This window comes from Misgurnus anguillicaudatus, chromosome 1 (genome assembly GCF_027580225.2).
Source record: "Misgurnus anguillicaudatus chromosome 1, ASM2758022v2, whole genome shotgun sequence".
NCBI classification, from domain to species: domain Eukaryota; kingdom Metazoa; phylum Chordata; class Actinopteri; order Cypriniformes; family Cobitidae; genus Misgurnus; species Misgurnus anguillicaudatus.
This window is the reverse complement of record NC_073337.2, coordinates 28432563-28720920: the sequence shown is the minus strand read 5'-3', so window position 1 is coordinate 28720920 and position 288358 is coordinate 28432563. Positions and strand designations below refer to the sequence as shown.

The 288358-nt window shown below is 37.4% G+C and overlaps 6 protein-coding genes and 1 non-coding gene across 24 annotated transcripts in view; all 7 read right to left on the bottom strand.

Annotated features, from left to right (window-relative positions):
• Window positions 1–6101: 6101 nt before the first annotated feature.
• Window positions 6102–14144, bottom strand: LOC129432545 (ankyrin repeat and SOCS box protein 13). The gene is made up of 9 exons (XM_073870074.1): window positions 13979–14144; window positions 13646–13833; window positions 12286–12577; window positions 11993–12184; window positions 11755–11883; window positions 9098–9285; window positions 8872–9028; window positions 8374–8700; window positions 6102–7617 (listed from the first exon to the last, which is right to left on the bottom strand). Exons 1-9 carry the CDS (start codon window positions 14019–14021, stop codon window positions 7490–7492), a joined length of 1644 nt encoding a protein of 547 aa, XP_073726175.1. The 5' UTR covers window positions 14022–14144; the 3' UTR covers window positions 6102–7489.
• Window positions 14145–15532: 1388 nt separating this feature from the next.
• Window positions 15533–31807, bottom strand: gdi2 (GDP dissociation inhibitor 2). Its single transcript, XM_055190933.2, has 11 exons — window positions 31650–31807; window positions 23437–23544; window positions 21609–21708; window positions 21221–21355; window positions 18831–19029; window positions 18589–18720; window positions 18405–18504; window positions 18154–18325; window positions 17805–17949; window positions 17644–17698; window positions 15533–16747 (listed from the first exon to the last, which is right to left on the bottom strand). Exons 1-11 carry the CDS (start codon window positions 31692–31694, stop codon window positions 16592–16594), a joined length of 1347 nt encoding a protein of 448 aa, XP_055046908.1. The 5' UTR covers window positions 31695–31807; the 3' UTR covers window positions 15533–16591.
• A 711-nt stretch (window positions 31808–32518) lies between these two features.
• ankrd16 (ankyrin repeat domain 16) lies at window positions 32519–36350 on the bottom strand. The gene is made up of 7 exons (XM_055190934.2): window positions 35817–36350; window positions 34401–34621; window positions 34281–34323; window positions 34087–34195; window positions 33675–33836; window positions 32974–33052; window positions 32519–32854 (listed from the first exon to the last, which is right to left on the bottom strand). Exons 1-7 carry the CDS (start codon window positions 36149–36151, stop codon window positions 32700–32702), a joined length of 1104 nt encoding a protein of 367 aa, XP_055046909.2. The 5' UTR covers window positions 36152–36350; the 3' UTR covers window positions 32519–32699.
• On the bottom strand, window positions 35612–35699 carry trnay-gua (transfer RNA tyrosine (anticodon GUA)). Its single transcript is given in 2 exon segments — window positions 35612–35647; window positions 35663–35699. It is a non-coding gene; the product is annotated as a tRNA-Tyr (tRNA).
• Window positions 36351–39058: 2708 nt separating the features above from the next.
• Window positions 39059–116909, bottom strand: pcloa (piccolo presynaptic cytomatrix protein a). Of its 12 annotated transcripts, none has more exons than XM_055190929.2 (27): window positions 116764–116909; window positions 105291–106257; window positions 103365–104423; window positions 88756–89076; window positions 82461–86631; window positions 80648–82200; window positions 77983–80038; window positions 76208–76276; window positions 72929–73017; window positions 70877–70952; window positions 64956–65081; window positions 61235–61343; window positions 61090–61151; window positions 60807–61000; window positions 60666–60716; window positions 59033–59163; window positions 57449–57475; window positions 57052–57145; window positions 50819–50890; window positions 50281–50524; window positions 49324–49512; window positions 46904–47053; window positions 46111–46252; window positions 45889–45947; window positions 43514–43648; window positions 42114–42259; window positions 39059–42001 (listed from the first exon to the last, which is right to left on the bottom strand). In XM_055190929.2, the coding sequence occupies exons 2-27, from the start codon at window positions 106071–106073 to the stop codon at window positions 41858–41860; spliced, it is 12252 nt and encodes a 4083-aa protein (XP_055046904.2). In that variant the 5' UTR covers window positions 106074–106257; window positions 116764–116909; the 3' UTR covers window positions 39059–41857. The 12 variants fall into 12 exon arrangements, with proteins under 12 accessions (XP_055046904.2, XP_055046897.2, XP_055046900.2 ...); XM_055190922.2 differs by lacking the exon at window positions 116764–116909 and adding an exon at window positions 108058–108448; XM_055190925.2 differs by lacking the exon at window positions 116764–116909 and adding an exon at window positions 108058–108448 and having other exon boundaries at window positions 46111–46210.
• Window positions 116910–124232: 7323 nt separating this feature from the next.
• sema3aa (sema domain, immunoglobulin domain (Ig), short basic domain, secreted, (semaphorin) 3Aa) lies at window positions 124233–256550 on the bottom strand. Of its 5 annotated transcripts, XM_073869139.1 has the most exons (22): window positions 256427–256550; window positions 196716–196931; window positions 189726–189837; window positions 189396–189548; window positions 181926–182026; window positions 181611–181670; window positions 158483–158643; window positions 154130–154192; window positions 145840–145959; window positions 142825–142915; window positions 142592–142711; window positions 140350–140492; window positions 140123–140237; window positions 138062–138131; window positions 134254–134398; window positions 133728–133947; window positions 133483–133574; window positions 133331–133367; window positions 133070–133232; window positions 129797–129864; window positions 129560–129705; window positions 124233–126433 (listed from the first exon to the last, which is right to left on the bottom strand). In XM_073869139.1, the coding sequence occupies exons 7-22, from the start codon at window positions 158639–158641 to the stop codon at window positions 125729–125731; spliced, it is 2457 nt and encodes an 818-aa protein (XP_073725240.1). In that variant the 5' UTR covers window positions 158642–158643; window positions 181611–181670; window positions 181926–182026; window positions 189396–189548; window positions 189726–189837; window positions 196716–196931; window positions 256427–256550; the 3' UTR covers window positions 124233–125728. The 5 variants fall into 5 exon arrangements, with proteins under 5 accessions (XP_073725240.1, XP_073725241.1, XP_073725243.1 ...); XM_073869140.1 differs by lacking the exon at window positions 196716–196931; XM_073869142.1 differs by lacking the exons at window positions 181611–181670; window positions 181926–182026.
• Window positions 256551–281503: 24953 nt separating this feature from the next.
• The window catches only part of tspan11 (tetraspanin 11), a 20698-nt gene continuing 13843 nt past the window's right edge, over window positions 281504–288358 (bottom strand). Inside the window, exons 7-9 of one of the 3 annotated variants that reach the window (XM_073869135.1) lie at window positions 287886–287972; window positions 285910–285928; window positions 281504–282721 (exon numbers count right to left, since the gene is read on the bottom strand). In XM_073869135.1, the coding sequence (XP_073725236.1) occupies window positions 282678–282721; window positions 285910–285928; window positions 287886–287972 (150 nt within the window). In that variant the 3' untranslated portion in view covers window positions 281504–282677. Of the gene's footprint in view, window positions 282722–285729; window positions 285855–285909; window positions 285929–287885; window positions 287973–288358 lie in introns of all 3 variants that reach the window. The other 2 variants (XM_073869134.1, XM_073869136.1) reach the window with 2 other exon arrangements.

Genomic DNA, 288358 nt, shown 5'->3' with positions numbered 1-288358 from the left:
AAGAGAACAGTTTAGCACGTGTGGTTAAAAAGTCAAGAAATTTTATGATATTATCCTACACTACACAGTGAATAATATGGATTTTTTTCCAGAAAACTTCTTGCATAAAATAGATTCAAGCACTTTCAATCTTATAACTAACTAAAATTTATCTTATTAGAAAAACAAACACTTAAAAGTCCTGTTTGTTTACCTGCAAAGGGCGAGATTTATGACCTATACTGTAGCCGGCCACCAGGGGGCGATTGAAATGTTTTCACTTTTTAGGACACATGTAGCAAGCTGAAAGTGACAATACGTACTTTATTGTTAAAGCAGTAACCTCTATATAGGATGTGTGGATGCGGTATAAATACATTTCTGACATACCGCATCCGTCACGTTTTCATAGTCATGTGTCCTTTAACCTGACGTAATCAGAACATAGGCGACCATAATTTACGTATGCACTGTTTAAGAAGTACAATTAAATCACGGAGGAAACATTTCTTGGTACCTAAATCACTTAGAGGTGTGCGCTTCATAGATTTACAGTATTTTGTAAAAAAATAGCTGTAATTATGCAGCTGGTTTCCAGTAACTTACTGTAGAAGATAAAGACTGAAATGTTTCATGTTCATTTAACTTTGAACAAACGGTTGCCTGTAAATAACAACCAGCTCCCAGTAATACTGTCAGTTCTACAGACATTTTTACAGTGTATTCATCACTATTTTGAATTCACATGTCCTCACGGGATAATAAAATGTCCATGCACAAAATCTAGTCTCTCATAGCCATACTGGGAACGTCTGGGAACCAAAGATCGCCCAAGAGACCATATGATTTAAAAACATTTCGCTTTATGTTAAGGTGCATGAAAATGTCTCTATAGACCACTGTGCAACCAAGTAATCTTTCAAAAGTGCCTCTTAAGTTTATAACAACAATGGCAAACTCTGTAAAAGATCTCTTTTAAACCTCATTCACGCAGAACTTTGGTCCCAGAACATTTCTGTAAAATTACGTAAACAATTCCGTAAAATTGTAAAGACAAACACACTCCCGTAAAGAGGACAGTGCCGTAACATTCCCAGAAAGCTTTATGTGTGAACAAGATGCAGAAACAATGCCGTGAATGAACCAAAAATCAAACGATCCTAAAAAGAAATCACGGATGCATTTTCCGTGTATTTTCCGTAATCTCTGTGTGAAAATGGCTTTGGATTCCACTAATTGTTTGAAGCAAAACTCTTGGACGTCTTTTAAAGACTTGTTGCCGTCAATTTTGCATACTTTAAAAAATGCTGCATTTATTTGATCTTAGTGAAGCATTGTCACCGACAATGTTGGGGAAAGTTACTTTTAAAAGTAATGCATTACAATATTAAGTTACTCCCCAAAAAAGTTACTAATTGCGTTACTTAGCTACTTTTTATGGAAAGTAATACTTACGTTTTACTTACTTTTACGTTATTTTGCATTATTTTTTCTTACTTTGCTGAGACTTGATCTATTTCAGGCCTTGCAGGTGTTTTTTATGATCGCAAAATGTCTCCGTTTTTGATTCAAACGGTTTCCGCTAAGGCGCGCACGCATAAGAGTGCGTAATTCTACGTGACTACGTTCAATTTAATTCAGTATTAAGTAGATTTTTTAATCAAATTAAACTGAAAAGTAACTTGCATTACATTTACAAATAAGTAACTCGAATCTTAATGTGTACATTTATAAAGTAATGCGTTACTTTACTCGTTACTTCAGAAAAGTAATAATATTACGTAACGCACGTTACTTGTAATGCGTTACCCCAACAATGGTCACCAATGTAAACATTACAGCTTTTTCTACGATCAGCCATGTCTCCTGGACATCCTGTAAAATTCAACCAATCAGAGGACGACTTCCTATCTGCGGAAATGTTTCCAGTTATGTATGCCGTATGCATCAGACGTTCAGCCAATGGCCAGCCAATATCTGGAAGTGGTAGGTCATCCAGGTACTTTTCGCCTGTTTTTCGAATTTTTATGAATTCGGGCCTACTACTCGTCACGCATACTTGTTCTTCTATGACATCGTTCAGCACCTTTACTTTTAAGAGTGCATGTGAAATATTACTCGAACAAAACACTTCAATGCTTACATATACTTTTGTTCTCAAAGCCATTCACATCTGTAAACATACACCATCACCCAAACATTGCGCATATGCGACATTCCTTCATGGAAACAGGCTTTTGTCAATATTATCGGAAAGTCTGGAGTGCGGGTCAATGATCAGAATCATGTAGCAACACAGACGGCTGAAATGGAAAGTTGCTGAGGTCACAATGTGGCGTGTTGCTCGAATACCCAATGGAGGGACTCCCTTTAGGAAAAAACTCACACAGATGGTATGATCATTCAGTGAGAGCGCGAAGCAGAGACCGATGACTGTGTACGTAGTTTAGTCTACGCTACCGAACTGTTTTTTTTTCAACCAGACATCTGTGATTAGATTTTGAGTCTCTTCTATTGTCTCATCTCAATTGTTCACAGACAGTGGGGATTGTTGTCCAGCATGTTGTTAAGCTTTGATCCCTTAGTAGTGGTAAACCGTGGCTTATTTTGCCCTTGCATGCACAACAAATAGTTAAGTAATAGTTAGGTATACAAATTCAAAGTTGCACATGCAAAACTTTGGTTAAAGCGAGTTTGTTGCAGTACTGAGCTTGGCTTTGGTGGCTCGCTCACATCTGTTTCTCATCGAGGCAGAATTCCTGAATGGATTTAAGCTTTGGATCTTATGAAGACGAGCAGCGGACCAGAATCTGCTTCATCTGTCTCCCGCAACTCGGGGTCACGATCTGAAATTACAACCTGCAGATGTCGTATAATCACGATTAAAATCAATGAATTGATAAACACGCGGCGTCGTGGTACTGTATGTGCAGACAGAAATAATAACTACAAGACGGATTGTGAGTTGCACACCCTGGTTGGTAAAAGGCCTTGCCTTTTTTTTTAAATAGGAGCATCTTACTTGAAATGCATTTAGAGGTCAAAGGTCAGGCAGAATGAAAGATTAATGCATTCACAAAACCAGGGATTATTTTCTGAAGAATACTGTTGTTTCTTTGATCAGTGCTTTCATGAAAACAAACGACCTATTTTGTTTCACATGACTGCCGCATACCAACATACCAATGAGCAGATTTTATTACAAAACATGCAAAGCAAATTCAACACGCATTATATTTATTATAAGTCCATGCTCGGTTTGACTTCTGAGAAACTTGAGAAATCTTTCAAATTTACAACCTGCAGAGCCCCCTAGTGGTGAATGTAAAGAATTACAAGCAAACTTGAAGGGATAGTTTATTTTTTCAGATGAAAACAAAAGAAAATATTTTGATAAATGATGGTAAGCACACATCTGTAACCATTTACTTCCATAGTAGGAAAAATAAATATTACGGAAGTAATAAATGATGAAGTAGATATTTTGATAAATAATGGTAAGAACACAGTTGATGATACCCATTAAAATCCATCGTATTTATTTTTCCTACTATGGAAGTCAATGGTTACAATCAGCTGTGTGTTAACCATCATTTATCAAAATATCTTCTTTTGTGTTCATCAGAAAAAATGAAATTCATACACTGCAAAAAATTATTTTCAGGAAATATTTTACTTAGCACTTTTGTCCTTTTTCAGCAAAAATATCAAAAAATTCCCAAATTAAGACGATTTGTATTGATGAGCAAAACGGCAAAAAAAAAAACAAGTCTAGTTTTTAGACCAAAAATATCATATGTTAGTGATTTTGTGCATAAAACAAGCAAAAAAAAATCTGCCAATGTGGTAAGCAAATTTTTCTTAAATTTAGAAAAATTTAAAAAAAGATTTTTTGCTTACCCCATTGGCAGATTTTTTAGCTTGTTTTTGTTTGATATTTTTGGTTTAAAACCTTGACTTATTTTCTTGGGTCGCTTCCCTCATCAAGAAATAGCATCTCAATTTAAGAATTTTTAGATATTCTACTGAAAACAAGACAAAATTAGAATTAAGAATTATAAAAATAAGAATTATTTTTCTTGAAAATCATTTTTTGCAGTGCAGGTTTACAACATGAGGATGAGAAAATTAATTTTAATTTTTGGTTGAACTACCCCTTTAACACATCAGCCTGCACCCCAATTTGCTTACTTATACTATGCCCTAAAACTATGTCAGGTTTTGGTACAGGGAAGTATACATCTGAGTGCATTGAAAGGGTACGTGCTAAATCGACTACTATTTAGTACGGAGAGTATGCGAATTAGGATGCAGAGACAGTTTTCATCTAATGCTTTTATATACTTTAAAGGAAAACACCACAGTCCTTCAACATCCACTATGTTCTTACCTCAACCCAGACTAATTAATACATCCCTATCTTTTTTCAATGCGTGCACTTCATCTTTGTACAGCGCGTCGTAAATGTGTTAGCATTTAGCCTAGCCCCATTCATTCCTTAGGATCCAAACAGGGATGAATTTAGAAGCCACCAACCACTTCCATGTTTCCCTATTTAAAGATGAGTAGTTACACGAGTAAGTATGGTGGCACAAAATAAAACTTTTGTTTGGAGCCATAGGAATGAATGGGGCTAGGCTAAATGCTAACACATTCAAGAAACGCTGTACAAGATTAAAAGTGCATATATTGAAAAAATTAGGTATGTATTAATTCATCTAAGTTGAGGTAAGAACATAGTAAAATATTGTTTACCTTTAAGGATTTTTTGCTTCAAACCAATAAAACGGATGAACGTCACAAAAGCCTCAAGACTTCAATTTATTAAAGGTGCAGTGTGTAAATTTTTCCGACATCTAGTGGTGAGGTTGTGAATTGCAACCAACAGCTCAGTCTACTGCTCACCCCTTGCTTTTGAAACGCATAGAGAAGCTACTGTAGCCGCCACCGGGAAACCTAAAGGCAAAAGTTTGTCTGTTAAGGGCTTCTGTAGAAACATGGCGGCACAAAATGGCAACTTCCACGTAATGGGACCCTCAGTGTATGTAGATAAAAACATCTCATTCTAAGGTAATAAACACGTAACGGTTCATTATAAAAAGGTCTTTATACACCCCTGACCATATAGTTTTGTATATTATTTTGCATTTCTGTCAAGAGATCCTTTTAAAAATTACACACTGCACCTTTAATTTAACGTAATAGCAACATCAAGAATTCATAGCACCCTAATAATCCCTGACTAAACTAGTGTGAAACGTATAAAAACCAGCAACAATCTGGGCAACTTTCGGCACAAAACATCTTGGCATTCCAGAAGTAGGTTTGAAGAATATTAAGACCGGGAAAAGATTGAAAACAATCCAATCCTTTAAAGGCTATCTTTAAGACGAGGGTTGGATAAAAAGGATATGCATTCTTTTAATAGCAGCTGTCCCGTCTCACTATGCTTCATTTTAAAACAGTGTTAGGGCTTTAATAACAACATTCCTGCCCTCTCTCTCTCTCTCTCTAATGCACTCCCGATAAGTGTACAGGAAAAGGAACTCATTTCTCCAGATCAGTGAAAACAAAAGCCTGCATACTATTTCTAAGTGGCCTTGCTATATATAGTGCATCTTGTACTTTATAAAATGCTGATGGAGGTAAAATGGCATGCGGAGGGATTGGGTGCGTTGGGGTCAAACTCTTAAATAAGTTTGACAGAACGGCTTGTGGAAAAATTATATTTGGAAAGCATATTTTGGCATGAGGAAAGCATAACTCCTCATTTCAATTGAGATAACAGCAAAGCATATTTAAATCAAATTATTTCATTTCTTAACATATGAGGAGCTCAGATACTAAAGGCTTAAAACGCAACCTGTCAAAAATTAGGTCATGCTATGAACCGAATGCTCTCGGCACCTATTATACGTTCATCAAATGTTTTCACTTTAAATCCACTTAATCCCCGCCTCAGGACAGTCAGAAATCCGGTTTGAGTCTCATTTACAAAAAAAAACATGTTAGAAACAAAGAAGTGGGTTTTGCATCTGAGTCTGGTCTTATTGTGTACAATTCATTCGGTGAAGTCTCATGAATCGATCAAATATGACTGCTTAGTTTAGCCGCCGGTGTAATAAATTTGCATTTAAGATTTATTATAACAGATCAGTTGAGTGCCTTTTCATCATCTTAAGTGCTTTTTTATATTCATCTTAGTTACGATGCATTAAGATAACATATTTCACAGCTCTGTCCAGAAGTGCTATAAAAGACATCAGTCAAATGCATGACATGTAATGCTTACTATTTAGTCTACTGTGCTTGGACAGTATGCGGGTGATTCTCACGAAACCATTGAAACACCACGGCACTAATGATTTTAGCTTTAAAATGTGTAATATAGTAACATTAAAAAGTATCAGAATTAACACAATACTGTGTTCTACCTTGCACAATGTGTGATTTCAACATAAGAATTTATAATTGTAAATTTTATCTCATTTTCTGCTGAAATTCTCTTTACCGCAATGTGTCCGGCTGTGTTTGAACATGCGTTATGTTGTAATTTAATCAAATGAACACAAAAATATTAAGAAAAAAAATAAATGGATGTTTTGCTAGACTACTTTAGATGACAGAAAAAATATTTACTGAATATTCATGTATAATAATAATAATGAAGAAAATTTAGGAAAATGATGTGTCCATGCCTGATGTTCTCATCCTCCGCAACACTTTTTGAGAACAGTTTCAGCACACATACAGAATTTTAATAAAGTTTGATTTTGAGTGACCAAGCACATGGACCAGTTACTTCAAGATGGCTACCAGGTAAGATCATTTTTTTACAGTTAATTTGAAATATTTTCTTGTCAGAATGCTTACACGACATTTTGATTATCATTACCGCAACAGATGCTTATTAAATGTTAATTTAATTAATAGAAGCATAATACTTTGATTTTAAATGCATGTGCAGAATCTCCAAATTATGTTCTTTCAGGTTTGTCATGTCATTTTGAAAATATGTCAGTGTTGATGTTTTCTGACTGTTGCGGTAATGAGATTTTTTAAATTATGTTACAAAAAGTGTTAAATGATAAGTAAAAGTTTTTAAATTAATGTTCCCATTTACTCCAGACTTTGTTTTTCAATGTCTGGTGGGAAAAAAAGTAAATTTAAGCAATTTTTACATTTTCATGCTTGACATTTTTAAAACCAAGTTTTCGTGAGAATCACCCATGCGTGTAATATTTGAAAATGCTAGCCGGACCACATTGCACATATTTGCCATCTAACAGGTAGATCCATCCGTGCTTAAATCTCAACCTATTGGCTCATGCACAGGTTTGGTAAGTCAACCTATGAATGGCTCGCTTACATTACATTAAGCAACTTTGAAAAAAAATGTCACACTTCAGCTTAAATGCTGATAATAATCTAACTAATACTTGTTATAGGAGAGTTTTTGTGCATTTGAGGTAATGACGTCTTTCAGATGTCCATATCTTAGGGTGGGATTTCAGTGGTATAAGAGATAACTGATAATCCGGTTTGGAATATCCAGTTTGGTGACCACGTCCACAGCTCTCGTACCCAGCACAGTCCTCAATGCGATACGGCTGAGCTGCTGCAGAGACAAAGGGTTGCCTACAGAAAATATAGATGAAAATGAGTCATTCATACAGATTTTAATCACTTTAACAATCTTTTTTATTTTGAAATTAACTTCCAAGGTAACCAAATACTGTCATTCCTGAAGACAAAACGTATTTGTTTGATAAATGTGTGCTGGATTAAATATCCTCTTATAGCATTAACAGATTAATACTGAATGTTTGCATACTAAAAGTCCTTTCATTCTCAAATGATAATATTTATGGGCTCCCAAGTCACCGTATCTTTATTAATGTTGTTTAAATTCTGGAGAGAGGCACTGGCATGTTGTGATGGCACAGGGTCACCAATACGTCTTGCAGATGAGACTTGTAATGGATTCCAGGCATAACTTGACTCGACTAGAATCCAACCTTGGATCTCATCACCATAAATTTCAAATGATGGCTAACAACCCTAAAAACATCCTAAGCAGTACCAGGAAAGCGGAGTGGGCAATGATTCACCACAAAAGTATCTGACATAGAAAACATCAATCCAATGTAAAGGTAATTTATTATATCAGTCATGTGATTGACGAGAACAGATTCCTTTTGCAATAAAATGTATCAAAAGTGCTGCAATGGCTTAAACATGAGCACCATCTAGTGGAGGCTTTGTGTACTACAATCACATACCTGATGATGCTTTACAAAAAATAATAATGAAGTGTGGTACTAAATAAAATTAATGTGACATAAACTAAGAGTACTGGCTTTAAATCTATGCATTGGCTTTGATTTAACTCACATTCACAATACTGAAGACAGCGTCCTGCGGGCGTACCCGGCTTCGTATAGTTGACTGGCTTCTTATCGTGTTTGTCTCGGGCATAAATGTTAGCCCCAAACTCCACAAGCACCTCGATCATCTCCAGGCTATTGGCCTTAGCAGCATGATGCAGGGCCGTCTCGTGCAACCTCGTGGTGTTCACTTGCGCACCTGCATTCAGTAGCACCTTGACGCACTCCAGGTGCTGGTTGGCACATGCCACATGTAGTGGCGTACCGTAGTACAGATCATACGCCTCAAGACTTGCTCCTTTAGAGATCACTAACTTAACACAATCTTCATTACCTGCAAATTCACAGACAATGCATTTTTTATCAATATGCTATAAGATGGCTATATAATGTGCTTGCAACACAGGGCATGGGTTCGATCTCCAGTGAACACACAAATGAACTGGATAAAAGCATCTGTCAAATGCAAAATGCAATTTAAAGGCAATAAAGCATCCATGCTTACCTCCCATACAGGCCTCGTGTAGAGGCGAGGTGGTCCGGGAAGTAAGAGCGGGGTTGACTTTTGCTCCATAATCTAAAAGGAGACTCACACACTCAAAGTTCCCAATAGAGCACGCCTCACACAGCGGGGTGCTGCCGTCCACGTTCCTTGCGTCCACCTGTAACCCCAGGAGATGATTGAGATGAGATCACTTTTACACACTTGTACTTTAATGGATAAAGTGTACCTGTGCCCCCGCGTCCAGCAGCAGTCTCACACACTGCGTCTGTCCCCGTGTGGCAGCCTCGTGGAGGGGTGTGATGGAGTCTACAGCCACAATATTCACTGAAGCTCCATTCTGAATCAAACCTTGCAGCACAGACACCTGACCCTGATACGCAGCTTTATGAACCTCCGTCCTCTCTGCCCAGAAACCTTAAACATGCAGACTTTGAGTTAAGAAATAATTTTGATAATAATCATGTGAAATATTATGCAGTTATTTATATTATTAGGAAAATACCATAAACATAAAAATGTAGGTTCCTTGCAAAAAAAATCACATTTTATATGATAAGGCTATAAGCACTAGGAACAAAATTAAAACAAAAAAGTGCTGAAGAGATACAATATTTTAAAAGCTCTGAAATGTATGTAAATTTGTTTTTTTTATTTTTCTCTCTGTCAGCTAAAGTTATTAATGTAACAGTGATATAACCTACATCTGGGACAGACTGAATTAAAAAAATAGGCCTAATCATTAATAAAAAAAGTGTAATAAATATAGTAATATTTTATATTTACACACTGCAACACTGTTCAACGTTTTGACATTAATATTGTATGTGTGTGACTTATTTTATAGTATAAAAAACAATTAGATAAACCAACCATAGATGCCTCATTAGCAGCTGTTTCTATCGGCCGCTACACGCAAGTCGTCCGCCATATTGGAAAGGTCAAAGGCGGTATTTAAACCACTGTGTTGCCAAGTCTGCGGTGTGATACGGTGGAATCGGATTGTTTTTCTTGCAGGTTAAATGTGGAAGAATTTTGTTCATCGGCTGTCAGTGTTAAGGTAATAATATTGTATTAAAAATATAAACGTTTTGGTATTTGGGAATGTCATTAGTATTTAATTGTTACGCAAATCTGGCAACCCATTCCGGCTTGTGAACTTTCCAAAGCAAGCTGACTGTGCGCCCACAACCGCAGAAATACACATAATTATCCCACTGTTACGTGCCGTTGTGTAGACACAAACATTATTAACACAATACCATAATGCGTTAGCTTATACAAACGTATTTTAAAAACCTGTAATGTTGAGTTAATATACATTCTCACATGTTAAAAGTTTTTTTTTTCGGGAATGTCAGTCTTTGGATTTACAACTAAAGGCTGCGCAAATCCTGAGAAACTGTGAGGTCTGCATCTGGACCGTACCAAAATGGCGGACGCGTCTGCACATATGGAGCCATACGTATCTATGATATGGAGCGATCGAATGAAGCATTTATTAAACGATACATATTTTAACGATTTCTATTACAAGTACCATTATAAACCATTAGCTGCTAACCAGATTAAACCATTACAAAGTGTCTTTATGTAGTGTGTTATAATTTAATGATGTTCTCTTGGTTCCCATCAGCCAGGTGACTTTAAAGCAACAGAACCCAGCACATTGCCAGATACGTTAGAGACCCACACACAGAGACCATTACAGTTTCCATTAAAACCAGTACAATTCTCATTATAATAACTATTAAATCTATTGATTAATACAATATATTTAAAATAGGATTTAGGATAATAGTACAGTCTGATTTTCTGCGGGAAGATAGGCACTGCGGCAAACATACTCTCTTACTCACTTAAACTTACCGATGTCACCGAAAAAATAAGGTCGTGCTGTTTCGACCTGCATTTCTGTTTTCTTTACAATGGGTCGACAGTAGAAAACCTAAAGTAAATATTGATTCTAAAAGCAAGAAAGCTGCCGTGTTTACATGTGCGGTGTGTTGTGTAGGTCACGTGGTTGACTCTATTTCGGAACTGATGACGTTTGTCTTTGAATGCTGGGAGTTGTGGTTCCCAGTGCAACACACACACTTAATAATACACATTTATAGTAACAACAACTAAATTTAAAGCGAAATATTGACAAATAGGCACATATGTAAATTATTAAGATCTCAGAATTTTACTTACATAAACAGAACGGGTTACTTAGAGCTGTATGTCAATACCCATACGGCAGAAAAATTATATAAATTTCTTTGGCCAAAATATATATTTTAAATATATGCTAAATACATTTTGTAAAATGAAATGCTCAATTGAATATATTTTTAATTTGGAAATGTATTTAGTTTTAACCTTAATATATCAACATATATTTCAAAATGTAGGGCAAGCAAATACATTTTTATTTTTACATCCCAAAATTTATTTTTTGCCTAAATATATTTTAAAGTTTATTTTATAAAGTATATTTTTGAAGTTGAAATAAATTTAAATGTAACCTTTTTTGTTCTAGTTTTTCTTCTAATGCAACATTTATATTTATATATTTTTAATGCTTTTAAATGTATTTACTTTTAAAATATATTTTATAACATAGGACAAAAATGGCCAAAAAATATATCTGTGAAAAATATATTTTTGTAAACATATTCCAGCAAATTTATTTTTGCCCATTTTTGTATATTTTAAAATATATATTTTTTGCCGTATAGGTATAAATTACACAAACAGATTAAACAAATAAGAAGGGGGCAATAACTGTACATGTTTCACTTTGTTCACAGACACATTAAGACAAATAATGCAGTTTATAATTTGCTACTAAATGAAATAAAAACTATTATTGTGCTCCATTATCGATTAATTTCGGTTATTATAATTTATAAGTGAGGTAATCAATAAGGCGCTGTGAAATGTCCAGTTTGGGGACCAGCATCAGAGCTCTTGTGCCAAACACAGTCCTCAGGACAATACGGCACAGCTGCTGAAGAGACAAAGGGTTACCTGCAAAAAAGTAAATAAAATACTCAGACAGTTTTTTTCAAAGTCTAAAGCATGCAATTAAATTTTATAAATAACAATGTTCATCTTTATTGCACAGAATATGCCATACTCTCATAGTGCAAAAGACTGCAATTGGCAGGAGAACCAAGTTTTGTGTAGTCTCTAGGCTTGTGACCCATGTTATCAGATATATTGACATCTCCACCGAACTCCACCAGCAGATCCACCAAGTCCACCCTCTCTTCTCTCGCTGCATGATGCATTGCCGTCTCATGAAACTTCGTAGCATTCACGTTTGCACCTTTGAAACAATGTTTTCAATACAATTACACATTTTCAAGAACAAAAACAGTTTGGACATGATTTATTGGTGCTTTAAAACACATAATAAGAACTCCTCACCTGCATTGAGCAGCAGTAGGGCGCAGTCAAAGTGACCTTTGGCACAGGCAGCATGTAATGGGGTCCCAAAATAAATGTCAAAGGCCTCCAGCAATGCTCCTTCAGCTATCATAAGCCTCACACAGTCTGGGTTTCCCCGTATGCAGGCCTCGTGAAGGGGTGAGGCGGTGAGGGCCGTCAGGGACGGGTTGATCGATGCTCCATGATCCACCAGCAGCTTGACACTTTCTAGGCTGCCAGCAGCACAAGCGTGACAGAGAGGAGTACTGCCATGAATGGTGCGTACATCCACCTGTACACCATCAAATAGTACAGCAGCAATCAATTTTTACATTGTATTAATTTCCCTTTGGCTCATTTTTATTATTTCATAGGATACCAAATCAAAATCAAGATGCTTTCAGGAACATTGACTCTTTTAGTTTCTTTTTGATAACAAGCAGCAGTTAACATAGCTTTTGTGTAGTAACAAAAAACAATTACATTTATATACAATGCATAGGCACATTTCATAGTGGGATGGAGAATGAAATTAGGGTTGCAAAATTTCCGGTGAATGTTTTTGGTACATTTTCGAAACTTTCCATGGGAATTTAATTTGGGGAATTTTGGAAATATTTAATACTTAAATATTTATTATAACTGGAAATTTAACAGGGATTATTCAGAACTTTAGAGGAAATTATATAAACTATATCATATAAAGACATAAACATTTTGTTTGGTCATAAGCAGGTAATACCCATTTTTAAAATGAGGACTTATTGATTTGTAAGTAGAACTTTAATTGATTATTTCATTGAGTAACACAAAGGTAAAATAAACATTATTATAGTTATTTAATGAAATTGCATTAAATCTTGTTTGTTTTAAACAAAATTATGCTGCAAGATTTTTTAAACTACATTTAAGTTCCTTGTCAAACCCAACTCTGCAATTTTTTCAAATTCCAAGTTTAATCCCGTTAATTCCCTTGGAAAGTTTTTAACCTTGAAAATGTCAACACTAATTGAAATATACTTATGCAACTGACAGATGCTTTTATCCGAACTCATTTACATTGCATTTGTTAAGTATCTATGTTTATTGGAAATTAAACCCATAATCTACATGACATTTGCCCTGCTTAAAATAAATAATACAAATCATAATAGCTATCATTAAATAATAACCTAATATGAACCATCACAAAATATATTTATGAAGTGATTTAATGGTGTTCAACTAGTTCCCATGATCCCTCAGATAACATCCCACCAATAGGACCCAACACATTACCAATTGAGACCCACATTGCAGTTCCCATTATAACCATTAAATCCATACATTTCTGTGATGATGTTTTTTTTTATTTACCCACCTGAGCTCCAGCCTCCAGCAGTATTTTAACACAGTTAGGGTGTCCCTGGATGCAGGCATCATGTAGAGGTGTAAAGTTGTCGACAGTCACTATATTAACTGATGCACCTGCATCTATCAGCTCTCTTAACTGCAGAGCTCGACCCAAAGACGCAGCTTCATGCACAGGAGTGCGGTCAGCCCAATGACCTACACATTAGCAGCTTATAGTCATTTTGATAAGGTTTGTGTTTATGTTTGTGCAAGCTGTGAAAATATAACCTCAGCCCTCCATTACATGGTGTACAGCAATAATAAGCAAATACGTAGATGTATTAAAAGATATACAACCCACCTATGTCGCCAAAAAACGTCGATCTGGCTGCGGTGACTTCCATAATTGGATAAAACAAACTGACTTTGAACAAATTTTTAATAATAAAGCTACATTCTTAAAATAAACTTGTTGTTCGAGTTGTTTAGGATTTGCGACACCTTGGACGGAATACGGCAGACACGCGCGAACAGGATTGTGTGAAACGTAGTCTTTAAAGCTTGGCGCACACACGCAACATTTCTGCCACTGATTTTTTTTAAAGACTTTATTTTAATAATCACTGTCGCGTTACTGAGACTGAATATATATATATATATATATATATATATATATATATATATATATATATATATATATATAAAAGAGCTGGGCATAGATTAATCTCATACAAAATAAAAGTAATTTTTTGCATAAGTTTGTGTTGTGTGTAATTATGATGTATATATAAATACACACACATTCATGTATTTAGGAAACATTTACATGTATATATATATTTATTTATATTTTCTAAATTATATATAAATAAAAAAACGATATTTAAATAAAACATTTCTTAAATGTGTGCGCGTATATATGAAGAGTTTCGTTGCAAAACGAGATAACCACCATTTTTTTAATTGTTCAGAAATCTCGTTTTTTGGTTGTGCATTAAAAATTAATTTGAATGCAACTGCAGTTGGTTTGTTTTGATTTAAACCTTCATAACTTAAAAAATACAGCTAAGTAGCACCATAAAACAAAATAATAACATGATAACATAATAATAATTCACTTAAAATAGTTCACTTAAAATAGCATTGTAAGGAGAGCTACATGTTATATATATATATAAAACATGTAGCTCTCCTTACAATGCTATTTTAAGTGAACTAACTACTACTATTTAGAAGTAAACTACGAATTTAGCCAACGTTGAACAAGTTGATATAAAAACTATTTATCTAAAATTATTTTACTAGCTACATAAAATCCTGCTTTGAATTGACACATAAAATCAGAAGCGTAAAGTACTCAAGTATTTTTACTTTTAATATCTGTACTTTATCAGTGTTTTTTTGTCAAACAAATTAAGCAATAAAAGATATTTAATGTGAAATATACTGGAATAAAAAGTATGATATTATGCTTCAAAATGTATTGAATTAAAAAAATCCTAATAAAGTATAGATACTTAAAAAACTTTAATAAAAATACGCAAGTACTTACACATCTGCCTGAAATGCAAAACCGTAAAATGATTTTTGCAAGATGCCTTCACTTTAGGGCTGCATAACAATTAATCGCGACTAATCGTTTGTAGAATACAAGTTTTTATTATGTATATATAAATACACATACATGCATGTAAAATTTTAAGAAAAAAAATTAAGATGAAATATTAAATATAGAAATTTATATAAACATTTAAATCTTTCTTAAATATATACATGCGCGTGTATTTATATATACGTAATTATTATACACAGTGTACACACATATATGATGTTAACAAAAACTTTTATTCTGCAAAGATAAGCCACGATTAATCATTTTGGAGCCCTCTTTTACAAAGAAACAACACACACTCAGTTTTCCACAAGTTAACATTTTTACTTTGCAGTACAGAAATCATTTGAGCCCCATTGGTTCAGCGTTTGTTTAAAACATTGGTGACATTTTTGCACAGGGCCCCGGTCATGTCAATACTGCCATAGACATTTTGGTCCTTTCTAACACATCAGAGCCGTCCTCTGTACGCTCCGAGGTGAGGGAGAAGGCGAGCTCCAACACACACGAGACAAGCAGATTCCAGACTTACAGCTAAGCAGCTTTTCCCATTGACGTGTGATAACCTTCCTGTTTAAAGCGGCCTTAAAATCACGCAGAACCCATCAGAAAAGAGATGCAAGACAAAGCTCAAGAAAACGCCATCGAAGCACCCGCCCGTCCAACAAGTAGCACAATTTACAGCTAAGGGGGTCGGTTTTCGAATCACATCAGGATACTGCAAATGAATACTGTAAGGTTGGACACAGATTACATCAAATATTTTCTACACCGTGTGTGTGCTTGATGCTTCTCTTCGAAGTGTAAACGCAGGAATCTGAGATATAGATTGCGAACTAAAGATTCATAACTAGTTTAAGAACAAGTTTAGTAGGAAAATAGAAGAACGTCTTGGTGAAAGTTATCCTTTAAGTAGATTTGAGAGAAAAATGTGCTGTTAACCTGCTTGAACTCAAAAGATTGTATTACAATTTTGCAAACTGATCGCATGGGGCTTAAGGAAGTTACGGATGGGGCTTCAAAAGCAAACACCGATTTTTGAAAATATGGATTTCTTTATAATATCACTTTAATCTGATTATTTGGCATATTCGGATTTAACGTAATAAAAATTACATGATGATATCTGAATAAAGGACGTTTAAACAATCAGTGCAAAATATATCTCGTTTCCTGATTATAAAAAGCAGACTGGCAGACCCCTCTCCCCTTCTCCCCCCGAAAATGCTAAATTTTTGTAACGGTTTACATGAAATTCCTTTATGGGCAAAAACTTGGATAACCAGATTGCCCAATTTGCCTTTTTTACATTAGGATTATGATCGTCTGAATATCTGATATTCGAGACCGGCTGGAGCCGGTTTACTGATCAGCGGCGTCTCCGAAGATGTCGTTCTTCTTGCGCTCCATTTCGGCGAAGTCAAACTCTGTGCCCGTCATTCGCTTGTAGATGTCTTTGATGTCGTCGCAGGTGGTTTCGAAGTGGGTTGTGGCATCATAGGAGCGAGAGATGAAGACCTAAGAACCAATAAAAATTATTTACATTATAGTTCACGACTCTAATATTACAGTGCTTGTTCATCTAAAGCATAGACTATAAAAATGACGAATGACGCGTCACTATTAGGGCTGTCACATTTATGAAATTTGGGTGACTGTTAATTGCCTAATAAATTGTGGCGATTAATTGTCTATTTTATTGCTTTGACATTTAATTCTCATACATTTTTTTTCTTTGTTTATGAAATAATTTTCACTAGCGTTGTGATTATTTAAATTAAATATTTTAACAGTTTACCTGGTTAATATTAATACACATAACACATATTTAAAAGTAATCTGATACTGTCTCGTTTATATAGGCTCTGCAGCTCCCCCTTGTGTTTTTAAAGAGATGTGCAATCATTGCGGTGATCTGAAATCATCACGATGAGGTCAAACAATTGCGATGAGATGATTATTTCACCATTGTGATAGCCCTAGTCGCTATAGACTTCCATTGTAATAATATTAAGCCAAAATATCTAAAAAAATGACAGAGTCTGCGCAGTAGTAATTTGTGAGGTTGAGCCGCTGTATCACGGCCACACCCACTTTCCCATCTTTTTTTAATGTCAACTAATAACAAAAACTTAAAAGTACATGAGTGTGATAAGAAATAACTTAAATAAACCATCATTGGGGACAATTTGTCTCACGTAGAGAGGGCGGGGTTTATTACCTATACTGCCACCACGGGGCAGGACGTGTGCGTCACGCCTGGTCTTAAGATATAAAGATATACATTATCTTTACAAAATGAAACTTCCGCTCTTTGTACAACGAATATGTGGTGGCTCTAAAACACAGAGGAACTACATACTCGATTTGCTTCCTATTGCTTACAATAATGAGGTTGCACTCGGAGCACCTACCTGGCTATCAGATCCCATGTCAGTTGGAGCGTACAGATCACTAATGCTCACAAACCTAAAGGAAGACAACACATGATGAAATGACCCTTCTTATCTGATCACATGCTCATCAAAGTAAGCTTCAGATATCAGCGAGCACACGCAGACAAACACAAACGTACTTCTGCTCAACCGGTTCCAGAAGGTCTAAAGCTGGTTTGATCTCTTTCTCAGGGTCATTGGTTTCCACGGTGGTGCTAATAATGGCCACATATTTACCTTGTCCTGCCACATTATGCGCGTAAGAGATCATGCACACGTAGATGTCTGAAACGAACAAAAAATATTATTGTATTTTCAATATTTACACATTTGGATTTTATTCAAAGTGACATTGCATTAATAGTACATTTTTATCTCATACATTCCCTACGAATGAAACCCACAACCTTTGCTACCAATTGAGTTCAGTTCATGACTATGCAAATGAGAACTAGCAAAAATCGTGCTGTGGTTTCCTGTTAAACGTACCATGCTTCCTGTTGACCTGATTCTGAGGAATGATGATCTGGCAGGAGTTGGCGTCGCTGGTGTTCTTGATGGGGTGGCTCATGATGCAGATGACCCTGATCACCTGTCCCACCTTTTTCACTCGGTCCATGATGTAACTGGGGTCGCAAATCAGCTGCTTACAGCGTGCAATCTGACCATAAACAATAAACAATGAGCAAATTTCTCACTTCGATTTGACGCAAACTGTACTTCTACCAATAGAGACTCACCTCTCCCTCAGATTTGACGCCCACCACTTTGCCGTTCTCTATAACGATCTCCTCGATGGGTTTGTTTAGCATGTAAGTTCCTCCATAAATGGCACTTAATCTACAAATTAAACATGTAAACATGTAACGTATATTGGGCATTGCATGTCAAACACATGAAGGCAAGTGGGTGGGGAAACCTCACCTGGCGAAGCCTTGAGGCAGCTCTCCCAAGCCATAAAGAGGGTACAAATATGGACTCTTGCCATACCTCGCCAAAGACTCGCTGTACAACTTAATCCTGTTTATCGTCTCCATGCATGGCTGATCCAGGTAGCTGTGTGAAAAATATAGCGTTTAGATTTTTTTAATGAGTAAAATGAACTAAAACTTTACAAAAAAACTAAATAAAAAAACATGTTGTATAGACAATAATTTTTGACATACTCATCTGTGCGGTAGAGAGCGAGAGCATGGCCGGTGAAATCCACAACGTCTTGCCCGAGGTCGAACTTTTTGTACACATCCCTCATGGTGGTCTTTTTGGGGTCCACTCCCTCCAGGGTCTTTGGGTCATTCTCATCAAAGTTGGCAACAAACACAAGGAACTTCCTGAATCGTCGTTTCTCAAAAAGTCCCATGAGGCCTGAAAAACAATTAGCATATTAAAATAACGCTTTGGGGTCTTCAACCTTTTTGTAAGCAAGGGCTACCACAACGGACCAAACAATCTGAATGGCTTTTTTTAGTCCATTCAAAACTTTGCTTTACTAGTTGATTTTATTTTATTTTACTTATTAAAAATTTATTTTTTATCATTAGAGGTCGACCGATAGTGGATTTTACCGATACCCAAGTTCGTTCCTACTTGCCGATAGGGCTGTCACGATGATAAAATTTGGCTGACGATTAATTGCTGAATAAATTGCGACGATTAATTGCCTGTTTTAGGGCTTTGACGTTTAATTCTTATACATTTTTTGTTTGTTCATGAAATCATTTTCACACATTATTGTGATTATTTAAATTAAATCTTTTGTAAGGTTTACCTGGCAATAAATATTAATACACATAACACATAGTAAAAGTAATTATTTAATGAATATATCTTTCAAAAACAGAAAATTGTTCATAAAAAATACACAATAAAATGAAAAAAAACTGAAAATAAAAATGAACTCACTATACCAGAACAGGTCATATTATTACTGAACCGCATGTCTGTAGTGACGGCAAAACAAATCAATTCCTTACAGATCCTTAAGAATAGCATCCTTCACTTCCCTAAATTTGGAATTGCTGTTTTGAAAATGTATGTTTTACCTGGAGTTCATACTGCTTATCAAGTTTTGCAGCATTTCTTTTCCACTGAATTGAATGGCTTTATAATGTATTGCGTTACACTGTCAGTTAAGAAGCGCCATCTGATATTGTCTTGTTTATACAGGTGCTGCAGCTCCCCCTTGTGTTTTTTAAAGAGATGTGCAATCATTGCGGTAATCTGAAATCATCGCAATGAGGTCAAACAATCACGATAAGACGATTATTTAATCCTTGTGACAGCCCTACTTGCCGATAACCGATTAATCGTCCGATTACTGGATAAAAAACTAACAATTAAGGTGAAAAAGTGCTAAACTGTATTACAAAAGTAATAAAACTACAGTCCTGAACAATGAAAATGTGCCAAATAAAATAAATGTATAAATAAAAATATATGAATTATATTTATAAATATGTATGTGAAATACTCCCACTAGTAAAATTGAAATTACATAAATGTATATTATATGTGTAGTCTTGTACTTTATTTGCTTCTGTTTAAAGACTTAATCATTATCTAAAACAACAAAATATGTATTAAAGTGATGATAAAAAAAGAAGAACTTAATTCAGATTTTGATTAGTTGAATATGCTAATGTAGCCGACAGCTGCATATAATTCGCTTTCTCTCGTTATTAACTTAAAATATGTATAAAAGTATCCAGCTGGAAACAAACGAATGCAAATCGATTGTAATAATCATGACATTAAACATTTGGGTTGAGTTTATCTGCATGTATTTTTGTCTGTTTGAGGTACTACTAACATTAGCGTCCTCTGATGTCAAACTTAGGTTTCTGCTGTTGTTTTTCTGCTTATGCAGCATCTATTCAGCAAATTAATAGATGAAACTATCAGGATTAATTAATTCGGTCTACCTCGATTTATCATAGTTGTAAAATGTTAACATACATAAAAAAATAACAAATTTATATAAAAATATGTAATAAATAAATATAAAAATTGAGGCGATTAATAGGATGTGCTTTGGCGGGCAACTCACAGACTACGTGCATGTAACCTGTTGGAGGCCAATATGTTCACACCAGCTGCCTATATATTTTAGGAACCTAACATGCAAGCATTTTTAGCTTGAAAACATAAAAGAGGAAGTGCAAAACTGTTTTACATGCCACAATAATTACATTTCAGTATATAATTAATCAAAAAGGAAGCATTGTGGGATGTCTGAAAGCATTCTTCCTCTTACAACCAGACTAAAACATCTTTTCATGTGTTTAGACAATAAAACACAATCCCCAAAGGTGATGAGTGTCCATATCACTCCAGAAATGATTGTACTGCTAAAGTTTCAGATGACTAACCCTCAAACCAAGCACACTGACCAACAAATGGATTTTGCATGCATCCTTCTCCAATTCAAAAGTGTTTGGTACACAATTTACAAATTTAAGTATGATTTTGCAATGGGTATTTAAAGCATTGCAGACAGTTATTTAGACATACACTAGCAGAACCGTGTAATGCCAACAGTTTCAAGAGTTTCACTTACTGGATGCCAGAGCTTCGGTCTCTGTGGAGGGCACTTTGTAGATGCTGCCCTTTTTATAGACAAAGCTGCCCTCGATCACTTTGAAGTCCAGGTAGCGCGTCACCTGTGTGATCAGCAGCATACGGACCAGCTGACCTACGGTGAAAAGATGAAATATGGTTAACTTGAAAAGCTTTTAAGAATTTCCTTTGGCATTAATAAAATACTTTTTTTCCGTCCATGATTTGTATATTCGGAAGTGGATGAGAAAACATAATAAGTGTGACTGAGATATCTGGCAGTGACTGGATGCGTCACTGTGTATTTGGCATTCTCTTTGGCTCAGATTTTAAATTTCAGGACGTTATGGCAGTATAAATGTACCAAGTGGAATGTTGTTGCGTCTGACCATTAGCCATTAGAAATTTGGGAATGAGGTCCACGTTCCAGTCGCGGCCTTTACCCATGGACTCGGGAGGGTTGCCTGGAATGCTGAAGCGCTTGTACAACTGCGAACAGACCGAGAGTAGGTGTTAGCGAGAAGATCACATTCTCGAAAAATTCACTATCGACCCGAGCTCGGTCTAAAAACCTTTTAATCTTCAACTTCATGACCCCACAAATTGGGCTTTGCACAGAAGTATTATTTCGCCGTTTTTGCATATACAACACATGCATTTCTCTTGCTTTATCTGCAATCTTGTATTTAGATTTCACTGAGCTCAGCATTGGTACTGGGATTGCAATCTCTGCAATACAGGCTATCATGGGAGCATAAAGCTGCCTACCTCCTGAAATAACCTTAGTGTCAGGAGCAGACCTACAATCGTTAAAATGCTGCATTCATCGTTTTCCAAATGGAGCTCTGCTCGACACAATGTCCAATTATTTTTCTAAACTTAAACGATTTTTTTTTAAAGATAAACCGTTATATCAGCCAGTAATCGATAACATTTGATAAAAGCAATTTCAAATGACATCAAACAAACCAATTTTGTTTTTTTCACATTTAAGGGGAAATTTTTCATTACCGCAATGTGTCCATGACTGGATTTGGGTTATTTGATATGGAAATATTTATAATTAAGAAATTTAAAAAAATAAAAAGCTTCAGTGCATGTTATACTTTAAACATTTACAGTAAAGAAACATGTGGCATTTGGTGATCACTGGTAAATGTAGAGACAATAATAAGGAATATAAATGTGTCCGAGACCAATTTTCTCATCCTCCACAACAATTTTCAAACATTGTTTAACCTGTTAAGGAACTAACATTTAAAAAAAGAATTGTTGGAAGGGACATAATTGACTGTGACACTCAAGATGGCCACCAGGTAACCACTTCTTATTTTTTCTCTCTAGATAAAATCTCATAGTACCTAGACAACTTTTTAGTTCTCATTACCGAAACATGAGTTTGTAAATGCATATATTTCATGTAAACTCATGTTGCGGTAATGATCATTTTTGATAATGATAATCTTAAAAAAGTAAATAATTCTATAGGAAATATTTTTTAAATCCTCTATAAAATCTCATAGTACCTAGACAACTTTTTAGTTCTCATTACCGAAACATGAGTTTGTAAATGCATATATTTAATGTAGTATCATGTTGCGGTAATTATAATTTTTTATAAAGATAATCTAAAAAAAATTTAATAATTCTATAGGAAATATTTTTAAATCCTCTATAAAATCTCATAGTACATAGACAACTTTTTAGTTCTCATTACCGAAACATGAGTTTGTAAATGCATATATTTAATGTAATATCATGTTGCGGTAATGATAATTTTTGTTAAATGATAATCTAAAAAAAAAGTACATAATTCTATAGGAAATATTTTTAAATCCTCTATGAAATCTCATAGTACCTAGACAACTTTTTAGTTCTCATTACCGAAACATGAGTTTGTAAATGCATATATTTAATGTAATATCATGTTGCGGTAATGATAATTTTTGATAATGATAATCTAAAAAAATGTAAATAATTCTATAGGAAATATTTTTTAAATCCTCTAAAAATAATGGTTATAGTAAGTTCAGACCTTAATCTTATATGTGCAAAAAAATTGGCTTCAAGGGCTTTTTAAAAAATCTGAAGCTGGACACCTGAAGTCTGGATTTCGTGAAAATCACCCAACTGTGATCTGCCATCTACTTCTTGTATATCAAAAGATTAAAGAAGAGCTGTGGGGTCAGAAGTAAAACAGAGTACAGAGACACTTACATCCTCCAGAGGGGTGATGGAGGCGCTCTCTCCTCCATAGTACGAGTTCCTGTCCATGTGCAACACCTTCTTCCCCTTCACGGACATGATCCCGGACAGGATGCATTCCTGAAGAAAACACAGGAAACTATTTTAGATATAAGCAGCAAGACTTCTGGTTCAACTGAGGTTGGCCTTGTGTAAATGGAAAGCTTATTACATTGTAACTACCACAATAGCTTAATTGATAGAGCAATGCGTTAGCAGCACAAAACACATTAGATTCTCAGGGAACACAACACATGCTCACTTAAAAAGATGGATTACTGTAGTAAATATATTAAACTTGTTTTTAAACAAAGCTTGCATTTTTACTCATGTCTTTAAAACAAGCCGTAGCGCACATTTAAAGTGTTTCAATGGTAGTAAAAAAAAGTTAAGGGGAACAGAAACCACCAGTCTGTTTACCATTACAAGAATTCCACAGCTGGAACCGAGAGCTCTCCTTAACAGTCTGTTTATCACTGTAGCAGTAAACTAAAATAATAATATAAACAAACTGAGCAGGTATCTAATTAAAGGTGCCAAAGAATGCATTGAAATAATGCGTCACGTTGATATCTACATAGAAGGTTTGTGGCTTTATTAAGTGCAAATATGACCCAGAGACAGTTTTACATGTTCATTTACAACCCTACGTTTGCCCCCAGAATGAAATGGTTTATTATTACCTTATTTGAAAGGGTCATGAATAATAATGTTGAGTTCTGCTCTGATTGGCTGTTTCTCAGAGCAGCTCCTTCCGTAGCTCTGTGTGTGTGTAAACAGATCTTATGTTTGAGTCTGTATCAGATGAAGATACAGATTTTGAGGAATAATCACTTCCAAATCCATATAGCATTAACTAGCATGTAGGGATGCATAACGATTAATCGCGATTTATCTATAGCAGAATAAAAGTTCTTGTTTACATCATATATGTGTGTGAACTGTGTATAATAACTTTGTATAGATATATATGATGGAAACAAAAACTTTTATTCTGTTATAGATTATTAGCGATTAAACGTTATGCATCCCTAACGCTAACTCACCAGTCACAACTTTGTTTTTAAAGAGTAACTAAACCCTAATCCAACTTTTTTAGTTACTGATCTGTAAGAATAACGGTTTATTAGTGCTGTTCATTGATTTAAGTACGTTTTTTGACATTTGGATATAAAGTGTTTCAATATTACAATATATGGTGTAAAAACGTCTGAGTGCTGCCCTCTTCAGGTTGAACGGTGGCTACTGCAGTTGAATTTTCCTATTGGATGTTTGGTCCAAAAAATTACTCGTGACGTAAGCAGGTTCAAGCTTACCATGCCCTTGTTACGATCTCACCACACACTTAGTTCGTCCCCTCTATCTCTGTTGGGATCTGCCTACTTTTCTTGCATTTTTCAAATATTGCCAGTGGGTGGAGTCAGGCTCTGACCAGGGGTTTAGTTACGCTTTAACATTGTAATTAATTTAATGTGTAATTTAATGTTGGGGTGTACATCTTGACTGTAACATCAATAGCAGAACTTCAGCCTAAAAGTACATTCACATTTTAAGCGACTAGCAGTAGCAAAGCAACGCAATCCCATTGATTTCAATGGAAGCTCGGCGGCATCCGGCGACAGTGACCGTTGACAGCTGGATGGGCGTGTCCAGTCACGCAAAAAGGTTGAGAAATGTTTAACTTTATGCAAATTATGAGCAACATTCAGGAGCAACTACCACTGAGAACGAACGGGGGAGTTCACGTCATCCGTCTCTCATCAGTTACTAGGGTGGACGTTACTCATTTGTTTATGACAACTAGATATAAAAACGCCTCTTTTGAAAGAGACGAGCGACACACAGCGACAAAGTCGCTTTTAATGTGAATGGACCTTAAACCCTAGCATATAGCATTAACTAGCATATAACGCCAACTCAGCAGTCACAACTTTGTTTTTAGTAACAATATTGTAATTAATTTAATGTCGGGGGTGTAAATCTCGACTGTAACGTTACAGTCGGTGTTATGTTGAGACTGGTCTGTTTTTTAGCAGTCTTTTGCATGCACAAGGTTTACATAAGGAGAAGATAATCGTGTTTGAAGATCACGATATGTCATTACCATGTACACAACTATTATTATTCATCTATCCCTACGTAAATACAGTTTTACATTCTACAGCACCTTTAAAACGAAGAGAATTAGGGCCCTTTAACACAATGAGAATCTACTGCAAACAAGATTTTGAATAACACACATATGCACTTTTGGCCTCATGGGTGGAGCCACTGAAGCTACAAATAATCATGGATTTATTTACACGAACGCCAAAGGGCCATTCAGTCAAACTGGGATTAAAGACAGACATGTTGAATGTTTTGAATGCCTCTAAAAATCAACTCCAGGTTTACATTACGCCCCATTTCAAGGTTGGAATTTTGGAAGATTCTGAACCTTTCTTTCTCCTGACTGGCAGTAATAAAAAACTTCACATCATTTGATGGAGTGGACTTTACACGCAATGCACGGCACTAAACAACACAGCACTCAAAGCGATTAACAACATCATCTCTTTAGCCTGCAAGCAGCAATGTTGTTTTTCTCATTATGGGCTCACAAATGACTGTAAACATTCATTTTAAGTTTGCCAGCTTGAGTAACAGCAGGCTGTCTAATACAAGCAAACTGTCTAAAAAAGAAGAATGGCTTCTTTGTATCAGATGGATAAAGAGCTAGTATTGTAATTTATCTAAATAATATCAGCAGGAGCTGAAGCTCTAGTTAACACAAAGCTATTTACCATGATTATATGAGCAAATAAAGATGCAGTTTTAACCATCCCTCTGTCTATGATTGACTTTGTGGACAGAGTCAAAACCACCCTAAACCAAGCCCAAACCCTGACTAGCAACTACAGGAAGCATCTCATCTTTCGATCTGTTACAAGCCAAGACAGTGGTTAAAAAGACATTTGGGCCTCTGAGGATAAAAAAGTGCTGTTTTTCACTTGAGAAGCCAATTTCTCACGCCAATGCTTTAGACAAAATCAATGTCCATAATGATCATGACTCGACTTGAAAACTGGTCTTGGCTCAAATGGAGGGACCACCCCCCAAAAAATGAGGAAAACTGTATAAGGTGTTTTTACAAGCACGCGAACTTCCTCGACTTGCAAAGTCAACTCCTAGTAAGCACCGATACCACTTTTGGAATACGAGTACTTGCTTTTCGGTACTTGCCGATACCGAGTAAAAAAAAAAAACATGATTTAAATTTACAGGTAACAGCTTTAGTCATATAATTTAACAAAAAAACAAGGGATTAGTCCTCCAGTTTGTTGTAAACTCTGCCTCTTTGGACAACACGAGGCATTAACCCCTTACACGCCGCTCAAACATAGACATTTCTCAGACCGTGGTATTGATCCCCGGTATCGGGGGACTTTTAACGAGTACTTGAGAAAAAGTGGTATCGAGGCCGATTCCAGTATCGGTATCGGTGCATCCATATCAACTCCATTAGATTTGTACGCACACGCATAAGTTTTCGATGCATGCTAATTGCGACTAGGGATGGCTAACGATTAATTGCGATTAGTCTATTGCAGAATAACAGTTTTTGTTTACATCATATATGTGTGTGTGAACTGTGTATTATAACTTTGTATAGATAAATGCACATACATGCATGTATATATTTAAGAAATGTTTACATGTGTATATACATTTGTACATTTATGTATACTTATTACTTAATATTATATGTAAATATAAATACTTAATATATAAAAAAAAATTCTTAAAATTATACATGCATGTGTGCATATTTATAAATACATAATTATTATACACAGTTGAGTTCACAAACACACACCTATGTTAACAAACACTTTTAATCTGCTATAGATTAATCGCGATTAATCGTAAGCCATCCCTAAAAATTTGCGACTAATTGCAAAAACTATTTTAGCCTACATAGTGCATACTCCTGTATGCGCGTGCATGAACTGCATGCTATTCTCATGACGAAATCTGCCTTGCACACATTGTACGCTGACCCTCACATACACGTTAAAACTGAAGTAACAGTCCCTCCTGCATGCCTATTTAAGTTATTTTTAATTTATCACCCAAAAAATCTTTATCGCAAAATTTGAATAATCCCTCTGCAAAAATTAAGCTTTTTTGCCGCAGAAATCCTCTAGGGACGAAGTATACCCAAGTCGTCCCTCATATTTGTAAGGCCTCAAGCACCTGCTTTGGCTTCAGACAACTCTGTCGGCCAAACATGAATGGTACTGCGTTATTATTTTGACAGAAACCATTAACCATTCTGTCAAACTGTTTGACACTTCTCCCATTCTGTTTCACATGCCTTCCCTTTGCATTTTGACTCCAGTCCAGCCACAATCTCCACAATCCAGCAGTCTATTTGATCTCCTTTTGTCTTTAATCTTCACTGTAGATGAATACCAATACTGCCAGAATATTAATATTTGTTCATTTTTACTCTTGTGGGCTCCTAACTTGAAGCCAGTAGACTAGGCGGCTCTGCCTTAAGGGATTATGCAATAAGCCATGTAATACCAGAGCTATACTATGTTTATGGGAGTATGGCTTCAGGAATTCCTCATAAAAAGCCGAGATTAGAGCAGTGTTGCTCATTTGTGGTGCTCACACATACCACCCCCTATAACAGGTTTACCATTCCTGTCTGATTTGCAGAACTAAATATAAGATGTTAGTCTCAGTTCCTCAGAGAGAGAGGCGGGCCAACGCCTTTCTGGTTTTTTACTAATAGCACCATGCAGTCTGTCACAAAGAGCACATTTACTCCTGGTATTATGATGTGTTTTGGTAACTCGGATCACAAGTGGACGTGGAGTGTTTCAATCCGTCTCTTTCATCCCCTTTCGACCGTTTCTGTCCTGCTTACTTTTAGAGGATGGTCAATGGGCGTGTCCCTCTACTTTAGATTAAATGCGAAATGATGGATTTAAATCAACGCGCACTAATATTATTTAGAATAATGCTGCTTGTGTCATTATAAAACATGCTGTACAGTGTTTTGTACGTATATATGTAAGAGCTTTCTCTGGTTTTCAGCGCAATCGATGAAATAAGCTCACGCAACTTTTACACGCTCGCAAAAATGAAAGAGGCGGAGAGCAGGCGCTTTAGTTTTATCCACGACAGCCTAAAGATCAAGACGAACACTGGGTTCATGATAAAAGCCAGGACCGATGTAGAAACATTGTGCTCGGTACATTACACTTTAGATCAAATGGCGGTCCTTTGTGGCTGTTCAAGCATATTTAACCATGTGCGCATCTACGTTACCAAAGCAATTCTGCCGAATGTAATTTCGATTACATCTGAATAGAGGTGTGAATCTTTGGCCCGCATGATTCAACAGTGTTGGAGAAAATTACTTTTAAAAGTAATGCATTACAATATTAAGTTACTTTTCATGGAAAGTAATGCTTACGTTACTTTTAGTTACTTTTGCATGACTTTTTCTTTTCTGAGGTTTGATCTCTTTCAGGCCTTGCAGGTGTTTTATGACTAAAAAGTTGCATATTTCTTCACAAAAATGTTGAGCTCTGGCCTGCCATCTCTGACCATTTCTGACTTAAACTGTTCCCACACAGGAATGTACGCATTGAGTGCATAATGTGACTACGTTTAGTTTAATTCAGTACATAGTTTTTTATTAAATTAATTAAACTAAAAATTTTAAAAAGTAACTCAAATATTAATGTGTACATTTAAAAAGTAATGCGTTACTTTACTCGTTACTTAAGAAAAGTAATATTATTACTAGGGATGCACCGAATCCAGGATTTGGATTCGGCCGAATCGTTTTTCCACCGAACCGAACTCTAGGCTTGCACTACGCTGGTCAACGTCACGCGGCCATTGATTACATCAGGTGCTGGCATGGAGATAAGCGGGGGGTTTTTCCGGTGAGCCTTTGGGGCGGTTCACATTTCGTGAACGCACTGGAAAAAGCTAGCGCATCGCACCGCATTGCTTTAATTATGCATAGGCTTATGATAATTGTCAAAATAGTTTCTCCCCACTTGTCATCCTGGCATAATGTTGCCTATCCTTTTTTTTTACAGTTAAAATCAAATAAAATGAAAAATACACTGCTGTGGACGTTGTTTACTTCATTGTTTTACTGTGTTAATGGAATAAGGATGCAAATAGGATTCGGTATACGGCCGAATCTTAAACAGTGGATTCTGTGTTCGTCCAAACCCAAAAAATCTGGATTCGGTGCATCCCTAATTATTACGTAATGCATGTTACTTTGTAATGCGCTACCATCAACACTGATGATTCAATTCAGTATCAATTCTTAGAGTCCCGATTCTATTCAGAATAGATTCAGAATTGTTTCTCGACTTACTAATTAGGATTTTGTAACTTATTTGCGCTTAAAGTGAGCACTTTTGCTTCTAGTCTCTGAACTGTCATGTAAGGTTTTTTTTATTATTTTTAATGCAGTTAAGTGCTCAATAAAGCAATTTTATTTACATATATGTTACGGATGTCAGACATTAAAACAAACCAATACAGTAACTCAATTTTACTCCATCTTTCATCCACTTGCAAGCCGATTGACCAAAACATAATTCTTAACGTCATATCTTAATATCAGGTCTTAACAGGGCAAAAATGTCCTGTTATCTTCCCAGTCTTCCTGTGTTAAATGAATGAAGTTATAAAAGGTGCAATAACATAATTTCATTTCCAAGGCCATAAAAAAGTGCACAATAAATATCTAAAACCAACAGTGACAGAAGTATATTTACCTTTTCACATTTAACAGACGCTTTTACTTACAGTGCATCACAAAGACATAGATTTTATCATTATGTACGTTCCCTGGGATTGAACCCACAACCTTTTGCGCTGCTAAAGCAATGTTCTGCATGTTTGTAATATATAGATTTTTACTTAAAGGGGCTAAAGATGAAAATGTGAACTTCATCCTAACATTTAAAGGAACTCATTCAGGGACAGTCCCATAAAATAAGTCCAATACAAAGTACAGTCACAGCCAGGAATAATTCTCATCACGGGTTTTTCCTGTCATGCTTGATCTATAACCTCTAGGTAAAGATTTACATCCCACAGTCATGCATGCTCTAGACAATGTTATTTTATGTAAAGAGGATAAGTTATATAGGTTACTACGTACAAGCAAGTTGTGTTGCAAACATACATTGTGCTCCTGTATAGGTCAGTGGTAAAGCATTGCAGTAGCAACACTAAAGATCATGGGATCGATCCAAAATGTATACATTGTAATGCAATGTATGTCACTTTGCATAAAAGCGTCTGAAAATGCATAAATATAAAACATACAACTTACTTCCATAACTGTTTGTCAACTTAAACTAGTTTCTTATTAGATCAAAAGGACAAGCTAGCCTTTTACTTGACATGGATTAAAGTAATGAGGATTTTGCTTGTTTTGAGGGTGTGGTTGTTTACTGACCTATATTGGCGAAAAGAGTCAAAGCTGGGCAGGACACTACTCTGGCATTTCATTTTAAAGAAACGAAATAAAATAACCCTCCACCCTTAAAATAACTATGAAGTCAGCCTTATTGACTTAGCAACACCCTAACATTTCATATAGCTCACAGAAATCAAGTTTAAAAGCTAAGTAGTGAAACATCAAGTGGAATTTTAATGTTTAGAAAACATATTTAATGCGCATTTCGTCATAATTTAATAGTCGCAGACTTAAACCAGGCTGCCTGGTTGGCGCTGTCAAATGTGAAAGCTTCACTACAAGCAAGCTATCGGAATATGAATATAACGAAACTAAATTCAGCAATATCTTTACCATACTGACATAAAATGAAATAAATTTGTGCTAGCAAACAAGCCTAAAACACGGTAAAATTCGCACCCGAGGCCTGCAAAAACAGCGTTAACGTTAGCTGCATCACTGGGCGCTAGCGGCTAGCAGCATTTAGCACTGATGCTAAAGTTAGCACAATGGCTAATTAACATCCCATAGAGTTAGAATGGATTAGCGCGATGGTAAAAATTAGCATGCTAAACTGAACACAGCACCGCCTAGCAAAACCGAAACAGGCTGTGGCTGTGCATTTTGTGCTGTCACAAACCATTCAAGCAATGCGTATTCGGGTTACAAAATATCGTATTCACAAATTAGATACCGTTAGCCCAGTTCCCAACACGATAACGTCGTATTCTTCATTCATTGTTCCTCGTCTTTAATCCCCTTTTCCTGTGCGTAGGGCCGAAGAAAATGGAGATCTTGCAAAGCTGGAAATGAAAGAAGTGCGCTGTCACGTCACCCCAGTGGGCGTGGAGGGAGTAAGAAGGTTGAAGACGTTGTTCTCTTTCTGAATCACGATTGGTATAATGTTCTGTCAATCACCCGGCTCATTGAAGGGGGCGGTACTCCGCCTTTCTGCTAGCCAGCGCTCAGCTGTTTTTCTTGACATCGCTTCCCAGTATGGTTAGTATCTACGGTACTTTTTAAGGTCCATATTATTGCATCATGCTGTGGTTTGCTTTTTATAATGTACAATTATAATGTACATCAAACAGATGCATTTATATTTAGACAAATCCTTTGAGTGGAGCACGGGATCTACAGTAGGTACAAAATGTTAATTTGGGTGTTAATGCGTTGCAAAAAAAATGTATTTTTATTATTGGTTCTGTGTACAAAGTAAATGTAAAAATACTGATTTGGGGGTAAATATTAGGGCTGGGAAAAGATCAATCGCGATCCATCGCATACAAAATAAAAGTGATCCTTGGCATAATATATGAGTGTGTGCTGTGTGTAATTATTAATTATTAAAAATCTGATGTGAATATATGTATGTGTGTGTGGTTTAATATACACAACAATTACACACAGCACACACACATATATCATGCAAAAAATAACCCACCTTGCATGCGACTAATCGCGACCAATCCCTTCCCAGCCCTAGTAAATATATATTTGTAACATGCATTTTTTTATTCTGGTGAACTCTTTAATAAAATACAAGCTTACTACTTAATATGTTTATTGACAGAACAAGATTATGTTTAGAGTGTAAAATAAACAAAAATAATGTAAAGATATTCATTTAATTATTCAGAAGGCTATAAAGTTTAGACATAAGTTTGCCACACCAGTTGCATAATTTTTTTTTATTTTGCTCATTATTCAAAGTAATAATTTATTTTTATTTATTTATGGCACTTTACATTTTTAAACTTTCAAAGACTTCTATGATGTTAGTTTTTTTGGCATACTGTCTGGCTGTATTGCCTGTATTGTCTTTGGTGTCTGGCAGTCCCATCTGTAGTAGCGTCCTAACAGTGTCTGCATGCTGGCCGATGCATGCCATGTGTAGCGCTGTAAAACAGACAAAAATGTTTGTACTTTGCTTTCTAAAGTAATATCCAAATTACAGCACAAGAATTTCTCAATAAGGTAACATGAAGTATTGTGAAACAAACCATAAAATGTCTTACCCGATCTTCCTTTTGTATCTCTTGCATGAAGATCTGCACCAAGGCCAAGCAGATGTTTTATAGTGTCTGTGTGACCTTCCTGAAAAGTGTTGAGATTAAATTAGTTTTTTTAACACTTTACATTTCTTTATGTACACTCACCTAAAGGATTATTAGGAACACATATTCAATTTCTCATTAATGCAATGATGTAATGATGTGGGGGATGTTTCCTTGGCCCGCTTTAGGCCCCTTAGTGCCAATTGGCCATCATTTAAATGCCACGGTCTATCTGAGCATTGTTTCTGACCATGTCCATCCCTTTATGACCAGCATGTATCCATCCTCTGATGGCTACTTCCAGCAGGATAATGCCACAAAGTCACAAAGCCCGAATTATTTCAAATTGGTTTCTTGAACATGACAATGAGTTCACTGTACTAAAATGGCCCCCACAGTCACCAGATCTCAACCCAATAGAGCATCTTTGGGATGTGGTGCCCTGGATGTGCATCCCACAAATCTCCATCAACTGCAAGATGCTATCCTATCAATATGGGACAACATTTCTAAAGAATGCCCTTAGCACCTTGTTGAATCAATGCCACGTAGAATTAAGGCAGTTCTGAAGGCGAAATGGGGTCAAACACAGTATTAGTATGGTGTTCCTAATAATCCTTTAGGTGAGTGTATAATGCAATGGGATGTTTATGTGTCATTACCTTAGCAGCATAGTGTAGTGCAGTCAACTCCAATTTTGTAGCTCTTGTGTTTACATCGATTCCTAGATTACGCACAAGAAATGACAGTGCATCATCCTGAGCAGTTACAGAGGCCTGGTGCAAAGGCTGCGTTCCGAGCACATCAACCGCTGAGGCAGATGCCTATGCACATCCATAAACAGACATATTAAACACCTATTTGCCCTCAAAATACTCATATACAGGGTGCAATTTAGATGCAAGAATATAAAGTCCGGGGGGGGGGGATAAACCCCCCATCCCCCCACTGGACATTATCCTGGCATATAACGGACAAAATAAAGATAATTTAATATAAGTCAAAATGTTGTCACGCAATAGTGCAAACAATACCCCCCCCCCCCCATATATTAGTATTGTATCTGTGCCTTACTTTGTGGTTCTCAAGAAGCAATTTAGCAATAGCTATGTGTCCATTCCTAATAGCATCCATAAATGGTGTGACTCCGCAACTATCCTTTTCATCAGGCTCATAGGAACACCTGAAATAATATGAAAACAGCATCAGAAGAAACATAAAAATGGATTCTGGATTACAAGACCCACATGCATATATTCAAATGTTACCTCTCAAGCAGAATCTTAACTGTATCCTCACAGCCGTGCAGAGCTAGAAACAGACATCATAACATTATACATAAACACATGACGCTAACACAAAAGTCTGAACTATCACAGTTCATATACCAGCAGTGTGAAGAGGTGTCCTTCCAGTTTTACTCTTTGTCTTCCAGACCTCAGGTTTGGCCAGTAGGAGGTGCTGTATAATGACTGGATCTCCTTCTCTACATGCAATGTGGAATGAGTTCCACCCGTCCTTATTCTGTACCACTGGGTCGGCACCGTGGTCCAGAAGCTCTGAAATGACGTCAAGGTTCCGTCGGGTGCAGGCCATCATGAGAGGAGTCCTAAAGAGGGTGGCCAGTGTTTAATGTGCACGTGTTACAAGTGTTGCGTATGCAGAGTTGTAGTGCATTGAAAACGATTGAATTGTGTCAAAGATTATAGGGGGTCCCCTAGCTAAGCAGCAAGTCCCCCATTATTAAAGGGTCACCGTGATTTCACAAAGTAAGATGTGATCCCAGATCAACGTTTTAATAAAAAAATTACCCTTAACCATTTTTATCCCATAAATTATTGTGAAATAATAGTTTGAGAAGAATTTTTAAAAGCCCCTTACCCAATTCTAAATCGAACAATCTGTCAATTCCTCCAGAAAACAGCGTGAGGCACACTTGAGAGTTTACATTTATTTCAAATTGAAATCTTTTGGATTAGTTTATTGTGAAATTGGGACAAATAATGGACAGTGCCGCTTTGTGGCAGCACAGCATGAGAAATTAAAAACTATAAATAATAATTTAAATAAAATAATTATTTAATAATTATTAATAATTTAAATTAATGTAGTATTTTAATTGTAATAAAAACCAGGGGACCCCCATAAAGCACAGGCATATAAATTAGGGGGGACCTCTGGTTTTTATTAAAATTAAAATACTACATGAATTTAAAATTCTTGTGCTGCGCTGCGACAAAGCACAACTGTCCATTATCTGTCCCAATGCTTATAGGAGGTCCGGGACCACCCCAGCCCCCCCTCTCAATTCGAACACTGCTAAAAAAACTTTAAATTAAGGGAATATTTATACTTATTATATTGATTACGTTCAAGCTTAACATTTAAGGTATACATTTTAGTATAATGTTTGTCTCTGTGAATCGAACTCACTACATTTATGGTGCTAACGCAATGCTTTACCTTTTCAGGTAACGGCATTAAATGTGCCTAATTGATGAATTATTGAACAAAGGCTTTGAAAATAATAATACATACTGGATTATGCACTCGGTTGCTACATACACGTAAAAAAATTAAATACTGAACAAAAAACTTTTCCTTCGAGCCGGATTCGAACCAGCGACCTAAGGATGACAGTGTTGAACCTCTACAGTCCTCCGCTCTACCAACTGAGCTATCGAAGGCGTTGAGCTTCAACGCAACATCCTGGCCACATATTCCCTCCCATACACGTGCTCTCTATATCCAAAATCTTTCAACATATAACGTTACTTCAACATATCACAATTTTTCCAACGTACCAGTCTGCTTTCTTCAAACTGTCTATTTTTGCACCTCTGGCAATGAGATATCGCACAGATTCATAATGACTCATGGAAGAAGCCTCGTGCAAAGCTCTCTTGTAGTCGTTGTTGTACACTTCAATGTCCATGTTTAACTCCTCTACTAGATAACGCAAAATGTCCAAATGTCCATATCTGGCGGCATAGTGCAAAAAAGTATCTCCCGATTTCCCAAAATGAGTATAGATAATAGATTGCTTGTTAGCATGTTGACTGAATTGCTGTTTAACTGTGCACAGATCTCCGTGTTGAACTGCTTTGATTAAATGCTTTAATGTGCTTTCATCCTCCATTTAGTTTAAAAAGAGAATGCTTAACAAATCGCATTAAATGTTAACAATGTCTAAAAAGTGCAGAAACCTTTAGTATGATTATAATATTTGAAGGAGTACGAGCACTAACGAGAAGCTTCAAAATAAAAGTCCAATTGTTGTCATTTAAAAAAAGTAATTTGAATTGGACGAATGATAGAGATAGAGATATAGATATAGCGATATAGATAAAGTCTTCCCTCCTCTATTTAGAGAGGATGCTAAACAAAGCGCATTAAATGTCTAAAAAGTGCATAAAGTCCTCCAGTATGATTATAATATTTGAATGAGTACGGGCATTAACGAGAAACTTCAAAATAAAAGTCAATTGGTCGTCATTTTAAAAAAGAAATCTGAACTGGATGAATGATAGGGAGATTAGATAATAGATAAAGTTATAGATAAAGTCTTCCGTCCTCCATTCGTTTAAATAAAGAATGCTAAACAAAGCGCATTAAATGTCTAAAAAGAGCTGAAACCTCCGGTATGATTATAATATTTGAAGAAGTAAGAGCATTAACGAGAAGCTTCAAAATAAAAGTCAAATTTTTGTCATTTTAAAATAGAAATTTGTATTTGACGAATGATAAAGAGATAGATATAGTCTTACGTCCTCCATTTAGTTTAAATAAAGAATTATTAACAAGACGCATTAAATGTTAACAATGGCTAAAATGCCCAAGAAATAGCACCCATAACAATGAGGCTTCAAAATAAAAGTCCCATAATTATAATTTTAAAGGGGACATATCTTAAAAATCAGACTTTTTCCATGTTTAAGTGCTATAATTGGGTCCACAGTGCTTCTATTAATCTAGAAAAATGTGTAAAATAACAACCCAGTAACTTAGTTTTGGTAAATCATTCTCTGCAAGCATGTCAAAAATAAGACATTGAAATTTGGCTCCCCTTGTGATGTCAGAAGGGGATAATGCCTCCCCTTAATCTGCACTGCCCAATCACAGCACTGCCATTTATTGCAGAGATCAAATCATTTGCATTTAAAAGGACACACCCCAAAATGGCACATTTTTGCTCATATGTACAAAGTTGCAATTTTAACATCATGTTATAATAAAGTAATAAATAATAAATCTATTATAAATCTATTATGGTATTTTAAGCTAGAACTTAACATACATACTCTGGGGCAGGCCCGGAGTGGGTAATCGGGAGAACCGGGAGGATTCCCGGTGGGCCGCTTCACTTTTGGGCCGGTCGAGTTTTTTTTTTTTTTTTTTTTTACATTTGTCACGTTAGTGAGTCTGTCTTCTCTTAAATGACACTTCACACGTTTCGCATTGACACTGCAGCGCGCAGCCTCTGCATGGGTTGTACCATGTGAAGGAGTTTTCCCCTCCCCTCCCACAGAGTTGGTTCGGTCCATAGCACGTCTTTTCCAAAACTTTTCTCCGGTAGGCTGGGCCCGCGCTACCGTAACAAAACGCGTCTGAGAGGAGGAGGGCGTAAAAAAACAGGTTGAAGAAAAAAGTCATTGTAGGAGGATGCTGCCAAATGTGCCAAACTTACAGATTTATTTTCAAGAGGACAAACAAAAGTGACAACAGGTAACTTAAAGAGAAATAAGCCTAGTAATGGTTAGCATTAGCAACGTAATTATTCGGCTAATAGGCCTACCGTTTTCAAACTATTTACAAGCCAACATTTTTTTTGTTAAAATATTAGCCTTTTGTGTATACATGCGATTCATAGACTTTGCAAATATTATGCAAGCAGTTTCTGAGCAGCAGATAAGCCAGTTCCCCGCTAAAAACGAGGAGGCAATGAGTAAACAATATGAATTAAAGTTATTTAACCCTCAGGTTGTGTTCAGAACCATATAACACCTTTTGTGTTCCCAGTCAAAAATGAGCAGCCTAAAAAAAGCTTATAAATCACTTTTTATGCTATATATTTACCCAATATTGGATTTAATATTTTTTGTCAAATTGTTTTCTTTTTTAATTAGGACTGGGTTTTATATTTCTATTTGCATCTGATTAATCATAGGCCTCATAGCATTAGCAATGCTAATAATTTATCAACCTTTCCTTGTGGAATAGACTCTAAACAGGGCTGGGTTGTTTTTGACCCATGGTGGGTAAATGTTGGACGGAACACACTGCTGGGTTGGAATTGACCCAATGCTGGGTTGTTTTAACCCGATTGTTGGGTTATTATAATCCATGGTTCCATAACAACAGCCCAACATTGGGTTATTTTTGGCCCAGCATTTGTTCTGTCCAATATTTACCCATTATGGGTCAAAAATAACACAGAGTGTAGAGGAATATTTTTGTTAACTTCTCATCTTAAGTGAAATATTATTTAACTTTTACCTTATTTGTTGAACCATGATATTAATAAAAACTATAGTAAGAGCTGAACTGTTGCTTTATTTATCCAATTTGAAAAAAGTGCTAATTTGGAATAACACTATGGAAAAAGTGGGCCGGTCTTGGGCCTGAAACTCCCGGGCTGAAAAGTGGCCCCACTCCGGCCCTGCTCTGGGGACACCAAAGATTTATTTTAAATTTTTAAAAAGTCTTGTGAAAGTCCCCTTTAAAATGGAATTGGATGGATAAAAGACAGACAGATATAGGGATATGAATTGTGTTTACAAAATAAGTGTGATAAATGGATAAATAGATAATGGATAGAAGGATAGATGGATAGATAGAAGTGTTTACAAAATAATTCACCTCCAGGAGAATTTTACATATATTATTTAATATTTAGATTTAGGGCAATAGCCTTTTATTACAGCACAATTTGCATAATTTATCAATACCGTTTGTGTACAACCACAAAAACCATGACAGTTAATTTTTTTTATCAGTTTACATTGAGTGGAAAACCAGACGGATTATACAAGCATATCTTTGTACAGTCAGCATACATATCCGATTGACTTTTCGTCGATTTTTTAATCTGTCTGTAAATAGAATCTGGACACAAAAATAGTATGAACAAACCACCAACAAAACATGCAACATCCAAAGTGAAAACACCACACGTTTCCTGATTCTACTCGAGTCAGCATAAGGTCAGCTTCTGTTCTTTATTATTATACATGGTTAAATTTGTGTCTGTTGTGCAGATCAAGTCCAGTTCATCAGAGGCTTGTATGGGAAAAGCTTTTACTCTAGTGCATGTACAACATGTAACACACAGATCAATTCACAATCGCTCTGTACCTTTCCCCACACACGTGCTCTTTGTTGAACCACAAAACTAATTGAAGATCCTATCTGTACAAAAGAAAACTATTTTATTTACATGGCTTTTTTTATTGAATTACTTTTTTGGGGTGAAAGTGAGATTCGAGCATGCTCTGATTATTCAAAGGAGGCTGCATTGATTAATGTATGAATGATTATTTGTTCAAATGACTGCTTTTTATATATGCATTAATCGCATCTAACTATAAACATAAAAATGAATAACACACATTCTGGCAGGTCAGAATATATAGTGAAAGCTGAGCATTTTTATAGCTAATGCATTGAGTAAACACAGATTGTATTTGTATTTCTAGACACTGTGGTTGGATGGTTGCAGTGGCCTATGACGAACACAACATGACTTGTCTGCTATGGTCACATTTATGTACACTTAAATAACTAGCGTATGTAGGTTAATATCACCTTTTCATTTTTCCTCATTGTTACATAAACTCAAAATAGCAAAAAAAATCAAACAAGCATTAAGCAAAAGATACAACCAAATATATAAAAACAAACAATATTTATCAAGTGAAAAAAGCTTACAAAAATAAAAAAGAGTCCTTATTCATGTTCTCGGACCGCTTAATGATCAGTACACTAGATGCGTTTTAAATTGCATAGAATAACATACACAGAACCTGTGGATTTTGGTAGTTTGGCACAGGTTAAAAGTTTAAGACTATATTTAGGTCTCAAACCCTTAACCTTGGATAATTATGAGAGATTTTGATGTTGCCTGACATGGAAAAGCTATACTGGGTTATGTGTTATTTAAAAGCATAAAAAAATCACAATAATGGCATTGCATGGTGAGGTGGCCACACAGTTCGTAAAGTATGAGATTAAGTGCTCAGCATCTTTCAAATATGTAAACTAAAAAGATCATTGCAGCTATCCACAATAATTGATTAAATTAAATGAATAAATTGTGATGTCATCACCCTGATCCTCATTGTTATCGCCCTTGATCTAAGCATCAAGCCTTTGAGATCAAAGATCAGCCTGCTTAGACCAAAGATCAGCCAATAACATTTACGTATTACAAGGCTATTCACAAATGCCTCATCAAAACCTGAGTGTTTAAGAGTTTGTTTTATAATAAAACATAATAGATATATTGTATCAGATATATGAGATATATTTAAACTCAAATCATTGAGAAACCAAGAGTGTGTTGTGTATTACCAGTATGTTCGACGATAATGCATGGATGCCTATTTTTTAAACAAAGCTCTACCAGCCATTACATTCTTAAGATGCTAAACACGAAGTGCAAATCATGTACTGTAACATTTCAACCGATGCTTCGAATTAGAGATTGATATACATATGCTGTCACATTCATCAAATGAGATAACAAACGAACAGGTCTTTTCAATTTCTTTCAATCGATCCTATTAATTTCCCACAATGCACTGTTTTTAGCTCAGCAGGACAAAAGAGACTTTATTTGAACTTAGTTGTATCACACAGAAAACTACTTCTGTGATCTTAAAGGATGAATTACCATACTAGCACAACGTATCATCACAACACCCAATAAATCATATTTCATTCATTTATATCCATCTATATAATATACCATAAAATACTCTTCTAGACCATTTATAATATGATTTAAATATCTGTTCTGTCAACACATAATAACATCTGGAGAAAAGAAATGATAAATATTACGGATGCACCGATACAAAATGGCAGATATTCGATTACTTACTCTACCGATATCGAAACGTACCGATAATTTTGCTTTTTACTCCTAGCATGAGTTCTGATGTATTTTTCCACCCATTTGTTTGCCAGTATATAATCTGCCCTGATCATTGGTTGTTTTGGAACAATTGTCCGACACCGATTATATCGGTCGATACCGATTATAAACCGATATATCGGTGCATACGTGATAAATATCTTAAACTAAATTAATCTCTATCATATAAAAATAACATATATGATATCTGTCTTTATCCTTCATCTGTAAATAATGACAATTATAATTTTCTTATATAATTTGATGCACAAACAACTGACTTGGCTCCAAATAATAATATAAACAAACTTTTAGAAATAAATAGTTAAACTTTCATTCTAGCATCTAACTCCGTATTGTGGTGCTATTTTACATACGGCGGTAAAGTTTAAATTAAAGTTTAAGTGCGATTGTGAAAAAAGTATGCTTAAAAATGTGGTCTACGCACATATGCGCCTGAATCAGTTCTGCACCTGCAAGAGGGTTTTCTAACTTTCAGATCAGATCACCTTCTGGTAAACACTGTTATACACCTGTTTCTCCATGTCTTGGGTTAACACAATCACACGTGCCTGTGCAACTGAGTAGCCAAGTCCGTCCCTGTGTCGGCCCTCGAAATTCAACCTCAAGTTTAGTCCCGAAGAGTTTAGCGGAGATGTGAGACTCCGCTTCCCGGTCCGGTTCTTCTTACGCCTCATCCACTCGCCGTGTTTAGGAGTGGATCTGAGCTGTGCTGGCCAGCAGCTTGTGCCAGCTCACCACCCGTTTCCGCAGGTCCACCTTATCCAGCCACACGTAGGCCTCGCCGATCAGGGTCTTCTTTACGAACTTGCCACCGTTTGAAACCAGAAACAGCTGGGGGGATAAGAATCACATGTTTGATGTGGGGGTAATTAAAACACCTCTATGTAGTGTGGAGCGCCCTCTGGTGGAGAAGCATTGCTTTGCTTGACTATACAGTACGTACCTGAATAGAATGACCAGTTGGGTTCATGCAGAAGCGAAAGGTTTCGTTGAAAGACGGCTCTCGATCGTGACGACACACCCTGGTCTTCTTTTTGATTATCCTCTTTTGGGTGGCCACATTTACCACATAGAGCTTCACATACAGGTCTGTAAAAACCATTAGCGAGATGTATTTTACTATATGCATACAAACACACATCTGCATATGTTTAAACATCTTTTTGATGTGCTAACGTTACGGTAGTCAACTGTCTGACAACGCTATAGATACAAGTCAGAAAAAAATAGTAAAAAAAATTGTCCCACCCTGTCACTAGGGCTATACCTTTTAAAAATATCCTAGTATGTACCATTTAGCTACAGATATTTATACATTTGGTACCAGTATGTACTGGTGAGGTACTAATATGTGGGTGATTCTCACGAAACCATTGAAACACCACGGCAGTAATGATTTTAGCTTTAAAATGTGTAATATAGTAACATTAAAAAGCATCAGAATTAACACAATACTGTGTTCTACCTTGCACAATGTGTGATTTCAACATAAGAATTTATAATTGTAAATTTTATCTCATTTTCTGCTGAAATTCTCATTACCGCAATGTGTCCGGCTGTGTTTGAACATGCGTTATGTTGTAATCAAATTAACACAAAAATATTAAGAAAAAAAATAAATGGATGTTTTGCTAGACTACTTTAGATGACAGAAAAAGTATTTACTGAATATTCATGTATAATAATAATGAAGAAAAATTAGGAAAATGATGTGTCCATGCCTGATGTTCTCATCCTCCGCAACACTTTTTGAGAACAGTTCAAGCACACATACAGAATTTTAATAAAGTTTGATTTTGAGTGACCAAGCACATGGACCAGATACTTCAAGATGGCTACCAGGTAAGATCATTTTTTTACAGTTAATTTGAAATATTGTCTTGTCAGAATGCTTACACGACATTTTGATTATCATTACCGCAACAGATGCTTATTAAATGTTAATTTAATTAATAGAAGCATAATACTTTGATTTTAAATGCATGTGCAGAATCTCCAAATTATGTTCTTTCAGGTTTGTCATGTCATTTTGAAAATATGTCAGTGTTGATGTTTTCTGACTGTTGCGGTAATGAGATTTTTTAGGACTAATTTTTAAAATTATGTTACAAAAAGTGTTAAATGATAAGTAAAAGTTTTTAAATTAATGTTCCCATTTACTCCAGACTTTGTTTTTCAATGTCTGGTGGGAAAAAAGTTAATTTAAGCAATTTTTACATTTTCATGCTTGACATTTTTAAAACCAAGTTTTCGTGAGAATCACCCATGCACTCTTTAATACCAATAAGTACCTCTGAGATATTAATATCATTTTTTTCCGCATAAGATGAGACAACTTGATACCTGGTAGGTGGTCAGGAGACTTGAATTTGTATGTGATGTTCCTGCACTGTAGAATCTCAAGCACCAGGTGTTCTCCTTCTGTTTTCATCTCCTTTTTTAGGGCGATCTTGATCTCTCCCACCACCTGAGTTTTACCTAAAAAACACACAAAAACTGTTAATCTCAATATTTTAAAGTCTGGGTCAAGTCAACATTTACAGTACTGTAGTTAAAGTAGTACTTTGGAAAACCAGTTGTATCAGTGGGTAAATAAAATGGTACAAGAATGTTGTAACGTAACATTAGTTAAAGGGATAGTTCACTTTAAAATGAAAATTCTGTCATCATTTACTCATCCTCATGTTGTTCTAAACTTTTTAAACTTTTTTCTAAACATCCTTATGTTGTTCTATGAATTTCTTTTTTTCTAATGAACACAAAAGAAGATATTTTGAGAAATGATGGGAAACAAACAGCAGCAAGCGACCATAGACTTCCATAGTAGGAATACAAAAATATGATGGAATGTAATGGGTAACGTCAACTTTGTGCTTACCATCATTTATCAAAATATTCTTTTAGTCATTTATCACAATACTTCCAAAATATTTTTTTCCTACTATGGAAGTCAATGGTCACTTACTGCTGTGTGCTTACCATAATTTGTGTTCATCAGAAAAAAAAATCATTCAGGTTTAGAACAACATGAGGATGTGTAAATTATGACAGAACTCTCATTTTAAAGTGAACTATTCCTTTAATGCACTAACATGAACAATTTTATGGACATTAACCTTTATTAACAAAGATTATTAAATGCTGAGATTATTATATTGTTCGTTGTTTGTTCATGTTAGCATTTACTAATGTTAACAAATAAAACGTTATTGTAAAGTGTTACCAATAAAATAATTAGGGGTGTAAGAAAATACTGATACATATGTGAGTATCATGAAATTTTGTTTGGCAATATTTTACCGATTCCCAAAAATGCAATTTCAATATATATTTTATTCAATTTTTTTACATCCCGCTTACAACATAGCATTTTTTTCTTATCTCTAAATTTATACAGTGACAGGAAGTACTAACATAGGGAATTTTTTTTGGCTAAGATTTGCATATGATGAAGTGTTCTCAATCACAGCTTTCCTAAAATTATATCCTATTATATGCCTAAAAAAAAGAGGAAATCCCCAACTCTATTTTCTTGCTTTACAGTAACGCAATGTATTTCAACACATTGCAGCACAATGTATCGTGATACGTAGCCCTAAAAATATAATACATTCTTATTCAATTTCAGTTAATTTTCCCGATCAACAATCGCAGCTTGTTAACCATTAACCGATAACACAGTAAAAACAATACAAACATTTAATTGATGCGCATGTAACGCGTGATTCACGCGAATCGCGCAAGTTAAAAAAAACGTTAACCAATCAGGAGCTTGCTCTAGTAGTGACGTGATAACGATGTAGCAAGCAGAGGCAGAAATACAAAAGGACAAAATCATTGTTGCTGTATGGGGATACCCAGAGCTGTACGACACACATCTTCATATTTTTATAATAAACAGGAATAAAAAGGATCTTGCTTGGAAGAAAGAGATCTATAAATAAATAAAAAAATAAATAAATAAATAAATAAATAAATAAATATATATATATATATATATATATATATATATATATATATATATATATATATATATATATATATATATATATATATATATATATATATATATATATATATATATACGACACATCTTCATATTTTTATAATAAACAAGAATAAAAAGGATCTTGCTTGGAAGAAAGAGATCTATAAATAATTAAATAAATAAATAAATAAATAAATATATATAAATATATATATATATATATATATATATATATATATATATATATATATATATATATATATATATATATATATATATATATATATGCGTCTGCATTTCACGTGCAAATGACATGAATTTGACGCACAAATTAATCGAGTTAACTCAAAATGTTCAAGCGTCCAACTAGTTGTGAATAGTGCAATTTATCCGCTCCATTGACGTCTGGTGTAAACGCACACGGACCGCACCATCTTGCGCAAACATGCGCGTCTCCATGCAGCTTCCATGCCATACTTTAAGCACGGACACATATCGGTACAAATAATTTCTCATACAAATGATTACTTTACCAGACCGTCAGGGATAATTCGTGTCATTTACAGGCCATTCACAAATAAGTATAAAAAGTGGCGAAATGTCTGAAAGCATGTGTCGAAACGCACCGTGCAGTAACAATTTTTTTTACTGATAATATTAATCGTTCGTGGTTAATATGAACATCCTACAACAGACACAAACATCACACATAAAATCATACAAATATTACCCTCTGGGTCTTCATGAACAGATTTCACCGCGTCTGTGCCGTTTGGAATCTTCCCGCTACTAATAAACAACATCAGGTTACAGTAAGCATGTGGTTAAAACTCACGAGCAATTAAATAAAATAATATTTTGTGACTTACATACCAACACTTTCACCAGCATAAAGAAAATAAAACATTGTTTCATCTACGACTTTACAAATATATTTAAAGAAAGCACTTACAATCTAGGAACCTGGAAAATGGCACTATCCACCGCATTGGTCCCGCCCTCTTCATCCAATAGGCTGAAGGCACTGCCACTCAAACCGCTGTCCAATGAGGCTGCAGTAACAGGAGCATCACCAGATCGGTGGCTGCGGGATGCTGTTTTTAAATAGCGGACTATATGAGTTGCATGAGTAACATTTACTATTGGCCTAACTACTGGTGCCTGGCGACTATTATAGTAAGTGAAGGAGCAGGGGTTGATTTCCACGCATTCACCCCAACAAACACACACACATATATATATATAGATCCACTGGTAACATTTAAAGAAAGCGTGACCACACATCATACATGAAAGGAAATATCACAGCACAGAGATATGCTAAGCACACATCACATGACAGAAGCAAAAGCTTAGACAGACATAACAAATTAAATCATGTTTATTAGTAATCCACGTGTTTATTTTAATTGTTTAACTATTTATATTGGGGATTTTAGTGTGTTGGTACGATGTTGAGTGCTTGAAAGATTGAGTGATGGGTGATGGTTGGATGTGGGTGATTTCGGCACGTAATTCATGCACACAGTCTTTTCCAAACAGACTCGGCAACGGTAACACCAGGGGTAGGGTCTCTTTATATTTAGGCGTCCTGGTTTTAGCACGTTGCGAGACTGCTGAACCAGACTGCGACTCGCTGCATGAATTTCCTGTGATTGGTTCTCGCTATACAGATGTGCGTTAGTAACTCAACATCCTCTCTCTCTCTCTCTCTTGCACATCGGCAATCACACGAGAACTCTCACCTCCGTCCGGCTGCGGCCTCTCTTCCGACAAGGCTTTCCTGAGGGTCAGGTGACGGCCGGCAGGGATCTCATTGGATGGGGCTGCCTGAACGGTGAGCACACCGGCTACGCTGTGCCTGTGTTGCCTCTGGTCGAGGCGGCCATTTTGGGCTGGGGCCATATACCGGCCACGATGAGGGAGAGGGTCAGGAGAGGGGAGAAGGGGGGCGAGATGGAGACTCAGAGTATGAACTCGTCACAACACGGACACCACCAGCTTTTACTGTAGGTCAAAGTCACATGCAGCCCCAGCGCGCACGCACGCCCGGGCTCGGGTTTTGTGCGTCGACTGAGGTGCAGTGTAGGCCAGCGAGAGCTGCGGAGAGAGTGGAGGCAGGGTGGGATGGTGCTTTGAGGAGCGGGCGGTGGCCACATGCACGGCCATGTCGGTGGGCAGAGGGGTAGCTGCTGAAAAGCCGGCCATTTGGGATAAAACACAACTCATAAATAAGGGGACAAATAATAAGGTATTTAAATTAAAAGGGGCTGGACTAAGGCTCCGGTGGGAAAAATGGGATGCTTAATGTCAGGGATGTCTTACTTTGGATCATGTGGTTCTTAACTTTTAATAATGTGGTAAGCTAAGCTGTTTTCATTTAAAATAACTTAAGAGGAGGAAATGCACAGGTAACCGGAGAAGTCCGCATTGGCATCTTTTACTTTGGCATCTTATTGAAGCCTGGGAGAATCAAAATGTTACCAGAATAGGTAAGAAATATTTTTTAACATTTGAGCACTAGTTTAGGTCAAAACAGAAAGTTTTACTTTTAAAGTTTACCATTCATTAACATTTATAAAACCACATTTAAGACACACAGTTATCAGTTTTTGTTTTCCCTGGGAATCGATTCTATGTCCTTGGTGTTACTACTGAGCTAAATTCAGCTCAATTTTGTATTTGTAGTATATATATATATATCAAAAATCAATCGCAATTAATAATTTACAAAATAAAAGCTTATTATGTTTGTGTGCACTGTTATTCATTTATTTATTTATTTAAATTATTTTAAAGTTGTCAAAAGATTAATCGCAATTAATCATATACAAAATAAAAGCTTATGTGTGTGCACTGTTATTCATTTATTTATTTATTTTAAAGTTGTCAAAAGATTAATCGCAATTAATCATATACAAAATAAAAGCTTGTTATGTGTGTGTGTACTGTTATACATTTATTTATTTGTATTATTTTAAAGTTGTCAAAAGATTAATCGCAATTAATCATATACAAAATAAAAGCTTGTTATGTGTGTGTGCACTGTTATTCATTCATTTATTTATTTTAAAGTTGTCAAAAGATTAATCGCAATTAATCATATACAAAATAAAAGCTTGTTATGTGTGTGTGTACTGTTATTCATTTATTCAATTATTTAAAAGTTGTCAAAAGATTAATCGTAATTAATCATATACAAAATAAAAGCTTGTTATCTGTGTGTGCACTGTTATTAATTAATTAATTTATTTTTAAAGTTGTCAAATTATAAATCGCAATTAATCATATACAAAATAAAAGCTTGTTATGTGTGTGTGCACTGTTATACATTTATTTATTTGATTTTAAAGTTGTCAAAAGATTAATCGCAATTAATCATATACAAAATAAAAGCTTGTTATGTGTGTGCACTGTGTGTAATGCTTTTATGTATTTAAGAAACAATTATATATATAATTTATGTATTTATTTATTTATTATTATTTTTTAAATATGCATACATTAGATTTTTTTTAATTAACATTTTTCCATAACATGTTTGTATGTGTGTATTTATATGTATATAATAATAACACACAATACACACAGAAATATATTATGCAAACACAAACTTTTATTTTGTATGCGATTAATCGTCATTAATCTTTTGAAAACCCTAAAATAAATAAATGATATAAATTAGGGATGCCCAGATACAAAATGTCTTTTTTAAAAAAAAAAAGAATTTTATAGTTTGCTCTTTACTTTTTTATTTTTAAATGCTTTTATCTGCCGATACCGATTATTGGCCGATATAGCTGTGCATTCGTAATAAAAACCAATAGGTATTCCATAGATGGTTAATAGTAGTTTAGCTCGGTTAATTATTTATTGGTTTATTATTTATTAGCTTGACTGTAGACAATAAATATTTAATGAGACTTCTTATGAAAATGTGACAATGTATTAATAGGAACAGTATTGTCCCAGTATGTTTGTGTACCGAGGAGGAGGACATAATGTAAGCAGACTGTGACTACACGGGGTATTAGAGGAAGATATAAGGGAGAAAACAGAAAAAAATAGGGAAAATCAAACAATAACAGGGAGGAAAACAAACAGAAGAAGGAACAGATGAGTGCGGAGGCAGCCATGCTGTGGAGGTTTTATTTGCGTCGTTTACTTGGTTGCTGGCGAGGCTGCGGGCCGGCAGCTTCGGACGTCGCAGCGGCATTGTCAAGGTGTGCCCGGGCCGTGCCGTTTTTGCCGTGAGCACGGGGGACTCCGCGGGGACGGGCTTGGCCCTCGGAGAGGGACGGCTTGGATGTGCCGGGGCTACTGTGAGATTTCTCAATAGTGGGGACCTGCGTGTCTAAAACAACCAAAACCGAATTACACAAGCTGCTTTAGCCTTACTGCTGTCTTATTTGATCTATTTATATTCTAGTTAAACTAGTCAGGTTGAGTCTCCATCTGAAACAGCTGATGTAATACTTAAAGTCCAACTACTGTGCCCTAGTTAGCATCTTGACAGGCTGCTTTCTGCCTTTTCGGCCCTGTCACACCCTGCGTGAGGTGGCTGGAGTGAAGCGCTGGTGAGCTCAGCGCTGTCGTGATCTAAACACACATATACAGTATGGAGAGCAGGAAGCCAAAGCTAGGAAGCTTGAGTAATATAGGATGGAGAGATCACGTGAAGACAGAAAGAAAGTAGAGAGAGCGAATAGAAATGACAGCAAGAGGGATGAACAGAGCGCAGAAGACGGAAAGACTGAAACGATGCAAAAAATCTTTTTCTTGATCAGTATTTTGGTCTTGATATCCCTTAAACAAAATTGTCCTTATTGAAAGAAAAATTTCAGAGGTCACATCATTAATACATTTAGTAAATAGCAACTAGGGCTATACATTTCCAAAATGATTAAAAATATAATCCAAAAAGAAAGGGGGGAGCACTGGACTGAGCTGTTGGTTGCAATTCACAAACTCACCACTAGAGGCTGCTAAAATTTACAAAGTGCCCCTTTAGGTCTAAATAAACTTGCTTTGTACTGTACAAAAACTGATTAAGAAAAAGATTTATTTGGTGTGAAAAAGTGAGAGACATCGCAGACTGATGGCATGCGGTGTTCGCTCCTACCCTTGGCAGGGTCGGGGAAGATGCCGTGACTACGACTCTTGATAACAGAGGATTTTGGAGAGTCTTCCTTGCTGTGGCTGGAGGTTTTGGGTGAGCTTCCGTGACCTCCGGGAGGTTTGGGCGAATGCTGGCGGCTCTGTCCCGAGTGAGAGCGACGATGATGTTCACCTTCGCTTTGCTCCTTCAGAGGCAGCCATCGTGGGACGTTGTCCAGTTGAGATGTGTTTGACAGGTCAATCAGCACCTAAACATCCACAAACAAAGATAATGCAGAAGATTTTCAAATAAAACAATGTGACTTCATACACATACCAAGTCAGCAAAATTATACAGTTTTGGGATGGGACTCCAGGTCATTTTTTTTATTTCATGAATACCAAACTGTTAACTTGGGTATCCAAATGATAAAAAAATACATTTTAATTGAATTTTATTTTCCTGGGACAGTTTTTCCAGTGTTAATGTCTGACACTGGATTCAATGGATGTAAACAGAAACAGACCTTTAGTCTTTAAAGTGCTTTAAATGAACCTCTCACCTCTCCCAAAAAGTCATTGGCGGAGCTTTTGTCATAGTCCCAAACACTGACCTCCAATGTCTTCTTTTTCAGCTAAACACACATCACAACACATCATCAATAACAATCACAATCATCATCTCAATTTCTGTTTCATTTTTATTTGTAAATATCCGCAAAGGTATGCTAAATAAAATACATCTGCCAAATAAAAGCATCTGCCAAATCTAAATGTAAAACAAAATAAAATTACTAAAAAGGAAAACTTTTGGATATAGACAGAGAATATATTGAGTTAACAAACTGGTAACTGGTGCGAATATGCGTCAGATTTCAATTGTCAAGCTGCATGTTTTTTACCCGGTTAATGAAGATTTGCTAAATATATATTGACCAAATGTTGTAACCTTTATTCAGAAAGGACAGTGAAGTTACGTGAGAGATGCACTGCAAAAAATGACTTTAAGACCAAAAATATCAAATTTAAGTGATTTTGTGCATAAAACAAGGAAAAATATCTGCCAATGGGGTAAGCTAATTTTTATATTTTTCTTGAATTTAGTGTTTAAGAAAAATGTTCAAGATTTTTTTGCTTACACCATTGGCAGATTGTTTTGCTTGTTTATGCACAAAATTATGGAGCCCCTAAGGGGACATGGAGCAAAAATTAAATAAAGCTTAGTTTCGCATGCGCACGTGAAACTATCGCGTGCTTAGGTGAAACTTTCACGTGCTCACGTAAAAACTATCGCGCGCGCATGTGAAACTTTCGCTTTCATGTGCGCGAGCAATAGTTTCACATGCGTGCGTGATAGTTTTATGTGCAAGCGCGAAACTAAACGTAAAAAAAATTCTGCACATGGTTTCGCGTAAGCACATGAAAGTTTCACGTGAACATGCGATAGTTTCACGCGAGCATGCGAAAGTTACACATGAGCACGCGAAAGTTACACGTGAGCACACGATAGTTTCACATGAGCACGCAAAACTAAACTTTAGATTTTCTTTACTCCAATGTAACCTTAGAGGCTTGGTACAAAATCACTTAAATTTGATATTTTTGGTCTAAAAACTAGACTTATTTTCTTGGGTCGTTTTTGCTCATCAAGAAAAAACATCTTAATTTAAGAATTTTTATATAGTCTCTACTGAAAACAAGATAAAAATACTAAGAATTTTTTTCTTGAAAATCTTTTTTTGCAGTGGTGGATTACATTTAAACTTGGGTCTCTGGTGAGTACTTGGAGTTGAATACAACAAGAATGTTTCTGACTTTTATCACTTGCAGTGTTTCTAGGTGCATCTTTAGTGATTTTGCAACTATTTCCTTTGTCTTGTCCCAAAAAGTGCATGAACTTAAAGGGTTTTGCAGAGAAACATAGTCAAATTTCTTAAAAGGACAATCCCGCAAATAATGAAAACTACCCCATGATTTAAGACTTCACTCTAAAAATGTCTGGGTTATTTTTGACCCATAATGGGTAAATATTGGACAGAACATGTGTTGGGTTAAATATTGACCCAATGCTATTTTACCCCAACTGCTGGGTTATTACACCTCATGGTTGCATAACAACAACCCAACATTAATTTTTAACCCAGCACGTCATTATGGGTCAAAAATAACCCAGACATTTTTAGAGTGTTCTTCGTTAAATGTCAACGTTAAGGTGCATTATCGCCGCATACTGTGTTGAAGTGGCTCCTATACTGTTTGACAAGAGTGGCGTTAGGTGATGATAGAGATTTAGGTAGTTTTCATTTTTTGCAGAGTATCCCTTTAAATACCAATGAAATGCTAAAGTGATTTTTCATTGTCATTAAAGTGAAATTACTGAATTACTAAACATAAAAACCGTATTAAAATGCTAATTTACACGAGAACGTGTCAGACGCACTTAGAGGGTTTTGCATCTTACACAAGTCTTATTTTCTCACCCATTTTACTCTGAAGTAAAATACAAAACTAATGATTAAGAAAATGATTTTCTTTGCATTTACACCAACAAACATGTCAAACAGATCCAAGACCGCCTAATCCAGATGGTTTCATATATAATCCTTCCTACCTTCCTTGTATTCTCTGTCTCAATTAAAACCCATTCGCCTCGCATCAATAGTGCAGTTAAAACGCATCAATCACGTCTGTCAGCAGACGTCTCAGAGAGCTGAAGATACTGAAGGAGATCTTTGGTCTTAATTAGGCTTAAATACGTCTGGGAGACTGAAGGCTTTGCATTGTTTGCACCAAAGCCTGGCAGTCTCTCTGAGGAGCTCTCACATAATTGAAACTTCAAACCGATGTGGAGTGTTGACAGTAAAAAGCATTTTGCATCAAACTGAAATCAGATTTTATTTGGGTTTTTCTGATAACTGATATGATGAAAGCTCTTTTCGGAAACAACGTATAAATGTAATAATAAGACAAAAATAGATTTTTTTCTGAAACATCTACATTTTGAATCAAATATGTGAACCTTTGGATTGTTTGGATATCTGGTCATAAAATAACAATGTGTCACAACCCAGCAAGCAAACTTGCATTTAAAAGACATCTAATAGCGGTCCAAACATAGACATCTAGGCTTAAACAAGGCAAAATTTGGGCTATCATTGAAAATTTACATTGTAAGTAATAAATTACTTACTTAGTATTTTTGTCTTTTTTTCAGAACAAATATCAAACATTTTTTAAATCAAGATGCATTTTTTTTCAAGAAAATAAGTCAAAATTAAAAAAAAAAATTCTGAACTTTGAGAACTTTTTTCTTAAACACTTAATTCAAGAAAAATTCAAGAAAAAAATCTTACCTAATTGGCAGATTTTTTTTTTGTTTTAAGCACAAATTCACTTACATTTTATGTTTTTTTTTTCTCTAAAAACTAGACAAATTTTCTTAGGTCATTTTCCTCGTCAAGAAAATACAAGTAAGAAAGTATTTTTTTTTGCAGTGTAATAAACCCCAAAATAAATAAATTAATAAAGGCAAACCGCTTGTAGTCACTGTTGACTTTGCTTACATAATGCAATATCAGCCATCTCACAAGTTATTTAGGCAAATGGACAAGTAACCAAATTCAAGTTTATTTTTGCTAGAAGTGGGTTACTCATAGATCAGTGCTTCTCAATTATTTTCTGTCACGCCCCCCCTAAGAAGAAGTAAACATTTCGCGCCCCCCCAACTCTCCGCCGCGACTGTAAATAGTATAAATTGTCTATAAAATTACACATCTGCAAAACATTGTATCCTTATTAACATTGAGAAAACACAAAAAGAAAACAAAAAAAAGAAATATCGATCAACTTACAACAAAGAATAACATTGTTTTTTAGTCTGTAACAGAAAAGACTTAAAATGCATCAATTTGCCTGAAATAAAAAAATCAATCCTTATATAAAGTATAATATTTTTTGACCACTTGATACTGAAAAATTAAATTAAATATAATCAATACATAATAATAATAAAAAAATAAAGTGGCTTATCAGCGTGAATGGGGTGTAATGTCTTTAAGTGACGGTGCAAAAAAAATCACTTCCTGAAAAAGTATTTTCCCCAGGGGCTCGTGCGCCCCCCCTGGTGTCGCTCCGAGCCCCCCCTGGGGGTCCCGCCCCACTATTTGAGAAGCACTGCTCATAGATGGACTATATTGTGTCTATCCACTGCAAAAAATGATATTCAAGAAAAAAAATTCTTAGCATTTTTGTCTTGTTTTCAGTAAAAATATCTAAAGATTCTTAAATTAAGATGCTTTTTCTTGATGAGCAAAACGAACCAAGAAAATAAGTCTAGGTTTTAGACCAAAAACACCAAACTTAAGTGACCTTGTGCACAAAACAAGCAAAAAAATCTGCCAACGGGGCAAGCAAAAAATCTTGAACATTTTCCTTAAACACTAAATTCAAGAAAAAAAATCTTAGTATTTTTGTCTTGTTTTCAGAACAAATATCAAACATTTTTTAAATCAAGATGCATTTTTTTTTTCAAGAAAATAAGTCAAAATAAAAAAATTCTGAACTTTGAGAACTTTTTTCTTAAACACTTAATTCAAGAAAAATTCAAGAAAAAATTCTTACCTAATTGGCAGATTTTTTTGATTGTTTTAAGCACAAATTCACTTACATTTTATGTTTTTTTTCTCTAAAAACTAGACAAATTTTCTTAGGTCATTTTCCTCGTCAAGAAAATACAAGTAAGAAAGTATTTTTTTTGCAATAAACCCCAATAATAAACCCCAAAATAAATCAAATAAATTAATTAATAAAGGCAAACCGCTTGTAGTCACTGTTAACTTTGCTTACATAATGCAATATCAGCCATCTCACAAGTTATTTAGGCAAAATACAAGTAACCAAATTCAAGTTTATTTTTGCTAGAAGTGGGTTACTCATAGCCGGACAATATTGGGTCTATCCACTGCAAAAAATGATATTCAAGAAAAAAAATTCTTAGCAGTTTTGTCTTGTTTTCAGTAAAAATATCTAAAGATTCTTAAATTAAGATGCTTTTGCTTGATGAGCAAAACGACCCAAGAAAATAAGTTTAGTTTTTAGACCAAAAATATCACAATTAAGTGATTTTGTGCATAAAACAAGCAAAAAAAATCTGCCAATGGGGTAAGCAAAAAAATCTTGAACATTTTCCTTAAACACTAAATTCAAGAAAAATTGAAGAAAAAAATGTATTAGTATTTTTTTGTCTTGTTTTCAGTAAAAATATCAAAAAATTTGGATGTACTTTCTTGATGAGCAAAATGACCCAAGAAAATAGGTCTAATTTTTAGACCAAAAATATCAAATTTAAGTGATTTTGTAAAGAAAAATTTGTAAAGAAATATTCATGAAAAAATTTGCTTACCCCATTGGCAGATTTTTGTTGCTTGTTTTATGCACAAAATCACTTAAATTTGATATTTTTGGTCTAAAATCTAAACTTATTTTCTTGGGTTGGTTTGCTTGCTTTTTTGCAGTTTGGTTACACTGTAAAAAATGACTTACTTTCTTAGTATTTTTGTCTTGTTTTCAGTAAAAATATCAAAAAATTCTTAAATTAAGATGCTGTTTCTGAATGAGCAAAACGACCCAAAAAAATCAAATTTAAGTGATTTTGTGCATAAAACGAGCACAGAAAATCTGCCAATGGGGTAAGCAAAAAATCTTGAACATTTTCCTTAAACACTAAATTCAAGAAAAATTTAAGAAAAAAAATTCTTAGTATTTTTGTCTTGTTTTCAGTAAAAATATCAAAAAATTCTTAAATTTGGATGTACTTTCTTGATGAGCAAAACGACCCAAGAAAATAGGTCTAATTTTTAGACCAAAAATATCAAATTTAAGTGATTTTGTAAAGAACAATTTGTGAAGAAAAATTCAAGAAAAAATGTGATTACCCCATTGGCAGATTTTTGTTGCTTGTTTTATGCACAAAATCACTTTAATTTGATATTTTTGGTCTAAAATCTAAACTTATTTTCTTGGGTCGTTTGCTTGCTTTTTTTGCAGTTTGGTTACACTGTAAAAAATGACTTTCTTACTTAGTATTTTTGTCTGGTTTTCAATAGAAATATCTAAAAATTCTTAAATTAAGATGCTTTTTCTTGATGAGAAAAATGACCTAAGTAAATAAGTCTAGTTTTAAGACAAATAATATACAATTTAAGTGAAATTGTCCTTAAAACAAGCAAAATTAACTGCCAATGGGGTGAGAAAAAAAACTGTGAAATAAGATTTCTTTTTTCTTAAACACTTAATTCAAGTAAAATTTTCTCTCCCCATTGGCAGATAATTTTGCTTGTTTTAAGCACGAATTCACTTAAATTGTACATTTTTTGTCTAAAAACTAGTATTATTTTCTTAGGTCATTTTGCTCATTAAGAAAATACATCTTGATTTAAGAATTTTTAGATATTTCTACTGAAAACAAGACAAAAATACTAAGTAAGAAAGTCATTTTTTGCAGTGTATTTTTGCTTGTTTTAAGTCTAAAAACTAGACTAAGTTTTTTAAGTAATTTTGCTCATCAAGAAAATACATCTTGATTTAAGAATCTTTTTGATATTTCTACTGAAAACAACACAAAAATACTAAGTAAGAAAGTCATTTTTTGCAGTGTAGATGGTGAAATGATGGCACATTTCAATGCTTATTGTTTTAAAAAGATATGAATACAGATTGCTGTTTGTTATTTTTTAGGCAGATCATAATATAACAGATAAACAGTACGTGCAAATAGATAAGTGTTTGTTTATTTGACCTGTTCCAGATGTATGTTTTTGTAGATGACCGTCTGGTTCCACTCCGGGTTCAGAGTCTTCTGAGCGTGTTTGGATCTTCTTTTATTCTCCGCACTGCAATTTTATAACAAACCACAAGAGGTCAGCCGGAGAAACAGGCCGGAGACGGTACAGAAATGCTTTTCGGTCAACTAAATATGCAGTCACACAGTGGTGGCAAATGGAAAATGATCAGCACAATGTAAATGTCTAGTATAGGCGCACTTGAGCTTATACTATTGAGAAAAGAATGAAATATGTAACAATGATTCAAAAGGAAGATAAAAGAACAAAACACAACGCAATAAATCAATAAAAGCGGGCCGTTCATGTCCGAGCATGGCCAAGTCTGGGGTACTATAGTAAAGAATCACATACCTGGCATTCTGCACAACCATGACCTGACTGTGAAGATCCAGCATGCAGCAAAAACAAACAACAACCGGTTGTGAGTGAAGGCCTGTAAAAGTGTGTACGTGTGCGTGTTTGCTCGCAAAACTGTTTAATGCACTTGCTCATGCATTCATGCCCATATGGAGCAGAGAAATGAAGGGCTCCTGTTGTCCAAGATTCAATCGGGTACAGCATGAACAGATGAGAGCCAATGGTCTGATGCACACACACACACACACACACACACACACACACACACACACACACACACACACACACACACACACACACACACAACTTCAATACAGCAATCAATGCTATTGTTTAACACATAAATATATCTGGAATTGATTTTCTCTCTCACTGCACACACAAACACACACTTACATACAACCACATTAAAACAAGCTAACAATAATTGATTTCTTAGTAGCATCTTATATAAAAAAAATAGCTCAGGGAGGTTTAACGTCCAGTGCCAGGGGTGTGTGAGGTTTATTTAAAGGGGACATTTCACTTTTTTAAGATGTAAAATACGTGCGTAGGGGAAGTTTTAGCTCAAAATACCCCACAGATAATTTATAATAGCATGTTAAAATTGCCACTTTTCTAGGTGTGAGCAAAATTGTGCCGTTTTTGGGTGTGTCCTTTAAAATGCAAATGAGCTGATGAAATGCAAACATTGATCACCATAATGGCGGTTTGTTCAAAATGAAACTCAATTGTGCTGTCAATTTTTTTCTCTCTCTCTTCCCTAAATGTCAGTGCCGTGGTTGAATAGTGCAGATTAAGGGGCGGTATTATTATAATAAGATCCCCTTCTGACATTCACAAGGGGAGACAAATTTCAATGACCTATTTTTGACATGCTTGCAGAGAATGGTTTACCAAAACTAAGTTACTGGGTTGATATTTTTCACATTTTCTAGTTTAATAGAAGCAATGGGGACCCAATTATAGCACTTAAAGGTGCAGTGTGTAATTTTTAGAAGGACCTCTTGACAGAAATGCAAAATAATATACAAAACTATATGATCAGTGGTGTACAAAGACTTTTTTATAAGGAACCGTTATGTTTTTATTTTCTTAGAATGAAATGTTTTTATCTACATACACGAGGGTCCCCTTACGTGAAAGTCACAGTTTTGTGCAGCCATGTTTCTACAGAAGCCCTTAACGGACAAACTTTTTAGTAAGTTGTCTCAGACGATGACATATTTTTCTCGTGGCGGCTACAGTAGCTTCTCTATGCGTTTCAAAAGGGAGGTGTGAGCGGTGGACTGAGCCGTTGGTTGCAATTCGCAACCTCACCACTAGATGTCGCTACAATTTACACACTGCACCTTTAAACATGGACAAAAGTCAGATTTTCATGATATTTCCCATTTAAAGATTAACTAATATGCTATCTTCATACTTGCATAGCGATTTTTTTAACTTTTGGCATAAAGGTGCACTTTCTTTTTATAACATAATATTGAAAGGTGGGGTCTGTCTGTGGTCTCTGAGGCTTAAACCACACACACTTTTTAACTTTGTGGCAAGATTCATACAAGTTTTCCTACTTACCCTCTACCTGGCAGCAGGTAAACTTTAACAAACGGGTCGGAGTAGCCGTTATTGTCCCGCGGTGCCAGATTTCGCGCTTGGAGAACGTGGACGATGAGATTGCCCAGCTGTTTGTCATAATTGATTTGAAGCTGCAAAGTTAAAATGATAACATTCAAGTATGAATAAATAGGTTGGATGATGTCACTAATAAGATAAGGGGAGCACGTGTGACTCAGTCGGTGAAAACCAAGTCATTTATACGTTTTTTTTAATATAAAAATATTATTGATGTGTTTAACATTTGACTTAGTAAGGTCAAAGATTGAAATCTACACAAAATTAAACTTTGATGCTCTTATCATTAGATTACGAGACTGTATTTCATATGGTTCACATATGTTTTAAACCTGACATGACGAAACATGCCAACAACAGGTCACAAGACACACAAAAACCAATGAGATTCAATGTTATCAAAGCACTGCCCTATTTGAACTTGGTGTGCCGTTACGCAACATATCGATCACGAATAAAGCTCAAAATATAAATTTGTGCTCCGTATAACAAAACAAAATGATGCATTTTAATATAAAAACTGTTAGTTATTCATGTCCAACTGAAGAAAGTAAGTCACATACATTATTGCATTAGGTTGAGTAAATAATAAGAGAATTTTCATAGTTTGATGAACCGTTCTTTTCCTACAAGATAATTTTTTGTATATTTTGAAAGCATTTAATATATATATTAGGGCTGTCAAAAAATTAATCACGATTTATCGCATACAAAATAAAAGTTTGTTTTTGCATAATATATGTGTGTGCACTGTGGGTAATTATTTTGTATAAATGCAGATTAGATTTTGTTATATTTTATTTTGTATATTATATAAAAAATATATACATAAATAACATGTTTCTTAAATTTCTTAAATGTATGTGTGTGTTTATATATAAATAGTAATTACACACAATACACACACAAATATATTATGCAAACACAAACTTTTATTTTGTATGCGATAAATCGTGATTTGTATGCGACTTATGTTTTGTCAGCCCATATTTATATAATATATAATATATATATATTTAGTCCTCCATATATTAAAAAACCAAGAAAATATATTCACGTTGCATTGGAAGTAAAACTTTGTTACAAAACTTTTAAAAATATAAGGTTTGAATATTAAAAAATAATATATTTTCAACTTCAAAAACATACATTATAAAATTAGTTTGTATTTACCATATATTTAAAAATATATTTTGGCCAAGAACAAATTTTATGCCATATGGGTTATAAAATTAGAAATGTATTTGCTTGTCCTTAAAATAAATTTTTAAATAGATGTTGATATATGAAGGTTAAAACTACATATATTTTCAAATTTAAAAAGGTTCAATTTTTACAAAATGTATTTATCATATATTTAAAACATATTTTTGGCCAAAATACGTAAAATATAGTAAATAAGTACAATATCTAGGTGGAAATCCTTGAAAAATCTTCCATGAATAATTAACAACATGTATGTTTGGAACAACTTGAGGTTAAATAAATAATAATAAATATTATTTATAAATATAAACAAAAGAATCTTTATATTAAGGTGAACTAACTATATTTAGGTAGCCGAAAATGTGTTTACCTGGATATCTCCCGACACTGGATAGGATTGAGTTTTTGCAGCCTCAGATGTCTAAAAAACAAAATCCCAGCATTACTATTCATTTGAATAAAATTATTATATTTATGCATGTGTACACATAGCATGAGTTCGCTGTGAGACCTTGCTGTGGCGTTTCTTGCTGACCGAAGGAGACCCGGGTTGCCCAGGGCTCGGAACCGCACTGGACCCGGCAGACGCCGAGGTCTTATCCAGCGCTGACGTAGACGTGGATGGCACCTGCTGCTGGGAGACTTTCTGCAACTCTGCAGCCAGCTGCTTGGGGTCCACACCTGGGGAACGTGGGGGTCGGTCACCTGCCCATTTAAAAATGCAAATCAGTGGATGTGCAATTATAGGGTTAATAAGGACATGACATTGATGTGAGATGTGAAACGAGTCTCACCTTTGGTCTGGTCTTGAAAGTCGAGGTGTGAGCTTTCAGATTCAGACAGCATATTTATATCCCTAGAGATTAAAGAGATTTGACAATATAATGTGCACATCAAATCACTTTTATAAAGCTGTATAATGGAAAACTGGACACTTACAGTCTGATACATAACTCCGCCTCTCCGACCTGATGACCAACCAGACCCTGGACTTCCTCGTACGTCTTACCAGTCAAGGAAATGCCGTTCCACTCCAAAACTTGCATTCCTGTGCAAACCCACATGCAGATACAACATTAGCCAATGAAAGCATTTTACACTCCACCAGCTTGAGGACAAACTGTTCTGCGCACTGCAACACCACACTTTCAGTTCTTAAAATAAAGCAGTTATCCACAAAACACGCTGTGAGAAAGAAGAGAAATGCTGCTCGAAGGGGACAGAAAAGTTCACGCAAACACAAACTCAAAGCACTCCGTTGGTACACTTACACAGATGAAAGCGAGTCTTCAGGTAGGCCAGATAAGCCCTCTTAGGACGTTTTAAAGCTCCCACATTACGGCGGATGATTGGGGTCCCTGGAGGTCAATGTGTCATTTACTGGATGTGTACACTCATAGCTTAACGTAAGATCATTTCCGCACACAATACTTTATGATGTAAAATAAATCTTTGGTGTCCTCACAATACATATGTAACGTTTATTAATAACATAATTTATTCTAGCATACTAAAATTGTCATTTTGTAGGTGAAAAATGCAAATGAGCTGAAGAAATGCAAACACTGATCACCATAATGGTGGTATGTTGAAATTCAAACTCAATTGTGCTTTCAATCTCTCTCTCACTTCCTGCATTAAATGGGAGTGCTGTGGTTGTATAGTGCAGATTAAGGGGTGGTATTATTATAATAATAGGATCCCCTTCTGATATCACAAGGGGAGCAAAATTTTCAATGAGCTATTTTTTCACATGCTTGCAAAGAATGGTTTACCAAAACTAAGTTACTAGGTTGATCTTTTTCACATTTTCTAGGTTGATAGAAGCACTGGGGACCCAATTAGTAAGGAATAATTGACGACGGGCCATTGAATTATAAGAAAATAATGCACACCCGCGAAGCGGAGTGTGGTTACACCGCGGGTGTGCGTTATTTTCAAATAATTCAAAGGACCGGAGTCAAATACTCCTTCTATACCAGGGTTAATGCAAAATTGCTCTGGTGCCTCTTTTTAAGACATTTGACAAGTTAGGTGTGCGGTTATCAGAAATTAATGCATACCCACAAACATTTCTCAGCCAATCAGAATACAGCATTCAACAGACCCGTGGTATAATAGCAATTAAACATGGAAAAAGTCAGATTTTCATGATAAGTCCCCTTTAAAAACAACCTGTAATGCATCTTGTAAACATGCAGACTGTATGCATAATCACACTTAAAGCAATTAGAAATGTTTTACACATCCTTAAAGGAACAGTTCATCCAAAAATTAAAATTAGCCCATATTTTACTCATAGGTGTAGATGGCTTGTATATGGATAGTGCCCCATTTTTAAAGATTCACATTGGTTTATGTTGGATTGATGTGCTTTTTGGAGCTTTAAAAATGGGGCACTATCCATTACCATTATGAAGCTGAAGAGCCAACACATTATTTAATATAACTCTGCTGAAAGAAAAAGTCACATACTGCAAAAAATTATTTTCAAGAAAAAAAATTCTTAGTATTTTATCTTGTTTTCAGTAAAAATATCTAAAAATTCTTAAATTAAGATGCTTTTTCTTGTTGAGCAAAATGACCCAAGAAAATAAGTCTAGTTGTTATATCGAAAATATCACATTTAAGTGATTTTGTGCATAAAACAAGCAAAAAAAATCTGCCAATGGGGAACACAAAAAAATCTTGAACATTTTCCTTAAACATTAAATTCAAGAAACATTCAAGAAAAATTAGCTTACCCTATTGGCAGATTTTTTTGCTTGTTTTATGCACAAAATCACTTACATTTGACATTTTTGGTCTGAAAACTAGATTTATTTTCTTGGGTCGTTTTACTCATCAAGAAAAAGCATCTTAATTTAAGAATTTATAGATATTTTTACTGACAACAAGACAAAAATACTAAATACATTTTTTTTAAAATAATTTTTTGCAGTGCATATACTGCAAAAATTACTTTCTTAGTATTTTTGTCTTGTTTTCAGTACAAATATCTATAATTTCTGAAATCAAGATGCTTTTTCTTGATGAGAAAAATGACCCAAGAAAATAAGTCTAGTTTTCAGACCAAAAATGTCAAATTTAAGTGATTTTGTGCATAAATTTGATGTACCCAGAAGTAAATTTGATGTACCCAGAAGTAAAACTAAACGGCATGAACTTTACTTTATTCCTCGTGCTTTAAAATTGCTGAATAGATGACTTATCTGTGTATCTGTGTTATATATATATATACAATTTTAGATATTTTTTTCCTTTTTTTTTCTTGGAGTATGTGTATGTTTGACACATTTCAGAGTTTTGTTCTGCAATGTCCTGTCTTGTCAAATTTTAAATAAAACTAAACTAAACTAAAACAAGCAAAAAAATCTGCCAATGGGGAACGCAAAAAAACCTTGAACATTTTCCTTAAACATTAAATTCAAGAAAAATTTGCTTATCTGCACTGGCAGATTTTTTTGCTTGTTTTATGCACAAAATCACTTAAATTTGATATTTTTGGTCTAAAATCTAGACTTATTTTCTTGGGTCGTTTTGCTCATCAAGACAAAGCATCTTAATTTAAGAATTTAAGAAAACAAGTCAAAAATACTAAGAACATTTTCTTGAAAATAATTTTTTGCCGTGTGTATACACCTAAGATGGCTTGATGGGAAGTATCTCTTTAAAAATCGTCAACTTGAAAAGAGATGAGACAAGAGTAAACATAAGAAGATATACTAATAGAAAGCAGATATGAGAAACATGTAAATATGATATAAAGAAATAAAGATGGAGAAAGCTATAAGGAATCAGATGCAGAATACAAAGCAACATCCGATGGAGGATGGGAGGAAGGATGAGGAAGACAGATGTGAAGTGTCAGTCCCAGTCAAAGCCCACAATGTTCTCCAACAAAGCCCAGCTGATGTTTATGGCCACATAAATAAGCCTTTGCACGGACAGTTCCTCCATTCCCTTCAGCTTCACTTTTCTCATTCGCCACCCATCCCAGTCCCTCGTAAATAACCACACGCAGAAATCAACACAAGAGTCGGAGACAGAGGAGACCTAATTTACAATGCGCAGGGTCCGCACGCGCCCCTCGTCCTCTGGGGAAACGAGTGTTAATGTCTTAGTCACAACTGAGATCAATAGAGATTGTAAAGTTCAGGTCTATTAAAATGGCTGAAACAGTCTTACATAAGTCTTATGATTTGACTTCCAGGTGGATGAGAAAGTTTAGTTGTCAGCCATCTTTGGGTAAAATTTAACTCGGTAAAGTGCTCTTTACATAACTGCGTATACTATTAAACCACAAAATCTGCTTCGGACACTTCACTAAAACTTTCACAGTCAGAGTCTTGATATAAATTCAACATGCACCTGCTTTCTTTCCTACCATTTCACTTCTGTAACATCTTCATTAAAATGCACACCGTGTAGGAAACTCATGAACCCTAAACTTCATCTTTATCTCTCAACATCACGGATGAGTCATTCCTGACGCCTGGAGGTGAGGAATCGTGCATCGTTTGTTTCTTCTGTCTCCTACACAGAAATATCACGTCAAACCGTGACCTGAAATGCTTCTTTCCCTTGGCAAATCTGTGAATTGATACACCTGAAATAAACCAATGAACCCACGCAGTAAAAGCCTCGTGGAGTTGCTTACCTTCCACAATGTTTCCTGTCTGTTCTGCAGCTCCTCCAGGCAGTACCTTGGCTACGTACGCACCGATCTCCCCGTTGCTTCCCGGCACCTCTTTTCCTCCGACCACACGGATACCCAGTCCGTTTCCTGTAAAGATAAAGCATTAAGGGATATGGGAATCTGAAAGCTGCTTGTGTAGACCACAAATGTGCGGACTTTGTTCAGGGTGCGTTTGATCAATCAATTTTCATGACCTTTCCAGTTGTATGAGATTATTGGATGATGCTTTTTAAAAGATTTGTATACATTTGTGTAAATAGTAGTAAATGCCTTGTCTATATTTATAATGTAATCTATTGTGTGTAGCTCAATTGCATAGTGTTAGCAATACAAAGGTCAGGGTTTCGATTTACAGGTAAATGTATATTGGCTTTTAATAAAAACGTCTGCCAAATTATTCAAAGTGAATGTATTGTGTGCAATGTGAGTATATGTGACTATTACGGTGGCCCTGAAGTGCAAACCACAACAGCAAATTACTAAACAACAACAACAAATTAAAAAACAACAACAAATTAAAAAACACTACAACAAATTAAAAACACAACTACAAATTAAAAAACACTACAACAAAATAAAAAAACATAACAAAATAAAAAACAACTACAAAATAAAAAACACTACAACAAAATAAAAAAACATAACAAAATAAAAAACACAACAGCAAGTTAAAAAAATACAACAACAAAATAAAAAACAACTACAAAATAAAAAACACAACAACAAATTAAAAACACAACTACAAATTAAAAAACACAACTACATTAACCTACCGGAAGAGGTAGGTACCAGTGGGCAACATGAGACATCGCTGATTGGACGACACTGCAGTTCGGCTTTTGAACTGGAAGTTATTCTTCCTGTAGCGCATATTTTCAAACATGAATGTTACAGATGACCCAAACTTAGCAGCCGCTTGGGCCGGCTAAGGGTACGGTCTGGAAACCGCTAACGATAGTAGTAAGCTAACGTTACATCCACAAGCAAAGTAAGCATTACACTATACTTATTAACTTACTCGAATGTTGTTGGGTGTCTCCGATGGTAGATATTTCTTTAAGCCTTTTGCCACAGCCGCTGCAAAAGTTCGGGGACGGCTCAACCAGTTCTTTTCTGCAGTTTGGGCAAAACATTTTGCTGTCCCTCCTCCTCTCCAAACCATGCGCTACAGGAAGAATAACTTCCGGTTCAAAAGCCGAACTGCAGTGTCATCCAATCAGCGATGTCTCATGTTGCCCACTGGTACCTACCTCTTCTGGTAGGTTAATGTAGTTGTGTTTTTTATTTGTAGTTGTGTTTTTAATTTGTTGTAGTGCTTTTTATTTTGTAGTTGTGTTTTTTAATTTGTTATGGTTTTTTATTTTGTTGTAGTGTTTTTTAATTTGTTGTAGTGTTTTTTATTTTGTTGTAGTGTTTTTTAATTTGTTGTAGTGTTTTTTTAACTTACTGTTGTGTTTTTTATTTTGTTATGGTTTTTTATTTTGTTGTAGTGTTTTTTAATTTGTAGTTGTGTTTTTAATTTGTCGCAGTGTTTTTTAATTTGTTATAGTGTTTTTTAACTTGCTGTTGTGTTTTTTATTTTGTTATGGTTTTTTATTTTGTTGTAGTGTTTTTTAATTTGTTGTAGTGTTTTTTATTTTGTTGTAGTGTTTTTTAATTTGTTGTAGTGTTTTTTTAACTTACTGTTGTGTTTTTTATTTTGTTATGGTTTTTTATTTTGTTGTAGTGTTTTTTAATTTGTAGTTGTGTTTTTAATTTGTTGTGGTGTTTTTTAATTTGTTGCAGTGTTTTTTAATTTGTTGTGGTGTTTTTTAATTTGTTGTTGTTGTTTAGTAATTTGTTGTTGTGGTTTGCACTTCAGGGCCACCATAGTACTACAATGGACCACAAAACATAAGATCATAAGTCGCAAAGGTATATTTATAGAAATAGCCAACAATTTTGTATAAGTCAAAATTACAGGTTTTTCAGTTATTGTTCCATTAAAATATTTAGTAAATTTTAAATAATAACTTATAAAAAATAAGTAAATAAATAAATAAAAAATATATTGATCATTACTAATATGTGTTGCCACCCATACGGGAAAAATACATTTCTCTGTATAAAAATATTTTTAAATATATGCTAAATACCTTTTGTAAAAAGTAAAGCTTAATTTAATATACTTTCTGAATTTGTAAATACATTTTGTTTCAACCTTCACGTATTAAAATATATTTATGCACAAAATGTTTTTCGCAAATACAACCCACAAGGCAAGAAATGTATTCTTGGCTAAAATATATTTTAAATAGTTAAAGTTAATTTCATAAAGTATATTTTTGAAGTTAAAAACATTTTTATTTACACCTTTTTAAACAATTTTTTTCTACCAGGGCTAAATATATTTTAAATGCTTTAAAAATAAGTTTATTTTTAAACTATATTTAGAAATTAGGGCTATCAAAAGATTAATCGCGATTAATCGCATACAAAATAAAAGTTTGTTTTTGCATAATATATGTGTGCACTGTGTGCAATTATTTTGTATATATAAATACACACACATGCATGTATTTAAGAAGCTTTTACATGTATATATATATATATATATATATATATATATATATATACATATATATACATATATATACATACATATACATTGTTTATATATATATATATATATATATATATTAGGGCTGTCAAAATTAACGCGTTAATAACGCGTTAACGCAAATTCATTTTAACGCCACTAATTTTATTAACGGAGATTAACGCAACGCGCAATTTATGTTTGACCCTTGGTCCAGCCCATAGTTGAATGAACAGAGACGCAGACAAATGTGACTCTCTCTAAATGAGTAAAAGGTTTTCATAGAAATAAGAACATTAAGCAAATCGTCTACCAAATCCAATGCTCTAAATGCTCGTTGGACATCTGATATGATCTTTATTTATACGTCTGAGAGGTGTAACGTTACCGTCCTCCTAATGCTTAATCTAATACAAAAATGCGTCTCAATTCATTTTGGTTTCGCTTTTATGCATGACTTATAAAATAGACTGCAGGACTTGCTTGATGTTAAAAGAGTCATTAAGAGAGATAAAGTTCGGTACCTGATTAATGTTAAAGAGTTATTAAGAGCGACAAGACTCAAAAGCGATCCCTTCACGCTGACTGACTGATATCTGAAGCGCGTGCACACAGACGCGCGAGTGCGCGACCCGGATATATAGACATCTACACAAAATTACAGTTTTACAAATATCTGTTTTGATAAGAATTCACGCAGGTAGGCTCTATAATCTGTTATGTTTTAAGTAAATGTTTGGTTAACTGTTGGGTAAAACTATCTGATGTGTAACATTATATTAGATCACTTAGATTTTAAGCAGCTGTCTCAATGTCAATCAAACAAAAGGAAAAAAAGTTGAACATACATTGATGATGTTTTTGCTTTGTGTGTGCTAAATCTATTAGTTTTACCAGTGATTTTAAGGTATTGATGTGGTAATATAATGTATGGATGTGGAAATGTTTGTGGTAATTTGACTCTTTCAACTTCAAACACGTTTAGTTCTGTCATATTTTGTTATATTTCAACAAATCATGCATTGTTCTATGTTTTAATAGAGAATGTCAAAATATGAACAACTATTTTTTTTTAAATTTGCTAATTCCGACTCAACTTGCCAGCACAGGTCACAAATGATGCAGCAGCAAACAAAAATGGAGAAAGAAAAATCTTCTGAAAGGAAAATTCATATACAAAACAATGGCTGATGATTCTGTTAAAATGTAAACAGGCTGTTGTTAACATTTGCATAAAGCATCTATATATGTATATATGATTAGAATATTAAAAACCTGAAAAGTGTTAAATTAGGGTAAATTTAGAATGGATAAAAATGTGCTATTAATTTGCGATTAATCGCAGTTAACTCATGAAATCATGCGATTAATCTAGATTAATTTTTTTAATCTATTGACAGCCCTAATATATATATATATATATATATATATAATAAATAAAAAAAATATATATTAATATTTTGATTTATTTTATATTATAAATAGATTAAAAATATATACATACAATACATTTAAGAGAAATGTTATGTGTGATATATATACAAAATATATACAAAATAATTACACACAATAAAGAAACAAATATATTATGCAAATACAAACTTTTATTTTGTATGTGATTAATCGCGAATAATCTTTTGACGGCCATTTTAAATATACAAAAATTGGTGAAAAAATATTTTGTAAACGTATTCTAAAATATATTTCAGCAAATGTATTTTTTGGCCATTTTTTGTCTTTTGCCGTATGGGCAGGACTTGGACTTGGGCGATTTTCTCAATATTTAGATTTTTTTGCGACATCAGATCAATGGCGGCTCGTGACTGCCCATCCGAAAATATGTGTTTGGAGTGTCATGTCTGTTGATTGTGTTTGTTGCGTCATGTGAACCATGTGCATCACGTGTTTTGTCAAAATAAGTGCCTGCTGCACACGCGTCAAAACAGTTCACAATACTCACAAGACACTCCCTTAACAGTAAACTCTGATTACACATGAGATTAAGCGAGTATCTGGCAAACGTGAGCGTCTCTTTTATCATAAACCCTTAAGACGCGTCTGCAGCAGGCACTTATGACGCATGATGCACATAGGATCACTCAACGCACAGAACACACATTTTGACATGCTGAAACACACACGATGGGCTACATACATGTTGTGACGAACTTCGCATCGAGCGCCCTCGAAAAAAGAAGTCAACGGCCGCCACTGCATCAGATTCCAGATATTCATATGCTTGTATCTTGGCCAAATATTGTCCTATTTCTAAAAAGGTACCCTTATGACTGGTTTTGTGGTCCAGGGTCACATTTATACCAATGCACTTGAGCATTACTGAGCAAATATCTCAACAAAAAATGCTGTGCGTTTCAAACATGGCTTAATCAAAGTTCTGTCCAAAAATTGCAACATTTCAATTCATTACCGTGCAAACTCGGCTGTGTTGTGTGTGACACATCACAGTACCAGACCCCATCATCAGACTAATTACCAATGTAGACATTACCTTAATTACAGTGCCACAAATCTACACAGCACACCCTTCTGTAGTCATCTTGTTTTTAAAGGCGCTTGTTTGTGCAACGGTTTCTAATTACAAAGATAATCTGATGTGGGCATTACATGCCATTTAAGATTAGATGACTGATGGAGGAATGCCAGTCTGACACATTGCTGCGTAATGTCTGCCCTGTTTCAATGCTTAGAGCAAACCTGGGAGACTCCACTTCATTATATCTCTACTGTACATGACTGGTTAAAATACCAAAGCATAAACACGGCTCATTGCATTTGCTGTGTAATAATGTAGCATTGCACCACGAGAGGACGCTGAAGGCAAATTGTAACAGGGCTAATGTGTCGCTTAGTAGTAGCCATAAAATAATTGTGCCAATACAATCTCAGCATGTTCAATAATGTTTGCATAGACATAGGCCTCGGGCGTCTCTCCATGCGGGCCTGGTAGGCAAACAGATCTTTTTTAACCAGAGACAGCTGCCCTAAACGTTTGTCTACATTGTCAGATGATTGTAAGCCAATACACACAACATATAGCTGCGGATTGCCGGACAGGGTTTAATCCTGGACTAGGTCTTGGTTATATTAGGACATTTAAGTTGCTTTTACAAATGAAAAACAATACTGGTGTGCATCTTGATACAAAACAATGGCACTGATATACCGTATGTTGAGATATATCAGTACAAGGTGTTTTTAAATGAAGGCAGCTTAAACATGCATTTTAGTCAGAAACTAGGATAAGCCCGGGAAACTGTTCCTTAGTACTTGTTGCATGTCTTACCTGATACACTACGATCTTTGGGATCCTTCTGGAGTTTGACTCTAGCATGAGGAAACGGGTAGTGTGACGACTTTCCCTACAGGGACATGACAAGAGCAGTACAATTAACTAAATCGGACACGTTTACTAAAGCTGAAGACATAAAGACACATTTAGCTGATACAAACACAAACTGTTTTTGAATCTTTGAGGGTGTTTTAGCCGGAAATTAAAATCCTGTTATAATTAGATAACTACATTTGGAATAAAATGAGATTCATGATAACAGAATATTTTTTGGGGGAAGTTACACTGCAAAAAATGATTTTCAAGAAAATAAAATCTTAGTATTTTTGTCTTGTTTTCAGTAAAAATAACTAAATATTCTTAAATTAAGATGCTTTTTCTTCATGAGCAAATAAGTCTAGTTTTTAGACCAAAAATATCAAACCAAAACAAGCTACAAAAATCTGCAAATGGGCTAAGCAAAAAAATCTTGAAAATTTTTCTAAAACACTAAATTCAAGAAAAATTTGCTTACCCCATTGGCAGATTTTTTTGCTTGCTTTATGCAAAAAAATAGATTTTTTTAGATATTTTTACTAAAAACAAGACAAAAATACTTAAAAAATTTTTCTTGAAAATACTTTTTTGCAGTGTAAAAACTACACTGCACATGACGTTCTTACTTAATTTTTTTATATTTGTACTGAAAACAAGACAAAAATACTCTTACATCAAGATGCATTTACTTGGTGAGCAAAATGACCTACGAAAATAAGTCTAGTTTTAGACAAAAAATAAACAATTTAAGTGAACTTTTTCTTGAATTAAGTGTTAAAGAAAAAAGTAAAACTTATTTCATGATTTTTTTCATTTGTAGAATTTGTTGTTTGAGCCCTTAAGGGGACATGGAGCAAAATTAAATAAAGTTTAGTTTTGTGTGCGCAGGTGTAACTATAAGCGAAAGTTTTACACTGCAAAAAATGATTTTCAAGAAAAAAATTCTTAGTATTTTTGTCTTGTTTTCAGTAAAAATATAAACAAATTCTTAAATTAAGATGCTTTTGTTGATGTGCAAAACGACCCAAGAAAATAAGTTTAGTTTTTAGACCAAAAATATCAAATTTAAGTGATTTTGTGCATAAAACAAGCAAAAAAATTTAAAATCTGGCAATGGGGTAAGTACATTTTTCTTGAATTTAGTGTTTAACAAAAATGTTCACGATTTTTGCTTACCCCATTGCCAGATTTTTTTTTTTGCTTGTTTTATGCACAAAATCACTTAAATTGGGTATTTTTGGTCTAAAAACTAGACATCTTAATTTAAGAATTTTTAGATATTTTTACTGAAAACCAGACAAAAATACTAAGAATTTTTTTCTTGAAAATAATTTTTTGCAGTGTAGTTTTACGTGTGCATGCGAAACTAAACTTTTTTTTTTAAATGTTTGGGTGCACTGTAAAAATACTTTGCTGCCTTAAAATGTTTTGTTGAATCAACTCGGATTTATTTCAACTTACTATTATTTATCGTGACTAGAGATGAGTTGTTATAACTTATAAAATTAAGTTGACTTTTCTCATATATAAGTTGTGACAACTCATCTCTGTTGACATGACTTGTAAATGTCAGTTGATTTAACAAAAATTTTTAAGGCAGCAAAGTTTTTTTTACAGTTTGAGCACATGAAAGTTTCACATGAGCACATGAAACTAAACTTTATTTTTTTACTCCAATGTCACCTTAGGGGCTCGGTACAAATTCACTTAAATTTGATATTTTTTGTTTACATTTTCTAAGGTTTTTTGTTAAAATTTCTTAGGTCATTTTGCTTGTTAAGAAAATGCATCTTGAAGAATTTCTAGATATTTGTACTAAAAACAAGACATAAATACCAAATAAGAAAGTCTTTTTTTGCAGTGTATTTGGTATTGTACAAATACATCTAAAAGACTCTGATACGGATGCTTAACCTTGCGGGTATCAGGTGTGCATATATATCTTTAGCCTCTGTCTGGTTTGTCATATTAAGTAATAATGTTTGCCTTGCATGTTTACTACTAAATCACCTGTCTTCTCTCCACCCCTTGTCCGTTCTCTGTGCGTCCATCTCGTGGTTTGTCAAACCAGTCCGTCTCCTCTCGACGCAGATGGTATGCTTTAGAAAACAGATGGAAATTAAAACTTGAAAGTCCTGCCTGTCTGTGAAACGCCTAAACAACTTTCAGTTTTGGGATGTACGATAATATCATCTAGTTGAGACAGCTGAGCTACGTATGCCACTTAAATGTGTTGTAGTTTCAAACATGCTAAACCCTCATGGAGACGAACAATGAAATACAAACTAGAGCGGATACTTCTGCATGCAAAACAAAACTTGAATTCAGCCTAAGGATGCAAGATTTAGATTTTTTTACAAACTGTAATTTCTCATATTAAACCGATAAAAAAATTTGGTATACACTGCCTCTAAAATTTACTGTTCTTAACATCTTCTGTTTTTATTTGGGCTCCACTGATATATCGGTATCGGCAGATAAAAAGCAATTTTTCACACTATCTGGCATAGGCTGATTATTTATTTGAATTGAGTAACAATGACAACAGACATAATCATTTGAAACAAGGAGTAAAAAGCAAAACTATCGGTACACTGTAAAAAATTTGCTGTAATTATGCAGCTGGTTGGCAGTAACTTACTGTAGAAGATAAAGACTGAAAATGTTTCATGTTCATTTAACTTTGAAATTGTGGCCAGTAAATAACATAAATGTAAAATCTACAGTAACTTACTGGCAGCCAGATGGCAGTAATACTTTATTTTTTACAGAATTTTTTTACTGTGTTCTGTATACATTTTTCTGGAAAAAATATGTTAAGTACATTTTGTAGAAAGTAAAGTTTAATTGAATATATTTTTTAATTTGAAAATATATTTAGTTTTAACCTTCATATATTAAATATTTTAAAATGTATGTCTGGGGCAACAAATACATTTTTATTTTAACAACCTATATGGCAAAAAATATATTTTCCTGGCCAAAATATAAGTTATATAAAATGTATAAAGTATAAAAAGTATATTTTTTCCAGTTAAATTTGTATCTTTTCAAACTTATGTTTAAAGGTTTGTAACATACAAAGTTTTTCTTCCAATGCGATGTTAATATAAATGCTTTAAAATATATTTACTTTTAAAATAAATATTCAAAAAATGGCCAAAGAATATATTGGAAAAAATACATTTTTGTAAACATTTCTAAATATATTTCAGCACATATATGTTTTGTATGTTTTGAAATATATTTAAAAATATATATATATTGCCATATGGAAAGTAATTGAATATCAATATCAGCACAGACATTTTTTATCTGCTTGCCTAATTTTTTAAAAATACTTTAACCCTTATGGGTTGTTGAGGCCATTTTTGTTTTTTTTTGTCTTAATTTGGTCACAACTTTGTCTGTTTCAGCAAATGAAATGATATTTAGTGACAAATCTTATATTGACACATATTTTTAAAAAATGCTTTTTTACATCGTGTGCAATTTTACTACCCTATCAGGTTGTCCGTGTACAAAAAAGCTATTAAATTAAACAGCTGTAATAAATCTGTTAATCAACAGCTGTGCATAAATCTGTTAATCAACTTCAGTACTGACCAAATTATCAAATGTTAACTGGATTTCAACTCTTTAATTGCCAAGCTCACAAGCGATGTCACTGATTTGAGAAAAAAAACACAAAATAAAAGATTTTCAATATAATAAGTGATTGTGGACTGGTTTTCCCCCCTTTTTTAGTCTTGGGCATGTCAAAGATTAGTAAAAAATGCTTTCATGCATTTTTAGTTTTTGTGCAGCATCAGATTTTTTTCCTCCATAATTAGTTGTTTGCATGCACGCACGCACGCACGCACGCACGCACGCACACACACTTATACTACATATAACTCAATGTACAAGACAGAAATTAAGCTCTGTTTTTTGCACAGGCCCACTAAAGAGTTAATGGTGCTACATGGTGATCAACAGTAAAAATGACAAATTTTACCTCTTAGCAAAAGGAAAAACCACCAACAATCAAAAATGCATGATAATAAGGTGTCATGGCTTTGCAATCAAAAAATGTCAGTAAAATGGAAGTCAATGAGGCAGAAAAAGCCACAAACAACTAATTAGAGAGAAAAGTAATGATGCTGCACAAAAAACTAAAAATGCACACTGAAAAAAAATTATTTATTGAATTTATCAATTTTTTTAAGGTAAGTTGTTGCAATCAATGTATTTAAGCTACATTAAAAAAGTTTTATATTTTATTTTACTTTACTAATCTTTTTTGTTTACATGTAGCTTAAATAAATTGATTGCAACCACTTACCTTAAAAAATTGAGTAAATTCAATGAATAATTTTTTTCAGTGCATCAAAGCCAATGTTTTTACTCATTTTTGACATGCTCAAGACTATGAATATTTTTTTCATTAAATCAGTGTCATCACTTATGAACTTGGCAATTAAAGAGTTAAAATCCTGACATTTTTGTAAATATTTGATATATTTGATCAGTACTGAGGCTGATGAAAAAAAAGATCTTATACATTTTTACAGTCGTTTAATTTAGTGGCTTTTTTGTACACAGAAAGGATAGTGAATTTGAGCAACCCACAGGGGTTAATAAAGGACAGACATGATAACTTGTTATGCCTGACACGGATCATTCAGCTTCAGTGTGAGAGAGGGGAGTTTAATATGGTTAATATGTCACATTATGTAACTAATGATACTAAATTCAAAAGCAACAAGCATTTTCAATAGCACCCTAAAATATTCTTTAAATTGATATCCTGTAAACATTTATTTTGGATATACATATAGTAGTGAAGGACGGGTGAATAGATGACCTTGGGTCATCACAACATAAGACAATTTAAGTTTACAGACCTGAGATGTAGAATGATATGACAGATGATGTTCTTGCATATATTTTGCTTCATCAAAAAGTCGATAAATTCATATAATTCTAGTAATTTTGCATATCAAATCTAATATATGCCGTTTTGTTCATCAAATTGCAACAGCTTTGACTGAGAAGACAAGTTATTTTTAGAAGAAAAGGAGTGTGAAATTGCAATTTAATCACAGATGCGAGGGCTGCATTCACTATCGCAGCACATCAGCGTGCAAATTCATCACACTTCCTGCAACATGTTGTTATGGAGATGAATTTGCGCTCGATTCGGTTGCCGAGCTGCTCGTGGGTGATTGGCGGGTGGGTGAACATGGTAGCGGGGGTTCGGGGGAGACGGGAGGGACGTGCAGGAGGTCTAAGGTGGTTATACTCTACCGTTGGTGACATTCTCATGTGAGTTTCCTGGATCGTCTCTGCTCAAACCCATCAGGGATTCACTTAGTGCTGTAACCAAGGCAAATGCATTTAGATGGCACATATGATGACCGACCGCATCATATGCTGCTAAATGTATGGGGACAATTATTTTATAAATTAAACAAAAATGCATGTTAATAATTACGGGTTTGAGCTACAGGTTGTGTGATTTTGGATTCTTAAACTTTGTAACTACGTTAAAGGGATAATAAAACCCAGAAATGAAAATTCTGTCATCATTTAACCTCCATGCTGTATACACTTCTTTGTTCTGCTGACCACAAATGAAGAATGTCAATAACTAAAGATATCTGGGGCACCATTTACTTCTATAGTATTATTTGTCCATACTATGGAAGTCAATGGTGCCCCAGATCTACACAAATTAGTTTTCCTTTGTGTTCAGCAGATGAAAAATAAACTTGATGATGACAAAGTTTTCATTTTTTGGTAAAATGCCTATTTAAGTATGTGTAACATAAAAATAATGTTTATGTTCGTTGTGCATTTGATGAGGAAAACGTGCACAAGCCATGCATTGACTATCATGTTTTGAGACTTATAAAATGATGACTCATTAAAGAAATATATATTTTTTCTGAGCAAAACATAGCTCTTTCTATCTGAAGGCATTTCTTAGTTCATGAAAGTCTAAAAGCAAGCAGACACACATGCAGAAGATTGAAAGAATTGATTTATACAGACAGGAAGAGACATGCAAGTTACTAAGAGCATTTAATGAACATCAAACATGCAAAAGAAACTGGCAGAGTAACAATTATAGACACAGATAAAGAGACGTATTACTTGCTACATATAGTTTAAGTATATGCTATAATATTGTCCTATGAATGGGAACTAAAGAATCTTTGAATTAATTTATAAACGATTGCATGACCTTACAAAGAACACAACCTAATTTCTCATTAATACAGATTATGTTATATAGTTGTAGTGAATATAATTAAGACTATCAAACTGTTACATAAACTAAGAATAAGAGATCAAATCTGCTAGAAGGCACTTTATGATAACAAAAGATATGCTGCTTTGTTGTTAATAAGCAGCTTAGCAACTTTAGCATTATCGGGCTAATATTAAAGTCGCCATGAAATGGAAATGTATATCCGAGTGAAACCGGCTTCAGAAATTAAACAATGGTAGGGCTGGACTTGAATTCGTCCATCGAGACCTGATTGGATCGTTTGAAGTTGGGTCATGGTGCTAATTGTTAATCCCTGCGATCTTTTCCCAGACCCCGCCCACCTGCCACACCATATGATCATTTTGAGGAGAGGAAGAGATTTGCGTTTTTGATAAAAAATTATGAGAGCACATTCATTTTTTTAAATAATAAAGCTCACAGATAAGTAATTTGAAAAAAAAAACACAATATTCCAAAACAAATTTCATGGCGACTTTAATATTAAGTTACAGAAAATAATTTATAATAGGACAGCCTGCATAAGTTTATTTCATCTATCTCATCCAGAAAGTATATGCTATGGTATATTAACATGCAGAGACTAAAAGCATGCAATAGAACACAAGCAAGAAATCACATGCAAACTGGTAAAAAGAATCAGAAATCATTGTGCAAAACAGACAAGCAGATATATTCAAAAGACTGATGCCTTCACATAGTCATGAGCAACCACTTACAAGTAGAGACATACATGAATATAAAACTGAAGCCGTGTATGAAGTGGACAATCTGAGGACATGCAAATTACCTTCACTATCTGACATGGTGCCCTGCAGATCATCCATTAGCACATAACCACGTCCTCTTGAAGGATCATCTCGGAGATGCTGCTGTTGAGGATCCTGGAGTGAGAGGCATGATCCAAACTGATCACGAGAGTCTGCAGAAATGGGAGGGAGCGGACCTGCGGATGCTCGTGCCATTCCCATTGGCTGGCCCACTGGACTCAGCGGACTCTCTTCCTCAGAGTTTTGTGCCACAATAGGGATACGCCCACGTCCACCCTGTCCAATGGCTAAGCTTGTAGGTTTTGTCCTGCCTGATGGAGTCTGAAAAGCTGAGGTCTCAGAGGAGGGGTCACCTTCTGCTTTGAGTCTCAAAGAAGAGCTTGAAGTGTCCCTTTTAAGAGACAAGTCGAGACCGTACACAGAGGAGGGTCTAGATGAGGGACGTGATCTGCTTCCACTAGGGTAAGAGGGGTCTTCTCCCAAAGAGGACCTCATACCAGGGCTCAGATTCAGGCTTTGGCCCAGATTGAGTGAACCTGCCAAATTGGCTCCAAGTGTGGACCCCAGGTATTTTTGCTGTTCTGCAATATTCTTTCGGAGGCCAAAAGTGATCTCATCCTGTAAAAGTCTGCTTGATCTTGATGAAGCACTACTGGACCCCAAGTAGCTACTATAGTCTGTTTCTAGACTTCTGCTATCTTGGATGGAGGAATATTTGCCAATGTTGCTGGTGGTTTTGTGTTTCTGGTAGAGCACAGATGTTGGGAGTTGCTTGGCAGCCTGCTTTTCTAAGGTCAATCTACTGATGCTGTACTTCTCCGTTTTAGGAAAGCCCCTGTAGGCTCCACTGGACACTCCAGTGCTTGAAGAATAAGAATGGGAGAGTCCAGCAAGCTGCTCTAAGCTTTCAGTACCCCCTGTGCTTCTCCTGAACTCTTGCTTTAGTTGTTGTTTTAAAAGCTTCAGTTCAAAAGGATCTTCCATTGGGTCATCTTCATCCGGTGCTTTACCATAGGAGTGAATTCTGGAGGATGTTCCCAGATAGTCTGTACCAACATCTGCAGCAGTACGTCTCAGAAGTCGCTCTGCTTTGGCCAGCTCCCTCTCAGCAATGCCATAGCTGGTGGATGAAAGGCTACTGGTGCTTTTTGCAAGTTCTGCTGCGTCTTCTAAAAGCATATAGCTCCTTGGTGTTTGATGTTGATCTAAGTCTGCATAGAAGGAGTCAGCAGACACATTGGACATAGGACTGACCGCCATGCTGCCAGTACGGTCCTCTAAGCTATGCAGGTCAAGATGGTTGCTATAGGTTCCTCCCATGTAAGATGTGGTGTCGTATTTTGTGGCAATTTTGGTGGAATCTAGTTCAGAGAGGAGAGCAGCTTGTTGTCTGGCCTTCTGCTGCAACAAGAGCATTTGGTGGTAGCTCTGCTGTTGGGAGGCAGTTAGAGAAGGAACAGAAGAGTAGAGGGACTGAGAGTGGTATGAAGACTGAGGCTGGTACAGGGACTGCTGGTACTGTGGATACTGGTACTGGGAATACTTTCCATATTGGACATCGTGTTTGGTCTGCGGAGGAACAAAGTCATCAAGTTCTGACTGTGGTGCTGTACGTGGTCTCTCTAGTCCATGTCCACTGATTTCTTCTCCACCTCTTGTCTCACGGATGTTGCTCACCTCACTGTCGGACATATAGTCACGATCCTCCGCAACGCTTTGCAAATAGGCTCTTTCTCTCTTCTCCCTTTCTTTTAACAATGCGTCCTTTCGCCGGTTAATTCCCATCTCCAGGTAACGCAGCTTGGCATCAATCTCCTTTTCCTCCTCATCCAGTTCAGCTTGCTTTTTACGTAGTTTTGAGGACTCTCTTTCAACAAGGTCCAGCTCACGGTCAATGTCCTGGAGGATTTTTGCACGTGCCATGTTGGTGCTTCGGCAAAGGCGACGGCGAGCTGAGCCAGAGCTGTAGGCTGTTTGGCTACCATTAGTGGCTTCTTCCTCTGAGGGTGGGTTAGGAAGTGTCCTCTTGACTTTCTTCTGGGTGCCAGATGGAGTTCTGTTAGGAGATCCCTTTTCCTTAGAGAAAATTAAATAAATAAATAATTGAAAACTTGTGATAATGCAAAGTTTCTTATTTTTAGCAAATACAAATTCATTTTAAATAAGAAATAATTTATCATTGTAAATGTGCAAATTATATTAAAGCTGGTTTCATATAAGCAGGTTAAAAAGCAACTTGTAAATATTTGAGATTCGCTTGTTCAGTTAGGAAAAATGAAAATGGTACGTGAGTTTTTGGAATATTCTGCACACACAGGACATAATCTATATACATGCACATACTAAATATCTACTGTGATATCTACTTTATAAAGGAATTTAAAAAACATTGCAAAATTAGACGAGACAGCAAGCATGTCAATAAAACCAGGCCAGAGGCAACATTAGAAACACAACAGAGAAACTGTTTAATCCAAAAAGTGTTAAAGAGTGGTACAATTAAACAAATTTATAAGAGTAGGAAAAATGGCATAAAATTTGCAGATAATTTGAACATCAAACTGCTTTGTTGGCCTCATATGTTGAACTTATAATATAATATTATGCATTATATTTCAATGTTATTGACTAGGCATAGAAATGCCAGCCTGCTTACAAAAAAAATGTCAACACAAAAATACTCACAGAGTAGCCTTCAGAATACTGGAAATTTGTGGCAGCCCTTTCCTCTGCAGTTGGGCTCATGGGTTTGGGGTCCGACATTGACCTCTGTATGACCTTGGGAGCCCTAGGACTTGTTGGTGGGGCTTTGGAAAGATCTGTGGCAGACCGTATTCTTTGTGGGCTTGTCTCTCCAAGGGATTTGTCATAGGACAAATACTCGAGGGATTTGCTAGGAGATACACAAGGGGAAATAGGAGAGTACAACACTTTTGGGGATTTGGGTGGACCTGGGGCAAGCTGAAGAGTAGAAGCATCTGCTTTGAGGTGAGGGGACTGGCCTATATCAAGTGGAATGGGGCGTCTCTTTGGAGAGGAAGTTCTATCAGAGTCAGGATAATCTACTCTAGCGTCTACCTGTACGGAGTGCCCTCTAAGTGTTCCTGATGACTCTGTTTGTACAGAGATTTCAGTTAAAGCCTGAACTGAAACCCCTCCTCGTTCACCCATTCCATTTTTACCACCACGTGGTCTACTACGCCTGCCTCGTGCTGGGGATTCCCATTCTTCCTGGTCCTCATCATCTGTCTGTACACAGCTATCAACACTTTTCTTTGCAGTTTTCTTCTTCCTTCCTACAGTGTAAGCCTTTTCAGTATTATCCTCCTCATCAGTCTGGCAGCCACTGTCCATCTTTCTTTCTCCTACAACAGCGAGAGGTTCTGGCAAAATCTCACCAGGGTACATTTGCCTGAACTTCTGCTCCTCCAGCTGTTGTCTGAGCTGCTCTTGAAGCCTCTGAATCTGCTCCAACTGCTCCTGTTGCTGAGCATAAGTCTCCTTTTGCATTAGGAGGTGTGCCTGTCTCTCCTCTTCCTGCTGACATAAAATGTGTTGTTTCATGGCCTGAAGTTCTTCCAGCTCTTTCTGTACCAGAAGCTGTTCCTGTTCACGGAACCTCTGAATCTCCTGCCTCTCCCACTCAAGTTCTTCAGCCAAACGTTGCTGTTTCATCTTCTCTAGTTCAAGAAGCTCACGCTCCATCTGGTACTGTCCATCTCCTGGAACCATGGGTGAAGACAGAGCCTCTAAGGAGGCTGCGATTGCATCTAATGAAGCATTTGTGTAGGTGTCCAAGGCTGCCACTGTGGTGATTGTAGTAACTTCATCTGAGAAAGATGTGGAAAGGCTAGCTTTTGAAACACCAACCTCAAGATTCAAAGGCAAATGGATTTGTTCATTTGCTGTTGTTACAGCAATGGTTGACAAAAAACTTTGAGACCTAGTGAGAGGCTGATTTTGTAGAGTTGACAATGATGGCATAGTATCACTTGTGTGCATGCCTGACAGAGAATTGTAAGATGTGCTAAAGATAGAACCAGGCTGGGTGGTTATAGCATACGTAGATGGGACTGGTGCTGCAACAGAAGAATAAACTATGCCATTGGAAGATCTTAGGACACTAGAAACCCCATAAAGGGTTCCAGCTGCTGATGTAATCCTGGCTTGTGTGTACTGTGGAATTGTCATTCCAGTGCACACTCCTTTATTTTTGCTTGAGTAGTCCACAGCTTCACCTGTTAAAAATCAATTCTGTGAGATTAAAGTTCAGCACATAAAAATAGTGCAATGGTAACAACACCAAGAGAGCCATGCAACTTCCAAACGATGAAAAATAAAAAAAGACAAAAACATGCACTAACATCAAAATAAAAAATTCCCAAGCATGCAAAATCATTCCCCAAGACAGGAAACACAACGTAAAAAAATCAGCTGTGAATAAGCACAGGTAACTCATAATGATATCGACGAGAAAGATCTTCATGCTTATACTGACCTGACACAGACATTTTTCCAGATGTCAGATCTACAGCACCTTCTGTTGCCTCCTTGTAATCATAACTATGCTTACTTTTATACAGGAAGAGACCAGCCTCAGCCAAGTTTGTGTCAGACATGGACGGTTTAATTCCACCAAGACCTCTCATGCCATAAGGAGTACGGTCATATTGATAGTGGTCATCCCGGTAGCCAAAACGATCCTCTGGTAATGGGGCTGAGGGCTGCTGAGTTGCACAACTCCCTGCAAAGGGAAGCTTATAGACTACATCACAGCATACTGTTCTTTTTCCTGCAGTCAGATCTACTGGTTTACCATCATCCTCCGTAATTACAGCAGTAACCATCTCTGCAGTGGAGCCATTCATTGTAACTATGGTCTGTGCAGGTTTAAAAGTGGTAAGGTCAACTGCACCTGATAAGCCTGTGTCTAGTCCATTGATGCCATTGTTTGCAATTGTAGGAGCTATTGTTACAGGAGTATGATGAGTTTTACCAACTGTTGTGGAGAGATTTATGGGTTTCTCTGGCTGATAATCCACAGGTCTGTAAATAATTTGAGATACAGGCTCAAAGGATTTCCCTGTTGTGAGTTGGAGAGGCGTTGATGTGGACTGAGATGTATCACTGCCATAAGATACAGTGGCTGTGCATGTGAGGATAGTGATGTTGTCAGTAACTACAGACACTGAGGAACTATCAGTGCTTAGGTTTACTACAGATGATTGCACAGCACTTTGTTGACGTCCACCAGCATCAATGGCAAAGGATTGATATCTTGACTCAGAAGAAGACAGATCCACACCCTTCATAAATGTCTCTGGTTCTGTTTTTGGGGTTCGAAGATCCACCACCTCGCTAGGATGGTAGACCTGGCCATTCTGTACTTGAACTAATTCAGGTTTTATGCTTTCGTGAACAACAGGGATGCCAGTGGCTAGTGCGACAGGACATGGGGGAGGACTTATTTCATGCACAACAGACACTGTGGTCCTTTGGACCTCAGTTGTAACTACCTGAACATCAACATGTGGAATAATTGATTGAGGCTGTGTTGTGGCTGAAATAGCTTCATATACATGGCTCATGCTAGAAACTACCTTTTCTGGACTACATATTTCTTGACTTTCAATAGATTCAGTAATTCGTGTAAATGCCAGTGGCACTCTAGTTGTTTGTGGCTGTGGAGGTGGCTGAGTCTGGGGTTGTGAGAGAGGTGAATCTTGCCCAGGACTTGGGGCTTGGGTTGTGATACTGTCTGTAGGTGAACCAGGCTGAGATGGTAATGTAATTACAACATATGTGTCACGTGAAACCTTGCTAAATCTGGGTGATGAAGGGGACTTAAGTGGAGATGTGGTACAAGTCTTATTCTCTGGAGAAGGACTAAGATTAAGGACACTTTCTGCACTGCTTGTACTTAGTATGGTGGGTCTTACTGGAGCATGGGCTGTAAAAGGTGGCTGAGCACCATGTATAGGTTTAGGAGCTATGGGTGGTTTTATAGTTTCCCCTGGTTTGTGACTAAAGGTCAGGCCTGCAGGTATGGAGGATGGCTTTGGTGGTACAGGAGGAGGAACATGTGTCTTGCAGGTTGGAGCAAAAGGCTGTCTTACTGGTACATTGTCTGCTGATGTTGACATGTCAACTGGAGCAGTTCTTGGAGGGACCTGTGGGGGAATCTTTCTAGGATACACAGAGGGTTTGGGTAGTGTTGGAGGGGGTAGGGGAGGAGGAACTGGAATGTCTGCTTTTTCCAGAGATGCAGCTCTACGCAAAACTACTGGCTTGGGAGGGACAGGTGGAGCAGTTGATATAACACTAGGTACAGAAGATACTACATATTGAGGTACAGTGGGCAAAGGTGATACACTTACAACTACGGGGGGTGACGGTCTTGAAATTACACTAGAAACTGGTGTGGGAAAAAAGTCAATTTGACTTGAGGTTGATGACAAGTCAACAACACCTGTTTGGTCAGTATCTTGATTTTTCTCAGTGGCATCCTGCAAGTCAGATAGTCCTGCGAGCAATGTTGTGTCTCTTTTTAATGACAATTCTTCTAGTCCCTGATCTGAAGCTATAACAGAGTGTAATGTTTCTTGAAAACTTTCATCAACAATTGGTTCTGTAGATGAAACTGCAGCTGTCTCAGAGTCCTGTGTCTGGTCAGCAATACTCTCTTCACTAGATTCCTCTTCACCTGATGAACACTGTGTCACTCTCAGATCAGGTATATGCAATATTCTTCGTAAAGGGGTTGTCTCTGTTCTCTCAACTTGGGCTACTGTTGTTCCTTGTGTCATGCCACTTATGTCCGGGCCTGCTTGAGTTGGACTGGTTCCTGGAGTCAGCACTGCTCTTTGTTTCTTCATAAGTTCTTCATAGGCTGCCTCTGCATCTAACAATGGTTTTCTATCCTTACCAGACTGGCTGGTGACATCTGATGAGATGTCTTTATTTGTGTCAGTACAGGAGAATGGAATTTCTGGTTTAGGAACTTCCACTTTTGGCTTATCTTGTGTTAGCTCCTGTTCTTTAAGCAGTATATCTTTCTTTCTTTGCATCATGTCTTCATAAACTTCATCAGGAGATCTCAAGGGTTTTTTGGGTTTGTGAGAGACAAGAAGATTATCTGGTTCCTTCTCACATGATCCATCATCAACAAGAGACTCATATGCATAATCCTCAATTAACATGCCCCCATAAAGAGATTCTTTTCCAGGTGGGGATTTCTTAACATCAGTAGATGGAGATTTGGCCTTAAGCATGATCTCTTCATATGCCTCATCTGCACTTTTTAATAAACGCGTTTCCTTTTCTTGGGAATTAATATCAACATGATGCTCATCTGTTGGAGAGTACAGGGACACTGATGTTGGTAACTGATAGACTTTTTGGACAGCAACAATCTTCTCTGGGAGTATCTCAAAGCTCTCTGGATCCGAGTCGATGCTTGGTGAGAGGTCGGAGCAGGACGACCTGCGGAACTCCTCCATCTCTGCTTCCTGTCTTAGCTCTTCTGTGGGAGATGCATCCTCAATTGGTGAGAGATTGCTTGGTGGAGTTTTGGGCCTTTCTCTTCTTCTATGTGCCCGTATATCCTCTTTGTCCTTCCTTGACTTTTTTCCTGTGCCCTTTTGCTTTTCCTGTTCTCTCAGAAGCTCCTCTTCCTCTCGCAGCTCTTCTTCCTCAGATGAATCTTCAATTGTGGGAAGCATTTGGCCTGTTTGCCGATGCTTTGCTTTTCTGTGCTGCTTGCCCTCACCACTAGACCGAACATTACTTGGGCTGCTGCTGTCACTGTCTTCATCAAGAGAAGACAATGATGTTGGAGATGTCCCTGGCGTAAAACTGGATGCATGTAAGCTAGAAGAGCCTTCACCTCTAGACCTATCATCAGGAGAATCTGTAAGACTCTCTGGTTCACCATCATCAGATGTCTGACGTACTGTTGCTGTACTGTTAAGTTCAATTGTTTTGAAATGACGAATGCCAGATCCACTGTCTACTGAAGGTTGTTCTCCTTTGTCTAGTTCCTCAATTTTAGTCACAGAAATAATGCTCTTCCGCTCATCCGACTCATCTTCTGAACTCTTTTTGAGAAGACGTCTTGACCTGGCTGACTCAAGTTCGTCTTTATCATCCTTCTTCTCTTGATCTTTAGTTTTCAGTCTGACTAGGTTTTGTTCATCAGACGGTGATGCATCCTCGTCTGCACTCATATCAACGATCTGCTTCCGAATAAACTCTTCTTCATTCACAGAGCCTGGACGTCCCATTTCCACTTTAACTCCAACACTCTTTGTACTCTGGAGTTCAGGTGAAGGCTCTCCATCGCTACTGTCCACAAAAGAATCTCCTTGGATATCTATTGGAACAAGAAGTTTTTTCCGCTCTTTTTTTGGAACATCATCATTTTGCTCAAGTTGGTCATCCTCTGAACTGGGTTCTGGAGACATTGGCAACACCTCTAGTCGACGCTTGACCTTCTGAGTTTCAGGCTGTGGTTCCTCTTCAGTTGTTCCCTGACCTTTTAGTATTGGAAGGACAGTGCTTTCCAACTTGGCCAGGGCTGAGAGACTTGAGGGGCTGCTTTCTCTTTCTTTCTCATCCAGTTCCTTCAACAGCTCATTCTCTTTTACTAGGACAGCAGGCTCTTCCTTTCCCTGCAAAACAGACAATTAGGATTAGGTTACGATTTTGTAGGCATTATACAAAACACCAAAACATACAACAAATAGAAAAAACACACAGGTACATAAGGATAAACTCTATGATACTATAGGCGTCTAAAGACTACATATTTAGTAGAATATGTGTACTTCTACATGTACAGTTACCTTTCCAGATTCGTCAGCTTTATTAGACATTATCAGTGGTGGTAGCATATCATCCTTTTTCTCTTGAGGTTTAGAAGTCAGCTTCCACTCATCTGAATTCTTTATTTCCTTTTGGTTTATTTTAGTAGGTGGGGAAGCTAGTTCTACTAAATGTTCTACGCTATCGGGCATACAATTAGCTTCGGGTTCATTTATAACTTTTTTGGTGATTGCCAGGTCAGTTACAACCTTTGTTTTTTCAATTAGTTCCTCATTAGCAAACTTCTCTCTAACACAAGATACGTTGTATGCTACAGCAGAACATTTCATTGTCCTGGCTTCTTGTGTAAGTTGAATCTCTTTAGGCTGAATTTCATCCGCTGTTTTTATGTCCTCATATGTACTTATTACAGGATATGAAGGGATTCCTATTCTCTGATCAGTAAGTAAAGATTTTTTTGTCACAGTTTCAGGTTTTTGCACAATTCCTTTCTTCTCTGGCAACATTTTGTCTATCATCTCTGGAACTTTGTGATTATTAAAAAGAGTAAGTGACTCATGTTGACTGACTAGACATTCATTCTCTGACTCGCTTTTTGTATGTAATGAAAACTCATTTGTTTGTTTTACGGATTTATCTTTTACTGGTATATAAACTTGTGTTTCTCTTACAGGTGTGACTTCATATCCTATATTCAAAGGGTTTGGAGAAATTGCTTCTTTCACATTCTCCTCTTTTTCTGAATTTGTCAATACCATTTCCTGAACAATACTTTCTACAGCTTTCTCTGCTTTCTCAGTGATTTGGTTTCCTGTATTTGAAAATCTATCTTTTGAAAGCTCCCTAACTGCTTCAAAATTTTCTGTCAATGTTTCTTCTGTTTTAGGAGCAGCAGCTAAAATGACTATTTCTGTTGTCTGTTCTGAAGAAGAAATATCAGAAACACATTCAGCATTTTTGTTATCAGATACAGTCTCAAGAGTAGCTTTTTGTTCTGTTCTCTTAAGAATATCAACATCACCACCTGCTTGATCTGGCACACATTTTCCTATGAGTATTTTATCTCTGCTCATGTGTCCCTTTTCCAGTGACGTATCCTTGTTTTTCTCACAGAGCCCTATACTGCACTGTTCATTTATGTTTCCATTTCCAGTCTCCACTGTTTTTTCTGTGGACATGCGCTCAACTGGATTGTGTGGTGATTGTAAGAGTGCATCTAACGGTCTCTGTGATATGACCTCTTGCATTAGATCTGCCATGTGACTAGAGTCTTTGCTAATAACCTCTATCACTTCTGGCTTTGGTACAATAAGCTCCCCTGTCTCACTTACATTCAAATGACTTTTTTGAGTAAACAGCATAGATTCTGTAACCTGGATTTCATCTGAACCATCATCTAAAAAGACCTCCATGATCCCATCTTTCCCACGTTCATGATGTTTTGACTTTACGGACACAACCAGGTCAGTAATATTATGTGTTGCTGACTCAGCAAGGACTTGAGCCTCGATTTGTACAGTGGCCTCAGGTTTCTCCTCTGGCACGTTCCCTATGCAACTCTGATCAGGATCAGTTGAGTTTTCCTTTACAGGCTTGTTATCAACTGCATCTACATTAAAGGTAAGTGTGATCTCTTTTTGTTTTTCAGTGGTGTGACTGTCTGGTTCATTGCTTTTAGGAAAAGAGCCACTGGGATCTGCAGTTTCATTTGTTGTTTCTCTGTGGGCTTCAGTCATTTTTTCACTGCCATTGTCTGATATAGATGCTTTTTGTGTGGCTTCAGGCTCATTTAAAGTGTAAACATATTTTGGGTCTAGTACCTGGCACTGCCCTATCTGTACCTCTACAGGGGCCTCACTTTGTTCTACATCTGCCCCTTTAACGTCTGCCTTAACTGTTTGCTCAGGTGTTTTTGATACGCCCTCTGTTTTTTCAATCAGGGTGCCAGGTGCGCTCCCTTCTGTTAGTACCTTTGTGCTTTCTTGTGCTGTGACCTCTTTAACCGCATCTGTATTTTTGACATCTATAGCGTCAACTTTGGCTGAGACGGGTTCAGCCTTGTCAGCTGAAGCCTGAGTTATGATGGGCGTCTGCGTTAGCCCTTTGGCAGCGGAGGCAGTGGCAGTGGGTGCAGGAGAGGAAGGGGTGGTGGAAGCAGCAAGGGCTGGGGAGGAGGGATGGGTGGTTTCGGGTTTGGCTGGCAGTTTGGATGGAGAAGGTGGAGGTGGCATATCCCCAAGTTGCCCGGAGAGAGCCCTTTGAGTCTGGCAGTTTAGACAGAGCCATTCTTTCTGTAAAACATAAAGGTGAATATTTCAGCATTGAGAAGTTTTGAAGGATGATGGTGCATTATGTAACAGAGCAAAATTTGTTTTAATGTAAAAGCTAACCAAACATCTTATTCCTGGAGTGCTCAATCTTTCTGGTGTCTGGTAGATCTAGTTCCCCAAAGCTGATGCTTCTAACTGATGGGTATTGCAAATTCTCACAGTAGAGTTAGCTAAGGTTGTCTATTAAGAACTAATTAAAACTGCAAACACATCCAAGAGTGCAATAAAGTAACTGCTGTCTATAGTTGTTTGTGCACACTATCATGCTTTCAACATAATTTACTTGGGGAAAAACTCCCACCCATACTGAAGTGGTTACTGTCATTCAAACACAGCTCGAACAACAACATTTGTTTATATCGACATATTTTTGAGCCCACTGGAATGAATCTCTTCAAATTTCAAAGTTATAATTTAATAAAGAGAAACAGCTGAGAGCTATATTTGAAATCCAATAATTCTCCTTGACGCTGTATCTGCCAAAATGGCACCGTCAGTGATGAATATTACATGTTTGTGGGGGGATGTGGACGCCACATGCAGTCGACCCTCTCAAGAGAAATCACGGCCCACTAGCTGACGTAAATCCAGAGCGATCTATGTCAGGCTTCGTTGCTGAGGCTTGCTCGGTTCCCATGTCTAAATAGTCTAAATCTAGAGGCGGCATGGGATCATGGTGCTGTAAGTGGGCATATACACCAAGAAATGGAAATATCCGAGCACACACAGGTTGTATTGTGGAATCTAATATGTAATGTGTAAGGGCAGTTCAAGGACAAAGACATACAATCCTTATGAGATGAAATAGAGCTGTTACTGTAACCTTATGAAAGTTACTTGTGTTTCAGCAGTGTTTATTGAGGTACAGCATATTACCCTTTCTGTGAAATAATATCCTTGCTAGCTTGCTAAGTGTTGTTCGCCATTAAAATGATATGCCATGAGAGCTCGTAATTTTCGTAGTTTGTGGCAAAACTTTTACAGGTGATTTCCCAGACAGGGCTCAAGTCTAGTCCAAGACTAAAGGGGATCGCTGAGCGGCGCAGCCGGTGTGCGATCCCCTTAAGGCTGTGTCTGAAACCGCCTATAGTAGGCAGAAAGCAGGCGAGGCGAGCAGCATGTCCGAATTCATAGTATTCGAAAAACAGTAGGTGAAAAGTATCCGGATGACCTACTACTTCCAGCAAGATCCCGAAGTGTTCCATCGGTGGGCACTTGCTATCCCGTGATCCCCCAGGAGAGGAGTTAATCAACAATTTAAAAAATTGCCATAGCAGCGCGACCGTCAATAATAATGTTGCAGTTTGAGTTTAATCACTCCTCAACTTGGTCCATCTTTGTTCTCACCATCACAAACAGAAATACCTATGACGCAGTTTTTTACCTGGTGGGAGGGGCTCTAGTCGACCAATCACAGAGTTTGGGGTTGGCGTAGAGCTGACACACTGTTAAAAATTTGGTGTGGTGCACGTCAAGCTACGCAGAGGCTACAGATAAGCTATGGCGTAAACCTTACGCACAACTATGAATTGGACTTTAGTTGTTGTTTTGGTGACATATGTCACGTGACGTATCAACAGGGCGGATGTATTACGTCCGAATTCATTCATACTATCCCTTTCCAGGCTATATAGAACCTGCTGTTTGAACGGTCTATGAGTATGTTCTTCATCTAATTCAGTACCTACTCTCAAAGTATGCAATTTGGGACGCAGCCTAATATCCCTTTTGTCTTAACTAAAAACAGCTTGCATGGATATATCTTAAAATATGCCAGTGCCATTGTTTTGTCTTAAGATGCACACCAGTAATGTTTTTTGTAGGGTATGTTTGTAAATACTACATAAATGTCCTAATATAACTAAGCCCAAGCTTAATCTAAACCAATTGCATTATATTGTTTATTGCATGTACTTTTTGTTTGAGTTTTCAATCATTAACGAACATTAACAAAGATTCAGTTCATAATAAATGTCTTTCATTACTTGCATGCTATTTTTATTGTTAAGATGCATTATGTAATTCAACAGCAACAAAGCGATTGGCCCATGTGGTGCATGACATGAATGCACTTGATTTACTAGCCTCACAAACTGAGGTATTAAATCTAATAGACGGCGAGATTGTAACTGATGTGAAATTATGAGAATTCAGTCAGTTGCATGATTTGAGTCTGTGGCTGTAAATGGTGCTCATCTGCTCTCTTTCATATTTGCTGAGTCTGCCGACAGGAAAACAGACACAGGTACACTGAGCTTTTATGAGGACCCATATATAACATATCAGACCATTTTAAAGAGTGGAAACTACTCTAAACTGATGCACAACTATACTGGCAAGATAACCACAATGCATTTAACCAAAAATACAAATTGCAATGAACAGTTTATTTGGGTGTGATTGCATTGTTTTCTGATTTGCATAATGCCTTTAGTGAATCAGGTGCTGAAACGACGCAGAACAAGAATGGAAATAAACAACACTCAGCCGGCACAGTTGAATCTTGAACAGATAATTAGTTATGCATGAGATTCATTAGAGATTATTTAAATAGAAATGTACTATTTACTAACACTTAGTTTAATGTAATGTACAAAATGTACTTTAAAGCAACGTCTCTCCCACACTCTCTGTGTTTGTAAATAGCACCCAAAGCACATTCTGGACACAAGTGAGTCACGGCTGGTGAAAACAAAAATCTTTTCTAAGGAAGATAGAAAAGGAAAAATAGAAACATAAATTAAGTTTACAGTTTCGTGCCACCAAGAGTCAATTTCTGCATATCTGTGGTCCGAGTCGGTTACAAAACTTTGCATTTTTTTATTTAATTGCAAATGTGATCTTTCATGATTTTTGTCTGAAAATGCTTGCACACATATGTTAAGCACAAATGCATGAATATTCAGTGAATGGGCACAACTATCCTTAAAGGGACAGTTCACCCAGAAATAAAGATTCTGTTATCATTTACAAACCTGTATAAATGTATTTGTTCTGCTGAATAAAAAGGGAAATATTTTGAATTTTTTTTGTAATCAAGCAGATCTGGGCCACCATTCACTTCCATAGTACTCCATTTTCTACTATGTAGTGCCGGCCGATTACTTTTTTCGAGGGATACAAAGCTCGTCACAACATGTATGTAGCCCGTCATGTGTGTGGCTCGCCATTCCAAAATATGTGTTCAGTGCGTCAAGTGAAACGTGCATTATGCGTCCTGTCAAAATAAGTGCCGGCACGCGACTAAAGGGTTTATGATAAAAGTGACGCTCACGTTTGCCAGATACTCGCTTAATCTCATGTGTAATCAGAGTTTAGCGTTAAGTGAGCATCTTGCGAGTATTTTGTGAACGTGAGCGTCTCTTTTATCATAAACCGCTTTGATGCATGTGCAGCAGGCACTCATTTTTACAAGACAAATGATGCACATGGTTTACACGATGAAACAAACACATATTTTGGAATGACGAGCAACACATAATTTGAATTTGCGCCTCTCGGAAGATAAGTCACCAGCCGCCACTGCTACTATGGCAGTGGATGGTGCCCCAGATCTATTTGGTTATAAACATTTCTCCAAATATCTTCATTTGTATTCAGCAGAAGAAATACAATTGTGACGATTGACCACAAAACCAGTCGTAAGTCACACCATTATATTCGTAGGAAAAGCTAAAAATACATTTCATGGGTCAAATTCATCGTCAGTCATTATTATTTAAAAGTCACGTTCCAAGAGGATATTTTGTAAATTTCCTAACGTAAATATATCAAAACTTTATTTCTGTTAGTGGATTCAGCAAAATTGCGATCAAAATTGGTCAGAAACTCGCCTACAAACTCTTTGTTACCCCTTCCTTGAATTTCCCATTCAAGTTTGGTTTAGGTAAAAGCTTACAACTTACCCCATTCAGTCAAATGGGTTGTTTTTTTACACGTGAAACATGAACACATACATTATTATATTGCGCACTGTAAACACAATCAGAGCTTCAAAAACACAGAACGAACGGGATCTTTAAATGCGATTTTCTTAATATTTGGATTTTTTGCACACTCAAGTTCCGGATTTTTGTATTGTTGTATCTCAGGCCAAATATTGTCCTATCCTAACAAGCCATACATCAATGGAAAGCTTATCTATTTATGTTTTGTGGTCCAGGGTCACATTTATACAAGTTTGGAACTTGAGGGTGAGTAAAAGATGACTATCCCTTTAAGTGGACATTATTTACAGAAATCAATCATTTGCAACTCTCCATTCAGAAAGATTTTAGCTCCTGGAGGTCAAAGACTTGTTTTGGGTATAGCATGAGTCCTACAAGGATTTATAGCAGCCAGTTAGTAAGGAAAATTCTCAACCTTTGTTGTAAGCGAGCATAGGAGAAGTGGTGGGTGTACTCTTGTCTTAAAGCCAGAATCTATGTGAGAAATCTGTCAGTGAAGGTGTGATACAGAGCTAAATAAAAGCCTACAAAGTTAGTCAATGTTATTTTGCTAATGCAATACACTCCTATACAAAAATTCACTGTTGACCACAGCTCCTGCCAAAATGCTTACTAATGATATTACTTTAAAGTAGTAACAATGTTAATATGCGATAACCTTAAACTAAACACAACTAATATCAATATACATTAATATGAATATAACTAAATATCTAAAAAGCTTTCTTACGCTGAATGATCAAATACTAAAGGCACACTTAAAGAATTAATGTATCTACATTATTAAATCAACAATAAAATAAAATCATTTTGACGAGTTCCCACATCTTAGTTACCTTCAAATTCAAGGACCTTTCAAGGACTTTCCAGGTCCAATTCCCTCAAAATCAAGGACTAAATGTGGGGACACATTTCAAGTGAGAGCAAGGTTACATTGTGTTACCTTTAAAGATACATTGTTACAGTTCCCTTTCGAGGGAACTCGCGCTGCGTCACTGCGGTCACACTTTGGGGACGCCTCCAGGGGTAAGTTTGTCTGAATATGTATATCAAATTTAACCAATGGTGAGGCTTAACGACAAAGACAGGGTGACGCGGGAGACAGGAAGTATATCGTTATCTGAAATATTGCCAAAGACATACACAGGAAGTATGGCAAGAGAGACACAGCGTCTCGTTCCCTTCTCAGGGAACAACAGTAACATACGTAACCCGAGACGTTTTCATGTGTCAAACACAACTATGCAAAAAAGCATTTTGGTATGAATCAACATTCGCATCCAGAAGATATAAGTATTGAACAAACAGTTTAGCACGTGTGTAGATATTTTATGATATTATTCTACACTACACAGGAAATAATATGGATTTTTTTCCCCAGAAAACTAATAGCATAAAATAGATTCAAGCACATTCAATGACCTGTATCTATGTATGTATATTTTCAAAAACTTCCAAGGGCCTTGAATTTCCCCCCCAGATTCACAACCTTTGTAAGATTTCAAGGACCCGTGGGAACCCCACAAACACTTAAAAAAACAATTAAAAATATTTAATATAAATTAAATATAAAAGGTGTTTGTACATAAATGTGTGTTTGCAGTGTGTGAACACAACCACCCAACAATGAAAAAAAAAACACACCCACTGTTTATTTTTAAACCCCATTAACCCAAGCAGTCTCATTAGACATGCCATTTTGATTCTCTTATCAATGTGACATCACAATGATAAAGCCCCGCCCACATTACCATATTTGCCGCCCTCAGCAAGTTGTACGCTGTCCGCTATACCTCAAAAGTTGAATACTATTGTCTCAGACTGTATCCACAGGATCAGCTCTAAAAATACATTGAAAGTTATTTTAACTAAAAGTGCTCAGTGTCTCTTTTGGTAAGGAAGTGAGGGCTGTACCTCATTTGCATTTAAAAGTACAGACACGAAAACCAATTCATCCCAAATAGGAGCATCTTGGTCATGCTATAACAAATGATATGTGGGGTATTTTAAGCTGAAACTTCATATACATCCTGGGCACACCTGAGACTTATATTACATCTTGTAAAAATGGGCATAATGGGTGCCCTTTAAATCAAAACAATTTTCATTGGTTTGACAATGAATCTGACTTTAAATTGGCTTGGTTAAATTGCTAATTAAGTTAGTTAACCAAAAGTTATGGGTAAGTCTGAGAAAAAGTCGGTATTATTTATTATGTTTGTTATCTAATGCAATAACATTCACACAACTCTAAGTGTCCAAATACTATTGAGGAGCACTGTATATGGCTTTTTAGCCTAAACAATGTGTACAGTACATACTCCAGTACATACTTCAATTAATAAAGTTACCGTATATATCAAAGGCTTATACTCTATATTCAAATCTGACCACATTCACTTGCTTAGTATTTCTTTTGTAAACACATAATCAAATCACATCTTCATGACCTTTCCTCAGATTTCCTCTTCACAGATCTAATATCATCTCCTCCTCCTCTCTGAATATTTCTTTCTCTCCTCCTCTCACATCCGCCACCCTCGTCCTCTCTTTATTATCTAGCTGCAGTAGGTCTGTGCGAAGCTGAAACTTCCTGTAAGACTGTGTATTGGCACCATACTGACCCCCTGGTGCGGCCTGCATGCTTAAAATCTACCAAGCACCGGAGACAGAGACCGAGATACACGGCTGAGTAATAAAACAGCTTTGTAGCCCCTATGTTGACTCTTACAAAGTCAAGACTGAATTAACCTTTAGCAGATGTATACAATTCTAAAATTTCGAAGCTCTGGAAATTTATAAAAAAATAAATTTACGTTTTTGACCAATAAAATGTCAATATCTGTGTTTATATACACACACACTGTTTCACAGGTATACATAGACCTGTAATAAAAAGCCAGCATGAAACATTTGACTATAAATGCATCTGATTGTAAAGAGCTTTTGAACACAGAGCTTAATTTAATTGACATCTCTATCAGACACCTTCATCTAAAAATACTGCTCTCAAAACATCATGTAATGGATGTTGCAAGAGTGCGTCTGAAATAAAAGACAAGCCTTTGAGCTCAAAGAAAAAATGCACACACTTACATCCACACCAAAAAAAGCTCACTGCCACAAAAAGGAGCGTCTCCTATAAAGCCGCCTGCAGTCATTTTTATCTCTGCCTCTACCACTTTAACTATTTTTGATTCAATGCATCAGAGAGTACAGAGGATCGGCTTTGTCTGCGATACAGTCCGACCAAAGAAAAAGTCCATAAGCCATCGGTAAGTCAGCATTCCCATTCATCTCAGTGGCGCAGGGACCAAAGTTATACAATCTGCTCATGGAGCCACAAAAGTTTTTCAGCCAATCACTCGAGACTACAAATGTAGTCATGTGACCAATCAATCTGGAAAATAATGCACACTGATTGGCTGATGGCACTTCAGGAAGTCATGAATGAATTTTCCAGCACAACCTAATGGGAATTCATACGTATTTTACGAGTTTGCATGAATTCATACAAAGTGAATTGTATGAAAACGTCCGATTATTGGGAAAAACAATAATAAAACCCCACTCCTAATCCCTGGGCGAAAAACAAAATGTAGAAAAACGTACGAATGTGGTCGTACGAATTAATACGTATTAGCCATCTCGTAAAATGCGTATGAACTGGCATGAGATTGCATTGAATTATCCAAAGCTATGAAAGGAAGTGGATAGTAGGGATGTTCATATCAGTAAATTTTCCGCATTAACGTTAACTTATTAGATTTTAATATTAAATTGTCATTGAGTAAACAACTGAACCAGGATTCATATATTAACAGATAGTCCCGCAACATTACCTTATCAAAAAGCATGTGATCAATGCAGATGATTAATATCCAAAAATATATCTCTTTTTCATCTACCACAGTGGACATTTCCAAAGCAGGACGCATTAAAAAAAGTTTTGCTTTCGCGTTGTCTTTCGCCGTTTGTGCAAAAAAAGAGATGTTTATGGTCAGAGGCCATCAGCGAAGGTCTTTCCGGATGTGAGATGAAGACGGGCGCTCAGCTTCCAAACCGTACTCAAACATGCACACAAATTATTTCCCATACAAATGATTACTTTATCAGACCGTCAGGGCAGAAAAAATGTGTGTCATTTACAGGACATTCACAAATTAAAGACAGAAAAGTGGCGAAATGTCTGTCGGCTCATGGCGACGCGCACCATGCGTTAAGAATTTTTTTTTTCTTTTAACTGATAATGTTAATCGGTCCTAAATTCTAACCTTCGGTTAACGGTTAAAAAGTCAATATGAACATCCCTAGTGGACAGAGAAAAATATTTTTATTTAAAGTCACAAAGAAATTAAAATTAAAAACTTTTTCTTTGGAATGCTGAATATCTGTGAGCTTAATTATTTTTCATAATCTTTGATAAAAAATGAAAAGCTTTCTTTCGGTCATGAGGTACGGCGGGAGAGCGTGGCTTGGAAAAAGATTGCAGCGATTAGCAAATAGTAACATGACCCAACCAAGCGTGCCGCACAAGCCCTGAAAAGTGAAGCCAAGATGTCTCGATCGGCCCCCAGTGACTGGTCCCAGTATAGGTCATAAACCCCGCCTTCCCAATGTTATTCAATGGGACTTGAGACCAACTATACAATTTAATTACAGTTCAATTATCTTTTTTCCGAAGCTGAGTTCTGTCATTTACTGTAGTTTTTATCACGCTGATGTAAATTCAAGTGTTTGTTTTAAAAATAAGTTTGTTTTTAGTTAGTTATTTAATGCTATAAAAACGGTGGTGTCACGTCATGATTGACAGCTGTGATATGCGCATTTTGCAAAAGCGAGGGTGGGGCCTTGATTTCGCGGCTTTACTGCCTGCTCACTACTGCGCAGGACTTGTCCCAAAATCGCTACTGCGTAGACTCAAGACCCAAGATGTCAGCGCCGTATCGGGACACTGGCGGCTTTACTTTTTACCAATGGAAGAGCGCGAATGGCGTCGTCCATCTTTTTTTACATTCTATGGACCCAACTTCCAACTATCCAATCAATTCTCTCTGTACAAACTCAAGTCCAGCCCTACATTTTTAAGCCGTTTAACTCGGATATATGCCACAATGGGGAAAATAAGACAAGCGATACTTCCATTTCATTGTCACTCACTTTAACATCTTCCAACATTGGGCACTTGTAAAAATTTAACTATAATCTTAAAAGACAAAATAGCAATTATAAAAATTACATAAATATACGAAATTTGGAGACTTCCTTCACTAATGTCAGCCTATTCCATTGAGAAAGCCTCCGAAAAGATGCTGTAAAAACCAGATGGCATAGTTACGGCATCTACCAGCAGGAAATAACAAGACCGTGCCAACCAGCCAAACCTTGACCCAGTGAGGCCGACAAACAGAATAACAAACAGTAGACAAGACATTGATAAGATGAAGCAGGACAAATATTTAGTCATTTAGCTGGACCGATCATTATGCAAACAGGCAAACGGACAGGTCGTCCTGTAGATTAAGAGAGTCAGAAATCAGAAACGCTGTCTGGAAATCAGAAAACAGCTGAAGATAAACAAAGCAAACATCATAATCAAACAGACAGGCGGACAGATCTCCATGGCAATAGAAGGCACACAGACAGAAAGACACACACACATCTGTACACATTATATAAAGTCATCAAACAGACCGATTGGGAGACAGAACCGTAACTATGGGAACAGAAGACACATGCAAAAGATGATACGAGCACTTCATCAAGACACAGAAATATGGAGAATTGCCTTTTAGCGCAAGATTCAGCCTGATCTCACGTGAATTTGTACGTATTTTATGAGCTGACTAATTTGTACAAAGTAAAATGAAACCTCACCCCGACCAAGCCCATAAATCACATGAGGGCATAAGCAAATCGTACAAAAGTGTATGAATGTGGTACGAATAAATACAAATTAGCAACCTCGTAAAATATATACATGAGATAGCGTTGTAATTTTTGGCTCAAATGTGAACATACTGTATACTTTTTGGCAAGCTTGAGTCAAAATGGGTCTGAATCAAAACGCGATCGAGCATGAACTAGACAAAATTATGCAGTTTTGGCTTTTGGAGGCTGATTCAGGAAGCTGGAGGATTATGTAAAACACATAAAGACAGACCAAGCAATGCTTTATGTGACCCGGGGGCAGATATACTGAGGATGGGGATGTTGGAGTCGGAGATGGATGGGTCACAGTGGGTGTGAGAATGTGGGCGTAACTCTTGAGAACGGAGGAAAAACACAACCATATACAGAGACGAAGATTAGAGCTCATTTACATCACAAAAGCCAAACGTGATCTTTTACACAGTCAAGTGAAATCAAATCGAGCTCTGTTTAGGAGGATTATTTGGGCTGTAACTTGGAGGTAGGGGCATACTGTATGGAGGTTTTATACATCAGGTGGCCGATAAGTGACGGAGGCAGATGGCCAACCAACGAAAAAAAAAAAAACAAGACTGTGAAATCGAATCCGTGGTCCAGCTCTCTACGGGAAGCCGTCAACGCTGTGCCACATGGAAAAAACGCCTTACCCGCCTTGTTCAACAATGACTAGATCATCAGCCAAAAAGAGAAAGTAAGGTCGCAGATTGGCTAACAGGGTGTTGCATAACCAAACACAGTCCTCCCAAAGTTGCCAACTACGATACAGCGTTACTAGCTCAACTGGTACAGCATTGTGTTAGCAACACAAAGGTCATGGGTGTGAGTCCCAGAGAGCACACATACTGATCAAATGTATATCTTAAATGCACTGTAAGTCGCTTTGGATAAATGTGTTGCCAAATGCAAGAATGCAAATAAGTTCAGGTCAGATCAAACCGTGTTTTCAACTCGCGGTCACCATTCCGCCCATGTATTTTTGTTTGTTACTTAGATTTGAGTGAAGTTACATTAACCCAATCACAAGTGAGAAAGCATCTTTAATACATATTTTACTCACATGCTGTAAATGTCGCGTGTACGCCCACTTGAAAGCTGACGCGTGCCTGGAAACCCTAATGCTTTAGAAAGCACGCAAACACTAAGTTCATGTCATCTTGCACTTAAACGCTCATAGTCACACAAAACTATCTCAAAATGCTGTAATCATCCTCGTAAACACAGTTGAATGTATGCAGGTCAACTTATCTTGGTACCAATTTAACCACCGTATGAAGAATTTGTTGGGTATAATATGTCACAGTTTACTTTATTTTGCTTTACAATATACATGTCCCTGTATCCCTCACTATTTAAGATGCCAGCTATGCCCCTGGCCCAAACGCAGCCCATACATCTAGGCAAAAAAGATCCACTTTTGACTCTGCTTGCATGATGGAATATCAGACATCTCGCAAAATTATAAATTATGTAACCAAATTCAAGATTATTTCGTCTAGAAATGGATTGCTCATAGTTGGACTACATCTGGTCTATAGTTAACCTAGAGACGGTAAAACGATGAGTAGTGCTTGCTGGGATAAACCTGAGGCTATGTTTACACGGAAACGATCTGAAGAGAAAACGCAAAAGTGGCGCTGCATTATCACTATTCCGCGTTTATACAAGTGTTTTGCCGGGGGAAATCTGCGTGCATATGGTGACGCAGAAGTGTGTGATATTCGATGTAGTATGCACTCCAGGCAGCTAGGTGGCAATGTGAAGCACTGAAATGCCAAAACACCAGTAGAGCGTTTTTAAGATTTCCACTCTGGAGGTTAATTTCACTTTTTTTTGGTTTAAGCCCCAAAAACAATGTCGCTGTGTAAACGACAGGCACATCCGATAAAATATTTGTACATTTTCACCCTTGTGCGTTCTCATGTAAACAGGGCCTAAAACTTGGGTGAACTGTTCCTGTAAATGTTATTTTAGAGATCGTGATGCCTAGGGAGAATTTTATACCTCTCTCCATAACATATCTAGGAATGGCGAGAATCCAGAATCTATTGGAAAATAAGAAAATGACTCATTCCGAGAAAAGAGATGAAATGGGTGTTATGGGACATATTTCAGGTCATAAATCTATAGAAAGAGAAGAATCCAGGATAAGATAAAGCAGAAGAAGGTACTACAGTCTGGCTAAGTGAAACACTCAGTGGAGACGGTGCGTTGCTACTGGAGAGCAGATCATCTTTGAAAGTTCACCGAATGTCATATTTAAGCTATGTAAATATTGAAAGATAAATGTCCCACAGACAAAAACTCAGTTGTTGCCCTTTAAATCCTGCAAAAAACAGATTACTACTGTACACACAAGCGGACACACTCGCATAAACACTCGTCCCATGTTGTCAAAGTCACAGCAGCACAAGCGGTGTTGAAAGCTAGCAGGAAAAGACTAAATCGAATCTCCAGTGAGGATGTTCTTCAAACAAACAGATCCTGATAACATGATTTTGTATGGCATTAAGCTTTCTAATCAGACCAATCTGACCAACACACGCAACAAAGGCATGCAGTCAAAACCATTAACAGCGGGAGGGCTATTTAAAGTATATTTAAAGCGGTTGACGCAGACTGGAAACAGTTGAAAGATTTCACAAAAATGCACTAGGTCTGTGTACAAGCAAAGAGACATTTTATACTTTAAACATTGCAGTTTTATATGTTAAACATGTTTGGTATTCTGAATTGAATTTGGAGTAAATCTCATAATAGAAGTCAAATGCTGACCAGCCAATGAAATCAAGCAGGCTGTTGAAACCTAGGAAATGCAAAAAAAAAAAAAAACTACAAACAAGAGGATAGGTTTTTCTTACAAACTTTCAAAATGCTACAATATAGCAATGTTCAAAGCTGTGTAGTGTAATATAGCCCTTGACTAAACTGGGAACAGTGTGTCGGCCATCTTTGTAGGGTACGATTACTAGTATGAGTGAAGTTATTTGCAGTACCATGTGTGATTGCACCAGACCAGATCCACACGCTCAAGTTAATCTGCTTGGATAACCTGAATTAGACTGGATTACAGACAGCAGGCACGAGCAACCTGTTGTAACAAACCACGTTAAAACACAAAAAGTGGCTTACACATAAGCGCCATCCAATGTTGTGGTGCATAGGGCAGCAAACATCCACTTATTTTATTTTAAGTTTTAGATTCCCAATTACATTTACCACAAGTCTTCAACAGGGGGTCCCGGGCACCTTGGAGGTCCATGGTGGTTTTATTGGGGGGTCCCCCAAATATGGTTTAAATTCAGCCGACTGTACTCTGCTAGGTACATTTTATGTCCCTTAGGAAACATTTGAAGAGCTCATATGTAAAACGCGTCTGACATGTTTTCTTGTAAACAAGCATTTTCATCAGACTCTGAATGGATTCTCCCAACAAACCAGTATTTCTGAATGGCCTGAGGCCGGGATTAAAGGCGGAGTCCACGATGTTTGAAAAACGCGTTGGAAATGGAGACGGGCCGACTACCAAAACACACTTATAGCCAATCAAATCAAATCAAATGCCGGGTTGCGTATGTGTGGGGCGGGTCTATCAACAGAAGGTCCAGATTCTATTGGGGTAGGGGCGTGTTTGTTTGGGTGATTTCAAATGTCAACATTGGCTTTCAAACATCGTGGACTCCGCCTTTAAGTGGATTTAAAATGAAGGTATAGATTGAACGTATAATAGGTGCCAAGAGCATTCAGTTAATATCATTATCTAATTTTTGACAAAGGTGGCGTTTAGAGGCCTTTGCATCTGAGCTACTCCCTTGCAAAGGCAGTTAACCTTAGTAGAAAGACTTATTTTAATGTTGAATATCTAAACAAGTGTTACTCTGCCTGCACGGGTACTTACAAAGAGCAAATATTATCCAGAATCCAAGTATAAAACATCTTAAGAGCAAGAATCTGAGGTCTATATCCTTCATCAAAACAACGTCAGCTCACAAATTTTTAAAATCACCTTTCCTTTTCATTTCCAGTGTAAGTACACTTCATGCCAAGGTGAAATGCCCGATTCATTACTAATTCAAAGCCTGATAAGCATTTAAACAAAGTTCAGCCCTCCAATTTTCTTTTTGACCTCCCTACCTTCTGTGTTCATTAAATAGCAAAGGCTGATTTCCAAACAGGACGCAGCCAGCTGGTGAGTCATCTGAAATGGGAATCAGACCACGAGTCTCTTCCCTGTCCTCATCACACCCATACACAATCTTTAAGACAGCACATTCAATGCAGTGCAGTTGATTTATGACCCTATAAAATCATAACTGGGGTTATGATTCCCAGTTAGCTTAGAGGTAAGATCATGTCATTAAGAAAATCTCTTACCTCTGAAAGATGTGGAGTGGGGTTAAATCCGCACAGATTGCACACAATCTTCTGGCACTCTGTACATGTGCTGTAGTTGGGCGTGTCCACAGATCCCACATTCAGCTGCACTTTACAGAGAGGACAGCAGGACTGGCCATGAGTTGAAGGCTCCTCTGCTTTAATCGATTTTAAAGAGGATCCATCTGCTAAGTCTTTTCCGTCAGCAGCCGCAGGTTTTGGATGTGCTGGGTCTTTGGAATAAGCAGGAGGAGTATCGGGAGGCGAGTCTGAGCCCGAGTCGGGGGGAGATCCAGGTGGGGACTCTGCACCGGACCCAATGGGGGAATCAGGGGGTGATCCCGGAGGAGATTTTGGTTCCTCCCCAGTGATTAGATTGGTGGCAGAGCTCAGGAAGGATGAGCCGAAACCAAACATCTTTCCAGACACGCTCTCAGTTGACTGAGAAGTAGGCGGAGGCTTCGGTGTCTCTGTGAGACCAGTAAACCCACTAAAAAGTTTCCCAGTGACCGACTCACTGGCCTGAGCTGTGGAGCCACCCTGTGGTTTGGACGCCCCGCCAAAACTACCAAAAAGTTTCCCTGTGACTGACTCTGTAGCCTGGGCACCCGCAGTGGGTTTTGTTACTACCTCCGTCAAACCCCCAAGACCAAACCCCCCAAAGAAGCCACCTCCGTCTTGTTTTGGTGTAGTTTTTGCAGGAGAAGGCTGAGGACTACCCTTCGGGCTTTGTGAAGGTTTCTGAAGGGGAGGAGGCTGTCCACGTTTGGCCACCGCTGGTCCAGACTGAGGTCCCTGCGGTGTCCCTGGTACAGATTTTGGTGTTGCAGGTGGTGTAGTACCTTTCCCCATCTCAGCAATACTTTGTTGTTTGGTCAGCATTGGGGGCTTCTTACCTGCCTCACTCTTGAAAGGTGACCCAGATGGGGGCTCCTTTCTTTGTGGGGAGGGAGGGGCTGAGCTTTGTTTGGGTGGCTGTTTCATCATGGGAGGCCCAGGGGGCTCCATGCCCTCCACCGCCCACTGCATCTGACAGTTTAGACACAACCATTCCTTACCCTGTAAAACAATATAAGAAAGTCAGGCAACACAGAAACACATTATATTATTTCTGAAAGCTATCCTTATTAATGAAAATATAAATAATTGTACGCAAAGCTCATTACACTCAGTACACTCAACATACTGTATTAATTTGCTGCTGATATTAAAAGCTATTCATCTTCATTGGATAAAATTTGCAATAATAGCAGATTAAGCTACAACTTTATGACTTAATTACTGGAATCTTTTATGCACTTTTAGTGGTGGGACGGATTGGATGGGGTTGATGGTTTGTTTGTTTGTTTGTTTGATTCAAATTCTGTAATCCATACTTTAATTAAAGCTTATACATGTAGTAAAGCTCATACATAGACATGATAAAAAAAACTTCCTGTCTTGGTGACATTAGTGACCTTGATAATTGTCTACAGACATTTCTCCTAACTTAAGGATGAAGGAAAACTAGAACAGGTTGTACCTCACACAAAAAACAATAAACGGTTATTAAAACAAAACCCAGCACGGCTTTAAAGCACCTTAATAAGCAGAATTTCAACTGAGTTTGCAGGATTCTTTAATAAAAGATTGCATTTTAGTCACAAAATGTGGAGTCTGGTGGGAGTTTGTATTTTCTCTGTGCTCATATTTTCGCAAAAGCAGGGCAGTAAAAATATATCATAATGGTTTATCTTCAGCTTTCTTCAACTTGCAGAGATGCTGTAAACGTAAACAGTAGGGTGTTGTAAAAGCTCCTAAGAAACTTCTACAAAATTCTAAAATGACTGTCATCACATCTCATATCAATATCTGGATCATATGCCTTAAAAAAAGAGTAAGACAAGTGTGAAGTATATGAGTGGATATATGAGATATGTTTCTTACCGCAGAATCTGGGGGACTGAAGCCACACAGGCTGCACACCTGCTGTTTGCACTGTGTGCAGGTATTATAGTTTGGTGGCTGGTCCTTGGCCTGCACATTGATTTCTGTAGACTTACAAAGAGGACACATTGTCCCGCCAACTTTCCCCTGGGCACGACCAGCTTTATCAGACCCTTCTACTTGAGCACCTGGCCCAGATTTACCCTGCTGCTGAGATTCAAGTCCACCGGGCTTTCCTGGCCCCACTGGGCCAGGTTTACCAGGCCCTTGTTGCTGGGGCCCTGGACCTCCAGGTTTAGGTCCTTGCTGTTGAGGTCCTGGTCCACCAGGTTTAGCCCCTTGCTGTTGAGGTCCTGGTCCACCAGGTTTAGCCCCTTGCTGTTGAGGGCCTGGTCCACCAGGTTTAGGTCCTTGTTGTTGGGGTCCTTGTCCACCAGGTTTAGGTCCTTGCTGTTGGGGTCCTGGTCCACCAGGTTTAGCCCCTTGCTGTTGAGGTCCTGGTCCACCAGGTTTAGCCCCTTGCTGTTGAGGTCCTGGTCCACCAGGTTTAGCCCCTTGCTGTTGAGGTCCTGGTCCACCAGGTTTAGCCCCTTGCTGTTGAGGTCCTGGTCCACCTGGTTTAGGCCCTTGCTGAGGTGGTTTACCTCCTTGTTGTGGAGGACCCTTTCCTTCCTGTTTGGCAGTCCCACTGTCCTCATCGTCATCACCAAAGAGGCTAAACTTTGGGATGCTGGCAGAGGAGACGGCAGAAGAGACCCCGCTCAGGAAGCCAGATGAAAACATGCCGGATCGTGGCTGTTCGAGGTCTTTGGGCTCCTGCCGAAAACGTGACTCAAGGAGGCTGAGAGAGGAGGGGCTCCGTCCAGGCTTTGGCTTGGGAGGCGGCCCCTCTCCAAATGCATCTACAGTACGACTCTTACTGAGACCCGCCGGGCCTCTGGTGCCGCTGGCTTGAGTCTCTGGTGGTCTGTGGAGCAAACAGACATAAGAAAAAAATGGGTAAATCTGAAAAGTAAATATTTGCCATTATACCCTTTACAGCTAAATCTATTCAATATAATTGTGCATTGTTTACATACTCCAAAAAGCAGAGATGACAAGAGGGAATTCAGACAACCAATTCATAACATAAAAGCTAAATGGTTGAAGAATTAGTCAAACAAGCAAAACATATATTCACAATCTGATAACACATGCATTTTATTATTGCTGTCAACAGCAGCTGATGTAATATTTAACTACACCAATAGGCTAAATTGATTTACTCTGCAACAAAATATACAAAACTAGTCAAAAAAAGAGGGGTTTTAGCACATGTATGCATTTGGCAGATGCTTTTGTCTAAATGAGCCATATGGTCCATTCTAATATGGTCTCATTTTTTTTATAAACACAATCCTCAACCAATGGAGCAACAGGAACACCGCAAACTTTGAACTGCAAATTCTTGAAGTGCTTTTACACAACCATGCACACAAATGTTAGTGTTCTGCCTTTAAACCTTTCACATAAGACCACCTACTCTCCAAGCTACATCTACCCAGTGGCGCTCGCATGGTTTTCAGCACCACGGACAGCGAACGAATGCATTTCAATGGTATAAAATGGTCGCTGCTCGGTCTCAGGTGAAATACTACACGCACGCCCACCAAAATAACCAACGCGATCAATGACCATGATGACATATGTGCTTGCAATTCTATATATAGTCATATTAATATTTATACGCCCTTCCCCCATTTGCGTTCGGGTAAAAATAACACATTTACGCCAAAGCAACTTTAAAGGCACGAGGGGAATTTGCTTGCAAACATTGCACGAACAAATCATTGGGAATGTCGATGGCGTGCTTGTATGCGATGAAATGTTCACACTTGTGTTTAAAGGCTTGTTATTTTCTCATGACATCACCTGCACAGCCCATCGGAGGAAGATGGGAGTGCGCGTGGAGAATCCATTGGCTTACAACAGAGATCTGGAAGCACAGATGACGGGAACGAAGATCATTCATATTTTAAAGGATATCTTTACCTTTCAGATACCGCTTGTGGACTGAATTCGATTGCAAAATATCTATATGGATAAAACGCGATGTGCACATCCAGTGACGCGCTATCATAACATAATATTAGAGATATAATTAAATGAAAAACAAGTACAAAAGCGACAGAAAAGCGGTAATGTTACACATAGCTCCAATATGGAAGTATAAACGCATTTGCAAGTATTTGTTACTTATAACTCAAAATACAAATTCCAATGGTGTGCATTACAATACCACTATAAAGCATTGTTTATCATTAAAACCATAACAAAAATCCTTTATATACTGTGTTTTGGGCCTTATTCGGGTATGATTTAACGATGTTCCCTATTGGTTCCCATTCGCCACATCCCACAGATCCCATCACATTACCAGCAGCAGAGACCCACATAAACCATTATAGCATTTAAAATCAATACAATTCCCATTTTAACCATTATATATATTAAATATGATATGATGGTTTCTGTTTTTCAAGCAGATCTTCAGTCGTACACGTACAGCCGATCCACGCTCTCGATTACGTTCACGAGCGTGAATGGGTGTGATCCTGTTTTGCATCGGTGCACGATCGTGATGTGCCAACCTGCAGTGGTCCGATCACAACACAACCGCGCTCCAACACATGCACGAGCGTTCGGGCACTGAAGGAACGGACATTATCATCGCTGCATTAATTTATAAAACGCTCTTATGCGCGCACCCCTACACGCATCAACTTGCCTGGACTGCGCTTTGGCCATAGCGGCCACAAGCTGCTTTCTCTCCTCCTCGGACAGATTGCTCAGGTCTGCCTCCTCCCCCGAGGGCATCTGGATGAAGCCACCCTTCCCATCGGGTGCAAGTCCCGCGGGTAATCCAGCGAGCGCGCCCTCGTCGCCTTCCGCGCTCGCTTCGTTCCCCATGATCGACCCTCTTTCTCTTCCTCCCTGCTAACTACGCTGCGATACGAGTCGTAATGTCCGGATTAAGGCGAGGGTCTGCGTATCCGCGGTTGTTTTGGATGCATGTCTCATTTTATTCCTCCATGTCAGTCGATGGTTTCTCTGGTGATAGCGCGCATCCTGATCGCAGCGCCTCTGAGTTGTGCGCCTGCCTCCTCCATCCAACGCGCATGTCCCGCCCCCCACAGGTCATCGTAAGACGTTGCCGTTGGGAAAACGAAATTAAAGGGACATACAGCCTTTGAATCAATAGATCTTTTTATTATTAAAACAATTACAAAATCCCACAAAATACACACTGTTAGAAAAATGGTCAAATGTACCCCCAGCTGTCACTAGGACTGCAACCTTTAAAAAGGTCCTAATGTGTGTACATTTTTACCAATATTTGAGGTATACTAATATGTGCATTTACTCTTTAGGTGCAAAGCTGTACTTGTATAAGGGTACAGCCCCAGCTGGGGTAGTTTGACCATTTTTCTAGAAGTGTAACTATATTACCTTAAAAATAAATGTAAGTCTAACTAGTTGCGGTTAAAAAAGCTTTACTTTTTATTAGTCCAGTTGGTGCTTTAACATTCTCGCCCAAAGTTTAGTCATCAAACTCCAGCCTACATCACGCTCACACACAACCATTCACAGACTCGATGAGTCCGCACGTATGAATAGGAATCGTGAGTCACTGCATCAATATGGTCCATAAGACGTCAATATGTTACCGCCGTAACATTTTGCCAAGGGCTAAAAAACAGAAGGGGGTACAGAACTCTCCCATTGTTCACAACATCATTAAAAAAAAAAAGCAAACATCAGATGTTAGGTACAAAACCTGAATGTTTAATACAACAAAAACACGTCAACTTCTTGATTATATTCATTTCGCTTTACACTGAATGTCACGGTAGGCCCTTGATCTATACACGGAGCATGTACTTGGAATTGGACGCCAGAAAGCCCCAGACGTGCAACTTAATATTAGTCTGAGAAGCCTTGAGGAGTGACTAAAGAAAATCCTGTCTCCATTAGCAACCTTTATTGATTCCCACGATTGTGCAGAGATAAAGCGCACTGTAGGATCTCCAGCGTAACATCAACACAGCACTGAACAAAATACCCACTGAATGTACAATTGTTAATTTTCACTGCTTGATAAAGATGTAGCAAGTGTACCTGTCACTGTACACTTTAAATAGGTCCTAATATGTATCATGTATCAGAATGTTTGGTACTAATCTGCAATATCCACAAATGTGCAAGGGCAGAAAAATACCCAAACAAGCAGGGCCTGCAGGATCTATTAGAAATATCAGAAGGGTGCACTGTTCCTCTAGAGGAAGACCTAGGTTTACTTTAATATTTTGGATGTAAATGTTTATTGAATCATGACAAACTATATATTGTTGGAAAGATCTAAGCCCCTAGAATAGATATTTCAGTAGTGTTTTATAAGATAAATTATGTAATTGATTCATTTATGTAGTGAGTGTGCTTCAAAACATTTATATCCTGCTAAATGTTACTGTCCCACCTTTGGGATGCCTACAATTTCTTCAGTGTTTTGCATATGAATTCTTATCCAATCATGAAAAACTGTATATCAATGGAAAGCTCTAAGCTCTAATTTGTCATCATAATTTTGGGAAAAGAAGGCATAGGGCGAGACATTTTCTAAAAGGTCACAGGCCCTCAAGCGGGCCCACATTTTTTTTACATATTTATAACACTAATACCCTATCCTAAGCCTAAAAATCTTGACAAACTATATATCTTTGGAAAGCTCTAAGAGTGTAGTTTTAATATTTCATCACAATTATCGGAAAATTATAACCTAGTCAGAGTCAGTTTCTAAAATGTTACGAGGCCACAGATGGACACAATTAGTTTTTACATATGTATTGCACTAATACCTTGTTCTAAACCTAAAAAAACTCGTCAAACTATATATCTTTGGAAAGCTCTAAGAGTGTAGTTTTCATATCTCATTACCATTTTGGGAAATGAATAACATAGCGAGAGTCAATTTCTAAAAGGTCAAGAACACAATTTGTTTTTACATATTTCTAACATTAAAATACTCTATAAACTATATATCACTGAAAATCTCTCAGAATGTAGTTTTCATATGTCAAGGTCATCTGATGTTAGAAATAATGTAGTGACAGTTTTTTGTTACATGACCCCACCCCCCCATAGGAATGCATATTAATTCATAACACTATATCCTGGTATAAATCTACAGAAATGTTGACAAACTATATTTCATTGTAAAGCTCTAAGAATGTAGTTTTCATATTTCAAAACGTTTTATCAGTAATAATAATGCAGTGACAGTAATTCATTAATTTGTGACAAGAGTATGCAGCAAACCGTTGACACCTAGTGGCCGTTGTTGGTAAAACTACTAAAAGTGTGACACAAACTTCATCTACAGAAATGTTGACAAACTATATATCATTGGAAAGCTCTAAGAATGTAGTTTTCATATTTCAAAACGTTTTATCAGTAATAATAATGCAGTGACAGTAATTCATTAATTTGTGACAAGAGCATGCAGCAAACCGTTGACACCTAGTGGCCGTTGTTGGTAAAACCACTAAAAGTGTGACACAAATTTCATCTACAGAAATGTTGACAAACTATATATCATTGGAAAGCTCTAAGAATGTAGTTTTCATATTTCAAAACGTTTTATCAGTAATAATAATGCAGTGAGAGTAATTTATTAATTTGTGACAAGAGTATGCAGCAAACCGTTGACACCTAGTGGCCGTTGTTGGTAAAACCACTAAAAGTGTGACACAAACTTCATCTACAGAAATGTTGACAAACTATATTTCATTGTCAAGCTCTAAGAATGTAGTTCATATTCATATTTCAAAACGTTTTATCAGTAATAATAATGCATTGACAGTAATTTATTAATTTGTGACAAGAGTATGCAGCAAACTGTTGACACCTAGTGGCCGTTGTTGGTAAAACCACTAAAAGTGTGACACAAACTTCATCTACAGAAATGTTGACAAACTATATATCATTGTAAAGCTCTAAGAATGTAGCTTTCATATTTCAAAACGTTTTATCAGTAATAATAATGCAGTGACAGTAATTTATTAATTTGTGACAAGAGTATGCAGCAAACCGTTGACACCTAGTGGCCGTTGTTGGTAAAACCACTAAATGTGTGACACAAACTTCATCTACAGAAATGTTGACAAACTATATATCATTGCAAAGCTCTAAGAATGTAGTTTTTATATTTCAAAACGTTTTATCAGTAATAATAATGCAGTGAGAGTACTTTATTAATTTGTGACAAGAGTATGCAGCAAACCGTTGACACCTAGTGGACGTTGTTTGTAAAACCACTAAAAGTGTGACACAAACTTCATCTACAGAAATGTTGACAAACTATATTTCATTGTCAAGCTCTAAGAATGTAGTTCATATTCATATTTCAAAACGTTTGATCAGTAATAATAATGCATTGACAGTAATTTATTAATTTGTGACAAGAGTATGCAGCAAACTGTTGACACCTAGTGGCCGTTGTTGGTAAAACCACTAAAAGTGTGACACAAACTTCATCTACAGAAATGTTGACAAACTATTTATCATTGTAAAGCTCTAAGAATGTAGCTTTCATATTTCAAAACGTTTTATCAGTAATAATAATGCAGTGACAGTAATTTATTAATTTGTGACAAGAGTATGCAGCAAACCGTTGACACCTAGTGGTCGTTGTTGGTAAAACCACCAAAAGTGTGACGCAAACCTAATTTTTTGTGATTTAACTTAAGATTTGGATCCCAACTACTTGAGAGTTATGGCCTCATGTTAACATTATTACTTTTGTGAAACATTTACATTTTTATAATTTTATTTATCAAATTAATATGTTATTGCATTATTTTTATATAAAATTTTTTTTTAAAAATCCAGAAATAACATACAGCTTCACTGATGTTTGAATATTACAATGCCAGAAACCGACTTGGCGAGAATGAGTATCTTCTGTTCAATCTGTTCAGCTATTGGTCCCTTAAAGGGTTAAACAGACAAACGTGCTTAATCACAGCAGCCCTGACCATTCCCAGCGTTCTCAAATCAATTCCTTCACACTGCGTGAAATTCCACAAGCAAAACATTTCTCAGCATTCATCGCCGAAATAGTGACAGCAAACACATTTGTACGCTTTTGGCCGTTCATACGGGCATTTGTACACATATCAAGTCATGCAATTCCTATAAGTGGATATCAGATTCCTCTAATGCTGTTTTTGGCTTCCTTATATTATAACGGTTGGAGGTTAAGCGTTATCCTCTCCACCCTGCTTAACATCACAGTGACGGCTGTGTGATGTGACGGCGGAGGCTTATTCAGCCTAGTTCAGAGCTCCGGGGGGAATTTGTCCTCTGTGCGACCAGCTGGAGTCCCCCGGCTATACCGAGGAGATGGACTCTTATCAAGATTCACTGAGCTGTAACCATCTCAGCACATCAATGAATGAGATGAAACAGCATTCATTAGCAGTGCGTTAAGCTCTATATCACCGCTATCTGCTGTTGGCATTACAATCACCGAATACAATGACATACACGGACTACCATTATGGCCATTTGGGGTTATTGGGGTTACCATTATGGCCCTTATTCCCTCTTTCTCTCTCATCTACGGTGATGAAGGGCAACCGAGAAGAGATAGCTTTCCTTACACAGGGTTGACCACTGAAGCATACACTAAAGACCTTAACGCTCCGGAGCGGAAGTACATCCCATACACCGACATATAATGTGACGCACAGATTCGTTTAGGTTTAGAATATTTTTAAAAGTTAAATTCTGCGTAGTCACATACCTTGTTTACAAAAAAACCCCAAATGCATTGGCATGTTGTTACGCTAAAGGTATGGCTTGTTTAGCTGAAGATAATATAATAACAATGTTGGAATTAAGAGGTGTTCCCAACTTGTGGAAAATTGCATTAGCAGTGCAAAAGGTCATGGGTTCAAGCCCCAAAGTGATGAAATGTATACGCTGTAAAAAAACATTGGGTTGGCTGGGTTAAGCTAATTGGGTCATTTTACTGGGTTACTGGCCAGCTCACTGGGTTACAGGTTGGGTCATTTTTACTGATGGTTGAAACAGTGACGTCCCAGCTTGACAGAGGAGTTTTGAATTGCATGTGGTGGTTTTCAGCGAGGACAAACCGTTGGGTTTAATTTGAGTAACAAGGTTTGTATCAATGTTTTTCATTTATTATCTATTGTTGCTCGCACAAATGTGTGCTGCATAGGACAGCTCACATTACATTAACTGTTATTAAAAGTAATGCAAGCTTTGTTTTTGTTAGTCTGTCATAATTTTGTTTGTTTTACTCTTTTTCTGCTTTTTGAAGAATACAAACATATCCTTTGTTCAAAATTAACCTGAAATATGTGACTTGTGTTGGTCATTATACTGCCATTTATAATTAATATATTATAAGTCGATAAACACTGCTGCTTTCTTTTAAAATATACTGTTTAAATTTTAAATAATGATATAATAGAAGAACAATGTCGCACACCTGTTAGTTCCGGTTAGGTGCGTAGGATGAAGAGACAATGAAGTCCACCAAACATTTATAAAAAAAAGGGAATATCCCGCACACTATTAGCTTGCAAAATATTAAACAATGTTTATTGCGACGTTTCGATCATAAGATCTTCCTCAGGCATATGATATATAATGATATAATAAAATATAATAAAAAATAATGAAAAAATGTTAATAAAAACTAAACTGTTGGGTCACTTTTAACCCAGCTGAGTAGAGAAAGCAACCCATCTTTTTTTGGGTGAAAATAACCTGCAGTTGGGAAGATGCCATACTTACCCATAGTTGGGTAACTTGTTGGGTTATTTTAACCCAGTGCTTGTCAAATAGTGGGGCGGGACCCCCAGGGGGGGCTCGAAGCGACACCGGGGGGGCGCGTGAGACCCCGGGGAAAATACTTTTTCAGGAAGTGATTTTTTGCACCGTCACTTAAAGACATTACACCCCAAACACGCTGATAAGCCACTTGCGTTATTTTTTATTATTTATTGATTATATTTAATTAAATTTTTCAGTATCAAATGGTCAAAAAATAAACTGTAAATAAGGATTGATTTTTTTATTTCAGGCAAATTGATGCATTTTAAGTCTTTTCTGTTACAGATTAAAAAACAATGTTGTTAAAGTTATTCTTTGTTGTAAGTTGATTGATATTTCTTTTTTGTGTTTTCTTTAATGTTAATAAGGATACAATGCTTTGCAGATGTGTCATTTTATAGACAAATTATACTATTTACAGTCGCAGCGGAGAGTTGGGGGGCGTGAAATGTTTACTTCTTCCTAGGGGGGGTGTGACAGAAAATAATTGAAAAGCACTGTTTTAACCAAACGTTATTAAGTGTGTAGCTTGTACACTGAAAAAAATTATTCATTGAATTTAATCAATTTTTTTAAGGTAAGTGGTTGCAATCAATTTATTTAAGCTACATTTAAACAAAAGTTTTATATTTTATTTTACTTTACTAATCTTTTTTGTTTAAATGTAGCTTAAATAAATTGATTGCAACCGTTTACCTTAAAAAAATTTATTAAATTCAATGAATCATTTTTTTCAGTGTAATGCGCTGCAAAACATGTCTGCCTGATGAATAAATGTAATGTTAATGTACTGCTAGACAAGGTGTTTGAAACTAACATACACTTTAGAAATATTTGCACTTACATTTTTAAGTATAATCAACTTTGATTTTTTATTTTGACTAGTGATAAGTTACTGTAACTTAATAAAAAAAAAGTTAAAATAATTATTTTATAAGTTACAGCAACTCTTTACTTGTCAAGATAAAAAAAATGTATATGACTTGTAAAGTTGATTATACTTGCATCATTTAAATGCAAAAAATGTGTTTACAGTGTACTCTACCCAAAAATGGTCCCTAGCTGTCACTGGGGTGGTACCCTTTCAAAAAAAGTACACCTTTGCATCCAAAGAGTACCTCAAAGGGACACATTGGTACCAAATATTTGCATATCTGTATAGGGTTCCCACACATTAGTTAACTTCAAATTCAAGTACCTTTCAAGGACTTTCCAGATCCAATACCCTCAAATTCAAGGACTAAATATGGGGACACATTTCAAGTGAGAGCAAGGTTACGTCGTGTTACTTTTTAAGATACATTGTTACAGTTCCCTTTCGAGGGAACTCACGCTGCGTCACTGCGGTCACACTTTAGGGACGTCTCCAGGGGTAAGTGTATCTGAATGTGTATATCAAATTCAACCAATGGTAAGGCTTAACGACAAAGACAGGGTGATGTGGGAGCCAGGAAGTATATTGCTATCTGAAATATTGCCAAAGACGGCATTACAGGGATGTAGGAAGTATGACAAGGGAGACGCAGCGTCTCGTTCCCTTCTCAGGGAACAACAATTACATACGTAACCCGAGACGTTTTCATGTGTCAAGCACATCTATGCAAAAAAGCATTTTGGTATGAATCAAAATTTGCATACAGAAGATATAAGCATTTAAAGTGACCAGTTTAGCACGTGTGCTTAAAAAGTCTAGAATTTTTATGATATTATCCTATACTACACACAGAATAATATGGATTTTTGCATAAAATAGATTCAAGCACTTTCAATGATCTGTATCTATATATGTATATTTTCAAAAACTTCCCAGGGCCTTGAATTTTCCCTCCCGATTCACAAACTTTCAAGGATTTCAAGGCCCCGTGGGAACCCTGTCTGTACCTAAATGGTACATATGAGGATGACAGCTTGGGACCATTTTTTCTGACAGTGTACAAAAGTACAGAAAACTTTAGAAACCCGTGTTTCGTCTCTCACAACCGATACATACTGAATCATCACCCTTGTGGCTATTTCCCAGTGTGACAACTAACCCCTACCTGACTTCAGTGTCCCATCTGTATCAACGTGTGTTATCCCCAACCTGACTTCCTTTTTCCCTGTGGCTATTTCGAGCACAGACATTCATATCCAAGCAATCCGAGTTCATAATTGTTTCTATTATATATTTGTGTTTGTGTGTATCTCTTTAACATGTGTATGTGTGACTTACAGTGCACACAAAAGCAGAGAAATGTAACTGAAGCCTGAAACCCAATCACACACACAGCGCGTCGCTCATTAAATTTGAATATGTGCTTCAATACAGAAAACATAGCTTACATGACCCGGCAAACGTCTGTACGAGAGATTAAACATCACCACAAAACGTTTTATGAGCTTAATATGATCCATGACTAGACTACATAACAGTGTTTTAATCCTGTAAGATGTTAACCCAATACTATTGCAGCAATAGTCAGTAATATATACACAACAGGTGCCAAATGTTATACAGTACAGTAAGTGGTGATGAACATAAAGTAGTAGAGAGGAGTGAGAAATACTGTAAGTTTTAATAAAGGTCACTTACGTTCACTATGAGCTGATAGTCTGTCTGCTGTACTTGAGATTGGACAGCTCCTCGTGTACTTTGTTCCCCGGGGACATCGTTCATTTGTGTTATATTAGTCGTCCTGATCTCCACATCCTTCTTAGACGGTCTACACGCACCTAATTCCTCCTTTAACACCCTGTCACCCCTCCCAATGAGCACTAATAATTGTCCAACTAAAAATACTCTTTTAAAGGGGCAGTGTTTCTCACCTGTCCGGCTTTGGCTTGCATCCGCTTGGCTAAGAAACACGCCCCTTTAATTCTGTCTTACGCTCCTCTAATCAGCTTTCTCGTAACCCACCAGCCAATCAGACAACCTAGACACATATAAACATAAAAAAAAATGGAAAAGCTTATTGAAACACAAATAAAAAAGGAAAAATAGCTTACCAAGAGCACATCTATCAGGTTTCACCTTCGAATAAAAATAATAATTATTATATCTCAGTGCAGTAAATGATATTTAAATCCTATAGTATTTATATGAAATTTAAATGATCAGAGTATTCGTTACATTTGTTTTTTATTATTTTTATTATTATTTTTTTCATTACTATATAACAGTAACATGAATCTTATAATGAAAAACATGACCACACTGAAAATAATGATGTTGTGTGATATCTACACAGTTACTTCTTAGGTTATTAGTATTCCTTGATACAAAAAAATTTTGGCTTAAAAATCTTACCATGATTCAGGGATGGCGTGCACTGTAAAAAAAAATTTGTAGAAATTGCAGCTGAGTTGCCGGTAACTTACCGTAGTTTTAAATTTATGTTATTTACTTGCAACATTTTGTTCAAAGTTAAATGAACATTTAACATTTACAAGTCTTTGTCTTTACAGAGTAAAACTAAAAAAACAGCATCAAGCAAAACATTTTGGGAAACAAAATCTGAAGCAAAACAAAGAAAAAGGTTGATAATGATTTCTGGTTCCCAGAATGCTTTGCATGAAGCTATTAATGTATAGTTTTATTCTGTAAAGATAAAAACTTGTTAATATTTAAAATTTATTTAACTTTGAACAAACTCTTGCCAGTAAGTAACATAAATTTAAATCTACGGTAAATTACCGGCAACCCAGCTGCAATAACATTGAAATTTCTACGGAATTTTTTTACAGTGTGGCAAATCTGAACTCCTGAAATCCTCCATTTCCAATATTGTCATAGTCTGCCATGCAGCATAAATTGATAACTGTCTTTTTATATAAAAATATAACATTGACCTTACACTGTTAAGATACAATTTAACATACAGTAGGATGAGTATTATGGGTATCAGTATTTGAATTGACCATCTTTAAAGTAAAGACCAGGTATAACTGAACATGGTTTTGCCAAATAAATGACATAATAATCCTTTAAGTACCTCTTTACTTCTGGGTAGGTGTTTTGTTCAGGCCACGGTCACAAAGGTTAAAGTCTATTGTTTGTAAAGGACACATTTTCGTCATTTCTGATGGTATCTTAAGGTCACTGTTGTGGACGAGATCCTGAGTTTTTCCGGCCACTTCCTGCAATCTGAACAAATGGTACAAGCGCTGCCACCGGGATGGATACCTTTTAAAAAGGTCTGGATATTTATCATTTAAGTACAGATTGGAAACAACAGGTACATTTGAGGGAGGGGTGACGGGGGGCACAAACTAACGCGGGGTTAATGGTAACACGGCTACTTTATATATTTACAGGGATGAGCAGTCTGTGCTTTTGGTCTTTTTCTCTTACTGTAAGAAGATCTCATGTGAATTTGTTAAAGTTTTGATGTGTTTTGGGTAAGATATTGAACAAAGAGTGTTTTGGAGCCATCAAAGTAAATTTCTTCTTATTATGTTTTTTTCTTCTTCAATTTCTGAGTTGGGTGTGTAAGTCACCAAATACAACCTTATATTATTTTAATTGTTATCTGAAACAACATTATTTTGAAACTCCTAGTAACTTTTTTTACACAGCGTGGTTAGTTGTCACACAGTGTATATACACTCACCTAAAGGATTATTAGGAACACCATATTAATACTGTGTTTGACCCCCTTTCACCTTCAGAACTGCCTTAAATCTATTTGGTATTGATTTAACAAGGTGCTGAAAGCATTCTTTAGAAATGTTGGCCCATATTGATAGGATAGCATCTTGCAGCAGTTGATGGAGATTTGTGGGATGTACATCCAGGGCACGAAGCTCCCGTTCCACCACATCCCAAAGGGTTGAGATCTGGTGACTGTTGGGGCCATTTTAGTACAGTGAACTCATTGTCATGTTCAAGAAACCAATTTAAAATGATTCGAGCTTTGTGACATGGTGCATTACCCTGCTGGAAGTAGTCATCAGAGGATGGGTACATGGTGGTCATAAAGGGATGGTCATGGTCAGAAACAATGCTCAGGTAGGACGTGGCATTTAAATGATGACCGATTGGCACTAAGGGGCCTTAAGTGTGCCAAGAAAACACCCCCCACACCATTACACCACCACCACCAGCCTGCACAGTGATAACAAGGCATGATGGATCCATGTTCTCATTCTGTTTACGCCAAATTCTGACTCTATCATCTGAATGTCTCAACAGAAATCGAGACTCATCAGACCAGGTAACATTTTTCCAGTCTTCAACTGTCCAATTTTGGTGAGCTTGCTCAAATTGTAGCCTCTTTTTCCTATTTGTAGTGAAGATGAGTGGTATCCGGTGGGGTCTTCTGCTGTTGTGGCCCATCCGCCTCAAGGTTGTGCGTGTTGTGGCTTCACAAATGCTTTGCTGCATACCTCGGTTGTAACGAGTGATTATTTCAGTCAAAGTTGCTCTTCTATCAGCTTGAATCAGTCGGCTCATTCTCCTCTGACCTCTAGCATCAACAAGACATTTTCGGCCAGAGGACTGCCGCATACTGGATGTTTTCCCTTTTCACAGCATTCTTTGTAAACCCTAAATATGGTTGTGCATGAAAATCCCAGTGAAATACTCAGACCAGCCCGTCTGGCACCAACATCCATGCCACGCTGAAAATTGCTTAAATCACCTTTCTTTCCCATTCTGACATTCAGTTTGGAGTTCACGAGATTGTTCTGACCAGTTTGCACCTCGCTCTCCCCTACTAATATGCATTCATTAGGTACAAATGTGTACTTTGTTAAAGGGTACCACCCCAGTGACCGCTTTTGTACCTTTTTCTGAGATAAAAACTAGCTCAAGTTGAAACCATGTTTGCCAGGTTGCTAAATAATAAAAATTTTCATGGAGCAGTTTTGTTTGGATTGGGAATGGTTTACAGGAAGAGATTTTCAAGTTCATTCCCTCCAGCGCATGCTGATGGAAAGCAAAAAGCATCATAATTTAATAAAAAGCTAATCGCAGGTGAGATCGCCTCTATACTGCTCCAGGATCTGTGCCTCAAAGCTCTAAATAAGAGAATGAAGGGAAGGAAATAATGCATGAGGGATTGAGATAGAAAAGGCGATGGAAGTAGAGAAGATATATACTGTAAAGGAGGGGGAGGGAGGGAATTCATTAGGTGTGGTGAAGTGCAGGATCCTCATTATTGTCAGACCTCATTTTAACTCTATAATGAGCCTGAGATTAGGGGCTAAGAGGGGTTGAGCTGGGTAACTGACTGCTGACTTCATCACGCACGCTGTGATGCTAAATATAAACGTACTGTTATGAAACGAAGAGGGAGGAAGACTTTTCTATTACGTAGTAGAATAAAGATGCACCAGATAGATTTTACGGCTGCTGTTGTGACACCTAATGATGATCGGGCCACTAGGGTACTTCCCTCAGGGATGCTGCGTTGCCATAGTTACCCTACACTAGGGGAATATAATTGGGGGAAACAACTGTAGGGAAACGGGTGGTACACGCTCGTATCCTTACCATACAGTATGGTGCACTCTGCGCTCAATGCAATGCTAGAATACTAAACACTTCCAACACACAAAACTATTCAGATCGAAAACCGAATATGCAATATTTAATTTATTTACAGGGGAAAACTCTTTGACTGAGTTCGGACGTGAATCTCTTTTCTACCCACAATCCTCAGGGCCTGTGTGTGTGTGTGTGTGTGTGTGTGTGTGTGTGTGGCCTCTGATTCACGTATAGACAACACATACTCACACTGACACACTTGCTTTCTGAGGACGTGGTTGAGATGATGGATGTGTTGACAACAGCTGTTTGCTGCTCTCCTGTGAGCCGCAGTCACTTAGTGTTATACAAACACACACTATTTAGGCCACAGAATATACATTACGTAAGGAATAATTGACGACGGGCCATTGAATTATTGGAAAATAACGCACACCAGAGGTGGTAATGCGGCATGACATGAAGCATGAAGTTCAAACTTTGCTCTGGTGGTTATTTTAAGACATTTGACAGGTCAGGTGTGCATTTTACATTTCTCAACCAATCAGAATAAAGCATTCAACAGGCCCGTTCCATACGCCAAAAAAATAAATTTCTTTGGCCAAAAACTTGTATTAAAAATAAGCTAAATATATTTTGTAGAAAGTAACGCTTAATTAAATATATTTTTGAATTTGAAAATATATTTAGTTTGAACCTTCATATATTTCAGGGGCAACAAATGCATTTCTAATTTTACAACCCATACATCAAAAAATATATTTTTCCTGCCCAAATATATAAAAGTTTGTACAAAATAATTAATAAAATGTAAGTATTAAATGTATAAGTATGTATAAAATGTACATTTATAAATATATTTTTGCAGTTGAAAATATATTACATTTTAATCTGTTATGTTTACAGGTCTGTAACATACAAAGGTTTTCTTATATATATATTTCAAAATATACAAAAAGTGGACAAAAATACACTGTAAACATATTTTAGTACATATATTTTTTGGCCATATGGGGTGGTATATTTGTCTTGCTTGAGTTTCAAACAATATTACTAATATTACTATTAACTAAAATTAATATTTTTATAGTCTTTAAAAAACATGTACATAAAGGTATATTTGTCTATAATGTGTATACAGTAGCTTAATCCCAAGTTATAATAATGGCATTTTTCATATTCATAAATAGTGATAATAACCACTGAATTATGAATAAAGGGGTTGGGCGCCATCTAGTGGTAGTAAGTTTGAACTGCGTCCTTAAAATGTCATTTTTTGAGAGGTACCCTGCATTATTTGACAAAAAAACTTCATCAAATACAACAACTCAAAAACAAAAAGCTAAACATTTCACATATCTTTGGAAAGCTGGAAATCTTGTGATTCGAATGATGTAAACCGTTTTAAGATACAATCAACACAGCAGGTACAATTTGTGTTTTTTAAGGCAATTTTTGCCATTTTCAGGAATTTTAAGGGGTTAAAAAATGTAATACTTAAACTGTTTACACCCAGTCGTGAAAAAAATCCTTGAACAAATAAATAACTGATAGCCAAATAATATATGCAGTAAAATATTATCTTATTTATTTCTCATGGTTAATGCGGACAATACGTCTATTATAAGAAAATGATATTTAACATTAAGTAAATATCAGGTCACAGTCAAAAAACATTTATGCTTTAACTAAAACTATTTCTGCTCACTTTAAACCATTTATGATAAGCCATGTTAAAATTCTTATCATGAAATAAAAAAATGAAAATAACTTTTTAGTATTAAGGTTTGCCTATTTCACAACAGTCACAATTTCTAAACACAGTGGACACCAGTAAATGAGACAGTAAACTGAAATGAAATAACCTTAAAACATTGATAAAACATTATATTAAAGGGAACATATCATGAAAATTTGACTTTTTCAGTGTTTAAGTGCTACAATTGGGTCCCAAGTGCTTCTATTAACCTGGAAAATGTGAAGAAGATCAACCCAGTAACTAGTTTTGGTAAACCATTCTCTTCTAGCATGTGAAAAAATAAGTAATTGAAAATTGTCTCCCTTGTGATGTCAGAAGGAGATAATACCGCCCCTTAATATGCACTAACAACCACGGCACTGCCATTTAGTGCAGAGATCAACTCATTTGCATTTAAAAGGACACACCCCAAAATGGTGCATTTTGCTCCCACCTACAAAGTGACAACTTTTACATCCTATAATAAATTATCTGTTGGGTATTTTGAACTAAAACACCCAGGATTTATTAGACATCTTAAAAAAGTCTTGTTAAATGTCCCCTTTAAATAAAACTCACCTGCTCACCTCATCGCACCTCCACTGTATGTAAAACTGTAGCCTACGTTTCAGCAGATCTCTTTCTAACTGGGCTGTTTAGCTAAAAAAGTAGCATAAGAGATTTCCTGAATGTCTTTTGAAGACATATAGCAGCTTTGAGTGAAAAAAAAGCATTTTGTGATTTGTTTGCAAAGATAAATACGCCGAGCCTCCGTATCTTACCTTTAAACTTTGCGGCTGACCAGACACGTGATGACGCATGACGTTGGAGGGCAGTTATCTCCGCCTTTTATCCCTATATGGCATCGCGCTTCCGGTAGGATTCTGTCAGTTTGTTTATTTTGTAATTTATTATTTTTATATTTTATTATTTTTCTAATCCCTTCATTTTAAAGCCTGTCATTTACAAACTACCTGACTGTTTGCTGTTATTGAGATATTTGATACGTCTGTCACTACGTTTTATATTCAATGCTTTGCCAATACTGTGACTAACACGATTCATGCAAGTAAATTGAATTGAACTTTGAAAGAAATATAAAAAAAATTGTTTGTGTCTTATATGCCACGAAATTTCGGGACTATTTCCTACTTTCGATTATTTATTACTCATCTTCAAACATGTACATTGCAAAAACGTTATGCTTTTATTACCAAAAACAGCCAGCTAAGTCTTTATAGAGATTTACAGATGAATGGGGGGTCAACGTTTCCGAGCCACAATCGTAGAAGTAACACTGTTGGCAGTGGTCGACTTCACGCGGAGCTGCGAATACCAACACGTCGATGACATCAAAGTACCGCGAGAGCGATTCGAGATATCATAAGGAGGAGTCTGCTTCCGAATTGCTCTCGCGGTACTTTGATGTCATCCGCCTGGCAGTTCTTGCGGCGCCTAATGAAATTGAACACGCCTATTGACTTTGTTTACTAAATGAATCCCACTTTCCCATGGGAATATTTGAGGCTTTTAGCTCCAGCTTGGATTAAAGTGTCTTTTATAGCCTAACAGGTATTTTGAAAGCAAAACTAAATAAACAAATACTAAATTGCATTTAGAATCTGACACGATTTTATCCGAACACACTCAGATATTATTGTATACAAAGTTTTTTTTTTTGAAAACCTGCTAAAGTACGAGTTATTATGATTTAAAAACAACAATGAGACGGTAATATGTAATAATGACTTTAAAAAGTATCAACAACATTGAGCATTCTCCATATGTTGCCAAAACATATCAGACACATACAAATAATCCACCCAGGACCACCCTGAAATTATAGAGGAAATATTTATTTAGACAACCAAATGCATGCCAGAAACACCAATTGTACATAACTGACAGCTCCCTTCCTCTCCAAACCCTTCTTGCACCAACAACCAGCTCCATATGATCTCCATCTGGTTCAGGGAGTGGACGGGAGCGCCATCTGGTGGACAGAACTCCGTATTGCATCGAATGACAATTTCGCCAATCAATCAGAGGGGAAAATGTATGTGAAGACTACAAACCTATACTACATAAAAGGAACAGGGTATGTTAAGATGACAATCTTCAAATGGCAAAAAATATTCACATCTCATACACCTCGCATGACCATTCACACGACATATCGCAATCAAAATAATGATGGACAACGGCAGAATTCACATGCAGTGTGAAGACTTAACCCACACACCTTTTCAGGGAGATTCACAGCTAATGAGATGATTTATTGTTTGCACAAAGAGACAGAAAAAGAAGTTAACGAGAAATAAAAATAAATCTGCTTAAGACGAATATTAGAGGAAAAAAAGAAAAAAAGTTGGTCCATCTAAAGGTACTGTGGCCTGTCAGTAACACGTTTACAACCGAATAGAAAAAATATCAAAAATAAATGCAACCCTTTGAACAATAAACAATTACCAGCAATAAATAATCACGTGGTGTTCTGCTGTATGTATATATGTACAGATACTAGGGTCACTCTGCATTCAGCCTAACATAGACTGATTAATAGCGAATTAATATGACGCAACCTTATGAAATATGAGTATAATAATAATAATTTAGAAATACACTACAGACTTAATGAAACTATCTTAATAACATCCTTTAAAAAGATGCTGCGATACACACAAGACATTCTTTCATTTTTAATGCAACCACCCAGACCGTCGTGATCTGAAGATAGTGTGTAACTATCTTGGAAGAGCTTATTCATTCTCATGCACATTGTAACATTTGGCAGAAATGGTCACCACAGTTATTGAAGTCAGTCAAGCTCACTCGACATCTCAAATGTAATTACACGAACGAGGATCACAGGTTAGACCAGCGGTTACTGAGGCATGCCTAAAGCCGTTCACCTTTCACCAGTTGTACAATGCTTGCACCTATAGCGGCTATATTACAGTCTTTTACAAATTAGAGAAACCCGTCTCTGGCTCCCATTCGCATCCGTATCCCAATACAGACGATTACAATAAAGGACACAATGTCGTTATCATTTTCCTATTGGCACCATCACATCTCAGAGTTTTTGGCAAACGATAGTCTCGCTGTCAAAGCAGTCTCGTATCCATCGTGTGTATGAAGTTTGGACATTCACTAGTGTAAGAGGTCTTTGCCGTTACATCACAACAACAAGGTGGATGTGCTTTCCTCGGTGAACAAATGAACATGATTCCAGTTAAGTTCACCTCACGCACAGTAACTCGAGGTTTTGTGCTCTTGTGTAAATGGTCGATGTTTGGAAGCGTGTGTACGTGTATATTTATGCGTACGTTTTTACACACTGCGCGGTGGTCTTTGCTGTTCGTGGGTCCGACGGTTACGACCCCTCTTGTTCTCCTGGAGCTGTTTCCACTTGGCTGTTTGCGGAGGTCCTCTCTGTGGCATCTGGCTACCTTTCTTTCCCGGGTTGGGCTGTGCTCTTTGGGTCTCCGTTGCGGTCTTCTGCGTGATCGTCCCGCCGTCCGGTTTGGCGGTACTCGCGGGGACTTGAATCCGTTGCAGGCCGGCTGACTTGGGAAGAACCTGAACGCTGGGATTGCTCGGCGCTCTGGGTGCGTTTTGGTTCCTCTGGCCGTTCGGATTCTGTAAGCTGCGCGTGCTCGCTTGAGGATTTTTTTCTGCTTTCACGCCGGTTCCAGCGTTGACTTTGGGAGATTTCTTTCCTTTCGGCTTCCTCTCTCTCTTCCATACCCGCTCGCAGAACTCGTCCACGCTGTTGAGATCCGGATGTTCCAGGAGGCTCATGAAATCCCGGTACCAGAGTTTGTGTTTGGGGGAGGGCTCTTTATCGTTGGCTCCCGCCCGGAGCAGCAGCTCACCCACGCGCTGAGAAGGGATGACCTGGAGGTTAATACGGCGCAGGGGCTGGATAAAGCCGTGCTCCACAGCGTGACAGTGGTAGACCCCTGAATCAGATTGGGTTAGACTTCTGATCAGCAAACCGTGGCCTGTAAGACTCACTCGGTCATCAAACGTAATCTGAAACAGAAAGACAGGAAGGGAGTTAAGCCCTGATTGGATGTGACTAACGTTTTCTACAGGACTTTAGGTAAATTGGTGTATCACAGACATACTTGGGGTTATAATCACTTTGGTTAACTAATGCCTGTATATTTTAATTACTTAACTAACAGTTTGTGGTAACTTCTGTGTTCTTTAAAAAAAAAATCAGGTAGAGCAGGGTTTGCCAAACCGGGGTTTGTGATCCCCCAGTGGTTCGCGGCTGAATTGCAGGGGGAGTTCGTGAGTTGAAGAAAACAATTAATTAATTACAATTAAATCATAAAATGTAAATAAATATTTTTTAAATAAATCATCTAAATAAAACACTAACAAAAATATATATTTTATTTGTTTAACTCTTTGTCTGCCAATGACGAGTTTTTACGGCAATCCATATTTCCGCTATTATCCACTAGGTGGCACTCCTACCCAACTTATAAAACACTGAAGCATCCAGTGATCCAAAAACTGTTTAAACTCTGTGTATGTTTTGATAATCTCTAAATCAGAATATCTAATAGATTCCTTTACAAAAATGCAATTATCTCAGCTTTTTGCTCAAAATTTGGTATTTTTGCAGAAACCTACCCATATTTAAGAGGTGATAAAAGGAGAACAAATGAAGATAGAATGATTTTTTTAGTTTGAAAGCAGAGCGTATGTTCTTTCATTTGATATAAGAATATAAGAATAAGTCTAGTTATTAGATAAAAAATATAAAATAAAATAAAAATTTTGCTTAAAACAAGCAAAAAAAAATCTGCCAATGTAATAAGAAACATTTTCTTGAAGTAAGTGTTTATGAAAAAAGTAAACTTATTTCAATAATTTTTTTCTTATTCCATTGCTTGTTTTAAGCACTAATTTACTTAAAGTTTATATTTTTGTCTAAAAACTAGACTTATTTTCTTAGGTCATTTTGCTCATCAAGGAAATGCATCTTAATTTAAGAATTTTTAGGGTAACACTTTACAATAAGGTTCATTAGTTAACATTAGTTAATGTATTAACCAACATGAACAAACCATGAGCAATACATGTTACAGTATTTATTAATCTTTGTTAACGTTAGTTAACATAAATAAAGCTTTATTTGCTTGTTCATGTTAGTTCACAGTGCATTAACTAACATTAACAAACTTTTAATAAAAGTATTAGTAATTGTTGAAATTAACATTAACAAAGATGAATAAATGCTGTATAAGTGCAGTTCATTATTAGTTCATGTTAATTAACGTAATTAACTAATGATAACTAATGAACCTTATTGTAAAGTGTTACCATTTTTAGATATTTTTACTGAAAACAAGACAAAAATACTAAGAAAGTAAGCATTTTTTCAGTGTTTTATGTTTATATATTTAAAGAAGTAAATTTTTTGTAAAAATCACAAAAAATGCTGGCACTGGATGGCAACTTTATATAAAAAAAAAACTAGTGCTGTCAAATGATTAATCGCGATTAATCACATACAAAATAAAGTTTGTGTTTGCATAATGTGTGTGTCCTATGTATAATTATGTATAAATATATAAACACACATGTACATGTATAAATGTAAGAAAATTTTTATTTATATCCATTATTTATATATATATATATATATATATATATATATATATATATATATATATATATATATATATATATATATATATATATATAAACGTTTCTTAAATGCATACATGAATGTGTGTTTTTATTTATATATACATAATAATTACACACAGGACACACACACACATATTATGTAAACATAAACTTTTATTTTATATGTGATTAATCTCGATTAATCGTTTGACAGCCCTAAAAAAACGATGTCAGGGAAAGAGTTATTCTGCGTGTCATGTGACCATTAAACAACACTACAAGATATCAGTAAACTCATGCAACTAATGCAATAAAAAAGGAATGAACAGATGAAGATCCAGTGACAGGTAGTAATAACAATAACTGTGTGAAATATTACTGATAAAAACTTTTTAGTACTTTAAATAATGTCCTATTAAAATATAAATATATTTCTGGGGGTACTGGGTTATTTTCAACAGCTAAAAGATAAAACCGGCTTCAAAAAAAACTTCTATACTGAAATATTTGGCTGTTTTTCTAATACTATAAAAGATTTTAATCTAATAAACCAGTACCAGACCAGGATAATATAAGTCAAGGTGAAATGTGAGGTGAAGGATAAAGCAAAGCACAGTTTGAGGATTTTCTTACACAGCAGGAAGGCTGAAATCTGAGCATTATTAAATAAACATAACGACCGTCTGGGGTAAGGTGTTACTTTAGCACTATTTTTGTCTGATCGTATCTGAAAGAGAAACACAGCTGCTGGATGTTTATGTGTGAACCTGTGGGTGGGGTTATTACATCATATACTAATGAGCTAGAAATAACACACCTCTTCACCTTCATACAATAGAAACATTTTACTTACAACTAATTAGTAAAAAAATCATTTTTTTTTGACATTTTGTACTTTATAAAGAAGGTTACGATGTGTAATTTCCCCAAAAAGTGCACACTATAGCATTTAACAGGTGCAAGAGTAACATTGCCTTAACCAGTGGCGTGTGTTTGGGGGCGGAACAAGCTCTCGGCTGACCAATGGCAGGAGCGTTTGGGTAACCTGTCATGTATTTTTGATGTTTACGGCACAAAAATAATGTGGATTTTTCGAGCAAAAGAGCATTATGGGCGTTTTACACGTTGTGAGTGGAAATCACAGCGCAGTGGAAGCGTTTTGTGCATCATTTGTGCAATATTTTTATCTGCCATGAAGAGCAGGGTTCGTGCAAGAGGCAGGATTTTAGGTGCATGAGCACTCAGGTCCACCTGTGAAACTGCTCAGGTTTTCCTGCTGTTTGCATGTCTCCTATTAAAAAAAATGAGTCTCGCAACTGCCGTGTCTCGTCTGATTAGTCTGTTAAAAAGGATAGACTGCCAATATCAGGGAGCTTGTACTCGAATGTGTGAAATGTCTGGAAAGCTCAAGCTGAAGTGAGAAAAACATTTCAAATATAATCACAGTAGCCATGACATGAGAGACCACAGTGGTTTGGGGGAAATCCTTGAAGTGCGTGTGCATGTGTGTACCTCAAGTTTAAGCTCATCGTTTGGTTTCTGGAGTTGCCAGTAGATTAAAGCTCTCTGAGATTTTGGGCTGCACTCCAGAAACATACTGCTGTTCTCCACCCCATACACGCTTCTCTCCTCCACGCTGCTGTAACCCTCCAGATCATCTAACACAACAAACACACACAAACATCTCAGTATTCATCTAAGCATTTAAACTGAAGTGTGTACATGTATGCATGTGTATGATCTTCTTACCATTGTGTTGTAAATCTGAGCACTGAGAAAGAGGATCTCCATTTCTGATGTCCTGGCGTCTTGTTCTCCTGTGGGATATAGAGAGAGTGGATTGGTCAAATGAGCTGTGATCTTCAAAAATGATTTGTGCTTCAAAACAAGCAAAAATTCTGCCAATGGAATAAGAAAAAGTAAACTTTTTTCTTATTCCATTGGTAGATTTTTTTTGCTTGTTTTAAGCACTAATTTACTTAAACTTTATATTTTTTGTCTTAAAACTAGACTTATTTTCCTAAGTCATTGTGCTCATCAAGAAAATACATTTTAATTTAAGAATATTTTTACTGATCATCTATAACGAAATACAGATACAAATGCTGTCACAGGGGCGGTACTCTTTCAAAAAGTATACCTTTGTACTTAAAGGGTGTATTTTAGTACCTCAAATATACATATCTGTACCTAAATTGTACATATTAGGACCCGTTTAAATGGTGCTGCTGTCCCAGTGACACTTTTCTGACAATGTACTAATATAATAACCATGAAAATAATTCACTCAGGTGTTGCTAAACAACTACAAGTTAACCAGAATTTAACAATTTTCTCTTGAAAAGAGCCGTCGGACGTTTTCTTATTTATTCACTTTTAGGGCTGTCAAAAGATGAATCCTAATTAATCGCATACAAAATAAAAATTTGTGTTTGCATAATATTTTTATACATACATATATTTTTATTTATGTATATGAAGAGTTTCGTGGCAAAACGAGATAAATCCATTTTTTAACATTTTTGTCAAAACATGTTTATTATTATGTTATCATGTTATTATTTTGTTTATGGTGCTGCTTGGCTGTATTTTTTTAGTTATGAAGGTTTAAATCAAAACAAACCAACTGCAGTTGAATTGGTATTAATTGGAATGCACAACCAAAAAACGAGATTTCTGAAAAATTAAAAATCTTCATATATTTTTTTATTTATATATAATATAAAATATATCAAAATCTAAACAAAATCTAAGTATAAGTTATTTAAATACGTGTGTATTTATATATACAAAATTATTAAACACAGCAAACATACATTATGCAAAAATAAACGTTTATTTGTTTATGCAATTAATCGTGATTAATCTTTTTACAGCCCTAATATGTGCATGCATGTGTGTGTATTTAAATATACAAAATAATTAGGGATGCACCGATATGGAAATTTCGGGCGATGCCGATAACCGATAACTATTTATATTTGGGGGCCGATAAATATTCATATTATTTTCACAATGAAAAACTCCCAGACCCCGGACATCTTGTCTTTGCGCTAGACTAGCATACTCTTCTTAAGCCCGCAACACGTCTCATCTTCGTGCTATGTCACAGAAACCACCAATCAAAACTTCACATGGCCAGCAATGAGCAAGTATAGTGGTTCAACAAACCAAAATAATCCATCATTTATCGGCTTTCATTTATCTGCCTCATTTTGCTATCAGACCGATAACCGATAATATTAAAAATAAGCAGTTATCGGCCGATAACGATATGTCGGCCGATATATCGTGCATCCCTAAAAATAATTAGACACATATGCACACACATATATTATTATTAACTTTTGTTTTGTATGCGATTAATCGCGATTAATCTTTTGACAGCCCTATTCACTTTTTGAATTTGGTCGCTTCTCGAGTCCCAAGACTCATGGGATAGAAAAGTGTCCATCTGATGCATACTGAAAAATCTCGCCGAAGCAGAAGACGGATATTTCTCGCACACTGAAGTTTCAGTCTTACTACTCATTTCATAGATTTGTGCAATTTCAGACACAAGAACCAAGCCCTAGTACCAGAGTTTTCAAACTGGCATCTGGGGACCCCCATAAGGTTTTAAGGTGTCCCCAGAAAATTCTCAGAGACAAAAGACAAACCATTATCTACTATAAAGCCAATTATTTGAAAGCAATATGCAATATCAAAAATACTACTTATCATACAGAATTTAAATGTTTTCACATTAAAATATATATATATATATATAAAGATATATATTTTAAGATGGGGATCCCTTGCATATGGTTCATCATTTTTGGGGGTCCTTACCATCATAATGTGAAAAAAACGTTGCCCTAGTATAGTACCACAGTGTAAGGCACTACAACATTCCCACCACTAGAGGACACTGTTGCTTCAATAAAAATATATACATGCAAGCATAATGCTTTACAGCAGGGCTGTTGTGGTTGTTCCTGTCCTGTTTTTTACCAGAATCATACATGATCAAAGTTTCTTGAAAATTACAGCTAGTTGTGTTTTATTTGGGTCGAAAGTAAACTGTAAGGACAGTGCCAACCAAGACTGGAGTTAAACATCCATGCATTACACCAAAAGGTTATGAGTGTAATTTTGTTGACGTTAAAATAATTTTGCGCTACGTCAAACATAAAATGCAAAGCTAACTGTAAGTAAGCCATTCTTGAGTTGATTTTCAAGAATAACTGTTAGCACTTTGCCTCAAAACAGCACTTTCTTTAAAAATCCCAACCCGCCTGACATATATCGGCTCAATGGGTGAGTTTCGAATCTGTATATCCAAATGATGGAGGCATTTTTTTGCAAACATCTCGCACTACACCCTTCAGGAAACAGTAGGAGAACGCAGTTGGTTTTCAGTAATATGATTCATTGGGAAATATTCCATGAACGCCAATATGGAATTCCGATCCCTAAAAGCTTCCAATATCTCTTGATGACAGCCCTGCCAAGGCCAGCGCTCTTATCCTTTCACAAATGTATTCAAAAGCTTAAAAGATCTCTCGTGTTGAACTGAAAAACATTCCCGATCTGCTGTGAAGGTTGGCTGATGTTGAAGAGGTTTAGCTGGCGAATAACACGATTTCAAACACCTTTTTGTCATTTCCTATAATTTTCCACTTCTTTATTTTTCACATTTCCGTGTTTCCACGTACATCATTCACTATGAGGTCGTCTCATTTTGCGTTACATGTTTTGCTAAGGCGTGCACACGCACACATTCCTTGACTCTGGCCTTTTAGGCACGTGCGGTAGGTACAGGCGAGACGTCTGTTTTGGATTTCAGGCACAGTGAAAATATTTGGAGTGGTGTGTCGTATCGTATCGTAATATGCCATTACGCCATGACCCGCTTTGTCCTCTGTGAAGATGTAGCTGGCACAATTTACACCCCCAATATCACAAACGACCAATCAGAATCAAGTATTCCACAACGGGTTGTAATATATATTATTTATAATGGTTCATATATACGTGTACCTCTTAGCAGTAGGAAAATATCTGGAGCACTCTGTCCCATCCCAAGCACAATATGGATCTCTCGCCAAGCAGCATTCGGCGCACGCTTTTCCGTACACTTCGCAGCGGTGCAAGGGCATCTGGGAAATCCCTAAGTCCGACCCCAGGTACAGCTGTTGTTGTTGACAGATAAACATACACGTCGATTAGAGCAAATGAGCAGCACATGTACAGTAACGTTACGTGATGAATTGAATTTAATAGCGAGCAGACGTACTTGTTTAGTTGAGAGCTCCATGGCTGTAATAGGTGTTGGCTCCTAGATCGGAAAACAGAGATATTAATTTAATGATATACTAGTACATCAAAACAGACAGATTTATGATGGAGCTATTCAATGTACTGTAGGTGCAAATTATAACACGCCAAGCTACCCTGAACACAGTCATCTCCTCCAGCACGACTTCCTCCAGATCATGCCAGCTTTCTCTGGGAATGGTCACCACCTTTAGCACGGTCCCTAAATCTGATTTAAAAACATATTATTAGTAGGAATTCATGCAATATCTCTTAGTATCAGCAACATTACTGCTAAAGGGATTGAAAATGATCCCGTATGCCGTTATGTTTTTCCATGGAACAGAAACTGGACATTTTTATATGAATTGAAAAATTTTACCTGTGCCGATGAACATGACATCATACTGGCCGTCCTCTGCTTCCACGCGGTCCACCACCAGCTGACTAAACTGGTACTCGACATTGGTGCGCACAATGATGGGCTTCCCACCCATCGGCTGCACGGGGTTATACATGGCCGGGTGGAGGCGTGCAAACGTGATGACATCATCTGGCAGATCTTTGGTGGAATCGAAGCCTCCGAATGTTTTGCTGGGACACTGTGGGAGACAGAAAACAGGACATTTGTAACCAACACATTTTTTTTTGTGGTGTTATAGTGTGATATTTACTATTTTGTGGTCGTTAAAATGTGGACGACATATGCAAACACTTCCAAATAATTTCCAAAACATGCACAATGAATATCTGCATAATGGTTACGTTATATTATTATAACTTGACATGTGTAGACCAGCTCTCATGCGTTAATGCTTTAATGTAATGTTAGTGCAGATATATAAAGCTGTAGTTTGTCAGAAAAATTAACGGTTTTGTTAATGCCAAATAAATTGGCCAGTACTCACTGTGCCAGGACGGGGGTATGGCACTCTGCCCTGGAAGGGAACCCACTGGTAGTTTGGCCCATCCCTATGGGCATATGGACCTAGAAATACCCTTCGGATGTCTGCCATACTATACATGCATATGGCGGATCCACGGAAGATATTACTGAAGAAAGAAGAGATGAGAGAAAAGGTTAAAATGCAAAGATCACACAAATTTTAAAACGTTTTGTACAATTAAATCAATGCTGATTTCTAAAGTGAATTAATCATTTAGAAATTAAGTGTATAAGTAATAATAGTGCACAACCTATTTTATGCCTTGTATTTGATGAATTTACAACTAGGATATTTACTGAGGGAAAGGGCTTGAGGTTATCCATTAGAAATCAATATAGGATAATAAAACGTGGGCAGGCTATAGCAGAAAAGTACTTTCTTTGTTAACCTTGATATAATTATTATAGTAATAACAGAAAATTATGCATAATAAGAGTCACAACGATAGGTCTATGGCCCAGAATTCTGTGCATTTCGTCAGAAAACGTAAATTTTGTGTTTTCCCTAAAGATTATATGGGTGATTCTCACGAAACCATTGAAACACCACGGCACTAATGATTTTAGCTTTAAAATGTGTAATATAGTAAGATTAAAAAGCATCAGAATTAACACAATACTGTGTTCTATCTTGCACAATGTGTGATTTCAACATAAGAATTTATAATTGTAAATTTTATGTAATTTTCTGCTGAAATTCTCATTACCGCAATGTGTCCGGCTGTGTTTGAACATGCGTTATGTTGTAATTTAATCAAATTAACACAAAAATATTAAGAAAAAAAATAAATAGATGTCTTGCTAGACTACTTTAGATGACAGAAAAAATATTTACTGAATATTCATGTATAATAATAATGAAAAAAAATTAGGAAAATGATGTGTCCATGCCTGATGTTCTCATCCTCCGCAACACTTTTTGAGAACAGTTTAAGCACACATACAGAATTTTAATAAAGTTTGATTTTGAGTGACCAAGCACATGGACTTCAAGATGGCTACCAGGTAAGATCATTTTTTACAGTTAATTTGAAATATTGTCTTGTCAGAATGCTTACACGACATTTTGATTATCATTACCGCAACAGATGCTTATTAAATGTTAATTTAATTAATAGAAGCATAATAGTTTGATTTTAAATGCATGTGCAGAATCTCCAAATTAATGTTCTTTCAGGTTTGTCATGTCATTTTGAAAATATGTCAGTGTTGATGTTTTCTGACTGTTGCGGTAATGAGATTTTTTAGGACAAATTTTTTAAATTATGTTACAAAAAGTGTTAAATGATAAGTAAAAGTTTTTAAATTAATGTTCCCATTTACTCCAGACTTTGTTTTTCAATGTCTGGTGGGAAAAAAAAGTAAATTTAAGCAATTTTTACATTTTCATGCTTGACATTTTTAAAACCAAGTTTTCGTGAGAATCACCCATCTATACAATATGGACGTGAAGTCACCGTGATGTCACCCATAGGTTTCTGTAAAGCATTTTTGAAGCATAAAGTGGGCGGAGCCGGCCGTCGCCACTTCTGGACAGTGGCGGCCGGTAGGGATGCACCGATACCACTTTTTTTGGAGTACGAGTCATATAATTTAACAAAAAAACAAGGGACTAGTTTTCCAGTTTGTTGTAAAATCTGCCTCTTTGGACAACACAAGAGGCATTAACCCCTTACACGCCACTCAAACATAGACATTTCTCAGACCGTGGTATCGATCACTGATATCGGGGGACTTTTAACGAGTACGAGTACTTTAGAAAATGTGGTATCGAGGCCGATACCAGTATCGGTGCATCCCTAGCGGCCGGTGACTTCTTTATTTTAAGCCGCACGATGTGAAGCTCGTCACAACATGTATGTAGCCCGTCATGTGTATGGCTCGTCATGTCAAAATATGTTTTTGGTGCGTCATGTGAACCTATGTGCATCACACGTGATGTCAAAATACGAGCTTGCTGCAGACGCTTCAAAGTGGTTTACGATAAAACAGGGTTCCCACACCTTAGATAACTTTAAATTCAAAGACATTTCAAGGACTAATACCGTCAAATTCAAGGACTAAATGAGAGAAAGGTTACATTGTGTTACCTTTTAAGAAACACTGTTACAGTTCCCTTTTGAGGGAACTTGCGCTGCGTCACTGCGGTGACACTTTGGGGACGCCTCCAGGGGTAAGTGCGTCTGAATGTGTATATCAAATTCAACCAATGGTGAGGCTTAACGACAAAGACAGGGTGACGCGGGAGGTAGGAAGTATATCGCTATCTGAAATATTGCTAAAGACGGCGCTACAGGGACGCAGGAAGTATGTCAAGGAAGACGCAGCGTCTCGTTCCCTTCTCAGGGAACAACAGTTACTTAAGTACCCAGAGATGTTTTCATGGGTCAAACACAACTACGCAAAAAAGCATTGCATAGATGCTTTACACTTTCAAACACAAAGTTGCTTCGTAAAACCTTCCAGGGCTGTGTTGAATCCATTTAACGTTCGCTACGTCCAAATTTATCAATTTTTCGCATTAACTCATTTTCGCCCAAAACAAAAACCAAGCGGTGTAAAACATTTTTGCGAATCCGAAATTTGGCGTTTACATCATTCGTTTTTTATGCGATACTTCAAAAACTGCATAAAATAATGGAAAAACAGCTAGTGACACCATAAAATAAAGTGTGACCAAAAGTGGGCTTGGAAACAAAGATATTTTTTTGAAAACCAAAATAATGACTTTCATAATAAGACAAATAACGTGTATTATTTAAGTAAACACGACAAATTCTGATGATAATGTGCACAATGTGCACATGTGTTTCCTGATGTTAAAATTTGCATATGCATCACTGCGTCCCCAAAACAGCCACCGTGCCAAACGCACAGTGGTGATCATCCCATTGCATTTGTAAAATGTTAATTAGTTAGAAAATCAATTAACCACAGGGCACATGAATACATTAATTTTCCATTACACACACATGTGCTTACACACCCTGATACACACGCAGACCAGGAGACAGCGAGAGATAAAATACTGATCCATCACGGCAGCGTTCAGGGCTCATTAAGTGGCAATATCAAAAGCAAGTGCCCAGAATGCACTTCTATTCATCTTTAAAACAGGGCACTTAGAAAACCAATTAAAGCCGTCTAATTCTTTAAAGCCTATAATTGAATTTTCCAGTGTTGTGTTTCCTCTGCATACATTAGGAAATCGGTGAGGTGGGAACAGACGAACGGGACGGGCCCGGTCCGCTTTGGCCCCTCTCGCTGTTTGACAATGATTAATCGTGATATGTTTGTCCGCTCTCACATCTCGTGTTTACAAGCACACGCACATACATAAACTGAGCTCATCCATCATTTTTAAAGTCTTCCTTTTTTGGAAAATCGCTTATCTGCTTTTGTTACTTCCAGCCGGCACGGCGAGAGGGAGCCTGGATGGGGATCAGGGTTCATGTTACCACCTTAATCATATTTCCTTTGAGCCGAAGCTGAATGGGGAAGCAGGTAAAAGGGGGTAAAAGAGCAGGACAAGGAGGAATTCCTGACGTAAAGTCTAACCAGATTACAGTAAAGCCTCTTAAAGGGCCAAACATATCACACCTTGCAAAAATCACTTTACTTAAAGGAGATAAAGAGAGAGAACAAAGAATGGGAGGAACAAACAAACAAACAAATAAAAGAAAGGAAGGAAGACAGGAAGGAACAAACAAAGGAAAGGAAAGACGAGGAGGAAATATACACCAAGCAAACAGGCACATATTGAGCACTACCTGGATGTAGTAAACACAGCGTAGATCACTGGATTCTTTGGGTCTTTAGCACTCATCAGAAAGACATCCTCTGAAAAAAATATACATATTTGAATATAAAAATGTGCAATTTAAGCTATTATTTACTGATTACAGATAAAAAAACCTACTAAAGCACTGGATATACTTTACACATAAACAAATTTCATCATCAGAATAGTATGCGCATACGGCATGCCCACAGCAGATTTTTTTACTGTGCATACTTTGTACTCCTGGAGGCCAGGAGAGGTATTACAATTGTCACAAAGCGTCGAGCGCCTGTGTACTTACGAGTCAAATGAAGTAGACCAGTGGTTCCCAACATGGGGTCCGGGTCCCCCTTAAGGGGGTCGCACATCGCCGCGCAGCTCAGAGGTCAACTCGGAGGTATCGTACGCCGCAAGTGCACATTAAATAGCGCAAGCTTAGTCAGATAGCGTCTATTTCAAAATGCAAAATATATGTTAGCAGCAAATGTAGTCGTTAATGATTTGGGACAAATATGATGTTATTTAATGTTAAACTATGTGAGTGGCGCTCTGTGGCGCGAGAGGGATTTGAGCAACTTCCTGAGTCGTAGTTGGGCGCCGCGGACAGGCGGCACTTGTCGGCGCTGGTGTGCGTATACTCAAAGAAAACAATGTGTTCAAATTTTTTTGAACGGTGCGGCGCTGAGCTGCGCATTCAGTGTGCGACCCCTTTTAGGGGGGCGACATAGTATACAGGGGGTCGCAAGATCTGATATGCTTTGAGCTCAAATAAAAATGCATAAAATGTCCCACTAATAATTTATTTGTAAATATTTGTAAAAGTTTTAAAAACAATCATATGCTAACAATGGTAAGCTAAAATATTCTTGTGTGTAAAATAATTATTCAAATTTTAGTCCCTCCAGAAAAACGCGAGTATGCGATCGCATGACTCCAAAAAGTCTGCATATTTATGCGGGGGCCGCATTTTATAAATACAACGCACTTTCGCCTAATAAATTGCAGATATTTTCTTGCAAAATATGCCGGGCTTGCATGTTTTCATAATCCCTGCATTTTCGTAGCAAAAAGTCATATATATCTTAGCAGAAATATGAAAAATGTAGCATTTACTTCACACAACACAGCCATGTCCCCTGTTGCCATGGGAACGTTATGAAGGGACGTAATTACGAGACGTGAACATCAATGAAAAGCTAAAAAAGTCGCAAAGAGTATTTGCAATTTTACGCAAGTTCCCACAATTTCATCGCATGAAATTGCATAAATATCCCCGCATATTCCATCACATTTTTTAAGAAAACGTGCCGCGAGATCAAGGAATTTTGCCCGCAACAATCACAAAACAACTCTGGAAAGACTAAATTTTGCTCGCTCTATGTCACTGTGCTTGTCAACGAAGACAGATGTAGATGGTTGGGGGGCTCAGATTGTTGTATAAGTCCTTAGGAGGCACCTCAAGGAAAAAGGTTGGGAACCACTGAAAGGCTGTGCATATGACTGTGCAGGTGCGTACCATAGACTGTAAAAAATATGGACATAGTGTCCGTGACGTTGCCCATAAGTTTGCGACGAGCTTTTTTGAAGCCAATAGTTGGTGGGAACTGCCCTCGCCATCTTGGCATTGGGTCACCATGCATCACTTTTGGATAACTAAAAATGGGTAAAGATGCGGGATGTGGGTGAAGCTGAGATGGCTGGTTGCCGAAAGTGGCAGTTTACTCAAGTGGCATTTAAGGCTTCAAATAATTTAAATGGATTACAAAAAAAAGGGCAAAATTAGCCAAATAGACCAATATCAGTTTTTGTACTAGGCTGTAAACACATTTATTTCAGCTTTAAAGTTGTGCATTGTAAAATGGGTGTCTATGGGAATAAAATCCCATTTGGAGCCTCTAGTGGCCATGATAATGAATTGCAGGTTAAGTCACTTCCGTGATGGCTTCACGATAAAGATCGGCAGGTTGCCCCTTTGTATGTACGCATAAAAAAGTATACTTGTGGCTTTATACAAAAAAAGCACACTGTTATAGACATACACACAACTTACGCAGCTCATCAAAATGTGTATCTATGCCATTGAGGCCCGGCACTGAGCAGGTCAGCTTAGCTTTCAGGAAGGTCGTCCATTTGTTCACGAGACTCCTGTGTCCACCCATATCATTCTGAAGAAAACCCAAACATTCAGATGAGATTTACTTTCAAACATTGAAGCTTTTTTTTAATCAGACACATGAATCAAGACACTGTGTTGTATGTTTTCGTATCTGATGTTACCTTACACAGTTGTCCTATCCTGGAGATAGTAGCTTTGCCTGTATGTTCACCGTCCATCGCGTTTTCTTTGAAGAACAGGAAGATCTTATCATCTTCAGGATTATCGCTCTCGGGGATCAGGTGTATTCCAACAAACCTGGGGTCTGGAAAACACACATACGCTCGATGCATCAGAGCCACGTTTAACCGCAACTTTTCTGAAAGACGATACAGTAGGAAAAGAGCTGTACGAAGTTAAAACACTCAAATTAACCTTTTCCGAAACAAGCCAAGAACTCTGTATTGCCAGTTAAGGGGGTCCCAGTTATCCAGCCGTGACCGTTCTCTCCCAGAAAACGAAACGTAAGACGCCCCCCACCCACGCAGGCGGCACACGAGCGCGGCTACATGCAGTGCTGCGTTACAGACCCGACAGGATGAGAATCCTAAACAGCGGAACGAACAGCCTAAACGGACATTGACTCTGTGCATTGCGAGCATTTGTCCATAGAGACTTCATTTCAGTTCAGACTAGGCCCGAGTCATTCAATACACTTACTGTTTCCACAAGACCTCTTTATTTTGGGAAGCTTAACAATAAGATAACTGAACGTTTGTTTGGAAGGAGCTAAGCCTCTTTGAAGCGCACACAAAAACCATCAACACTGTTTGAAGATACGGAGAGGCCAGTGTCTCTATTGATAAGGGCTTTGGGAAATATCCATGCGACTAATCCGACGAATGACACCGGCTCTTTTGTGCAAGAAAGAGAGACATTCATAAAGTAGTTTTCCGTGGCAACAGACGCGAGGATTAAGGTGAGATGACGCTTTCAAAAGCACCTTTCCTCATGAATATACGACGAGGGGGTATTGACAGGAAGGGCGATGACCCTGGGCACGGCTGCGCGAGGACTGAAACGAGAGCCACTCGCAGGAACAGCTGAGACGGGATTAACTTCATGGGAAAACACAGACTGCTTGATATTGACCTTTTGTGTTCAGTAAGTCCAGAAAAATGTCAGAGGAAACACTCGACGCCCCAGCCGAGCTAATCTCTACTGCAGACGTTCACAAAGAGGTCCTTTCCCGCTCTCACACCGATTCGCACACGCACAGATGGTGAAAGCTAGCGATTTAGATATATTTTCTTAGACAATCTTTTCTTAGAAATAACTAGAAGATAATCACTTTAGCAGGCAGAGGTAACCAAAAACTACATAGGGTGATATTGGGTTAGTCCATATTATACCCAACCATGGGCACGCATCTGGTTGATTCTCACGAAATTAGACTTGTAAGGTGTCATGAAACATTTAGATAAAAAAAAAAGTAAATGCAAAGTAGGAGTCTCAAAATAAGAAGCATACAGTTACAAACATCTCTTCATGTACTATTTTGCACATGATTTCAAATGACATACAAATCAATTTTGTTGTTTTTTCTACATTTAAGGGGAAAGTTTTCATTACCGCAACGTGTCAATGACTGGATTTGGGTTCTTTGACATGGAAAATTTATAATTAAAAAATCTAAAAAAATAAAAAGCTTCAGTGCATGTTATACTATAAACATTTACAGTAAAGAATCATGTGGTATTTGGTGATCATTGGTAAATGTAGAGACAATAATAAGGAATATAAATGTGTCCAAGACCAATTTTCTCATCCTCCGCAACAATTTTGAATCATTGTTTAACCCCTCAAGGAACAAACATTTTCAAAAAACATTTGTTGGAAGGGACATAATTGACTGTGACACTTAAGATGGCTACCTATTGTTTCTCTCCAGATAAAAGTTGACATTTTGTTTGTCATAGTAAATAGACATCTTTTTGTTCTCATTACCGAAACATCACTTTGTAAATGCAAATATTTAATGTTGCGGTAATGATAATTTTTGATAATGATAATATAAAAAATGTAAATAATTCTATAGGAAATATATTTTTTAAATCCTCTAAAAATAATGGTTATAGTAAGTTCAGACCTTAATCGTACATGTGCAAAAAATGGCTTCAAGGGCTTTTAAAAAAAATCTGATGCTGGACACCTTCTAAATCTGGATTTCGTGAGAATCACACATCTGAACTCACACTTTGTGATTATATTAAGTGACAAATGAATTGCAGTTTGTATGCTCTGCACTTTTAGGATTTCACAATATAATACATTGAAACAAGTAAAAAGCAAAACCTGTATTGTTAAATACAGCAAATATATTTTGTTTTGGTGCATCTCTAATTTGACATTAGCCATGTTTACCATTAAGCCATCTGGAGTCATGCTGCTCGGTCCTGATTGGATGTTGTGATCCAAGCGTGCGGAAAATGGCAAAATCTCGACCCATAAAATCCGCTGATGTTCCGGAGTAGAGCTCGCCATCTGCCAAACAGATGAGAACGTCACTCACCGGATCTCCAAACACAGCCGACATCAAATGAACAAACAATTAACGACTGGCAAATTAAAACCAAAGGAACAAAGAACTGACTCACCGATCAGGAGCGAAGATGACAGCATCTTTGGATCGTAGGGACTTTTCCCACGTCCATTTTCAAAGTTGGGATCCAGTCTAAAGATATTGTCCTGAGGAAATTGATATCAAATTATACAACTACGGCTAAACATGAAGAGTAAATGGAGTGACTGATAAGCCAGAAACGTGTGTAATACAGTCCCTCCAAAAAGACGCGATTATGCGATCGCATGATTCAGCCAGAGTCTGCATATTTATGCAGGCGTCGAATTTTTTCAAATACGGCGCACTTTCGCAGCGTAAATTGCAGATTTCCGGGCGCAAAATATGTGGGGCTTGCATAATTTCATAATCCCCACATTTTTGTAGCAAAATCACATATATCTTAGCAGAAAGTTGAATAATGTTGCATTTACTTCACACAAGTGCAGCCATGTACCCTGTTGCCATGGGAACGTTATGAAGTGACGTGATTATGTGACGTGGATAGCATTGAAACGCTACAAAAGTTGCAAACAGTTTTTGCAAGTTCCCGCACTTTTTGCAAATTCCCGCAATTTCATTGCATAAAATTGCATTAATATCCCGCATATTCCAATGCATTTTTTAAGAAAACGTGCCGCAAGATCAAGGATTTTTGCCCACAACATTCACAAAAAAAAATCCACATTTTTCTGGAAGGACTGGTAAGAGGCTGCATTTACATTTACATGTTTCAAGTAACACAATTTCGATATTTTTCCATTAATGTATGTGACACATATCGGAAATGATCCACTAACATGTAAGCAAGAAAAAATGCATTTTCTTTGATCGGTTTCAGGCCTCATTCATATATAAAAATAAAATAAATCGGATATGAATCGGATACATGCTTTTGCGTCAGATCGGATATTCCCATCTCAAGATGTGTCGTGCATCATTGAAAATGCGACGCTGGCAAATGACGTCAACTCAGTTGGACACCCCCCGCGATCACATGACTCTTCTTAGCAGCACCACGGAGGACGACAGCTCCACTTAGCAGTGTAATGTTGAAGTTTTATGTCTTGTTAAATAAATAAAGCTCTATAATAGGGATGCACGATATATCGGCCGACATATCGTTATCGACCGATAACTGCTTATTTTTAATATTATCGGTCTGATAGCAAAATTAGGCCGACAAATGAAAGCCGATAAATGATGGATTATTTTGGTTTGTTGAACCACTTTACTTGCTCATTGCTGGCCATGTGGAGTTTTGATTGGTGCTTTCTGTGACATAGCACGAGATGACACGTGTGGCGGGCTTAAGAAGAGTATGCTAGTCTAGCGCAAAAACAAGATGTCCGCGGTCTGGGAGTTTTTCATTGTGAAATTAATATGAATATTTATCTGCCTATATATATATAGGTTATCGGCCCCCAAATATAAAGAGTTATCGGTTATCGGTATCGGCCAAAATTTCCATATCGGTGCATCCCTACTCTATAATCTTTTATATTTAATCATTTTGTCTATGTCCATTGCATATTGCAATATTTAACTTTCTCTGTGGTTCAAGCTGTTCCGGTTCAGTACCTTGAATTGTTTTCCCAAGTGTCTATTATAAATGCAGATATCGGATACAAGTCAATTTTAAAAGATTATATACAGGCAACAAATCGGAATTGGGAATCAATATTTGCAGTGTAAATCCAGTCATAGCGAAGCTGAGATATACTTTTGTAGTCTCAACAACCTAGACATGCCCTGAATGCTCATGAATTACGCTGTGCAAATGACATTAAGCGCAGGCAGAATTGATGGCAGAGATTTCGCTGTTACCTGATGTGAATAAGCCCTTCAGTGAAACAATGCAGACAGTGTGTGCGACCAACCAGCGCAAATCATTCCCAGTTAATTCCCCCCACTGTACACTAAGACTGTGATTAACCAGCGAGGATTTACAAAACTCGTTGACATTTTCTCATCACGTAAAGGCCACCCCATTTCCCCCAAATGATGTACTTCTAAATAACACTCTCCATGCTTACTGACGCTCTCATTTTCTACTTCACTGGTCTGAAATTGTTAACAGAATAAACGTTAGATGATTCACCATCAATTTCCGTTTCATGCACTCTCAGAAGAAAAGGCACAAAAGCTGTCACTGGTGCAATACCCTTTCAAAAGATACACCTTTGTATCCTAAATAAATCAAATTGGTATAAAATGCATACAAATACTCTACCTAAATGGACCTATTTAAAGTGTACTGTCCCAGTTACAGCTTTTGTATAATTTTTCTGAGAGCATAACGCTTCTTTGTGACTGCATGAGTATGGTTTAGCTGTGTAATGAAACTGGACTCATTTTGTTTAGTTTGTGTATTTGTGAGGACAGGGGAAATGTTTTCTACTCAAAAGGAACAAAATATGTCTGTATAAATTATATTTTGCTTAATGTAAAAACAATAGAAGTCTATAGGATGCCCTCATTAAAGGGACACTCCACTTTTTTTTAATTAGGCACATTTTCCAGCTCCTCTAGTGTTAAACATTTGATTTTTACAGTTTTGGAATCTATTCAGTGCAATGATATTACGCAGTGCTTGAAAATAGTCCCTTGCTATTGAAAGTTACCAAGGGGACTATTTTCGGGCAGCGCGTAATATCACTACGCCTCCTGCAGCCATGTTACGGCAGCAAAGTCATTGATTATTACCCCAGAATGAGAGTATAGTTCCTAGCCATATCTGCCTAGAAAAACGTTTAATTTTCTGTCGGTCTCAATACATGATGTAACGACAGAAGAGTCAAGTTTTAAATAGTAAAAATATCAAAACTCTTTGGTTATGTTTAGCGCGATGCTAATGGTCTAATCAGATTCAATGACTTATGCTAAGCAATGCTAAAAGTTGTACCGCCAGACCCGGATATCGTCTGAATGGATTCCAAAACAATAAAAATCAAATCTTTAACTATAGGGGAGCTGGAAAATTTGCCTATATTCAAAAAAAGTGGAGTGTCCTTTTAAGACAACTAATGTAAATAAATGTGTGTGTTCGTACCTCTGCACGTTTGCCCATCTCCAGGTAAGCACAGATCGGATGGAAAGCTCCCGTGCCACACACGTAAATATGCGTCTGGTTATAAGGCTGCAGTACTCGCACAAAGTTCGAGCAATCTTTCTGAAAAATCAAAACACATAACATCGCTGTTAACAGATAATATACCGTAACACACACACGTATCAATATATAAACTGATATTAAAAGTCACCTAATATAAGAAATTCACTTTTATATGTTGTTTGAACTTAGATTTCGAACTTACACACACCTGTAATGATAAAGACCTGCCAATTCCTTTTAAATCCCGATTTAAGTCTCATGGGACAACCAGTTGCCGTTTTCTAAGCAAACTGATGTCACATTGTGTAGGCCCCGCCCACAACCATCCAAAGACCACAGTTTGAACATAATTTCTATTTTAAATCTTCTTTCATTATAAACAGTGGAGTAAAGTGATTGTCTCATTTAAACATTGTATGTTTTCATAAGAGGTAACAGTAATCGGGGAGGGAAGCATCTAGAGGTCTTCTTGAGTCCAAAGAAATGTACCCGACCCGAATCACTTTATACCCGAACCCGACGTGCATAATTTTTTTTTTAAAGAAAGACCTGACCCGAGACAAACCCGAGAAAATTGGACCCAAGGCTGACCCGAACCAGTGGCAATTTTTTTTACTCGACTGGACCCGAATGTAAATGGCACCGAAGTGTGTGCAGTCTGCAGCCCTACACGCAGCAGTCAGACAGAAAGAACCCCGCTGGTCTCGCAACGAATTTGGCGAGCTGCTCCATTTGTTTTACTTTGTTATCTGATGACGACACCAAGGTAACCACTAAAATATACATTTAAAATTGACTGACAGGTCTGTCTCAATGAAAATTAACCTACCACCAGCCACACAATGTCGAAAGTGCTCTTGGCAAACAGAGGAGAGGTTTGAAATGGACACTGACGCACACACGAGAAAGAGTTCGGGTCTTCAGGTTCGTTCGGCAAAAACATTAATTTTAAATTACCCGAGACCAGATGGCGCTAATATTATACCCGACCCGTGTCCGAGGCACACGTGAAACTTTTAGACCCAAACCTGATTGGGTCTTGGGTCTGACCTTGGGTTTTCGGATCTAAGTGGACGCGTGAAGACCTCTAGAAGCAGCAGCTCATTTGCATTTAAAGAGACACAACACTTTTTCCTGCACACCTAAAAATTTGCCTTTACAACATGGTATAATAAATGATCTATAGGGTTTTTGGACCTGAAACTTTACAGGCACATTCTGGGGATACCCGAGACTACTATATCATCTTGAAAAAAATTGCACATTAGGTGACCTTTAACATCATTGTACTGTAAGTTAGAAACATAAAGCAGACAAAATTTTAAGACCCTCCCTCATTTAACCTCCTAACACCCGAGCTTTGGTTTGTCTTTTTTCAGATTTCTTCCAGCTATTTGGGGTTAGGAAGCACCAATAAATATAATAACCAAATATTTTTTTTTAAACATGAAGCAGTGTCCACGTTTGTGTACAACAGATTCCAGTTACACAGAATTAAGTATGGTGCAAACAACAAAAATGTAATGTTCACGTATGTGAACATCCAAGTCTTAGGAGGTTAATGCTTATTGCATTCATACTACAGTGCATAAGTTATTCATGATAAAAGCATAGCCAAAACATACGTTATAAGAATACACCTTTGATCATAGATCTATAATGAATAAACTTAGTAAGAGTATTATTTAAGCACCATTAAAGAGTTCCTGCAGGATGACTGATGATAATCCCACCTGTTTTATTCATCTTAATATCCTGTCATCCAACTCTCATTAGTACTAAAAGCATGCGTGTGTGCGTGTCTGGTCGTGATGATAGGTAAATGTAAAGCACATGTGTCGGCCCCGCAGCCTTCTAAGTAAGTTGGCGAGGGGTGATGAGTGAGTTGTTTAATGTGAATGAATGCTCTTCAACTTCCTTTCATGATACTCGAGGGCCTGCTTCAGCAATAATAAACCTACGCTGCCAATTACAAACACGCCGCACAAACACACGCTCGCACACAATGGCGCATTCACGTGTACCTGTGCTCGCGGACGCACGGCCATTGAGAAAATAAAGCAGGCCCATCTGTGTAAACACTGATGGTTTGGGCGGACGTGTGCTGTCTGCGCTGGGAGGTAATGCGAGTTGTCATTTAAGAGAACACAGGAAAGGGTGTTGCCATCGCAATGTGTGTGTTTCAACCACAAAAATACACGTTGCATGTGTGGAGAGAGACCAGGAATAGATAAAAACAAGCTCGTTTTCTTTAATAACTATATTAAATATGAATCAAGATAGTTTTAGACAATTTTCTTTTTCAAAAACCAGGACATGACATTACGGATAGAGTTGTGTAAAACGCTGGAAAGGTGATCAATCAACAAACAAATTCGTGACTCTCTAAATTAAAATGAAATTGTCCCATCTCAACACACATGTGACCCATCTTAGCCGAACAACGCAAAGGCACTTAAAGTGTCCGTTTAATGGCTTTTCCGAGCTAAAGGGCGATGTGATATTCCTAACACAATCAGTCCACATGTGCAATAAAACTTCATCCGTCTTTACACTTGAGCGACATGTTTGAAATTTCCCATGATTGTTATTATTTTAAAGGTCCTCGGATAAATCCAAACGCAGCATTTACGTGAGAGAGAGGTGGCTGAACTTGCACCGTTCGCCGTTTACTACGTATACAAACCTCAAGTTGTAATAAGTGGGTGGTGTACTGTAATTACAGTGTAACTACTGTGTAATTATACACATATAACACCGCTGTTTTATCTTTGAAAGTCTATAAAGCAGCAGTCAAGTTTGCAATGCATAAAAAGTGAGTGTGCCCTATGTAAGTGTGAGGAATAATACAGTACCATTTTATACATGATGGGAGATCAATTTTAGGGATTACAATTAACAAACAACGCACAAGTGACCAGTTTCATTTACACATAAAATTTGCCTTCTGCATTCAAGTGCTTCAATTCACCAACACTGTTAACCCTCATTTTGTTTTAATTCAAATAAATAAGTACACTTAACTTAAACCCTGAATGTCCTCTTTTAATAAACTGTTTTGGTTTAATGCACAAATTGCATTGCATTAAATCAATTTATTTTAGCTTATTTAAATCTTTGAATTTGAAAATGTTATACATTATGCATTGCAGCATGCATAAATTAACCTTCACTGTTATATAAGTGTTGTTTTGCTGTTTGTTGTCTTTATTTATACTAATACAGTTGTTTTTTGTTATCATTGTTGCTTATTATTTTTGTAAGATGCACCGATCGACCGCCCAGAGACTGGTATTTGCTGATTTTACGCATGATTGGCCAGGGCCGGGTTTCCCAAACGCATCGTAAGGCTAAGTAGATCGTAAAAACGATCGTACGAATCATCTTAGAATTACGGGCCGTTTCCCAAAAGATTCGTAGCTTAAGTAGCATTTAAAAATCATCATAGATCTATGAGTGGTCTGGAGTAATTGTTAATTCATACGTGCATCGTAAGACAACAGTGTTACAAAATCACCTGCAGGACAACCAGCAAATTACACTCCTGCAATGACGATAATGTAATGTTTTAAATGTAGGCTATATTTATTTATTGGGGTTTTCTTTGCTTATTTGTTTAAATTACTTTAATATAATATATTTAAAATTCAAATGAAAAATACAATTTAAATGACTAAACATAAATTAACAAAGAAGGAAAATGTATTTGGTACAATTTTGGTAAAAGTTGGTACTAGCAAATTTATAATTGTTCCTACCAATTTCTGCTATAATTCATCTGGCTAGAGTAAAATTTTTTTTTTGAAGGGTATGGCATCTGATTAAAGAAACCAAATAAATATTTACGGTACATTGCAATAATCCATAATAATAAATAAACATAGATAATAAACAACAACAAATAATAATAATCTAAACTATAATATAAAACGCAGAAGGCATTTCGCAGTGGGACGAGTCCTAAATGAATACGGAAAAGAATATTTCATTATGAACAATTTTAAAACATTTAAAAAGCCATTGAACAATAATGAAAAATATTATAAAAAATATTAGTGCACATCATTAGTCTAAACAAGCTTGTGCTACAAATTTGAGTCATTCTATTGGTGACATTTCAGCACTTGACAAACGGATAGCGACTCGTATAGCACTTAAAACCCAGCTGCGAGCAATCGTTATACCTGCATCTTTGGGAAACGCACGTAAATGAACAACGAATGTTCGTTAAGTAGCTCGTAGAAAGCGCTCTTAAGTGCTAAGTTCAATCGTTATTGTGAAACCCAGCCCAGACTGGTAACCGGTTAGTCAGTCTCACGACATTCCGATTCCATTTGTTGCCAGTTGCGCAAGTAAGGAATAATTGACAACAGACCGTTGAATTATAAGACAATAATGCACACCCAAGGTGGTAATGCGGGTGTGCATTATTTTTGAATAATTCAAAGGACCGGAGTCGATTTTTCGCTTATACCACGATTACCACAAACATTGCTCTGGTGCTTATTTTAAAGACATTTGGCAAGTTAGGTGTGTGGTTTACAGAAAAATAATCAACACCCATTGAACACTTCTCAGCCAATCAGAATCAAGCATTCAACAATCCCGTGGTATAAGCAATAATGTCACAGCCTATAACAGCCATAACTGAAGGTTCAAACCAGACGCGAGTTCAACGATTTGCACGAGTAGATTACATACAGTCAATGCAAAGACGTGGGGCGATGCGGACAACACAATATGGTTGGTGCGTTTGCCGCAAAAAACAGTCCAGTCTCACAAAATTTCGTTATATAGTCACGTAAATTTTTGATTTCCGCTTTTTTCGTGATCGTATAACGAATTCCGTTTTTTGTGTGATTATCACGTATTTGTTACTCAACTGGTTTGTCGTATTTTCTTACCATTGTTACTTCGGTTTAGGGTTAGATCTACATAAGATGACATCCCTACCCAAACCCAACTCTAACCCTAACGCCAGGCGACATATAAAAAAAGAATCCGAAAAAATATACATAAAGTGACATTTTAATGCAAGCACCAAATCTAACCCTAAACCGAAGCGACAATGGTTTGAAAATAGGGAAAAGCAGTTGAGTAAGCAATACGTGATAATCACACGAAAACAGGAATTCGTTATCAATCACGAAAAATTTGAAAATTGGTGATAATATTATGAAAAAAGAATCAAAAATTTGCGTGACTATATCACGAAACCTTGTGAGACTGGGTAGCGAGAACACACACTATTCGCCTCAAAGACGTCTTCACCCAAGTTAAACATATTCAACTCGAGCGAATCATTTGCATGACACGAAGTTAAATCCCGCGAGTAATCTGGAGCGAGTAACGCGATGCCCAGCGTCTGGTGTGTACGTAGCATAACTCACTGCTGAACTACCCACACCCATCATTTGTTGGTTCAATAATATAGTTGATGATGTCAAGTAGGGGGTGGAGTACTAATTAATCTGTTCAGATCGATTTAATGTCAGATTATTTCTGTAAATAACGTACATTGCATAAAGACTGCTTTTGTTGTCGTGTTTTATTTCTCTGTTGTTTAATTTCAAGATATTTCATTCATTCTGAAGTTTCCTTCTACGTCACTCATTCCAGGGATTCCCCAGGGTCTTAAAGCTTGTAGCTCAATTTTTAAAAACAGCGCTTTGATTATGTTTACCATTGAAATGGACTTTATATATATTTAGTAGTGATGCAACAATACACTTAGTTCACGGTTCAATACATATTTCGGTTCTTGTTCACGGTTTACGGTTCGGTTCTGATGCCCTGGCCTATTAAACTGTTTTTAATTATTCTATGCTTAGGTAACAGGAACATTGAGATGTTAAGAAGAAAAAAATACTGGTTTTAATTGCAGTCCTCTTTATTTTATGTAAATGAAAAAATCATCTTACATTTTCTAGTGTATTGATACAATAATATAAGATATAATTAAATAAAGACATTTAAAAATGATATCCTGTTCAAACTGGGGAACATGTGAATTCGTTACATTACATAAATTGGCCATTTTATATACCTGTACTTAGTAAATTAAACTTTACATTGTAAATGAAGGCTATACCTTACTGCACTACTGTTAAGTCCAACATCATGCTGTCTGTGTTAGAAAGCAAAAATGCGTTCCTCAAACAACATTACTGGTGGGATTTATTTTAGCATCATGCGCATTCTCTTCTTGAGTTGAACTTTTTCAACTTGCGCAGAAGACGTGTTTGAGGCAAATAACGCGCATTTGCATCAATGGTAAATGGTAAATGGACTGCATTTATATAGCGCTTTCATAGACCAATGGCCATCCAAAGCGCTTTACATATTGCCTCACATTCACCCATTCAAGCACACATTCATACACCGACGGCGGTGTCAACCATGCAAGGCGCCATCCAGCTCGTCGGGAGCAGCTGGGGTTAGGTGTCTTACTCAAGGACACCTCGACACTTGGTCAGGTGGAGCCGGGGATTGAACCACAAACCTTCCGATTTGTAGACAACCTACATGAACCACTCGACCACTGCCGCCAATAACAAGCCCAATTTGCGTCATTCGCATTTCCCCACGCGAATTTGCATCTTTACATTGATGTTGTATGTAATCTACACGCGCAAATAATTAATCCACACCTCAGATTTAAAAGTCAGTCGTTCTGCTGCTTTTTGTTGTCGTATTTCTGTTGGGTGTGTGTGCACGCGAATGAAATCTGACACCAGCATTGCAAGCAGAGTTCAAGCAGAGTTAACGCAGCTAGCGCACAGTGACTGGATATCTACTCGCTGTGGCGTTTATAAGAGTGCAGATCACGTGCATGCGCACATTAACAAAAGTGCAGGGAATATAAAACTGACAGATTTGGATGGATAAACCGAAAAACCGCAATTCACCTGCGCGTATTGGACCGTGGGGGTCGAACCGAACGGTTCAATAATGTATTGAGAATTGTGGCATCCCTAATATTTAGAATGACGGATATATAATGCACTGCATGTTGCTTGGTTATTTTGTTCAAAAGCATGATCAATCTACAAGTCTACACGTCATACTAACTAGAAACTAGTTCAAGATAATTGATCAAGAAGATTGCAAGAAAAATTTGTGCATGTCTATAAAAAAGGCACACGATCTACAGTATGAATGTAATTTTGTTGGTGTTAACTTGGTCATGTCGTCTGGAGGCAACCCTGCACCATAGAAATGTAACACTGAATGGACAAAGCTACAAAAAGCACCGCTAAAACGTCAAAACCTCTCAGTTTCAAATGAAACACACCAAGAGTTCGTACCAGCTGTCGTTCTGGGCTTGTTTTTGCTTCGGCCAGCCAAGCCAAATGTGAGAACGAAGAGATTTACGGTCGTGGAAATGAAAACGTGTTGGTAATACCCTGATCAAGCATTCATGCTCGCCTGCTAGCAGCTTTCAAGAACTCCAGAACAAACATTTTCACAGCACGCAAAAGCCTAAATCTGGGCTGGGTAAATTTAGTGGCTGGTGCATGTAATGCCATACAAATACCACATATTGTAAGCGTGTGATCGCTTGCACGTAATTGTAATATAAGGTGACTGTATTTAACAGTGTGTGTCTCAGAAGTAGGTCTGGTGAGTTATCTGTGATAATCCTGCTCCCCTTTTGCCCCCCATCTCGGTGAGAACCCAGCCGTGAAATTACCATCAGATACAACACACATGCACATAACTCTAGGTAGATATATAAAAGATTTCTGATGTATAGAAAGGCAAGGGTTGCATTCTGGGAATTTAACTCAATATAAAAGTGTACAAAAGCAAAACTTAATCTTTAAGTGTAACTTTGATCACACCCAAGCACAAATACACACATGTTATTCAGTAATGGAGCTCATAAGTAACATACTGTATGCTTATAGTTAAAGTCAATAATGTTACATTATAGGTTTTAGATTTGTAAAAACTGGGATATTTTCAACCTAGCGCTGGGTCAAGAAGGGACCCAAAGGCTGGGGTCTTCCCTTTTTTTAACCCAACCCTGCATTTTTAAACTGCACACATAATGTAAGTTTATAGTTCAAGCTATTACACATAAAAATAAACACTCTTGAAAAGTACAAGACCAAACGGTACAAAGTTGTAACCAATCAACTCCTGTAAGGGCCACACACCATTTCAAAGAGGTTGATGGAATTTCGGGGTACAGGGGAGTTAGTTTAATTACGTCAACACTTACCCCCAGGTCTTTTCCAGCCCATTTGCATTCATCACGTTTTGAAGGCGTGGCAGGCCAGGCGATCTATAAAACAGTGCAAGACAGAATGTGTGAGAATGTGAACACACAAAAACGTGCATGACCGACTATGACGCTCCGTGTGAAACCTGGCTGTAAAATAAGCAACGACTGCTGCCCGTCGTCCTTCTGCCACCTCCATCTGTGACAAGGATGGTGATAGAGGATAAAAACTACAATTTGTTTTATCACACGAGAGACTTTGAATCATACGCACTTACAAAAATATTTTTGGAGTGTCACACTTACACTCCATCTATACCTATTTACAATATGTTTAAAACTAAAAAACAAGATTGCAGTAATTGATGGATAATATATGAAGCTTTTATGATCTCATACTGTATGTATTGAATAATAACATTGAATGTGTTTTTTATGCATTTGGCAGTCGCTTTTATCCAAATTTACTTACATTGCAAGGTTACAAGGAATCAATTTTTTATCATTATGTTCATTGGGTTCAAACCATAGACTGTAAAAAAAGATGGACGACGCGACGTCGCCTCCCACCATTGTAATGAATTGAAGCCAAAAATGTCCGACCACGGTCGCCGCCATGTTACGTAAAAACGTCAGTTTGGAGCCGAGGCATGCGCAGAAGGAATCGTCCGTGAAGCCAGAGGCGGAGCCGCGGTATCAAACTTCCGCCCAAACGCTCGCGCAGCCAATTCAACCACTCCAATCATAGCGACACGCCCCGTTTCTCTAGCATCAAATTACAAGCTAAAATGAAACTTATCACAAAAATTAACACTTGAACATATATCAGCGTGATAACAACTACTTGAAAGGACCAAAACCATCTTTCGAAAACTTTTATTGGAAGTGTAAATATTTTTTTTATTTAGAGCAAAGTCATATTCATTTGAATGGAGAGGGCGGGGTTATGACTTGTACTGCAGCCAGCCACCAGGGGGCGATCAAAGAGCCAGAGGCTTCACTTTTCAAGGCTTATGAGGCACACCCGGTTCAAACCCAAGACCTTTGGCAGTGTTACAATAATACAGGAGCACAAATGAGTGACCTGCTTCATCATTTTTGGTAACTTGAACCTAGAAACAAACCAAGTTTTATTTATTACAGTAAATAAATCAAGCAACATATCTGCAATAATTGACCATATAAACATCATACGATTAATGTAACGAACACTGAGATATTGTTTATATAAATTGTGCATAACATTGTGCTGTTTAACTCTTTCCCCGCCATTGATGAGTTATCTCGTCAATTAAGAGAAAACGCTTCCCTGCCAATGACGAGTATTTCCGGCAATCCTTAATACCGCTGTTATCCACCAGGTGGTGCTCTTACCCAACTTATACAACCCAGAAGCAACGCCTCACGTGAAAGAGATCAGATTCAGAGCGATTCTCAAAACATACACGAGGTTCTTACTCTAAGTAAAAGTCCTTCACAAAATGGGAATTATCTCAGCTTTTTACTCAAAATTTGGTGTTTTTGAAGAAACCTACCCATATTTGAGAAGTGATAAGAGGAGAAATAATCAAGGTAGGATGAAACTTTTTTTTTGAAAGCAGAAGCTCTGTTCTTTCATGTGATATAATGTATGTTTATATATTTAAAAAATATTAAGGCATTAAACTTTTGTGAAAATCATGAAAAATGCCGGGGCTGGCTGGGAAAGAGTTAAAAAAGTGATTCAAAAACAACACTATTAAAATAAAGCCAAAAGTTGTATTATTCATATACAAGGGGGAAAATAAGTATTTGACACATCAGCATTTTTATCAGTAAGGGGATTTCTAAGTGGATTACACCCACTGATCTATATAAATGACTGGATTGCGCATGACGTCACACTTCTGAAGCCACCGCGCCGCCATGTTGGTATACCCAGACGTTCTATTAAATCAATGGACGTTGTCAGATTTTAATGATAAAACATCACTTTACTCGTCTTCGTTTTTATATGTGAAGTTACCCTGTACATTATTACAACACAAACGTCCAAAGCATGTTAATAGTTATTTACTGAAAGTTGTACATTTTGTGTTTTAAACAGTTATTATACATTCATCTTCATTACAGTATCAGATCAGCAGACAGACCGCAGCATATTTAGTATAAATGACAATAAACGTGCTCATTCTGAAATCTAAATAAATAATCATGCTTTGTACCGTATGTGCATGCAATAATTTGCTAGTTTTGTAATTATGTTATCTAAACTTACAAGTTACCTAAACTTATTTAGAGAAATAACGCTGACCGTCACCGTGTAGCTGAATGTCAAAAAAAACTTTATTTATACCCGTGTCATTAACAAATGCAACAGACACACTCACCTTAACGGTTTTTTATAAATCCATTATCCTGGCCCATTAAAACATAAACATTGCAAATAACACCAGAATTAACAATTAATTTATGTACACATATCCTAAAAATTAACCTTGTGTAACTGATACGCTGTAAAGGGGGTAAATTTTGATCATGATTTTGAATGGAAGTCAATGACGCTCTCTGCCGGTTGGGTATACTAAGATGGCGGCTCGAACTCTGCGCTGGCTTCACCTCACGCAGTTACGTCAAGCGTTCTATGCGCAATCCAGTCATTTATATAGATCAGTGATTACACCAGATGTAGCCATCAATACAAAGAAATCAGAACATTTAGGTATACAAGTTGAGTCATAATAAATAAAGTGAATTGACACAAGGAATAAGTACTGAACACATGAAGAGAAGGACTAGGACTAAAGCAGCTGATATCAATTAGTACTGATAGGGTGCAGGGTTTCTCTTTCAATACTGACAGATTTCATGTGATCCCCTGGCTTTCTATGCCTTTTTGCACTTTGTTCTCTTCATGTGTTCAATACTTATTCCCTGTGTTATTTCACTTTATTTATTATGACTCAACTTGTATACTTAAATGTTCTGATTTCTTTCTATGAATTCAATATTTGGCTTGTACATCTGGTGGAAATTTTGTGTCAATAGCCCACTTAGAAATCCCCTTACTGATAAAAATGCTGATGCTTCAAATACTTATTTTCCCCGCTGTACACCAACCTATAGTCCTACTGACATTTCATGCCAGCCTCTCCTACCCGAATATACAATGGTTTATATTCTGCATTATCTTTCTCCATGATCTGCTAAGGTATTCTGTCCGTGAAAGTAATTTGGTTAATTACAATAATTTGCCAAACCACTAGTTTCAGCTTCTTATCTCTGAACGATGGCATTGCTGAAGTGTGTGTGTATGTAAGAGACAGAGAGAGAGAGAGAGAGCGAGCGAGAGAGAAAGAGACATTATGGTACAGATATGATCAAGGAATTAGAAACAGACAGTCCGAGATCACATAAGCAGATGTAAAGAAAAGAAAAATGAATGCAGATCCGGTCTGGGCAGAAAATAAGACATGGAGGTCTCAGATGACCCCAGCTTTGTCTGACTATACCAGGGGTCTCCAACCTTTTTGTAAGCAAGGGCTACCACATTGAATAAAAAGAAACTTGAGGGCTACTTTTTTGATATAGTCTACTCTTGTTGATTTTATTTTACTTGTTGATATGTTTTATCATTGTTTAAAATGTTAACATACATAAAAGAAGCCAAGCTAATAAAAATAAAAATTGAGGCTATTAACGCATTCACCGCCATTGACGAGTTATCTCGTCATTTATGAGTTAATATTTAACTAATAAATATGCCTTTCTGGACGAATTTCAAAGTAAAAGTGTAATACCGCTTTTATCCACCAGATGGCGCCAAGCCGAATTTATCAAAAACGGAAGTTAAAAAGATTTAATGATTTATTTTAACTGCCTTTATGTTTGATAGTCATTCTGAGTCTGATCTCTAACATAAATTCCTTTACAAAAATGCAATTTTTTAAGCTTTTTGCTCAAAATGTTGTATTTTTGAAGAGAATTTCAGTGGTTAAATTAAGTAGAAAAAGTAAATATATAATGAAACGTTTTTTTCCCTATTTTGTTTGTTTGTTTATTGTTTGTTTGAAAGCAGAGGGTGTGTTCTTTAATTTGATATAATTTGTATGTTTATATATTTATAGAAAATAATTTTTCCTGCAAGGAATTTTGTGAAAATTTTGTTAAAATCACAAACATGCAGATGGGCAAGTTTTCTTAAAAAGGCTGGTGGTGAATGAGTTAATAGACTGTGCCCACAGACTCCGTGTGGGCAACCTGATGCCCGCGGGCACCATGTTGGAGACCACTGGACTATACAATCCTTCACTCATATAGCAAATGTATTTAGTGATCTAATGTTTTGTGTGTGTGTGTGTGTGTGTGTGTTACCAGCTTGACGTCTCTGTTGATGTTGACCAAGTCAAAAGACAAGACGTGGTCCTCTGCTCCAACCAATAATCTCCCTTTCTCTTCATCCAATAGGAACGTGTCGTAACTTGAACTGTTTGCAAAACCGGTGAAAGTCAGCAGATTACTGGAATCTAGCATTTCTGAAAGACCAAAAAAAGAAACATAAGCATTGGAGAAATCACATTTGCCAGACATTTGTATCAGACTAGCAATACGTTAAGCAAGAACATCTCACGATGCACTACACAAAACATTTCAAAAAGTTTACAATTATTTATTTACAGTCTGTGTATATAAACATGCACATATAAACAAACGACTAACTCGTAACAACCCTTGAACCGTTATATATTTTAATGTCCCTGTTGAACTTCATGCTACATTTTACCGCCTAAATAAATCACAGTATCCTCACAAAAAGTTTGAATAATAACACAAACAAAAGCAATAATAATGTACCCATATCATGAACAAGATATGCATTTATTATACTATTATTATTCCCACCACTAGCATCCACTAACACCAGAGGAACAACCACTCAAGTAAATCTGCTATCGTGTTGACAGTTAGCCTGACACAAAACAGACCGTCTCACAATAATCGGTAAAAGCAGAATAAACTACACGTTATGAAGTGAGAATGATAAGAATGACTAGAAATGACTCGCAGACCAGAACATCTGCCCATGAGAGAAGGTGGGGTCGACATCTCCGCAACGTTTTTGCAACACGCAAACAATTAATAATCGACAGTGACATGCAAAGACTGCAGTTTCTCTCTCTCGAGTACATCGATCCATTCTTATATTAGCCATCTGCGTTCCCCTCCGCTATGATTCTGGACATCTGTGTGGTTGTGGGAGAGAGAACGGGCGAGCGAGCGAGAGAAAGTGTTAAAGAGAAACAGACCATCCATCCTTTGCGTGTATCAACAACACTGCATATCAAATATAGAGCAGTATTCCCACAAGAACAAATGCACAATGGGCACAGCTCGGATTGGCCCTTTCAACAGCATTTATTTTCGCTTTCTAACACAAGAGTTTTATTAACCAATCCAAAGCTATTTAAATATATATGAATGCCAGGGCTCTCTGACCGAAACAATTTATTGAATATATTATTTTCTACATGGTACCAAGCTGTCATTGGGGCACTGCCTTTTATAAAAGGTCCTAATATGAACCATTTAGCTAAAGACACACACACACATATATAGTAGCCTACCTTTGATGTACTAATATGAACTCTTAAAGGAAAACACCACCGTTTTTTAATATTTTACTATGTTCTTACCTCAACTTAGACTAATTAATCCATACCTATCTTTTTTTCAATGCGTGCACTTAATCTTTGTTCAGCGCCTCGTGAATGTGTTAGCATTTAGCTTAGCCCCATTCATTCCTTAGGATCCAAACAGGAATTTAAAAGCCACCAAACACTTCCGTGTTTTCCCTATTTAAAGAAGAGTAGTTACACAAGTAAGTATGGTGGCACAAAATAAAACTTTTGTTTGGAGCCATAGAAATGAATGGGGCTAGGCTAAATGCTAACGCATTCACGAGGTGCTGTACAAAGATTAAGTGCACGCATTGAAAAAAGACAGGTTTGTATTAATTCATCTAAGTTGAGGTAAAAACATAGTAAAATATTGAAAAACGGTGGTGTTTTCCTTTAACGTGCACATATGTACTTTTTAAAAAGATACTGCCCCATTGATAGCATTTTTGACAATTTTTCTGACAGCGTTTGCACAGGAAAACATAGTCAGACTGACTGACTGACTGACTGTATTTGACTGCTTATTACGCTATTGCATAAAAGAAAATCAACTTTACATGTAAATGCAGATGTAAATTATTATGAATCATTATGCACAGAAAGAGACGTTGATTGATTGATGTGACATAAAGGGAAATATGTGTCATGGGAAAGAGCCGCATACGGAAATATTTGACTGCAATTGCCATTATTGACCAATCAGAATAGGTTATTGCAGAGGGATGATTATAGATCTGTTTTTTATACACTATAAATGCCGTTTTGGAATTGTTGGATGATTTTTTTTGTGTGTAACACTGTGTTCTCTTTAAATTTACCCAGCGCTTGGTTTGCAACTAAACTGCTTTTAAACCAGACTTTTATGAAGTGAAGTTTCACAATATGTGTGAAAATACTGAAAGCACAGCCTTAAACTGTTTTCTAAGCTCATTGAGGTCATCTGCTACATCTGCTACATATTGTATACAAAATTTTACAGTCTGATGCCATAGGAAAACAAAGCAAAGCACTTCTCATATTGTTCTCCTTAAGATGAATCGCTTTATTGTTTTCTTTATTTTTCTAAGGCGCATTGGATAAAAGCATCTGCTAAATTCTTTCATACAAATGTCATTTCAAAGTTCGAATAACGTTTACGTAAGGTGACCAGACGTCCACATTTTCCGGACTGGAGCTGTCCCCGTTTTATAGCACATCCAAAACAACCAGCAAATACACTGAAAAAGACCAATCAACATTTAGCCTTTGGAGTATCATGTAATGATTATTTTCACCAGCAGAGGAAGCTGTGAGTTACACTTATTACTTGGTTGCGCGCCACTGCTTTAGCAATGAAGAATTTACTACAAGACACATGAGGAGGCGTCATTAAGTTATCATCAATCAAGTTGTCATAATAAATAAAAACAGTCAAAGTCAAAGTTATCAGGCATAAAGGTACTAACTACTCATGTTAAATAAAAAAAGTAACTTTTGTATCCTTAGAAGTAACTTTGATGAGGTACGTCATATCTATGCATTGTATAGAAGAAAAAAAGAAAGAATTAGATTTACAGAAATTGTTCAATTAATTGAATTAGAAATCCACAACAATAAAAAAAACAATTGATGAGATTTTAATGATATTTTATGCAGTTTTCATTTTAAAAATCTTAGGCTTTAACATGAAAATGGTTAAACAAACTCAGAATCACAAGATTAGTTTCAAGCTGACAAAACCAAGCCAATGTGACCAGACAAGCTATTTTCATGGTACCCAAAACCTAGGATTTGCACATACTAATAATAAACTTACCTGGATAACCAACTAAATCAGCTTTATGGTATAGGCCCCTGGTCACCTTAGTTTATGGTTTATTAGACTGTCAGAAATCCATTTTTACTGGTGCTTTACAACCAAAGCCCCTTTAAGGAAGTCGTGCCATTTGGCGGCCATGTTTGCAACGCCTCCAGGCAGTTATTTCAGTCATGCAAGATTAAAGTCCTACTTAAAAGTCTACTTGGATTGATATCTCTAAAATCGCATGATAAAATCAAATTAAACAAACAAACAATTAAACCTGACATCAACTGTACCATAACTTTTGTTGTTTAAGCTCAAACTGAACTAAAAATACCTTCTCTCAATGCCGTTTCATCTACTGCGCATGTGCACAGGTTGGAAGTGCCTTACATGACTCTGTATCTAGCCCCTCCCCCAGAGAATAATCAGTCTGTATCGATTGATAATTGGTTGTTTTAACTGAAAGGCGGGACTTCCTGTTACACAGCGGCCATATTGAGCGTAGCATAGAGCTCCTGTAGTCCACGTCACGCAGCCTATACTCTGCCCTTTTGGCAGGCAATCGTAGCGCTTGAGGACTGTAGCATTGGTTTCGATAGTGGTTGAACAATAACTTTAAAGTGCACATATTTCATTGCTAAAAACACATTATTTTCCACGTACTGTACATTTTTGTAGCTTCAGATTTCACTCTCTTCCTGAAACGGACTGATTTGAAAAGCACTGTGTCCCTGATTGGCCAGCTAATCTGTACGTTGTGACTGGACTAAATACCTCTGACATCAGCAGGAAATGTGACGCTCCTTACCATGTTTGAAAGCTTCGCTCACAATGCAATGCTAACAGGAGTTAACTTACAGGCTGTGAGTCTGAAGCGAGAGGAATTATGATAATGTCGATCTAGTCTCCGTCAACAAGCCCAGGAAGTAAACTGTTGCCTACAATCCGTGTGTTTGTTGTAGTCCTAGAAAAGAGATTTACATTGAGATGATAACTTGCGTCATCGTGTACTTTGGGGTTTGTACCTGTTGCATATCATTAACATATACTAATACACACTTACACACCAAAGGAAATGTAAAATCATAAATCGGATAATTGGTGCTCTTTAAACCAGACTATTTAACCTTACTATTTCAACATCTTGTATAAGGTTGTTATGTTAAATAGTAACCCTGAAATTACTTGATAAAAGTTTAAAATGTGAAAAATAAGCTGATAAACGTTAAAAGGCATTATAGGGATCTCTCACTGTATGTTTCATCTATTAAGTTTTGGATGTACATATCTATATTTTTTTTAATTAAAGTACGCAGTGAACTGTTGCCATGAAACTCTTGCTGGCATCATTCATTTCATATTCGCTCCCGGCTGTCCTTGCCTGCCAGTATGGTGGCGTAAACAAAATGGGTCAAGTGACGGTCGGACCTCTATTGCCCCCTATTAGTAGTAGTAGCGGTGCCCAATCGTGTTATTTACAATATCTTTGTTCACAACTCCAGACATCATCATCAGAATCTGTAATGCAACATCAAGAACAAAATATCCAAAAAAGTCAATAGATATAAAAAAGTTTTAGATGCGTTCTAGGTTTTTTATCCAGATCCTTCAACTTTTAGTCTGAAGTGAAAAATCATACTGATTTCCTCCAGAATAGATCAAAGTTCATACCATTTTTCTCTCTCTCTCTACTTTGTCTTCATCCATCAAACTCATTCAAGTCCTTTTTTGTGCATCGTCTGTGCCAAATATTCCTATTCTCAGTCTCTTTTACTTTTAACTTGTCTGTCAGTAGCTAAATTACCGCTGCTAGGTGCAAGTTCTCCAACCCTCATTCTTCTGCCATTCTGGCTCAAGATCTGACAGACGTGTCTGGCAGTTTCACTATTCTCCATCTGAAAGTGAGCGACTGGTGCTTGAACTCTAAAGACAAGGCATTTTTTCTCAAATTGCTGCCTTGGCAAGGCCGCCACAAAAGGTAGCCTTCATATGGTCCGTGATCACACAAACACACACATGCACACTTTATCTGGGACTACATCTCCCTGGATAGCAGCTTAAAGCAAATGGAGTGTGAGTGTTGAAGAAGCAGAAAGCTAAACAAAGCGCTTTCTCTCTTTTCCAAGGACAAAGTCTCTACAAGCAGTTCCAGTTTAATGCCATTGAAATGAAGCAGTTTAGTTGTTTTATCCAAAGCGACTTACAGTCGGGAATCAAACCCATGACCCCATGAGCGCCACTACACAAGCTACTATGTAGGTGGGAGCGAGCAGGCATAATATGCATGTGCATGTGCTACCTCTGTGTTTTAGCTCTGCCCCGGGCTACTCAACATCCCAGGAGAGCCGGAGAAGTGAGGAAAGAAGGAATAAAAACTGAAAAGAGTCCTGCAGATGGTTTTGGGCGCTACCTATTTATTTAAGCCAGAACAATGGCGTGCTTCAACACACACGTCGTCTACACTGACACGGTTTTGGCAAAAGTTCTCCTTTTCTCGTTCTCTCAATGAACGAAGTGTGTGGCTCGGTCTTGACGGTTTTGCGCTTGAGAGAACTTCGATTTCAGAAACAGAAATTTGCTTACCACACTGTTTTGCATGTTGCTTTAGGCTTTGGGATATGAATACGCTTTAGTTTTGCTTCATTTTAACTTTCGGGTTTTGGTAAGTTGCCCTGGTAACCAAGTTGGATGTCAGCGTATGAGAGCTGGGTCTGGTGCGAGATTGACAGGGGTCGACACCCGTGGGGGTTGTCTGATTCCCAGTGACACCAACAGGAAACAATCACTGTGTCAAATACCGTGTGTTGTAACAAAAAAGACGTCTCTGGATGAATGAATGAATGATTTATGCTCCCAACCGGCTCGAACCGAACTTCATTTACATTATATTTGGGTGATTCTCACGAAACCATTGAAACACCATGGCACTAATGATTTTAGCTTTAAAATGTGTAATGTAGTAACATTAAAAAGCATCAGAATTAACACAATACTGTGTTCTACCTTGCACAATGTGTGATTTCAACATAAGAATTTATAATTGGAAATTTTATCTCATTTTCTGCTGAAATTCTCATTACCGCAATGTGTCCGGCTGTGTTTGAAAATGCGTTATGTTGTAATTTAATCAAATTAACACAAAAATATTAAGAAAAAAAAAGAAATGGATGTTTTGCTAGACTACTTTAGATGACAGAAAAAATATTTACTGAATATTCATGTATAATAATAATGAAGAAAAGTAGGAAAATGATGTGTCCATGCCTGATGTTCTCATCCTCCGCAACACTTTTTGAGAACAGTTTAAGCACACATACAGAATTTTAATAAAGTTTGATTTTGAGTGACCAAGCACATGGACCAGTTACTTCAAGATGGCTACCAGGTAAGATCATTTTTTTACAGTTAATTTGAAATATTGTCTTGTCAGAATGCTTACACAACATTTTGATTATCATTACCGCAACAGATGCTTATTAAATGTTAATTTAATTAATAGAAGCATAATACTTTGATTTTAAATGCATGTGCAGAATCTCCCAATTATGTTCTTTCAGGTTTGTCATGTCATTTTGAAAATATGTCAGTGTTGATGTTTTCTGACTGTTGCGGTAATGAGATTTTTTAGGACTAATTTTTTAAATTATGTTACAAAAAGTGTTAAATGATAAGTTAAAGTTTTTTTAATTAATGTTCCCATTTACTCCAGACTTTGTTTTTCAATGTCTGGTGGGAAAAAAAGTTAATTTAAGCAATTTTTACATTTTCATGCTTGACATTTTTAAAACCAAGTTTTCGTGAGAATCACCCATTTACATTTATCAAACGCGTTCAGCCAAAGTGACTTAAGTCACACATTTTATCAGTATGTGTGTTCCCTGTGAATGAAACCCAAGATTTTTGTGCTCATACCAACTGAGTTACCGGAAAACACTGCAACTTAAATTTGTGTTTACTAAACCATCAGATACCCAACTATTGATATCACTAATGCAATGCTATTAATCATTAAAAGATTGTGATCTGGATTTGACCCCCAAATGATCTTAATCCAGCATGTCGACGATTCAGGTAATTATATTTTTAAGGATAAAAGACGCAGTCTCGTCAGTTCTCTCGACAACATGCAATCACAGCAGCCGCGATGGCGTCTTGACGTCACATTTATTATTGCACAAGCCAGATGTGTTCGCTCCACTGGTACAGCGGATGCTTTCGCCGAGAAGTTAGACAGAAAGAAACAGAAACTAAAGAGAATAAGTGAAGCAGAGCAATGTGCAGGTACGTCTGACAAGAACCTTGACGTTGTTTTAGTACCAAAAGGAGGATCTTATTCCAGATCTTATCCCTTTCGAAAGGTTTTTAGCACAGGGGGAAACATTGGCTGCGTACAAATAACCACACTTTCTGTCTTTGCACTTGACCACTTGACTGCTTACATCACGTTTTCGTGTATTTGGCCCAAGTAGCTATTGGGCGTGAAGATTAAACATGCATGTAGATTTATTCACCCGCCAGCGAGAGCGTCAAAAAACAATGAAGCTCGAATGCATTCTCTGGAATCCTCTTAAGGGGAGGTTTCCGCCTTCCGATTGGTTGACGCCGAACGTTTCCACCTTGCGATTGGTTGCCGCTGAACTGCGTCATAGCTCATTACCATAAAGTAATGTCAATCCATGTGGCAGCAATTTGCACCAAATTTTTTTTTTACTTAGGCTACTTAAAATGCATATTTAAATTTTTTCTTTAAATAAAATTAATACATAATCAAAACAAGCAAAAAAATCTGCCAATGGGGTAAGCAAAAAAATCTTGAACACTTTTCTTAAACACTAAATTCAAGAAAAAAATGTAAGAAAAATTAGCTTACCCCATTGGCACGAAATTGCACAAAATCACTTAAATTTGATATGTTTGGTCTAAAAACTAGACTTATTTTCTTGGGTCGTTTTGCTCATCAAGAAAAAGCATCTTAATTTAAGAATTTTTAGATTTTTTTACTGAAAACAAGACAAAAATACTAAGATTTTTTTTTCTTGAAAATCTTTTTTTTTTTTGCAGTGTATGCAATGCATTAAAGGAATATTCCACTTTCATAAAAAAATCTGCTAATTTACTCCACAACCACAATTTCTTGTCTTGCACTAGCCATGTGAGGCGCCAGCGTGACCTTACATATTACATAATCACATTGAAAGGTCACGCATGGCATGTGCGAAACTCCGCTCCAGTGTTTACAAGTGGACCGTTCTGATGTTGTTGTATGTGGAATGAAACTAATTAATAGTGTTGTAGTTCTCGAGACCGGTCTCGGTCTCAAGACCGGTCTCAAGACCACTTTTTAAAGGTCTCGGTCTTGTCTTGGAATCGAACACATTTTTACTCGGTCTCGTCTCGGTCTCAGAAAAATAGGACTCGGAATTTTATTTCAAGACCGGTCAAGACCACAACTGATGGCGCACTGTAAAAAATTATTTTCAAGAAATTTTTTTAGTATTTTTGTCTTGTTTTCTGTAAAAATATCTAAAAATTCTTAAATTAAGATGCTTTTTCTTGATGAGCAAAACGACCCACGAAAGTAAGTCTAGTTTTTAGACCAAAATAAGTAATTTTATGCATAAAACAAGCAAAAATATCTGCCAAGGGGTTAAGCAATTTTTACTTTAATTTTTCTTGAATTTAGTGTTTAAGAAAAATGTTCAAGATTTTTTTGCTTACCCCATTGGCAGATTTTTTTGCTTGTTTTATGCACAAAATCACTTAAATTTGATATTTTTGGTCTAAAAACTAGACTTATTTTCTGGGGTCGTTTTGCTCATCAAGAAAAAGCATTTAATATTGCAAGTGTGCGTTTCACATATGTAATGCGTGACATTTCTACGTGATTACGTAAGGTTGTGTTGGCGCCTGACGCGGCTATAGCAAGACGAGAAGTTGTTGTTTAAAAGTACTTTCATACTTAAAATAACAATCGTTTTCGCTAGATAAGACCCTTATGCCTCGGAAACAGTAAACTGTTGAGGTCCACTAAAGTCCACTATATGGAGAAAAATCCTAAAAAGTTTTCCTCAAAAAAATGTCTTTGTTTTTGACATAACAAATGAGACATCTTGGATGACATGGGGGTGAGTAAATTATCGGGATTTTTTAAATGAAAGTGGAGTAATCCAATTTTCTTTGATGAATTTTGGAAAGACATTGCATTCATTTATGTTGTCTGTGGTGTTAAAACGATGTACATTCATTCTTTATTTGTGTGTGTTGCAACCCCACGTGTTGCTCTACATAAGATTGTGTGCGGCACAAAAACCCATCCGTCTCTTTTCGCAGACTGCAATGCAATATTTGCAGGCGACCGCATGAGATTCCAGTGTTGCCCTGATCCACAGAGAGAGGAGAGAGTATGTGGAACCATTTAATTACCCCTGAATCTGCTCGCGACATGACGGGTGAACCGCAGAGTCTGTTTAAAGCTGGCCCTCGGCCACAGCCTGTGAGGCCAGACGCAGCTTAAAGACACAATCCATTCAGCAGCGCTCCAGATGACACACACACAAACGCAGCTGACATACAGGCAGTGAGAGATAATGTCAGATAAAAATGTGAGCTTAAGCTTAACACAATTCATATATACAGTATGTGACCCTGAGGTCTCAATTTAATTATGAGATTAGGAGCATTAAAGTCTTTGACATGACCTTACTCAGTCAATATTAAAGATATCAAGGTTATATTTCACCGAATCAGACATCCCACCTCTCCGATAGCGGCTCCCTGATGATACAAATGATGAACAAGATCCCGAAAATCAATTATTTGAGAACATGCGAGCCATATAGGTCAGGTTCAAATCATTTTTTACTTTGAATTATTCTGTGTATGTTGCGTATATTTCTAAAGTTGATTAATTTGATATACTGTTGATTACCGCTGGTGACGCAACTTATGGATCCTCCGAAAGCTAGACCGTCTCATTTGAGTCTGTGACCTCAAAAGGACGAGTACCCACTTTCGAGGACGCATCCTTCGAAGGACCCAGTCTTCGAATGGGGACCCAGCTAAGGGTGTCAGTTTGCAGGGACTGACATAGTGAGCGACAAAACAAAGCAAGAAATTGACAGAGACCGAATCCTGATTGGTCAAGAAGATTTGGATTCGATTGTGTGGATCATCAATCAGTTTTCGCTGGGGGCGGGCTTACAATCAACCACGTTTTCTCTCTTCTGTTGAGTAAACTACTGTAGTGTAATTGGCAGTGTTAAAACATTAAAATATTACATTAATTAGTAAAGTATAACCGTGTTTAAAATGGTGTCATACATTTCAATAGTATAGCTGACTAGCTGTTAACTCTTTCCCCACCAGCGTTTTTTTTAAAAAAAAGTTGCCAGTCAGCTTCAGAATTTTTTATGATTTTTACAAAAGTGTAGTGCCTTCCAGAAATGTTTATTCGTTAAATATATGAACAAACAATATATTAAGTAAAAGAACAGAACCTCTGCTTAAAAAAATATATATTTGTTTTTGGTTTCAACAAAAAATACAACATTTTGAGCAAAACGTTAAAATAATTGCATTTTTGTAAATAACTTATGTGTATGTAACATCTGTTAGAAATCAGATTCAGAGCGGTGATCAAAACATACACAGAGTTTTTACTGTTTTTGGATCAGTTGATGCTTCAATGTTTTATAAGTTGGTTAAGAGCACCACCTAAATGATAACAGCTGAAATATGGATTGCCGTAAAAACTTGTCATTGGCAGAAAAGCCTTTTCTCTTAATTGACGAGATAACCTATTTTTGTACAAAATATTATAGTTGGTTGAGGGGTCAGTGCGCTTCAGTTCCTCCCTAGAATGAGTTTTTACAAGGTGGAATTTAAACTGGGTTTTTATTCACATATGGTTTGTGAGGATATCTATTTCTAAGGTTTCACTACAGTATTTGACTTGTCAGAGAAATCAGCCAAAGTCACCTTACGAATTCATCCAAATTGGTAAAACCCATTTTTAGTAAAGTTTCTTTGGAATAATATCTATTGTGTAAAGCACTGTACAAAAGACTCAAGAATTGAAATAAAAACAAATAACCAAACTTTGGAAATCAACCACCAGTACAGCAAACAAGCTCACACACATACACGAATAAACACTAACTTACACTGCAAAAAAAAACACTTTCTTACTTATTGTCCCTTTAAAACAAGACAAAAATACTAAGTAGTATTTACCCCCATCTAGTGGTGAAATTGTATTTCGCATTCAAACGAATAGTGCTCTCTAGCGCCTCGCTTTTCCAAATGCTTGTTGCAACTACAGTAGCCGTTATGTACTCACTGATCTCCTTGTCCGTTTCAGCTGGTTCATGTGTTCTGAATGAAAAAGCGTTGTGTAAACGTGTTGGTAGGCTAGTGCTTTTTGTCCCTCTCTGTTATTATAGTTTATCAATATGGCGGAACGACATGGAAGCCTCCTTGGACTTACCCGTTCAATGTAAGTAAAGGGAAGAAATTCTAAGCTTACAAAGAAAAGTCAGATCACTGGCAGAGGTCATTTGACATAGGGATGCACCGAATTTGACGCTTTTTGCTTTGATTTGATGCTTTTTGACATGGGTTTGGGTTTGGCCGAATCGTAGATTTTTTCCACCGAACCCTAGGCTTGCGCTACGCTGGTCGACGTCACGCAGCCATTGGTTACACACATCGGGTGCTGATGTGGAGATAAGCTTTTTTTTCGGTGAGTCTTAGGGGCGGTTCACATGTTGCGGACGGACCTGGGAAAAACGAGCGCGTTTTGAGTTTTTCCCACTTGTCATCCTTGCATAATGTTGCCTATCCTTTTTTTACAGTTAAAATCAAATAAAATCAAAAATATACTGTGGACGTTGTAGGGTTGTGCCGATAGACGATAGTATCGTGTATCGACGATCTTCAGACATATCGCCAATGGCAGGCTTTCATGGCGATAGGTCAAGACGATTGTTGGCGAATGGTTATTATTATTATTATTATCATCATCATAGTTTTATATTAACACCCACAATGCATGTTTTTCCTCACATGAGGGTTTGTGGGCTTCACTTTACGCGGAGAGCTTGTAAAGAGAGAATTCCTTCTTGCACGTACCTGCACTTAATGCGCGCGTCTTGGTCTCCTTCTACCACTAAATCCAGCGCGCCGCGTCATGAGCAGCTGCGCTTCTCTCTGTCTCACATGCACGCGCTCTCGCTCGCGTCTGTCCGAAGTCTAAACATAAACTAAAGTAGTAATCCTTATTTGTTCAGTTTAATGCGTTTCATGCGAGCTGCGGCAAACTTTACTTTTTGTTTAAAATATGACCCGCTGCATATTAGCGCCTCACTCTCGCGTACGTGCAGAAAGCTGCGCTCTGTCCGAAGTCAGATCACTAGGTATTAATCCTGTTTATGATAGCCTATGCATTTCAATGAGTTGTAGCAACACATCCCTCGTGTTTAATATGTGATTGTATTTAAAATATGATCGCGTTCCGCTGGACCGATGCGTTTAAAAAGGCACCTCATGAGAGCACCACTGCTTGACACGTGTAGTCTTCTGCAACAGCACTAAACCAATGCATTGAATTGTTTGTATGTGCGCGCGTGCGCAGATGCATGTTTTTGCAGTTATTAAGTAATCATGATAGGGTTTTAATGACGTGCTCGCATTAATGGCCTCAGGTTTAAAAATGTTGCGGTCATGACGGTCTTGCTGTTGTTCTATTTTTGTCCACCCATCAAGTGACTTGTTATAATGAGTAAAAAATTAACAAATAAAAAAATGAGTAAACTACTGCCCCGCCCCCCGATAATATCGTGTATCGCCGATCTCACAGGCTGACGATAGGACGATCTGAAAATAGGGCATATCGCCCAACACTAGGACGTTGATTACTTCATTAATGTTTTTTACTGTGTTAATGGAATAAGGATGCGAGTAGGATTCGGTATTCGGTTTCAGATTAAACCGAATCTTAAACAGTGGATTCGGTATTCTGCCGAACCCCAAAAAATCTGGATTCGGTGCATCCCTAATTTGACAAAAACAAGGACATATTTATGAATAAAGACATTGATTTTGATTAATAAAACACTTAAAACCCATTTACTGTCCCTTTAAGTACAAATATCTACAAATTCTTAAATCAGGATGCATTAGTCTAGTTCTAAACAAAAAATAAAATTTAATTGAATTAAATGCTTAAAACAAGCATAAAATCTGCCAATGGGATAAGAAAAAAAAATCTTGAATTTTTTTCTTAAATTAAGTGTTTACGATAAACGTACGTAAACTTATTGCAAGATATTTTTTACTTTTGTCTAAAAACTAGACTTATTTTCTTAGGTCATTTTGCTCATTAAGAAAAAGCAGAAATTTTAGATATTTGTACTTAAAAAAAGACAAAAATACTAAGAAAGTCGTTTTTTTTGCAGTGCACGAAGTCACATGAAATCCGACTCGTGAGGAAATGACTGTATGAGGACGCTATTGAAATTTAACAACAGGTGCACCACTTTCTGACACACTGGACCCAATATTCACTCGGTAATCTAATACAGGGGTTTTCAAACTGGGGGGCGGGGCCCAAAGGGGGGCCGCAAGATGGTGCCAGGGGGGCCCCAGTTTTATGACAGTTTATAAAATACATTAATTTATCATGAATTCTGTGTAATTAAACATAAAAAAATAAGGCTACTAACCAAAAGCACTATTTTTTGTATCATTTAATATGTATTTTAGTAAAATGTTGAGTTAAGAACAGTTTTTTGTCACAAATTTTCTTTGGGGGGCCACGAAGGAGTGCACCATACACAAGGGGGGCCGCACGCTGAAAAAGTTTGGGAACCACTGATCTAATACACAACACATGAAGGACAGGTGTAAATACACACTGCATCAAAATAATCAAACACATTGCTTATTAAAAACTTTAAGAAGAAGCTGAATGTATATGTTTATAAAGTGTACCGAGACTCATTAAAGCAGCGATAGAGCCGGACTAACCAAAGACTAAACACAACAGGACACAGTGATATGTAAAAAGGTCAATGAGAACGAACGAGAAAGTAAATCATTCATCCCACAGAAAGACTTCAGGTGACCTTCAAGTTTATAACAGACAGCCTATAAGCAAAAGAAAAGAGAACTAGGAAATTAAACGGAGAGATAACGTGAATGAGAGGAAGGACATTAGATGAAAACTTAGAACTGAATTAATGAAAAAAAAACAGTATTAATGCCACTTTTTATGTTTATCTTTTACAACAACTATTATATCTTTTATAGTATAGAATAAGCAAAAGAGAGATAGAGAGAGACTCAATATCTACTGCAGACTTTGTGAAGACTGTGAAGACAGAGAGACAAAAACCAACATCACTCTTAGCCTCTTTATAATCATTCCCATCCTCCTCAAATCCTGGCCTATCGCCAACTTGAACTTCACCCGTCAGCCAGCGACCAGCCCGCTATTATGGGATTCCTCCAGTCTGCGTCCAGTGCGGTCGGACGAGGAGTGTCTATTTCGGAAGATTCAGGCTGAATTCCGACGACTCGGAGTCTCTCTGCTTCCCAGCGTCGCCCATCCCAATCAATCCCAGAAAGCCATGGGATAGAGTAATGAAACGGGAAGCCTGGTAATTATGCTGTAGTGGGTAATTATCAGGTTGTTTCACAAGCACTTTAAAGTCCCCGATGCACCGTTTCACCAGCGGGTAACCCTGGGATTGCCTTTTACTTTTTTTTACAAAGGGTCCCCCATCCATCAGAGCCATGCGCCCGCACATTGCCACCTGCAGGTGGCACTGTCTTCATACTCACAGACCCCCTCCCTCCTAATCTGTCTCGGATGGTATTTATGACTTTTTGGGCACCACTAATCCTACAGTGTAAATTCACAACACAGGCAGTTTTTAATTTCGACTCGCCAGCATGCGAAGGCAAGTATCCTCCACACGCTGACAGACGAACGAGCCCGTTGATAGCCCTGACAAGAGCAATTTTCGCCGGCGGTAGTTTAAAGCGCGCAGAAGGCATAAAAAGACGGCAAGGTGGCATTATAATTACAGGGGATGGAGACGGAGAGGAAAATCTATCACTGTGCCATCGCTTAACAACTGTGCCCGGCTAAGATGGATCTTCTGCTTTGCCCGACCGGTCTCCCCGGAGGCGACATGGCACCGAGCGTCCCCGAATCTCCATGTGCAACTTGCGATCAATCTATATATGTGTGTGTAAATGATACCGTCCCCTCGGGTGAGCGCTCACTCCACGCTCGCGTCCCTGGAGAGCGTGTCTGCGCGTTTATTTGGCTTAATTACTATGCTGCATTCACAGGGGGAGTGAATGAATGACACTTCACTTAACGACTATCCTCTTCTGGCCAACTACTGCTGTCTGCCCACCGCCTTCATTAAACTCCCCCCCGCACTTTTCCTCCATCCTCTCTGGTTTTAACACTCAGACGCTGTGTGGGTGTGAACAGCGATCTGTCATAGCGCACAGCATCAAAAGAGCCATCAGACACCTGTGGACACGACTATCTCTCTCCATCACACACATACGCAGCTCCATCACCATGGCCAGGTGTCTAATTATCCAAGCCTGCCTCCATTCTCACACATACCGCCGGCCAAAAACACATCGACGCATTTTTTGTCTCACACATCACAATTTTATCCAATGGGAGATCTCATTGTGAACTAATGTAGGAGAGGGCTGATTTTGGTTTGAGGTACCTCATTAGACATTAATTGGGTAACAAAGTTTGCTCAGTAGTCATAACTAAATACTAAAACATTTAACAGCATGGCCAGCTAAAATTGTTTCCTTTGCACTATGACCAAATATAATTTAGGTCAAGTTTATTTCCATAAGTGCACTGTTTTAAATCAGCTTTACATAAAACATTTAGTACAAGAAAAAAACGAAAAAACTATAAGGCAATGAATTTAAGGCTTGGTTATGAAGGAAGCAGAAATACAGACTTCACCAAGTTTTTACTAAAAGTTTTTAACTGTACTGATATCTCAGAAGACAATATTTAGTGGCTTAAATAACAATGCAAGGTCTCTGTTTAAGTTTTCTAACATTTTTTTTAAAAGTTTGGTAAAGGCAGCTTTCAGAAACGACACATTCATAACAAATAAATTTCACATCAATAACGTTGTTCCTTCAATTTCAATTTCTTTCATTTTAATTCATAAAATTCCTACAAAGTATGTTGTCTCCCTAAAACTTTTTTGTCCTTTTTGGTCACATCCATAATACATTTGTGACCCTAAACCACAAAACCAGTCATAAAGGTCAATTTTAGAAATTAAGATTTATACATCATCACCTTTAATGCATTTGTTAGGATAGGAAAATATTTGGCTGAAATTCAACCATTTCAAAATCTGGAATCTAAGGGTGCAAAATAATTAAAATATCCAGAAAATCGCCTTTAAAGTTGTTTAAATGCAATCCTTAGCAACACATATTTTTATATGTTTACAAAATATGAAGAGTTTCGTTGCAAAACAAAATAACTCAGTTTTTCATAACTTAATTTTTCAGAAATCTCGTTTTTTGGTTGTGCATTCCAATTTATATCAATTCAACTGCAGTTGATTTGTTTTGATTTAAACCTTCATAACTTAAAAAATACAGCTAAGTAGCACCATAAAACAAAATCATAACATGATAACTTAATAATAAACATGTTTTGACAAAAACTGAGTTATCTCGTTTTGCAACGAAACTCTTCAAATTGAGATTTATGCATCATCTAAAAGTTAAATAAATAAACTTTCCTTTAATGCATTTGTTAGGATAGCAAAATATTTGTCAGAAATTCAACCATTTCAAAATCTGGAATCTAAGGGTGCAAAAAAGTCAAAATATTAAGAAAATCGCCTTTGAAGTTGTTTAAATGCAATCCTTAGCAACACATATTACTAATGATGAATATATTTTTTATATATTTACGATAGGAAATTTACAAAATATCTTCCTTGAACACAATCTTTACTTAATATCCCAATGATTTTAGCATTAAAGAAATCAAATTTTTTACCAATATGTATTGTTGGTTTTTGCTACAAATGTACCCATGCTTATAACTGGTTTTGTGGTGCGGGGTAACATTTATTTCCCTTATTAAAAAAAAAAAAAAAAAAAACAGGAGTATAGACTGATATGTTTCTGATGTCTGGACTCTGACATCTGACTTTCATCAGGGGTTTGGGAAAATGTAAACAGATGGTTCAATATATTGGTAATAAAAACATTTTCAGAGAAATTATATTTAAATTTTTGACTGAAAATGTCACATCCATAAAGTTGGAATTGCTTAAATATAAAGTTGTAGGTCATAAATTGAGTGTATGTCAAATTATTTTGGTACGACATACAAGACATAAATATGCAAAACTGAAGCATTTTGATTTTATAATAAACTTTATAATAAAAGGATTTTATCCAAATTGCATTTAAAGCAATGTTTAAAAATGTGTCTTTATAAATGCATGGCTTTATAGACTTCAGTTATTGTCACCCCATCGACTCAATGTTAAGCTTTCTCATTTGTATGTCGCTTTGCATAAAAGCATCTGCTGTATGAATAAATGTAAATGTAGATGCCATTAGTGAGCATGCCAGAGGCAACTGTGCCGAAACTCCAAAACACACTAATTTTGCCCAAATATGGGAGAATACACTTTACCTCCTTCCATACTTCCTTTGAAAATGCAATAACATCTGTTGATCAAATGAGACACGGCTATTACACAATACAAAAGACCTACAGGGTTCTGATAAAAGAGAGTCATAAAGTTCACAGGTGGCATAAGTTTGTGATGATGCAATGTGAGATTGTTTTCCCACAATGCTTTGGGCTATCTAAGCACAATAGCACTAACTCAAAGAGGCATGTGATGAGATACAGGTGGATCGGCATATTTTCTACATTAAAATTTTTAGGCTCTCTCTTTAAAGTTGAACACCAGATGCTAATGCTCAAAGATTGATTTCTTAAATAAAACGTCTCGGCACATCCTTCTCCGAACGCATTCTCAGACAAAAATAAATCTTTCATTTCACCCATCCTTCATCTATAAAAGAAATGCAAGGATGTTAAATGGCCCTGGAGGCCACACACCGACCATACAATCAACACAAACACCAGAAGCGCAGATTCGCTAACAGAACAGAAGGCTATATTTGCGAAATGAGGGAGTGAGAGCAAAAATGCCACCACGCAGAGATCCGTATACTTTTGGTCATGTTCCTGAACAAAGAACCACAATGAGCCCAAGCTTAAACGTTAAAAAAAGGAACAGCCCAAAATATGGCAAAAATTCATTTCCGCAAGAGATGAAAGCCCTCGGTTACAAAGAGGCTGCTATAGTCTCCGCTGTCTCCTTTAAAATAGTACAGAGAATAACATGTTTGATATTACCACCATTTACGCATAGCGGCCAGCATCACCCGAGCCTTCGCGTGCAATGTACTGTATCAAGTATTGGAAAATGCACTGTCAAGTATATACAGGTCAAGAAAGATGGGTAAAGGTGAACGAGTGCTTTTCACCCAAACAAAGGAATTAAACTCAATTTGGATGCATGAGAAATTAAACTTGTGCTTGAGGACTGAAGAAAGCCCAAAACCTATAGCACAGAGCTCTGGTACAGCCAACACACACTAAAAACACACGAAACATATGGAAACAATCTGTCATACGCAGGAGAGAAGCCAAATTAATTTTAAAACTCACCCTTATAAGACAGCTTCAGTCTGGGGACGTTGTCTTTGGGGTGCTGGGGTGCAACTCTTCCAGGTAACGCCACCCCACACATCAGCAGAAAAATCCAAACTAGGTAATCCATGGTGCTGGAGCGCTGGCCTCCAGCCCAGGGGGGCTTGCAGCCCACAACGCCCGGAGCACAGTGCTTCCCTCCGGGATGGCGGAGATCTTCGCAGTCCCTCCTTACTTCAAAAGATCCAGTGCCTGGAGCTTGTCCCCGAGGAGGCAATCCGAAATCAGATCCCAAGCCGGGCAGGAGACGGCGGTTCACATGGCTCCATGTGGGGGGCGTTTCAGTAGTCGTGGGGGTAAAGGTGTACTCCTCTGGGATGGGTTGGTGAGGTGGATGGCTGAGTGGGACTCTTTGAGTTTTTCGGAGAGGTAGAGTTGCAATCCGGCAATCACACACGCGCACTCTCACACACACTCTCACAGACTGCTTCTGGTTGTGTCCACAGCTCAGCCTGAATGAGAGCGAGAGAGAGAAGTACGCCGTCCACCGGAGCGCAGAAGGGGAGGGTTGGAGGAGGAGGAAGGGGGAGCAGCTAAAGGGGGAGGAGGTGAACGAAGGAGCGGAGCTGTGAGGTATGCTATCTATCTATCTATCCATCTATCCATCTATCCATCTATCTATCTATCTATCTATCTATCTATCTATCTATCTATCTATCTATCTATCTATCTGTAATGCATGTTTTGGTTATTCTCCAGCCATGGTCTTTATCTCCATGCTGTAACAAAGTCTCTGATAGACAGAGGTGTTAATGTGTGACGTTTCACCCCCGAGTGCTAAAGACAAAAGTACCCGGCAAACACCCGCTAAGTGCGTGAAGGTATTTCACAAGCTCGCAAAAGCGTGCTTAACCAGTCACCATACATCATCGGCTAGGTAAAAAAAATCCATGAATCTATCATTGCCGTACGTAAGTGTTTCCTGCCTTCACGAGCGGGTCCGTGGCAGTATCTCATCACCCTTACACACAAACATGCTCTTTAAGTGTATACACCAAATAGACTTGAAGGGATGATAGACAAGATCCAACACATCCACACCTTCTAAAGGAACATTTCGCCCCAAAAAAATGAAAAATCTGTCAGCGGTTACCCTCATGTCTTTCCGTGCCCTTATTCTTTGCTCCATGGACACAACAGGAGAAATTACGAAAACTAACTTTTTTCCACGAAATTCTTCGAAAACACACACAAGTGTTTTTACTGATTTGCGTGCCATAAGTCTTCAAAGGCCATACAACACTATTGTCTAGCCCCTTCCACACAGAAATTCCAGAAAATATACTGATAATGTGTCCCGGGATTCGACCTGGGATCGTTTGGTTTCTCCTGTTTTTTTAACTGAAGAAGTTTGGAACAACATAAGGGTGGGACAATGGCACAATTTTTATTTTTAAAAACATCCACCAATTGGTTGAAAGCAGCCTAAAACCCATCCATCCATCCAAGTCCGTATCCCAGGTAAGTTCAGTGGTTTGCCGAGCTTTTCCTGCTCCCGTCGCTCTCACAGCAGCGTGTAGGGGATTTGCCAGGCGCTGCGCTCTGACTAATGATGTCTTAATGAATTGCGACTTGCAGCGCGCTTAAACGAGATAGCTCATTGACAACTAGTTTCCAGACGGCTGTCAGTGGCAAAGTGGTAAATATAGCCTCCGAAACACGAGCTGCACTGCGGAGCAGCCACCTTGAAACATGGCAAATGGATCCTGTCAGTCAAAGAGACTCTGATGAATACAACATTTGTGTCGGGGATGTAAGCTTGTCAAGTGTATCACTGCGTGTTATCTCTTGTGCTGATGCAGCAGGTTTTTGGCACCTGTTGGATTGGCTGTGATGTGCAATATACTGTATGTATGCAATTTGTGTAAATGATTACCTGTGCATGACTTACGACTTGGCCTGTAGGTAAACGTTCATGCTGCGCTGACATGCATAGACACGCAGGACCGCAAACATGCGTGCACACATGTACACAAGCACGCTGGGCGCTTAAAGCCGTGCACCAACCTATCCACCCTTCTTACAGGGAGTTTACTCTGGTAAAGTCATGTCAGCATGTTAGGTACAGCGTACCTAATACAACAATGTACACTACCGTTTAATATTTATTGTTAATTATACTTTAACACACTTATTACTATAGGAATTATGTTGTTACTAAAAGCATACAAAATACATTAAAACTATGCTACTTTGCAGAATCATACTCTTGGCATTTTTTAACATTAGGTTTCTTAAGGTCTCGTCATTAAAAAAAACATTAAAGGATTTGCCATCAATTACTGGATGCTTTTTCTTCATTTATTGATTCATTTTATCCATTAAAAAAAAGATAATTACATGTTTTTAACTGTATGTACATACCAAAAGCATAGCAAATATGCACAATGCTTTACCTGCTCCAGATTACTCAAGGGACAGATTGTTTTTCGCATCACTCGCGTAAATAAAAAATGCTGTTTTCAATGACAATGCAAAAAAGAGAGATCACGTAAAAAAAAAGATCACATTAAAAATGTTCAACTTGTGCCGAAGACACGTTAAAGTCGAGTAATGCATGTTTGCGGCAAGCACGTTGCCCAATTCGCATAATTTGCATCACCATTTGCGATGTTCAAATCACGGCATTTGCGTCACTTTTTCGCATCACTTGCGCAAATGAAAAGAATGCCCTCCTCTATTTTCTCATACAGAAGATGTTAAACAAGGTATTCGCTAATTGTCATGCGAATTTCACACTCGCGCAGCAATTTTTCAACTTGCGCGGAAAACATGTCGCCCAATTTTGCATCATTTGAGTCACCTTACGGAAATTCGCTAATTGCATTGACTTTGTATGTTATCAACACAAATAATTAAATTCGCTTTAATTAAACACTAAAGTCCAATTTAATAGTTATCCGTAGCCTCTGCGTAGCCTGACGTGCACCTCGCCAAATTTTTAACAGTGTGTCAATTCTACGCGGACCGCAAGCGCTGTGATTGGTCCACTAGAACCCCTCTTGTCAGGTAAAAAAAACGTGTCATAGGTATTTCCGTTTGCGACGGTGAGAACAAAGATGGGCCAAGTTAAGGAGTGATTTAGCTACAAAAGTCGCTATTTATTTACTTCCATCACTGCTGGTTCTCTCAAAACATGCACAACAAGCTGCTATTTCTTCTTCGTTTGTGGGTTAAACTGACCAAGCTGCTTCTTCATTGATGGTCATGCTGCTATTGTGGTTACACACGAGGATACTACCTACTAGTGGTCTGCATGTGTGTTTGCACGTCGACGTGGACCACGAAGCAGAAGTATATATGAAAACCGACGCATATCCTACACTGTCGTGGCTACGCCGTAGGACATACACACAACTATAATGAGCCCTTAAGTTGTCAATATAACTAAGTACCTACATTGCGAAAAGTATAAAGTTTAATTAACTTTAAAAATGACTTTAATTGGTAATTTTTTCCATTTAATCCAACTTACTTAATCAACTTGCTTTTGTAGTTTTTCAACCTTCATAAAACATTTTCAAGACCCTTGTGATGGTACATCGACTTAAAATAGGTTGAATGACATGTTGCGGCGTTTGTGGCCTCTAGGGGCGCTAGACGTGAAAAATACATGTATAGCACCCCCTAGTGTCCAAAAAGTTCCCCGGTGTGCCTTTAAGTGAAAAATGTAAGTTGAAAATTTTTTTTTAGGCGTTACTAATTAAAGTATTTCTTTTAGGTTGATGCAACTTACATTTTTACAGGGTTAATAATTGCATTGAAATGAGAGTCAGACTGATTTCGTATTGAGTCAGACCGCCTACTAGCAATCATAAATGCCAACATAATCAACGTAAACGCCTTTTATGGGAGTTAATACTGCACTATCATGTTTTACTAGCCTTTCCTGTGTCGTGTACTTTAGAGGTCATTGCCATAACAATTACAGTAAGTGATGGCCACAGTCAAGGTTCCACTCCACCAGAAGGAACTTCCTGTTCGAAAGGTCACACTTCCTGTCTGACTAACCCACAAGTGACATCTCTGCTTTCCGAATCACTTCAGTACCCAAACCTGTAACACTACATCAGCGAATACTCTAAACCGCACGCACACACTCAATTCAGCTGCTCCTCAACGAGTTTCGGACGAGGTGCGAGGAGAAAGATGGAGGTAGAGGACGAATAGATGAAAAAGGAGAGGAGGGGTGTAGTGCTTGCCTGGCAGAAGTCGTCTACTCACATCCTCCATTCACAGCCATGACAGCTCAGATGCCTTGGTTTGCTCAATCAACACATGGCTCTGTGAGAGAGAGAAGAGACTCGAATCACATCTGCTCATAAAGGACTAAATTCACCACAAACATAAATAAAGAAACTAAAAACCAATAAGATTTATTGAATAACGCAGCATTTCAAGCTCCAACACAGAATTTGCATGTTAGTACTGACAGCTTTTAAAAGAGGCAGGCAGGACATAAAACAAGCTCTCTCAAAGGATTGTGGATGAAACCCAGGGGCCATATAAGACTTCAGAAAGAGAGAGTAATCACTTTACCAGAGATCCTTCTGGAACGCCAAAGCCCCCTGTAACTCGGCTGTCCTCCATGACCTGATGTAATAGAGAGGTGTGCATTACCAGCATGAGGGAGACAGGTGCTGATGAGAGAAAGTGGACCGTGATGATGTTGCGAGCAAAGATACAGACGTTCGCTTGTTCTCACAGATTTCAGCCGGAGATGAAGTTTGTTTCAGAAGAATGACACATGACAGCTCTATATGTCAAAAGTGATTAAATATGTTTAAACACAAATCTCAACTGTAGTTATAAAATAACTAAATAGTGTTTGCAGCCAATGGTGTAGTGCAGTGTTTCCAAACCAGGGGGGCGGAGCCCACTGGGGCCTAAGCAAATTTCCAAGGGGGCCTCAAGATGGCTTAAAATTACTGGACAAAACAAGCAAAAATCTACATGTTTATTTTTTTGCCATTGTAGTACAGAATATACATCTGTCTACTCATTCCAAGTTTTATTTAATTTTATGTGGAAAAAATTGAGTAAGTGGGGGGCTTTCAAATATTGTTTTGGGGAACTAGGGGACCTTATAGTGAAAAAGGTTGGGAACCACTGGTGTAGTGGGCAGTGCTCCAACATATGGTGCAAATGCACTTTCGGCAACCCAATTTCGAATCCCGGCCCGAGGTCCTTTGCCGATCTCATACCCCTCTCCACACCCTATACTTTCCTGTCCTCTCCTATTATACTGTCTATCTAATAGGGGTGCAACGGATCACACGGTTCGGATCACATTACGGTTTTTGAGGCACGGATCGGATAATTTTTCGGATCAGCAAAAAAATAAGAATGGGAAAAATCTAATAACAAATCAAGAAATTACAAACATTTATAAAAAGAACAAAGTTGCACATTAGTAAGGTCTAAAATTATCATTAGGTAGAAAAATTGAATCAAATAAATAATTACACTGTATTTATTATATTAATTAAATGTAATTATTATTTTTAGAGCTTCAGAAGTGATTTTTACGGAGCCCTTAAGGGGACATGGAGCAAAAATGTAATAAAGTTTAGTTTCGCGTGGGCATGTGAAACTATTGTGTGCGCACGGCAAACTATCGCGTGGTCACGTGAAACTTTCGCGTGCGCATGTGAAACTACCGTGTTTAGTTTTGCGTGCGCACGTGAAACTTTCGCTTTCACATGTGCACGTGATAGTTTCACGTGCGCGCGCGATGGTTTCACGTGAGCACGCAAAACTAAACTTAAAAAAAAATTCTGCACATGGCTTCGCGTGAGCACATGAAACTAAACTTTCGATTTTTTTACTCCAATGTCACCTTAGGGGCTCGGTAGATTTTCTCTTTGTCTTGGGTTGTTTGATTAATATTGAATGACACTAAGTAGGTTAATTAAAGTTACTAGAAAAAGAATACTGTGGAGATCATTTTTATTGTATTTGCCCTGTCAATAACAGAAAGATTTTATGTTCGCTTGCTTTTTGAAACACGTCTCTCCATGTGTGCACTACTGAGTGCCCTTAAGTGCTCGCACACACACAGACAGAGGGCAAATTACAAACGGCCCTGCATAAACTTCGTCCCACATAAAAACGTTACATTGTTTTTCATTGCTCTGCTAGCCAAATGTACATTAATACACTACAGTATGAGATACAGTGACGCAACTCTCTAAAGTTTACACATCAAGAATTCTGAATCTGCTGATCTTTAAAGGATGATCATGACTGACTGGAGCTGGACCGGACACTTTTAACTGCACATGTGTTTGTGCGTAAAGTAAACTGCTCACTTTAACGCCTTTTTGCGGTTAAATTGTTTAAAATTACTTGAATGTTAACATTCGCAAACCTTTGAAACACGTGCAAATGATAAACTTTCCCTATTTAAATTTGCGTATTAATCCACGAATCACATGCGAGCCGTACGGATCACGGATCAACTGCGATCTGTCGCAGCACAACTATCTAATAAAGGCAAAAATTTCCCAAAAAATTACTTCTTATAACTTGCAGAAAAAATGCAGAATCTTATTTTTTTTGTTCAATTACATTACTTAACATGGTTTTCATGGTCTCAAATCAGATTTTGAATGTGGACCCCATTGTAAGTATTGTAAAGTTCATGACGGACAACAGAAGACGCAGCATTTTTCTCAAAACTTGGTTCATATAACACCTCCTGCCCACTTCCACAGGAAAAGGGGGCGTTTCCTCTGTATCATCTGAGGTGCAAAGGTCAACTTTCATTTCACAAAAGAGGTCACAGTCCTTGCCGTGCCGGTGACGGAAGTTTCATAATCCACTGTTCCGCCCTACACCTCCATACGCCCCAACCTTGACACCCTCCCCCCATGAAATCTTTTGATATTAAATCTTTTCATGTAAACATTTTAAGCCATAAAAGCCAGAGCGGTAGCTAACAAATGCTAAGAAACCGCATTTTGCTCTACGGGCGTAAAGGCACCCTCATAAACCCCTGAGTTAAGAAGCGTATTTATCTGTAATTTCTTGTCTATCATGGCAAGGGAAACATCCCACAGCGTCTTCGCCACAGATGCATCCGTTCCAGCGGCGCATCGCCGGGCTCCTCGAGTTACAGGAGTGATTTACAGAGCAGAACCGAGAAAGAAAAAATGTGCATTTGATTCATAAAGTCTGACAGTGTCTGGACTTGTCTTACTGGTGATGTAACGCGAGTAGGGTGAGGTAGAGATATGCCGTGGCGTAGTTTAGCGTGGGAGAATCTCACGTCAAGATGAGCCCAAATGGGAAGACTTTGCACACCTGGCTCGAGTTGACGGTGGATTTTCAGGATTGTCTGTTGACCAAATACATCACTCACTCAATAAACTCTAAAAAGGGATCTTCAACCACTCTTCTTTAACCTCCAACATACGTGGACATCACATTTTTTGTTGTTTGCACCATAATACTTAATTCCAGTGTTGGGGAAACTAACTTTTAAAAGTAATGCATTAATTAATTATTTTTTTTTTATTAATTAAAGTAAAAAAGTAACTTGCATTAATTTTTTAAAAAAGTAACTCAAATATTAATGTGTACATTTAAAAAGTAATGCGTTACTTTACTCGTTACTTCAGAAAAGTAATATTATTACGTAATGCATGTTACTTGTAATGCGTTACCCCCAACACTGCTTAATTCTGTGTAACTGGAACCTGTTGTACACAAACGTGGACACTTACACTGCTCTATGTTTAAATAAAAATATTTGGTTATTATATTTATTGGTTAATTCTAAGCCCAAATAGCTGGAAGAAATCTAAAATGCAAGGCAAAGCAAAGCTCGGGTCTTGAAGGTTAGGGGCAAGTTTCAAAAATGTAAATATGATGCGAGCCAAACTTTCACCCCCATTTTTACCTTTTATATATATTTAACTTTTACCTATTATATGTGTCGCATGCGGTGTAGTCGCATAAGTTATTTTTTTATAAAAAAGATGGGTTTAAAATAACACACTGATTTTAAATCTGATAAAGGCGGGCCAGATAAAGATGACTGGCGGGCCGCATTTGGCCCGCGGGCTGCCAGTTGGTTAGTCCTGCTTTAAAGGAAATGTAAAATATATCAAAGCCAGTCCCTAAAAATCATTGCGGTGGTATTTACTTGTATACTTTACATTTCTTAAACTGACAAAAGTGGTCTCTAACTTTGAACAATTGCTCATTGCGTCATTGCTCTTTATTCAAGGATTTTATTAAAAATGCATAAAAGTTTTGCATGCATGTTGAGTTAGGGTGTTCGGGATATAAATGTCTACAAGTGTCTACAAAATATTACTGCAAAAGAGGATCAACAAAATGAATAGTCAATGCATGCTTTATTACCCGTAAGGCTTTTTGTTTTTATGCTTTTTGTATATTCGAATAAAACACATATTTCCTAATACACTGTGGTTTGGCTTTAAGCCAAATTTTGTCATCCCAAAAATTCCTTAAATATTTAATGTGGTGTCCATTTAATATTATAGTCTTCATATTTTGGTTTAAATCTAACAATAAAGGCAAATATTGTACAAAATCCCTTCCCTGGACATGACTTACTACTGATACCATGGTACTGAATGATTGTACCACGGTACTTAAGTCAGTTAAGTCTTTTGCTTGTAAAACATAACAATTACATTACTAATAACTCGATTTAATAGACTGTACTACAAAACAGCACCATCATTAGACTGTTAAATTCAGTTCAGAGCAAACAACACTGGTTCCCACTACACACAGGACAGTTCAACGCGCTTTCAATGGATGTGCAGTTTCGGCCCTAGATCACAGGAGTTTATTGTCCAATAGAGCGCTCCTAAAAAGCGCTACTGATGTGGAAAGACCGAGTCGAGTTTGTGAAGACCCGAACTAATCCAGAAGGCAAAAGCTCTTTTTAAATCTCATGTATATGTAAATGTTGTGTGGCGTCAGTGAATGGCCCGGTCCGCAGGGCTTAACTCCAGATCGGCTGAGACAACAGAAAAGCACTCATTATTCAATCCGTGTAACCCAATCAGAAGGCTTATCCCCGAAGAAAATCTTCCCAGCACCCACCAGTCAAGGTGAATTGGGGTTAAGAAGTAAAGAGAAAAGCATTAACCGCTTTGCTTGACTGCTGAAATTAAAATGTAATCAAACCAAGAGTTTCGACTATGGGGGTCAATTGCTGCAATGGGACCAATAAACAAGGCTTGTATGAATATACCTACCTGTTGTGGGCTTTACTAAACTAGCACTAAATAAAATGAGAGAAATTAAGTGAAAACAACTCTCTATAGTATGTGAACAGAGAGTAAGTTTCAACAAAAAAAAAAATTGTCGTCTTGGACTTATGACACCCAACATGAATTCATTTTCATTTATGTATTTATGCATTTGGCAGATGCTTTTATTCAAAGTGACTTATAGTGCATTAAATGTATTTCTTTTATCATTATGCATGTTCCCTGGGCTTAAACCCACAACTTTTATGTTGCTAATGCAATGATCTACCAATTGATTGACATGAACATACATTTCATTGTTTAAAATCTTTAATGAGAAAGTGTTACCAATCGCACAGTGAATTTAAATAAATATAAAATTGTTAAATCCCTGTAATTCATCATTCAATCCCTGTAAGTCCTTAATACACCACTGACGTTGCCAACCACTGCTGGTCATTGGCCAGTTTGGTCTGTGCCAAGGTTAAAGACTCACTGAGGAATTCACATCCAACCCTACCAAATTTAAGAAATGAAGGAGGCACCGCAGGCGTTTATAAATTTCGACTCGCATGTCATGAATCTCTGGTCTTGGTTTATATATCCCAGTTGTAAAGCACCGAGCTCTTCAGCTTGGAAAAACTGTCAAGTACATCGCAGTCCAGCCTGCGTCTCTATTAAACATTTACACGCTTGTGAAACGAATGAAAACTAATGAAAACTAACCACCGGCATTCGCGTTACGGCCAAGCAGAGGAGTCGAATTTAATATGGCGCTGAAGTGTTGCCAAGGAATATCAGGGTAAAACTGACAAAGAGTGAGACCGGCAACTGTAATCCTCTTTCGAATGGGGCACTGAAACCTGATGATGTGGAAATCATCCATTTATATGGGGTGATTTTCACGAAACGCTTCATTTGATTTCCTTTAATACACCGCTTTTCTACTCAGGTGAGAAATATAATGAGTCAGCCTTTTAGTTTTTTAACCTTTTGCAATCCCCTACAGTATTGTTTATGTCATACATCAGAGTATAGTTCACAGAAAGCATCCTATAGCTCAGCAGGTGGAGCATTACGTTAGGCTGTGGGTTTAATTCACTTTAGATAAAAGCGTCTACGGCTGTCAATATTTTCAGTGAATACAAACCTATATTTCAGCATGCTACCAAAAAACCTTTAAAACTGTTTTAAAAGACTTAAAATTAGGGATGCACGGATACAAATTTCTGTGCCGATACTGACATTTGATTAGTTAGAAAGACATCTACCAATACCGATAGTTTTGCTTTTTCTAAAGATGCACCGATATTAACTCTTCCTACCGATATCGATTATTCAAAGTGATATCTGCCGATACCGATAGTTTGGTGGTTATATTAACTTGCATTAACTTAATTCTAAACATTTTATTTTCTGAATGTTATTCATTTACATAATGACCATTGTTATTGAACATTTAACTAGTGATGTTTTTATACACAGAGCTCAAATTCATCAAATTCATTCACATGCATTTTCCTGTTTACTTTTGAATGAAAGGATATATCGGTCATGACTATCGGCTGTTTTTAAACTAAACTATCGGCCGATAGTGAGAAAAATTGCTTTTATCGTCCGATACCGATTATTGGCCGATATATCGCTGCATCTCTACTTTTACTCCTTTTTTCAAATTAAGTTGTAAAATCCTAGAAGTGCGGGGCGTACAAAATGTAACTCTGTTGTCATTGTGACCCAGTTCAAAATAATAACACAGGATCTGTCCTGATCATCGGCTGTTTCCAAACAATCGGCCAATGTCTGTTGGTGTGAATCGACCGATACCGATTATTGGCCGATATATCACTGCATCTCTACTTTTTACCCATTTTATCAAATTAAGTCGAAAAATCCTAGAAGTGCGAGGAGTACAAAATGCAACTCTGTTGTCATCGTGACCCAATTCAAAATAATAACACAGGATCTGTCCTGATCATCGGCTGTTTCCAAACAATCGGCCAATGTCTGATAGTGTGAAAAATTGCTTTTATCGACCGATACCGATTATTGACCGATATATTGCTGCATCTCTACATTTTACTCCTTTTTTTAAAATTAAGTCTTAAAATCCTAGAAGTGCGGGGCGTACAAAATGCAACTCTGTTGTCATTGTGACCCAGTTCAAAATAATAACACAGGATCTGTCCTGATCATCGGCTGTTTCCAAACAATCAGCCAATGTCCGGTAGTGTGAAAAATAGCTTTTATTTGCTGATACAGATTATAGGCCGATATATCGGTGCATCCCTACTTAAAATATACAGCTATACAGTTATATGAACTTAATTTCCAGTATTTTTAATAATTTTAGTAAAAAAGTTTTATTCTTATTTTTAATTATTTTATATTTTCTTTTTCTTTTATTCATTTTCACACATTAAACTGTTTTGATTAAAATCACATATATTTTCTTTGTTTTATTGTGATTTAATTGTCTTTCTACATACTTACTTATATATTGTTTTCTAATTTCTATGTAAAGCACTTTGAATGACCTCTGTCTATGAAATGTGCTTTACAAATAAACCTGCCTTGCCTATTTTTGGGTTACTGTCTCTTTAAATCGATAATCTGATGCAAGGATTATCTGTTGTGAAAGAAGTGTGACTGTGGTTGATTACACAAACAACCGGATGCTCTTCGACGTAGGTATGTTTCGTTTCGATGCTTTCCTGGACATTGAACGTTTCCTGCGAATAAGCAGTTAATGCGATGTGGCGTCCTGATGACTCACCGGGTGTTTGGCTGTAGTGATGAGACCCAGCTGTGGGCACGAGCGAGTGCCTTCACAGCACGAGAAAACTTTTGTGTTTTTCATCACGATAAGGCACAGCATGACTTCGGTTAACAGCGTTCCCGATCTCTTCCAGCAAATACGGATGGAAATCTGTTGCATATCAAGAAAGAAACTATAAAAAATATATATTTTATTCACTCTGTTTTATTGGTTACTTATCCAATAGAGCAGTATTACTAGCTTAGATCCTTAAGACACAAAACATGTGAAAACAATCACAGACTGTTTAGTTCACCCAAAATGAACATTCGGTCATTATTTACTCACCATCATGTTGTTCCAACTCCGTATCCTGCAACACAAACGTTTTGTAACAATGTGCAGCTCTCGCCATAAAACGCCAGTTCAGGGTGACATCTGTCGAGCTCTGCTGTGTTCCCTGCAAAAAATAAAAGCGGGTTTGGAATGACATGTGGGTAGTGGGAATAATGCAAACTATTTCTTTGATCATTTTTAAGATTGACAGTTTCTTATAGTTTCACCTGTACTTTACACCACAGACTAATGGACACGTTATCTTCATATGTAATGCGGGACACGTTTTTGGAAAGCACGCATGCTTTGTGAAACGGTGCCCACAATTGGGTTACGTACACATTAGTGAATAAGGCAAGTCAAGAGCTATTCAGGAAATAATGGAGTGCAAGACAAATTGTCCAGTTGCCATTTAGGATAATGAAGTGATGCTTGTGCATGCAAATGAAATGCTGGCACGCGTTCAGCCACATCACCACAGTCCTATCCTCAAAACAATAAAAAAAACAAGGCTCTACTTATGGGATTGAAAATCACATTGTTAATTGATAGGCACCCTTATTTAGCATGCATACCTTCTGAAAAAGTAACTTTAGCTTAATCTTTTTTATTTCCCATGTGGCCAGTTATACAAGACGAGCTTTCTTTATGGATTAACCCCCTTAACTAGCGCAGCCTTTTTGGGGATTTGGTGGCCCAATCGTGCACAACACAATGAAATTTAAAAAGCAAACGTAAGTTCACAACACAATGAAATTGAGCCACAACACAATGAAATAAAGCCATGTTTGCTTTTTAAATTTTGTTATGTTGTGCACGATTGGGCCATTGTGAGGGGGTGAAAGGTGATGTAGATTAATATAATGTAATATTAATAAAACTCTGGCAATTTTTTTTGGTCTAGAAGCCGAATCTTGGTCTTGTTTTAAAGAAGACACTTTAAAGTTTTTCACAGATGTGTCTGAAGGTGAAAAATTAAATAAAAAATTGTTATAGTAGTTTACATTTATTGTAATGATGCACTATGTTTGAGGCGTCAAATTCGCGTATACCTCGTCTAGTTTGCAACTTGAACATTTTGAGTTTACTCGCTTCATTCGCGCGTGAAAGCCGCATTTGAAACTCTAGTCATTGATACATTTACGCAGAAATTCGCGTCATGGGAGGGGCTTCTGTGACTTCCGTTCGCTTCCTGTAATCACGTCACAACTAGAGCAAGCTCCCGATTAGTTAACGTGGCGCGTTTTTCCGCCAAAGTTCAAATTTTTCAACTCGCGGGTTTCCTGCGGCAATGCTCAATTCGCGCCAATTGCACGCACTAGACGCGCAAATGAGGCGGAATCGCGTCTACCGCGCTAAACGCCTCATTCGCTCCGCGTCTTCACATTGACTTAACATTAAAATCCCTCGCATTTGATGCCTCTACCACGGCTGGTGTGAATGCAGCATTACACTACTAGTGATTTTACCAACAACGGCCACTAGGTGTCAACGGTTTTCTCCATACTCGTCACAAATTAAAAAATAACTGTCACTGCATTATTATTACTGCTTGAATTATGAAGACTACATTCTTAGACCTTTCCAACAATATCTAGTTTGTTGTGATAGACTTGCAAAATATTGAAGTAATCTCAGGTGTCCTGCTCTAACTCTTTCGCCACCATTGATGAGTTATCTCATTAATCAAGAGAAAACGCTTCCCTGCCAATGACGAGTATTTCCGGCTTTCAGCAATACCGCTATAATCCATTATAAAACTCTGAAGAATCGCCCTAGGGCAAGCAGCTGCATGTCCGTGTATGTTTTGAGGATCATTCTGAATCTGATCTCTATCAAAAGTGCTTCGCAAAAATGGAATTATCTCAGCTTTTTGCTCAAAATTCTGTATTTTTAAAGAAACCTACCCCTATTTGAGAGGTGATAAAAAGAGAAATGATGAAGGTAGGATGAAACTTTTTTATTAAAAGCAGAACAGCTGTTCTTTCATTTGATATATTGTATGTTTATATATTAAAAGGCACACAGCAGAAGTTTTTGGCCACTAGGGGGTGCTAAACATGCATTTTTCACATCTAGCGCCCCTAGAGGCCACAAGCGCCGCAGCACTGTCGCAAAGGAAAATAAGACAACTCTTTAGGTCACAACGTGTGCCTTCCAGCATGTCATATGAATATCATTTCATGGGTTTTATTTTATTTCAAACGCCAAAAGATCGCGCAGCTCACGTTTTCAAGCCAGTTGTAACAGTGGTCGCTTGGTTAAAGTTTATATTAAAAAAAATGCCTTTAAGGTGAATCAAACCCAGATCGCCTGTGTCGTAGGTCCATGACGTTACCACAGCGCCACATGATATAAGTCTCTCCCCATATTCTCCAAGTAGCCTCCAGTAAAATTCACGTAAAAAAATTGTGTTTGGGCGCAAGACAGGACTTAAGTTATATATCCAAGCAATTTAATCCTTCTGGTCTCCTCCGATAAAACCTTGCGTTTATTTTTCTTAGTTGCTGCTTCGGCCATGACAAAAACATCAGGAAAATAAATAGTTGCGCTCTCACGTCCGAATTTGAGCAAGTGGAGGAAGCGACGTATGCCGTAAAGCAGATTTTTGTAAGGTTTTTTTTGTGCTTGGGTTACTACCCGAAACCCCAAGTTTAAAAGTACGAGTAAAAACGATACAGATCCCGTCAGGCTATGGTGGACATGTCATTCAACCTATTTTAAGTCGATGTACCATCACAAGGGTCTTGAAAATATATTATAAAGGTTGAAAAACTACAATGAAATTTTTCTGGAAGGCACTAAACTTTGTGAAAATCATAAAAAAGCTAGCGCTGGCTGGCAACTTAAAACAAATGCTGGCGGCAAAAAAGTTAAGGGGGTAAATTGATAGTCACAAATAGAAAATGTATTTCTGGGTGTCCCTACATCTGATGAAATTTTAAACAACTTGTGCTATTTTCCCCCAGACAGAGTGTCTATCATTTGTATAAACATTTATTTGCACAAGAACACAATGCTGTTTACAAGCTTAAAAACCTTTTTTCCTGCGTGATGTGTCAAATATTCATCGAATGATGAAATTCTACGACCTGCTCACCACTAACATATTTTAAATGCATTTAAAAGCAAACCAAATGTGATTTACGCTGTGGGAATTCTTCAGCTCCCTAAGACACTTAATTGAAATGAGATGTGTTCAGTGCCTGGTATGCGTTTCACTGGGTCAGCAGCCTTTGTACATAAATAAGCCTTTTTTTTGGTCGTCATTCCACTATGACACGCTATCCATCTGGGACTTCTTGTGCGCATTCTGTGGTTGCTTTTGCAAATAGGCCCCTATTCAACGCTGGCATTAGTGTTTCTGACAATAACTTTTGGCTGATGAAATGAAGGCTTGTCTCATCGGTTAAGAACTGGCGTCTCATCGCACATGCTGATATGGCAAAGGCACGAGTGTCATTTTGACGAACAGTTGTTATATTACATAAAACCGCACTTATATTAATCACATAACCAAATTTTCCATGCTTCCGTACAGAACCAGAATCAAGATCATTTCAACACATTTGTGAAATTGTTATGGGTTGGTCAGAGCTCTACTGGATGTGTCCACAGCAGAAATTCCCTGGCAGAAGATCAGTCTCATTCATTCACTTCCAGACAATATCATCATCTCCCAAATCAGCGAGACACTTCAGAGAACTGATGTGCTACTCTTTGAAAACAAGCCCTTGTCCTGCTGGTGGGAACATAGCTAAAGGATCAGCTAATGACCATTCATTTATTATACCTCATTAGATTCACATACACACAATCTATGCTTTCATATCTATGCCGAACAGAAATCATAATGGCTGTATGTACAGTACTGTAGGTGGGTGATTCTCACGAAGCCATTGAAACACCACGGCACTAATGATTTTAGCTTTAAAATGCGTAATATAGTAACATTAAAAAGCATCAGAATTAACACAATACTGTGTTCTACCTTGCACAATGTGTGATTTCAACATAAGAATTTATAATTGTAAATTTTATCTAATTTTCTGCTGAAATTCTCATTACCGCAATGTGTCCGGCTGTGTTTGAACATGCGTTATGTTGTAATTTAATCAAATTAACACAAAAATATTAAGAAAAAAATAAATGGACGTTTTGTTAGACTACTTTAGATGACAGAAAAAATATTTACTGAATATTCATGTATAATAATAATGAAGAAAAATTAGGAAAATGATGTGTCCATGCCTGATGTTCTCATCCTCTGCAACACTTTTTGAGAACAGTTTAAGCACACATCCAGAATTTTAATAAAGTTTGATTTTGAGTGACCAAGCACATGGACCAGTTACTTCAAGATGGCTACCAGGTAAGATCATTTTTTTACAGTTAATTTGAAATATTGTCTTGTCAGAATGCTTACACGACATTTTGATTATCATTATCGCAACAGATGCTTATTAAATGTTAATTTAATTAATAGAAGCATAATACTTTGATTTTAAATGCATGTGCAGAATCTCCAAATTATGTTCTTTCAGGTTTGTCATGTCATTTTGAAAATATGTCAGTGTTGATGTTTTCTGACTGTTGCGGTAATGAGATTTTTTAGGACTAATTTTTTAAATTATGTTACAAAAAGTGTTAAATGATAAGGAAAAGTTTTTAAATTAATGTTCCCATTTACTCCAGACTTTGTTTTTCAATGTCTGGTGGGAAAAAAAGTACATTTAAGCAATTTTTAAATTTTCATGCTTGACATTTTTAAAACCAAGTTTTCGTGAGAATCACCCACGTAATGTTTTCTTCATCATTTCACGATCTGTCTATAAAAATGTTTAAAGAAATAGTTGCTTAAAATTTTAAAATGTGTGTGTGTGTGTCTACTTAACTATATTATGGGGATAAATCTGTACCCAAAACAAGTGAGCAGAACCTGAAAAACCTGAGCAAATTCTCCCTTTGGGGACAAACGTTATGAAAATGTGGTAGATCAAGTTTTTTTAAATTTGAAAAATACAAAACGTTTCCTGATACAGTATGGTTAGGGTTATAGTATTTATAACTAGTGCTCTATAAAAAGAGTAGAAGTCAATGTAATGTCCTCATTTAGACTGATAAAATGTGGTAACTTGATAACACTTTACAATAAGGTTGCATTTAGAGATTCACCGACACGGGTGTAAGTTTGATTTTGACATTGGTGGGGACATAAATAAAATTGTCTTTAGAGCCGCATTGTCACAAAGGTTTATCGCTGTTTACTTGAAAAATATTTAAAATAGTATTTTTGTTTTCATAATCTTATTTATTAAGGTTACAGGCCAAACACAACAAATATACAACAAATAGGTCAATTTTATTTATTATTTTTGTTTAATTTTAACTTTTTTGTGATGCCTTAGCCAATAGAAGTGAAGGCAAAGCCAATCTTCTGTGCGTACGCACGCTTGATAAATGAGGCCCCTGGATATTGGTAGGGACATGTACCTAGCGTCCCTACCCAAATCGACGACCTTGTGCACAGATATATCGGCCAACAATCGGTATCGAAAAAATTTTCACACTATTGGCGTATAGTTTAAAAACAGCTCTTAGTCATGGTCAATATATCCTGTCAATCAAAAAAGGAACAGGAAAATGCAATTAATTTTTCGGCTTTGTGTATAGAAAATGTAAAGAAACATAACTAGTTTAATGTTCAATATTAATGGTCATTATGTGAATAAAATTCAGAAAATGTTATATTCACAATTTAGTTAATGCAAGTTAATATAATCAGTATCAACAGATATCGGTCTGAATAATCGGTCATCAGTATTTGTGGAAAAGTTGATATCGGTGCATGCAGTTGTATTTGTAACATTAGTTAAATATGTTAGTTAACATGGACTAATTTTAAAAAGTTTTTAAATGAAAAGGTGTAACTGTTAACATGAACTAATATGAAACATTAAAGGGGACATTTCACAAGACTTCTTTAAAATGTAAAATAAATCTTTGGTGTCCCCATATGTAAAATTTTAGCTCAAAATATCATATAGATAATTTATTATAACATGTTAAAATTGACAATTTGTAGGTGTGAGCAAAAATGTGCTATTTTTGGGGTGTGTCCTTTTAAATGCAAATGAGCTGATCTTTGCACTAAATGGCAGTGTAATGGTTGGATAGTGCAGATAAAACGATGACATTATCCCCTTCTGACATCACAAGGGGAGACAAATTTCAATGGCCTATTTTCCCCATGCTTGTAGAGAATGATTTACCAAAACTAAGTTACTGGGTTGATCTTTTTACATTTTCTAGATTGATAGAAGCACTGAGGACCCAATTATAGCACTTAAACATGGAAAAAGTCAGATTTTCATGATATGTCCCCTTTAAGACATTAATAAATATTAATTAAAATGAAAAACTACATTGTTAGTTCATGTTAGCTAATGCATTTACTGATGTTAACAAATACAACCTTATTGTAAAGTGTAAACTAAAAGGTTTACCTTATAGTGTCGCTTTGCGTAAATTTTTATTTACCTAATTTTACTAAAACCAAATTGCATGATACATTTTAAATCATTCAGACATCATTGACTATCATCAAAAGGTTCACATTTTTCTAAGCTATATCACAAAGTCCCAGCTTCTGGCTACTGTGCCATTACAAAAGATGATATCGTTGGATAATATGTGATCTTTTAGGGAAGTATATCACTCAGATTCTGATTGTAAAGTTAGACATGAGGGCTGCAGACGGGTAAGCCACATCAATCACCTGTGCGGTTAACATCGTGACTACTGTAGCAGCCTGCACCCAGAGGAACGCATACCACAGTCTCCTGTCCACTTTTAGTCTAAATATCACACCGCCCCTCCACCTTCAAAGTGTGTTCGGCAGTCATCTAAGTGCTGACAATGCCGCATCCGGGCCAACATCTCATTCATTACCTCTCATTGTACTTTTAAGCATATGGCATCACAATGTGACAAAACAGACACCTCTTTTCTCTTCGAACGGGACTGCCAATGTCCTAGGGCAATGAATCCAAACAACAGGCCTGTTTTCAGAGCGGCGTCTGTCGATATAGCAGTAGCTCTGTGTTTGTCTTCAGGGCTGTGCTCCCATCATCCTCTGCCTCTAATGTTTTTGCACGATTATCCGGCCCGGTAGTGTTGTTTTTTTGGGAGATTAGCTGCTCACTGTTGTTTTGGTCACTGGTGAAACGAGAGAAAGTTAGCATTGTAAGTTGTGAGGTTAAGTTATGGGTTAAGCAAAAAGCTTCTTAAACACTAAATTCAAGAAAAATTCTAGAAAATTAGCTTACCCCATTGGAAGATTTTTTTTGCTTGTTTTATGCACAAAATCACTTAAATTTGGCAAAATAATTTGACTTATTTTCTTGGGTCGTTTTGGTCATCAAGAAAAAGCATCTTAATTTAAGAATTTTTAGAAGACAAAAATACTAAGATTTTTTTTCTTGAAAATATTTTTTGCAGTGCAGAGAGCGAAATTAACACTGCAAAAAATTAATTTCAATAATTTTTTACTTATTTCTCCTGAAAACAAGACAAAAATACTATCTAAAAATTCTTAAATTAAGATGCTTTTTCTTGATGAGCAAAATGACCCAAGAAAATAAGTCTAGTTTTTAGACCAAAAATATCAAATTAAGTGGTTTTGTGCATTAAAAAAAATCGAAAAAATCTGCCAATGGGGTAAGCAAAAAATCTTAAACAGTTTTCTTAAACACTAAATTCAAGAAAAATTCTAGAAAAATTCTAGCAAAACGACCCAAGAAAATAAGTCTAGTTTTTAGACCAAAAATAACAAATTTAAGTGATTTTGTGCATAAAACAATAAAAAAAAATCTGCCAACGGGGTAAGCAAAAAAAATCTTAAACATTTTTCTTAAACACTAAATTCAAGAAAAATTCTAGAATTTCCTAGAATTTCTAGAATTTTGTGATTTTTTGCATAAAACAATCAAGAAAATCTGTCAATGGGGTAAGCAAAAAAATATCTTTAACATTTTTCTTAAACACTAAATTCAAGAAAAATTCTAGAAAAATTTGCTTACCCCATTGGCAGATTTTTCTGCTTGTTTTATGCACAAAATCATTTAAATTTGACATTTTTGGTCTAAAAACTAGACTTATTTTCTTGGGTCATTTTGTTCATCAAGACAAAGCATCTTAATTTAAGAAATGTAAGATGTTTTTAGTAAAAACTAGACAAAAATACTAAATACAATTTTTCTTGACAGTCATTTTTTTGCAGTGTATGAGAATTTTTCATTTGACCCCCAGCCATTATGGTGACATCTTCTCAAGTATACTTTTACAGTTATAGGGGTCTACCTGTGCAAAATGTTAAATCCGAAACGACAAAATCTTTAACAAAGTGGTGAGCAACAGTTTTCCCTCATAGATCACACATACAAAAAATAACCTGTTGACTCTCTCGAGTTTCAACTTGAACAGATTTGGAAAAACGCAGACAGACTATTGCATTTGCTGGCGTTTAGCTCTAATCCTTTAAATAGGGTTTAGCAACCCAGAGAAACTGTTTTTGTAAACGTCGCTTGTGCTCGAGCTTTACCTTTTCTGCTAATTCCTTTATGATTAGCGTGGCTTTGCGTTACACATGCGAGATTTACCCTAAAACAACATTAGTCAGGAGAATATGCGATACAGACGGCCGTGCGACGTACAGACTTGCCCGTCATCTATACGGCTCTGTCAGCAAACGATGGCAAATAATGCCAATAAACTAAGGCGAGACAAGAAAAGCATATATAGATCACGCGAGAGCCCTCCGGTGAGAAGGTGCACACACACCTGCCTGTCGAAAGCTCTGTTTGAGGAGACCACCCTAAGTCAATATCTCTGACAGACCGACGTAAATGAGATCAAGGAGTATGACTCACTTGAACGAGAACATCTACCACAAAACAAGCTTGGGTTTAAAACGCTGTACTTGATGCGTGTAGCAACACATTGAACTAATAATAATCAGGGGCAGAGAGATACGGCTGGGTTTTGTGGATCAAACTTGCGTGTGGGATGACTTGTGAAATAGGCAAACATAGGGAATGGTTATTTGAAAACCTACCCTAGATAAAAGTAAGCTATTTACATTCAAGACAATCTTTTAGATGATTATCAGATAACAAAGATATATGATGCATACACTGTAAAACTTCCTTGTTGCATTTAAAATCTTAAGTTTAATCAACTTGAATTTACTATTTTAAGTGACTTTCAGTCTATTACTCACCATGTGTGTTTAAAACATGGTAATCAAATCCACAAATTTGCTCTACCAAGTGAGAAACAGTAACACAAGTTAGCCATTTTCATGTTGCACATCATTAAAGCCAAATAAACCCTTGTGTTTGAGATTGGGGGTCTTGTTGTGAGGTAGTTCAGGAGATTAGCTCAAGCTGCGCAGGCAAAACACACCAAGGCCCTCCAAAAAAGACCAGCTCCAGGCCCTCGACCCTTCGGCTTATCCAGACCCAGCTGCACACAATCCGTCTGGGTTCGATGCTGCGTCACTGCAGCCCCGCGGCGCTAAGCCTCCAATAAGAGGCTTGGATGAGTCTGACAAGCTGTCAAGTTAAGGACTTAATTAACCGTCTAAAGTCAACCTGAAGAGAAAAGAAAAGATCTACTCAAGGGTTGCCACAAGAGACGGAGGGTTAAAACTTTACCCCGCTTTTATTATATCAGAGATTTTTGACATACCTTGGGGTCTTTCTGTTACAAATTTATCCGGTTTGTTTCTGTTGTGCTGCACTTGATTTTATAATGATTTTATACATTTTTAGGATTAAAATAAGGGCGTGTAGTTGGGTGTTATACAATCTCAACTATTTTTAAAATTTGTACGTAATCTTACAATTATGATGTAACAATGTTTCAGAGCGAGACGGAGCAAGTAATGCTACAATAAAATCAAAGAGAGTTATTATAACATATTGACATGACGAATGTTCTCGTCCCATCAGCAATATTGTCACAATATACCTGGAAAACAGTGTTTTTAGGAAACTGGCTTTTGTTAAATGGATTTTAGAAAACAAAATAATTAAATATGTTTGCCAACTAAAACAATAATCCCCCACAAAAAATAATTAAAAAATAAGTAGGCGGTTTTACCTTTTGATTTTTTCTTCTTTACCTTTTTTATTGACCGCTTTAACGTTAACATGTAAATAAACATCCACTTAAACTAAATGAATAAAATTATTTATAATTCATCTCATGTTATACCATGACAAAAGAAATGGTTTCAAGCCACTGTTGCCAGGTCCAGTTATTATGAACTTTTTAAGTGTTTTTTACCTAATGAGACACTTTAGGATGTTAAAGAAGAAAGTTACTGTGGGTTCACACCAGCCGCGTTTGAGGTGTCAAATTTGTGTCTACCGTGTCTAGTTTGCAGCTTGAACATTTTGAGTTTACTCACTTCATTCGCACGTGAAAGCCGTGAGTGAAATTCTAGTCATCGAGAAATTCACACGGAAATTCGCGTCATGGGAGGGGCTTCTGCGACTCCGCTTGCTTCCAGTAATCATGTCACTACTAGAGCAAGCTTGTAGTGATTGGTTAACAAGGCTTTTTTTCGCCAAAGTTAAAATGTTTCAACTCGCGGGTTTTCCACTGCAACGCTCAATTCGCGCAAACTAGACGTGCGAATGAGGCAGAATCGCGTCTACCGCGCAGCACTAAACGCCTCAATCGCGCCGTGAAACCTCCAGACACACATCAACGCGTCTTCACATTGAATTAAAATTGATATCACTCACGCTTGATGCCTCTACCGCGGCTGGTTTGAACGCAGCATTATGGTTAGTCACATTTTTGTTTTATTTTTAAAACAGTGGTTCTCCAACTGGGGTCCGGGGCCCCCAGGGGGGCCCCAGTTTTATGACATTTTTATAAAATACATTAATTTATCATGAATTCTGTGACATTAAACCTAAAAAAAATAAGGCAGCACTACTTTGTATAATTTCATATTTTGTTTAATTAAAATGTAAAGTTTTAGAACTGTTTTTGGTCATCAATTTTCTTTGGGGGGGCCGCGAAGAAATACACTGTACACAAAGGGGGCCACACGCTGAAAAAGTTTGAGAACCACTGTTTTAAAAGATAAAATGTGAATTTATTTCATGTTTGTTTTGGGCTTGTATTTGTTTTTTTGTAACAACAACACTGATCTGGCAACAATGTTTCCAGGTTCCATCTGTACTCTACAACTGTGTTTAATATACAGCCGCAGAAAAAGTTTAAGTCTCATTCTGTCAACTACCGACAACATTTCTGCCAAATTCTTAATAAAAATTATGTTTTTAATTGCATTTATTTACTGAGAATTGAAATGGAGAAAACTAACAATAAAAAAGATGCAATGTTTTCCGATCTTCAATGCGGCAGAGAAAACAAGTTCAATGCATTTGTCAACAACAAAAAACTTATGTTTTAACAGGTATTTATCTTTCATGGGTCTTGTCATGCTCTCACTCTTTTACACTGGGCGACTTTGTGTCAGCTTTTGTTGAAATTCAACAGACACTGGACTGAAATGGTCACATTACATCTAGAAATAATGATTAAAGTCAAAACTGGAGTGGTCTGTATATCAAGATAAAAATGATGGGGACATAAAATAACTATACTTTCAGTACTTTCAAGTGGTCACCCTGGAAACTTTTATTTAAGAGATCTGTGTTTAGGAGACTTAACTTTAACTTTGTTTCATTGAAATAAAACAGTATAATTTTTGGACTAAACTTTTTTGCATTTCAGAAGAAACTAATGAGATGTTGTAGTGATATAAATTATAATATTTATTTTTCCACAATATAAAAAGTATATAAAAGACTATAGTTTCATTTGTACACTAAGTCGCAAATATATGGTTTCATGTTACATAATAATATGTGATTCAGTTTGTGAAAACCCAGCTTAAGTCATTTATTTGTGTTTTATAGGTTCTTCGCAGTTTGTGTTTTCACTATGCACAAATCTAGATTTTATTTGTCAGTGTATCTACGCAAAAATCAGTCGTCGAAGCTTGCGAGCTCAGACTCATCCGTGATCACCGCAGTCTCCACAACCAACCACGGCACTATCGCACATCCCCCAACACTCCAGTTAAAGGAGACAGTGATCAATTATGCATAACTTTGTTTGTTTGCACAAGGTGATGCCGTGTCAAACCGAGTCGTGCTGCACGTCGCTATCCTGCCAACTTTTCTGATGTAAAACAGAATCTCTCTTGACCTTCTTTTCTCTCTTCTCCATCAACGCCGAGTGTTTAAGTACGGCATCTCACTCCTTCAGTAATGTGTTTAGAAATGTCACCCGCACCCCCTTACCTTTCAATCACTGTAATGCATTTGACTGTGCTAACCCTCTTCCCTGCGGCCATGTGTGTAAAACTGTCTCATACGACACTTTCTCAAGGTAATGTGTTTGAGTAGCTTATCTCAGGCATAAATGTGAATACCACCAGCCCTTGTGTCCACGTCAATGTGTTGGATGCGGTGCTGTATGTGAATTCTGTGTACTGTGTAATCGGAGTCAGTGTAATGTGTAATCCGTTTCTGTGACCTGCAGTTGAATGACTGTGTGAGCTCTTCCAGGTGTATCATCAGATTTTCCACTTCTCTGCCCCCTTAAATCTCATTCTCTCTCTCCTGGCACCTTCTTCTGTTTCGGGCCGGAGCCACTCGACGTATTTTCCCTGTATTTCCTTCACTCCTCCTCCCCTTTCCAATTTTTCCTGGCTTAACCCACTTCAAGTCAATTCCTTCTTTTCGTTCGACAACAATGCACAAGGCACTAGCTCTTGAACTTTGTTATTTTATCTCTTTTGCTCCTAAATCTTCTCGTTTTCCATCAACAAACCATCTCTTTCCCTCTCTCCCTATGCTACCGTTCCATGATCCAGACGATCTGAAAGAAAAGCGTTCTGCGCTGTGACAGCAATAGCAAAGTTTCAGTGCGGTGCAGCCAATGATGTGTAGCTGTTAACCTCGAAGGTGCAGATTCTGGCTGTGGAGAGATCACCCACCGAGAGGTGTAGCCCCCCAATTCGTATCACAGCTTAAAACTTTTACAAGTTCTTTTAAACTGCATCCAAATTGTGACCATGCGCTTATTCGAATCCCAAACTGTTATCCCAGAAATTACACACCAACTTGAGATCCTGTTCTTGAGTTTTTTTATATTTTCACCTAGTACAGTAGACTAAACATGGAGTTTCCAGTGTTTTCTCAGCTGAGTACATTTCCCTGCCTTCTCCATGTAATAGAAAGTTGACCTTCGCTGTAAGTTCCAGCGGTATGCCTAAATCCCTGGAAACCAATTTCCCTGTTAGCCGATAATGGTTGTCTGGAAAGTGTCAAATAAAACACTTATGGATTTAATAGACGTAACAAGGGGAAGTTTAATCAATTAACCTTTAATTTGACCTGAAATGAGATGACTTGAAAAAATAATCTGGAAAACGTGTTTATATTCAAACGCGACATATCGACCAAAATACAAATAGTTGTAACTCACGAACATATAGTTTCACCTTACGAGACAAATACTGACCCACTGGAGTGTATGGATTACTATTTGATGTTAGGTGGGCTTCAAAAACCAGATACCATGCATTATAATGCATTATAACGCTACACTTGGATGGCATTGACGTGCATTATAAAGCTTCAATAGGATGGCATTGATGTGCATTATAAAGCTACAATAGGATGGCATTGACATGCATTATAAAGCTACAATAGGATGGCATTGACGTGCATTATAAAGCTACAATAGGATGGCATTGATGTGCTTTACAAAGCTACAGTAGTATGGCATTAAAATGCATTATAAAGCTACAGTAGGATGGCATTGACTTGCATTATAAAGCTACAGTAGGATGGCATTGACATGCATGATAAAGCTATAGTAGGATGACATTAACATGCATTATAAAGCTACAGTGGGATGACATTAACATGCATTATAAAGCTACAGTAGGATGGCATTGACATGCATGATAAAGCTATAGTAGGATGACATTAACATGCATTATAAAGCTACAGTGGGATGACATTGACGTGCATTATAAAGCTACAGTAGGATGGCATTGACATGCATGATAAAGCTACAGTAGGATGACATTAACATGCATTATAAAGCTACAGTAGGATGGCATTGACATGCATTATAAAGCTACAGTAGGATGGCATTGATGTGCATTATAAAGCTACAGTGGGATGATATTAACGTGCTTTATAACGCTACAGAAGGATGACATTAACATGCTTTATAAAGCTACAGTAGGATGACATTGACATGCATTATAAAGCTACAGTAGGATGGCATTGGCGTTCATTATAAAGCTACAGTAGGATGACATTGACATGCATTATAAAGCTACAATAGGATGGCATTGGCGTTCATTATAAAGCTACAGTGGGATGATATTAACGTGCTTTATAACGCTACAGAAGGATGACATTAACATGCATTATAAAGCTACAATAGGATGGCATTGGCATGCATTATAAAGCTACAGTAGAATGACGTTGATGTGCATTATAAAGCTATAGTAGGATGGCATTAACATGCTTTATAAAGCTACAGTGGAATGACATTGATGTGCATTATAAAGCTATAGTAGGATGGCATTAACATGCCTTATAAAGCTAAAGTAGGATGGCATTAATGTGCATTATAAAACTACAGTGGGATGGCATTAACGTGCTTTATAACGCAACAGTAGGATGGCATTGACGTGCATTATAAAGCTACAGTAGGATGGCATTGACATGCATTATAAAGCTACAGTAGGATGGCATTGATGTGTATCATAAAGCTACAGTGTGATGGCATTGGCGTAAATAAATGATGGCGAATTTTTCACTTTTGGATGAACTATTCCTTTAAAGATTTTGTGCCCGCCCATGAAGTATGCAAGTATATACTTTTCTGTGAGTGAGTTAAGGAAAGCCCATATGGTCGAAGAGAAGGGAGATCCCTCACATAGAGGGATGACATTAATAAAGGCTGGGCTCACATAAACACACTATTGTTCTTTGAAGTTTCTCTGCAGCCTTGCGGAGGGTAAGTCATACATCATGCTCAGCCACACACGGGGGTCTTGGGGGCCACGGCTCCAGCCTGTCCCTCCACCGCCCCAGCAGCAGCTAACACAGCCCGTGTGTCCCCCAAAAATCATCTTTCCCAGAGGCTTGAGAGCAAGGTTAACAATGGATGGTTGTGTGAATGGAATCTACTGGAGGATCAATTGACCTTCCCCATGCATCACACAGCGGATCAAACTGATGCCAAGTCACCAAAGAAAGAGAGGCGCCATTAAAGGAACACGCCCACATTTTGGGAATTTAGCTTATTCACCGTATCCCCCAGAGTTAGATAAGTCCATACATACCTCTCTCATCTCCGTGCGTGCTGTAACTCTGTCTGACGCAGCCCCCGCTAGCTTAGCTTAGCACAAAGACTGGAAATGCATGGCTCCAGCTAGTATACTGCTCCCAATAAGTGACAAAATAACGCGATCATTTTCCTATTTATGTGTTGTGATTTGTATAGTCAAACCGTGTACAAATAACAAGGTGATATGAGACACAGCGATCTTTTAACAGTATACATACTGAGAACTATATTCTCTGAAGACGAAGCACTGCCGTATGGGCGGAGTGATTTGCACAATTCTGACCGAACTCTCTGCTCCTCACCAGGGGCTTCTCGTGTGCTGCGAGCAGATCACTCCGCCCATGCGGCAGTGCTTCGTCTTCAGAGAATATAGTTCTCAGTATGTATACTGTTAAAAGATCGCTGTGTCTCATATCACCTTGTTATTTGTACACGGTTTGACTATACAAATCACAACACATAAATAGGAAAATGATCGCGTTATTTTGTCACTTATTGGGAGCAGTATACTAGCTGGAGCCATGCATTTCCAGTCTTTGTGCTAAGCTAAGCTAGCGGGGGCTGCGTCAGACAGAGTTACAGCACGCACGGAGATGAGAGAGGTATGTATGGACTTATCTAACTCTGGGGGATACGGTGAATAAGCTAAATTCCCAAAATGTGGGCGTGTTCCTTTAACAAGTCATGTACATGAGCAACCCTCATAACAGATTTGCAGATGTAAAGACTTTGTAGTTTAAGCTCTGAATGTTACTTAACACTTCTAAATGGGAAAACTGTACACTGGGAAACATATGCAAATGTGCCAGACCACAATAAACAATGTTACGCAACAAAAGTTAACACCTCTTTAGTGACATTACTCTATTGCAGCAGTTTGAAAACAATCCTGCAATACACGTTAGGTAAAGTTGATCTTGTTAAATTGCAAGTTATTTGAATTTATTTGGATACTACGAAAAAAACTCATATTGCGTCCCTAAGAACACATGTTAGGAATATACAGTACATACTGGCAATGCATTGGGCAAGCATGTGTCTGCAGCTGCATACAGTATGTTTCTGACTCATAAGCAGATCCATGTGGAATCTACTAAATTATTTTTGCTTTTCTGTTTTGAATTTGAGAGGAAATCTGGGGGACGTTGAAACATGAATTTAAACAGAGAATTCGTTAATTGAAGCCAACATTATTGCATTCTTATCGGAATCTCAGATCATAATCAAATTTGCCTAAAATCCAACAAATGAAGTTGTGAAATCTTATGCACGGTACAGATTCTGTGCAAGCTTGCTTACAAGTGTTTCTGTAATGTAATGACAAGCAAACGTGCCCTAATAGCCAAAGGAAGTCCACCATCCCAGTGTGACACAGGTGTGAATGCTCCCAGCACGCCATTTTCTAGATTTCATCTATACGAGCAGCCGCATTGAAACTACATTCTCCCCAAAGCCCTTTGGCTGTTTTTGAACAGGGGTCACCAGTTTTTAACACATAGTCTCTTAATGGACGCAGGCAAGAGAGTGGGGGTCAAAGTGTCATGTTTGGTGTGCCTGGGGCATATCACAACACACAGGGCCAATGGCAGTCAAAGAAAGAAGCTTGAAAGGACCAACGTTTGCACAAACTGAAGCTTATCTGCATATCAGAGGGAGGACAACTGTAGTAAAGGAGGGGAAATGAGGAGGAGATAGAGAGCATTATGGATATACACAGGATTCGGCAGGTAAATATAAAGTTTCATCAGGTTATTAGAACTACGATTTAATACCAAAATCCTTTAAGGGATGTTGCACCACTAGGCGGCCATCTTTGCAGTTAATTCAGTCATGCAAGACTAAAGTCCTACATACTTGATTGGGGAAATACAGATATAGCATGCTAAAAATCACAATACACTATATTGCCGAAGGTTTTGGGACATCTGCCTTTACAGTAAATGTTAAATGGACTGCATTTATATAGCGCTTTTAACAGACCTATGGCCATCCAAAGCGCTTTACAAGTTTGCCTCACATTCACCCATGCAAGGCGCCATCCAGCTCGTCGGGAGCAGCTGGGGTTAGGTGTCTTGCTCAAGGACACCTCGACACTTGGTCCGGTGGAGCTGGGGATTGAACCACCAACCTTCCGGTTTGTAGACAACCTACATGAACCACTGAGTCACTGCCGCCAGTATATGCACATGAACCTGAATGACATCCATTAATATGAAGTTGGTCCAACCTTTGCAGCTATAACAGCTTCAACTCTTCTTGGAAGACTTTCTTCAAGGTTTAGGAGTGTGTTATGGGAATTTTCGACCATTCTTCTGAAAGCACATTTGTAAGATCAGAGACTGATGTTGGACGAGAAGGCCTTGCTCGTAGTCTCCGCTCGAATTTATACCAAAGATGTTTTATTGGGTTGAAGTCAGGACTCTGTGAAGGCCAGTCAAGTTTCTCAACACCAAACTCACTCATCCATGTCTTTATGGACCTTGCTTTGTGCCCTGGCACATAGTCATGTTGGAACAGGAAGGAGCCATTCCCAAACTGTTCCCATGAAGTTGGGAGCATGAAATTATCCAAAATGTCCTGATAAGATGATGCATTAAGAGTTCCTTTCACTGGAAGTGATTGGAACACCTGAATTCAGTGATTTGGAGGGGTATCCCAAAACATTTGGCAATATTCTGACCAACAGTTAGACCTGACATCAACTGTACCATAACTTTTGTTTCTCAAACGCAAATTGTGCTAAAAAGAACAGGTTGGAAAGCGCCTCAAGCAACTTTGTATAAAGCCCCTTCCCCAAAGAAACTGGTTGTATTGTATGATTGTTTGTATTGATTGGAAGGCAGGACTTCCGTCACTAGAGTGGCCATTTTAAGTGTTGCATTGTTCCCTTTTAAACAGCTTTTCCAAAACTCAATGTGGTGACGCATGTGCAACATTCATCGCATTTATCCCCAAAATCAAAAGGATGAGGATCATGAGGGTCACAATGATACGAATGTCCATAGAATTATTAAAAAAGTGGGATAGGCCCGACAATAAAAGCCTGAGTAACCTACACAGGAAGAGCAGTAGATACACAGTAAGGGGAGTATAAAGACAAACAGGAGCGACATGTGGACAGGTTGGTTCTTATCAGGGCGTGTGATGGAGAAGATAATGGGGTGATGACAGAGATGGCTGGTATCCAGCTTAATCAATCACAGCATGCTGTCAATCAAAGCCTTGATGCTTTATTGACATAGCATCACACCCCCTCAAACAACATTAATAGCCATTCAAGCTAAACTATAGCACAAACTAAAGCGTGTTTTGGACAGCAGATGTCTTTTAACTAGGTCAATATTGGGATTGGGGGTTGTTGAGAACCAAAACACATTTGATAATGGAGCTGTAAGGCACGTGGTGCTACATTGATCCACGGTGCTCATGTAGACTCATGTAGACTATCAACCTTTCTAGTTTTGCCTGATCTCACAAGAATTTGTGGATATTTTATGAGTTGGCTAATTTGTATAAATTCACACAAAGTTAATCATGCAAAAACTTACAATTATCATAAAAAACAACAACAAAACTCCGCTCCTAACCCCAACTTCACAGGGATCAAGGTAAATCATATAAAATTGTACGAATGTGGTCATACAAATTAATGCAAATTAGCCACCTCGTAAAATACTTACGAATTGCCATTAGATAACGTTAGAAAACATTAAATATTTAACTGTGACATAATATCATGACAGCATGATCCTGCCATAGACAACTATAAAACAGCAAGAAAATCGTCCTGCTAACTTCACATTGAATCCTTCAGTGCATTCGACCTTTACCTGACTGAACTGTAACGCTTCACTTGTTCCATTAAAACCCAGGATCACGCGTCGATAAAAACCAGCTCGACATTGACCTAAACCCCGAAGCTTGTATTACCCGACTTGTCAATGTCATTGATGACCCATTCGTCCTGGTTCAGATTGATACGAGACAAAACTGCATGTGCAGCTCATTACCCATAATGCCGCAGTGGCTGACACGCTATCCATCTATTACTGCTGATTCCTTTCTTTAACATTCTCTTCCCCACCACAAATACCTTTTTCTTAACAAAAAATATAGTTAGCAAATATAAAAACGTACTTATACTAGGGCAATTTTTCCCAAAATTCATATCTCTGTATTTTATTGGGGGGGCTAGGTGTTGGTATGCGATAAATATTGTAGTATTTTCTGCAAAACTGAATACACTTCAGTACTGAAGGTCTGGAATTCATGTAAGCTTTTTTCGGCAAATGCCCACCCACGAGCCCGTTTGAAGGACATGTTTAACAACCAATCACGTTTCAGAGTATGAAAATGTCCACACAACAACAGACCGGCAGGCAACAAGTCAGTCATTAAAATAACCAGCCGCAACCGAAAAGCATGCAAATATGCAACATTACTTACCATAAAACAACGGTGTGCACTTCATCAACAGCAAAACCAGTGAGACGCTCCCAGTAAACATCTGTTTGAAGCATATGCAATGGGCAAAGGGTCGCCAAAGCTTGGAAAATAATACTATTCCCAAATCTTATTGGCAAACAGGTCAAAATATCTCTTTTTGACTACACAAACTGCCTCAAGCAAAACTCCTGGATGTCTTTTATAGTCTATGCCATAAACTTTGCATATTTTTGAGAATGCAATGTTTAGCTGATCATGATAACTGTTCATTATTACCCACGTAAACACGGGGACCGAAAATAATCGCTACACTTGTGTCTTCCGGAAATCCGTTTTAATAAAAAAAAAAATGACTTTAACATTCCTGAAGGGGTTTCCAGTTAAGTATCAGACGTTTAGCCAACTTTCCATGGGGTTGACATCTGAGGCTGAAGGGGGTTGCACACCGGATGAGAAGCGCAGCGCCGCGTCGCATCTAGGACAACTCGGAGGTATCGTACACCAGAAGTGCACATTAAATAGTGCAAGCTTAGTCAGATAGCGTCTATTTCAAAATGCTAATATACGTTAGCAGTAGGGCTGGGCAAAAATTTTTTTTTTTCGATTAATCGTGTTTTTTATGTGGATGATTCAAAATCGATTCTCAAAGGCCACGAATCGTGGTTTTCTTTCATATTTATTTCCGCAAACATTGAACGTAAGATTAACATTAATCTAATTACTAGTCTTCTCCACTAGACTGTTCTTACTTGTTTCAGCATACATTTTTTCTCTTGCACCAAAATTGTATTGTATTTAACATAATTGTATGCATTTAAAAAATTAGAGATGGGTTCTGTTTTAATGTACCCAAGTGTACCTGAAATAAAGTTTAATAGAGTTTAATATATCCTACAGGTTTGTGGCTCTTAATTTCTTTTATTAATTACTCTTGTAAACTTATGTTCACTGTTCTTTTTTATAAATATAGTATTTGTATTCAATCTATATTCATTAAGTTAAATCGAGTATAAAAATCAGAGAATCGAAATCGAATTGATAGCTTGTGAATCGAAATTGAATCGATCTGGAACATCTGAATCGATACCCAGCCCTAGTTAGCAGCCAATGTTAATCGCTAACAATTTGGGACAAATATGATGTTATTTAATGTTAAACTATATGAGTGACGCGACAGGGATTTAAGCAACTTCCTGAGTCACAGCTGCCGCCGGCGGTGTGCGTACATTCGTAGAAAATCATGTGTTCTGTTTTTAGATTCATGGGGCGGCGTGCATTTCTCGTTCAGTGTGCGACCCCCTTAAGACTACCCTAGCCCCAACCGTGGACGTGTACACAAAAGTAAAAAAAGACCTCTTTAACATTAAAATCATTACTGGACAAAAAACTGTCCACCATTTAACTTTTTAAAGTCTTCAAGACTACATTTTACAAATGCAACTGTTTTTGCTCTGTTTTGGACACATTTTTTGACTCTCATCAGTTCCACCTTCCCTGGCACATTTACACACACACACACACACACACACACACACACACACAGACAGTTGTCTCAACCAGACGGCAGAGGCTGAAAACAGACAGGACCAATTTTCTGCTAATTGGAGCACAGGAAATTGCTCCTCATTTTAATTTACTGCCACACAGCCAGTGAGACATGTGATCCACCATCATCCTCCTCTAGTCCTCATTGCAGGTGTGCGTGCATGAGAGAGAGAGAGAGAGAGAGAGAGAGAGAGAGAGAGAGAGAGAGAGAGATACAACATGCATTGCCTTTGCTCTTGTAGCCCACAAGTGCAAAGGTCACGCCTCTGGACATTAATATGACTTAAATACAACATGAACTCTCAATGGGGTCAGGCGCATTGGGAGAACCACGCAGGCCCATTTACTCCCATTGCGGTTTTTATAACAGCAGACTTTAAAGCTGCCGCCGTAATTCAATTGATTTCATATTTTTCTTGAAACCCCCACGAGGGATGCGGTCAACTGATTTATCAAGTCTGTCACAATATTTCAAGACACCCCTGAATATTTAGTTGAGCCAGAAAACTGATGGCACGTTCAGATGAGAATAATCTATTACGAGATACCTGACTGTAATTAATCACAGCAGACTATTGGATAACCCGAGGTGCTGTCCTGAGCAGTCGGGTGAAATGAGATCAAATCTGAATAAACATCCAAACGATAACATTTCTAAAGGGGATTACATTTTACTCAAGACCCAAGTCCTCTTTAGGGAAATGTACGGCTTCCTGATTTGATTTCCTAAAGGATGAAATAATTGACTTCAGTTTGAGGATAATAAATGTAAGTGCTTAATACATCTACATTTAGGGCTATGCAATTATATCCAACATTAACATTATGCATGATTACTCAGTCATGCAAGTTATGAAATTGACTACAAAAAATATTCTTGTTCGATCAAAATGATGGGTTCTCACGAATAAAAGTGTATAATGATTACGGACATAATATATTTGAGCTATGAGTCATTTATTTTTCTCTCTCCTGTCTGTTTTTTGTCTACCTTCACTTCACCACAACCCCATTACAACCATTTCCTGGAACATTTACGTGACTGCTTTCCATGTGCGGGTCTGGATATCTCTCTGTGAACCGCGCTCTCTTGTTTTGCCTTTGGTTGTTTCTCTGTTCACTTTTATTTGTTGTTTCAGAGCAGCAGGGTGAGATCTCGCTGCAGAGATGTCAGGATTGTTTATTTGGGATATACGAGGCTCGCCACATCTTTGACAGTTTATATGCTTATGGAGACAATAACATGGCTTTTTGATGGATCTGGCGGTTCAGTACGGTTCCGTTTTAATGACTGAGTGAATAAGTGCGAGTGTTTTCCTCCTGGACCGAATCCAAGCCTCGGATGACAAGAATCCAGCATATTGAGTTTGTTTACTGAGGGTCTGGAGTTAAAACTCGACCACCGCTCGTAATGAGAGGGAAATAACTCTGAGGCTGCAAAATTTTAACAAAAAAGCTTTGCTTACACGCACACACAAATCCACCACAGATATTTGCTTTGAATTATGCATAATGGGGAACCCGGGGTTAGTTGTCACATGTGAAAGTTGCAACAATGGCTATCAATAAAGTTGTGAGTCAACAGAATAATTACACAAATGTTTGTTTTCTCCATCCGTGGTTTGTATGTTGGTTTAAAATGTTTACTTAAACAATAAAAGCGACGGGTCATATGGAGGTGATGGTAAAAGGTGCTTATAACAAGATACAAGTTTTTACTATTCCGAAAGAATACCCGTTAAGAGGAAAGAAAACAGTTAGGTATGACCACACTGCAAAAAAATATTTTCAAGAAAAAAATTCTTAGTATTTTTGTCTTGTTTTCAGTACAAATATCTAAAAATTCTTAAATTAAGATGCTATTTCTTGATAAGCAAAATGACCCAAGAAAATAAGTCTAGTTTTTAGACCAAAAATATCAAATTTAAGTGATTTTGTGCATAAAACAAGCAAAAAAATCTGAAAAATGTTTTTTTGCTTACCACACTGGCAGAATTTTTGCTTGTTTTTTGCACAAAATCACTTAAATTTGATATTTTTGGTCTATTAACTAGACTTAATTTAATTCAATTTAAGAATTTTTATATATTTTTACTGAAAACAAGACAAAAATACTAAGATTTTTTTGAAAATAATTTTTTGCAGTGTATAGTAAAACCATACATTAAGGACAAAGGTAAACTATAATAAAGACAGATTTTAATTAATTCCTCGGCAGCCTTTTTTTTTGTTGCCCGCCAGCATTTTTTGTGATTTTCACAAAAGTTTCACAAAGTGCATTCCAGGAAAATTTTCTTCTAAAAATATACAAACATACATTTATACAAACATTTATTTTTCTTCCAAAATAAAAAAAATTAGCAAAAAGCTGAAATAATTTTTTTATTTCTTTTTGTGAAGGAATTTTGTTCGTATATCAGATTCAGAACGATTATCAAAACATACACAGAGTTTAAAATTAGTAAAAAAATCTTAATTTTTTAATAAATTGGGTAAGTCATCTAGTGTATAATCGCGGTATTACAGATTAACATAAAACCTCATCAGGAACACGTTTTTATGCAAATGTTTTCTCTTAACTAACGAGATAAGTTGTCGATGATGGGAAAGAGTTAAGAGTAAGTGAATTTGCACACAGAAATTCTCGTCCGATATTTTTTGCATGTTAAAAAATGAATACGACCTCACGTTGCTTCAATCACATTTACACATTTACATTCGTCATAAAAAATAGATCGGTTTATTTTTCTGCATTTTCCGCATTCGTAGCAAGTATTTTGAGAGGTGTTTTGACAATTTATTTATCTTTTAAAGTTAGGTAATGCAATTTAGGTCTGGGCAGGTTTATAAATAAAAAGTCTCTGCCTTAATTGTATACAAAACGGCAAAATGATAAATCATTCGGGCTAAAATGTAAATGTTGGATCAACTTTAAAAAATTACTTTAATTGGTAACGCCTAAAAAAGCTCACTTTAAGGGACATTTTTAAGTTGAAAATTTTAGGTTTTACCAATTAAAGTAAGTGAAAAAAATTCACCTTAATTTTATAGAGTGAGAAAATTTAAGTTTATAAAACAACATTATTGTTAGGTGTTACCAATTAGGGCACCTTTGACTTTTTATATTGTATAGTGTAATAACAGTCTTATAGTGTGATGAATAGCCATGTTCACGCCATACTCTGCAAGTTATCACATCATTTATCCGGCCATCATGCACAAATGATCATCTCAGTGCACGTGCAAGTTCACAGAGTGGACGAACGAATTAAGAAATGCACACATCTGACCTTGCCTGACATTTACTGGTCATTTGCATCCAAGAGGCTTCGCCCGACACCAATCAATGCAGAGATGTTTTAACACTGAATCGCTTACTAATCAATAGCGTGACATTGCCAAACACAGACGTCTATCAGATGAGCATCACTCAATAAGACCGCTGCTCATCGGGCGCACAATCGATGAATACTTCACGTTCCAAAAAGCTCATCCATCCCGCGCTGGCATGTTTTCCAACATCTGACACTGTCATCTATCTGCGTGTGATCGCACGCCGGTGAGATTGGACGTCGTGTTGCACATGTAGGCAGTTTTAATGAGACTGTGACCTTTCCCTTCATGGACCTGCAGACCCATGTTCTCTGAACTTGAATAAATCCTGTTCTCCCGTTCAATCTCCGGGTGGTGGTGGGGTTATTTCAATCTAACTATTCGTGGTATGCACCCACAACCAACTACATATTAGCAAATAACCAGAAAAGTACTGAAAATTATACAAGTAACCACTTATGGTTTTGATTTTTACTTGTACACCAGGTTCAGGATATGATTTTAACCCTTTGTACATCAAAATTACATCCTCTGGGTCTCTCTCTCTCTCCAATGTCTCTCTTCATCTATACTTTCTTTTTATATGGGTCATTACAATCTGATATACTCTACAGTTTGTTTACTCATGAATTATTCTATCAACCCATCTCTCTCTCTCTCTCTCTCTCTCTCTCTCTCTCTCTCTTTCTGTCCCCCTATCATATTTTGCCGAATGTCTATTAAAACAGGAGAGTCTGACAGTAACTGTGAGTGGTCCGTTGTGACTGATACAACCATCCATCATAACACTCGGTATGTGTCTCCTGAGGGACCATCTACACTTCTGGCCATCCCCTTAATGAACTGCACACATCACTCACTCACCTGCGAGTCAGGATTGCATGTGTGGGCTTAGACTCGATAAAACATAACTTGAAACACTCATCCGTGTTACAGTATGTCCAGGCTATTGTTTTAAAATAATTTTTGTATATAGGATACAACGGTGCACACACAAAACAACTTTTACCTTTTATACGGTCACATTACAGAACATCTGTCCACCTGAGGTACGCTGCGTGTCCGAAAATGCATGCTTTTATTTTAAGACCCAATAAAAATGCTTGACAAGTACAAGAAGTTTGTCCAGGATGTATCAAAGGCCCTCGTCCATTTTAATTTTAATAGCCAGTAACCTTTACTGAATATTTAATAACACAGATGCACATAAATATCGAGCACTGCTGTTGCAGTAAACAAGCTGATGCAGCAATGCAGAGGTGTTTATAGGATACTGCAGCAATAATGCAGCACATGAACACACAGCAAGCACCATTGCAGCTGCAGCAATGCATGCATAGCAATTAAAGCTGTTAATAGCTGCAGAGGGGTTTGACAGCACGCTTATTAGGGTCAGTGAGTTTAATCGTTGACGGCTAGAACTCTGCTACTAAAAGAAAGTATGCACGCGACACCTACAGATGCTACCTGGGTGGTAAACGATCAAATTTAGCATGCAGCACATTTCATAAAATGTACCAGTGACTACTGTGGTAAATAAGGAGACTGAGGTTTTGGTGGTGGTGTCAGAATGGTTGGTGTTTGGAGAATCAACGATGTGGGTTTGGCTCTGGAGTTATGCATGTATGAGTAAAATAAACCACTAGTCGTCTTTCACATCTACTTTACTAGACGGGTGAAAGATAAAGCACAGAGCAAGAACACACAGGGACATGGAGACACATATGCACATATTGTACACACACGAAGCCTGATGTTTAAACTCTCTGTCGCCTCTGGGTTCTGTCTTAAATGCAGATGAAAATCGGACACACTCCTAGTCATATTCACTTGAAGAAATTGTGTCATTTCTGCATTATTGGCATCAACAAAATATCCCTTACTGTGGGTTCACACCAGACGCGTTTGAGGCGTCAAATTTGCGTCTAACGCGCGTAATAGGACGCTTGAACACTTTGAGTGTACTCGCTTCATTCGCGCGTGAAATTCTAGTCATCGAGACATTCACATGGAAATTTGCGTCATGGGAGGGGCTTCTGCGACTCCGCTCGCATCCTGTAATCACATCACTACTAGAGCAAGCTCCTGATTGGTTAACGCGACGCGTTTCTCCGCCAAAGTTCTGATTTTTCAACTCGTGCATTTCCAGCGGCAACGCTCAATTTGCGCTATTCGCAGCTTTTGCGCAAACTAGACGCGCAAATGGGGCGGAATCGCGTCTACCGCGCCAAACGCCTCATTCACACAGCGAGACCTCCAGACGCGCGCCAACGCGTCTTTACATTGACTTAACATTGAAATGTTGACGCCTCTACCGTGGCTGGTGTGAACGCAGCATTAGACAGTCTTATGGTATTGGTAGAGTCAATGCTTTTTGTAGGGTTGCTTTGGATGCTCAAATAAAAACTGAAATGTTTAAATGGTTTTACACATATTTTACTTATAGTTGGGATTAGTAAAGTGATTTAAGATTTTAAAAAATGACACATAACACCTTAAAGCGTGGCATGCTGCTTCACATCTTACAGGTGACATGTACAGGTGACCCCTAAAATGGGCAAAGCCATCCCCCTTTAAATAGCCCAGAGGATCTTTGAGGTTGGGTGACCCATGACCTCCGACCTTAGAACCTGCTGACTTATTATTACTCAATGCCTCTTGCAATTCTGGAATGTTGTGCGCCAATGGCTGGAAAGCTGGAGGGTTAGCCGTCAGTTTGATTCACTAATTGATCTCTGAGTGTTTTCGAAAAGAGCATACGATGAAAGAAAGATTTGGAAAAGCCAGAGAAAGTCCATCTTTCCGTACCTTAAAGATACGGAGAAATAGGGTCAGGGCCCTTTGGCCCTTAGAGGTCGAAACAGCACCTGGGGCTTTGTTGACTGTAAACAGTGAGAGAAGTGAGCTTAGTACTTTAAGCTACTTACTGAAAGCACTTGCATCCTAATGCAAAAATCCTGCAACAGCGGCTGCACATTGAAAAACACTTCAAGTCACTTATTGTCAGAATGAATAAAGAACATTGTGTTCGTTGGAGGCATTTATTGGCTTTTAAAGGACGAAATGTCAACCAGTAACGCACAACAATGGCCACTATGGGGTCCAAAAGAAGGCATATGATGTACCAAAGGTTAAAAAAATGAAATGTATAGTAACTAATGTAGGGGAATTCAATATGATTGATGATTATTGCATGGACAACAAGCCTGCGATTTTAAAAGCATGTAACCTGAGGTTCCTCAGCCGGCTATGATACAGGGACCAGGAGAAGACTATCACAAATCAAACCAACGTCAAACACAACCTGAATTATCGCCCGGTCCGACGGGTTGTTACCTTTGGATGTTTATTGCATTAAAGCAAACATTTAATCAATGCTAAATAGGTTGACGTGTTCATGAAAGGACATTGTGAGATGCTGAGAAGGTAGAAAATAACAGTTTCAGAAATGTAAACCAGATGTGTGTGTGGAGAGAGAAAAAAACTGCTCGGACAAAGCCTGGATGGTGAATATAGATGGTGTATGTGGTTTTTTCAAACAGTTTTTTTGGTGCAACTAAGAAGTAAATAAAGAAGGGGTAATACAAAATGCAAATTTTGAGGGAGAGAGAGAGAGAGAGAGATGAGGAGGAAGAGAGAGAGAGAGAGAGAGAGAGAGAGAGAGCAACAGTGTCTCTTAGCAAAGAACAAAAAAAACCCAAGGTGTCTTTTACTTTAACTGTATCAGCTACCCAGACAGTAGGCGACCCCAGGCCGAATCCACACCGGATCTGCACCGGAGCTGTTGACTTCAGTGCGGATCCGGCCCGGAGTTGTCTGCTGTCCGGGTACAGAGCACTGACAATTACGGTATGCGGTATGCACGCTCACAACGCATTTTTTAAATGCTCAAGTTCGTTTTTTCATATGTAGGTGCGCGGTATGCATGCTCATAACGCGTCTTTTGCATGCTCAAGTTCGTTTTTTCATATGTAGGTGCGCGTTATGCACGCTCATAGCGCGTCTTTTGCATGCAAGTTTGTTATTTCAAATGTATTTGCGCGGTATGCACACTCATAGCACGCCTTTTGCATGCTCAAGATCGTTATTTTAAACGTAGGTGTGTGGGTATGCATGCTCATAATGCATCTTTTGCATGCTCAAGTTTGGTATTTCAAATGTTGGTGTGTGGTATGCATGCTCATAATGCATCTTTTGCATGCTCAAGTTTGGTATTTCAAATGTAGGTGTGCGGTATGCACGCTCATAACGCGTCTTTTGCATGCTCAAGTTTGTTATGTCAAATGTAGGTGCGCGGTATGCATGCTCGTAATGCGTCTTTTGCATGCTCAAGTTTGTTTTTTCATATGTAGGTGCGCGGTATGCATGCTCATAACGCGTCTTTTGCATGCTCAAGTTCGTTTTTTCATATGTAGGTGCGCGTTATGCACGCTCATAGCGCGTCTTTTGCATGCAAGTTTGTTATTTCAAATGTATTTGCGCGGTATGCACACTCATAGCACGCCTTTTGCATGCTCAAGATCGTTATTTTAAACGTAGGTGTGTGGGTATGCATTCTCATAACGCGTCTTTTGCATGCTCAAGTTTATTATTTCAAATGTTGGTGTGTGGTATGCATGCTCATAATGCATCTTTTGCATGCTCAAGTTTGGTATTTCAAATGTAGGTGTGCGGTATGCACGCTCATAACGCGTCTTTTGCATGCTCAAGTTTGTTATGTCAAATGTAGGTGCGCAGTATGCACGCTCATAACGCACCTGTTGCATGCTCAAGTTCGTTATTTCAAATGTAGGTGCGAGGTATGCGCGCTTATAACGGGTCTTTTGCATGCTCAAGTTCGTTAATTCAAACATAGGTGCGAGGTATGCGCGCTTATAAGGGGTCTTTTGCATGCTCCAGTTCGTTAATTCAAACGTAGGTGCAAGGTATGCACGCTTATAACGCAACTTTTGCATGCTCAAGTTCGTTATTTTAAATGTAGGTGCGCGGTATGCACGCTCATAACGCATCTGTTGCATGCTCAAGTTTGTTATTTCAAATGTAGGTGTGCGGTATGCACGCTCATATGGCGTCTTTTGCATGCTTAAGTTCGTTATTTCAAATGTAGGTGTGAGGTATGCGCGCTTATAACGCGTCTTTTGCATGCTCAAGTTCGTTATTTCAAATGTAGGTGTGTGGTATGTACGCTCATAACGCAACTTTTGCATGCTCAAGTTCGTTATTTCAAATGTAGGTGTGCGGTATGTACGGTCATAACGCATCTGTTGCATGCTCAAGTTTGTTATTTCAAATGTAGGTGCGAGGTATGCGCGCTTATAATGCGTCTTTTGCATGCTAAAGTTCGTTATTTCAAATGTAGGTGCGCAGTATGCACACTCACAACGCGTCTTTTGCATGCTTAAGTTTGCTATTTCGATGTAGGTGCGCGGTATGCACCCTCATAATGCGTTTTTGCATGCTCAAGTTCGTTATTTCAAATGTAGGTGCGCGGTATGCATGCTCGTAATGCGTCTTTTGCATGCTCAAGTTCGTTATTTCAAATGTAGATGCGCGGTATGCACGCTCATAGCATGTCTTTTGCATGCTCAAGGTCGTTTTTTCAAATGAGGTGCGCGGTATACACGCTCATAACGTGTCTTTTGCATGCTCAAGTTTGTTATTTCAAATGTAGGTGCGCGGTATGCACGTTCATAACGCGTCTTTTGCATGCTCAAGATCGTCATTTCAAATGTAGGTGCGCGGTATGCACGCCCATAACGCGTCTTTTGCATGCTCAAGTTCGTTATTTCAAAAGTTGGTGCGCCGTATGCACGCTTGTAACGCGTAATTTGCATGCTCAAGTTCGTTATTTCAAATGTAGGTGTGCGGCATGCACGCTCATAATGCGTCTTTTGCATGCTCAAGTTCGTTATTTCAAATGTAGGTGCACGGTATGCACGTTCATAACGCGTCTTTTGCATGCTCAAGTTCGTTATTTCAAAATGTCGGTGCGCGATATGCATGCTCATAAGGGAAGTGACGCAGTCGCGTCCGCACCGCATCGAGTAAAAAACATCTCAACTTTCAGAATGGCGCAAGCGCCCCGTAGGTCATGTGACAAGAACCTAAGCGCCTAGCGCTTTCCACGCATTTTAGGCCCGACATGTGAATATGTTTCCAGCTAGGAGTGAATATTAGAAGAAACATCTAAAACAAAGGTACTTATTTGAAACGTAACCAAGAACTTTACGAAGTCTCCAGAGATAGCTCTAAGCCAGATAAACCAATGACAGGAAGCAACAAAAAGAAAGTGTGAAGAGAGTATTTATAACCGCCAGGCCGTGACACAGTGGAAAGCTGGGCCATGTTTGGTGTTTACTGTCACATTGTGACATTCTGACTTCACATCACACTAACAAGGGTGAGGTCTTGACTTCAGCTCTTATAACTCATCCTGAACGTTGACCTTAGATCCCGAGTCTTCGTCACATACTCTCAGCTTCCAAACCTCCACTCGACACACACGCAGTAGCCACAACACATTAAAGCCGACGAAACCATTTCCACTTCACCGGGACGACAATCAGACGAGTTTTGACAGACTTCCAAAAGAGTTTTCAGCTGACCTCCCCGAGGATGCCATTGAACCGCTGTTACATGTTAAACCTGACGTTTCTGGAAGGCTCCGGCATTCTGAGCTTTTCCCTCCACTGGCTCGTCATTTTTATTTATTCCCTAAAACTTCCAGAAAAAGTTCTCAATTTGCAAAGCAAACATTTTCCAGGTGCGCGCGGAGGCCAACAGTGGCAGTGTAAAAATTCAAGGTAAAGCTTGCAGCTGTAAATGTGAGGTGTGAATTCATGTAGGGTTTATAACACCTTCAAGTGCCCTCCATAAAGACCATATGTCACTCGCCTATCCGCTTCTTAGTTTTATTGACAGGTGTCATTTGTACTGATTGTTCTGACATATGTTTCATAAACCCAAAGAGAGGTTGTAAATCACTGAACTGCTATTTTAACGCGAATATATGGAAAGGACAATGCTCTAATGGCCTTCAATCATGGCTTGGTTTTTCAGCTTTGCTCAAAGACCCACCCAGAGGGATCTCTAGACACCCTGGAGAGCTCATTTGGTAATTTGAGAAGAGGGCTGTAGTGTAACGGCAGTAAGATACACACGTACACACAGTCGTGATGAAAGCCGTCTGTACTTCAACATGGCAAAACTCTTTATAATCCTTCATGCTGCCCGGCACCAGGAATGGGTCAAGAAGGTTGAATACGACAACATTATTTTTTGCAGTGATGCTCTAATTCTCATGCTGATGGTGTGCTATGCTTATTAGACCGTTTTTATAGAAAAAACATTGATGAAAAATGTATTTGGATGTTGTGTTTCTCAAGCATTTATGTTGTACATTTATGGATTAATAAAAAGTGGTTTACAGTACATTACAAGGAATATATCTTTATCAGCATGTAAGTTCAAATGCAGCATGAACTTAATTATGCAAGTCAATTCAACCTACTTTTTAAAGTTTTGACTTGTGATTAGTTGACATAACTTACATGAATCCACCACATTAGTTAACTTCAAATTCAAGGACCTTTCAAGGACTTTCCAGGTCCAATACCCTCAAATTCGAGGAATAAATGTGGAAACACGTTTCAAGTGAGAGCAAGCTACATCGTGTTACCTTTTTAAGATACATTGTTACAGTTTCCTTTCGAGGGAACTCGTGCTGTCTCACTGCGGTGATACTTTGGGGACGCTTCTAGGGGTAAGTGCATCTGAATGTGTATATCAAATTCAACCAATGGTGAGGCTTAACGACAAAGACAGGGTGATGCGGGAGCCAGGAAGTATATTGCTATCTACAATATTGCCAAAGACGGCGTTACAGGGACGCAGAAGTATGGGAAGGGAGACGCAGCGTCACGTTCCCTTCTCAGTGAACAACAGTTACATACATAACCCGAGACGTTTTCATGTCAAACACAACTAAGCAAAAAAGCTTTTTTGTATGAATCAACATTCACATACAGAAGATATAAGCATTTAAAGCCAACAGTTTAGCATGCTATTGATTTTATAACATTTTATGATATTATCCTACAATACACAGGGAATAATCTGATTTTTTTTTTTTTTAGAAAACTTCTTGCATAAAAATCATTCATTTTCAATTAACTGTATGTATATTTTCAAAAACTTCCCAGGTTTACTTGAATTTTTTTCCCCAGATTCAAAAACTTTCAAGGATTTCAAGGGCCTGTGGGAACCCTGAACTTAAAAAAAAAAAACAGGTTGAAATTGTTTAACCTATATTTTTGTTACTTTAAATGTAAAAATTATGTTGAAATTACATAATTTTTACAGTACATGACCTTTGGTTTTAATAATTTACAGGAAGTTTTGCATTAAAGACGCCTACACTGACAAAAATGCAGCTTGAATTTTAAGCAACTTGGTTATGCAATTCAATTCAATATGCTATTTTACGTTTGAACTTGTAATAAGTTGACATAACTTAACAAATTGAGTTAAACAATTTAAACTTGTTTTATAAGTTAACTCTTTCCCCGCCAGTGTTTTAAAATTTGCCAGTGCCAGCATTTTTTATGATTTTCACAAAAGTTTAATGCCTTCCAGAAAATTATTTAAATATATAAACATACAATATCTCAAATGACAGAACAGAGCGTCTGCTTAAAAAAATAAAAGTTTTATTAATAATACCAAATTTTGAGCAAAAAGCTGAGATAATTGCATTTTTGTGAAAGACTTTAGATAGAAACCTGATTCAGAGCAATTATCAAAACATACACTTTGAACCTTTAGGGGTTACTTCCAGGTTTTATAAGTTGGGTAAAAGTGCCATCTGAAATACGGATTGCCGGAAAATATCATCATTGGCAGGGAAGTGTTTTCTCTTAATTGATGACTTAACTCGTCAATGGCAGGGAAAGGGTTAAAGTAACATAAAAATATATGTCGATATATCATACTTTTTTATAGCGTAGTTGTCAAATTAAAACATCTTAAAGGGATAGTTCACAGAAAAGGAAAATTCTGTCATAATTTACTCACCCTTAAATTGTTCCAAACTTGAATACATTTCTTTGGTCTGCTGAACACAAATGAAAATATTTTGAAAAATGTTAATAACCAGATCTGGGGCACCATTCACTTCCATTTTTTTTTTGTGAACTACTTTAAGATGTATTTTGTTTCAACAAACTTAATACCAAGTTTACAACAGGCCCACCTTGTTTAATTCAGAGAATCTAAAACCAGACCAAGTATACAGGGCTTCCATAAGACCGATTAGTCGCCTATAGACATTAAGGCAGTCCACCAGCTAGTCAATTTTGAAAATATATAGCTTTCCACATCCCTACACAGCGCTTAATTCAAAGCAGAACAAATCGCCTACAGTAACGCTCAATACTACACACAGACCGGGTAAAGTCAGATAATGCATACGGTGACAATAACAAACTCTCTGACCCTAAACACAGAGACATCCAGCACACAGTCCAGGTCTAGATTCACAATCACAACATCGACTATAATGAAATATTAGCCACTTTAAATTAATGACCAACTCACTGGCCACTGTAATTTATTGACAGCTGTTAGGTGATTGCGGACCACCGGAGTGTGGAATGCCAAGTAGTCTGGAAAATCGACCGCTGTTAAATACAGTTCTGTTCGGATCAAGCCGTTCCACGTGAGATTGCTTTGTGACATATTACCCCCACCGCTGCTTAAAATAAGAGTCCTCGACTCATTCACTTGCTCACATCATTTAAAATGACAACCCTTCCCTATACTTTGAATTTTGTGGAATCAACATGTTTTGTGTAGGACAGATCCTGATTAAACAACTTTATAGGGATACCCATTTCAAACTATAAAATCAGATTGTATTGCTTAAAATAACAAGAATGATTAAATCAATCATTAACATGTCTTTTGTTTGGCATCTTACAAATGATTAGACTATGATTTACACTTGAGTGATTTCTTTGACACTTCTCACATAATGAAATAATTTTAATAAATGGCCATTTTAATATCTTCTCAGTGGGAGGCTGAGTCCATAGCTGATGCCAGACGGAGAACTGAAGGAAATTAAACACAAATGCCCTTCACGACCAAAGTTAACATGTCTGTCAGTATATGAACAGAGGTCTGGAGTTGGCACCAGATCCTTTCAGTGCGTTATGTGTTCTCATGTGTAACAGCAGAATGGTCTGTGTGACCTTCAGTACAAGAACACGGACATTGAGACGTGCAAGACCTGAGACTCTGTGTTTTGTTGGGGGAAGCTGGACTGAAGAAAGAAATGCCAGCCAGAAAAGGGTTAGTTTTATCAAATGCTAGAATTTTAACCTATATACCCATATGTCAAAAAAAAATTTCTCTGGCCAAAAATATATTTTAAATATATGTTAAATACATTTTGTAGAAAGTAATGCTCAATTGAATTTATTTTTTGAATATGGAAATATATTTAACCTTTATATATCAACATATATTTCAAAATGTATTTTAAGGGCAGCAAATACATTTTTAATTTTACATCCTATTTGGCAAATATAATATATAATATAAGCTAAATACAGGTTAATTTTATAAAGTATATTTTTGAAGCTAATTTCATGTTTACAGGTTCATAACAACAACAAAGTTTTTCTTTCAATGCAACGTGAAGTTCCTTGAATTGAAAATTATGGAGGGCTAAATATATTTTAGTGCTTTAAAATGTATTTATTTTAAATTATTTATGAAAATGGCCAAAAAATATATGGGTGAAAATATATTTTTGTAAACATATTCCAAAATATATTTCAGCAGATTTTTTTAGCCTTTTTGTATATTTTTAAAATATATTTTAAAATATATGTATTTTTTTGCCAGATGGGTATTTTAAGCTTATTTCCCTTTGTGAGTGGGCGTGGTCTTAGCGACAGCGGACACGCCCCCACCGCTTGATAGCAGAGAATGCTGCCTATTTTTCCAAGATTTTGATGGTAAATGGTAAATGGACTGCATTTATATAGCGCTTTTAACAGACCTATGGCCATCCAAAGCGCTTTACAATTAGCCTCACATTCACCCATTCACACACTCATTCATACACCGATCATGTATTTGCCGTTTTGGTTGGGTGGTTAATAACCCATTTTTTTCTGTGATGTCATAAACTCAGAACACATTTAATATCTGATTTTACAGGGACTTTAATTTTATGAATTAAGGAAATGTTTGTACTTTAAAAAAATGATTAACTGTTTAAAGGAAATAAGCTTAAAATACCCATCTGGCAAAAAACTATTTTTAAATACACTTTAAAATATATTTCAAAATATACAAAAAAGGCAAAAATAGCTGAAATATATTTAGTAATATGTTTACAAAAATATATTTTCACCCATATATTTTTTGCAATTTTTTATATTTTGAAATAGGTCAAAATAAATAAATTTTCATAAAATTAAAGTCCCTGTAAAATCAGATATTAAATGTGTTCTGAGTTTGTTACACCACAGAAAAAATGGGTTATTAACCACCCAACCAATTTTGAATTATGTATAAAAGGGCAAATAAGTTATCAAAATCTTGGAAAAATAGGTAGCATTCTCAGTTATCAAGCGGTGGGGGCTTGTCCGCTGTCGGCGCTAAGACCACTCATGGAGGGGTGGGGCCATGCGGCACTAAATGCGTCATCGAGACAACGTTTTAGGGCCGCCTAAAAATCCTAAACTCAAAAAACACTTCAAAATACATTTCTAACATTTATTAGGTGTTTAAAGACGATTTTTAAGATTGGCTTTACAGGAACTTTAATCATAATTAAAACTACGTACACTAAAATACATGTACAGAAAGACTTTTAAAATAGTTTAATTATTACAACAAGAAACAACGCAGGACTGCTTGTCATGTTAACAACCCAAACATGTTATAAAAACTGAAAATCATTTAGAAAAGTAATATACAAAGCAGATCTACAACTTATTTCTCTATGAAAGTGCTTAATTACTATCTTAACCTATTTTCAACCAATTCCCAACCTATTTACTAGTAGGGCTGTGCAAAAATATCGATACAGCCAACTATCATGATACTTTTTTCCACGATAGTGTGTCGGTATTTCATTCTCTACAATCGATATTTAAAAAATGTAATAATCCCTCTGTGTGCGTCAAATGACCTCCTCCTACGCTGCTGTAGTTGTCGCTGTCCAGTGGTCTGTTATATACAGGCAATTTCTCAAGTTAGCGGGAGTGAAAAAATTTACAACACCTGCAGCTTTCTTGTGGACGCACTTTGGCTTAAAAAATGTAAAAAAAAATAAAATAAATTCAGCCCTAATTTTTTACATTTTTGATCGTATAGTGAGCCCCTTGCCAATAGCCAGCTCTATTTACTAGGCGTCTTTTTAACACAAATCTTTATACAGAATATTATTTTGTTCCTATTTTTACATCATCGGTTCCAAAATAATGATTTGTGACAAGTGTAATGTGTATGTTAACTGTACATAGAAAGCCCATTGTTCCCCTCAGGCACACGGTAAAAGCCATATTTAATGCAGCGTTACATTTTCCCCAATACCTTTGACCTGTAATGCAGCTGCAGGAAATTGCAGAAGTCAAGTGGTGGATGTTGGCGTGGTAAAGCTATTTTTTGGACACGTTTCATTTATGCACTTTAAACTTGTGTTAGGCAGATAGTCACTTTCTCTCGTGGGTCAATGCAACTGACTAAGCTTATTGTGTTAAGCCATAACAAGCATTTCTGTTACAAGCTTAAAAACATCTCTAAACTGATCATAGACTCGTTTCACTAAACAGAATTGCATGATGCAGAGAAAAGAGCTGAACAGCATCCTGATTGGGGTAATTGTATCATATAAAGTTTTTTAATTCCCATAATCTCCTGTAGATCCCAGTTCTTGGACCATGCATTTTTCTGCAGTCTTCGAAATGTTCCTGCATCAACAATTTTCCGGTAAATTTTTCTTTGCGAATCAGCACTGTAATCAAAACTGGGCAAATCCATCATTGTCTGCCCAAATCACAAATACCACAAGAACACGATCTGTACGCGGCAAAGAATCGTGGGTGATTGCGTTAGCGGCTCGGAGGACTGGAAGAAAACACAGAGTCAAAATGAAGGCCGCCTTTTAACGCTGGCTCAGCAGAGACGGCTGCGTCTCATTCAGCACTCTGATTGCTTTACATCGGCCTCCTGTCTTCTGCTCGATCGATCTCATAACCAAGCCGTGCATTCTTAAAAATCTATTTCATTCTCCGGTCCCTCCCTCTTTCCGACTAGCATTCATCTCCATCTCGACCCAGACACTTTTTTTCACCATCATCAGACTACTTTCTTATTTTCTTTACGTTTCCACCCTCTTGAGCTTGTTTCAAACAGCACTTAAGCTTTACAGATGCTTACATCAGAGGTCAATGCACTTTCTCCTGAATCTTCAACCTGATGTTAGGATGCTAGGAAGGGATCATCGCAGTGATACCATAAACAAACTTTTCTTGTTCCCCAATTAACCTTTCAGTCAACGATCTTACGATCCCCCCCAGTGTAATGTTCATTCTTTTGCACCCCCCTAAAGAAAATTCATGAAATACAACAATCCAATGCTATCTCATGACAATTTTATGCGTTTTGCGAGGTGGCTAATTCTTTTGAATTCCACATTCGTACATTTTTTTTATTATACAATTCATACAAATTAGCCAACTCGTAAAATATGTACGAATTCTCATGAGACCAGGCTGAATTTAAATTATACAAAACATATTAAATTATCAGTCCCTCCAGCTCGAAGCGACACCAGGGGGGGCGCGTGAGACCCCAGGGAAAATACTTTTTCAGGAAGTGATTTTTAAAGACATTACACCCCAATCACGCTGATAAGCCGCTTGTGTTTTTTATTATTATTTATTGATTATATTTAATTTTTCAGTATCAAATGGTCAAAAAATATTATACTTTAAATAAGGATTGATTTTTTATTTCAGGCAAATTGATGCATTTTAAGTCTTTTCTGTTACAGACTAAAAAACTATGTTAATAAAGTTATTCTTTGTTGTAAGTTGATCGATATTTCTTTTTTTGTGTTTTCTTGTTGTGTTTTCTCAATGTTAATAAGGATATAATGTTTTGCAGATGTGTAATTTTATAGACAAATTATAATATTTACAGTCGCGGCGGAGAGTTGGGGGGCGCAAAATGTTTACCTCTTCCTAGGGGGGACGTGACAGAAAATAATTGAGAAGCACTGCCTTAGGGGCTCTGTAAAAAACCTTGATCTTGCGACACGTTTTCTTAAAAAATGCGAAAACTTTATTTATTTTTTGCGCGATAGTTACACGCGAAACTAAACTTTTAAAAACAATCTGCACATGAAGGTTTCGCGTGAGCAAATGAAGGTTTTACGTGAGCACATGAAACTAAACTTTTGATTTTTTTTACTCCAATGTCACCTTAGGGGCTCTGTATTTTTTGTTCGCAACAATTACAGAAAAAAGGACTGGAAGGACTGAATTATACATTATTGTGCTGTTGGACCTATAATTGTTTTTTTAAGTTTAATTGCACAGAATTTATGATGAATTAATATATTTTTAAAAATACCATAAAACCGGGTCCCCCTGGCACCATCTCAGGCCCGCAAGGGGAGTCCGTCCCCAGTTATAAGGCATCATCACCTTTATTTTAAAGAGCGCAAAGCCTGACTTCTCATTTTTAGTCTTTTAGTCTTTTTTTACCTAACTACTGTTTTCCTGGATGCCAACACCTTGGCATAATCTGTGACAGATCTGGCCCTCCTCTGGCATTCCAGTCACCATGGAGAGAACCAAACACAGAGGCGTTTTTATTCAGCTTTGAAGAAAGCGCCTGACATGATAAATACGGCTCTGTCATGTCTCTCGAACTCATCTGCACACGTTTAAAAGCGTGAAACAAGATACCAAACCCTGTAGTCGGAAACCTGCTCGGAAAACATCTACACCACACAAAGGCAAACCTTTGGCCCACCTTCAAAGATCGAGAAGTTCTACAAAAAGTAGTTTTTTGGCTTCCAAAGTTGTGAAATAAAAAAATAAATGATTAAAAACAAATTCAACTTCAAGACAGAAGAATAGCGATCTAAAACAAATTGGCACTCGCAATCCATGCAATGCAACAAAATCAATACAGTAATTTTCTACTTAGATAACCCAATTCCTCAAGAGTGATTTTTTAATTTCCTCCAAGAGCATCTTCGATTATTCAATTACGGATGCTGCTAGGGCCCGACCTGTAATAAGATGACAGTTTTCAAATCTGTCTTTATTTTTTACAGGTCATTCACCTTGACAGACACAGCTTGTGTGTGCGGCATGCGAATTTATTAGATATTAAATACTGAGCTCGGCCAAATGAGAGGCAAAGACACGCACCAAAAAAGACAAGTGTAGGCACATAAGACATGTTATACGCTTGAATTACAGGATTTGAGGTTGGTTCAACCACACTGTAAATGTATATCCTACATGTATGTGGTCTCTCGCTTGGGTGGTGCGTTTTGGGTAAATCTGTGGTTTATTAAACTACGAACAAGTAAAGGGAGAAGGGAAAACAGTCGGTGGGTGATTTTGAGGTAATGGTGTGGTAAATGAGTTGGAGCAGGACGATGTGACGCAAAACAGGAAAAGATCAGAAACGGCTTGTTTTATCCAAGGGCTTTGGAGTGTAATCTCTGCAGCCTGAATGAAAAAAATGAATACGATGAGATGAAATCATTTATCAAGCTTCTTACAAAGGCTGAGAGGAAGCCCCTTTCCTTTCAGAGAGAAAAAGATAGATTTAATTAATATCCTTTATCATCTCAAGTCGTTAGTTCCGGCAATCGACGTGGATCACAATGCAAGCCGAATGCAGTAGCGTAAAATTAATATTCATTAAGAAATTTTGCCATATGCACAAACAATAACTACGGGATGCAAGCAGTTCTGTATTATGAAAAATATTCATATGTTCTTTACACAAACTAAATTGTGTTGAGCAATTCAACGCAAATGTTTTTAACCATACTGATATCTCAGATGTCAATATTTGGTGGCCTAAATGCCAGTGCAAGGTCATTAAGAGTAATTATTAATGTCACATGCATAACGTTTTTTACTCATAAATGTGCACATGAAATTTAAAATAAATATTATTTATTTTTTGACATTTGTTGAGTATTTCTACAAAGTATGTCATCACCCAAAAACGTGTCCTTTTTTCCATATCCATAACACGTACATTTCCCTTATCTAAAACAGAATACATGACTACAGGCGGATATAAAATATGAACAGATGGTTCAATATACTGGTAATAAATACATTCTCTGAGAAATTATGTTTTTGAAATTTTTGACTAATAATGTCATGCATAATGCTGGAATTGCTCATATGTATTATATGCATATGGACACAGTTTGTCTTTTGTGTCTAGAAGACATGTAAGATGCAAAAAGCCCAGGTCAAAAATGTGCAATTGTAAAGCAAAAGTGAAATTTCAGCACTTATTTCTGTTAAAGGTGCCAAAAAATGCATGTAAATAATCTGTTAAATTGTTCTCTGATATCTACATCTGATATCTGCAAAAATAATCCAGAGACGATTTTACATGTCCATTTACAACCAATGATTCGCCTTTAGAATGAAATGGTCTATTATTACCTTATTTGGAAAGGTCACAAATAATAAAAGTTGAGTTCTGCTCTGATTGGCTGTTTCACAAAGCAGCTCATTTAGTAGCTCTGTGTGTGTGTGTGTGTGTAAACAGATCTTATGTTTGAGCCTGTATCTGACGAAGATAGGGCCCTATAAAATCCGTTTTATTTTTTCCCAAATTCCGTTTTATTTTTTCCCAAATTCCGTTTTCTCCGTTTTAATTTTTGCAAATTCCGTTTTATCCGTTTTAATTTTTGGCAATTATATTTTTTACCCATTACTTTTATTTTAGTCATAAAAATAGTGTGCCTTTAATGTTAATGATTAAAATGTAAATGATTTGGGGGGAAAACTGGATAACAGGATTACTTAATGACTATAAAAGATGCATTTACACACGCACATACACACGCACACGCGTGCACACACACAACTCAATTCAATGCATTGTTGAGTGTTTTTGCAGGAGGCTACAACAAGGTGTCAAAGCAGTGGTGCCTTCAGAAGTGCCTTAAACACATCAATCCAGCGGAACGCGATCCATATTTTATATACAATCGCTTGAAATGCATATAACTTTACAAACATACACAGGATAGTGATCTGAATTAGGACAGCATGAGCACGCAGCTCTTTGCACGTGCGAGCGAAAGAGAGACAGAGAGCGGTGCCATGATGCAGCTGATTATATTTTAAATGCGAGGGATAGTTAGTTTGCCTCAGCTCGCTTGAAATGCATAAAACTGAACAAATACATGAGGATTTGTGTTCGCACTTCGGACAGATGCGTGAGCGCGTGCACGTGAGAGAGGTACAGTGAGACAGACGTGGATGAAAGAGTGCATGTATCTTTGCGCTCACCGTGAACAGAGTGTTGACAAAACTTCCAAAATAACAGTTCTCCGGTCATATAAAAGTCATGTGAGACCTGCTTGGCGTCGAATTTTTTCACTGACGAAAGCAGAGTCGTGGAGAGCCGCTTCGCCATGGTTTCAGTGTTTTGGAGGGGGTCTGAACTGACGGGAGGGGGCGTGTCGCCCAGATTTACTTTCCCCGGTCTGCATTTCCCCCAGACATACGTTCGTCTCCCACACAAAAACATAATTTTATTCAAAATATGTAAAATTCCGTAAAATTCCGCGTTAATACTAGATTCCGTGTTAATTAGCCAATTCCGCGATTCCGTCCGCGATTCCGTGATCGCGGAAATTATAGGGCCCTACGAAGATACGAAATTTGAGGAATAATCAATAGTTTGGAGATTATTAATGGACGCAAGTTTGTGTTTTTTCAGTATGGAACTGTAAAACATAACTGTTAACGTCAATAGTAGAACTTTAGCCTAAACGCTATCATAATGCATTAACTAGCATATAGCGCTAACTCAGCAGTCACAACTTTGGTTTTAGCATCGTACTTAATTTAATGTGTAATTTAATGTTGGGGCGTACATCACGACTTTAACGTCATAGTTGGTGTTATATTGAGATTCGCCTGTTTTGCATGCACAATGTTTAAATAAGAAGGGGGAAACATTGTGTTTAAAGCTCATGATATGTCATTAGCATGTACAGAACTCTTATTATTTATCTATGCCTACATAAATACAGTTTTACATTCTACAGCAACTTCTATGCAATTACTATTTTAGTTGCTTGCACATTAATGTGCATACACTGTAAAGCATTTAATTCCTTTTACAACGTGGTTCACTGTCAACTACAAACAATATTAACTTAAATCTCAAATAACATATGTGTTATAAAGATAAAGAAAGCACCCATTATTTACCCTGCTAAAGTTGGCAACCGCAATTCATACACAAGCAGTGACCAACACATACACACAATGGGAATGTCCTACACGCTCATGTCTGGGATATTGCAGATTTTACTCTGGTCTGTCACTGAATGAGGTAAGTGTGAAGTGATGTTGTCCAACAGCTGGACAGCGCTTCTCTCTCTCTCCAACAATATGGATCCTCTTTCTCTCTTCCCACTCAGCTAAAATTCCCTTTATTTCCTAAACTCTTTGTTGTGCCGTGAGCGAGCGAACCTTGCTAACCGTTACCAGGCCCGATGAGAGATCAAACGAGGGTCCGACAATACATCTGGATCAGATAAGACATTTATTGGGCTATGTACTCTTATGTCGCCCCTGGTACCAGTGATATTACCGTAATATTGAATGAGAATAAACTTTGGTGCAATATCTAGTTGATGAACTATGTACTATGAGGTGAAACTTTATTATTTTACATTTAAAGCATGTGTAACTATTTTATGCCTAGAGATATTCAAAATCACAGAATAAACTTTAATCTTATGTGTGCACACATTCTGGTCTGATCTTAATACAGAGCTAGCGTATGGCTTAAAATAAGAGACTTAAAATGTACACAATATGAACTCTTTTGAAGATGTCTTTGTCTCTTTTTAATTTTTAAGTATAGTATAAAAAAGCATACATTTCCAGAATATTTTATTTTGTCTTAACAGACTATTCAAATTCAATTCAATTTTATTTATATAGCGCTTTTCTGAATTGCTTAATTTTTTCAAAGCACCATTACATTAATAGATGCAGGAGAAAACAAATTATAAAACATAAGCAGCAAAATACAGCGGTTAAGATTTAACCGTACTAACCAGCGTAGTAAGAATGTAACATATATAAAAGAGGGTGGTAAGTTTAACCATGTTGAAAAAAAACCCTAGGAGAAAACCCTGCAGGAAAAGTCCTAGGAGGGGAAAAACCCTTGGGAGAAAGCCAAACATAGCTGATTGATTCTATAGAGGATATATTTTATTAGGGGTGTAAATCAGAGCCTTCATGACGATTCAATCCGATACTGATTTCTTATGTCAACGATTCAATTTTTTTCTTCAGAATTCCCCGTGATCCAATTAGATCCGATCCGATTCAATTCAATTCTAGATATTTTTTAGGGCTGTCAAAAGATTAAAAAAAATTTTATCTGTTCTAAATTTACCCTAATTTAACACTTTTTAAGTTTTTAATGCTCTAATCAACATGGATTTGGACAAATATTTATGCTATATGCAAATGTATGTTTACAACAGCCTGTTTACATTTTCAACAGAACCATCAGTCATAGTTTTATATTTAATTTTCCTTTAGAAGACCTTGTTCTTTCTCCATTTCTGTTTGCTGCTGCATCATTTGTGACCTGTGCTTGCAAATTGAGTTGGGATGAGCAAATTTTCTTAAATTAGTTCACATTTAACAAACATTTAACATTAAAAATATTCAAAACAATGCATGATTTGTTGGAATCAGAACTACACCTGTTCACGCAAGCAAAAACAATATCACTATGTGTTAAATTTATGTTTTTTTGTATTGTTTAAATTTGACATACTATAAGACAGACCACTTTAAGATGTAGGCTAATGCAAGGGTTTAATATAATGTTACACAACACATACTTTTCCTCAACAGTTAACCAAACATTCACTTTAGATAAAACAGATTATATGTCATACCTGCGTGAATTCTTGTCAAAACAGATATTTTTAAAACTGTAATTTTAAATGTCTATATCAGGGTCACGCACTCGCGCGTTTATGTGCATGCGCGTCAGACGACAGCGTCTGGAAGATTGCGTTTGAGTCACTCTTAATTAATCTTTTAACATCAATCAGGTCCAGAACTTTATCTCTTTTAATAATTATTTTAACATCAAGCAATGTATTTTCTGTCATTTCTGCATGCTTTAAAAACGAAACCAAAAGTGAATGAAGACGCATCTTTGCTTTAGAGTATGGATTTGGGACGGTATACACTTCTCAGGAAACGTACAGATAAGGATTATTTTAGATGTTTAATGACCATTTAGAGCATTGGATTCGCTAGACAAGAGCTTAATGTTCTTATTTTTATGAAAACCTCCGACTCATCTAGACAGCGCGAGTCACTTGCTGTGTCTCAATTCATCCACCTTTGGGATTGACTAAGGCTCAAACAGAAATTGCGTGTTGCGCTGACGGTTACATCGCTTTTAAAAGACTCAGCAATGTGTGTGAACAACAGACTGTGAAACGTAAATAACGCGTGTGAAGCGGTGTGACATAGAAGATAACAAAGAGGTTAGTGAGCGCCACGCGCAGCTTAATAGTTGGTTGTACGCATATGTCTGAGCGAATGCTGAAAATAGACATGCGAGCAGACATAAGCGGCAAAATAAACACATTAATAATCGATCCTCTTGCGGACGCATCGATGCATTAAATCGGCGCCTGTATAATCGATGCATTGATACGAATCGATTAATCTTTACACCCCTATATTTTTTTATATCTAATTTTATACAATTTTATGGGGATTAAAACATAATATATCTGTCTGTTAGTCCCATTGTCCTCGGGAATGAGGACAAGACAGGGAGAGAGAAACAAAATCCTATTAGCGTAGGGGTCATTCACATGTTATGCAAGTGTCACGCAGAATTGTGGTTTATAATACGCTCGGTTCCAGAGAGGCTAGCTATTGCGGCATAAGTATATTACCCAGACGAGTTATGTGAATGCTTTGTTCCGGACATGCTGACTATTGCGGGATAAGTATAATTACTAGACATATTATGTGAATGCTTTGTTAAATAGAAATGTCTTTAGTTTAGACTTAAATTAATCGACTGTGTCTGATTCCGGAACATTTTTTGGCAAATCATTCCAGAGCTTAGAGTCCAAGTATGAAAAGGCATTGCAGAGTAGGTAACAGCAGACATTTTTGTTTAAACCATCTTTTTCATTGTTGGTATATTTTGCTGGTCCATGAGTTTCTATCAGTTTGAACCAGCGTAAGGATGGTCCAGATCCAGTCCCACAACATGGTATTCCAGGTGACCAAACATCTAAACCAGCAAATGAACAGGAAACCGCCACCTTGCAACGTGTGGCGTATGACTGGTTAATGGAATGTTCAGGGCATTATTCCCAGCCAGTGGAAACATTCGGTCTGATATTACATCCTCGCTGTAATAATAAACCAGTTTCATCTGGGGTGAGATGGATCGAGAGTTCCAAACTCATGGAGTCCTGAAATTACATCCTCGATGCTGAGGGCATCTCTCCAGAAATGAAATGAAATCGGATAGGCGAAGCCAGGGCAAGATTAAACATACACTAGTATTAAAGTCATCTTTATTTAAAGACTTCTCATGAGAATTCACACATGGCTATAGACTGTGACCTTTCATATATCGCTCAAAGTCTTGTATGCAACCATCTTGAATGAATGAATAAATGAAAAAGCTGCGACAATAAAATAGAACAATGATGCTCTTTGTGCCATAGGACATAAATGCTTTTAATGGTTTTGTAAAGGAGAAACTCACTAAATCACAGTTAAGAAGAGTGTGTAAAACACTGTGCAAAGTCGAACAGCTGTAGATCAACTGGCAATATAACTTCTCAGTCAGTCTGTTTCTGGTAATTCCTAATTAATGTATTCCCAGAGGATACAGGGTGCTGAAGGATCATAGGGTCCCCTCGTTTCATTAAACTTGACATACTTCATAACATGACCAAAAGTGCACCACCATGACCTCCAACTCAGAGAGGGACAGAGGATAAAACAGGAAAAGTACAAATGTTTGAAAGCACCAAACGTGCTTCAATTACCATGAGATGGATGTTAACATTATTAGCAATTGCACCATTACATGGTTTAAATCAAAATGAAAAAAACGTTTAACTTTATGTATGTATGTGACGAATGATTTAGAGACATATAAGCCATTAAAGTTTATTTATTTATTTATTACTGGCATTTCAGCATCTATGTGTATATTCATGGCGAGAACCGGTTAAACTATACTCAAGTTAATCTCTACAAACATAAACTTCTTATGCACTTAATCACTTTAGATAAATTTACAAGGATTTCAAAACCATTAATGTTCTTCACCACATAAAAGTATTTTTTTCTTGTTATCTAGCAAAATTACAAAATATCTTGATTTAAGAATGTTAAATAGTGTACACTGTAAAAAGTGAAAAGTTGGATCAACTTGAAAAATTACTTCAATTGGTAACACCAAAAAAGTAAGTTTTTTTCACTATGTTTAAGTGAAAAATACTTTGTGAAAATTTAAGTAAAACAAATGTAGTTGTTACAAATGAAAGTAATTTTTAAAGTTGACTTAACTTTTTACTTTTTATAGTGTAAGACTTTTTTGAAAATATATAATGAACTAAGTTTATTTTCTTCTTATTGCTTTTTTTTTATTTTAAGCACAAATCTTACAATTTAAAGAGGTTAAAGAGGTTAAATCATAATTTCTTCACGATTTTAATCAAGTAAATTTTATGAATACTTTTTTATCTAGTTTTACTGTTTTGCAAATGTCATCTTTACGGCTTCATAAATATTATCTTGTTTTCCAAGAAATTTTAGATATCTGGAAAACAACAGAAAAATACATTTGGAAAATATTTGGTTTTAAATTTGTTATTAAAAATAATTAACACATAACGTACAATGCACATTAGTATTCACAGGTAAATACAAGTATTTAAGACAATAAAATTTCACAAAAAGTGAAATTTAAAGGGGTCATATTATGATTTTTTTTAAATGTAAAATAAGTCTTTGGTGTCCCCAGAGGGCATTTGTGAAGTTTTCGCTTAAAATACCCCAGAAATAATTTATTACAGCATGTTATGCCACTTTGTAGGTGCAAGCAAAAATGTGCAGTTTTTGGGTGTGTACTTTAAAATGCAAATGAGCTGATAAAATGCAAACACTGATCGGCATAATGGTGGTTTGTTGAAATTGAAACTCAATTGAGCTGTCAATTATTTTCTCTCTTTCTTTCTTTCTTTCTTTCTTTCTTTCTTTCTTTCTCTCAGCACTAAATGGCAGTGATGTGGTTGGAAAATCCAGATTAAGGGGCAGTTACATAATTGGCCTTGATACCTACGTACAGCACAAAACAAGTGAATTCTGAACAATGCTTGCACGGAAAACTAAAAACTAACTTTCTGGGTTGTACTTTTTCACATTTTCTAGGTTAATAGAAGCACGGGGGACCTAATTATAGCACTTAAACATTAAAAAAGTTTCACGCTATGACCCCTTTAAACCCTCTTCAAAATAAGTCGAAAATTCCTTTAACACCACAGGCACTTAAAATCACTGGGACAGGTTTTAAGATTAGACTGACAAATTAACGCAGTTGTTATCACGATTTGTTCACCCACGCCGAAGCACTGTTCCTCTCATGGGGGTTTATTATTTCCTCACTCCGTCTGTCTGCTTTTCTTCAATGTCAACAAGAAAATCAGTTCATAAAGTTACCGCTATCACTCTCATCTCCATCAATCATCTGAATTTTCTTCACCTTCCGTCCTCCCTTCCTCAATTCAACCTCTCACACACAGAGCGATGCATGAGTCCCTCAGCTGGTTTTTATTTTTCTGCAGCCGGGTCATAGTTTAACAGTCTCACACTCCATCACACACACATCAGAGCCCGGTGCCCGAGCGACGTCCCCTAGGCAAACTCCTTTTCTCTCACTTCTTCATTTCTATACCTCACATGTCAACAGCACCTTGACAAAAGAAGTGCGTGTATCGTGCACATAAGCACCTTACGCTCCCGACCCCAGGAGCTACTTTGGAGACGGATATGGGCACATTCCAGTCTGAATTACCTGATTTTCATCTTAACCCTCATTTCTATGTGGGGTCTAAAAGACCCTAAGGCCCTGAAACAGCATCTGAAAAAAACATTAACTAAAAATTTTGCACTGCAAACAGAACTTCCTATCGGGGACTTTAGAAATATTTATAATTCATACAAATAAAAGGTTTTGGAGTATCTAGGAACAAAAACTTGATTATATGCAAATCATTTTGATGCTAATATTTTCTGAATGCTTACTAATGTTTATTTTTGTTTATTACCTTATATTATGTATGTATTTTCTTTATTACCTTTATATACTTTTAATTTTAACGCCGGTTTCATACCACATGCGTAATCAGCACGTAGGCGTAGCACAAGCAGCGCACAAGGAGAGTGGTCATTGTGCTTTCACACCGGCTGCGTTTGCAGCGCGTATGGTGCAGCTTACCAACAGTACAAAAATCTCAAATTCACATTATTTTATATACATTTATGAGCAACGGCGAAACAATCGCAGCACAGCTGCTTCAGCATCGCTCCTGCTATGCGAATACGCACTGTTGACGCATGCTCCAACTTGTTAACATGGGTGCTTGAAAAAACACGCGCCCCTTAGGCGTGCCGCAAGAAACTGCATAAGACTGTAGGTCAAACAGCTTAAACAGAGAACGATAATAAACTACTTTTGGTTGCACTTTATTTTACAGTACATGCTTACAGTGCATTTATCCTACAAAATACTGGTAAATCCATGTACTTATTGTATATGCTAGGGAAAGGATTTGGGTCAACAACTACTCAAAGTGTTAAAGTGCTACCAAAATGTTTAAGGAAAACAAGTTTCAAACTACTAGCATAAGAAATTTAAAATGAATAGAAAATGAGAATTAAGCCAATCACATTGTCCTTGAGGGAGCTTCTGTGTATCCAAAAGGGTCACATGGGGGTTGTAGAGTGTAGAATTGCGTGCCGAATGCTAAATAAGGATTTGGGACATAAACCGTTCTAATCACAGGTAATGCTTACAGGATTGGCCTTGTGTTGTGAAGAAGGGGTGAAAAGATTAACCTAAAAGTGTTCACTAATACCGGCTGGACTAACACCGTCCCAACACACTAATGTGCATTAGCAAACCTCTCAGACCGCAGCCCTTCCATGCATTCCTATTCATTTCCATACATCTCCATAATCAATCACGTCTCGGACGAAATTAGCAATAAGACACAAATACCAAGATATCATGTGTGCTAACTTGAGATTTTAAAAACAATGTCTTTACAATCACACGCCGCATAACCAAATCCATACAGTACCACAGAGGTCGTTTAGTTTTTTTTAAATGATTAATTATCTCCTAAACAGAGTCTGTACGTTTGTATTAATGCACGTTTCTTTCTCTCCCAAAGGTCTGTCATCCTAGTATATGTTAGCAAAAATGTAATCCTGCACTGCACACTATACATTTTTCCATTCCTTGGGGACACCATAAAAGCACTTTTAGTGAATGGTGCTGTTCATATTTTAATGATCTACGCGAGTTTCATTTCCGACAATTGATTATGCCTATTTCCAGTGGGTAGCTTTTATTTATTAATGGTGCCAAACTCTCCACAGCTAAGGGTTTGTCGCATGCCAAGCTTCTCACCTTCCATTTACCCTCTCTGTTGCACATTCAGTCCCTGCATTAAAACTCTTGTTAACCACAGGAGTGCATTCAGAAAGCTGCCCCAAATTTAATGAGATGTGACTGGCTGTACAGCGAGGCTCGAAAAATGAAACGCGGTGGTACCTACCCCGAACAATCTTGAACCTGTGGCATACCGCTATAATTGTGTCACTTTCGGGTATGTTTGACAGTTAGCAGCGTGCACATGGCCAGTTGGACCGAAGACCCTGTAGTGCTGTTTGAAAGCACAGATTTTTTGGTAAACCTAAAATTCTCCCCCAGCAGCCTTACGGCAAGGTTCCTTCACCGTCGGACCCCAATGGCATCCAGATGCGGCGCTGCACTTGCTCAATCGGGGGAAAAACGCGATGGCATGCGGCACGCTCTGTAAGGCTCTGAGTAAACATGACCCTGCGGTGACCCACGGCGATCCTGGCCCCTGCGGGTCTCAAACGGGTCCATTAAGCCTGTTCAGATACCCTGAAGCTGACCTGCTCCATTTCAAACTCAATCACCATCCCCTGTACCAGCTGACATCGCAAAACACCCCACAACCATGATGCATACATGCCACAACATTAAGGGAAACAGACAGGAAAGAGGTTTAAAAGGGTTCGCTGAACTTAAACAGAGAAACAATAACAGCTTTTTACTCATTTACACAAATTGTCACGAGCCTATAGGCGCGTACGCCACCCTGCACATCAAAGGGGATACGGTTTACTTATAATATACACACTGCCGTATATACACATCATCGTTTGTTTTTCTTAAACGCAGTACCTTCACAGTCTGCTTAAGGGTCCTGGCTGTCACGCACGGTTAGCACGAACGCTCGGCCAGAATATTTTCAATTTTTTGCATGCGTGTGGCGTGCACTATGATTTAAAAGCAAAACATATATACATTATGCGGCGTAAACATACCGAGCCACTGTTGCGAAGCCTCGCTGGATCTAGACCATAATAACATGCTGAGAAACTCATTCCAACCATCGCCTTGGAACATACAGCGACATTGTCTTTGCGCTCCAAAGAAATTGTACAGGGTTCGGGCTTTAACGACAGATGATTGATTAAGAGGAAGTTGGGCCAGAAGACTCATTTTTTATCCATTGAGGAGTCAATGATCCAAATCCACTGTTACCCTTTGATTCTGGATTGGAGGAAAAACAACATAATGCATAAATCAACGCTGTCGTCAAAGCCGGTGGGTTTAAAATGTGTGAATGTAGATGGGTATCAGCCCACATTTACAACTGAATGAAATCATAAAAACCAGTTGGCGACCTGCGGCCAACATTATGGCTTTTCGTTTCGTCACATCTTTAACGATTCAACACCAGCAGTTTTAAATGCACTCCTCTATAATTACTTTACGCCGCAACCACTGCAATTATCTATTCATGCCTCAGAGCATTCTCAAGAACATATCAATTCCAGCTGAGCAATAAGACTACACTTAGCCAGTTTGGATTATTCAGATACCTGGACAAATGACCTGTCTTTATGTAAAAATTTGTGTTGGACGGTCAACACCGGTTCTCCTGCCATTTGGCCTTGTTTACACCTGGTATTAAAGTCCCCATGAAATCAAAACGGACTATTTAATGGAATATTGCAGTGTTCATTTTAAACAATTTATCCATGTGGGTCATTACTTAAAAAATGTATATGCCCTCACGTGAAGTCTGAAAATGTATTTTCACCCTCTTGTGGCAATCATTCTCTGATGAAATGGCTTGGGCGGAGCATTCGTTAACCCCGCCCCCTCAACTGTCAAGCTGTGTGCACACTGCCAACAGCTAGCAACGACGGAGCGACAGAATCTCATTCATTTCAATGAAAGCTTGACGACAGGAAGTGGCCGTATCCAGCGACGCAACAAAGTTGAGAACAGTTCAACTCTATGCAAATGACGGGAGCGACAACCAATAAGAGTGAAGCAGGGAAGTTCACTTCATCCATTTTTCGTCATTTACTGAGACTACGGTTACTCATTTGTTTATAGGTGTTACTAGGAAAATCTGAATTATTACCGTGGGTTCACACAAGCCGCGTTTGAGGCGTCAAAATCACGTCTTCTGCGTCTAGTTTGCCACTTGAACATTTTGGATGCATTCGTGCGTCTAGAGCGAAGTAGATGCACGGAAAAAGCAAGCTTTTGACGCGCTTTCGATGCGAAATCCGCTTCTTGTGGGAGGGGCAAGTGCTATGCGGTTTGTTTGCAAGATGGCTGATGTTGATCGTGCATTCATGGAGAGAGTTACAGGTTTGTATTTGCTCTGGAGAGCAGAACAGCGGCGTAGGGGTCAGCGTCGCCATACTTGGGTCCATCAGACCCTCCGGAGGCGTTCCCAGTTTGGCGAGTTCCATTATTCGCTCCAGGAGCTGTGTCGTATAGCTCCGGGTGACTACTCACGGACAATATCAAGCGTTCATCCATGTTGAATCAGTGACTCCCGGCGGCGAAAAACCGCCACAGTTCAAAATTTTCAACTCGGGTGTCAAACGCAAAATGCACAAAAAGCACCATTCACGCATACTGCGCCAGACGCTCAATTTGCGCAAATGAGGCAGAATCGTGTCTACCGCACCGCGTGACCTCCAGACGTGCGTCAACACGTCTTCACATTAACTTAACATTGAAATCACTCGCCCTTCACGCCTCTACCGCGGCTGGTGTGAGGGCAGCATTAGGAATGCCTCCTAACAACCTGAAAAAGACGAGCAACAAACAACGAAGATGTTGCAGGCGGTGTGCACAAAAAGTCTGCTGCAAGTTCTAATATTCCGTTTCACTCAGAAATACGTCACAATAAGGAAGTAAAGTTGATCGCAGCTTCCTGTTCACGGGGGCTTTAGATGCGCATGGGGATGAGAGACACACAAAAAAGCGTATTTTTTCATTTCACACGCTCGCAAAATGAAACAAAAATGAAAGAGGCGGAGAGCAGCCACTTTAATTTTAGCAATGATTACCAAAAGCCGTGGCGAACACTGTGGGTTCACGCTAGAAGTCAGGACCGATGAAAAAACATTGCAGAAAATAAAGTTAAAATGAAAATAAAATGTTAAAATATACACTTGTGATCCGATCGACCAGAATGCATTTTAACTCTTTCCCCACCATTGACGAGTTATCTCGTCACTTAAGAGAAAACGCTTACATGCCAATTATGAGTTTTTACTGCAATCCATATTTCTGCTATTATCCACTAGGTGGTGCTCTTACACAACTTAGAAAATACTGAAGCATTCACTGATCCAAAAACAATAAAAACTCTGTGTATGTTTTGATCATCGTTCTGAATCTTATCTCTCTGAATCTGATCGCAGCTTTTTGCTCAAATTTGTATATTTTTATTAAACCTACCCATATTTGAGAGGTGATAAAAGAGAACAAATAAAGACAGGATGAAACGCTTTTTTTTAACAGAGGGTCTGTTCTTTAATCTGATATATTGTATGTTTATATATTTAAAGAAGAACATTTTTTGGAAGGCACTAAAACTTTGTGAAAATCATAAAAAGCTGCTGCTTTAAAAATGCTGACGGGGAAAGAATTAATACCAGGTGTAAACAGGGCCTAAAATGCACCAGTTACAATATTGTTAATTGGAATTAAACTAAATAAGGGTGGCCCATAAAATAAAAGATTGCAAGAGTGCTAAAGTTTTTATACAAATTGAAATATGGAATAATGGACTTGATTTGCATAGACATTTCTGTTTTTAAAAGCATGCCATTAGTGCAAACATAATTACCACCATAAATCTGATTAACTTTTGTCTTTTACTTACGCATTTATTTACATTTCAGCAATTAGCCCTGATTACCATTACATGAGAGTTTTACATTAACACACCATAGCACGCAAACCCAGAAATGACAGTGAACGAGTGACTCAGAATTGCTTTCCATTTGCAAACACATTACAAGCATTATAAAAATCATGACTACAGTCTCCAATCCTAACATGCAACAATGAAAACAAAAGCTAATGAACCAAAAAGGATTTTGCCTCATTCAACTTTACTGACTTAGAAGCCAAATCTCATAATGGGAACCTCAGTAGAAGTGTTTACCTTTCCCATGGTTCAACACTGGCTTTAATTGCTTAATCATGCGGTGTGGGATCAGTGAAGAGACATCCTCTCTACATACATACCACCAGCGTAAAAGCTTTTCTGAGTCCACCACAAAATTGTTTGAATGCTTGTCAAGGACTCCAAATTAAAAACCACAAATATTTCGGACCACTTAACCCAAAAACGTTGTCCCCAATCAGACTGGAGCCTTTGGGATCGAGCACGTCTTCCTCACAGGTGTTGGAGAGGGCCCAAGGGACCGTCAAGGGCCCCTAACTTCAAAACATTGTGGAGTCCCATGTATTGTTTGGAGCACCTCCCAAAAGTCATTCTGCCTCCTGAAAACCCGCCAGTTTCCCAAAGGTCACAGGATGTCAATAGTGTCGCCAGAGGTCCCGTTTCAAGGTTTACTGCTTTAACTACATGACTGCATAATTAAGCTAGCGTGTGATTAAGAAAACACCCCTATTTTAAGAAACGTCTCATTCATGCATTCAAGAAAGCCACTAGAATGCAAGCAGTTGTCTTAAACAGTTCAATAATATCTGTAAAACCATAAATAGATCATGTCTGCGCTCATAAAGGCAAGCCATTCATGCAGAAGAGTTATTTTAAATCACCACACTGGGATTTAATAAGAGGTTTGTTGGTTTCAGTAGAGACTAGCAGTCTTGGAACAAACAGTGTTAGAATATCGGACACAACCGAAGCCAAAGGATCGCTCCTTAGAAGTTTTAATGATCTGGCTCCTGATTTCGACTGGGGGGGGGGTGGCTGTTTACTGACAATTAAACAGTAAGAAGGATCATATAAATATGTGTCTCTCTTACCATTGTTTAAATTAAATGAATGGCTTTTTGGCATTATAAATGATGTAATCTTATAATAGCTGCATAACAGGTACGACTACAGTAAACGTAATGTTTGTTTATTTGTTTGTTTGTTAGCCCAGATGGGAACTTAATTATGTTTACTGCTATTGTGTCACAGTTATTCTAATAAATACACTGTCAGACAAACAGGTCAAATATGTACCCTACCTGGAGTTGTAACCTTTCAAAAATATTAGTACCTGAAACATGCATATTAGTCCGCTGAGGTACATACTGGTACCAAAGAGAGGATATTAGTACCTCAAACATGCATATTAGTACCTCCGAGGCCATATGGGTACCAAAGAGTCAATAGTGTACCAAAGAATGCACATTAGTACCTTCGAGGTACATATTGGTACCAAAGAGTGCATATTAGTACCTTAGAGGTAAATATTGGTACCAAAGAGTGCATATTAGTACCTTAGAGGTAAATATTGGTACCAAAGAGTGCATATTAGTACCTCAGAGGTACATATTGGTACAAAAGAGTGCATATTGTAGCACAAACATGCATATTAGTACCTCCGAGGTACATACTGGTACCAAAAAGTGCATATTTATAACATCCGAGGTACATATTGGTACCAAAGAGTGCATATTAGTACCTCAAACATGCATTTTAGTACCTCCGAGATACATTTTGGTACCAAAGAGTGCATATTAGTACCTCAGAGGTACATATTGGTACCATAGACGTGCATATTAGTACATACGGGGTAAATAGTGGTACCAAAGAGTGCATATTAGTACCTCAGAGGTACATATTGGTACCATAGACGTGCATATTAGTACCTCCGAGATACATATTGGTTCCAACGAGTGGATATTAGAACCTCCGAGGTACATATTGGTACCAAAGAGTGCATATTTATAACATCCGAGGTACATATTGGTACCAAAGAGTGCATATTAGTACCTCAAACATGCATTTTAGTACCTCCGAGATACATTTTGGTACCAAAGAGTGCATATTAGTACCTCAGAGGTACATATTGGTACCATAGACGTGCATATTAGTACATACGGGGTAAATAGTGGTACCAAAGAGTGCATATTAGTACCTCAGAGGTAAATAGTGGTACCAAAGAGTGCATATTAGTACCTCCGAGATACATATTGGTTCCAACGAGTGGATATTAGAACCTCCGAGGTACATATTGGTACCAAAGAGTGCATATTAGTACATCAGAAGTACATATTGGTACCAAAGAGTGCATATTAGTACACCTAAGAGGTAAATATTGGTACCAAAGAGTGCATATTAGTACCTCAGAGGTAAATAGTGGTAAAAAAGAGTGCATATTAGTACCTCAGAGGTAAATATTGGTACCAAAGAGTGCTATTAGTACCTCCGAAGTACATATTGGTACCAAAGAGTGCATATTAGTACCTCAAAGAGTGCATATTAGTACCTCAGAGGTAAATAGTGGTACAAAAGAGTGCATATTAGTACCTCAGAGGTAAATATTGGTACCAAAGAGTGCATATTAGTACCTCAGAGGTAAATATTGGTACCAAAGAGTGCATATTAGTACCTCAGAGGTAAATATTGGTACCAAAGAGTGCATATTAGTACCTTAGAGGTAAATATTGGTAGCAAAGAGTGCATATTAGTACCTCCGAAGTACATATTGGTACCAAAGAGTGCATATTAGTACCTCAGAGGTACATATTGATACAAAAGAGTGCATATTAGTACCTCAAACATGCATATTAGTACCTCAGAGGTACATATTGGTACCATTGACGTGCATATTAGTACCTCAAACATGCATATTGGTACCTCCGAGGTGCATTTTTGTACCAAAGAGTGCATATTAGTACCTCAGAGGTAAATATTGGTACCAAAGAGTGCATATTAGTACCTCATAGGTAAATATTTGTACCAAAGAGTGCATATTAGTACCTCAGAGGTAAATATTGGTACCAAAGAGTGCATATTAGTACCTCATAGGTAAATATTGGTACCAAAGAGTGCATATTAGTACCTCAGAGGTAAATATTGGTACCAAAGAGTGCATATTAGTACCTCATAGGTAAATATTTGTACCAAAGAGTGCATATTAGTACCTCAGAGGTAAATATTGGTACCAAAGAGTGCATATTAGTACCTCATAGGTAAATATTGGTACCAAAGAGTGCATATTAGTACCTCAGAGGTAAATATTGGTACAAAAGAGTGCATATTAGTACCTCAAACATGCACATTAGTACCTCTCAAAAGAGTGCATATTAGTACATCAGAGGTAAATATTGGTACCAAAGAGTGCATATTAGTACCTCAGAGGTACATATTGGTACCATAGACGTGCATATTAGTACCTCAAACATGCATATTGGTACCAAAGAGTGCATATTAGTACCTAGAGGTAAATATTGGTACCAAAGAGTGCATATTAGTACCTCCGGGGTAAATAATGGTACCAAAGAGTGCATATTATTAGTACCTCAGAGGTAAATATTGATACCAAAGAGTGCATATTAGTACATCAGAGGTAAATATTGGTACCAAAGAGTGCAGATTAGTACCTCAGAGGTAAATATTGGTATCAAAGACTGCATATTAGTACCTCCGGGGTAAATATATTGGTACCAAAGAGTGCATATTAGTACCTCTGAGGTACATTTTGGTACTAAAGAGTGCATATTAGTACCTCAAACATGCATATTAGTACCTCAGAAGTACATATTGGTACCAAATGTATAAATATATATTTCTAATGGTACATATTGGGCCCTTTTTAAAGGGTACTGCTACAGTGACAGCTGGGGTACATATTTTTACCATTTATTTCTCACAGTGTAGCTTAATCAAGTTTTTCACTGCATTATTTCACCAATGCTTAAAGCTGAACTGTAACAGGCTTTAGATCGAGCCTATCTTGTGTTATTTATGTCTGTCTTACACATGTGAATACAGTTTGTAGCTTTAGGTTAATACCACAGTCATAAGAGGGCAGCTCCAAAACCCTGAGGATTTGCTCTTGCATTACTAGACAAAGTGCAACCAGGTACAATGCCTTATTTGAATACCCGTCGAGGGGCCCGTTGAAGTGCGAAACAATGTGTTTCTCTTAAGGCGGAATATGGTGATAAAAGTACATTATACCAAAGTTTAACATAACATCTGCTAATGTTTTTTCCTTTGTGTTAAACTCCCACCTTTGTCTGTGCTCTGGCACAGTAGGTCGTGCAAAAAACAACTGTTGGAGTCATGTCCGTAGTTGTCTTTCTATATTATTTCTATATATCTCTTCAATATTTATGTCTAAAACATCACTATTGAATCCTACAGGACTGCATGTCTCGGGATGAGAGGTCACATATGAGAGCTATTACCCAGCATGCTTTGCTATCTACTCCATATGGAAGAAACACTAACACGACTCTGCCAAAGCCTAGCTGGCTGTTTATTGTTACAGGCTTAGGCCTAATCAATGTTTTAGAAACTGGACCCAACACAAGCCAAGCTCTGTCAGACAGACAACGACAACCACCTGAAAACCAGGAGAATGATGGGAAAGATGGACAGCCAATCCGATTCCAGTGATTTGGAGAGATGGAATGCTGTTATGGTGTCCCACGGAGTACAAAGGCTTTGACTCTATGGCCTGTTATCCCACCTACATGTCTGCTATTAGCTAAGTGACATTGATTTAATCTGCCTCCCTGTTTTTTCTCCATAATGGCGAAACGAGGATTCTGGGAGGCATTCAACTAAGAATGAACTGCACCTGCTGCCTGTGGTGGTTATTTGCATGTAATTCACTAAAGGAATTATGCAAATTAGATAGCGGTGCGCACACATTGCCACAAAAGCGGTGTTGAACGTATGTCACAAACTTTCAGATTGGTTCTTAAAGGGATAGTTCACCAAAAAATGAAAATTGTGGCATCATTTACTCACTCACTTATTACAAATCTGTATACATTTTATTAAACACAAAGGAAGATATTTAAAAAAAATGTTATAAACATTAAACAGATCTGGGGCACCATTGATTTCCATAGTATTATTTTCATTCTATGGATGTCAATGGTGCCCCAGATCTGCTTTGCTACAATGCTCTGATCATGTGATCTATATTTGACCCATAATTGCTTTTCGGATTGATACAAAATGTAATCACATAAATAAAGTAAAATTATCTTTAAAATAAAATAAAAATTTAAACTAAATGCTATTTTAGTCCTTAATTAAACTGAATGAAGGTTAGCAAATATTACACAGATTTTTGCAAGCAATTTTTTTTGAGGTTGCTTCTCTGTGCGCTACTTATCGTCCGACTCACTCATAGAGCGAAGCACATGAATGGAAAGGATTTAAAACACATCTACTGCAGATCAGACCGACTGTCTTACACCGAAACTTTAGACCCAGAAGAGAATCAAACCACCCACACACAAAGACTTCTCGTCTGTCATCCAAACCACTAATAGGGACGACACGGAGTTCAAACCAAAGTGGCTGGTATCGGGAAAAAGATTGAGAGGATGTTTATATGTAGAATCAATGATGGATGTGTTGATGTGACTTAGCAGCATTAAGATGATGTGAACACATTGCATCCTAACCAAGTACCCAGCTAAAAATTCTGGCACAACTACAATAAAAAATAGCGCACAAGCATGTCCTGCGTAAACGGCTTTTGCACAGACTATACGCCAGTTCAGGATAGAGACATACATCATTAAATTGACTGGCAATCCGAGATGCCCTGCTGACATAAGGGGAACAGCGTTGTCATGGAAAATTCTTTTGTCCTGATGGCAGTTCTGAAATTGGGTTTCGTAGCTCCTGCCGGGTCTGTAAACAGCATTACAGTTTTCCATTGTAAATAGAGGAAGCATCCATTAACACATTACAGTAGCGTGCAATCACGGGATATCAAGGCACCATGACGTACGGCAGACTGACATAAACAGAATAACATAACCGGGATTACCAACTTGTGGAAAAACATTAGTCTGCCATAAAAAATGTAAAATCAAAGTGCATTCGGGATTGTGCTGACATATTGATCGACAGCGGTATGCCCACCTGTTTGGGCAAGCTCGACAGGTGTTCGCATCGCCATGACAACCGTACCATCTTTTTACAAGTACTGTCAAACTATCACAGAAATTCCAGAGCCAGTGAATTCCAGTCCTGCTGAGCTCACAAACACAAACAAGGAAAATTACCAAGTGGTAAACCAATTAGGCAAACTTGAATTCAAGTGCCTGCGTGTGTGCTGTACTCATAAAATAACCTGATGATTACTTGTTATTGTTGTTTGTCATTTTTTATTAGCTTTGTTCCAAATTCTAGTGAGATCCCTACCTAGGCAGCATTTTATGGCATTATAGGCACATTCCTGACCGCCGTTCTACATGGTGAATTTGCATCTTTGGCCAAATTATATAAATATTAGTGCTAGACTTAGATTAATCGCATACAAAATAAAAGTGATTTTTGCATAATATGTGTGTGCACTGTGTGTAATTATTATGTATATTTAACCACAAACACATACACTGAAAAAAATAATTTATTTAATTTACTCAATTTTTTTAAGGTAAGTGGTTGCAATCAATTTATTTACGCTACATTTATTTACAAGTTTTTTGTTTTGTTTTTCTATTTTTTTTGTTTGTTTAAATGTAGCTTAAATAAATTGATTGCAACCACTTACCTTAAAAAATTGAGTAAATTAAATGAATTTTTTTTTTCAGTGTACATATATTCATTTCAGTTTTTTTTTTTTAAATATAAATTTTTAAAATGTATATATCATATAGAATATATATAAATATAAATATATATATATACGCATGTAAATGTTTCTTAAATGCATACATGAATGTGTGTGTATTTATATATACATAATAATTACAAACAGCACACCCTCATTAATTATGCAAAAAAAGTACTTTTATTTTTATGCAATTAATCGCGATTAATCATTGCCCAGCACTAACTTAATTAAATAAAAATTAATAACAACGACAAATTTACAAATACTTCCAGTAGTTTGCCAAGTCTACATTGAATGAGTGCATTTAAGTGATGTACTAAAGCCGCCTGTCCACGGCATACGGCATTTGGACATGACTGTCGGAGTTCGCCCCCTAGTGGCAGTCGAAATGAAATTTTTGTTTAATCGTAAATCCGTGCCAAATGGGAGAGAAGCTCATTGCAGCGCAAGAGCCTTCAATCTACGAATATTTACCATATGCATATAGTAAAATAAATAAATGAATGCAAATAAAAAAGTAATAGTAAAAAGTGAAAGTGAACAAGTATGCATACATGACATCCAATATTTTTGGAAAGAACATATGGAGAAAAGATTAAATTAATAATTTATTACTTATCAGTAATCAATCGTTTTCAAAGAATTCAAGTGTTACTGATAAAGTTAAACAAAAAAGGATTAATAATTTTCACCTCGCACACAGTGTTTTGATTGGAATACAATGAAGTACTTCACTTTCGTTCGGCGTGTCGCATGCGGTGTAGTCGCACAAGTTCAATTTTTTTTTGCATCCAAAGCTTGAATTGGATCTGAAAATTACGCATCCGCAGATGGTCGGCACCCCCGCAGGCCCCTTTGCAACCCTCCATAGGGAATGAATGACTTCTGGTTTATCGGCCATCGTTTTTCGTGTACAATCGAAAGACGGCTTTAGTCTAGTTTAGCTGTCTATGTAGAGGTGGTGTAGCCGACTAGCTCACATCTGGAATGGTAAAGGGTTCAAACCTCATAAAGCAAGACCCTTAACATTGGGTAACTCCAGGAGGAACATCTCTGCAATAAGTTTCCTTCAAGTTGCTTTAGATAAAACAGTCGGGTAATTAATAGGGGCAATAGCAGCACACTAAATTTCTTCAAACACAAAGTGATGACACTTACAGCTGCCGGTCAACATCTGTAAGGTCAGGGGAAATTGGGGAACACTTTAAAAAGCAGCTTTCAGAACTGTCCCATACATAACCCGGTTTTACTCATACATGCAAGTTATGAAGGAAAATATTACAACTGTCCTCGGTGACCCCATGCCAAAAATGAAATGTAATCAAGTGGAGTTATTAGCACTCCAATGAGGACATTTCCTGGGTAATACTGCATAAGTATATAACCGTAGGGCCTGGAAACAAAAAAGAAACACCATAGACCCAAATGGTTGAGTGATCACAGAGCAGAACATCAAATGGCCTTTTCAGCAACACTTTTTATACAGGTCATCCGTCTAACCAATCCCAGATGCATCAGCGCTAGACTTAAAAGAACGGAGTCTATTCGATCCACACACACAAGCAGAAAGTCAGCAGCCCCCTCTGGAAAGAGAGAGAGCCGGACGGTCCTAATTTGTCATCTGGTCAATGCGTTAGGACTTCCTCCGCAAAATCCAGCCATTGCTCGTTTAATGACTGCAGAGGTAAGCTTGAGCAATCTGTCTTGAGTTCGACACTCACTTTCCAAACTTCGCACTTTTAAGTGGGCAACTCAACACCTTTCGGCCGATGAGCTCCACAAAGGAACCAATTAGATCCTGGACTTTAGTGACCAGGGATCCAACACTCACCTCCATAACGACAACTGCTCAACTGAGGGCTTTTTTAACAAAAAAAAAGTTGGCAGGTTTATCTGTACGTACTCCCCGAGATACTCTTTCCCAAAATCCAAACCAGTTGTTATTAGCAACGTCACAAATATCAATAGCTGGGTTTTCTTTCAAACGTGAAGCGAATCTTTTCAAAACTTGCAAAAATAAGAAAAACAAATCAAGTTGTTTGAGCGAATTGGTATTGGTAACTTAACCAACAGAAAGTAAAACAACGGCATGCTGCGACAATGTCGAGCCCCATATGATAAAGACAACATCACCTGATACAGCTAGACGATCAGTCACATGGGTTGTTCGCTATGTCAGAATTTATTCAGCAAATGCGTTTCCATCTTCGATTATTCAGATTTAACTCTTTTTTACCACCTTAAAGTCGCCATGAAACGGAAGTAGCGATTGCCTTATTTTCCCCGTGGTGACTTATATCCGAATGAAACGGCTTTTGAGATGAAATAAGGCAGGGCTGGATTCGAATTTATCCATCGAGATCTGATTGGATCGTTTGAAGTTGGGTCGTGTTGACAATTGCTAATCGCTGCGACCTTCTCCCGGACCCCGCCCACCTGCCATACTTTTGACCGGAAGTGAAGAGAGATCGTTTTGAGGAGGGGAGGAGACTTGCATTTTTGATTAAAGATTATGAGCACACACAATTTTTTTTAAAAGCAATGAAGCTCACAGATAAGTCATTTCTTAATAATACCACAATATGAAAAAAATATATGTAGTTTTTCATGTCAACTTCATTGCGACTTTAAGCAAGGGTAAAAACTTTTTTGTGAATTAAGGGATTTTTAATCAAAATTTTCCGTTTCCATCACTCGTTTTTTATGTGACACTTCTACTGAGACTGATGTTCATCAACTATGCTAAGTCCAGATCATAGCAGGACAATCAGTGTGATGCAAATTAAAATTGAGTACGACCAGGGGAGGGGAGGGCATGCTTAGCTCTTCTCTCTCAGTCATAGGTTTGGTACATTTGGTATCTTTTGACAAAACTAGATAAAACATGTTTAAGTTGTCTGTAGTATCTAGGTCTTACTGGAGAAAAAATCATTTTTAATAGGGATGCACAGATATTTTGGCCTATAATCGAAAAAGCAAATGTCTTTACTATCGGAGATCAGGGCAGATTACATCCTGGCAATCAAATGGGGCGGAACAACCCTTATTTTAATATTGAAATAGCAAATTAAAAATGTGTCCAATGGAAACACATCAATTTTGCATAAACTCCAATAGATCACAAGAAAGTTTTTACGCTTGGGTCAGGTTTTTTCAGGCAATTCGAAAAAGAAATATAACGCAAAACTGCAATTGGATTTTACAGCGAAACCTGGCGTGTGTAAAAGTCACATGATCATTCTTTAAATATGGCACGGTATGTTTGTTTAAAGGACAAGACAGAAGTGGTGTGTTCGACTTCATGTTGCGTCACAAGAATCGACCAGGGCATGACATCAAAATACAGCGAGCACGATTCGTGAGTTGACTGCTCTATATGCTTTCAAGGCGCTCTTGCGGTATTTTAAAGTCATCCACATGTCAGTCTGAGTGGTACCATATGAGGTCAAATACACCCGTCGCCATGGTTTTTGGAATGATTTATCGTTAGATAACAAAATTACGTTTTAGTTGCATGCGGTGGTTGGGGGTAACTCATTATGAGTAACGTGCATTACGTAATAATATTACTTTTCTGAAGTAACGAGTAAAGTAAAGCATTACTTTTTAAATGTAAACATTAATATTTGAGTTACTTTTTTAAAAAAGTAATGCAAGTTACTTTTTTAGTTTAATTAATTCAATTATGTATTGAATTAAACTAAACGTAGTTACATTATGCTCTGTTCGTACATTCCTGTGTGGGAACAGTTTAAGTCAGAAACTGAGATGGCAGGCAAGAGCTCGACATTTTTGTGATGAAATATGCAATTTCTGAATGCAGAACTTTCCAGTCATATAAAACACATGAAAGAGATCAAGCCTCAGCCAAGAAAAAGTAATGCAAAAGTAACTAAAAAGTAACGTAAGCATTACTTTCCATGAAAAGTAACTAAGTAACGCAATATTGTAATGCATTGTAAACTGGTCGCATGACATCGCTTAATGTAAAGGCCATCATTTAGCAATAGTTTTTTGTCGACATTTAAAAAATTGCGCAAAAGTTTTGCTAACATCTTCAATGAGAACGCAGGTAGTGTTGGAGTTTGTACGGCTAGTGTTGGAGGTTGTATTTAAAACAACGACGAGTAAAAAGCAAAACTATTGCTATTGGTAGATGTCATTCTAATCAAATATAGATATCTGAACAGAAATTTTGTATTGTAACATCCCTCTAATGAATTCAACTGTCAACGATCAATTTTACTTACTGTATGTTTATAATACAAGTTTCTTTTTTATGAGCAATCCTTAAAATGTTAACATCACTGCCAGTGGTGGTCATTTGTTTAAATACTGTCATCACATACTAAACTCTTTCAACAAACAAATGAAGATAGAACAAGTCACTCTCTCATACAGATCCAAATCGACACGTATGATTTATAATGACCATACGATATCTCACTAAATATCTAATCTGTTTGCCTGGATGTCAGTATGATTAAGAAATGTGTGTAGTAAGCGAGTAAGCGATCGAGAGAGAAAGAGAGAGAGAGAGAGAGAGTTGCTGTGTGCGGGGTTTGATCCGGGTGCAGTAAGACAAGCTGAATTACAGGTTGTCAAAGGAAAAGCAAGACTGTTTGAAATATGACAGGTATTAATGAATGTTAATGAGAGGGAGAGCGATCGAGAGAGGGAGATAAGGCAAAGAGAGACATAAAGAGAAGTCGCTGAGATCAGGCACACAGCTGTGAAGGCGTTTGATGCAGTTTAAATGAAGGAAACAGTTCACTGGGGGAGCACCAGTAAGGATCTAAAAATGGTGGGGTCACAGTTCACAGGGTCAGGCGCGTCTACAGCGAGTCTACACGATGACTTAACAGCTTCATCAGATGTTGGGTCACATTATACCTTTAATTAGATTAGCAAACACATACAGTATGATCTCATGACAGCACTTGAGTTGATAACCCAATCCTACAGTACAGTGAAGCATGTTAATAAACTGTCAGATGGACACGAAGACCCTGAAATGGCTGTGGTGTCATACAGACACCTTATACAGTGGCAAAGGCCTAATGATTTTATATAGCCTGGGTGCTGATGTGAGGGTAATGATTTATTAATAGACAGGGGATTTAAGTATAGCCATTAGATTACTTTAGCAGGGCTCAATTTATGCAGGATGAGATTTACCAGACTATTTCCGGGTGTCTCTCGGAGACGGTCGGCACACCGGGGTCGTCTTTCCAGCTTGCTCGGATTTTTCCCCGTTCGTGTGACTCGACCCTTGGCCTTGGTCTCGCTGATGCTCACATCACTCTAGATCACCGTGTCGGCAATCCAGGTCACGACCCCAAGCAGAACACAAGGAAGAAACAAGAATTAGCGCGAGAACTGTAGAGATAAGCTGATCTGTCCATTTCTTATACTGTACGTCCTCTCACTTTAAAAATGAAATAACTTCAGCAAAGCATTAGTAACATTTACATTCAGTACAGTGGGGTCACAAAAGGTGCCCTTTTAAAATGATCCAGTAGGCTAACTCTTTACCCGCCAGCATTTTTTTTTAAAGTTGCCAGCCAGCGCCAACATTTTTTATGATTTTTACAAAAGTTTAATGCCTTCCAGGAAATAAATATATAAACATACAATATATCAAATGAAGACACCCAAAAAAATGTCATCCTATCTTAATTTGTTCTCTTTTTATCACCTCTCAAATATGGGTAATTTTCTTCAAAAATACTAAATTTTAAGTAAAAAGCTAATTTGAGATAATTGCATTTTTGTAAAGGATTTTTGTTAGAAATCAGATTCAGATCGATGATCAAAACATACAGAGTTTTACTGTTTTTGGATCAGTGAATGAATCAGTAGCCTCTTTCACACAGTAATTCTGTTAAATTACCATGAATTTACCAGAATGAATTTACCAGTAAATACAAAAATCTGCTGTTCACACATGCAGTGACGTTCCGTCTTTTTACCAGTAAGACATCATTCACACTAGGGATGTTAACAATTAATCGATCTTCGATTAATTGTCGATAAGAATTTACTCGATAAAACTTAACGATTGTTGGAAACAAAATCATGCACGTGTGTGCGGCGCCTGCGCAAAACACATACAGTCAGAGAAAAAAAAATTAAGCGAGCGCGCAAAAGTTAAACTACTAGCTATGATCACAACGATGCTCGATGCCAAGCACACGCATGTGCTTTTTAACGTCATGCGAGACGAGGCTGGCTGGCTGCCAACGCAACGAAATTACATCCGCAGTGGATCTGACAGGGTCCGACGCAGAAAATACAAATACGTTTAGGATACTGAAAGCAAAGACCCTCTTCGGGGAAGCCTGCAAGATTAGCATAGCAACGCTGCTATATACAGAGAAGGAGACCAGAAGCCGTTTTTAATGAACAGATTAAAATGTAATCTTAAATTATGGCAAGAAACCGTCAAATGTAAACTGTAACTGACTGTCGTTACACCCTGAATGCCCGCAACATATATCACTGATCATCATTATTGACTGGATGAGGCGCTGCGTGTTTTCTAATGGAAGGTTGGCATCTCCGTAATATAAGCATCTTTGCTGAAAGTACGTCTAAACTGAGGTGACGACGAGAAAAGTGCCCTTCGTGTGCTTCTTGGATATAATTACAAACAGTGTATCAACGACTCGGAAAGCGAGGTAAACAACTTGATAAATATCACTTGATGATAATAAAACTGTTATTTTGACATGGACTTTCATGCGTCTGTTGCAGAGTGCCCATGTGAGGCGGAGTTTACTGTGTCTATTAGTCATTATATTTCATTCTGAGATAAGTTTAAATTGATGATTTTATCATAACAACAACTACATTGACTCATTTTACAATCCCACTAGCATGTTATTTATACAAAATAAAATCTTTTAATTCGCGTGAGGAAGCTGTCGTTTTTATGCACACTTGTATGTCATTGGCTATATGCCACTGCAGTGAAGGCTTATTGCACTATTACTGTTAAAGATTATTCGATTGATTGATAGTTAATTTAAATGATCATCGAATATGGGAAATTGCATAAATTGACATCCCTAATTCACACATCAGCATCAAAATACCGGTTAACTCGGAGAGAAAGCGGAAGTTACCTGTGGCGCGTGGCCGCGAGCTCCGTGTCGTATTTGTAAACAACGGCGGGTTATGACTTAATATCCACGGTCCGTATTTTGTTGTTTTCACATCTGTGGCAAACGGTGGCAAAGTTGCTCGTGTCCACACAACATTGCGTTAAGGCGGCGTCAAACGGAACCTGCGCGTTTGCACATTAGGCTTCACAGATGGTGTGCTAAGGACGTTGGCAATATGGCAAATAGGTGGTAAGCTGTTTTAAACAACTTTGGTGAAGAAATCTGGATGTTAACTTCAGGTGTGCTCGACTTTTAAGCAGCATGTGTGTGGAAACGTCCGTAAACAGTTCGGGGGTAACGCGTCACCTGTATAAAAAACTTTCTTATTGGCCCGATCTGTCAGCGCGGTCTGACGTCGTCAGTTCTAAATGCCGGTAATCCTAAATTTTTCGTTCACACACAACGCTTACCGGTAAATTACTGGTAATCTTACAACCTGTCTTACTGGTAAATTGGGAGCACTGATTTACCGAAAAGGTTCTGTTCACACATGACATGCTAACTGCAATTTACCAGTAAATTACCAGTAAAGACTGTATGTGTGAAAGGGACTAGTGTTTTATAAATTGGGTAAGGGCGCCACCTAGTGAATAATAGAGGAAATATGGATTGCAGTAAAAACTCATAAATGGCAGGAAAGCGTTTTCGCTTAATTGATGAGATAACTCGTAAATGGTGGGGAAAGAGTTAAAAGGTTTTTCACAGTGATGCCACAGAGGAACCATTTTTGGTTCCTCGAAGATCCATTTCTTCATTACAAAGATGCTAAAGGTTCTTTATAGATCCATTTAGCCAAAAATAGTTCTTTTATGGCAACTGTATTTTTAAACGAGGCTCATTTTCAAGTTAGTTGTCCTACTACCTGTCTCATTCTCATTATAGGACTTTACAGTACCTTGGGTTTTACCTGCGACAGGTATGGGAGCGTGCCGTTCACTTTCTCCCTCTCTTTCGCTCTCCACTACTTCAAAGCGAGATCCTTCTATTACAGGAATCAGTGCATTAGAGCAGTCTGTAATTAAACGTGTCCAGTGCCGGTCATTACCAAATACCAACCCTAATTGCCCCTTATCTGAGGTAATTACTGCCTAGTAGGAGAAAATGACTCCATATCATGTGGTGAGAGGTTGATGTGGCACTGGTGTGTCTGTGTGTGTGTGAAGAGGTGTGTAATTGTGTTAAATTTATGTGGAGATGAAATGAGAGCTATAAGAGTTGGGAGAAGCGAGAACGTGCTAAAACACGAATGACACCTTAGCAGGTGCATTAGTGCTTAAAATATACATGCTTACATATGCAGGGGATTAGTTTGGCAATGTGTGGATGGAAGCAATTGGAGTTTGTGTTTGGTATAATTTTTTTAAATAACTTAAAAGTAAAAGAAATCTTGTAGTTTGCGATCCATATGTACCAATATGGGCATGTCTGTCTATTCCCATACAGCAAAAAATTTATTTTGTCAAAAATATGTTTTACATATATGCCAAATACATTTTGTAAAATTTATAGCTATGTTATATATTTTTGAATTCAAAAATATATTTAGTTTTAATCTTTATATATTTAAAAAAGAATTTCAGGGGGAACAAATACATTTCTAATTTTACAGTATATGGCAAAAAATATTTTTTCCTGGCCAAAATATAAAAGTTTGTATAAAATTTCTAAAGTATAAAATGTATAAGTATGTATAAAATATAAAATTATAAGTATATTTTTGCAGCTGAAAATATATTTAATTTTAATCTTTTCAAATCTGTTCTACAGGTTTGTAACAAAGTTTGTTTTTCAATGCGACGTGAATATGCAAAAATATACAAATAAATGGCCAAAAAATATATTGATGAAAAATAATTTTTTGTAAACATACACGCACCTAAAGGATTATTATGAACACCTGTTCAATTTCTTATTAATGCAATTATCTAATACACCAATCACATGGCAGTTGCTTCAATGCATTTAGGGGTGTGTTCCTGGTCAAGACAATCTCCTGAACTCCAAACTGAATGTCAGAATGGGAAAGAAAGGTGATTTAAGCAATTTTGAGCGTGGCATAGTTGTTGGTGCCAGACGGGCCGGTCTGAGTATTTCACAATCGGCTCAGTTACTGGGATTTTTCCGCACAAGAATTTCTAGGGTTTACAAAAAATAGTGTGAAAAGCGAAAAACATCCAGTATGCAGCAGTCCTGTGGGCGAAAATGCCTTGTTGATGCTAGAGGTCAGAGGAGAATGGGCTGACTGATTCAAGAAGAGCAACTTTGACTGAAATAACCACTCGTTACAACCGAGGTATGCAGCAAAGCATTTGTGAAGCCACAACACGCACAACCTTGAGGCGGATGGGCTACAACAGCAGAAGACCCCACCGGGTACCACTCATCTCCACTAAAAATAGGAAAAAGAGGCTACAATTTGCACGAGCTCACCAAAATTGGACAGTTGAAGACTGGATGTTGCCTGGTCTGATGAGTCTCGATTTCTGTTGAGACATTCAGATGGTAGAGTCAGAATTTGGCGTAAACAGAATGAGAACATGGATCCATCATGCATTGTTACTACTTTGCAGGCTGGTGGTGGTGGTGTAATGGTGTGGGGGATGTTTTCTTGGCACACTTTAGGTCCCTTAGTTCCAATTGGGCATTGTTAAATGTCACGGCCTACCTGAGCATTGTTTCTGACCATGTCCATCCCTTTATGACCACCATGTACTCATCCTCTGATGGCTACTTCCAGCAGGATAATGCACCATGTCACAAAGCTCAAATCATTTCATATTGGTTTCTTGAACATGACAATAAGTTAACTGTATTAAAATGGCCCCCACAGTCACCAGATCTCAACCCAATAGAGCATCTCTGTGATGTGGTGGAACGGGAGCTTTGTGCCCTGAATGTGCATCCCACAAATCTCCATCAGCTGCAAGATGCTATCCTATCAATATGGGCCAACATTTCTAAAGAATGCTTTCAGCACCTTGTTGAATCAATGCCAAGTAGAATTAAGGAAGGGGGTCAAACACAGTATTCGTATGGTGTTCCTAATAATCCTTTAGGTGAGTGTATTACAAAGTATATTTCAGTACATATATTTTTGTATGGGTTGTCTGGATGTGGCCTGTGTGTTATCTGAATGTGCCCACTGACATAAACCAAAGTCCCTTTAGGGAAGTCGCACCACTAGGCAGCCATCTTTGCAGTCATGCAAGAATTAAGTTCTATTTAATTTAATGGTTATGGATATCTATAAAAATGTGTGCTAAAGTCACAATTTAACACCATATTTCTAAGCAACAATGATACCTTACACCAACTGTACCATAACGTTTGTTCCTTAAGGGCTAGCTGCAATCACCACCAACGTCAAATGCTGAGGTCAGGGTTGATCGATCTGCCCTTGAGTTGAGAAGTCGGATACTGACTTCGTTTGCCGTTCACTTCCGTTAAGCTTGGCAATATCCAACATCCTGAAACGTAGCATCTGTACAGAGCTCCGCCTCTAGAGGATCATCAGTCTTTATCGATTGATGATTGGTTCTTCTAACTGAAAGGCGGGTCTTCCATCACCAGAGTGACCATATTGAGCATTGCACTTTCCCCAAAGCAGTGCTCAGTCTTGTTATATCCAATATCTTACCATGAATTAGGCCTCTAGCCATTGAGAAATGATGCAGCTTGAGATATGCATTCATAAGTCAAAACTCAAACATTATTACCCAAGTCATTTTACAGTGGTGGATGAGCAAAAAGACAAGTTCAAAAATCCCAATGTCTGTAAAACATGAATTCACTTCACCTCCTCACATAAAACCACTCCACTATCAGCACTGTAGGGTTTTAAGTGGTCTGTTTTCCATCTGTTCCTGGTCTACGGTGATGTTTTGCTCTCACTGCAGTGTTAAAGCAATGTTTTATCCATCGATAAGTGAGCTCTGCAGCCCTCAGCATACACCCCCCCACCTGTACGTATGTGTACAGACGGGATCAGGGGTGTCACCGCATGGATCGATGGCTCGCTCTGTCTGACAAGACTGTCGATTCAGCACCTGACTGAAGGAAGACAAAACAGCACGCATACAGAAACTCAAGCGAATTCTTCAAATCCATCACAAGGTCGTTGCGTACAGCCGGGGTGCCGAGGGACACGCTGAGTGCCTTGTCCTCCTAATAAATTTGCAGTCTGGCTCTGAAGGTTACAGGATAGGGACACTTCATTCATGTTTGAATGTAATTAATTTTGACTATTATAAGTGAATTTATCTTTACAAGTAAATGTGTTTCTTGTATGCGTGTATGTGTGGTACTCATTAGACTGTTGTGGCTCTGTGTGTATCACAGATTGATAACCGGTATCTGTCTCCCAACGGGCCCATTAGGAACCTCTGTCTGTGTTTCTGCCACAGCTTGTGCTTTGAAAGAGCACGCATCACACCACAATGGCAGGATAGGATTAAACGATCGCCTGTCCCCTGTGAGCGCAAATGAAACCCGAGAGGCGACTTGCTCCGAGACCCCGCTAAAAAAAGCTGTTTCTCAGCAGAACGTTCGACATTTCTCAAATCGATTCTCAAGTATCAGCTTCGCGTCCCGCCTTGGCTTCCAGACATGATGTCGATCTAAACTCCATATAAATCCTTTTTTTGGTGAGGGTTTTCATAATATTTACACCATGCAACTGTACGTGATACGCACGGAAGTCCCAGAGAGAGGAAGTTGAGTTTCTGAGCGATGTTGAGACAATGAGATGTTGCTCTCATAAATTTCAAGGTGCCTTACGGTTGATCTTGTGTACGTGAACTCGAAGTCAAAACCAATGATTTATTAAACGCAGAGATCCTGGGAAAAAGACAAATGTCAGTGTGAGAAATTCATAAGGGTAAGGTTTCTAAACCTGTCTATACTCTCAGTACCATGGTAAAATGTTTATGCCTTTAGGGCACCTTGCAAGTTCAGTTGCAAGGTGTAAAGTGTAATTCCACCCCTAACTTTATTCAGTTTGTACAGTTTGGGGTTTCAAGCAAAAATGTTATTACATCATCGATGTGCAGTGCAAGTGCTAGCGGTTCACAACAACAGATAGTAAAAACATTTATAACAGTTTAATTTATTTAAGAAGTGTATGTCTCTTCATATTGACCATTTACCGTTTTCACACAAGGACAGCACAAGAAATTGCTAATACGTTATTTTAAGTTTTAAAAGTGCCATAAATAGGAAAATGTAGCACACGCAAGTGACGATTCTCTGTCAACCAATCAACGTTCTGCAGGAGTCTAGCTCCACCCTGGTAACAGACTACTATGCTAGGTATCCCAAGTGAAGGGTCCCAAAAAGGTGGTAAGGTATGGTTAGAAACGGAAGTAACTGTTTACCGTACTGTAGTGCTCGGTGGAAATGAGCCATAAGTGCGACTAGAAGTGTGCATAAATCTAAACTACTCTATACAATTTAAGGGATAGTTTACCACAAAAATGAACATGAGTGCATGATTTTGCCAACCTCAAGCCATCCACAATGTATTTGATTCTCTTTTTTGAGATTTTTATTTCCTGACTGGTGTTTTGCACTTCTGCGTTCGTCACTACACCACTACGTCTTGTACCCTACGTCCTATGGCATATGCTGGAAATGCATTCTTTCGTGAGCGTGCCTCAGTCATTAACCCCCAGGGGTCCAAAAACGCGGGGACGCGTTTTGACGTGTTTTCTCCTTATCATAGCAGAATCAACTTAAAATACTCCATCATTAATAATCAAACACTTATGTGTTTGACATCATTTGAAACTCTGAAGGGTCCTCTTTAATTAGTGTACATTCACAATAACAACAGATCTTTGTGTTTTTGTCAAATAAAGAAAATAAACAGGGTGCTCATTCAGACATTTCTGTCTCCGCCAGCTGTCTCTCAAATCACGTTACAAAAATTAGTTGAAACTCCGCGAATACTCGTCACACAAACATAATACACATATCCAAAGAAAGCCTGAAATGTCTACTTTTAAACAAGCTAATTGTTATCAAAAACAAATCTTTCCTGTTTATATAATCTGCATTGAAGTAAAGAGAGTACCGTTTTTCCTGGCTAAGCTCATTATCTCTAATGCGGTCACGCCCACACGCTGTTGACATGGTAATGAAGAGACAGCTGTTCAAACCAGCAAAGCGTAATGTTTGATAAGATTTAAAGACTTTAGCGCATGTTTGGATTATAAACTTTATACACACACGTGAGGAATATCTTCATTTATGTCTGGACATTGAGGAAGAGAAGCGTTTATCTTTAACGTTACCTAAGAAGACGAACAATGGAAGGCGCAATGGAGGCGGATATATTCCTGAAGAAACTGTAAGTCATATGTCTCAATTTATATTTGCTATCATGTAATATGTTATGGCTTGTGCAGTTCAGCCTACATAAGCAACCTCAACAGACTGCACGCTTCGGATTGAAAAACGTTCGCATTGTTTACAAACGAGTAACTTACGCGTGATCACGTAATGGCGGATTTCATTGTTTGCTGTACAGTGTTAGACACAGTTATTCACTTTCGTATCCTTCATGGCAACTTTGAGTAAGTTAATGCTGCACTGCTGTGTCTTTTAAGTGTGTGCTGTAGGTTAATATGATTCCATGTTTACATGCTTATTTACAAACGAGTACGTTACGCGTGATCACGTAATGGCGGATTTCATTGTTACATGCTGTACAGTAGACACTTTTGTATCCTTCGTGGCAACTTTGAGTAATGCTGCACTGGTGGATCTGCTGTAATATGATATTGTTTACATGCAACGCATTCCATACATTGCGCTTTACACGCGACACCGTTTTATTATGAGCTCCGCGTTGTTTACACGGAGACTCGCCTTTTTTTTTTTAATTATAAATTTACCTTGGCCAGTCTACCTAGGTGTGTGAAAGACGCCAATCACGTGACCAAATGGTGGCGCAGCGGTAGCGCGTTAGGCCGCCACGTGGTAGACCCGGGTTCGAAACCCGCCTAGGCCAAGTTTTTTTTTAATATATACAGTATATTGAGTATATTGAGTTTAGGCGACCACCGTTACAAGTGCTATCATTTACCCATCAGTTATGTATGTAAGGGTATTTCTGTGGACAATTTATGCTAACAGCTGTTCATAACTCTCTTACAGGTCTGCATCCCTCTCATCAGTACAAAACTATGAAGTGGAAAAACATATTCACACTTTTTGGACATAAAGTTGTATGGTAACATGAGCCACATGAAGTTTACAGCTCTGTTGTTTATCAGTTTCTTATACAAGTTAAGTTTTTGAATAGGGGCCTACTGACCTTCATTTCTATTTTGATTATATTGTTAACTTCTTAATAAACCTCAAACAAACATGTTCATTTGTCCTCACATTCTTTACTGTAGTTCCCTCCTGCCTCATTATTATGCAGCTCATTATGCAGCTCATTATGCGAGCCTTTGTGTCCTAGCTGTCAATCAATCCTTCTCGCATACGGCCCCTCTAAACAAAAAGTGTCTTACAATTTCTAAATCAATATATTGGTTCATGTGAATGAGTAGGCAGGATGATTTTCACATCATTTTAAAGAAAAACTCTAGACTACTAGATTCTGTTTAGGGAAGTCTTGTTAAAACATGTTTAGTATGGGTTTTGTGGACTTATATCAGTGACTTAAAATTTTAGCTTTTTTAAAAACCACGCATAAACCTTTTTCTCTCAAAAATACAAACATGTACATACATATAGCTCATATAATATTTTAGCCCAGTTTGTGCTGAACACAGTGGTATGAGACACTTGCCATTATTATGTTTTAAAGCAACTGAAAAAAGACCAAATGTAAGAGCATGTCAGAACCTCTGACAGTGTCCCAAAATGGTCGGACCCCAGAGGGTTAACGGAAGATAATTTGTAAAGTTGATATTTTTCGTACAAAACCACATCGATTGCCACCAAAAAAGCTTTATTAACCCAATGGAGCCGTGTGGATTACTTCTTTGAAGGATGTATGGACTTTTTGGGCTTCAAAACAAAAACACCATTTACTACCATTATAAAGCTTGGAACAGCCAGGGTATTTTTAAATGTATAACTCCAATTGTGTTTGTCTGAAAAAAGATAAATTCATATACATCGAGGATGGCTTGAGGGTGATTAAATCATGGGGTAAATTTTCATTTTTGGGGGAACTATCCTTTAAGATGCATCTAAAGCCTGGTTCACACAAAAAGATAATATGGCTGATTTTGGGCTGATTTTCCCCCATATGACAATCCTAGGTAAAGTCTCAATCCTCTTTGTGGTTAAACCGATAATCAGATTTTCCTGTGGTGCACGGTGTTTAAAGAGCATCTGAATCTGCTCTGAAGCATGTCGAGACATCAGATATGTAACAAAAGCAGTACATTGTATTGATGCAATTTCTTTATGTGCGTTCTTCGCCATGTTTGTTTACTGTGAAGTCACGTTTGGCCGCAAGAGACATCAGGAGATCTCTGTGAGTTTGCTGGTTTGCTGTCATGACCACATAGTAGAGCCCGACCGATAAAGGATTTTGAAGGCCGGTACCGATACAAATGTTTGTTGGTTTTAAAATACGATATTCCGATATATCGGCCGAGTTTTTTTTTTCAGAAACGCGCAATAAAACATTAACAGATTTCCCTAACATTAGTTATTTGTAGTTATTTATGACTTTTAACTAAAATAATATGATAATGCTTTTCAAAAAGAAACTTGTTTCTTTTATTGTCACAACAGAACAGAGGGACATCAAAATATATTAAGGTTCTGATAAATAAAATGTATAAAAATACAAACTTAAGATATGAAACGTAAAGGCCTTTGAACACAAACACAAAAACAACAACAACCAAATCAAAGTTACCAGTTTTAAAAGACTTGATTCATAAATATAACTTTGAATAGGACTGGAGACAAATTCTGTTAAGTTCTGATAAATAACAACAACAGCAAAATATAAACTGCTGATCACTTGACTCAGGCAGTGGCTTGACGCCTAAATCTGGACCCCACAAGCAGCTACTGGTTCAGAGCGCTCTGTCAAAAACACCAACAGTGAGGAAATCTAATGAAGGCTGTTTCGTCCTTTTTAAAAAAAAATTTTTTATCTGCCATTATGAATGCTGATACCGATAGTTTGGAAAATGCCAAATATCGGCTGATAATATCGGCCTGCCAATATATCGGTCATGCTCTACCACATAGCAGCACTCCACACACAATAGCAACAAAAGTGGTCTCTCATATTTGGAAAATTTGATTTAAAAAAATCTTTTGGTGTGAACCTAGCATAAATTGACATAAACTATATCCCAACTTTTCACACTAACAAACCAAGAAATCAACCTAATTTTAATGTGAAACAAATATAAGTTTTGACCAGAAGACACAAAGTGTAAGACCCTGTAATTGAAGAGAGAAATGTATGCTAAATTTACAAAACAGTGTGTTAAATTTAGCTCGAGTAGGAAAAAAGGGCAGCATTAAAAGCCAAGCACTTGGCTTATAAAATATCAATCCTGCTGCAGAGCCAAAATCAAATCGCATTCTTGAACCATTAAAATTATCGTACATTCGATACCACAGATAGCTGATAGAGGTTCAGGCCTCCATCTTCGCTGCACGTTGTTTTTATGGAAAAAGATTTTAAGTGAATTATTGCATGCAAAAATTGATCTCCTGATAGTACAGAGAAACATTTGACCCCATTCACCCAAACCTGCCTGCTCCACCTCCGACATGTTTATGTTCCAATAAAGCAAATTTAAGATAACACTAAAACAAATGATTTGCAACGATGCTAAAGCAGTAAAATGTATGGATATGATAAGATTGCGCAAACACAACTTGACTCTATGTGTCTCTAGACACTTGCACAATCAGCCACATCAATAATGACGATAAATAGCATCTCTTAGAAACGGGCGTGAGTCAAGAAGGTCTGGAAGAAGCTGTTGCTTTAATCTGTGACTAATCCATTACAATTTGGGTCTTCTGATAACCTCCCAATACTGGATGGTTTGTTAAAACAAGTGGCACAACATCCATCTTCCTGAAAGGCATCTTATAATCGGAGATCGTCTTTATTAAGTGGAAAAAAAGATTGGCAGTTTATCAAGGAGAAAAACAATGTCCTATAAAACAGGAGAAGGTGGAATGGTCCAACTTGAAAAGATAAATTACTCAATTAAGTCGCGTTAACAGCTGCTTGGTCCTCAAGTTCCAAGTCGATGGTATTGATCAGATCCATGGACGAAAATAAAAGGGAAGAGAATTCCAATGCAACGGCGAGTGCTCTCATCTTTCCCATCAAGGGGGCCTGAACGGATGGACTGTGTTTCTCATACATGTCATCTCATCCCTTTTAGACATTAATCTCTAAGCCCTGTTCAAGAAAAAACAGCAGGGTGATCACCAGCATATGTTTTGGATGCTGGTTCTCCTACATGACTTATTTACTACAGGGTTTCCCGCAGCACTTTGCAGTCCGGGTGGCCCGCCTAAGCCTGGAAACCCTACCGCCTTAACTAGGTCGTCCAAAAAAAAAAAAAATTGCTGCACAAAAGGCCATCAAGTGCTTCTCGGAGAATAGCTTGGATGCCCTTCACACTGTAAGCAGGCACACGCGCCACACGGCCAAATGAGAGAAAGACGTGGTCTGTCACTGTCTGGAGGATAACTTGTTGATAGCCAGTTGATAAAACATCTCGAAGAATAACCCTTTGATTGCACATACCACCCTAACTAACAAATTTTCTGCAGGAAACCCTGGACTAGCTTATACAGGATATCTTTCTTGGTCAACAAGCCTACCAGCTAGTCAAACTAGGGCTGGGCAATATGGCAAAAATGATAATAAACGCAATAATTGCCAGACCTTTATTTTTTTCAAGTTAAAAGCAGTTTAAGTAGCTCCAACTTTTACTTTTTACAGTGATTCATGCTGATCAAAGCTGATCTCCTCGGTAGGTAGGCCTTGCTCATCGATTTCATGCACAGATTCCATGGGGTCTTCTAGCTTTTGCCCCACTGGATTGGGGTTGGCACGATTCGAGGTAAGGGGTGTTTGCAAATGTGTGTCCATTTAAATTGGACCGGACTACAGCAGCAGGGGTACAAGTGGGAAAACAGGAAAGAGTTTTATGGTCAGAGCCATAGCCTCCACTGAAATCATAGACGCACAAAAAGAGGAAACATGGGCACACGGACACAAAGAGCAGAAGCGCATTGCTAGCTGAGAAAGCCCAATCAAGCAAAACAAGTCTCTGGGAGTGCATTCGCGCATGGTAGCACACCAGTGTGATATAAACGGCAACCAACAGAGTCATTTGTGCGCCTACATTTGGTATCTAATAAATAAGAACAAAATGAGACTGTCCTTCACACTCAAGGAAAGAAATTTGACATCATCGCACAAACACCCCATTGACAACTGTGCCGGGTTGCAACACAGAAACTCGCTAGGGACTGTGCGAAAAGGTTGATCTGCGAGCGAGGATATCGGATGCCCTGACGTCCTGTTGGTATCTTGTTGTATTTTCCATATCTTAAAGTTGGCAAACTAAGCAACTTACCATTACACAGTTCTATCCTTAAATCTTTGTAGTGGTTTGAGTGACAAGATTGTCGACCAATGGCATCGCTTGAATCTGGCTGCGAGAACCTAAGAAAAGGGCTCGACCCTTGGCAGAAAAACTAATGTACTAAATGCCAAAGTAATTTCCCATGCTGCTAAGTTTATGATTGTTTTAACTGGTGCGCTGGCCTTTATTTCAAGCACACAGCTGAAGTAACAAAAGCTGGCCAATGTAGCATGTGACGCCACGAAAATGAAATTAAAGTCTTATGGCGAGCTTAAAACATATGCTTGAACACATGAATGTGAATATGAAACACCCCCATACAGACAAATCTGCATTATTATTCCTGACAAACAGACAGATGTATTCATAAATGATCATTCAATTGACGACAAGACGAATCTGTACATGTAACACATTAATGAACCTCTTTACCCCATCACTTTTAAAGGCTACACAATGGGCAAATCGTTCAGCAGCACTGTGTCCATAGCAACGGCAAAATCATCGAGCCTTCGAAACGCAAAATGTTGACCCCGTGTTTTTATTTTCTGTCATAAGTGGCTGCGATTGCTGGAGAGTACATAAGAGGGTGAATATCACAAAATCTGTGAAGATCTACGGGTCGTTTTTTCATCCAAAATCAAAACAGAAAAATTATATAAAGCTTTTAAAGGACCGAGCCTGTTTTGTGACTTTACAGTCTTGACAATTAAGCACCGTCTACCAATTTTCTTTATCGTAAAACAAAACAACATATTCTCATGTTTTAATGCAAAAAACACCAAACATAAAACAACATTGAGTTAGTGAAGTATTTATACATGACACAATTTGTCGTTCTGCTTTGAATTATGATAATTCAAGTAAAACAATTATATTATGTTTATTATAGTAACACACATACATTTATGCATTTGGCAGACGCTTTTAAACAACTTCGGGTGCATTCAAGCTATACAGTTTTATTAGTATTTGTGTACCTGGGGATGCACTTTGAGTTGAGCTACAAGTATATAATTAGGGCTGGGTATCAATTCAGATGTTCCAGATCAATTAGATTTCGATTCACAAGCTATCAAATCGGTTTGATTTCAATTCTCGGTTTTCGATTCCGGTTCTCAGAACGGTTTTTTATACTCGATTCTCTATCGTCGTCGTCTTGCTTGCGAAATCTAAAATGCTTCCATACCTCTGACTTTTTATGTGAAGGTGGTATCAACATCGATGAAGCACCTGAAACAGCCATTTTAAGCACTGAATGAATGAATGACAGGCTCGCCTCTCGCTCCTTGGTAACATCGCATAAGGCAAAAAGAGGGTGACATCTAGTGAAGAAGATTAGTAATTAGATTAACGTTAATCTTACGTTCAATGTTTGCGGAAATAAATATGAAATAAAAATCGATTCTGCGCGAGAATCGATATTGAATCGACCACGTAAAAAAAACGATTAATCCTATATAAATTAAAAGTAATAGTACAACAAGAATCTTAAAGATATACATCCCTAAAATATTGTAAAGTACAAGTAAGTGCCGATTATCATAAAAATTAAAGGGATAGTTCACCCAAAAATGAAAAATCTGTCATCATTTGCCCATCCTCATGTTGTTTTAAATCTGTATGAGTTTCTTTAATTTGCTGAACACAAAAGAAGATATTTTGACAAATGATTGTAAGCACACAGTTGACATTTACTTCAATAGTATTTGTTTTTCCTACTATGGATGTCAATGGGTACCGTCAACTGTGTGGCTGTCATCATTTATCAAGTTATCTTCTTTTGTGTTCAACACAATACTGGTTTAAAACAACATGATGGGTGAGTAATTTCAATGCTTAATTTTCTTTGTGAAATGTTATAATTTTTTTGGCTGTTGGTGAGGACCAGGTGGGGGTGTGGGGATGTATTATCTGTGCTGCCTTATCAGAAACACATTTGTGAAAGGAAATCAGTGAGCATCTGCAATCGCCTATACGAGGCATCAGGGCTCTGTTGACGCCCATCTGGGAACCAGGCCAAACGGTGCGATACAGCAAGCCGTCTGCCTCTCTGGGTCCCCTTTCACGTGGGACCCCCATCTCATTTACTTTGGCTTTCTTCTTGCCTGTCCTTCTCCCAATGCAACCTCGCTGAAAATAATAAGGCTTCACTCGGCATCCCTGAGGGTTGCGCCTGCGAGAGGGGTCACCGTGGACCCCGTCTGAGCAACGTTCAGCCTATCTCTCTCCTTAGTGAGCTGTCAAGATTGTAAAAAATGGAGACAGGCTGTAAGAAGCTAAGCAATTACTCATTTACAGTCTGCATAGACATTACGGAAAGCCGCCATCGCTCGGCTGTGGAAAGAGCGAATGTGTTTCCAATTAAAAGTCTTCTGTTTACATATTCTGCATTTTCTATTGTGTAATTGTAGGATTTATTACAGGACCGTTTGCATTTCTTCTAGGGCGGAAAATATGGGTGCGAGGCGTGAATGTGTCAGATGGTTGTGCCAAGCACATTTTAGTCATAGGACTCTTAAAACTCGATCAGCGAGGTTACGAAAGCGGGCCGCACCGGGCCATATGGGATTTCTCGTCATCCAGTATAAATGAGTGGTTTTGGACTGCAGATGAATCAGTAAACTCTGAATATGATCCAGTTATGGCTGTCCACTGAGGTCGACCCCTAACACGCTGTACATATGGCCATACATAACTTATTCAACAACAACAACAACACGGCACGTGAGAACAGATGATCTGTCTAGTGAAACCAACACCGACTTCTTTAAATCTAGTTAATGACACACGAGTAATAATTGCAACGTCCTTGCGGTTTTTATCCGCATGCATTCACTCGATGCATGCTGTTGTCCAAATGAAGGCACGCTCGTGACTTAGATGTTTCGGAGCGGAACTTGGCAAGCGCCGTTTGGATCTACGCACTTAAAGGCTTGTCGTCATGGTGATTTGTCTTAATGCCCATGCGACCTAGCCCCCTGCATCTGTTTTCCCATCTCTTTCCTCTCTCATAATCTGCTTAATTATTAACCGCTAATTATTTATCATACTGGCTCGAATCAGGGGTGAAGCGTTTAGCAACTTTGGGAATTTAAAAGACTTTAGCACTTGCGTGGGCACGGGTCGGGTTCAATTTTATGCTACCAATAAATAATCTTACTGAACAGCTTGAAGAATGAACTCATCACTTGGTAACAAACATAAATAGATCTCTTAAAATAAACTTTAGAAAGATTAACCAACTCCCAAAATAATATGTGAAATAGCGTCAGCACACATTTGCTTAAGAGTTAACCTGAAGAATTTGGACTGACATTGCCCTCTGCTTGACACTGAGGGAATTACAACTACCTGGACCATCACTTCATCAGCCATTTTGTTGTTTAACTTGTGGCCGCAACCACTAGATCTCACACTGTCAGTAGGGAGACTTTCCAAGAAGTGAATAATTCAGACCCCATACGACCACCACGCAGGCCCAGAGCCACGCTCGCTGCGAACGGTGAAGACGCCAGTCGTAATGCGAGGCATGTGTGAGCGAGACGGTCTGAGGGTCTTGCTATGCTCGGCATGGCTGCGGTGCGGGGAAAAAGATCTGTAACGGTATGCGAAGTCATGAGTCAGCCAAAGTTTTATATGCACACAAACAAACCAACACACACTCTTCTGCTGTTACACCGAGACGCCAACAAAAGTCCAGCACTGTTTCCAGACAGAAGATGTATCGAGGGAAGGTTCACCTCTATCTGTCACCAAACAATCTGAGACAAACCCAAATTATATTCCAGTTACACATAAAATACCATATGCATACAATCAAGATTTGAAAGTATACTTGCATTGACCTTTGTGCAAGCACAGATGGTCGACACACACACTACATTACAATACCATGCACAAGTGCAAACAATAAGGCGCATAACTACCTAACAAACTAAACATGTTAGTATATTTAGATACACGGTCTGTCTTTAATATTAGCTTAATAAACTAAATTTGACTTTCTGTACTTTCTGTCCCCAGTGACACTCCAAGTATCCCATCCTTTTTTGATTTTCAAAATGCTCCTGCTAAACAGACTGAACAGAAATGTTACGTAATGCTCCATGGAGCTGTAAATAACTCAGATACGAACGTTGGGTTATGATGATGTCAAATATTCTCGGGTGCCAGACATCCTAATCTCATAAACCACCATTTCAATATCTTATAGATTAGGTGTGTCATTTTTATGTTAAATAGCCTATCCTGCTTAATACCCCAAAACAAATATGGCGGCCATTTGTTGGTTGTTCCATCCAAAAATGGGATGCATTACTAAACAATCTTTGGAAAATGAATATTTACTTAAAAATTACATAATGTACCATTTACATTAATAAAATAAATGATTAATAAAGCATTACCCTACAAACAGACTCACTTTTGCTCTGTAAACGGTGAAATGTTCATGTAAATAACACTTTTCGTTCAGTCTTGTTGTTTATTGTTTGACATAAAGGAGTACACAAGTTTGATATGTTTGAATGATCTCATTATAACACTTGATCAAATATAAAAACGCTTCCGCTGTTGTTTGTGATGTTACCCTTCACATATTCATTTCTGTGTCTTTGTTTATGAGCTATATCACGCCATGTTTGTTTGTCAACTTGATTTTAGGATCATTTTTTCCACTTACGATAAAAGCCAGGTAATAAACAACCGCCATCTGGTTACTGGGAACATTATGAAAATGGAAAAACATTTTTTTGCTGTGAAAAAATCCACCAAACTGTTGCTGATGTAAATCATTTTGTTACCAAAGATCCTTAAGAGAATAAACAGCATATGTGCATGTGTGGTTGAATAAAAAACAAAACGGCTTTTCAAGTTCAAATGATTCATTTGGTGGCCTTTTTGAAGATAAAAAAGGCCCTTGGCTTTGCTCAGAAATGTCGTCAGAAAACATGTAATCTAGTGTCAAAGACATAATAAATGCTGACACAAAATGTCCTTACAGATATAATACAAAGCATAACCAGTGTTGGATGTAACTAGTTACTACGCAATTATTTAATGTTATTTAGGAATTATTCAACGCTATCTCATGAGAATTTGTACATATTTTACAAGTTGGCTAATTCGTATTAATTCATGCGACCACATTCGTAAGTTTTGTCACGATTTGCCTTGACCCCTGTGACGTTGGGGTTGGGTGCGGGGTTAGGGGTTTCGTTTCGTTGTACGCTTTTGCACGATTAACTTCATCTGAATTGATATGAATTAGCCAACTCGTAAAATATGTACGATTTCTTGTGAGATAAGGCTAGATTATTCTTATTTTTCCATGTAATGTAGTTACTTCTTATGTAATTGAACTAAATACTGTGTATGTACTGTAGATCAATTATATATATAATACAATAGTGGAATTAAGGTCAAAACTTGAAGTCTACGGTTAAAATGCATGTTTTTTATGTATCCTTCTCACTTTAAATACTTTGGTGAGTTATTAAGAATAATGGTAACCCTCTTGTGTTGTTTCCAATTCTCACTATTGACTTGTTGGTTATATTAGCATTAATATTACTGGGATATTGCTGTTTAATAATACTTAAAAAGCACAAATAAATGCCTGATCTGATTCTCCAAAACCTTATTCTACATCCTTAATCCTATATTCCTACCAATACTTAAACTTAACAACTTTACTATTATTTTTTACTAAGTAATTATAAGCAGTAATTAGTATATTGAGGTAAACGTAGTAATAGTAAGTTAACAGTGAGAATTGGACAATAAAAAGTGTGACCAGACTAACTGATGTACTTTTAAATGATTTATCCAAGCCATTTCAAGCCTATCTTTGTTACTAAATAGGCTTTTAAACGAAATTAATAATAAGTAATAATTAAACAGGTTTTGGAGAGAGTTATTTGTACAATAATCGAATTACATGATTGAAGATGTAATTAGTTAATATAGTAATTAATAATTTTTTTGAGTAACTTACCCAGCATAACATCAGATTATTAACAGCGAGTAGTGCGCGCACGTGTCCACAGCCTCTCTCATATACACAGCAAAACAACAATCTGACAAAATAAACAATTTTGGTTTTAAACAATACATTTTAAGTAACTTATCATTAAATGTGCTTTCATCCACATCTTATTCAGTGCTATCACATCTTCAAAATTACATCTTTGTGGATTTTACTCGAAATTAAACTTTATTATCTGTCATTACACATACTTTACCATGGTATTAAATACTGAATAGTCAGGTTTTGCGCTTTTACACAGCATGTTTGTAAATGGTCTAACGAAGCTAACATTAATTTGACAAGCGCATCACGCGAGTACACAAGTACAAAAAATGTCGCGTGTCATATTGGTTCTTTTTAAATTGTACACGATTCTCTGAACATAATATTGCTTTAACTTGTGTAACTTCTAAAAACTTTACCGTCATTCTTTTCACATTTTCAAGTTTTCCTCAGTCGGGTAAAATAAACAGCACGTGAAAGTTCACGCACCTGCACGCCGCTAATGAATATTTAATCAGGCAGGTAGTTTATTGGTTGCCTGTTGCTAAGCGACACGCTGCCCTGCACGTTGACCCGCCCACCCAAAGTAAAACTGTCAATATCACGTATTTGTGGATTTAACAAAAAATATAAATTATATGATGGACAACTTTGCGTTACTGAGAAAGTGTCCTCATTTATTGACTTTAACTAAATTTCCTGTTGACAAACAACTTCCAAACCCAACGGAGCAATGCATTAAAATAACTAAGTTTAATTAATTGGATTGTGTGTCTAAGATTTGGTAATGTGAAGTTATCTATTCAAACACTTTTAATGGGTTTTGTGTGTTTCGTAAAAAGTTGATGGAAAACTTCAGAGCAATTGAAAAACCTATAAATATTTTAATATAAAAACAAATGCATTTGTTGATCAAACACAAAAAAAATCTGTCAAGATTCTGTTTGTGATTGAGGCACATTAGAAAATCTTTTGTGCAATAAGCATTATGTAAGAGCTAAAAACATCAAATTGTAAGACTGGAAAGAAGTGGTCTCTTAACAATTGTAACAAAACACACTCAGTTGCTTAAAACAAGATAATTGCTTCTCAATGACAATGACAAACATGACTTTATTTAATTCATTTAGTCAATTAAAGCACCGACAGATGTATAACATACACTCCTTTATCTGATTGAAAGGTCTTCTCGCTGGACGTCTGGTGACCATCTTTCCAGGCTCTGATCCAAGAAGCAACATCTGGCACCATTCATCTCTTACTGCGATTGCTTTGGTTTTGACACATGTCTGCATGCTGACAGGAACACACTCTGCGTTTTTTGCTTGTGTGACAGCCCCGGTCCTGCTGACACTTACAGATTTATTGCCTAAACACTTATTTTACCAAAGCTTTGATCACACTCCAGCATATTGAAGAGGACAATGCAGATGAAAAAGTCATGTAGGATTAGTTTTAGATTCGATAGATAGATAGATCGATCGATAGATCAATAGACAAACAGATAGAGTAGACAGACAGATAGAGTAAGCAAACAGACAGACAGATAGACAGAGGAAACAGACAGACAGAGTAGACAGACAGATAGATAGAGGAAACGGACAGACAGATAGAGTAGACAGACAAACAGATAGATAGAGGAAACAGACAGACAGAGTAGACAGACAGATAGAGTACAGACCAATAGACAGACATATAGAGTAGACAGATATAGTAGAGAGACATAGTAGACAGACAGGCAGACAGACAGACAGAGTAGACAGATAGATAGAGGAAATAGACAGACATATAGAGTAGACAGATATAGTAGACAGACAGACAGATAGATAGAGTAAACAGACAGAGTAGACAGACAGACAGATAAACAGATAGACAGATATAGTAGCCAGACAGACAGATAGACTAGACAGAGAGATAGACAGACAGACAGATAAAGTAGACAGACAGACAGAGTAGACAGACAGACAGACAGATAAACAGATAGACAGATTAAGTAGACAGACAGATAGATAGATAGAGGAAACAGACAGACAGATAGACAGGCAGACAGATAGAGTAGACAGACAGACAGACAGACAGAGGAAATAGACAGACATATAGAGTAGACAGATATAGTAGACAGACATAGTATACATACAGACAGACAGAGTAGACAGAGTTGACAGATAGATAGAGGAAATAGACAGACATATAGAGTAGACAGATATAGTAGACAAACAGACAGACAGATAGAGCAGACAGACAGAGTACACAGATAGAGTAGACAGACAGAGAAGACAGATATAGTAGACAGACAGACAGACAGACAGATAAACAGATAGATAGATAGACTAGACAGAGACAGACAGATAGAGTAGACAAACAGAGTAGACAGACAGACAAAGTAGACAGACAGATAGAGTAGACAGACAGACAGAGTGGACAAACAGAGGAGACAGACAGACAGACAGACAGATAGAGTAGACAGATAAAGTAGACAGACAGACAGACAGACAGACAGACAGACAGACAGACAGACAGACAGACAGATAGATAAACAGATAGATAGATAGACTAGACAGAGACAGACAGATAGAGTAGACAAACAGAGTAGACAGACAGACAAAGTAGACAGACAGATAGAGTAGACAGACAGACAGAGTAGACAGATAGAGTAGACAGATAGAGTAGACAGAGAGACAGATAGAGTAGACAGAGTACACAGACAGATAGAGTAGACAGACATTTAGACAGACAGACAGACAGACAGACAGACAGACAGACAGACAGATAGATAGAGGAAACATACAGACAGACAGACAGAAAGACGGACGGACAGACAGACAGACAGACAGACAGGCAGACAGACAGACAGACAGACAGACAGACAGATAAACAGATAGATAGATAGACTAGACAGAGACAGACAGATAGAGTAGACAAACAGAGTAGACAGACAGACAAAGTAGACAGACAGATAGAGTAGACAGACAGACAGAGTGGACAAACAGAGGAGACAGACAGACAGACAGACAGATAGAGTAGACAGATAAAGTAGACAGACAGACAGACAGACAGACAGACAGACAGACAGACAGACAGATAGATAAACAGATAGATAGATAGACTAGACAGAGACAGACAGATAGAGTAGACAAACAGAGTAGACAGACAGACAAAGTAGACAGACAGATAGAGTAGACAGACAGACAGAGTAGACAGACAGAGGAGACAGACAGACAGACAGACAGATAGAGTAGACAGATAAAGTAGACAGACAGACAGACAGACAGACAGACAGACAGACAGACAGACAGACAGACAGACAGACAGATAGAGGAAACATACAGACAGACAGACAGAAAGACGGACGGACAGACAGACAGACAGACAGACAGGCAGACAGACAGACAGACAGACAGACAGACAGATAAACAGATAGATAGATAGACTAGACAGAGACAGACAGATAGAGTAGACAAACAGAGTAGACAGACAGACAAAGTAGACAGACAGATAGAGTAGACAGACAGACAGAGTAGACAAACAGAGGAGACAGACAGACAGACAGATAGAGTAGACAGATAAAGTAGACAGACAGACAGACAGACAGACAGACAGACAGATAGATAGATAGATAGAGGAAACAGACAGACAGACAGACAGACAGACAGACAGAAAGACGGACGGACAGACAGACAGACAGACAGACAGACAGACAGACAGATAGATAGATAAATAGATAGATGGATAGAGTGACGGACAGACGGACAGATTGACAGACAGACAGACAGACAGGCAGGCAGACAGACAGACAGACAGACAGACAGACAGACAGACGGACGGACGGACAGACAGACAGACAGACAGACAGACAGACAGACAGACAGACAGACAGACAGACAGACAGACGGACGGACGGACGGACGGACAGACGGACAGACAGACAGACACAGACAGACAGACAGATAGATAGATAGAGGAAACAGACAGACAGACAGACAGATAGACAGACAGGCAGGCAGACAGACAGATAGATAGATAGAGGAAATAGACAGACATATAGAGTAGACATATTTAGTACACAGACAGACAGACAGATAGAGTAGACAGACAGACAGACAGATATAGTAGACAGCCAGACAGACAAAGTAGACATACAGACAGATATAGTAGACAGACAAACTGATAGATAGAGGAAACAGACAGACAGATAGAGTAGACAGATAGAGTAGACAGACCAACAGATAGAGTAGACATACAGAGAGACAGACAGATAAAGTAGACAGAGTAGACAGACAGAGTAGACAGACAGAGGAGACAGACAGACAGATAAGAGTTAGTAGACAAACAGACAGACAGACAGACAAAAAAAGACATAGAGAAGACAGTAGACATATAGAGAAGACAGTCAGACAGACATGGATAGATGGACGGACAGACAGACAGAGAGAGTAGACAGACAGAGAAGACAGATAGACGGATAAGTGAAGATGCAAGTACAGGATGTGTGTCATGAGCATCATGTATCACCAGCTGTCTTTTATTCACTGTTACTTGTTGGTGATGTTCAGCAGGGTTAGGGTGGGCTTAGAAAAGCTCGTTCAGATGTTTGGCTCGGGACCTCGGGTCATGCATGCAGTGACATAAACAACACAGGGAGGGTGAAGTTTGGCATCATTTACAACAGGCAATTTTTTTATTTTTTTGCAATTCAAGATACTGTAGCTGTCTGTGAAACAAAATGGCAAGGATAACTGCACTTACGATGTATTCAATCAATCATAGATGAATTTCAATCGGATTGCTCAGACCACAATGAATGACTGAATAAAATGCATCACTCTTCACTCCACATTAAGATAAATTATCACTTACAAAAAAAGATACACATGATAAGTGCCAGGACATTGTCATTATACACTTCTGCCAAGTCATCACAAGATTATAAAGCCTTATACAACATTAATATTACTCAGAACTCATATTTCAATCCTAATGTACACAAATCTATATAAAAGCACGTTTGTGCTGCACCTTCCATCTTTGCAAAAGGACACCAGGAAATTAACTCCCACAGATTTGTCTGTAATGTGGGAAAAAGCAATACGGATCCAATTTCTATCTGACAGAGATAGAAAACAGACAAATTTATGTTGCCAAATGCAAAGACAATCTGGATTGGGATATTATCCGGATATGAAAGTTATTATCAGGATATGAACGGCTGTAAATGTTTTATTTTCTTTTCCCCCTTTGTTAAAGAGAAAACACATGAGGATGTAAGCACACATGGTTTACAAAACAGATACAAGTTCTTGTCCAACAAATAAGGTTATCGGTTTGTGTTTGTCTCCATCTACTGGCTAAAGTGTTTTATTACATTCAATGAACAAGCTTACGTCACATCACATTTCAAGTTTATTAAATATTAATCAATAAGAATGCAACAGCCTTTTAAATAATGCAACAATCCTAAGGCAAGGCTTTCATTAAGTCTTGTTATCAGAGCAAATGATAATGTAACATTATAACATACATACACATTCAGTCTATATGTAACAGAATTCAAATAAAATCAGCATACAATGCAGTTATATAACAATTCGTGGAAAATGCATAATATCTATTGACTTTCTTCCAGTTTTGCTGAGTTTATATGCGCAGAAATGTTTTTATAAATATTCTGGAAATTGGTTAACAAACAGTTATTAGTACTGTTTAAAGCATTTTTATCCTCAAATGGCATTAAAATATAATAGTTGCTACGATTTACAGCTATGCAATGGTGCTCAGACAAGCAAACATTACGTGATGTGCCCATTAAATTATTTCATCTGTAAGTGTACAAAACTGCATTTATTCATGCCGGTAGTTATTTTCCTATCAATGTTTAAAGATGTGATTTTGGCCTTTCTGACTGACATGAAAGCAAATATAAAGTAAGCTTATGCAGTATCTATTTATTATGAGAGCTAAATACCGCTAAAGAAAGTTACTACGGTAAAAGACTGTGATTATTTTCTCATGGACCGTGGCCCATATTATTAGATCAATGTCAGTTGTGAGATTAAATTGTGAAGCTTATAACAAGTGACCTTTGTAGTATATATAGTTTTCTACAAATGTCATGCTACTCATTTATGTACCTGTTAAGAAAAATATGATGATTTGCATTACAAAGCATTTTGTCCAGTGTATTTTTTGTGCCCATAAGCAGGTTCACATTACATGCCTGTCTGAGATAGCAGCACATTAAACATATTTTAATATAATCAAATCAAAGCACATAAATGGTTATAAAAAATAAACAAAAAACATTAAGTGAATATATATTATACTTTACACTGTATAAAAAAATAACTGCATTTAAAAATACATGTTTTTTTTCTAAAAGCCTCCTTAATATCTAATTAACTACAGGAGGTAACTTTATAAGAAGGCCATAGTGAAATGTTATTTTCCAACCACACGCACACCAGGCTTGTTCCTCAATCCCTTTGGGAATAATAAAAAGTAGCATACTGTATGTTAGGTTTGATAAAGCTTTGTGTTTTGTCATGCATTAAAGCACAGTAGTACGGCTGTGTTTGAGTGTTGGTAAAGCGTATACACTGTAAGTGCCGAGCGGTCAGTATGGGTCCAGTTTAATTCGCCTGTGAAGGCAACAGGTGAACACCATCCCGCATATCTGCAACACACACAGACACACACATAGAGACAAATTAAAAATACATATAAATATGCGACCAAAGGATCCTACACATTAAAATGATGGAGCCTGGTCAGTAAATTGTGTAGGACTAGAAGAGCTGGCCGAGTTTCAATGTGTTTAGCCGAGCATCTCTTCATCCGATACCAGATTACATAATTGATGTAAAGTAATGAGATGCATTATTGGGCTTCAGGCAGGGTTTGACAAGCAACACGTTGCATAAAAAGAGCTCCAACAATTTCAATATTTTGAGCCTTAAATATCCTTCAAAAGCATAGATAAAGCTTTGGGTTAGTTGTTGAAACTCTCTTTATGGAAGGCTTAAGGGATGAGGTAAGCAGTGTATGGTTACTATGGAAACCGAGGTGGGATGCTGCGTGCACACTGATGATTTTGTCTCCTGTCTCTTTTAATGAGGTCGTTAGTAAGCGTTCCTAATTCTTTTTTTTATATACTATAAACAGGAGTAACCGTTTGGTAGTCGCTCCTGAAAGTCATTCATCGTTTGCATAAAGTTGAACTTTTCTCAAGATGCATAGCTGGACACGCCCACTTCCTGTCACCAAAGGTCACCGCCGCCATGTCCCCAGAAGTTGCCAAGGTTCCATTGAAAAGAATAAGATCGCGTCACCCTGTCGTTGTTGTAATTGAGTCAAATATCAAGCGTGTACGTACACATTGTGTTTATAATAGTTGGACTAATACTAGCTCCCATAATGAACAGATAAATGTAAGCGTAAACATAATATTTGCAGATTGATGTGTTTCACTTTTAAATGCACTTTGAATAAGTTGTGGGAGACTGTGGTGCATTTGTTTTGTAAAGTTTGTGCCAAAAAATAGGATACTTGTATGTAATCCAGATCATGCAAAAAGTAAACTAAAAATAAAGTATAAAGGGTGTTTCTTTTATAAACATCTAGAATCCATATCTTTCCGAAACAAACTTTCTGCACTCAGTGGGCGATCATTTCCACAAAAATCATGGAGTCTCATCCCACCCACAGACACATAAATAAACCACAGCAAGTTCAACTCAAGTATTTCCTTCGCCTAATAATAACACACAGACTTTTATGGGAAAAACCATAAATATTTAAATAGGTTAATCTGTATTTAGCAGTGTGATGAACATCAAGATGTTTGGCTTATGAGGTTTAGACACATGATGAGAGTTATAATGTCACTGTGTGGTTGTTTCTTAGGGTTCAATATTTATATGGGCGAGGGTAACCGAAAGAGACCGCCCTTCCAAACCCAAACCACAAATCAAACTACTCAGACGATTGAGCAATGCATTAAAATAACTAAGTTCATATTGCAATATGTGTTTATAAAAACATGAAGATTTGGTAATGTGGGGTTACCTATTCAAAAACGTTTTTATGAGTTTTCTAGGATTAATTATTATCATGCACGTAAGGCACCAAATGTCTTCCAGTCTCTGTTGCGTCCATAGAGGAAAATAAAATCTGATCTGACGCATTCAGGTCCCACAATAGACTGCAGGTTATATCAGGTAAAAGCTGTTTCTAAGGCTATGTTGACAATGTGCATGTAAACGCACTCAGTCTTATGGCGATTATGCTTAATAAACTGATAACACGTGGGGTCATATAAACGCGTAAAACGGTTTTCTTAAATCGGGGAAAGCCCATAAATGGCGTAAGCAAAAACCGATCGGCACAGGTAGTTTTTTGCTCATTACCCCGATTTCGCTTGGCATGTAAACACCTTAACCGGCTTTCTCACTACCTGAGGTCACTACCTGCGAGAAACCTGACAAATCTATAAGTCCCATGTAAACGAAGTTGTCTGCATAGCCGGTTTATTGATTTGCATATAAACGCATGAAAACAGTTTTTATAATAAGCAGATTTTTGATAGTTATCTGCTTATTCTGTGCATGTAAACAACAAAAAAAGTTTTTCCTTTGCGTTTGTGAATAATTTAATGTACACACGACAACTTTTACACGGATCCACAAAGATGACTAAATTCGCTGTATTATGTTTACCAGGCCAGTAGATGGCGACGTTACTTTGTAAAAAAACACTACAAGGCTGTGCACATTTGAGTAATAATTACAAACAATGAAGACGGTGAAAGCATCAAGCAGTTTTGTTTAGACGGACGATGATGTACGTTTATTAATACAAGTTACCCTGGACTAAGCGACAAAATTTTGTAAACTTTGTTGAAGGAGCGCAAATAAACTCATTATCTTAAGCAGCACAAACACGGCCCCTAATGCTACGTACACACCAAACGCGGGATATCGCGTTACTCCCTCTAGATTACTCGCGGGATTTAACTTCGTGTCATGCGAATTTTTCGCTCGAGTTGAATATTTTCAACTTGGGCGAAGACGCGTTTGAGGCGAATAGCGCGTGTTTTCGCAGCAAATGCGCCGCCCATATTGCGTCATTCGCATCACCCCGTGCGAGGATGCATCTGATTGCGTCTTTGCATTGACTTTGTATTTGTATTTGTAATCAACTCGCGCAAATCGTTGAACTCGTGTATGGTGTGAAATTTTGGTTATAGTCACACATCCAAGACTTATAGAGATTGTTATCACAGATTCACTGTTACACAGGCAGTTTACACAGAAACGAGAAGGCGCTGTTATCAAAAACTTGCACTTTGAAATCCATCAAAATGCCGTTTTCATGTAAACGAACAGCTAAAACATTTCCGCATACGGGTTGAAATCGTATCCCCTAAGAAAAGAGGTACTGATTTTGTACTGAATGACTCTATTATGAAATGGATTTTGGTCTTAACATTACATTATTGTTAACATAATAAAACACTTTGATAGTAATGGCATTAGCTGTGAGCAGTGAATTTGTATCCTTATGCCATGCAGTGTTCAGCGAACAGTCAATGAGCATTCAAGCAAAAGTGGACATGGGATGACCATTCATTGCACAACAGCATGCACACGTCCACAGACACGAGTACAAGCGCTAACAGCCAACCTGGTCCTCAGATAGCTGTTCGGGAGTCAAAAATTGGCATTAGCCAATCAAACGTCAGAGTAGTCTTCTTCGTCTTCTTTATAAAGCAGATAAATAAAGCAGGCAGTCACAACTGCACCCACTAGCTACACACACACAAACAACACACGGACACAAGCAGAAATAAACAAGGAAACATACTGTCATTTGAGACAAATCCCTGAAAACAAAACATTAGTAAACATTTTCAATCTGAGAAAAAGAGAAGCACAGACATATAAAACAAATGAACAAATAATAAGAGACACAATGTACACAGATAAGGAAATGTTGTGTTATTTATGAACCCTGTAGATAATGAGAGTCATGATGAAAGATCATTGAAGAGGATAAATTTCATTAGCGCTGCCTCTGGAGAGCCGTTTCAGGCCACTTTGAGGCTTTTTACTGTAAAATCATTATAGTAAGTCAACACAGGACTTATTTTTAGTCACCTAATCACTCCAGAGCATCATGTTTCCAGGGTGAAACAATCACATGACCAGCATCCAGAGACCTTGATGTTGGGAACATTGTTTCAGGACGAACATTGTGTTCATCGTCTGCTTTTGAGTGTGCTCATTCGGTTTGAACTCCTTCAACTTAAGCTTTTTCTGTGCACGTTTTTAAAAACCAAGCCATCACTGAATTCTTCTTTGCTGTTTTTAATGGAATATCTGGCAACACGAGAAAGTAAACCTCTGGGAGAAATAATATCTATAAATTATAAAGCCATTTTAAAGTATCAGTTCCAGCTCAGAAAAATGATCAATTTAAAGGTCACATTTCGGTGTTGTTTATACACAGAGTTTATTCAAAGGAAACAGATCGATAAACCTCGATGCACCCCACGGTGAGATCGGCTAAAAGCTCTTTATCTTGTTCGCTCTCATCTTTATTCCTCAGACCTGCGTGCTGTCTCCACCTATTTCTATCCAACGTGCCTGTTGTGTGCATTACCGGTTGAATGCAAAACAGAGTCCATTAAACGATTGCCTGCAGGTCATCGCATCAGCTATTTTTGTAGGGCTTTCATGCTATTGAACTAAATCAGATAGACCTCCGTGATCCGTTGTTCATTTTTTATGAGCTTTGCTCAATGCACAAACATCAAGGCATACATTTATTCTGTAATTTAAAACGAATAGGCCTATTATATCTTATCCGTTTACATCCCATATATATAAATATGGCATATGGGAAAAAAGTCCTAGGAGGGGGAAAAAAACCTTTTTTCCCCTCCTAGGACTAAGGTTTTTTCCCTCCTAGGACTTTTCCCTCCTAGGCTTAAAAAATTGTGAATCTCCCAATGTTTTTTTTCCCTCCTAGGACTTTTCTCCCCCCTAGGCTCAAAAAATCGGGAGGCCCCCCCCCCAGAGGGGCTTTCAACCCCGACATTGGCTTAAGTTAGCACCCTCTTCTATACATTACATTATTTATACGCTCGCTTGTAAAATTTATCATAAACTGCAAAAAACTATTTTCAAGAAAAAAATTCTTAGCATTTTTGTCTTGTTTTCAGCAAAATATCTAATAATTCTTAAATTAAGATGCTTTTTCTTGATGAGCAAAACGACCCAAGAAAACAAGTCCAGTCTCTAGACAAAAAAAACAAATTCAAGTGATGTTGTGCATAAAACAAGCAACAAAAATCGGCCAATGGGGTAAGCAAATTTTTCTTACATTTTTTTCTTGAAGTTAGTGTTGGTCTAAAAACTAAACTTATTTTCTTGGGTTGTTTTACTCATCATCTTAATTTAAGATTTACTAGACACTTTCACTGAAAACAAGACAAAAATACCAAAAAATTTTCTCCCGAAAACAATATTTTGCAGTGTAGCCGCTGTATATTTATGTTGTCTGTCAATTTTTCTGTGTTTTCCCTTGCTTTTATTTATGTAAAGCTGCTTTGAAACAATAACCAATTGTGAAAAGTGCTATATAAATAAAATTGAATTGAATATTGTATTTGTGAGATATTACTGCGAAAACCATCAGAAAACGTTGTTTTCGAGTGGTGCATAAGGAGAATACAATAAAAAAGCACTTTCGCTTTCATTTTTGGTTGAACTATGTCTATAAAAATGCAGTCTGCCTGAGGAAGAGGAGGAGGAGCTCTAGGAGAGGGAGGGGCTTACCTGCAAACAGGCCACACCTATTCCCACAGCTCCAATGATGAGCAAATGATCAGCCAGAAACTGTTCCAGTTTAGTGATACACCCACCCTGAAAGAGACCATCGCATTAAAACCATTTAATAAAACACCATGTACATGTAGTTATTTTCCATTGTGCATATTTCAGCTCTCTTGGTGATTTTTGTACTGTTATGTAATTTATGAGATACTACCACAACATAGCATGTATGTAATATGTTAATGGCTCTCAAGAGGCCGGTAAAATCACTATCATACTTCACAAGCCCATATATATGTTACCAGTTGCACCTGCCTCACTCACAGCTGTGGTTTTCCTCTTTAGTCCAAACGCTACCAAGGGACACATTAAACACGATATGATTTCCCACAGACAATGAGGAAACATCCAAGCACACAACAGCTTTGCTTAAACCTCTTACAATGACCTCATAGCATTCCCAGAGTCCCTTTGGT

Bases quoted from the DNA above. Each gene is read 5' to 3' on its own strand.
- gdi2 (XM_055190933.2), bottom strand. From the start codon at position 31,694: ATGAATGAAGAATACGACGTTATCGTGTTGGGAACTGGGCTAACG. The intron at 21,709-23,436 runs GTAAGTGTCTCT...GTCTGTTCGCAG, and splicing joins CCATCACCCCTCTGGAGGAT to TTGTACAAGCGCTTCAGCAT. The intron at 18,505-18,588 runs GTGAGGTTTCCC...TTTAATTTGTAG, and splicing joins CTGCCTCAAGGCTTCGCCAG to ATTAAGTGCCATTTATGGAG.
- sema3aa (XM_073869137.1), bottom strand. From the start codon at position 177,456: ATGGATTACCTAGTTTGGATTTTTCTGCTGATGTGTGGGGTGGCGTTA. The intron at 129,865-133,069 runs GTACACGTATAT...TATATCCCACAG, and splicing joins TATTTTCCTACTGCTAAGAG to GAGAACAAGACGCCAGGACA. The intron at 129,706-129,796 runs GTAAGAAGATCA...TTGTTGTGTTAG, and splicing joins CTCAGATTTACAACACAATG to ATGATCTGGAGGGTTACAGC.
- LOC129432545 (XM_073870074.1), bottom strand. From the start codon at position 14,021: ATGGAAGTCACCGCAGCCAGATCGACGTTTTTTGGCGACATAG. The intron at 12,578-13,645 runs GTGGGTAAATAA...GATGGTGTACAG, and splicing joins TGCTGGAGGCTGGAGCTCAG to GTGGATGTACGCACCATTCA. The intron at 9,029-9,097 runs GTACACTTTATC...CTGGGGTTACAG, and splicing joins TGCTGGACGCGGGGGCACAG to GTGGACGCAAGGAACGTGGA.
- ankrd16 (XM_055190934.2), bottom strand. From the start codon at position 36,151: ATGGAGGATGAAAGCACATTAAAGCATTTAATCAAAGCAGTTCAACAC. The intron at 34,324-34,400 runs GTATATGAACTG...GTCTGTTTCTAG, and splicing joins GACACCTCTTCACACTGCTG to CTCTGCACGGCTGTGAGGAT. The intron at 32,855-32,973 runs GTAAGACATTTT...TCTGTTTTACAG, and splicing joins AGATACAAAAGGAAGATCGG to CGCTACACATGGCATGCATC.
- pcloa (XM_055190922.2), bottom strand. From the start codon at position 108,239: ATGGGGAACGAAGCGAGCGCGGAAGGCGACGAGGGCGCGCTCGCTGGA. The intron at 61,152-61,234 runs GTAAGTGTCCAG...TTTAATCTCTAG, and splicing joins GCGGAGTTATGTATCAGACT to GGATATAAATATGCTGTCTG. The intron at 42,260-43,513 runs GTATCAAGTTGT...TGGTTTTTACAG, and splicing joins GTCTCCTGACCACCTACCAG to ACCTGTATGTGAAGCTCTAT.